The sequence below is a fragment of the Ranitomeya variabilis genome, chromosome 1 (genome assembly GCF_051348905.1).
Source record: "Ranitomeya variabilis isolate aRanVar5 chromosome 1, aRanVar5.hap1, whole genome shotgun sequence".
Lineage (NCBI taxonomy): Eukaryota > Metazoa > Chordata > Amphibia > Anura > Dendrobatidae > Ranitomeya > Ranitomeya variabilis.
This window is the reverse complement of record NC_135232.1, coordinates 219556638-219844995: the sequence shown is the minus strand read 5'-3', so window position 1 is coordinate 219844995 and position 288358 is coordinate 219556638. Positions and strand designations below refer to the sequence as shown.

The 288358-nt window shown below is 44.6% G+C and overlaps 1 protein-coding gene, 2 long non-coding RNA genes and 1 other non-coding gene across 4 annotated transcripts; 2 read left to right on the top strand and 2 right to left on the bottom strand.

Annotated features, from left to right (window-relative positions):
* Positions 1–87740: 87740 nt before the first annotated feature.
* PPP1CC (protein phosphatase 1 catalytic subunit gamma) lies at positions 87741–144649 on the bottom strand. Its single transcript, XM_077292774.1, has 7 exons — positions 144216–144649; positions 109595–109726; positions 108482–108712; positions 108135–108239; positions 101074–101297; positions 98928–99062; positions 87741–88728 (listed from the first exon to the last, which is right to left on the bottom strand). The coding sequence occupies exons 1-7, from the start codon at positions 144268–144270 to the stop codon at positions 88639–88641; spliced, it is 972 nt and encodes a 323-aa protein (XP_077148889.1). The 5' UTR covers positions 144271–144649; the 3' UTR covers positions 87741–88638.
* On the top strand, positions 99417–100563 carry LOC143809773 (uncharacterized). The gene is made up of 3 exons (XR_013222451.1): positions 99417–99985; positions 100020–100053; positions 100521–100563. It is a non-coding gene; the product is annotated as an uncharacterized LOC143809773 (long non-coding RNA).
* LOC143809764 (uncharacterized) lies at positions 144425–230467 on the top strand. The gene is made up of 3 exons (XR_013222442.1): positions 144425–144556; positions 179588–179655; positions 230254–230467. It is a non-coding gene; the product is annotated as an uncharacterized LOC143809764 (long non-coding RNA).
* Positions 230072–230143, bottom strand: TRNAQ-UUG (transfer RNA glutamine (anticodon UUG)). The gene has a single exon. It is a non-coding gene; the product is annotated as a tRNA-Gln (tRNA).
* Positions 230468–288358: the final 57891 nt, after the last annotated feature.

Here is a 288358-nt window from a genome sequence, read left to right as displayed (position 1 = left end):
TATATTTTTATTTTTCAATTTTTAAAATTACCAATAATATCACATACAAGAGACAAATACCACTGCACCATGTCCAGACCACATATTACCACCACATGGTGACAAATAATACCACATACAAGGAACAAATACCACCACACCATGGCCGGACAACATATTACCACCACATAGTGACTGAATACTACAATACTGATCATTAATAAAAAAAAACACAATACTATCACCATAAGTGCCATTATACACAGGAGATCTGTACTTAGTATGCACTGTCTGTGTACAGGTAATATAGTGATCACTGGTGACATTATACACAGGAGCTCTGTAGTGTCAGTGTACTGGTAACACAGTGATCACCGGTGACATTATACACAGGAGCTCTGTATATAGAATATAGTGTACATGTAATACAGTGATCACCGGTGTATAGTGTACATGTAATACAGTGATCACCGGTGACATTATACACAGGAACTCTGTATATAGTGTCAGTGTACAGGTAATACAGTGATCACCGGTGACATTATACACAGGAGCTCTGTATATAGTGTATAGTGTACAGGTAATACAGTGATCACCAGTGACATTATACACAGGTGCTCTGTATATAGTGTCAGTGTACAGGTAATATAGGGATCACCAGTAACATTAAACACAGGAGCTCTGTATACATTGTCAGTGTACAGTTAATGCAGTGATCACCAGTGACAATATACACAGGAGCCCTGTATATAGTTTCAGTGTAAAGGTAATACAGTGATCACTGGTGACATTGTACACAGGACCTCTGTATATAGTATAAAGTGTACAGTGTCAGTGTACAGGTAACACTGACTCCCCAGTGATGTCTCTAGATGTTCTAGAAGGCTTTCATCTTTGATTTCATCTTCATCCAGCACAGACCGCCATCACTTCTTCCTGCCAGGGCTCATCTCTGCAGGAAATAACACAGTTATCTAGAGCTCCATGTGCAGAACACATTACTTAATTTTTTCCCAACTTCTACACTACGCCAGATGAAGAAAAAAGGCAACAGTGTCGCTCTACACAGTAACAGGACCGCTCCCACCCCATTTAAAACAGTATCCTCAAAAAATAAAATAAATAAATCACTTCAGTAATAATATCCCTTAATTAGCCCCTATGGTAATAATATCCCTAATCTTAGCTCCATGTATCTCATTCCTGGCTGATCTTCCATCCTGCCCTCATGAGTATCCATTCTGCCCCCATATGATCTCCCCATCCTGCCCCATCTGTCCCATGATCCTGCCCCATCTGTCCCATGATACTGCCCTATATGTCCCATGATCCTGCCCCATCTGTCTCCATCGTATCCATCCTGCGCCATGTGTCTCCATCATGCACTATGATTCTGCCCCATCCGTCTCCATCCTGCCCCATGACCCTGCCCCATCTGTTTCCATCCTGCCCTATGACCCTGCCCCATCTGTCTTCATCCTGTCCCATGACCCTACTCCATCTGTCTCCATCCTGCCCCATGACCCTGCCCCATCTGTCTCCATACTGCCCCATATTCCTGCCCCATCTGTCTCCATCCTGCTCAATATTCCTGCCCCATTTGTTCCCATCCTGCCCCTTGTCTCCATCCTGCCCCTGTGTCTCTATCCTGACCCCATATCTCCATTCTGCCCCTGTGTCTCCATTCTACCCCCGTGTCTCCATTCTGCACCGTGTGTCTTCCATCCTGCCCCCATGTCTCCATCCTGCCTGCTTGTCTCTATTATGCCCCTTGTGTCCATTCTGCCCCTTGTATCCATTTTGCCCCATGTCTCCATTCTGCACCATGTGTTTACATCCTGCTCCTGTGTCTCCCATCCTGCCCCCTTGTCTCCCATCCTGACTGATGAGGTTCTTGCATGGGCCTCATCTTATGTGGAAAATAATTCTGACCTCCTTAATGACTTAGTTTCCTTCATCACAGCTATGGATCAAGTGTTTGATGACCCGAATCATTGTGCTACAGCTGAAACCAAATTGCTTAACCTACATAAAAGGAGGCACTCTGTAGCTGAGTATACCTCCGAATTCTGCCCTGGGTGGAAGACACCACATGGAATTTAGCTGCCCTGAGGAGTCGATTTTGAAGAGGATTATCAGAGCTATTAAAAGATGAACTTGCAAGGGTCGAGACCCCTGATATAATTTAAAGGACTTTATTCAATTGTGCATCTGAATTTATCAGAGACTCACTGAACGAAGACAGAAAAGACTGTGAGTATCTGGAAACAACCCTAACTACTCCTTTACTCAATCTGCATTAAAAAACCAACAGGAAATGGAAATTGTGCCTGAACCTACGCAAATTGATGTAATCCGTAAACCCCTCTCTGTGGTAGAGAAAGGGGAGGCAACATACAGAGAATTTAGGCCTCTATTGTGGGGGCTCAGGACATTTTGCCATTAATTGTCTGAATAAAAGGACCATAGCATTCACAAATGCCAAAACTGCAAGCAAGTTACACCTGTTATGGTTCTCAATGGCAAGAGAACATAGCCCAGCAAACATAAGTACTAGCTCTTGGAAGGATGGAAACTAAACTGACCATGAACTAAACCTGCCGCACAACTAACAGTAGCCGGGTAGCGTTGCCTACGTTTTTTATCCCTAGACGCCCAGCGCCGGCCGGAGGACTAACTAATCCTGGCAGAGGAAAATATAGTCCTGGCTCACCTCTAGAGAAATTTCCCTGATAGGCAGACAGAGGCCCCCACATATATTGGCGGTGATTTTAGATGAAATGACAAACGTAGTATGAAAATAGGTTTAGCAAAATTGAGGTCCGCTTACTAGATAGCAGGAAGACAGAAAGGGCACTTTCATGGTCAGCTGAAAACCCTATCAAAACGCCATCCTGAAATTACTTTAAGACTCTAGTATTAACTCATAACATCAGAGTGGCAATTTCAGATCACAAGAGCTTTCCAGACACAGAAACGAAACTACAGCTGTGAACTGGAACAAAATGCAAAAACAAACGAGGACTAAAGTCCAACTTAGCTGGGAGTTGTCTAGCAGCAGGAACATGCACAGAAAGGCTTCTGATTACAATGTTGACCGGCATGGAAGTGACAGAGGAGCAAGGTTAAATAGCGACTCCCACATCCTGATGGAAACAGGTGAACAGAGGGGATGATGCACACCAGTTCAATTCCACCAGTGGCCACCGGGGGAGCCCAAAATCCAATTTCACAACAGTACCCCCCCCTCAAGGAGGGGGCACCGAACCCTCACCAGAACCACCAGGGCGATCAGGATGAGCCCTATGAAAGGCACGGACCAGATCGGAGGCATGAACATCAGAGGCAGTCACCCAAGAATTATCCTCCTGACCGTATCCCTTCCATTTGACCAGATACTGGAGTTTCCGTCTGGAAACCCGGGAGTCCAAGATTTTTTCCACAACGTACTCCAACTCGCCCTCAACCAACACCGGAGCAGGAGGCTCAACGGAAGGCACAACCGGTACCTCATACCTGCGCAACAATGACCGATGAAAAACATTATGAATAGAAAAAGATGCAGGGAGGTCCAAACGGAAGGACACAGGGTTAAGAATCTCCAATATCTTGTACGGGCCGATGAACCGAGGCTTAAACTTAGGAGAAGAAACCCTCATAGGGACAAAACGAGAAGACAACCACACCAAGTCCCCAACACAAAGCCGAGGACCAACCCGACGCCGGCGGTTGGCAAAAAGCTGAGTCTTCTCCTGGGACAACTTCAAATTGTCCACTACCTGCCCCCAAATCTGATGCAACCTCTCCACCACAGCATCCACTCCAGGACAATCCGAAGATTCCACCTGACCAGAAGAAAATCGAGGATGAAACCCCGAATTACAGAAAAAAGGAGACACCAAGGTGGCAGAGCTGGCCCGATTATTGAGGGCAAACTCCGCTAAAGGCAAAAAAGCAACCCAATCATCCTGATCTGCAGACACAAAACACCTCAAATATGTCTCCAAGGTCTGATTCGTCCGCTCGGTCTGGCCATTAGTCTGAGGATGGAAAGCAGACGAGAAAGACAAATCTATGCCCATCCTAGCACAGAATGCTCGCCAAAATCTAGACACGAATTGGGTTCCTCTGTCAGAAACGATATTCTCCGGAATACCATGCAAACGGACCACATTTTGAAAAAACAGAGGAACCAACTCGGAAGAAGAAGGCAACTTAGGCAGGGGAACCAAATGGACCATCTTAGAGAAACGGTCACACGCCACCCAGATGACAGACATCTTCTGAGAAACAGGAAGATCCAAAATAAAATCCATCGAGATGTGCGTCCAGGGCCTCTTCGGGATAGGCAAGGGCAACAACAATCCACTAGCCCGAGAACAACAAGGCTTGGCCCGAGCACAAACGTCACAAGACTGCACAAAGCCTCGCACATCTCGAGACAGGGAAGGCCACCAGAAGGACCTTGCCACCAAATCCCTGGTACCAAAGATTCCAGGATGACCTGTCAACGCAGAAGAATGAACCTCAGAAATGACTTTACTGGTCCAATCATCAGGAACAAACAGTCTACCAGGTGGGCAACGATCAGGTCTATCCGCCTGAAACTCCTGCAAGGCCCGCCGCAGGTCTGGAGAAACGGCAGACAATATCACTCCATCCTTAAGGATACCTGTAGGTTCAGAGTTACCAGGGGAGTCAGGCTCAAAACTCCTAGAAAGGGCATCCGCCTTAACATTCTTAGAACCCGGCAGGTAGGACACCACAAAATTAAACCGAGAGTAAAACAACGACCAGCGCGCCTGTCTAGGATTCAGGCGTCTGGCGGACTCAAGATAAATTAGATTTTTGTGGTCAGTCAATACCACCACCTGATGTCTAGCCCCCTCAAGCCAATGACGCCACTCCTCAAAAGCCCACTTCATGGCCAAAAGCTCCCGATTCCCAACATCATAATTCCGCTCGGCGGGCGAAAATTTACGCGAGAAAAAGGCACAAGGTCTCATCACGGAACAATCGGAACTTCTCTGCGACAAAACCGCCCCAGCTCCGATTTCAGAAGCGTCGACCTCAACCTGAAAAGGAAGAGCAACATCAGGCTGACGCAACACAGGGGCGGAAGAAAAGCGGCGCTTAAGCTCCCGAAAGGCCTCCACAGCAGCAGGGGACCAATCAGCAACATCAGCACCCTTCTTAGTCAAATCAGTCAATGGTTTAACAACATCAGAAAAACCAGCAATAAATCGACGATAAAAGTTAGCAAAGCCCAAAAATTTCTGAAGACTCTTAAGAGAAGAAGGTTGCGTCCAATCACAAATAGCCTGAACCTTGACAGGATCCATCTCGATGGAAGAGGGGGAAAAAATATATCCCAAAAAGGAAATCTTTTGAACCCCAAAAACGCACTTAGAACCCTTCACACACAAGGAATTAGACCGCAAAACCTGAAAAACCCTCCTGACCTGCTGGACATGAGAGTCCCAGTCATCCGAAAAAATCAAAATATCATCCAGATACACAATCATAAATTTATCCAAATAATCACGGAAAATGTCATGCATAAAGGACTGAAAGACTGAAGGGGCATTTGAAAGACCAAAAGGCATCACCAAATACTCAAAGTGGCCCTCGGGCGTATTAAATGCGGTCTTCCACTCATCCCCCTGCTTAATTCGCACCAAATTATACGCCCCACGGAGATCTATCTTAGAGAACCACTTGGCCCCCTTTATGCGAGCAAACAAATCAGTCAGCAGTGGCAACGGATATTGATATTTAACCGTGATTTTATTCAAAAGCCGATAATCAATACACGGCCTCAAAGAGCCATCTTTCTTAGCCACAAAGAAAAAACCGGCTCCTAAGGGAGATGACGAAGGACGAATATGTCCCTTTTCCAAGGACTCCTTTATATATTCTCGCATAGCAGCATGTTCAGGCACAGACAGATTAAATAAACGACCCTTAGGGTATTTACTACCCGGAATCAAATCTATGGCACAATCGCACTCCCGGTGCGGAGGTAATGAACCAAGCTTAGGTTCTTCAAAAACGTCACGATATTCAGTCAAGAATTCAGGAATCTCAGAGGGAATAGATGATGAAATGGAAACCACAGGTACGTCCCCATGCGTCCCCTTACATCCCCAGCTTAACACAGACATAGCTTTCCAGTCAAGGACTGGGTTATGAGATTGCAGCCATGGCAATCCAAGCACCAACACATCATGTAGGTTATACAGCACAAGAAAGCGAATAATCTCCTGATGATCCGGATTAATCCGCATAGTTACTTGTGTCCAGTATTGTGGTTTATTACTAGCCAATGGGGTGGAGTCAATCCCCTTCAGGGGTATAGGAGTTTCAAGAGGCTCCAAATCATACCCACAGCGTTTGGCAAAGGACCAATCCATAAGACTCAAAGCGGCGCCAGAGTCGACATAGGCATCCGCGGTAATAGATGATAAAGAACAAATCAGGGTCACAGATAGAATAAACTTAGACTGTAAAGTGCCAATTGAAACAGACTTATCAAGCTTCTTAGTACGCTTAGAGCATGCTGATATAACATGAGTTGAATCACCGCAATAGAAGCACAACCCATTTTTTCGTCTTAAATTCTGCCGTTCACTTCTGGACAGAATTCTATCACATTGCATATTCTCTGGCGTCTTCTCAGTAGACACCGCCAAATGGTGCACAGGTTTGCGCTCCCGCAGACGCCTATCGATCTGGATAGCCATTGTCATGGACTCATTCAGACCCGCAGGCACAGGGAACCCCACCATAACATCCTTAATGGCATCAGAGAGACCCTCTCTGAAATTCGCCGCCAGGGCGCACTCATTCCACTGAGTAAGCACAGCCCATTTACGGAATTTCTGGCAGTATATTTCAGCTTCGTCTTGCCCCTGAGATAGGGACATCAAGGCCTTTTCCGCCTGAAGCTCTAACTGAGGTTCCTCATAAAGCAACCCCAAGGCCAGAAAAAACGCATCCACATTGAGCAACGCAGGATCCCCTGGAGCCAATGCAAAAGCCCAATCCTGAGGGTCGCCCCGGAGCAAGGAAATCACAATCCTGACCTGCTGAGCAGGATCTCCAGCAGAGCGAGATTTCAGGGACAAAAACAACTTGCAATTATTTTTGAAATTTTGAAAGCAAGATCTATTCCCCGAGAAAAATTCAGGCAAAGGAATTCTAGGTTCAGATATAGGAACATGAACAACAAAATCTTGTAAATTTTGAACTTTCGTGGTGAGATTATTCAAACCTGCAGCTAAACTCTGAATATCCATTTTAAACAGGTGAACATAGAGCCATTCCAGGATTAGAGAGAGAGAGAGAAAGGCTGCAATATAGGCAGACTTGCAAGAGATTCAATTACAAGCACACTCAGAACTGAAGGGAAGGGAAAAAAAAAAAAAAAATCTTCAGCAGACTTCTCTTTTCTCTCCTTTCTCTGTCAATTAATTTAACCCTTTAGGGCCGGTCAAACTGTTATGGTTCTCAATGGCAAGAGAACATAGCCCAGCAAACATAAGTACTAGCTCTTGGAAGGATGGAAACTAAACTGACCATGAACTAAACCTGCCGCACAACTAACAGTAGCCGGGTAGCGTTGCCTACGTTTTTTATCCCTAGACGCCCAGCGCCGGCCGGAGGACTAACTAATCCTGGCAGAGGAAAATATAGTCCTGGCTCACCTCTAGAGAAATTTCCCCGATAGGCAGACAGAGGCCCCCACATATATTGGCGGTGATTTTAGATGAAATGACAAACGTAGTATGAAAATAGGTTTAGCAAAATTGAGGTCCACTTACTAGATAGCAGGAAGACAGAAAGGGCACTTTCATGGTCAGCTGAAAACCCTATCAAAACGCCATCCTGAAATTACTTTAAGACTCTAGTATTAACTCATAACATCAGAGTGGCAATTTCAGATCACAAGAGCTTTCCAGACACAGAAACGAAACTACAGCTGTGAACTGGAACAAAATGCAAAAACAAACGAGGACTAAAGTCCAACTTAGCTGGGAGTTGTCTAGCAGCAGGAACATGCACAGAAAGGCTTCTGATTACAATGTTGACCGGCATGGAAGTGACAGAGGAGCAAGGTTAAATAGCGACTCCCACATCCTGATGGAAACAGGTGAACAGAGGGGATGATGCACACCAGTTCAATTCCACCAGTGGCCACCGGGGGAGCCCAAAATCCAATTTCACAACATACACCTTTTCCAATGTCCATCTCATCTGTAATGAAGGATAAAGGCATGGAGAAATCACCGTCTCCTTTTGTTGTTCCCATACAGGTCATAATTGGGAGCCAAAAAATACAATGCTCTGCTATGTTAGATTCTGGAGCAGGAGGAAATTTTGTGGACTTACCGTATTTTTCTGACCATAAGACGCACTTTTTTTCCTCCAAATTTGGGAGGAAAATGTGGGTGCATCTTATGGTAGGGATGTAGCATGTGGGGAGGGGGGCAGCAGCGAGTGGGATCGCACTGTTATCCCACTTCAGGAGGCAGAAAAATGTCCCCACTACCGGGAGCTGGGGAAACCATGTGGTCCAGATGATTAAGTGCAGTGAATATTCATTAGCTACTCCCCGCCCACCTATCAGCTGAGCAGTGAGCCGGGAGAAGCAAATGAATACTGCACTTAAGCAGTGACACACATGGTTTCCCCAGCGCTGATTCCTGTAGCAGCTGGGGAGATCCGTGTGTCCGGGGGAAGAGGAGGCAGCAGCAGCAGGGTCCGGGGAGAGGAGATCGCTGCAAACCTTCCTGGGCTGGAGCTGAGTGCTGTGCAGTGTGTACAAGGAGGACCTGTGATGATGTCAGAAGTGGGCAGGCTGGAGCATCACATGGCAGCACAGAGCCCTCCCTCTTCTTGACATCATCACAGGTCCTTCAGACTCCAACACTAGAATCTGCTGGCTTCCATTACCTGTGCTGTGGAAAGGCAACAAGAGGGAGGGCTCTGTGTGTGCAGTCATGGGATGCTTTTACCTCACCACAGTGTGGCTGGCTGCCACAATTAAGAGGTTAGTCTTTCCAAAACACAATAAAGCACTCTGCCACTCCTTTAGTGAACTATAACTTCCAGCATGTCATAAGATCTGCAGGACATGCTGGGAGTTATAGTTCTCCCATGGGATTTTAAAGCAGCACTCCAGTGTTATTTTGCAGTGCTAGAGTGGTGCTTTCTTAAGCCCTGTGCCCCCATTCTTATACTCACCCTCCAGCATCTTAATATAGTACTTCACAGACACCACACTGGTCCCGCAGCTTCCAACATAATAGCATACTATTATATATAATAACACCACATATAATAGTATGTTATTAAATATTTTACCACATTTTTTTGCTTCAAATATTTTTTTCCCTATTTTCCACCTCTAAAACCTGGGTGCGCCTTATAGTCCGGTGCGTCTTATAGTCCGAAAAATACGGTACAATCTAAACTTGATAATAACATTACAAGTAGGAATAAATCCATGGCAATCGATATGGAAACTGTGGATGGAGCACCTTTATCTTGGACCTGTTACTCATGAAACAATTGAACTTGAAATCTGTATTGAACTGAATCATCATGAAGATGTTAGTTTCCATCTTATTTCCTCTCCAAAATTTCCAGTTATTCTAGGAATTCCCTGATTTTCAATCCATAACCCGTAGATAAACTGGGCATCAAGGACCATTACCTTTCCCTCTAAGTGTTGTAAGAACCACCTGCCACCTTTCAGCACTTCATTAATGATGTTTTTCGAGATTTCTTGAATCGATTTGTTGTTTATCTCGATGACATACTTATATTTTCAGATACTTTGGAGGAGCATCACAGGCATGTACAGTTAGTCCTGAAACATCTACAGGAGAATCAGCTCTATATCAAACTTGAAAAATATTAGTTTGGATAAACTAGGGACTCAATTTCTGGGATATATCATCTCCCAAGAAGGTCTCAGCATGGATCCCAGTAAAATCAGAGCGGTAGTTGATTTGCTTACCCCAATAAATCTAAAAGACGTCCAACACTTTATAAGATTTGCAAATTTCTACAGAAGATTTATGAAAACCTTTTCAAAAATCATTTTACCAATTACTTCACTCACAAAGAAAAGCAAAGTGTTTTCCGGGTCTCCAGAGGCACAAGTGGCTTTTGACAAACTAAAGACACTTTTTACTTCTGCACCATTACTAGTCCATCCAAATCATAACTGCCATTTGTTGTTGAAGTAGATGCCTCAGACTCTCTGGTGGGAGCCGTTTTATCACAGCATGTTGCAGGCAAGATGCAGCTTCATCTATGTGCATTCCTTTCTCATACCATGTCATCAGCAGAACAGAATTATAACATTGGAAATAAAGGACTTCTAGTCCGGTGACTGTCCTTCATGACCACACCACAAAATACCAGTATAGGGTTGAAAAGGCCATGCATACCAGGAAAGGGATGAGGAGGCCATGCATACCAGGATAGGGACGAGAAGGCCATGCATACCAGGATAGGAATGAGGAGGCCATGCATACCAGGATAAGGGATGAGGGGGCCATGCATACCAGGCTAGGGATGAGGGGGCCATGCATACCAGGATAGGGATGAGGGGACTATGTATACCAGGATAGGGGATATTAGTACAGAATTGACTCATTTTCTCCTTTATTTATTTTTTTTAATTTCCTAATCTAAAACCTAGGTGTGTCTTATGGTCCGGTGCGTTTTATAGTCTGAAAAATACAATATGTCCCCCGAATCTTCTTGACTTGAAGTCCTCAAACTTGTCCATGATTCTAAACTTTTAGGACACCCTGGAGTCATGAACATGCAAGAACTACTGCTTTGTTCTTTTTGGTGGCCTAATTGTAGGAAGGATGTGAGAAAATATGCTTCCTCCTGTTTAACATGTGCATGGAACAAGATGCCATGATCCTCACCTCTTCCAGTTCTATCCAGGCCTTGGGGATCAATCTTAATGGATTTTATTGTGGACCTACCTCCCTTTAAAGAAATGACTGTTATCCTTGTTGTGGTGGATTGGCTCACAAAAATGGCCCATTTTATTCCAACTAAAGGGCTTCCTACCGCTGAACAATCTGCAGAATTAGTGGTCAAAGGGATATTTAGGCTGCATGGAATTCCTGACAATATAATTTCTGACAGAGGTGTTCAGTTTACATCAAACTTTTGGAAAAGCTTCTGTACGGCTTTAGGAGTTACTGTAAATTTGTCTACTGCCTTCTACCCACAATCCAATGGCCAGACTGAAATAACTAACCAAACTCTTGAACAATATCTGCGCTGTTTTATTTCTTACCTACAGGATGATTGGGTGGACGATTTAGCAACAGCAGAATTTGTCTATAATAACTCCAAGCACAGTTCTACATCCCAAAGCCCATTTTTTGCTACCTATGGCTTGCATCCGGTATTTATTCCGAATCTTCCATTGAATACTTTGGTTTCTGTTGTTACTTACAGAATTACAAAGTTGTGGAAAGCTCAGGAAGAACTAATTGAGATGTTACAAAAGGCCAAATAAGATTACAAAGAAACAGCGGATAAACATCGCAAAGCCCCTCCTACCCTTCAGGTTGGTGACAAAGTTTGGCTTTCAACAAAAAAATTGCAAACTAATGTACCATTTTCTATATTGGGTCAAAAATTGATAGGACCTTTTCAAATTTCTGCACAAATTGCCAGTTCTTTCAAACACTTGATTGCAGTTGCTGTTGCTAAAGGTGGTCTAACCAGTTATTAGGTTTAGAGGGCAATCATTTTTTCACACAGATCCCTGTAGGTTTGGATTTCTTTTTCCCTTAATAAAGACTTTCATTTAAAAACTGCATTTTATGTTTACTCGTGTTATCTTAGTTCAATATTTCAATTTGTTTGGTGATCTGAAACATTTAAGTGTGACAAACATGCAAAAAGAATCAGAAATCAGGAAGGGGGCTAACACTTTTTCACACAACTGTAAGCCAATATGATAAATATTATAATCCATGTGTGGCATATCTAGAATATCATCTAGATTAGATATTATGGTTCATATTATTTGGTAACAAAGGATATAGAAAGGAAGGGGGTAAGGAAAAGGGGAACCTGGACAAAGGAGGTCTTTAAAAAACAAAACAAAAAACAGTTAACATGATGTGGGGAGAAAAGAGAAAAGGGAAAGACACATTAGGATTGATTGATAATACATTCTTAGTGTCCCATATGGATAGAATAGTTTTGGAGTTAGATCCACTATAAAGATGTAATTTATTACATCAAGAGTCAAAAACAGGATTCCTAAAAAGGCCAGAAGAATTGTAGCTGAAAGGTTTGGTCAACAGTAGAATCAAATAAAGCTACAAAAATTCATTTGTGAATCCGATACGGTGTCAAGGATTTGAATCTCAACATCCATTCACATTCTTTTTGCAATAGTAATCTGTTCCAGGCATCTCTTTGTGCATTTTGCCTCACAACCTCTATGACGCAGAAATAAATAGTGTTAGGATTATTATGATTGTGTTCCCTAAGGCCATGTTCACACTTGCGTACTGGGGCTTTGCGGATGCCTGTGTACTTCCTCCCTGAAGCTCCACCTACTTCCACATGTCCTGCGCACTCAATGTTAAAGATAGGTACACAGGACGCATGCAGAAGTAGGTGGATCTAAACTGAAAAAAGTGCAGAAGCGGGCGGAGCTTCAGGGAGGAAGTACGCAGCCGTCCGCAAAGCCCCGGTACGCAAGTGTGAACATAGCCTAACATGTCTCGCTAACGGGGTGTCCCTCTTATGTTTAATGTCCCCCAGATGTTCTCCCACTCATTTCCTCAGTTACCTTTGCTCAGTCATGAGAAAGTAGCCATGTATGTAACTCCCACCATTTTAGAATTTGCATAATCTCTCATATAATGGATCTTTGATGTTGATGTACCAGTGAAGTTTTTACTTGGCCAAATCCTGCCGCATCTAAAGTTTCTACATAATTTTTGATCCAGCCACGTACCTGTTTTATATGGTCTCTGGTAAAAAACTGTGTACTAGGCGATCACGGATGGAATTACCTTTACAATACGTGATGCTTGGATTTGAAGAAATGTAATGCCTTAGGTCCTGGTCCGCTCGAAGAATGCCCCAGTGTTTTTTAACTGTTCCATATACATGGTTAGCCTTGTGCGTAAATTGAAACTTTGTGCAAAACGTTTCGCATTTTGTTCAAAATCCATACATGATGGTTAAAAAGAGAAGTGTTTTTTTTTTTCTTTAAATTAGGGCATAAGAAAACATAAGCATCAGTCATTGGATTTTAAAAAATGTTCATAAACCCAAATTTTGCATACTTGTGTACTTGGACACAGAGGTAAAAAAATGACATGAAATATAAAAAATAATCCAATTGAATTACCAAGGAGCATCGTGTAGGCATACCATATCATAAATGATAGACTATGCTGGATCCATAAGAGATTCAAACACCTGACTATTAGACAGAAACGAAGAGGCTAAAGTAGTAAATAATTACACCAACAATTAGAAAATAGGAAGCAATAAGCCCTACAGCTTGTGTACACCTTACAACATATTAGTGCCAGTAAAGTGAATCAAGATGGAAACAGGAAGGGAGGACAAGCACCTCGACACATATTTCACAAACATTTGGCTGACGAAGAAAGAGAGAGGGTCTCAGAAGATGGAAAATGGAAGTACAAACTTATTGTGAGAGCTAGCCCACTATATATATATATATATATATATATATATATATATATATATATATATATATATATATATATATATATATATATATACAGTACTGTACATATAGCTGCTATTGCTTACAGAAGATATGAAAATATTGCCTCTCTGGGGGGTTTAGTTTCCTGTTTTCAAGATTTTAGACTTTCTTGCCTCATAGTAACAGTGTGTTTATAGTTATAGAGGATGTGGAACAATGACAACTCTGCTAGAAGCAATGGAGATTGCAGTTTTAATACAAACTACGATAGAAAAACAGCTTGAAGTTTCAATGAGTTGGCCTTGACTGTAACAGTGATGTGCACCTCTGGTTGGGAGTCAGTTTGCATACTGTATTATTAAAGGGTGTATCTGGGACTTTACAAAAAAAATGTATCTAAGCACTAACAGGCAGGTAATTGGAACCTGCTGTGCACAACGCCATTCTTCCACTGGCACACAGCAGTCACAGATTCCTTCTGCTGGGGATTCAGAAGCATCTGCTGACACGACGGGCTGGGACTTCCGAAGTCATTCTGACTGACAGCCGGCGGCCCAGGTTAAGCAGCGGGGATCCGCAGTCAGAATGACCTCGGAAGTCCAGCCCCATCTACAGAGTGGACCGGAAAAGAAGCCTACGCACTGTAGACATGAATTCCTGGAGGAGTGTCTGTGTCACGCACAGCGTGGGAAGACTAAGTGCAACACGAAGGGATGAGGGGAAGGAATCCAAATGCTGGGGAAAGGAGGAGTGGAGACCCCTAGGCAGATCTAATAGCACCCCTGCCTACCCTACCATCCCTATATTGGTTCCACACCAATTGCCCAGCAGGAAACCTAAGCCCTGTATATCCCTAGAGCTAGGCCCTGAATTGGAAAGGGGGGGGATGAGCACTCGTCAGTCCTCATTGTACACTAAAGACATATCAGTGTAGGTTTGAGACACATTTACGGATGTTTTCAGTTTGATTGCTCCCATCAGCTAAACTGAGCCATCTCTGTGACCAGCATTTAGGAAGTTTCTTTTGTTAATCCTGCTTATTTTCTGTAATTGTATATGCTTGTATTGTTTTGTCTCCTTTGTAAAATCTTTTGTATATTTTTTATAAAAACTGCCTATCGTTCTGGATTAAATATAAAATGTAATAGTTCTGTTCTTTTTGTTCTGTAAACCACACACCAGAAAGCCATAAAAGCCATACGCTACCTGAAACCAGGCGTCCAATTGGCCTATAAACGATTGGTGGTGGCAGCCAATCTTTGTTGGGTTATAGTGGAGTTAGCAGTGACAGTACAGGGGTATATACATATTCAATGCGTTGGAATCGGAGGTGTATATATCATATGCTGTTAGTCCTCCAATAACTGGCCCATTAGTGGCAACAGTTTGCACGCTCCTCTGTTAATCGTCTGTCAATTGCGTAATTGTCCTGATGATAAGGGGCAGCACAGAGCTGTTCGTGAGAAAAAGGTAACAGCATGGTTGGTTCAGCGTGACCACCCCCAGGTAGTGATCTTTGACATGCATTATAAGGCATACTTTATACTTTTTATATTATGTAAATCTGACCCTGTGAAAATTGGATCAATGTAATGACTGAATAGAATGTTATGCCATTGGCCTGCCAGTGCAGTGCAAGAATACATCATCTCATCAGCACATTGAGTGGTCAGACCGCAGAATATAGGCTGGAAAAAAAGTGTCTGTATTTTGCTAAAATTCCTCACACTACCTGCAAGCTACAATATAATGTATAGTTTGTACAGATAAAATGTTAAACTGTTTTTGCCAATGGCTACAGAACACCTGGACTCATAGCAGCCAACTACAAAAATACCGTTAGGTCTTATTCAGGTATACATTTTTGTGGGAAAAATATGGCATATTTTCCATCAGTGTGTTTGTTCTTGTCATCAGGGTTTTATCAGTTTTTCTTATATGCAAAATAAAAAATTCCAAGCTTGTTCATTAAACAGAAAAACATGGACAACACACAAATAAAACATAGATGGCAACTTAATGCTTTTTTTCTTTTTTTTTTTATCCAATCCAGTTGACTTACATTACAACATTTGATGCATGACTTGGATCAAATATGGACATATCTCCGTTTTATTACAGACACTTGGTTCTCTAAAAAGCTCCGTAGACTATTATGGATACATGTTCTATCTGTGAAAAACATGTAGAGAATACATATATGAAAAACAGTCATCTCATCTGCATTAGACCTTATTTCTTTATATGCTTGGTATGCGTTTAATAAAGGCTCTTCTGTTGTGGAAGATTTTCTTCCCTTTGCTAATATTCTCTCCCATGCCTGCCAACAGTCCCAATTATTATGTAACTAATCTGGAAATCAGACTTAGGATGCAGTCAGACTGCAGTATTACTCGCGCAAGGACCCCATCGCAATCTTCGGACTGGCCATTGGCTCTCCTGACCTGAGCGTGACAGCATATATCTATGCAGCTGTCACACTCAGGTTAGAAGAGACGACAGCCAGTCTGAGGATTGCGATGTGATCCTCGCATGAGTAATACAGCCATCAGACTGAGACCTTAGGTGTGGGGTTAGATGACCATATGTAAAATCATCTGTGTTCATCCAGAAAACTTGGCCGATTTTCATCCATATCGGCATTCATGTGACATCCAGTGGCTATTTTTTGCGCCTGTGTGCCATCTGATTTTATATAAAACCTACATAATGAAATAGAAATTTCCTAGGTTAATAATGTTAATGTGCTATAAAAATCGGATGCTATGCAAATAATCCGTGTAGGATCCAATTTTTTTTTTTATGAACCCATGAATGGGCAACTGTCATCCAAAAAGAGTATAGTGCATGCTGAAATTTTTTTTACTTTCTGACACTTGGTCAGCTGGAAAAAATTATCTGAAAAGTCCTAATAAATTACATTGGTCAGTGTGCTTTCTGATCTGTATTTGGACAGCACACGTCTGAATTATACACTCATATGAATGAGCCCTAAGGAGCACAATAGCTGTCGGCTGAATGATGGTTTGGCTGATTCTTTCTCCAACAACTATCTCTCCTAACTCCTCCATTCACAGGAGCTCTTCATCGGTCGAGGTTCTATTTTTTCTTCGAGAGAGACGCTGTCAGGCTCCTTTGGCGGTGGTTTATTTTGCCTTTTAAGGGTGTGTTCGGAGGCTCTCACACACAGTAGACTGTCAGCCGAACCCGCTTACATTGGTGGGTTCAGGCAAGCTTAATCTAAGGGGACCTTAAAGGGAACCTGTCACGCCCAAAATCAATGGGTGAGGTAAGCTCACCGTCATCAGGGGCTTATCTACAGCATTCTCTAATGCTGTAGATAAGCCCCCAATGTTACCTGAAAGAGGAGAAAAAGAGGTTAGATTATACTTACCCAGGAGCGGTCCCGCTGCGGTCCGGTCAAATGGGTGTCTCAGGTCCGCTCCGGCGCCTCCTATCTTCATTCCATGACGTCCTCTTCTGGTCTTCACGCCGCGGCTCCGGCGCAGGTGTACTTTGTCTGCCTTGAGGGCAGAGCAAAGTACTGCAGTGCGCAGGCGCCGGGCCTCTGTGACCTTTCCGGCACCTGCGCACTGCAGTACTTTGCTCTGCCCTCAACAGGGCATATAAAGTACGTCTGCGCCGGAGCCGCGGCGTGAAGACCAGAAGAGGACGTCATGGAATGAAGATGGGAGGCGCTGTACCGGACCTGAGACACCCATCCGAGCGGGGCCGCCCCTGGGTGAGAATAATCTAACGTCTTTTTCTCCTCTTTCAGGTAACATCGGCGGCTTATCTACAGCATTACAGAATGCTGTAGATAAGCCCCTGATGACGGTGAGCTTACCTCACCATCGATTTTGGGGGTGACAGGTTCCCTTTAATAGGGGCTCCTGTTTATGTTAATTTGTATTAAGAATGCAGTTTTAGGGACATTTGAAGGGTAACAGCATGTCTTATGATTTTAGATGGTGGTTTAGCAAAAATATGGAAAGAAAGACAAACTACATACAGTTGTTGTTACAAGTATAATGTACAGAGCATCCGACAATGTAGTGCAGCAGTATCTTACAGTTTTGTAATGTACACTGCTCAAAAAAATAAAGGGAACACTTAAACAACAGAATATAACTCCAAGTAAATCAAGCTCTCTCTGTTGGTTAAGAAAACTACGCAGGAGATCACACAAATTTTTTAAATAATTTTTTTGAAAATTAAACAGATATTGCGTTTCATGCAGATTTCATGTGTCTATATATATATATATATATATATATATATATATATATATATATATATATATATATATATATATATATACTGTATATATATATTAAATGTGAGGCAGCGATGTCCTTGCTGTGCAGTGAATAGGCAGTGACCCATATAAAGTTCAAATAAAGTCTTGTTTATTTCACAGCATACTCACAAACCGGAAAAAGTAAGCAAACAAGTCCTTCGGTATGCAGCCGGGAAAAATAACAACAGTCCACAATCCGTTGCCGTGAACGTATTACACCACCGTGTAAGCTGGGGTGTCAGGCTTTTCAGGCTTTGCCTGGCCCGTGTTGCACCACACGGACAGAGCTCCTCATAAAGCTCCTGCTAGGTCTGACTCCCAGACCAACACTGACACACCCAAACTCTCTTGCAGGGTTTTTTTTTCTTTCCTCCAGATTCTATGGCCATGGGCCACTATAAGATCTGGGCTGGAGGAAACGGACCGGCCCCACTACCTTCCTGCAGTCCGTTTCAAAAATAAAAGCCCATACCGGGTTTTCCTGAATAATTTCTGGGTCAAATAACTTGATCCAGTTCACACTCACTTTTATTCTTCCCTGTGTCTCACAGGCAAACCTGCTGTGAGCACAGGGCACTCCAGCGGACCTAATATGCTTCTATGCACATCCTGGGGGATACATAGCGACCCTCGCATATGACACCGGTCACTGCCTTACATACCCCCCCTCTGTTCAGACTTGTGGGGTTGAACATTTGTCAGCATACATGGTGCCCGTGACAGGGCATCCGCATTTCCCTGTGATTTCCCAGCCCGATGTTCCACAGAGAAGCTGAAGTTTTGTAGGGACAAGAACCATCTGGTGACTCGGGCATTCTTCTCTTTTGCATTTCTCATCCAGACAAGGGGTGAATGGTCCGTTACCAACCGAAACTGACGCCCGAGCAAATAGTAGCGTAGGGACTCCAAGGCCCATTTAATCGCCAAGCACTCCTTCTCCACTACGCTATAATTTTTGTCTGCCGGGGTCAGTTTCCTGCTTAAATAGGTGACTGGATGCTCATCCCCGTTCACCTCTTGCGACAGCACCGCTCCTAAGCCTACCTCTGAGGCATCGGTTTGCACAATAAAGGTTTTCTTGAAGTCGGGGCTGATGAGGACCGGCTGTCCACACAACGCCGACTTCAGAGACTGGAAAGCTTCCTCTGCTTGAGGATTCCACTTGACCATCACCAATTTCTTCCCTTTTAACAGGTCCGTTAGGGAAACCGATTTACCAGCAAAATTGGGTATACATCGACGGTAATACCCAATGATGCCAAGGAATGCCCTCACTTGTTTGGTACTTAAGGGCTTGGGCCAGTTTTGAATGGCCTCAATTTTGTTCACTTGAGGTTTGATCACCCCTCGGCCGATCACGTATCCTAAGTACCGGGCTTCCGTGAGACCTATTGCGCATTTCTTTGGGTTTGCTGTTAACCCTGCGGCTCGAAGAGACTCCAGCACTGCTTGTACCTGGGACAGATGGGTATCCCAGTCGGTACTAAAGATGACTATGTCATCCAAATAGGCCTACGCGTAATCTCTATGTGGCGCTAACACAATGTCCATCAGCCTCTGGAACGTGGCCGGAGCCCCATGTAACCCAAAAGGTAAGACAACGTATTGAAAGAGACCCTCTGGGGTTATAAAAGCAGTGTTTTCTTTCGCTGACTCTGTTAAGGGAACCTGCCTGTAACCTTTCGTGAGATCCAGCTTGGTGAAGTACTGTGCCTTCCCCAGTCTCTCAATTAGCTCGTCCACCCATGGCATGGGATACAGGTCAAATTTTTACACTTCATTTAACTTCCTAAAGTCATTACAGAAGCGTAATGACCCATCAGGTTTTGGTATTAGTACAATGGGGCTAGCCCACTCACTTTGGGACTCCTCAATGACTCCCAACTGAAGCATTTGCTTTACCTCGGCCACGATGGCTTGCCTTCGGGCTTCTGGCACTCGGTAGGGTTTCATCTGCACCTTTGCAGAGAATCGTGAACTTTATTGGAGAAATACAGTGAAATCCATCCGTTAGGACATCAGAGACATTAGCGCACAGGAGGGTGCGGTATTGGAGTGTGGACCCTCCTGTGCGCTAATGTCTCTGATGTCCTAACGGATGGATTTCACTGTATTTCTCCAATAAAGTTCACGATTCTCTGCAATATTGGGGTGAGTGCCGCATATTCTTTCTTCATTATTTGGATTCTTGTGCATATATCTATGCTGAGCACCACAAAACCCCTTAGAATTGAGACGCCCGCTTACCAGCTGTCCATGCTGAGTCCCGCTGATAGGATTTTACACAGCTCTAGTGCCGTTCTACTTTTTTGACTTCACTAGACTTCATCTGCACCTTTACCCGGGGCTCAGTGACAATGTCATGCTGAACCACTGAGGTTCGCCCCGGCAGCTCTGAGAATACATCCATATTCTGCTGTACCAAAGCTCGAGCCTCCCGCCGCTGCTGTTTTGTGAGGTCATCATTGACTTTTACCTCACACCCGGCCGTGTCCTTGGCGAGTGCCAAAGGGACCTCCGATTGTATGACCGTCGTTGCTTCTGTGACCAAACATTCTCGGTCCTTCCAGGCCTTTAGCAGGTTTACATGGTACAGCTGCTCGGGTTTTCTTTTCCCGGGTTGGTACACTTTGTAATTCACTTCCCCCACCTTCCCCCGTATCTCATAAGGCCCTTGCCACTTGGCCATGAGTTTACTCTCTGGGGTGTGTACTAGTACCAACACCCGGTCTCCTTCTTTAAAGGTCCTGACCGTGGCCCTTTTATTATATGTACGGCTCTGAGCGGCCTGGGCATCCAACAGATGCTCCTTTACTATGGGTTGCACGACCGCAATCCGATCCTGCATACTTGCCACATACTCGATAACACTCTTATGTGGAGTGGGCTCCTGTTCCCACGTCTCTTTGGCTACATCCAGCAGTCCCCTCGGGTGCCTGCCATACAATAGCTCAAACGGGGAGAACCCCGTGGACGCCTGCGGTACCTCGCGTATGGCGAACATTAAATATGGCAATAACATATCCCAATCCTTCCCATCCTTGGCGACCACCTTTTTGAGCATGGCCTTGAGGGTCTTATTAAACCTCTCGACCAACCCATCGGTTTATGGATGGTACACTGACGTACGTAACTGTTTAATTTGGAGCAATTTACATAGCTCCCTAGTCACTTTAGACATAAAAGGGGTTCCCTGATCTGTAAGGATCTCCTTGGGAAGCCCAAGGCGACAAAACATGGCAAACAGTTCATGGGCTATTAGTTTAGCCGAAGTGTGCCGGAGCGGTATTGCCTCTGGATACCGGGTGGCATAGTCTACAACTACTAATATGTGCTGGTGGCCCCGGGCGGATTTTACTATTGGTCCTACCAGATCCATCGCTATCCGCTCAAAAGGTACTTCTATGATGGGTAGAGGCACTAATGGACTCCGGTAGTTCGTGGTGGGTGAGGTTAGTTGACACTCAGGACATGTGTCACAGTACTTTGTAACCTCAGCGTAGACACCAGGCCAAAAAAAACCTCTGTAATATGCGCTCTAACGTCTTTTTGGCCCCCAAGTGCCCCCCCAACATGTGAGTGTGAGCCATGTCGAGCACCGCCCGACGATAGGGTTGGGGCACTACCAGTTGTTCCACCACCTCATCCCGGATTTTATTAACCCTGTACAGTAACTCCTGGTTGATCATCATCCGGGGAAACTCCTTTTCTGCACCAGGTTGTTGTGCCACCCCATTCACTTCGATTACTCTTTCCCTTGCCCGGGTCAGAGTGGGATCCTGGAGCTGGGCAGTCCCAAACTTACCAGGTGACACCTCCAGCTCAGGAATTGGTGGATTCTCTTCCACTTCTCCTGCCAACACCTCTAGGGGAAACCTATCGGGATTACACACTGTCCCTATCGTGGCGACCCCTACGGCAGGTATCCCTGACTCGGGATCTTCAGGTTCTGCACCTGGAATGCTTTTTACCCTGAGAGGGTTAACTCTGTTCTCCCAGAGGGACCAGAACAGGGGCAAGTCTCTACCGATCACAGTCCCATACGGAAGAGTCTTTACCACGCCCACCACATGTTTTATCTCTCCACATGGGGTGGACAAAGTGACCTCCGCAGTCGGGTACTCTCGGAGGTCCCCATGTATGCACACTACCCCCACCTTTCGTCCATTAGGACTGTCCCCAGCAACCAGGGACCTGTGTACCAAGGTCACCAAGCTCCCTGAGTCCAAGAGAGCATCTGTCTGGTACCCGTTAACGAGTACTCTACACAGCTGAGGTTCGGTACCGGCAGGGTCTGTAGTGGCAATGCAGACTGGCTGGGCATACATAGACACCCGAAGGGTATACCCGCAGTCATGGGTTCTGTTGTTAGAGGACAATTAGCAACCACATGTCCAGGTTCTTGGCATCGCCAACACGTAATGACTGTGGCCCGAGGTAACCTTGGGGCCAGTTTAGGGGACACAGGTCTGTGGTCACTCTCTTTCCGAGACAACCCCTCAGCACGGACTCGGTCCGGTTTTGTCCCAGTGGAGGGTCGTGGACTTTTCTCAGACTCCTGAGCTGGCGGAGCCTTACGTGACAGCCGAAGCGGAGCAGTGTCCCGTATAAAGTCCTGGGTGGCCTTATATCGCTCTATCAGACCTACAACTTGGTCTAGGGTACCCGGGTCCCCTTGACCCACCCAACCCTGTATGGCTGCTGTGCAGAGCCCTCACCAGTCGGTCGACCACCACCCTCGCCACTATCTGACTTGTGGTTAAAGTCTCAGGTTGGAGCCACCGTTTCACAAGTTGCAGTAAGTCAAAAATCTGAGACCGCGCAGGCTGGGCTTCCACAAAAGTCCAAGAAAACACCCGTTGTGCTCTCACATAAGTATTAACCCCCAGTCGGGCAAGGATCTCACCTTTTAGCTTGGAATAGTCCTGGGCATCCTCCCGACTGAGGTCAAAGTAGGCCTTTAGCGCATCACCCCTCAGGAACGGAGCCACCACTTCAGCCCACTGTGTTGCTGGCAGATTCTCCCGCTCTGCCGTGCGCTCATAGACGGTGAGGAAAGCTTCCACGTCATCTTCCCGACTCAATTTCATCAAAGCGGAGCGGACCTTGTCTCGGGCATCGCGAAGTTCCGGGGTCGGTGCTGGAGGTGCCTCACGCAGGGCTGTAATTTGGTGCAGCAACAGGTTATTAGTTTGTTGCTGTTGTTGCTGTGTGAGAACCAGCTGCCTCAGGATCTCCTCCATTTTGTCTGTAGGCCTTAATTGTAATGTAGCAGGCTTAATAACAGACATGCAAATGGTGTTGGGGTATGAATTAATTCACACTGCTCCGCATTCTCCAACCAAATGTGATGCAGCGATGTCCTTGCTGTGCAGTGAATAGGCAGTGACCCATATAAAGTTCAATTAAAGTCTTGTTTATTTCACAGCATACTCACAAACCAGAAAAAGTAAGCAAACAAATCTTTCGGTATGCAGCCGGGAAAAATAACAACAGTCCACAATCCGTTGCCGTGAACGTATTACACCACCGTGTAAGCTGGGGTGTCAGGCTTTTCAGGCTTTGCCTGGCCCGTGTTGCACCACACGGACAGAGCTCCTCATAATGCTCCTGCTAGGTCTGACTCCCAGACCAACACTGACACACCCAAACTCTCTTGCAGGGTTTTTTTTTCTTTCCTCCAGATTCTATGGCCATGGGCCACTATAAGATCTGGGCTGGAGGAAACGGACCGGCCCCACTACCTTCCTGCAGTCCGTTTCAAAAATAAAAGCCCATACCGGGTTTTCCTGAATAATTTCTGGGTCAAATAACTTGATCCAGTTCACACTCACTTTTATTCTTCCCTGTGTCTCACAGGCAAACCTGCTGTGAGCACAGGGCACTCCAGCGGACCTAATATGCTTCTAAGCACATCCTAGGGGATACATAGCGACCCTCGCATATGACACCGGTCACTGCCTTACATAATATATACACTGCTCAAAAAATAAAGGGAACACTTAAACAACAGAATATAGCTCCAAGTAAATCAAGCTTCTGTGAAATCAAACTATCCACTTAGCAAGCAACACTGTTTGACAATCAATTTCACATGCTTTTGTGCAAATGGAATAGACAGCAGATGGAAATTATTGGCAATTATCAAGACACACTCAATAAAGGAGTGGTTCTGCAGGTGGGGACCACAGACCACATCTCAGTACCAATGCTTTCTGGCTGATGTTTTGGTCACTTTTGAATGTTGGTTGTGCTTTCACACTTGTGGTAGCATGAGACAGACCCTACAACCCACACAAGTGGCTCAGGTAGTGCAGCTCATCCAGGATGGCACATCAATGCGAGCTGTAGCAAGAAGGTTTGTTGTGTCTGTCAGCATAGTGTCCAGAGGCTGGAGGCGCTACCAGGAGACAGGCCAATACACCAGGAGATGAGGAGGGGCCATAGGAGGGCAACAACCCAGCAGCAGGACCGCTACCTCAGCCTTTGTGCAAGGAGGAACAGGAGGAGCACTGCCAGAGCCCTGCAAAATGACCTCCAGCAGGCCACAAATGTGCATGTGTCTGCACAAATGGTTAGAAACCGACTCCATGAGGATGGTCTGAGTGCCCGACTTCCACAGATGGGGGTTGTGCTCACAGCCCAACACCATGCAGGATGCTTGGCATATGCCACAGAACACCAGGATTGGCAAATTCGCCACTGGTGCCCTGTGCTCTTCACAGATGAAAGCAGATTCACACTGAGCACATGTGACAGACGTGACAGAGTCTGGAGACACCATGGAGAGCGATCTGCTGCCTGCAACATCCTTCAGCATGACCGGTTTGACAGTGGGTCAGTAATAGTGTGGGGTGGCATTTCTTTGGAGGGCCGCACAGCCCTCCATATGCTTGCCAGAGGTAGCTTGACTGCCATTGGGTACTGAAATGAGATCCCCAGATCCCTTGTGAGACCATATGCTGGTGCTGTTGGCCCTGGGTTTCTCCTTATGCAGGACAATGCCAGACCTCATGTGGCTGGAGTGTGTCAGCAGTTCCTGCATGATGAAGGCATTCAATACACAAAACCACAAAAGAATTTACTATGGCTCAAGGAATGCAAAATATAACAATTTTATTCACAAAAAATACATATAAAATAATGACACCTAAGTACCTCAAAGCACAACTATGGACAACCAGGACTGAGGCACACTAAACAATCAATGCTACACCGCACACATAATGACCCAGGTTTATAATTGATAATTACCAATCAAGTGAACCTTAGATACAACATCAAATGCAACCACTGGCATCAAAAGCCTAAGTGTGAGGCAAGCTGCAAGGACACTGCTATAAGCTGTATACGTGACCTAAATCATATAGGAGCGGTGATTAGAAGTGCCTATGTGGGTATATTACCTGTGGCGTGCCCAAGCCTAGTTGAACGTCCCACCCCAGTCATAGGCACTTCTAATCACCGCTCCTATATGATTTAGGTCACGTATACAGCTTATAGCAGTGTCCTTGCAGCTTGCCTCACACTTAGGCTTTTGATGCCAGTGGTTACATTTGATGTTGTATCTAAGGTTCACTTGATTGGTAATTATCAATTATAAACCTGGGTCATTATGTGTGCGGTGTAGCATTGATTGTTTAGTGTGCCTCAGTCCTGGTTGTCCATAGTTGTGCTTTGAGGTACTTAGTTGTCATTATTTTATATGTATTTTTTGTGAATAAAATTGTTATATTTTGCATTCCTTGAGCCATAGTAAATTCTTTTGTGGTTTTGTGTATTGATGTAGTTTTACGGAATGGGACCAAGCTATTTTTAGCTTAAGGTTCAATTGGATTAATATGCATGCATATGATGAAGGCATTGAAGCTATGGACTGGCCCGCCCGTTCCCCAGACCTGAATCCGATTGAACACATCTGGGACATCATGTCTCGCGCCATCCACCAACGTCACGTTGCACCATAGACTGTCCAGGAGTTGGCGGATGCTTTAGTCCAGATCTGGGAGAAGATCCCTCAGGAGAACATCTGCCGCCTCATCAGGAGCATGCCCAGGCGTTGTAGGGAGGTCATACAGTCACGTGGAGGCCACACACTCTACCGAGCATCATTTCCTTGTCTTGAGGCATTTACACTGAAGTTGGATCAGCCTGTAACTTCGTTTTCCACTTTGATTTTGAGCATCATTCCAACTCCAGACCTCCGTGGGATATTATTTGCGATTTACATTGATAATTTTTAGGTTTTATTGTTCGCAACACATTCCACTATGTAATGAATAAAGATCTACAACTGGGATATTTCATTCAGTGATATCTAGGATGTGTGATTTTTGTGTTCCTTTTATTTTTTTGAGCAGTATATAAGCAGGAATGGATTTTTTTTTATTATTGCCTATTGATATTAAAGTTCAAGCATGAATCAGCAGAGAAGCATCTAATCCATTTCAATACACAGTAAACCCAAGTCCTCAACTTGTTTGCCTTGTGATGGCATATCTCTAGACCGACTTTAGTTTATTTACATATAAGCACTGTTATCAAACCCATAATACTCTTTTACAGGATTGTGGAATTTGAATGGCAGACTCAATGTTTAATCATTGCCTGTCCGTGAACTTCGTCTAGGAAATAATCTTTCTCATGAAGCTTGAGGTGTTGTCCAGCCTTATGCCTCTCACTTTTTTCAAGATTTGTCAAGATTTCTTCTTGCTGTTATTTCATATGATCACATCTTATCCCGACTAAATCCTACAAAGCATATAGTTTTTTACATTATGGACAAGACCAGACGTGAAGGCTCTGACATGGTGGCGAAGTGCGCAAAAACGTTGCAACTATTTAATGCAGTTTTAACAAAATAGGCAGTATCATGGTGAAATGGGGCATAACATGTGAAAATAATTTAAAGTGGCAGTGTTTCTTATGCCAGTAACATTCCTGCCAAGGTGCACAAAGGCACTTACCACTGAGAAGATGAGCCAAAGTCATTAGGTAGCTTGCTTCACAATGAGATAGGCACATCCAAATCCAAAAGGCAACTTCATTAATACTATACAATGCCAATCTTAATGAATCAGGCCAATAGTGCCACTCTGTCTAGCCTCACTCTTATTCCCAATGAGCTAAAGGCAACAGTTGACTTAAAGATGTTGTCCACTACTTGGACAACCCCCTTCTCATACACCACACTTGGCTACGATAAAATAAAAAAGCTTATACTCGCCTCTCATGCCTGCTCTGTTCCAGCAGTGCCGGCATTCACAGTCCCATAGCCCTCATGCGACTGTTATGACACGTGAGCCTGGCGCCCAATCAGCGCTGGCGTCACTGGCTCCGCTTTCGGACAAATCGAACATACAGAGGAAGCCAGGGCTGCGGTTGCTGCTCTCACTTCCTTTTGACGTTCGATTTATCTAAAAGGCAGAGACAGTGACGCCAACGCTGATTGGGCGATAGGCTCATGTGTCATAACAACGGCACGAGAGCTCCGGGGTATGAGTACAGACACCGTTGGAATAGCAATGGCACAGGAGGTGAGTATAGGCTTTTTTATTTTATCCGCGCCAAACAATTAGATCAAGAAGGGGTCATCCTAAAGAAAATGATGCTGAAATTTGCAAATTAATTCAAATTTTCAAGATACAAGGGTGGTCTTGCAGCTTCATTATTGCATCATCAGTACTGCATCATCTCTCTCAGAGTGACCTATGGGCCCCGGTGGTGCAACTTTAATTAATCCTAATTAAAATTATTTCATTTGGCTTCATAAATGCACCCTCTGTCAGTCACACATCATTGTTCGTTAGCCTTTTCTTTCAGAAGAAATTTAGAGAGGCTTCGGACTTGCATTATCAAAGCATATAATTTCTAATATATATGGTGTTTTCACAAAAGCAAAACTTGACTACCGTGATAAGAAAAGTTTTCAACCTGTATTTCGGTTGCAGAAAAGGATCTCAGGACAATAGCTGGGCATTGCAAATATGCTGTAATAAATGAGCACTACATCCAGACTCGGACTGGCCCATAGCGATAATAAGGGAATTTCCTGGTGGGCTTCTGTGCCGATCTGGGCTCCCAACCTTACTGTATGAGCAGCACTTCTCATAATTAACTTGATTTACTCTCTACAGAAAAAAAGCTGCATTTCATTCATTAGCCAAACTACCCAGTTTATTATGATATAGAGGTATAAGTAAATTTGTGAACCAGGGTCATGTAATATTTATATGCAGGTGAAAAGTGGCCCCCCCAAAGTCAATGTAACTGGTGGGCCCTTGGCACCCCAGTCCGATACTGACTACATCTTATACAATGGTTGAATTGAAAAGGGCAGTTTATGCCTTTTGCAGTCCCAATGGTCGAGAGAAAGTGTGCCGATCACACTGACGATTGCTATTTCTGCATGATGCATTCAATTTGAATTCTCAATAGTGTTTAACTGTTATAATAAATTGAATTACAGCTAAGTTTCCTCTATGTGCATCTTTATGTTGGCAGAAATATTATTGCTTAAAAGTAATGTATAAATTTCCATGCATTACTTACATAACTTATGTAGTAGTAAAACAAAATCTCTTAGCTATAGAAGCAAGAGTTAATTGGTAGTCTTCATTGTGATATTTGAATTCAGCCTCAGCACATTAAAATCATTGAGAAATGGCACTTTTTATTTCTGAACCAGACAACTTTTAAGCGTTTTTAGATTTGTGTAATCAGTAATAAGCATTCCTTGGAACATTTTGACCAATAATCAAATGACTAATGAGCAAAATGCTCATTTGTCACGTGAAATTATTTTAAAATTCTCTTAAAGGAAACCAGTCATGTTCAAAAATATTTACCTGTAGATATAGAGTTAGTCTGAAGTTAAATAGCATTAAAATGCTTCCTGGCTTCCTTACTGGAAGCACTCCCGGCTACCGGGAGATAATTAACTTAGATCCTCCAGGTAGCCTCTTCACATTGTCATTAACAAAGCGTTTTCAGCCATCGCTCACTATACTGTGAGCAGCGGCTGTAATCATTTCCCCGCAGTTTGACTGACAGCTCCCTCTGCAATTTGACTTCAAGCAGGCAGCTCCTTGGGTAATACAAGTTCATTTTCTCAGGATTACGTTACCCTACTACTCCCCTCTTCCTTGGGTGGGGGAAGGCTACAGACTGGGGTGGATTCAGGAGCTAAGGCAAGGTATGTGGACTTGGCGTCTTCACCATCTGAAGTAATCCAGGGAACAGGGCGAGCTAGGGCGCTCCTAGGGTTAGGGTCAGGGAAGGAGCCCCTGGTCCCAGGAGAGCCGTGACATTAGCTCTGACTGAAACCGTTTTTTGATCCATTATGAAGCCTATCACTGCACTGACAGGGCAACTGCAGCAGTTCAGCCTGGAGGTGGCAGATCTATACACTGTTGTTTTACAGCACCCTAACACATCAGGTTTGGGGACCTTGACTCCCAGGCAACCCTTAGTGGACGGTGCTCTGGGGAGCGTGATAAGCTTGTTGTTTTCAGGGAGGCCTCTAAACAATACTTAAAAGTTATGTCCTTGTTCCTCACCAACCGAGTAGCAACAGGTGGGGATTATAATCTCTCTCCTTCAGGGTGACCCCCAAGTATGAGCATTCTCTCTCCCGTCTGACTCCTAGTCACTTTAGACAGTAGAGGAATTTTTTCTGACACTGGGTCATATATACGATGACCTGACCCAGTCTCCCTGGCTGAATCCACACATCAGCCGTGGCAGGGAGACCGGCGGGTGGATCACCGTCTTCGCCAGAGACATAAAGAGACACCCCAATGTGCGGGAGGATCGGGCCAAGGGAAACCGGGTCTGAGTCATCTAAGGAACCTATGCAGTTCGGTGGGGCAGCTCATTCTGAAAAGCAGTCTGTTGTTCGGCGCCAAGGGGGAATATATTTTTACTGTGAAAGAAAGGGTCATTTTGTGGGTGCATCTGCTTGACTAGCTCACTCTAAACAGCCGCCGGAAAACTAAGGAGCCTGAGATGTGGGGAGGTTAGCTACCCTCCGTGGGTATGACACAATTATTTCTATATGCTGAAATCCACCTGGGCAAAAATAAGGTGGTTATTCCTGTCTTTCTGGACAGTGGGTTTGGTGTAACTTGATCAACGCTAGGTTTGTCCAGGTCCAGGGCCTCAAACCACATATACTGTCCAGACCTGTACCCATTATCTCCATCGACTCTGCACCCTTGAGACAGGAGTATTTTACTCTGAGGGTAGAGGCCATGCACTCAAAAGGTACTGACTGTTATGTACTAGAGGGTCTGCCCCTTCCTGTGGTTCGTGGACTTCCTTGGCTTACTCTACGGCTTACGGTAGATTGGCAGACTCGGGAGGTGGTAAAGTGGAGTGAGTATTGTCAAGGACACTTGTTGGGTACCTGGCTTGCAAGGGTGGATACCCAGTCTGTGTCTAAATACCTGTCTGACTTTGGGATGTGTTTTCAGAGCAGGGGTGTCAAGAACTTCTTCCCCATCGTCCTTATTACTGCGCCGTTAATTTAGTCCCTGAGGCCAAGCTGCTGAAGAGCAGACTATATAATATCCCTGAGATTCGAAGTGAAGGACAGCATCCAATCCAGGTGAAGACAGAAAACACTTTATTGTGCCATAAGTGCGACGTTTCAACCTCAGAGGGTCTTTATCAAGCATACATGACAATCAACATGACGGCCTTAAATAGGAAGTGGATAACCACCACCTATTGGGTCCGCCCATGTAATTTACATACATGATATCTGGTGATCATAATAACAATAAATAATATATAAACAGTGAAACATATACATTTAAAACTTCATCATAATGTCCCTAGAAACCCCGGTTGTAGACAATGCTGCACATGATCATAGTAGCAAGCACATGTAAAGAGTTGAAACGTAAACAAACAACGCTATCTGTCACATCTCGGCCTATCAGAACATTCTGGGGGGTCATTATACCCGCGAGCTACCTATACCTGGGCTTGTATCACATCTCAAAAAAGCCACCAATCAGTACCTGTAGTAGTGATCCAATCAGGGACATCGATGCATGGCCAACAACTTGCAATGAAGCCAATCCATGCTCCATACCTGCTTCTAACGAACCGCCTCCCAGGCTAATCATCCATTGCATCAGAGGCAAGGTCCCAAGCCTATTGCGAATGTCCGATTGCTAGTTGTTGGCCATCGTATTAAAGATGATGGGATGAGTGGAAAACGGGTTACAGTAAGTTTGAGAGACACTATGTGAACCTTGTCATGCCATTTGGGTTGACAAATATTCCCGCCGTCTTTCAGCACTCTGTAAATTACATCTTTAGTCAACTGATAGGTAGATTTGTTGTAATCTATCTTGAGGATATATTAATTTATTCACTTGACCTTGAGTCACATCAGGTACAAATCAGGTAGGTCTTACAGATACTCAGAGACAATAAATTATTTGTCAAACCAGAGAAATTAATGTTCTCGATTGAGGAGATCCCTTTTCTAGGCTGTTTTATCTTCTACCGGTTTTCGCATCGATCCGGTGAAAGTCCGGGAGGTACTGGATTGGGATCGTCCTGAGGATTTGAAGGCGTTACAAAGGTTTTTGGGATTCGCCAACTACTACCGTAAGTTCATCAAAAGCTTTTTGGTAGTGGCCAAATCTTTGACGGATATGACCAAGAAAGGTACAGACTTTTCCAAGTGGTCCAATCTGGCCAGGGAGGCATTCGATACCTTGAAGGAGTATTTTGCAGCTGCGCCAATTCTCATAAAACCTAACGTCACTCAGCCTTTTATTGTAAAAGTTGATGTGTCTCAAGTGGGGGCTGTATTGTCGCACATTGATCTTCTCACTGCATGCAAGTTTAATTCAACAGTACAAACACTATAAAAGACACACTGGCGCTGAACTTTAACCCAAGGGCTAGCTGCAGGCACCTTGGCAGGTTGTGTGCAAACCCCTGCCTAACACTGATAAATCAATGAACAATCAACCAAAATAAAATACAGATGTCGCGCTGAAAAGAAGAAAAGTGACTGTGAAGTAGATCAACCTTCGTCACCTACCTCACTGTTGTACCTGTCGTGTCCACTGGGTAAGGCAATTAGCTGCTGTGAAAATGTCGTCCGAGATGTGAACGGGGGCGGCAGCACTTGCAATGCACCGAGGCAAAAGGGAGCGTCCTCCCGTAATTGCAAAGTCCCCTGTACGCTCACTGCTGTGGGTATCGGCAGGCAGCCTCGGCCGATAGCGCCACCGAACAGTTGCGTAGTGAGTAGGGGGCGTGGCTAAATGGTGACGTCACCTGTCCATGCGACGGACACTAGCAGGGGCCAATCCCGACGCGTTTCGAGGGTACCGTCCCTCTTTCTCAAGGTATGGCTCTCCTGCCGTTGCTAATTCTTTTATAGCCACGCATCCTGATGTCATGCACAGCATGGAACCGCCCTCCACCAGAGAACGCTTGCGGAGTTAGATGGCAGGAGTCCACCCACCACCGCACCCCTCAGACGACCCACTGAAGTATAACTGACCCTATACTGATACTAGTGAAAAAATACTAATAATGCTACTTTTACACATGGATGATACCACTTAATTCCCGGCTTATAACCGGGTAACACTCCAGCCCAAATTATGATAAAAACTATACCTTTAATCATACACCTCTAAAAACATGATAAAAACCCAAATTATATTAAAAACTATAAACCTTTAATCATGTACCTCTAAAAACATGATGAATCATTATTACTTAAAATCATTTCCCTAATATTACAACAATATTGGTTATAAAATTATTGCCACTGTGCACTCACCTATCAAAGAATATAATAACCTTTGACATGCAACTACTGGCAATGCGTGCTTAAAAAACGCCCATGAACAAGTGTGAATAAGAACAGAAAATGAACCAACTCCACAATATACTTTATATTTAATAAAAATAGCGCACAATAAACCCCAACCCATAAAATGAAATCAATGTTGATATACCTGCTCCTAGTTAAACTACTCATACTAATTATGCTAAAAACCCTCGTATTAAAAGAAACCATGCTTCTTATAGGGCAAATAATTCGATTTAAAAATTCAGACCCTTGGGAGCCAGGCTGTCAAGTGTGAAAATTCATTTGGATTCCACTCTTGACATACTTTTCAAGTAGTCTCCGCTGTCATGATCTCAATGGCAAGAGAACATAGCATAAGCATATATAGGAACTAGCTCTTGGAAGATGGGAACTGAGCTGACCATGAACTAAGCCTAACGCACAACTAGCAGTGGCCGAGTAGCATGCCTACGTTGATTCTAGATGCCCAGCCCAGCCGGAGGACTAAATAAAGCTAGCAGAGGAAAATATTAGTCCTAGCTCACCTCTAGAGAAATACCCCGAAAGGAGACAGAGGCCCCCCACATGTATTGGCGGTGAGTTGAGATGAAATAACAAACGTAGTATGAAAATAGGTTTAGCAAATTTGAGGTCCACTTACTACATAGCAGAAGACAGAAAGGACACTTTCATGGTCAGCTGAAAACCCTATCAAAAAACACCATCCAGAAATTACTTTAAAACTCTGGCATTAACTCATAACACCAGAGTGGCAATTCCCGTTCACAAGAGCTTTCCAGACACAGTAACGAAACTACAGCTGTGAACTGGAACAAAATGCAAAAACAAACATGGACAAGAGTCCAACTTATCTAGTAGTTGTCTAGGAGCAGGAACAAGCACAGAGAGGCTTCTGATAACATTGTTGACCGGCAAGCAACTAACAGAGCAGCAAGGTTATATAGCGACTCCCACATCTTGATGGGAACAGGTGAACAGAGAAGATGAAGACACCAGTTCAATTCCACCAGTAGCCACCGGGGGAGCCCAGAATCCAAATTCACAACAGTACCCCCCCCTCAAGGAGGGGGCACCGAACCCTCACCAGAACCACCAGGGCGATCAGGATGGGCCCTATGAAAGGCACGAACCAGATCGGAGGCATGAACATCAGATGCATTCACCCAAGAATTATCCTCCTGGCCGTATCCCTTCCACTTGACCAGATACTGGAGTCTCCGTCTGGAAACACGAGAGTCCAAGATTTTCTCCACAACGTACTCCAACTCACCCTCAACCAACACCGGAGCAGGAGGCTCAACGGAAGGCACAACCGGTACCTCATACCTGCGCAATAATGACCGATGAAAAACGTTATGAATAGAAAAGGATGCAGGGAGGTCCAAACGGAAGGAAACAGGGTTAAGAATCTCCAATATCTTATACGGGCCGATAAACCGAGGCTTAAACTTAGGAGAAGAGACCCTCATAGGGACAAAACGAGAAGACAACCACACCAAATCCCTAACAGAAAGCCGAGGACCAACACGACGGTGGCGGTTGGCAAAAAGCTGAGTCTTCTCCTGGGACAACCTCAAATTGTCCACCACCTGCCCCCAGATCTGATGCAATCTCTCCACCACAGCATCCACTCCAGGACAATCCGAAGATTCCACCTGACCAGAGGAAAATCGAGGATGAAACCCCGAATTACAGAAAAACGGGGACACCAAAGTGGCAGAGCTGGCCCGATTATTGAGAGCGAACTCCGCCAATGGCAAAAAAGCAACCCAATCATCCTGGTCAGCAGACACAAAACACCTCAGATATGTCTCCAGGGTCTGATTAATCCGCTCGGTCTGGCCATTCGTCTGAGGATGGAAAGCGGACGAAAAAGATAAATCTATGCCCATCCTAGCACAGAATGCCCGCCAAAATCTAGACACGAATTGGGTCCCTCTGTCAGAAACGATATTCTCAGGAATACCATGCAAACGAACAACATTTTGAAAAAACAGAGGAACCAACTCGGAAGAAGAAGGTAACTTGGGCAGAGGAACCAAATGGACCATCTTAGAAAAACGGTCACACACCACCCAGATGACAGACATCTTCTGAGAAACAGGCAGATCTGAAATAAAATCCATCGAGATGTGCGTCCAAGGCCTCTTAGGAATAGGCAAGGGCAACAATAATCCACTAGCCCGAGAACAACAAGGCTTGGCCCGAGCACAAACGTCACAAGACTGCACAAAGCCTCGCACATCTCGTGACAGGGAAGGCCACCAGAAGGACCTTGCCACCAAATCCCTGGTACCAAAAATGCCAGGATGACCTGCCAACGCAGAAGAATGAACCTCAGAGATGACTCTACTGGTCCAATCATCAGGAACAAACAGTTTATCAGGTGGGCAACGATCAGGTCTCTCCGCCTGAAACTCCTGCAAGGCCCGCCGCAGGTCTGGAGAAACGGCTGACAATACCACTCCATCCTTAAGGATACCTGTGGGCTCAGAGTTACCAGGCGAGTCAGGCTCAAAACTCCTAGAAAGGGCATCCGCCTTAACATTCTTAGAACCCGGTAGGTATGACACCACAAAATTAAACCGAGAGAAAAATAATGACCAGCGCGCCTGTCTAGGATTCAGGCGCCTGGCGGTCTCAAGATAAATCAAATTTTTGTGGTCAGTCAATACCACCACCTGATGTCTGGCCCCCTCAAGCCAATGGCGCCACTCCTCAAAAGCCCACTTCATGGCCAAAAGCTCCCGATTCCCAACATCATAATTCCGCTCAGCGGGCGAAAATTTACGGGAAAAGAAGGCACAAGGCCTCATCACGGAGCAGTCAGAACTTTTCTGCGACAACACTGCCCCAGCTCCGATCTCAGAAGCGTCGACCTCAACCTGAAAAGGTAGAGCAACATCAGGCTGACGCAACACAGGGGCAGAGGAAAAACGGCGCTTAAGCTCCCGAAAGGCCTCCACAGCATCAGGGGACCAATCAGCAACATCAGCACCCTTCTTAGTCAAATCGGTCAATGGCTTAGCAATATCCGAAAAACCAGCAATAAATCGACGATAAAAGTTAGCAAAGCCCAAAAATTTCTGAAGACTCTTAAGAGAAGAGGGCTGCGTCCAATCACAAATAGCTTGAACCTTGACAGGATCCATTTCAATGGAAGAGGGGGAAAAAATATATCCCAAAAAGGAAATCCTCTGTACCCCAAAAACACACTTAGAACCCTTCACACACAAAGAATTAGACCGCAAAACCTGAAAAACCCTCCTGACTTGCTGGACATGAGAGTCCCAGTCATCCGAAAAAATCAGAATATCATCCAGATACACAATCATAAATTTATCCAAATAATCGCGAAAAATATCATGCATAAAGGACTGGAAAACTGACGGAGCATTAGAAAGACCAAAAGGCATCACTAAATACTCAAAGTGGCCCTCGGGCGTATTAAATGCGGTTTTCCACTCATCCCCCTGCCTGATTCGCACCAAATTATACGCCCCACGAAGGTCAATCTTAGAGAACCACTTGGCCCCCTTTATGCGAGCAAACAAATCAGTCAGCAACGGCAATGGGTATTGATATTTAACAGTGATTTTATTCAAAAGCCGATAATCAATACATGGTCTCAAAGAGCCGTCTTTTTTTGACACAAAGAAAAAACCGGCTCCTAAGGGAGATGACGATGGACGAATATGTCCCTTTTCCAAGGACTCCTTTATATATTCTCGCATAGCAGCATGTTCAGGCACAGACAGATTAAATAAACGACCCTTTGGGTATTTACTACCCGGGATTAAATCTATGGCACAATCGCACTCTCGGTGCGGAGGTAACGAACCAAGCTTGGATTCTTCAAAGACGTCACGATAGTCAGACAGGAACTCAGGAATTTCAGAGGGAATGGATGATGAAATGGAAACCACAGGTACATCCCCATGAGCCCCCTTACATCCCCAGCTCAACACAGACATAGCTCTCCAGTCGAGGACTGGGTTGTGAGATTGCAGCCAAGGCAATCCTAGCACCAAATCATCATGTAGATTATACAGCACCAGAAAGCGAATAATCTCCTGGTGATCCGGATTAATACGCATAGTTACTTGTGTCCAGTATTGTGGTTTATTATTAGCCAATGGGGTGGAGTCAATCCCCTTCAGAGGAATAGGAGTCTCCAAAGGCTCTAAATCATACCCACAGCGTTTGGCAAAGGACCAATCCATAAGACTCAAAGCGGCGCCAGAGTCGACATAGGCGTCCGTGGTAATAGATGACAAAGAGCAAATCAGGGTCACAGATAGAATAAATTTAGACGGTAAGGTGCAAATGGAAACAGATTTACCAAGCTTTTTAGTGCGCTTAGAGCATGCTGATATAACATGAGTAGAATCACCACAATAGAAACACAACCCATTTTTCCGTCTAAAATTCTGCCGCTCGCTTCGGGACAGAATTCTATCACACTGCATACTCTCTAGCGACTTCTCAGTGGACACCGCCAGATGGTGCACTGGTTTGCGCTCCCGCAAACGCCTATCGATCTGAATAGCCATTGTCATGGACTCATTCAGACCCGCAGGCACAGGGAACCCCACCATAACATCCTTAATGGCATCAGAGAGACCCTCTCTGAAAGTCGCCGCCAGGGCGCACTCATTCCACTGAGTAAGCACAGACCATTTACGGAATCTTTGGCAGTAAATTTCCGCTTCATCTTGCCCCTGAGATAGGGACATCAAAGTTTTTTCTGCCTGAAGCTCCAAATGAGGTTCGTCATAAAGCAACCCCAAGGCCAGAAAAAACGCATCCACATTGAGCAAGGCAGGATCCCCTGGTGTCAATGAAAAGGCCCAGTCTTGAGGGTCGCCCCGGAGCAAGGAAATCACAATCCTGACCTGCTGTGCAGGGTCTCCGGCAGAGCGAGATTTCAGAGACAAAAATAATTTGCAATTATTTCGAAAATTCTGAAACCCGGATCTATTCCCCGAGAAAAATTCCGGCAAAGGAATTCTCGGCTCAGATACAGGTGCATGACAAACAAAATCTTGCAAATTTTGTACCTTCGTGGCGAGATTATTCAAACCTGCAGTTACACTCTGAAGATCCATTACAAACAGGTGGACACAGAGCCATTCAAGGGTTAAGAGGAGGTAAGAAGCAGCTAGACAGCAATTAAGGGCTAGGCAGCAAAACTCTGAGGGGAAAAAAAAAAAAAAATTTCCCTTCAACACTTCTTTTTCTCCTGCTTCAGCCCAAACAATTAACACTTTGCGGGCCGGTCAAACTGTCATGATCTCAATGGCAAGAGAACATAGCATAAGCATATATAGGAACTAGCTCTTGGAAGATGGGAACTGAGCTGACCATGAACTAAGCCTAACGCACAACTAGCAGTGGCCGAGTAGCATGCCTACGTTGATTCTAGATGCCCAGCCCAGCCGGAGGACTAAATAAAGCTAGCAGAGGAAAATATTAGTCCTAGCTCACCTCTAGAGAAATACCCCGAAAGGAGACAGAGGCCCCCCACATGTATTGGCGGTGAGTTGAGATGAAATAACAAACGTAGTATGAAAATAGGTTTAGCAAATTTGAGGTCCACTTACTACATAGCAGAAGACAGAAAGGACACTTTCATGGTCAGCTGAAAACCCTATCAAAAAACACCATCCAGAAATTACTTTAAAACTCTGGCATTAACTCATAACACCAGAGTGGCAATTCCCGTTCACAAGAGCTTTCCAGACACAGTAACGAAACTACAGCTGTGAACTGGAACAAAATGCAAAAACAAACATGGACAAGAGTCCAACTTATCTAGTAGTTGTCTAGGAGCAGGAACAAGCACAGAGAGGCTTCTGATAACATTGTTGACCGGCAAGCAACTAACAGAGCAGCAATGTTATATAGCGACTCCCACATCTTGATGGGAACAGGTGAACAGAGAAGATGAAGACACCAGTTCAATTCCACCAGTAGCCACCGGGGGAGCCCAGAATCCAAATTCACAACACTCCGCCCCTTGGATTTTCCTTGACCATTTGGATCCCGCAAAACGTAATGCGGCTGCATGACCGGTTGTGTTTATCAGCAAAGTGGCGAGATAGAGGGTGCCACATAAAACCCTTATCAATATTGTCGAGATGTTCTTTTATTCTTTCTTTCAGCCGCCTCTTCGTGCGCCCAACATAAAGTTTGCCACACGGACATCTGACTGTGTAAATGACCCCTTTGGAATGGCACGAGATGTTGTCTCTGATAGAAAATGATTTCGTTCTATCCGCATTCCAAAACAACGTCTGAACCGATCGTTTACTTCCTGTATGTCCACGGGGTGTCGGTGCCCAGGTAGTTTGTGCCCTGAGGTACTCATACCCATTTTAATTGTAGGGGCCAAAATGCTCCCAATGTTCTGGGCCCTTTTATAGATGAACCTCGGGTTGATCGGTAATAGTTCACCCACACTCTGATCCTCTTTAAGGATGGACCAGTGTTTCTGAATGACACTAGTAAATTTCTTTCGATTTGCATGAAATTGAGTGATAAACGGTAAGTTCCCAATTTCCTGTGCTATGCTGCAAGCCTTGTTCCCTGACTTTACACCATGGATTAGATCAGTTCTTGTCAAGGTTTTTGCTTTCTCTCTTGCTTCCTCAAGGAATGGCAGCTTGTAACCCTTTTCGATGAACTGATCCATCAAATACTTTGATTCTACATCATAATCATGGTCTCTAGTGCAATTTCTTCTAACGCGTGTGAATTGACTCTTTGGGATGTTTAATAACCATGCCGGTAGATGACAACTGTCTGTATGTATATAGCTATTGCAATCAACCTCCTTCCGGTAGCACTTAGTAGAGAGCCTATTGTGATCCACAAAAATATTCAAATCCAAAAAATTGATATTGGTGTTACTTATTGTGGGAGTGAACTCAAGGTCGAAAGTGTTGTCATTAAGTCCGGCTAAGAACTCTTGTAGGTCAGTTCGTGGCCCATCCCATATAAAAAGCACGTCATCGATAAAACGTCGCCACAATACCAGACGTTTGCGCAGATGGCTACTTCCGTAGATATATGACTCCTCCCACAGTCCAACATAAACGTTAGCATAACTCGGGGCAAATTTTGTCCCCATTGCTGTGCCCCAAGTTTGCAAATAAAATTGTTTACCATAAACAAAATAATTGTGGGTTAAAATGAATTTGATACTCTCCACAATGAATGAAATCTGAGTAGACTCATAAGTTGACAACCGTTTGAGGAAATGTTCTGCTGCTCTACAACCCTTGTCATGATCAATAATTGTGTACAAGGACTTGACATCTAGAGTACCAAGTGTAAAGTTCTCGGACCACCGTATAGTTTCAAGTGCCCTAATGGTAGCCCCTGTATCCTTCAAGTACGCTGGGAGAAGTGTTTTACATTTCTGTAAGTGAACATCAACAAACTTTGATAAATTTGCCGTTAGGCAATTGATCCCTGACACAATAGGTCTCCCCGGTGGATGCACGGGATCTTTGTGCATTTTCGGGATGTGGTAGAATATTGCCACACTTGGTGTTTTATTGTACACAAACTGAAACTCTTTTCTATTGAGAACACCTAGGGATTTACCCTTGCAGGCCAACACATACAACTGCTTAATAAATCTGCTGGTAGGGTCCCCCAGTAGTTTCTTGTACGTGTTTTCATCACTCAGAAGTCTTATTGATTCATCCTGATACATAGGCTGGTCCATAATGACTATGCCCCCTCCTTTGTCTGCTGTACGGACAATAATGTCCTGGTTCTCTTGCATCTTGACCAGGGCAGTTTTTTCCCCTCTAGTGAGGTTGCATGGTGCATATTTAGAGTTCCTCCTTTTAATTTTTCTAATGTCTCTAGTAACCGATGTCTCAAATGTGGTGAAAGCATTGGAATATTCATTAATAGAGTTAAATGCAGATGGATTCGCCAATGTCGTGTGTATGTACTCTCCATTAGCCCTACTCTGTGTGCCAACACCCCCTGGTCCCTTTTTCAAAAAATATTTTTTGACGGCTAGATTACGAAGGAACTTTTTCAAGCACACATATAAATTAAATGGATTGGTTTCCATGGTGGGAGCAAACTTCAATCCTTTGCGCAGGAGGGAGGAAACTCTCCAAAACAAAAACAAAAGTAAGGAACGAGTTACCACCAGCACATCATAACATTTTCAATCTCAGTTCTTATGTGTTGACGGAAAATTAGGAATCCCTCCTGCGCAAAGGATTGATACAGCCTAGAAAAGGGATCTCCTCAATCGAGAACATTGATTTCTCTGGTTTGACAAATAATTTATTGTCTCTGAGTATCTGTAAGACCTACCTGATTTGTACCTGATGTGACTCAAGGTCAAGCGAATAAATTAATATATCCTCAAGATAGATTACAACAAATCTAGGTTAGGTTTTATGAGAATTGGCGTAGCTGCAAAATACTCCTTCAAGGTATCGAATGCCTCCCTGGCTAGATTGGACCACTTGGAAAAGTCTGTACCTTTCTTGGTCATATCCGTCAAAGATTTGGCCACTACCAAAAAGCTTTTGATGAACTTACGGTTGTAGTTGGCGAATCCCAAAAACCTTTGTAACGCCTTCAAATCCTCAGGACGATCCCAATCCAGTACCTCCCGGACTTTCACCGGATCGATGCGAAAACCGGTAGAAGATAAAACAGCCTAGAAAAGGGATCTCCTCAATCGAAAACGTTAATTTCTCTGGTTTGACAAAGAATTTATTGTCTCTGAGTATCTGTAAGACCTACCTGATTTGTACCTGATGTGACTCAAGGTCAAGTGAATAAATTAATATATCCTCAAGATAGATTACAACAAATCTACCTATCAGTTGACTAAAGATGTAATTTACAGAGTGCTGAAAGACGGCGGGAATATTCGTCAACCCAAATGGCATGACAAGGTTCACATAGTGTCCCTCAAACTTACTGTAACCCGTTTTCCATTCATCCCACTCTTTAATACGAATGAGATTATAACCTTTGCATTTATGTGGGATGCAAACACAATACTCTGCCTCTGTAGATGACAAGGCTATAGTCACCTGTTTTTTGTTAGAACAAGAAATGTAACTTTCTCCAAGCTTAGACAAATAGCCGCTTGTCGATTTACAATCACTTAAGTCACCATCCCAGTCTGCATCCACATAAACCTGTGAGTTTTAGATCTCCAGTAGCAGGTATCAGTATCAAAAAATGTACAAGATAGCGGCGCTAGTGCGGATGCAAATCAGCAGCTGTAGGTAATATTCCGTACCACACACCGGAATGAATAATCCTAAACCGATATATATAATGTGTTTTACCTGCGCTATAAGCTATAAGCACATTAATCAAACAATCACAGCGCGTGTTTACCTGTTAGGTGAGGGACGTATTCAAATTGCTCAATGAGGAGTGTGTGTGATTCACAAACCAGATCGGGTGGGGATAGAAACTATGGTTAAAGGAAAGAGAAAAAAAAAAATGGTCTCAAGGTATGCTTTCTTTTTTTTATAAAATATAGCTAGGATACTGCTGCGACACTTCCTTATACTCTAGGGAGTGCCGTGGCGCTACTGGTTAATAAATGATCTAAAAAAATATATATATAAAAAAAATAATGTAGTGATAAAACCCTATGATAAGTCTCAACTAATAAGACACCAGTGGATTACCCGAACCGAGCCCCAGTAGTATACCAAACAGGTGAGTATGTTTAGATGCAGAAATGCTGATTAAATACGCAGTCTCAGTTGAATACCTGTGATATACAAAAGTGCTTTAAAGATTGTCCATAGTTCCTAGGAAGTAATGTTGCAGGTTACTTAGCTTTAGGAGAGTGTTGCCGATGTCTTCCAGGCGGCTTGTGCTAGCACTGTCCCGTCCAGGACCTGCGATGACGATCACGTGACCCGAACGTCATCGCAGGTCCTGCACAGCATAGCATCAGTAACTTCAAGCACAGGCCGCGCGAGCGTCTGTCACCGGCCGGGACAGCGCTCGCACAAGCCGCCTGGAAGACATTGGCAACACTCTCCTAAAGCTAAGTAACCTGCAACATTACTTCCTAGGAACTATGGACAATCTTTAAAGCACTTTTGTACATCACAGGTATTCAACTGAGACTGCGTATTTAATCAGCATTTCTGCATCTAAACATACTCACCTGTTTGGTATACTACTGGGGCTCGGTTCGGGTAATCCACTGGTGTCTTATTAGTTGAGACTTATCATAGGGTTTTATCACTACGCCACGGCACTCCCTAGAGTATAAGGAAGTGTCGCAGCAGTATCCTAGCTATATTTTATAAAAAAAAGAAAGCATACCTTGAGACCATTTTTTTTTTTTTCTCTCTTTCCTTTAACCATAGTTTCTATCTCCACCCGATCTGGTTTGTGAATCACACACACTCCTCATTGAGCAATTTGAATACGTCCCTCACCTAACAGGTAAACACGCGCTCTGATTGTTTGATTAATGTGCTTACAGCTTATAGCGCAGGTAAAACACATTATATATATCGGTTTAGGTATCAGTATCAGACTGAAGAACATTGGGCCCACCGGAGGATTTGATTCTGAGGGCCCACCTTTCTTCCCCACTGAAGAGCCCCATAGCAACTGCAAGGTTGGCACTATGAACTCTCCTGAAGGAGAAGCCAGGGCCCACCGGAGGATTCTCTGGTTCTCTGGTGGGCCAGTCCAACCCTGGCAGGTATCCTTAAATATATGTCTGGAATCTATTTCAAATATCGAAGAACTCTCTTAACCCCGAAGGTGGTTTGCACGTTAATGACCAGGCCAATTTTTACAATTCTGACCACTGTCAATTTATGAGCTAATAACTCTGGAATGCTTCAACGGATCCCGGTGATTCTGAGACTGTTTTTTTCATGACATATTGTACTTCATGAAAGTGGTAAAATTTCTTCGATATGACTTGCATTTATTTGTGAAAAAAAAAACGGAAATTTGACGAAAATTTTGCAATTTTCAAACTTTGAATTTTCATGCCCTTAAATCACATAGATATGTCACAGAAAATAGTTAACAAATAACATTTCCCACATGTCTACTTTACATCACCACAATTTTGGAGCCAAATTTTTTTTGTTAGGAAGTTATACGGGTTAAAAGTTGACCAGCGATTTTTCATTTAACCAACAAAATAAAAAAAAACAACTTTTTTTATGGACCACATAACATTTGAAGTCACTTTCAGGGGGTCTATATGACAGAAAATACCCAAAATAGACACCATTCTAAAAACTGCACCCCTCAAGGTGCTCAAAACCACATTCAAGAAGTTTATTAACCCTTCAAGAGCTTCACAGGAATTTTTGGAATGTGGAAAAAAATGAACATTTAACTTTTTTTTTCTACAAAAAAACTACTTCAGATCCAAATTTTTTTATTTTGACAAGGGTAACAGGAAAAATTGGACCCCAAAATTTGTTGTGTAATTTCTCCTTTGCATGCTGATACCCCATATGAGGGAGAAAACCACTGTTTTGGTGCACGGCAGAGCTCGGAAATGAAGGAGCGCCATTTAAATTTCTGAATGAAAAATTTGCTGGACTAATTAGCAGATGCCATGTCGTGTTTGGAGAGTCCCTGATATGCCTAAACAGTGGAAATGCCCAGAAGTGACACCATTTTGGAAACTAGACCCCTGGGGGGAACATATTCAGAGATGTGGTGAGCATCTTGAACCCCAGGTGCTTCACAGAAGTTTATAACATTAAACCATGAAAGCAAAAAACATCACAAATTTTTTTTTAGAACTACATGTTGCATTTTCACAAGGGTAACAGAAGATATTGCACCATACAATTTTTTGTACAATTTCTCCTGAGTGCAACAATACCCAATATGTGGAGGAAAACTACTCTTTGGGAGCACATCAATGCTTGAAAGGGAAGGAGCGCCATTTGACTTTTTGAAAGCAAAATTTGCTGGAATAATTAGCGGATACCATGTTGCGTTTGGAGAGCCCCTGATGTTTCTAAACACCAAAAGTGAAAGCATTTTGGAAACTAGACTCCTCAATGAACTTATCTAGATGTGTTCTGAGCACCTTGAACCCCCTGGTGCTTCACAGACGTTTATAACGTAGAGCCGTGAAAATAAAAAATAATAATTTTTCCCACAAAACTGTTCTTTTAGCTCAAATGTTTTTTAGTTTCAATAATTTTATTTTCAATAACATAGCAATTGAACAACAGACTCCCTTACAAGGGAGTTCAGTAAGCTTTAAACTAAACAAAGAGGTAAAACCGTACATACATTAACTCAGTTTCAAAGATACAAATAAAACGAGACAAAGACATGGGGGGACAAAATGGTGGGAAAATGGGGAGGGAAATGAGATTCTGCTCTTTACTTCGCGGTAAGCTGCAGTATATTTACAAGACAAGATTATACTTTGTTCCGTTTTGTGAGTTCCGCCTCCCACTTCCCCGCATCCCACCCAACACAGGCTCAACCCCAGTGACATCAGAATCTCCCACTGGACAGCGGAGACTCAAATAGATATAGTCAATGTTTGTTCAAGATTCAAGTTCGTGTTAAGATCCATCCACGGTTTCCAAATTTGGTAGAAGGCCTCCCATCCATCTTCCCTAGTCGCATGTATACGTTCATATAAGAGGATTGAATTCATTTTATCTCTAACTGTTTGGACAGAGAGAAATGGCGTCCTCCAGTTGGTAGCTATATGCAGCTTAGCGGCCATAAGCAACTGGCTTATCAACCTGTGAAATTTATTAGAAAATCCTGGAAATTTGGCTCCCAAGAGGAACGTGGTCGGGTCAGGTTGTATTGCCCCGCCATACATTTTTTCAATTATCAATCCTACTTCCCGCCACATAGTCGAGGCTATCGGACACTCCCACCAAATATGCTTCATATCTCCCACTGCGCCACATCCTCTAAAGCATTGATCTGAAATGTTGGGGTATATAGTGTGGAGTTTACTTGGTACTTGGTATGTTCTGTGCAGGACCTTAATGGATGTCTCTGCTAGGGAGGCTTGATGACTACCCCTAGAAACTGTGTCACAGCATCGCCTCCAATCTTCCAAAGTTAATTGGATACCAAGGTCTTCCTCCCACTGTTTCATGAAATGTAGTTTGTCAACTCCGTGTGTCGCATTGAGAGATCTGTGTAGCAGAGAGATAGTTCCCCTTCCCAGTGGGTCATCCATACACTTTTGTTCAAAGCTAGTCGCGCGAAAAGGGATTTTATGTTGTAGAAGCTGTTCCGCAAAATGGAAAACCTGATAGATACGAAAGGTTTCATTAGTGGATGGATTGTATTTATGTAGGAATTCTTGTCTAGATAAAATTATATTAAAGGGTGAGCAGAGGTGTTTTAGAGTGGTGATTCCATTAAGCTTCCACCAAGTAAAAGAACGCGGGTCAAGTCCTGGTGGGAACATGGGGTTGCAGAAGAGGGGGGTCAGCGGGGCGGACCCAGATTGGAGTTCAAATTTAAACCTTTCCTTCCTCCAAAGGATCAGGGAATGAGCTGTAAAAGGTGCTGTAATGTGTAGGCCTTTTGGCAGTTTTTGTGTGGACCACATAAGGCCAGGCAAGGAAAATGGTTGTAAGAGGGACGATTCTAGGTCAACCCATCTTGGAGCATGAGTGGCAGCACAGGCATTAGTCAATTGGGCCAACTGAGCCGACTTGTAATACAGAGTGAAGTTAGGCATGGAGAGTCCCCCCAGCTTTCTGTGTATAAACATAGTTTTTTGACGGATTCTGGGTTTTTTTCCCTGCCAAATAAATTTTGAAATCATAGAGTGAACCTCGCGCAAGGTCTCATGTGACAACGGGATGGGGAGAGAGCGGAATAGGTACAGGAATCTAGGCAGAGAGACCATTTTAATTGCATGCAATCTGCCCAACCAGGTCAGCTTCATGGTAGACCATCTGGTTAAGTCAGCTCGGAGGTTTTTTATTAGTGGGAGATAGTTCCACTTGAATAAGGTCGACTTATGAGAGGTGAGATTGACTCCAAGATAAGTTATATAATGTTCATTTTTTGCAAATTTAAATTGGGAAATAATATTTGTTTGCATATCCTTAGTGGTGTTAAGAAATAGAGCTTCGGATTTGTCAACATTAATTTTGAGTCCTGAGATCGACTCAAATCTACGTAGGACTGAAAATAAATTTGGGAGAGTGGTAAGTGGACTGGACAGAGTCAGCAATAAATCGTCCGCAAATAAACTTGCCTTATATTGTGCGCCATGTCCCACAGGCCCAAGTATGTTCGGATTAAGCCTTATTGCCTCAGCTAGTGGTTCCATGGCCATGGCAAACAGGGCTGGAGAAAGTGGGCAGTCTTGCCTCGTCCCCCTTTGTATGTTGATAGGAGTAGGTCTAGTTGATGGGAGTTTCAGGTAAGCTGTAGGGCTGTCGTACAGTAGTTGGAGACACGAAATAAGGGTGCGAGGGATGCCGAATCTGGATAGGACTTCAAATAGATAGGAACATGAGACTGAGTCAAAGGCTTTCTCTATATCTAAAGCTAATAATAGCAGGGGTTGTTTGTGATAGTTTGCTGAATGTACAATATTTAAATTTCTCATAATGTTATCAGGGCCTTGTCTATTAGGTATGAACCCCACTTGGTCACGGTGAATAAGGGTAGGTAAAAATTTGTTGAGTCTAGTGGTAATGATGGATGTAAAGAGTTTGAGGTCAACATTTAATAACGATATGGGTCTAAAATTCTTGGGAAGGAGGTGGTCTTTCTTTGGTTTTGGGATTACCGTCACATGAGCGATATAGAATTCAGGGGGCATCTGGGTGCCATTTAGCAGAGCATTACAGTAATTTTTAATGTGTGGTGTGAGGATGCTAGTAAATTTTTTGTAATATAGTGCCGTGAGGCCGTCAGGTCCGGGGCTTTGTTTTTCTTTAGGTTTTTAATTACTGCAGAGATTTCGTCCTCCGAAATTGGTGTATGAAGTTGGTCTACAGCAGAGTTGGGGATTTTAGGAATTTTCAATTCATCAAGGAAGGAGGATAAGGACTGTGGTGAGTGTTGTGAATTTGCTTTTTGCTCCCTCTAGTGGTTACTAGTTTTTTGACTCTGGTTTTTCTGTCATTCCTTTTATCCGCACCTGGGTCGTTAGTTAGGGGTGTTGCTATATAAGCTCCCTAGACCTTCAGTTCAATGCCTGGCAACGTAGTTATCAGAGCTAGTCTGCTGTGCTCTTGTCTACTGATCCTGGTTCCAGTTATATCAGCTAAGTCTGCCTTTTGCTTTTTGCTATTTGTTTTGGTTTTGTATTTTTGTCCAGCTTGTTCCAAATCTATATCCTGACCTTTGCTGGAAGCTCTAGGGGGCTGGTGTTCTCCCCCCGGACCGTTAGACGGTTCGGGGGTTCTTGAATTTCCAGTGTGGATTTTGATAGGGTTTTTGTTGACCATATAAGTTACCTTTCTTTATTCTGCTATCAGTAAGCGGGCCTCTCTGTGCTACACCTGGTTCATTTCTGTGTTTGTCATTTCCTCTTACCTCACCGTTATTATTTGTGGGGGGCTTCTATCCAGCTTTGGGGTCCCCTTCTCTGGAGGCAAGAAAGGTCTTTTGTTTTCCTCTACTAGGGGTAGCTAGATTCTCCGGCTGGAGCGTGTCATCTAGAATCAACGTAGGAATGATCCCCGGCTACATCTAGTGTTGGCGTTAGGAGTAGATATATGGTCAACCCAGTTACCACTGCCCTATGAGCTGGATTTTTGTATTCTGCAGACTTCCACGTACCTCTGAGACCCTCGCCATTGGGGTCATAACAGTTTGCCAGGCCCGTATTAAATGTTTAATGCGTTGCAGAAGAGGGATTATAAGAAAGAAGATTCTGAGTTTTTTTTTTTTTCTTTCTTCTTCCCCTTTACCTCAGAGTGGCTATGCTTGCTGCAGACATGAATGTCCAGACCTTGATTACAAGTGTGGACCAGCTGGCTACTCGTGTGCAGGGCATACAAGACTATGTTATCAGAAATCCTAGGTCAGAACCTAAAATACCGATTCCTGAACTGTTTTCCGGAGACAGGTTTAAGTTTAGGAATTTTGTGAATAATTGTAAATTGTTTTTGTCCCTGAGACCCTGTTCATCTGGAGACTCTGCTCAGCAAGTAAAAATAGTTATTTCGTTCTTACGGGGCGACCCTCAGGATTGGGCTTTTTCGCTGGCGCCAGGAGATCCGGCATTGGCTGATATTGATGCGTTTTTTCTGGCGCTCGGTTTACTTTATGAGGAACCCAATCTTGAGATTCAGGCAGAAAAGGCCTTGCTGGCTATGTCTCAGGGGCAGGACGAGGCTGAAGTGTATTGCCAAAAATTTCGGAAATGGTCCGTGCTGACACATTGGAACGAGTGTGCACTGGCCGCTAATTTTAGAAATGGCCTATCTGAAGCCATTAAGAATGTTATGGTGGGTTTTCCCATTCCCACAGGTCTCAATGATACTATGGCACTGGCTATTCAAATTGACCGGCGGTTGCGGGAGCGCAAAACCGCAAATTCCCTCATGGTGTTGTCTGAACAGACACCTAATTCGGTGCAATGTGATAGAAAAACCGCAAATTCCCTCATGGTGTTGTCTGAACAGACACCTGATTTAATGCAATGTGATAGAATCCTGACTAGAAATGAGCGGAAAATTCATAGACGCCGGAATGGCTTGTGCTACTACTGTGGTGATTCTACACATGTTATCTCAGCATGCTCTAAACGTATAGCTAAGGTTGTTAGTCCTGTCACCGTTGGTAATTTGCAACCTAAATTTATTCTGTCTGTAACTTTGATTTGCTCACTGTCGTCTTATCCTGTCATGGCGTTTGTAGATTCAGGTGCTGCCCTGAGTCTTATGGATCTGTCATTTGCTAAGCACTGTGGTTTTACTCTTGAACCATTAGAAAATCCTATTCCTCTTAGGGGTATTGATGCTACGCCATTGGCAGCAAATAAACCGCAGTATTGGACACAGGTTATCATGTGCATGACTCCTGAACACCGCGAGGTGATACGTTTCCTGGTTTTACATAAAATGCATGATTTGGTTGTTTTAGGGCTGCCATGGTTACAGACCCATAATCCAGTCCTGGACTGGAAGGCTATGTCAGTCTCAAGTTGGGGCTGTCGTGGTATTCATGGGGATTCCCTGCCTGTGTCTATTGCTTCTTCTACGCCTTCGGAAGTTCCGGAGTATTTGTCTGATTATCAGGATGTCTTCAGTGAGTCTGAGTCCAGTGCACTGCCTCCTCATAGGGACTGTGACTGTGCTATAGATTTGATCCCAGGCAGTAAGTTTCCTAAGGGAAGACTGTTTAATCTGTCGGTACCTGAACATACCGCTATGCGTTCATATATCAAGGAGTCTCTGGAGAAAGGACATATTCGTCCGTCTTCTTCCCCCCTTGGTGCGGGATTCTTTTTTGTGGCAAAAAAGGACGGATCTTTGAGACCTTGTATTGATTATCGGCTTTTAAATAAGATCACTGTCAAATTTCAGTATCCTTTACCGCTGTTGTCTGACTTGTTTGCCCGGATTAAAGGTGCCAAGTGGTTCACCAAGATAGACCTTCGTGGTGCGTACAACCTTGTGCGCATTAAGCAAGGTGATGAATGGAAAACCGCATTCAATACGCCCGAAGGTCATTTTGAGTACTTGGTGATGCCTTTTGGGCTCTCCAATGCGCCTTCAGTTTTTCAGTCCTTTATGCATGACATTTTCCGGAAGTATCTGGATAAATTTTTGATTGTTTATCTGGATGATATTTTGTTTTTTTCTGATGATTGGGATTCGCATGTGGAGCAGGTCAGGTTGGTCTTTAAAATTTTGCGTGAAAATTCTTTGTTTGTCAAGGGCTCAAAGTGTCTCTTTGGTGTACAGAAGGTTCCCTTTTTGGGGTTCATTTTTTCCCCTTCTGCTGTGGAGATGGACCCAGTCAAGGTCCGAGCTATTCTTGATTGGACTCAGCCCTCGTCGGTTAAGAGTCTTCAGAAGTTCTTGGGTTTCGCTAACTTCTACCGTCGTTTTATCGCTAATTTTTCTAGCATTGTGAAACCGTTGACGGATATGACCAAGAAGGGCTCCGATGTAGCTAACTGGGCTCCTGCTGCCGTGGAGGCTTTCCAGGAGTTGAAGCGCCGGTTTACTTCGGCGCCTGTTTTGTGCCAGCCCGATGTCTCACTTCCCTTTCAGGTTGAGGTGGATGCTTCAGAGATTGGAGCAGGGGCCGTTTTGTCGCAGAGAGGCCCTGGTTGCTCTGTTATGAAACCTTGTGCCTTTTTCTCCAGGAAGTTTTCGCCTGCCGAGCGAAATTATGATGTGGGCAATCGGGAGTTGTTGGCCATGAAATGGGCATTTGAGGAGTGGCGTCATTGGCTCGAGGGTGCTAAGCATCGTGTGGTGGTCTTGACTGATCACAAAAATCTGATGTATCTCGAGTCTGCTAAACGCCTTAATCCGAGACAGGCCCGCTGGTCATTGTTTTTCTCCCGCTTTGATTTTGTTGTCTCGTATTTACCAGGTTCAAAGAATGTGAAGGCCGATGCTCTTTCTAGGAGCTTTGTGCCTGTTGCTCCTGGAGTCGCTGATCCTGTTGGTATTCTTAAAGATGGAGTTATCTTGTCAGCTATTTCTCCGGATCTGCGACGTGTGTTGCAGAGATTTCAGGCTGATAGGCCTGAGTCTTGTCCACCTGACAGACTGTTTGTCCCGGATAAATGGACCAGCAGAGTCATTTCCGAGGTTCATTCCTCGGTGTTGGCAGGTCACCCGGGAATTTTTGGCACCAGAGATCTGGTGGCCAGGTCCTTTTGGTGGCCTTCCTTGTCAAGGGATGTGCGGTCATTTGTGCAGTCCTGTGGGACTTGTGCTCGAGCTAAGCCTTGCTGTTCTCGTGCCAGCGGTTTGCTCTTGCCCTTGCCTGTCCCGAAGAGACCTTGGACACATATCTCCATGGATTTCATTTCTGATCTTCCGCTATCTCAGGGCATGTCCGTTATCTGGGTGATATGTGATCGCTTCTCCAAGATGGTCCATTTGGTTCCTTTGCCTAAGCTGCCTTCCTCTTCCGATCTGGTTCCTGTGTTTTTCCAGAACGTGGTTCGTTTGCACGGCATCCCTGAGAATATTGTGTCAGACAGAGGATCCCAGTTCGTTTCTAGGTTCTGGCGATCCTTTTGTAGTAGGATGGGCATTGATTTGTCGTTTTCGTCTGCTTTCCATCCTCAGACTAATGGACAGACGGAGCGAACCAATCAGACTTTGGAGGCTTATTTGAGGTGTTTTGTCTCTGCTGATCAGGACGATTGGGTGACATTCTTGCCGTTGGCTGAGTTTGCCCTTAATAATCGGGCTAGTTCCGCCACCTTGGTTTCGCCTTTTTTCTGCAACTCTGGTTTCCATCCTCGCTTTTCTTCGGGTCATGTGGAGCCTTCTGACTGTCCTGGGGTGGATTCTGTGGTAGATAGGTTGCAGCGGATCTGGAATCATGTGGTGGACAACTTGAAGTTGTCACAGGAGAGGGCTCAGCGCTTTGCCAACCGCCGCCGCGGTGTGGGTCCCCGACTACGCGTTGGGGATTTGGTATGGCTTTCTTCCCGCTTTGTTCCTATGAAGGTCTCCTCTCCCAAATTTAAACCTCGTTTTATTGGGCCTTACAAGATATTGGAAATCCTTAATCCTGTATCTTTTCGTCTGGATCTTCCTGTGTCGTTTGCTATTCACAATGTATTTCATAGGTCCTTGTTGCGGCGGTACATTGTGCCTGTAGTTCCTTCTGCTGAGCCTCCTGCTCCGGTGTTGGTTGAGGGCGAGTTGGAGTACGTGGTGGAGAAGATCTTGGATTCTCGCCTCTCCAGGCGGAGGCTTCAGTACCTGGTCAAGTGGAAGGGCTATGGTCAGGAGGATAATTCCTGGGTGGTCGCCTCTGATGTTCATGCGGCCGATTTAGTTCGTGCCTTTCATGCCGCTCATCCTGATCGCCCTGGTGGTCGTGGTGAGGGTTCGGTGACCCCTCACTAAGGGGGGGGGGTACTGTTGTGAATTTGCTTTTTGCTCCCTCTAGTGGTTACTAGTTTTTTGACTCTGGTTTTTCTGTCATTCCTTTTATCCGCACCTGGGTCGTTAGTTAGGGGTGTTGCTATATAAGCTCCCTAGACCTTCAGTTCAATGCCTGGCAACGTAGTTATCAGAGCTAGTCTGCTGTGCTCTTGTCTACTGATCCTGGTTCCAGTTATATCAGCTAAGTCTGCCTTTTGCTTTTTGCTATTTGTTTTGGTTTTGTATTTTTGTCCAGCTTGTTCCAAATCTATATCCTGACCTTTGCTGGAAGCTCTAGGGGGCTGGTGTTCTCCCCCCGGACCGTTAGACGGTTCGGGGGTTCTTGAATTTCCAGTGTGGATTTTGATAGGGTTTTTGTTGACCATATAAGTTACCTTTCTTTATTCTGCTATCAGTAAGCGGGCCTCTCTGTGCTACACCTGGTTCATTTCTGTGTTTGTCATTTCCTCTTACCTCACCGTTATTATTTGTGGGGGGCTTCTATCCAGCTTTGGGGTCCCCTTCTCTGGAGGCAAGAAAGGTCTTTTGTTTTCCTCTACTAGGGGTAGCTAGATTCTCCGGCTGGAGCGTGTCATCTAGAATCAACGTAGGAATGATCCCCGGCTACTTCTAGTGTTGGCGTTAGGAGTAGATATATGGTCAACCCAGTTACCACTGCCCTATGAGCTGGATTTTTGTATTCTGCAGACTTCCACGTACCTCTGAGACCCTCGCCATTGGGGTCATAACAGGTGAGTATATCTGTGGGGAGGAATATAGTTTCTGATAGTAGTCTCGGAATGTTTTGTATACTATATCCGGGTGTGCGGAAATTCTGCCTTTGGAATCTTTGATGGAGGTGACATTATTTAAAAATTCCTTGCATCTGAGTCTACGTGCCAACATGTTAGAAGGTTTATTTGCGTATTTATAAAAAGTTGACTTGGTCCATGTTAACGCTCTCTCTGTTTTGTTTGTAAGAATGGCGTCTAATTGTAGCTTAGTGTCTCTGATTTGTTTAATCAAAAAGAGTGAAGTGGTGGCTTGGTTAGCTAGTTCAAGTTTCATAAGTTTAGTCTCTAAGCGTGTTTGTAGTTCAGATCTTTGTTTCTTTTTATTGGATGCAATTTTAATTAGTGAGCCGGTAATAAATTTTTTATGTGCCATCCACACTAGTCCAGGGGAAGTGTCATCAGTGGAATTGGTCTGGAAGTACAGACCTAACTCCTCTTTAATTTTAGAGAGAGTAGCAGGGTCAGTAAGTAAGGATTCATTCAGTCTCCATTTGAATAATTTAGAGGTGGTGACATTGAATTTAAATGTTGATAGGACAACATCATGGTCAGACCACGATGATGGAATATGGCGAGAGAATAAGACCGATGGGATCATTCTTGCTGTAGTTAGGTGTAGGTCTATTCTCGAATAGGACCGGTGTGCAGGTGAGAAGTATGTGTAACCCTTTACAGGACCATTTAATTCCCTCCATACATCGACCAGGCAGTTTTCTTTCATTAGATGTTGGATTTTCTTTTTGTCAGCCTTTGTTATGTCTGATCGCTTCTGAGCGCTGCTATCTAATTTAGGATTAATGATAAAGTTAAAGTCACCGCACCAGATAAGGTGGTCATACTTAAGAGTGGCTAGTTTTGTTGTAATTAGTTGAAAGACCGACTTCTGGGAGGCTGCGGGCAAATAGCTATTAACAATGCAAATTGTCTGGTTTCGTGATGTTCCAAGAGTTAAGAGGAATCTGCCCTCCGGGTCCGATTGTGCGCTGATTAGTTGAAATGGGAAGTTATTTCTAATGAAAGTGGCGACACCTCTCGTTTTTTTATCCCAGCTTGACATATAGTGTTGTGAATAGTTGGCATCAAAGTACTTAGGATAGGAAGTGGTGGAGAAATGAGTCTCCTGGAGACAGATAATGTCTGGTGCGTGCTTTGAGTAATCAAGGAAAGCTTTCTTGCGTTTAATGGGCGAGTTGAATCCTCGGACATTATGAGAAATAACATTACACATTTTTCAATAAATATTTACCGCTAAAGGATAAGGAGGTTCGAGCAGGGTCCAGAATTGTGTTCTCGATTAGGAGTTGTTGAATTGATTGATGAATGCGGTGATGATCTCTGTGGGAAAACAATAGGAAGGAAACAGACTGGGGGGAGACAAGGACAAACATAACAATTGATATTAACAAACGGATGTCAAATCCGGAAAATATGGCGATCTGGTTTACCATATTAGGTGGAGTACCAGGAGTCGCCAAGTTTAGACAGCATGTTGTAAACCCGACATTTAGGCCAATGATAAAAAGCTAGGTACGAAGGGGAGGAAAGAGGGTAAGGGAGAAGAGAAAGAGGAGAATAAGAGAGAAGAAAAGAAAAAAAAAAAAAAGGGATGGGGAAGAGTGAAGGAAGGGGGGGGGGAGAAAGGAAGGGGAGGAAGGAAAAGGAGTAAGGAGGGGGGAGTAGGGGGGGAAGGGGGAAAGATTGGAAGAAGGAGGGAAGGGAAGGGAGGAACTGCGAAATGGGAATTGCGGGGGGGAAAGGGAGAAGTAGGGGGGATCAGAGAAGGGTAAGGTAGGGAAGAAATAAGGTCGATTATAGAAGCAAGAATTAGATAGACCTCCTGTGTTTAAAATCAGATTAGAATATCTATATAAACAATCAGAATACCATTACTAAAACTGAAAGGCTGAAAAGAGAGACGTTAAGGAACTATCATCTCCTTCTTCCCAACTCTAGGGGCAATTAGGATGAACATCATCAACTCACTCCGCCCCTCCAGAAAACAAGACAGACAAATTTGCAAGTTAGTCATATCAGATGATCCGCGTGTTTTGACTCCTCGTTCTGGGGGTGTTTTGCCATTCTCTGGGCGGTCTAGGTTTTCTCTGCGGCATGGCTGAAGTCTCTACAGAAATCGGGATCCCAGCCTTAAGCATGGCCTGTTTCCCTTCGTCTAGTGTACGGCAGGTGTATAGTTGAGAGTTGTATGAAAAGATGAGGGCGAAGGGGAAGTTCCATCTGTATTTAATCTGTGCCGTCTGCAAAGCTGATGTTACTGGTTTGAGGGATCTCCTCCTGGCGAGGGTGGTTGACGCGATATCCGCATAGATATGTACTGAAGATGGCAGTCCCGGTAGGTCTGGATTGTCACGTGCAGTATTCAGGATTAGATCTCGTGCCTCCTCATAATGTAGTTTTAGGATCACATCCCTGGGCATATCGCTATTACGCGGCCTGCCCAGGGCTCTATGGATTCTGGTGATATGTAGTATAGACTGATCTATGTCAGGGAGTAGCGCGGTGAAAAGAGCGGTAGCAGTGTCTTTGAGAGCTACAATGCTTTCGGGGAGTCCCCTAATCCGTAGATTACCCCGACGTGATCTGTTCTCATAGTCTTCGCATCGGAGTTCGAGTTCTGCGACACGTTCTGCATGTAGTTTGAGGGTTTCACGGTCTTCTTCTAAGGCATCTGCAGTGGCGTCCATCTTTTCCTCCAGAGCCACCGTGCGCTGCATAATGTCCTGTATCTGGGAGGAGATCTTCTGCGTAGCTGAGGTAAGCTCTGACCGGAAAGTCTCTTGTAAGGATTTGGTAAGGGCTGCTGTGGAGATTGTTGTCTCGATGTGGGGACCTGTCTCGTCCTGGTCTATGATATCTCCCGCGCTCCCTGCAGAAGCCAAGGGGAAAGAGGTCATAGTGGTCATCTTGGAGGTGCCACCGCTCTGAAGAAGATCCACGATGTTACGGCTCGGTGGTTGTGTCGCACCTCCTTTCTTAGGCATCGCCAGGAAGAGGGTCACTTAGGAGATCAGTTGGTCCAATTATGATGCGTTTGGCGTAGGTCAGGTGCTAATTAGGGCCTAAATAGATAAGTCAGGTAGCGGAGATCAGCAAGACATGACTGTCACCGCCGAAGACCGCACATGCGCCTCTGAAAGGGGGGTTATTTTAAGTAGCTTTCATATTGTGCACAGAATTAGAGCTCAGCATGGACACTAGGTGTCGCTCTTGTATCAGTAAAGAGGGCTGTTGACCAGTAGATTCTTTTTTGTGTATTATAGAATGTATTACTAGTTCTTGGATTGAGCACTAGGTGTCACCAAACGTCTGTCCTCTAGGGCACCTTCTTTGTCCCAATATATATGAATCTGAGGTAGAGAAATGCTCAAAAGACAGATAGAGGGACAGACAGATTCCCCAAGCGGCCAAGGGGGCTATTATGCTGTCAACATATAGGTCCCAGGGGGTTATTAGTGACACAGGGGGGCTGCAGTCTGGATACCATATAGATGTTTGCTGCACATTAAGATGTTAAGAATGCAGTTTAATCTTCTGTAGGCTCAGGTCAGAGGTTGTTGGAGGAAGGGCAGCTGTAAAGGTACCGTCACATTAAGCGACGCTGCAGCGATAGCGACAACGATGCCGATCGCTGCAGCGTCGCTGTTTGATCGCTGGAGAGCTGTCATACAGACCACTCTCCAGCGACCAACGATGCCGAGGTCCCCGGGTAACCAGGGTAAACATCGGGTTGCTAAGCGCAGAGCCGCGCTTAGTAACCCGATGTTTACCCTGGTTACCAGCGTAAAAGTAAAAAAAAAAAACAGTACATACTTACATTCGCGTCCCCCAGCGTCTGCTTCCTGACACTGACTGAGCTCCGGCCCTAACAGCACAGCGGTGACGTCACCGCTGTGCTTTCACTTTAGGGCCGGCGCTCAGTGTCAGGAAGCAGACGCTGGGGGAGGTATGACGCTGGGTGAGTATGTACTGTTTGTTTTTTTTACTTTTACGCTGGTAACCAGGGTAAACATCGGGTTACTAAGCGCGGCCCTGCGCTTGGTAACCCGATGTTTACCCTGGTTACCAGTGTAAAACATCGCTGGTATCGTTGCTTTTGGTGTCAAACACAACGATACACGGCGATCGGACGACCAAATAAAGTTCTGGACTTTATTCAGCGACCAGCGACATCACAGCAGGATCCTGATCGCTGCTGCGTGTCAAACTAAACGATATCGCTAGCCAGGACGCTTCAACGTCACGGATCGCTAGCGATGTCGTTTAGTGTGACGGTACCTTAAGTCAGATGCAGCGCCGAGTTGTGGAGGAGAGGTGGCTATAGTCTGGGCAAGGCGCACACATATGACCTCCGTATTCCCCTGTAGGAGTGATAAGATGGCGTCAGGGATGGCGGGAATCTCCCAGGTCCCACTCTGTTTGCAGAGACCCACCGCCCCAGTCACAAGGTCGCCAAATCAGGTGGAGGGACACAGTGTCGCCGCTAGCAGCAAGATCGTCGGGCTCTTTTAAAGCAGGTGCGTTCTCCCCACTGACCGACTCCGTTCAAAGGGGGCAGCGTGTGGGGCTTCGCGCCATACAGACCTGCACCGGACGGGAGGCTGCAGTGCCCGCCGGTGTGCAGGAGCACCGGTATCGGTGAGCTGTAGGTCTCTCAGGTGTGGGCGGAGGGTCAGGGCGTCAGAGCGGCAGTTCAGGAAGGGGGTGCTGCATACCTTCTCGGCGTCGCAACAGACCTCCACTCCCACGGTCCACGGAGCCCTCAAGATGGTGACGCCTGTTTCACTCTCTTGTTTCCACACGGGGTATTGCTGGTCCTACGCTGGGGAAACGAGCCCCTGTTGTTCTCCGGGTGTCTGCAGAGCTTCTGTCAGGTAGTAGATGTTTTTAGGTGTCTTTTGGGTTAATTGGATTACTTGGGGATCATTCACGGAGTCGGAGCTCTGGTGAGATGCGTCCGTTCTCCTTCACCATAGCTCAAATGTTTTTTATTTTCACAAGGGTAACAGGAAAAATTCCACTATACAAATTGTTGTGCAATTTCTCCTGAGTATGCTGATACCCCATATGTGGGGGAAAACTACTGTTTGGGTGCACAGCAGGGCTCAGAATGGCAGGAGTGACATTTTAGAAAGCAGACTTTGATGGAATTGTGTGTGGGTGTCATGTCGTGTTTGGAGAACACCTGGTGTGCGTAAACAATGGAAAACCCCCACAAGTGACCCCATTTTGAAAACTAGACCCCACAAGGAACTTATCTAGAACGGTGTTGAGCACCTTATACCCCCAGGTGCTGCACAGAAATGTATAACATTGATCAATGTTTTTCACAAGGATAGCAGGAGAAAATGGACTCCAAAATTTTGAGGCACAGTGGAAAGCTCAGAAGGGAAGAAGAGCCATTTTGGAGTTCAGATTTTGCTCTAATGATTTGAGGGTGCCATGTCACATTGACAGAGCCTCTAAAGTGCCAGCACAGCAGAAAGCCCCCATGTATGGCCTCATTTTACAAGCCAATGAATTCATTAAGGGGTGCAGTGATTTTATTGACACCACATATGCCTCACAGATTTTTATACCATTGTGTGGTGAAGAATGAATAATTACATTTTTACCACTAAAATGTTGTTTTAGCTCTAAGTATTAATTTTTCAAAGGGCTAATAGGAAAGGATGGACCTCAGTTTGTAGTAAAACTTTCTCCAGAGTGCGCCAATACCCTACATGTAAATGGGAAAAACATTTCAGGCACAGTGCAAAGCTCAGAATGGAAGGAGTGCCATATTATACTGTAGTGTAAATTTAACTGCTATGGTTTTTGGGTGCTATGACGCACTAGGAGAGACCCTGAGGTGCCAGAGCAGCAGAAATCCTTGTTGAATTAATCTAGGATTACAGTGATCATATTGACACCACAGACGTGTCACAGAATTTTATACCATTGGGCAGTGAAGAAAAAATAACCTCATTAAAAAAAATGTTTTAGCCCCAGATTTTACATTTTCACAAGGAGAAATGGGTAAAAATGACACCAAAGGCATTAGCCATATGGTTACTGCTATTGTCTACCATGGTATATTTGACTTACTGTTAAAAGTGGCATTCTCATTTTGAATATTAGATATTTTCTATGATTCTATATATTATCATTTTTCATATAATAGATTTTTTGTTTATAAAATATTTAATAAAAAAGATATTGTGTGGTATTTCCACATTCAGCAGAAAACGTGTCCCACAGTTTCAGCTGAATGTGGAAATATCACATCTATGGCTGTACAGTACTGCCTAGCCATACAGCGAGACTCGGGAGTGACACAGCGCTGTTTGCCTCTTGAAGCGCAGATTTTCCTAGAATAGTTTACGGACTCAATATACAGAGCCCCTAAGTGCTAGAGCAAGTGACCCCATTTTGGAAGCTATACCCCTTTAGTAATTTATCTACAGGTGTAGTGACTAATTTGACTCCATGGGTGTTTTCCAGAAGCAAGAAGCAGTGGATGTTACTGAGTAAATTGCAAACTGCCATTGTAGTGACCAGTACGTTGTAGTGACCAGTATGTTGTACTGCCCAGTACATGCTTCTGGAGACATGCACCCGGAAATTAGGCAGGCTCTCATCACTATAGAAATGCTGAACATGTAAAAGCTAAATGTGGTTCAGGCACACTGGGGCTCAGAAGGGAGGGGGGGGCATTTGGATTTGGGAGTGCAGAATTTGCTGGATTTCTTTTTGAGTGTGAGGAGCCATGGAACTTTTCCAACGACTTTGTGCTACCAGTAACGTGGAAGCCCCCTATATTTCCATTGACAGATGATGGACCTAAGAGGGGACTTGCTTTTTTTGTGGATTGAGTTAGGGCTTTTATTGGGAGCAGTTTATATAATGTTTGGGATCACATTTTTCCGGAGCTGTTCCTTGAGCACTTAGGCTATGTGCACACGATGCGTTTTTGATGCGTTTTCACAGTGTTTTTTTTTGGGTGGAAATGGTCCACAAACTCAATGGAATCCTTGTGCAAGGTAATTCAATGACAATCCTGAAGTGTTGTGCACATGATCAGTAAATTTCCGTGTGTATTTGCAGTGTTTTTTTCTGCAGCATGTCAATTTTCTTTGCATTTCTGCAGTGTTTCTGCACCCATTGACTGCAATTGAGTCCGTCAAATCCACCGCAAAAACGCAGGATTAAAAATGTTTGCAGATTTGCTGAGTTTTTGTTTTGCATTTTACCATCTTTGTATGGTATTTCCCATGCTGTCATCTGTGTGACAGCATGGGAAACACCAACACGGTGGTTCTTATCAGTGGTAACGCTACCGCCAGTGAGATCTTCGGTCAGAGCGCAGCTGGAACATGCTGGCAGATGTCAGCGTGACACCGCAGCTGTGACTGTCACCCGCGGTAACGTTACTGCAGACCGACGGTCAGAGCACTGCAGGATCATGCGGTCAGATGTCAACATGACCCCGCAGCTGTGACTGCGACCCGCGGTAACGCTACCGCCGGTACTGTCGGTGAGAGCGCTGCAAGATCATGCTGCCAGATGTTAGCGTGATTCCGCAGCTGACTGTGACCCGACTTAAAAACTGGCGTGGACCGATTAGACTGCTGCTCTCATCGGGCTATGTCTGCTGTCACTGATAACAGTGACAGCAGGTGCCGCTGATGGGAGTAGTATTGCTCACAGTTAAAAAAAAAAAAGTAAAATTACATATACCGTATTTTTCAGCATATAAGACGCACCGGACCATAAGACGCACCCCAAATTTGGGGTGAAAATTGCAGAAAAAAAGATTTTTTATAAGATGGGGGTCCGTCTTATTGTCCGAATTTAGTATCTTACCTGTGGGCTGGTGGTGGCAGAGCAGGGTCACAGGAGGCATGGTGTCGGCAGAGGTGGGGTGAGGCGGTACGGCGTGCACCTGAGCAGGGTCCCTTCCTGCTTAGGTGGGCGACGCCACGGCCTGGTGTCCATGGGAGGGTGGCAGCAGTGGTTACCGGCAGAGGTGTTGGGATGAGGAGGCACAGTGAGAGGTATGGCGTGAGAGGGGTCCCTTTCCCCGGTGAGGTGATGCAGCAGCCCGGTAATGCAGCAGAGCCGGGTGAATCCTGTTGTTACCACGGTGGCAGAGGTGTGGAGACGAGGAGGCGCAGTGAGCGGGGTCCCTTTCCCTGGTGAGGTGATGCAGCAGCCCCGGTAATGCAGCAGAGCCGGGTGAATCCTGTTGTTACCGCGGTGGCAGAGGTGTGGAGATGAGGAGGCGCAGTGAGCGGGGTCCCTTTCCCCGGTGAGGTGATGCAGCAGCCCCGGTAATGCAGCAGAGCCGGGTGAATCCTGTTGTTATCGGTGCGCGTGGCCATCTTCCTGAGGCTGCGCGTTCGCAGATGGAGCTCTGCTGCCCGGGGCTTCAGGAAAATGGCCGCCGCGATCCCCATCTGCGCACGCGCGGCATCCCGCGGCCATTTTCCTGAAGCCCCGGGCAGCAGAGACCTCCATCTGCGCACGCGCGGCCTCAGGAAGATGGCCGCGCGCACCGATAACAACGGGATTCACCCGGCTATGCTGCATTACCGGGGCTGCTGCATCGCCTCACCGGGGAAAGGGACCCCGCTCACTGCACCTCCTCATCTCCACACCTCTGCCACCGCACCTCTGCCGCCACGGTCCACGGTAAGCCTGCATTGCGAATATAAGACGCACCCCCCATTTTCCCCCCTTTTTTTGGGGGGAAAAAGTGCGTCTTATATGCCAAAAAATACGGTATATACCCTCGTCTCCTAGAAATAATGTAAAATAATAAACCAACATATACTCCCGTCTGCCATAGTCCACGTAATCCAGATTGTCCCACGACGATCTCACATTGGGAGATGTGTTGTGAAATTGGATTTTGGGCTCCCCCGGTGGCCACTGGTGGAATTGAACTGGTGTGCATCATCCCCTCTGTTCACCTGTTTCCATCAGGATGTGGGAGTCGCTATTTAACCTTGCTCCTCTGTCACTTCCATGCCGGTCAACATTGTAATCAGAAGCCTTTCTGTGCATGTTCCTGCTTCTAGACAACTCCCAGCTAAGTTGGACTTTAGTCCTCGTTTGTTTTTGCATTTTGTTCCAGTTCACAGCTGTAGTTTCGTTTCTGTGTCTGGAAAGCTCTTGTGATCTGAAATTGCCACTCTGATGTTATGAGTTAATACTAGAGTCCTAAAGTAATTTCAGGATGGTATTTTGATAGGGTTTTCAGCTGACCATGAAAGTGCCCTTTCTGTCTTCCTGCTATCTAGTAAGCGGACCTCAATTTTGCTAAACCTATTTTCATACTACGTTTGTCATTTCATCTAAAATCACCGCCAATATATGTGGGGGCCTCTGTCTGCCTATCGGGGAAATTTCTCTAGAGGTGAGCCAGGACTATATTTTCCTCTGCCAGGATTAGTTAGTCCTCCGGCCGGCGCTGGGCGTCTAGGGATAAAAACGTAGGCAACGCTACCCGGCTACTGTTAGTTGTGCGGCAGGTTTAGTTCATGGTCAGTTTAGTTTCCATCCTTCCAAGAGCTAGTACTCATGTTTGCTGGGCTATGTTCTCTTGCCATTGAGAACCATAACAGAGATGTGACCGCTCTACCGCGCCACCGGCGATACACCTGATGCAGTGTATCACTGAGATGCCATGAGAATTCACCGGAGTTCATCAGCTCCGGTACTCTCATTGATGGCACCGTTGCGTGAGAACTTTCTCACACAGCAGTGGTGCTGGAAGGGAGATCACCGGAGCTGATTAGCTGATGAAGTCCGGTGACCTTTATCACGGAAGCTCAGTGATACACTGCAGGAATCATTACCTCCTGTCAGTGTATCGCTGGCTTTCTTTGAGAGCAGTCACATCACTGATGTGACTGTTCTCAATGTGATCAGGTGTCACGCTTCTTGGAGTTGAATCTCTGGGTTGTGATACCAACCCTCCCCTGAGTGAGCTGACCTAGTGAAACCACCCCCTGTACAGGGAGCATCAGGGGCAGGCCCAGGGGGGGTTAAATACCACGATGGCTGATACCAAGAGGACGGCTCGTAGGAGACAGAGGATACCGAAGAACCAAGGATAAGGGCTGGAGGCAAACAGGAAAGCAGGATCCAGAGACGGGAGGCAGGGGTGAAGGAATGGGACCCGAGGACCAGAAACCGAGGAGACAGGACTGGATCCAGGGGCCCCCGGGCACCCGAGCGTAGGCAGGCACTGTAAGAGAATGTAATTGGAGCTGGATAAGGACAAGTCAGGAGCACACTGGGTAGCACACTAGGACCTGGACTACGCAGAAGGCGCACAAGGAACCACACTGGGACCTGGACTAGGCAGAGAGCACACAGGGTAGCACACGGGGACCTGGATTACTGAAAGCACGTAAGCAAGTACCCGGAAAGGCACCAAGGCTGGCACTAACGTCATAATCAGGCACTTCCTCTAGCAGGAAGCAGCCTGATATACCAGGTACATACCACCAAGCCGGGAGGATGCTTCCGGGTCAGGACATCCTGGCTGCATAAAGTGCTGGGGAAGCTGTTGTGAATTTACTTTTTGGCTCCCTCTAGTGGCTACTAGGGATTTGACTCTGGGTATGTCTGTCATTCCTTTTATGCTCACCTGGGTCGTTAGGTCAGGGGTGTTGCTATATAAGCTCCCTGGACCTTCAGTTCAATGCCTGGCAACGTTGATATCAGAGCTAATCTGTAGTGCTCTTGTCCACTGATCCTGGTTCCTGCTTCATTAAGCTAAGTTTGCTTTTTTGCTTTTTGCAATTTGTTTTTGTTTGCTATTTTTGTCCAGCTTGTATATAATCTGTATCCTGACCTTGCTGGAAGCTCTAGGGCGGCTGGTGTTCTCCCCCCGGGCCGTTAGACGGTTCGGGGGTTCTTGAATCTCCAGCGTGGATTTTTTGATAGGGTTTTTGTTGACCATATAAGTTATCTTACTATATTCTGCTATTAGTAAGTGGGCCTCTCTTTGCTAAACCTAGTTCATCTCTGTGTTTTGTCATTTCCTCTTACCTCACCGTTATTATTTGTGGGGGGCTTGTATCCTACTTTTGGGGTCTTTTCCCTGGAGGCAAGAGAGGTCTTTGTTTTCCTCTTCTAGGGGTAGTTAGCTCTCCGGCTGGCGCGAGACATCTAGCGACCAACGTAGGCATGTTCCCCGGCTACTTCTAGGGTTGGCGTTAGGAGTAGATATATGGTCAACCCAGTTACCACTGCCCTATGAGCTGGATTTTTGTACTTCGCAGACTTGCTGATATCTCTGAGACCCTCGCCATTGGGGTCATAACAGTTTGCCAGGCCAGTGTTAAATGTTAAATGCATTGCAGAAGTGGGATTATAAGAAAGAAAGCTCTGAGGTTTTTTTTCTCTCTCATTTTTTTTTTCTTTTCCCCTTTACCTCTGAGTGGCTTGTGATTGCTGCAGACATGAATGTCCAGACCTTGATTACAAGTGTGGACCAGCTTGCTGCTCGTGTGCAGGGCATACAAGATTATGTTACCAGAAATCCTATGTTAGAACCTAAGATACCGATTCCTGAACTGTTTTCCGGAGATCGATTTAAGTTTAGAAATTTCAGGAATAATTGTAAATTGTTTTTGTCCCTGAGACCCTGTTCTTCTGGAGACTCCGCTCAGCAAGTGAAAATTGTTATTTCTTTTTTACGGGGCGACCCTCAGGATTGGGCTTTCTCGCTGGCGCCAGGAGATCCGGCATTGGCTGATATTGATGCGTTTTTTCTGGCGCTCGGTTTGCTTTATGAGGAGCCCAATCTTGAGATTCAGGCAGAAAAAGCCTTGCTGGCTATGTCTCAGGGCCAGGACGAGGCTGAGGTGTATTGCCAAAAATTTCGGAAATGGTCCGTGCTGACCCAGTGGAACGAGTGTGCATTGGCTGCAAATTTTAGAAATGGCCTTTCTGAAGCCATTAAGAATGTGATGGTGGGTTTTCCCATTCCCACAGGTCTGAATGATTCCATGGCCCTGGCAATTCAAATTGACCGGCGGTTGCGGGAGCGCAAAACCGCAAATTCCCTCATGGTGTTATCTGAACAGGCACCTGATTTAATGCAATGTGATAGAATCCTGACTAGAAATGAGCGGAAAATTCATAGACGCCAGAATGGCTTGTGTTACTACTGTGGTGATTCTGCACATGTTATCTCAGCATGCTCTAAGCGTCTTACTAAGGTTGTTAGTCCTGTCGCTATTGGTAATTTGCAACCTAAGTTCATTCTATCTGTAACTTTGATTTGCTCACTGTCATCGTATCCTGTCATGGCGTTTGTAGATTCAGGTGCTGCCCTGAGTCTTATGGATCTGTCATTTGCCAAGCGCTGCGGTTTTGTTCTTGAGCCATTAGAAAATCCTATCCCTCTTAGGGGTATTGACGCTACGCCATTGGCAGAAAATAAACCGCAGTTTTGGACACAGGTTACCATGTGCATGACTCCTGAACATCGGGAGGTGATACGTTTTCTTGTTCTGCATAAAATGCATGATTTGGTTGTTTTGGGGTTGCCATGGTTACAGACCCATAATCCAGTCTTGGACTGGAAGGCAATGTCAGTGTCAAGTTGGGGCTGTCATGGAATTCATGGAGATTCCCTGCCCGTGTCTATTGCTACTTCTACGCCTTCGGAAGTTCCGGCGTATTTGTCTGATTATCAGGATGTCTTCAGCGAGTCTAGGTCAAGTGCATTGCCTCCTCATAGGGAATGTGACTGTGCAATAGATTTGATTCCAGGCAGTAAGTTTCCTAAGGGAAGACTGTTTAATCTGTCGGTACCTGAACATACCGCGATGCGTTCATATATCAAGGAGTCTCTGGAGAAGGGGCATATCCGTCCTTCTTCTTCCCCTCTTGGTGCGGGATTCTTTTTTGTGGCTAAAAAAGACGGATCTTTGAGGCCTTGTATTGACTATCGGCTTTTAAATAAGATCACTGTCAAATTTCAGTATCCTTTGCCGTTGTTGTCAGACTTGTTTGCCCGGATTAAAGGTGCCAAGTGGTTCACCAAGATAGACTTTCGCGGTGCGTACAACCTTGTGCGCATTAAGCAAGGAGATGAATGGAAAACCGCATTCAATACGCCCGAAGGTCATTTTGAGTACTTGGTGATGCCATTTGGGCTCTCTAATGCACCTTCAGTTTTTCAGTCCTTTATGCATGACATTTTCCGGAAGTATCTGGATAAAGTTTTGATCGTTTATCTGGATGATATTCTGTTTTTTTCTGATGATTGGGACTCACATGTGGAGCAGGTCAGGATGGTTTTCAAGATTTTGCGTGAAAATTCTTTGTTTGTTAAAGGCTCAAAGTGTCTCTTTGGTGTACAGAAGGTTCCCTTTTTAGGGTTCATTTTTTCCCCTTCTGCTGTGGAGATGGACCCAGTCAAGGTTCGAGCTATTCATGATTGGACTCAACCCTCGTCAGTTAAGAGTCTTCAGAAGTTCTTGGGTTTTGCTAACTTCTACCGTCGTTTTATCGCTAATTTTTCTAGCGTTGTTAAACCGTTGACGGATATGACCAAGAAAGGCTCTGATGTGGCTAACTGGGCTCCTGCTGCCGTGGAGGCTTTCCAGGAGTTGAAGCGCCGGTTTACTTCAGCGCCTGTTTTGTGCCAGCCTGATGTCTCACTTCCCTTTCAGGTTGAAGTGGATGCTTCGGAGATTGGGGCAGGGGCCGTTTTGTCGCAGAGAAGCCCTGGTTGTGCTACTATGAGACCTTGTGCCTTTTTCTCTAGGAAGTTTTCGCCGGCTGAGCGAAATTATGATGTGGGCAATCGGGAGTTGTTGGCCATGAAGTGGGCATTTGAGGAGTGGCGTCATTGGCTCGAGGGTGCTAAGCATCGTGTGGTGGTCTTGACTGATCACAAAAATCTGATGTACCTCGAGTCTGCTAAACGCCTGAATCCTAGACAGGCCCGCTGGTCATTGTTTTTCTCCCGTTTTGACTTTGTGGTTTCATATTTACCAGGTTCTAAGAATGTTAAGGCCGATGCTCTGTCTAGGAGCTTTGTGCCTGATGCTCCTGGAGTCGCTGAACCTGTGGGTATTCTTAAGGAAGGAGTTATCCTGTCAGCTATTTCTCCAGATCTGCGACGTGTGTTGCAGAGATTTCAGGCTGGTAGGCCTGACTCTTGTCCACCTGACAGATTGTTTGTGCCTGCTAAATGGACCAGCAGAGTCATTTCCGAGGTTCATTCCTCTGTGTTGGCAGGGCACCCGGGAATTTTTGGCACTAGAGATCTGGTGGCCAGGTCCTTTTGGTGGCCTTCCTTGTCAAGAGATGTGCGGTCATTTGTGCAGTCCTGTGGTACTTGTGCTCGAGCTAAGCCTTGCTGTTCTCGTGCCAGCGGGTTGCTCTTGCCCTTGCCTGTCCCGAAGAGACCTTGGACACACATCTCTATGGATTTCATTTCGGATCTTCCGGTGTCTCAGGGCATGTCTGTCATCTGGGTGATATGTGATCGTTTCTCCAAGATGGTCCATCTGGTTCCTTTGCCCAAACTGCCTTCCTCTTCTGATCTGGTTCCTGTGTTCTTCCAGAACGTGGTTCGTTTGCACGGCATTCCTGAGAATATTGTGTCGGACAGAGGATCCCAGTTTGTTTCCAGGTTCTGGCGATCCTTTTGTGGTAGGATGGGCATAGATTTGTCGTTTTCGTCCGCTTTTCATCCACAGACTAACGGTCAAACGGAACGAACTAATCAGACTCTGGAGGCGTATTTGAGGTGTTTTGTCTCTTCTGATCAGGATGATTGGGTGACCTTCTTGCCGTTGGCTGAATTTGCCCTTAATAATCGGGCTAGTTCTGCCACCTTGGTTTCGCCATTTTTCTGCAACTCTGGTTTCCACCCTCGTTTTTCCTCGGGACATGTGGAGCCTTCTGACTGTCCTGGGGTGGATTCTGTGGTGGATAGGTTGCAGCGGATCTGGAATCATGTGGTTGACAACTTGAAGTTGTCACAGGAGAAGGCTCAGCGTTTTGCCAACCGCCGCCGCGGTGTGGGTCCCCGACTTCGCGTTGGGGATTTGGTATGGCTGTCTTCTCGATTTGTTCCTATGAAGGTCTCCTCTCCCAAATTTAAGCCTCGATTTATTGGTCCTTACAAGATATTGGAGATCCTTAATCCTGTATCTTTTCGCCTGGATCTTCCGGTGTCGTTTGCCATTCACAACGTATTTCATAGGTCCTTGTTGCGGCGGTACGTTGTGCCTGTGGTTCCTTCTGCTGAGCCTCCTGCTCCGGTGTTGGTTGAGGGCGAGTTGGAGTACGTGGTGGAGAAGATCTTGGACTCTCGTCTCTCCAGGCGGAGGCTTCAGTACCTGGTCAAGTGGAAGGGCTATGGTCAGGAGGATAATTCCTGGGTGGTCGCCTCTGATGTGCATGCGGCCGATTTAGTTCGGGCCTTTCACGCCGCTCGTCCTGATCGCCCTGGTGGTCTTGGTGAGGGTTCGGTGACCCCTCACTAAGGGGGGGGTACTGTTGTGAATTTACTTTTTGGCTCCCTCTAGTGGCTACTAGGGATTTGACTCTGGGTATGTCTGTCATTCCTTTTATGCTCACCTGGGTCGTTAGGTCAGGGGTGTTGCTATATAAGCTCCCTGGACCTTCAGTTCAATGCCTGGCAACGTTGATATCAGAGCTAATCTGTAGTGCTCTTGTCCACTGATCCTGGTTCCTGCTTCATTAAGCTAAGTTTGCTTTTTTGCTTTTTGCAATTTGTTTTTGTTTGCTATTTTTGTCCAGCTTGTATATAATCTGTATCCTGACCTTGCTGGAAGCTCTAGGGCGGCTGGTGTTCTCCCCCCGGGCCGTTAGACGGTTCGGGGGTTCTTGAATCTCCAGCGTGGATTTTTTGATAGGGTTTTTGTTGACCATATAAGTTATCTTACTATATTCTGCTATTAGTAAGTGGGCCTCTCTTTGCTAAACCTAGTTCATCTCTGTGTTTTGTCATTTCCTCTTACCTCACCGTTATTATTTGTGGGGGGCTTGTATCCTACTTTTGGGGTCTTTTCCCTGGAGGCAAGAGAGGTCTTTGTTTTCCTCTTCTAGGGGTAGTTAGCTCTCCGGCTGGCGCGAGACATCTAGCGACCAATGTAGGCATGTTCCCCGGCTACTTCTAGGGTTGGCGTTAGGAGTAGATATATGGTCAATCCAGTTACCACTGCCCTATGAGCTGGATTTTTGTACTTCGCAGACTTGCTGATATCTCTGAGACCCTCGCCATTGGGGTCATAACAGGAAGCATGCGGACGCGACCTAAGCTGCCCATGGCACGTGTGGGCAGTGGGATTCCCGGAGCGGCCAAAAACCTGACAGTGCCGGAGCGACGCGAGAAGACCCCCGCTTAGCCGCACGCTGGGAGGCACGAGAAGAGAGGTAAGTATCGCGGGACCGGGCAGCCGCAGTGGTAACATCAGGATTGTCGTGGGACATTATGGATTACCTTCTCTGCGGACAGGTGAGGAATATTGTGGTTTATTATTTTATTTTTGTTGCAGGAGACGATGGCATATGTGGATTAGGCATTCGGTAGGTATGATTTAATTAAGATTATTAAAGGAGTCTGTGTCAGTATTTCAAATAAAGGACTTTATTCTGGGTGTCTGTGTTTTTATACAATATAACTATGGGGTTACTAATGGATAGATGTCTCCATTACTAACCTGTGGGCTTGATGTCACCTGACAATACAAAGGTGACATCAACCCCACAAATATGAACCCCACATGCCACCGCTACAGGACAAGTGGGAAGAGCGAGGCTAAGCGCCATGTTACAGATGTGCTTTTTCTGGGGCAGCTGAGAGTTGATGTTTTTAGTCTGGAAGGGGCCAATATCCATGGACCCTTCCTAGGCTATTAACCCCTTTCTGCCATTGGACGTACTATTCCGTCCATGTGGGGTGAGCCCTACTTCCCAAGGACGGAATAGTACGTCCAGCACGATCGGCAGCGCTCACGGGGGGAGCACGGCCGATCGCGGCCGGGTGTCAGCTGCCGATCTCAATTCCAGCCAATTCTGCGTTGAAAAAGTAAAACAGTGCTCCTTCCCTTCCGAGCTCTCCTGTGCGCCCAAACAGGGGTTTACCCCAACATATGGGGTATCAGCGTACTCGGAACACATTGGAGAACAACTTTTGGGGTCCAATTTCTCCCGTTACCCTTGGGAAAATACAAAACTAGGGGCTAAAAAATAATTTTTGTGGAAAAAAAAATATTTTTTATTTGCATGGCTCTGCGTTATAAACTGTAGTGAAACATTTGGGGGATCAAAGCTCTCACAACACATCTAGGTAAGTTCCTTCGGAGGTCTAGTTTCCAATATGGGGTCACTTGTGGGGGGTTTCTACTGTTTGGGTACATCAGGGGCTCTGCAAATGCAAAGTGACGCCTGCAGACCAATCCATCTAAGTCTGCATTACAAATGGCGCTCTTTCCCTTCCGAGCTCTGCCATGTGCCCAAACAGTGGTTCCCCCCCACATATGGGGTATCAGCGTACTCAGGACAAATTGGACAACAACTTTTGGGGTCCAATTTATCCTGTTACCCTTGTGAAAATACAAAACTGGGGGCTAAAAATCATTGTGAAAAAAATAAAAATTATTTTCACGGCTCTGCGTTATAAACTGTAGTGAAACACTTGGGGGTTCAAAGCTCTCAAAACACATCTAGATAAGTTCCTTAGGGGGTCTACTTTCCAAAATGGTGTCACTTGTGCGCCCAAGCAGTGGTTTACCCCCACATATGGGGTATCGGCGTACTCAGGACAAATTGCACAACATCTTTTGAGGTCCATATTCTCCTGTTACCCTTGGTAAAATAAAACAAATTGGAGCTGAAGTAAATTTTGTGTGAAAAAAAGTTAAATGTTCATTTTTATTTAAACATTCCAAAAATTCCTGTGAAACACCTGAAGGGTTAATAAACTTCTTGAATGTGGTTTTGAGCACCTTGAGGGGTGCAGTTTTTAGAATGGTGTCACACTTGGGTATTTTCTATCATATAGGCCCCTCAAAATGACTTCAAATGTGATGTAGTCCCTAAAAATAAATGGTGTTGTAAAAATGAGAAATTGCTGGTCAACTTTTAACCCTTATAACTCCCTAACAAAAAAAAATGTTGGTTCGAAAATTGTGCTGATGTAAAGTAGACATGTGGGAAATGTTACTTATTAAGTATTTTGTGCGACATATCACTGTGAATTAATTGCATAAAAATTCAAAGTTGGAAAATTGCGAAATTTTCAAAATTTTCGCCAAATTTCCGTTTTTTTCACAAATAAACGCAGGTAATATCAAAGAAATTTTACCACTATCATGAAGTACAATATGTCACGAGAAAAGAATGTCAGAATCACCAGGATCCGTTGAAGCGTTCCAGAGTTATAAACTCATAAAGGGACAGTGGTCAGAATTGTAAAAATTTGCCTGGTCATTAACGTGCAAACCACCCTTGGGGGTGAAGGGGTTAATATCAGCCCGCAGCTGTCTGCACAGCCTTTGCTGGTTATTAATTATAGGGGTACCCACGTCATTTTTTTGGGGGGGTTCCCCATTTTAATAGCCAGTAAATGCTAAGTATACAGCTGTGAGCTGATATTAATAGCCTGGGAAGCTCCATGGGTATTACACCCTTTCCCTCTGCTGGTTATTAAAATTATGCGGGAGCCCATGCAATTTTTTTCCTTTAAAATTAACAGTTGCTGTCTGGTTACAGCCTATGTAAGTTCGTTCTGTTAACGCTTCTACATAGGCTGGTGACAATGTGTGTGTAGGTTTGTTTGTGTGTGTGTGTTTACTTATTAGTAATGAGGGTATCGGGCTGACACCTTTCCATTACTAAGGGTACCGTTACACTAAACGATTTACCAACGATCACGACCAGCGATACGACCTGGCCGTGATCGTTGGTAAGTCGTTGTGTGGTCGCTGGAGAGCTGTCACACAGACAGCTCTCCAGCGACCAACGATGCCGAAGTCCCCGGGTAACCAGGGTAAACATCGGGTTACTAAGTGCAGGGCCGCGCTTAGTAACCCGATGTTTACCCTGGTTACAATTGTAAATGTAAAAAAACCCAAACAGTACATACTTACATTCCGGTGCCTGTCACGTCCCTCGCCGTCAGCTTCCCGCACTGACTGTGTCAGTGCCGGCCGTAAAGCACAGCACAGCGGTGACGTCACCGCTGTGCTCTGCTTTTACTTTACGGCCGGCGCTCACAGTCAGTGCGGAAAGCTGACGGCGAGGGACGTGACAGGCACCGGAATGTAAGTATGTACTGTTTTTTTTTTTTACATTTACAATGGTAACCAGGGTAAACATCGGGTTACTAAGCGCGGCCCTGCGCTTAGTAACCCGATGTTTACCCTGGTTACAAGTGAACACATCGCTGGATCGGTGTCACACACACCGATCCAGCGATGACAGCGGGTGATCCAGCGACGAAATAAAGTTCTGGACTTCTAGCTCCGACCAGCGATGTCACAGCAGGATCCTGATCGCTGCTGCGTGTCACACAACGAGATCGCTATCCAGGACGCTGCAACACCACGGATCGCTGTCGTTCTCGTTGGAAAGTTGCTCAGTGTGACGGTACCTTAAGCCTAGAGCTACATGTCAATCACAGCTGCTGCCCTAATCCCATTACCCTGATGCCACACTGCATCAGCATTTAAAAGGTGGCTTTGAGCCAATAATTACAAAAACTTTTTTTTTTAAATATCTTTAGCTCAAAAAAGCCTTCATTGCTGTACAAAAACACATGCAAAAAGGCATACAAAAATGCGACAAAAAGCAGTTAAGTTAGTTAGAACATGTGCAGTGCTCTAACTAACTTGTGTCCTGCATTGATAACCTTTATAACTGCGATCAGAGCTGTCAAAGTCCCATAGTTGGACAAAGTAAAAAAAAAAAAAATTGTAAAATTATTTGTAAAAATAAACAAATAAAAAAAAAAATCACAAAATATTTCAAAATATATTTATGTATATTGTACCCATAAATAAATATGGGGGGGGGGGGGAGGACACATATTTGATATTGCTGCGTCCATTACAACCTGACCTATAAGACTGATCTACTAGTTACCAATGCAAAAAACAATGCTATTTCACCATACCGCCCCAAAAAAGTGGAACAAAAAAGTGGAACAAAGCACGATCAAAAGACGAATGTCAATACAAAATAGTAATGCTGAAAACGTCAAAAAACAAGCCACCATACAACTCCATCAGCGGAAAAATAAAATAAAAAAGTTATTTTTTTCTATAGAAGAGTTTATATTGTGTAAAAATGCAGAAACATTAAAATATATATAAATGTGGTATCGCTGTAATCATACTGATCCAAAGAATAAAGGTGACTTACCAATTTTATCACACGCGGAACAGCATAAAAAAAATCCTGAATTGCTGTTTTTTGTTCATTCTGCATCCCGAAAATCGGAATAGAAAGCGATCAAAAAAGGTAATGTGTGTGAAAATGGTGTCAATAAAAACTTGAACGCATCCCGCAAAAAACAAGACATAACATGGCTCTGCAGAAATATGGAAAAATATGGGATGCAAAAATTTCTGGGGTTAAAACAAAATTTTTGCAATAGAAATTTAATTATTTTTCCTTCACTGCCCAATGGTATAAAATTCTGTGACAAACCCGCAGCGTGAATATGATCACTGCAACCTTAGATTAATTCATTGAGAGGTGTAGTTTCGAAAATGGGGTCACTTAGGCTACTTTCACACTAGCGTCGGGCTCGGCCCGTCGCAGTGCGTCGGGCCGAGGTCACCGACGCTAGCGTTGTATACACCGCACAACGGGAGCAGCGGATGCATTTTTCCAGCGCATCCGCTGCCCCATTGTGAGGTGCGGGGAAGTGCGGGGAGGTGGGGGCGGAGTTCCAGCCGCGCATGCGCGGTCGGAAAAAGCGGACCGTCGGCAGCAAAAAATGTTACATGTAACGTTTTTGCAGCCGACGGTCCGCCACAACACGGCGCAACCGTCGCACGACGGTTGCGACGTGTGTCAATTCGACGCAATGCGTCGTTAATGTTAGTCTATGGACAAAAAACACATCCTGCAAGCACTTTTGCAGGATGCGTTTTTTGACCAAAAGGACGCATTGCGACGGAGGACAAAAAACGCCAGTGTGAAAGTAGCCTTATGGGGAGTTCTGGCACCTCATGGGCTCTCCCAGTGGGTCATGACACCTGCAATCCATAACAGTAAAATCTGCTCTAAATGTGTAACAGCCACAGGGACTCGAACACATTATTCGAGCACGCCCCAGATACTTGGATAACACCCGAGCATTCTCAGATAACACGTTGTCTGAGCACATTCGCTTATCACTAGTTGTAATGTAACAATATAGGTGAAAAGCCAAGGGGAGTGAATACTCTCGCAAGCCAATATATGTAAATAATTTTTTACACATTTTAAGTGCTTTTTTTTTCCAGCTTCTTAGAGTTCCAGCAAGGTGGATGAGATTTATAGAACTCTCATGCCCACAGAGATAATCCTTTATGCTGTGGTTTGTTTTTCAAATACATAACGTCAAGTTCTCTTGCTGGTACGCGGAGTTTTATCTGCGGATTTTCTCTATAGAATTGTATGACGCAGGAAATCCGCAGGTTAAAAACACATCTGTGAGGCTAGTGGCACCTTATCAATAAGGTTTTGTCAAAGTTAAATACCAATAAGTTTAAAAAATACACAGCTTTATTTAAAGCATAACATACCAACAAGAGACATAAAAACATAACAAACCTAATTTATCTGCAGAAATTATGCAACATATTAAAAACTCATTAAATACTCATTGTGTGGCTATATTCTTGTTCCATATGCACACAGTGAATATTTGGCAAGATTTTTTTACTTCAATATTTGTGAGCCAAAATCAGGAGTGGGTAAGAAATACAGAAGTGGTGCATGTGTTTCTATTATACTTTATCTCTGATTGTTCCACTTCTGGTTTTGGCTTACGGATACTGAACGTGTAAACGTGGCCTAAGACTCACATTTAGCATTTTTGCTGTTGTTTCCTTAGCACGTTTTTTATCTTTACATTCTTGAACATTGGTGTCCCACGCTCCCCCACAGTGTTTTTCCATCATTTTTGGGGCATCTTTTTTATTGGCATTTTTTGGATGTTTTATTTTAGGTTCGTTCAACATTGAAGACACCTCTTGCGGGTTTTGAAGCAAAGTTGTTGGCAAACCGCTCAAAAAGATTCCCGGGCTGTGGAAACCTTCTGTATCCCCCTCCTTGGTGTCTCTTACCCTTTGTACTTGTTTTGTCTTTATTTGTGTAAGTCTAGCTCGCCCTTTGACTTTCATATTATATGTTTTGTTTCTCAATAATTTATCTCCCTTGTATGGGAGACTTTCTCCGATTTGTTAAAACATGTCAAATAAAATTTATTGAAACTAAATGATTCCCGGGCGTCTTTTGAGCTTTCTCATTGTCTTATAGAATTGTATAACTTATACAATACAAGTATAGTGTCAGAGTGGGAATCACCTGGAAAATGGTCAAATCAATTCGTTTAACTACTCTGTATTTTTAGAAACCTAAAGCTGTTAAATGGTGATCAGAAGCATGAACATATGAACAGCAAGAGTGAGGACGGACCTGGCTGAAAAAGTAATTGTGTGGATATACCCTTAAAATGCATCAAACTTTGATAAATCTGGTACATCTTTAGATCAGACTAAGGCTATGTGCACGCGTTCAGGATTTTTTGCGTTTTTTTGGTGGTTTTCCGCTGCAAAAACGCTTAAAAAAAGCTTACATTAACCCCTTCACCCCCAAGGGTGGTTTGCACGTTAATGACCAGGCCAATTTTTACAATTCTGACCACTGTCCCTTTATGAGGTTATAACTCTGGAACGCTTCAACGGATCCCGGTGATTCTGACACTGTTTTCTCATGACATATTGTACTTCATGATAGTGGTAAAATTTCTTTGATATTACCTGCATTTATTTGTGATAAAAAACGGAAATTTGGCAAAAATTTAGAAAATTTCGCAATTTTCCAACTTTGAATTTTTATGCAATTAAATCACAGTGATATGTCACACAAAATACTTAATAAGTAACATTTCCCACATGTCTACTTTACATCAGCACTATTTTCGAACCAAAATTTCTTTTGTTAGGGAGTTATAAGGGTTAAAAGTTGACCAGCAATTTCTCATTTTTACAACACCATTTTTTTTTAGGGACCACATCTCATTTGAAGTCATTTTGAGGGGTCTATATGATAGAAAATACCCAAGTGTGACACCATTCTAAAAACTGCACACCTCAAGGTGCTCAAAACCACATTCAAGTTTATTAACCCTTCAGGTGTTTCACAGGAACTTTTGGAATGTTTAAATAAAAATGAACATTTAACTTTTTTTCACACAACATTTACTTCAGCTCCAATTTGTTTTATTTTACCAAGGGTAACAGGAAAAAATGGACCCCAAAAGATGTTGTACAATTTGTTCTGAGTACGCCGATACTCCATATGTGGGGGTAAACCACTGTTTGGGCGCATGACAGAGCTCGGAAGCGAAGGAGCGCCATTTGACTTTCCAATGCAAAATTGACTGGAATTGAGATGGGACGCCATGTTGCGTTTGGAGAGCCCCTGATGTGCCTAAACATTGAAACCCCCCACAAGTGACACCATTTTGGAAAGTAGACCCCCTAAGGAGCTTATCTAGAGGTGTGGTGAGCACTTTGACCCACCAAGTGCTTCACAGAAGTTTATAATGCAGAACCGTAAAAATAAAAAATCATATTTTTTCACAAAAATTATCTTTTCGCCCCAATTTTTTATTTTCCCATGGGTAAGAGAAGAAATTGGACCCCAAAAGTTGTTGTACAATTTGTCCTGAGTACGCTGATACCCCATATGTGGGTGTAAACCACTGTTTGGGCGCATGGGAGAGCTCGGAAGGGAAGGAGCGCCGTTTGACTTTTCAATGCAAAATTGACAGGAATTGAGATGGGACGCCATGTTGCGTTTGGAGAGCCACTAATGTGCCTAAACATTGAAACCCCCCACAAGTGACACCATTTTGGAAAGTAGACCCCCTAAGGAACTTATCTAGAGGTGTGGTGAGCACTTTGACCCACCAAGTGCTTCACAGAAGTTTATAATGCAGAGCCGTAAAAATAAAACAAAAATTTTTTCCCACAAAAATTATTTTTTAGCCTCCAGTTTTGTATTTTCCCGAGGGTAACAGGAGAAATTGGACCCCAAAAGTTGTTGTCCAATTTGTCCTGAGTACGCTGATACCCCATATGTGGGGGGGAACCACTGTTTGGGCGCATGGGAGGGCTCGGAAGGGATGGAGCGCCATTTGGAATGCAGACTTAGATGGAATGGTCTGCAGGCGTCACATTGCGTTTGCAGAGCCCCTAATGTACCTAAACTGTAAAAAAAAAACACAAGTGACACCATTTTGGAAAGTAGACCCCCTAAGGAACTCATCTAGATGTGTTGTGAGAGCTTTGAACCCCAAATGTTTCACTACAGTTTATAACGCAGAGCCGTGCAAAGAAAAAAAATTTTTCCACAAAAATTTTTTAGCCCCCAGTTTTGTATTTTCCCAAGGGTAACAGGAGAAATTGGACCCCAAAAGTTGTTCTCCAATGTGTTCCGAGTACGCTGATACCCCATATGTTGGGGTAAACCCGTTTGGGCGCACGGGAGAGCTCGGAAGGGAAGGGGCACTGTTTTACTTTTTCAACGCAGAATTGGCTGAAATTGAGATCGGACGCCATGTCGCGTTTGGAGAGCCCCTGATGTGCCTAAACAGTGGAAACCCCCAATTATAACTGAAACCCTAATCCAAACACACTCCTAACCCTAATCCTAACGGTAACCCTAACCACACCTCTAACCCAGACACACCCCTAACCCTAATCCCAACCCTATTCCCAACTGTAAATGTAATTCAAACCCGAACCCTAACTTTAGCCCCAACCCTAACCCTAACTTTAGCCCCAACCCTAACTGTAGCCTTAACCCTAGCCCCAACCCTAACCCTAGCCCTAACCCTAATGGGAAAATGGAAAGAAATACATTTTTTTATTTTTTTTTTATTTTTCCCTAACTAAGCGGGTGATGAAGGGGGGTTTGATTTACTTTTATAGCGGATTTTTATGATTGGCAGCAGTCACACACTGAAAGACGCTTTTTATTGCAATATGTTTTGCGTTACCACATTTTGAGAGCTATAATTTTTCCATATTTGAGTCCACAGAGTCATGTGAGGTCTTGTTTTTTGCGGGACGAGTTGACATTTTTATAGGTAACATGTTCGGGCACGGGAGATTTTTTGATCGCTTTTTATTCCGATTTTTGTGAGGCAGAATGACCAAAAACCAGCTATTCATGAATTTCTTTTGGGGGAGGCGTTTATACCGTTCCGCGTTTGGTAAAATTGACAAAGCAGTTTTATTCGTCGGGTCAGTACGATTACAGCGATACCTCATTTACATCATTTTTTTATGTTTTGGCGCTTTTATACGATAAAAACTATTTTATAGAAAAAATAATTATTTTGGCATCGCTTTATTCTGAGGACTATAACTTTTTTATTTTTTCGCTGATGATGCTGTATGGCGGCTCGTTTTTTGCGGGACAAGATGATGTTTGCAGCGGTACCATGGTTATTTATATCCGTCTTTTTGATCGCGTGTTATTCCACTTTTTGTTTGGCGGTATGAGAATAAAGCGTTGTTTTTTCCCTTTTTTTTTTTTTTTACGGTGTTCACTGAAGGGGTTAACTAGTGATATAGTTTTATAGGTGGGGTCGTTACGGACGCGGGGATACTAAATATGTGTACTTTTATTGTTTGATTTTTTTTTAGTTATAGAAATGTATTTATGGGAATAATATTTTTTTTTTCTTTATTTAGGAATTTTTTTTTCTTTTTTTTTTTTTTTTTACACGTGGGAATTTTTTTTGAAACTTTTTTACTTTGTCCCAGGGGGGGACATCACAGATCGCTGATGACAGTTTGCACAGCACTCTGTCAGATCACCGATCTGAGTTCCAGTGCTGCAGGCTTACCAGAGCCTGGTCTGCACCCGGAAGTAATCCCTGCAGGACCCGGATGCAGCCCCGTGGCCATTTTGGATCCGGGGCCTGCAGGGATAGGAGGTAAGAGACCCTCGCAGGAACGCGATCATATCACATTGCTCCGGGGGTCTCAGGGAAGCCCGCAGGGATCCCCCTCCCTGCGCGATGCTTACCTGTACCGCCGCCACACCGCGATCATGTTTGATCGCGGTGTGCCGGGGGTTAATGTGCCGGGGGCGGTCCGTGACCGCTCCTGGCACACAGTGCCGTATGTCAGCTGCGATAGGCAGCTGACACCCGGCCACGATCCCCCCGTGAGCCGGTCAATCGTGCTGGACGTACTATTCCGTCCTTGGGAATTAGGGCCCACCCCACATGGACGGAATAGTACGTCCAATGGCAGAAAGGGGTTAAGCATCCCATCAATTTTTAATGAATTCCGCAATTTTTGTGCCCATGCTCCATTTTTTTCAGCGAAAAAAACGCATCGCGGAAAAAAACGCAGCATGTTCATTAATTTTGGGGATTTTTTGTGATTTTGACGCTATACTATTGCATTGGGAAGCTCCAGAAAAAAACTCGAAAAATCTGCAAAAGAAAAAGCACAAAAAAAACAGCGGATTTCCTGCTCAGGGAGTCCGGTTTTGCTCAGGAAAATTCTGCAGACATTCCTGAACGTGTGCACATAGCTTAAGTGCTCATACTCATTTGCGAGAAAAACGGAAGCACTCGGACCAATGTTATTCAATGGGTTACATCTCATCTGCGATTTTTTTTCTCAGCTAATATCGGAGTGAGAAAAAAAAAAATCGCAGCATTTTTTTTCCCACATTGATTTACATTGTACTGTAAATCACTTGTGGATCTGCAGCGTTTCTGCGCAGAAAAAAAACGCTGCGGATCCGCAACGTGTGCACATACCCTTAGACAATCTTTAGCCAGCTGGTCACATCTGGCCCTTTGGCTGATCCTATCCGGCCACTGACTGTGACCACAAAGCGGCTGGAAACTGGACATCACGCTGCCAATCATTTCTGCTTTTAGTGTGTTTCATGCATAGACAAAGAGTCTAATTTTCGTCAGTATTTTTTGCCTAGTATTTTATTTCTATCAATTTCCTTTAAGACAACAATTCCCTTTAAGGGAGTCTGTTGCTCTCATACTTACCTTACACTGTCACCTAGTGGTTATATTGTTTAACAGTTTTGTCAGTATGGAGTCCTGCCGTCTTATTTATCTGTATAGACCCCTAGTGGCCACATTGTACTATAGAGTCATATTTATGGAGTATGATTCCTACAATATGTAGACTGTTATTAATATATCTTGCTGTAAGCTCCATTTGACACATTGTGTGACAGCCCTTCATGCCACATTCTCATGGTGTTACTTATTGCTTAATCATGGGCTATAACTCCCTTTACATCCTCCTCTAAAGTAGCCGCTGAAGAATTGTTTTGTTTCGCTAACACTAATGATATGATGGATGGGAAATTTCCCAGCAAGTTTATACTTGACTTTTTTTTTTTTTTTTTTTTTTAAACTCCTCCTTTTCTTCACTATGCATGATCTTTACCACTCAAGGACAGGGGCCATTCTGAGCACGTTGTGGATACCAGGAATGTTCAGTGTGGAGCCTTTTTTTATAAAATGACATTACGGTTATATTTTTTATGGATAGTCACTAGTGGGTTTGATTATTATATCCTTTTCATATATGACGTGAATTGTTTTGCACAATATTTATTGAAGGGATATGACACAAAAAGATTGATCGCTGTGTTTGACACTCCTTCCTTTTTTCTGTTAAATGACATGATGATTGAGTTGCTGATTGTTATACATGTGCTAACTACTGGTCACTGATACACTTAAGGGCACAGTCAGACGGCTGTATAAATCGGACAGAGATTGGAACACAGGGCATACTGTCCCGCGACTCTACCCGATCCGAGCGTGACGGCTGCGTAAAAATATATGGAGCTGTCACATTTTTGTCGGGAGACCACCGACCAAGTCCATGCACTGCGATCCAATTTATGCGGCCATCTGACTGTTCCCTCTGTATGCAGTTTCCAGTTCTGAGCTTTGATCTAGTGAGTAGACACTACCCACTATGGCTACTTTCACACATCAGGCTCAATCCGGCTAATTTTCAAAAAAACGGATGTTGCCGCCGGATCCGTTTTTTTCCCCCATAGACTTGTATTAGTGCCGGATTGCGCCTGATGACGTTGCGTTTCGACTGGTTTTCACTTGATCCGGCAAATCTGCCGTTTCCGGTTTCTTGAAAAAACGTACATAGCAACGTTTATTGTCTCCGGCGAAAAAGCCAGAAGCGCCGGTTCCGACGCTTCCGGCTGTTTGCTAGAATGGAAGCCTATAGGAGCCGGAAGGTGCCGGATCCGGAAAATGACAGATTCCGGCAAATGACAGATTCCGGCTTTTTAAACTGAGCATGCTCCAAATTTTTTTCTTTCCAATAATCTAGATATGCTAGCAGGATCCGTCGAAAAAACGGATCCGTCGCATCAGTTTTTCGCAATCTGCGCCGGATCCAGTTTTTCCAACATTCGCCGGATTGTGCCTGATGCAAAAAACCTCATGTGTGAAAATAGTCCATGTCTGCCCTACACAGTACAGTACATAAAGAAATGTATGTCTGCAGTTCTTACTCTGGATGAAGCACAGACAAAAGCAGCATGGTGGACATTTATTCAGCGGTACTGATCAATGTAGCTGTGAATCCAACACTGGGGTGACATGTTTTGCTAGAGAAGATGCAGCACAGATCTGTTTCTCCTGCTGTGTCACCTCTCCATAGTGTTGAATAGGCTTTGTAATCTGAAAACAGCTCAAAATGTATCTTGTCTACCAGCACAAGAAGCTTTCAGTGTGGATGATGGGTGGAAAAAGAAGCAGATTTCTCTGCCAACATATTAGTTTCTTAAAACCAATTGTATAAATAAGTTCATGTGCGCTAGGCTAGGTTCCCATGACGAGCTTTTGGTGGTTTTTTACACTGCGTATTTAAAAAAAAATGCTACAGAAAATATGCAACGTTGAAAACTCACCAAAAGCGGATTGTGGAAACGTAGCCTAAAAAAAGGATAAGGGGTGAAAAAAAAAATAACACACCAAAACATGCACAAGTCTAGTCCATCAGCTTAGGCAGCATCTGAACACAGCCGCTATGCAGATAAGCACACACAGCTGCCAATTTTGGGAAGTTCGCCACTCGTCTATCGCAAACTTTCTTGAAACAACAGTGACCATTTACCACTATGCCATTTGAAATTCCACAGAAAAAGATACGACTGATATTTCCATCAATACGTTCCATGCATTTGGATAAGCGGAAATTTCTTCTTGTGTTATCATCTATGGCTCTAACTGTACATGTTAAATCAGCGAGTGAAGATAACGAGGTTTCTTAAAGGGAACCTCTGTCAGGTCCCCAAACAGAGCATCATTCACTTATGTATCAGTAAGTTCCATGCCTAACCATCCCTGTATAACATTTATAGGTATAATTTAGGTTAAAAAAAAAAAAAAAAAAAAAAAGCATTTACCGTATATTGTCCCCATAATCTATGCTAATTAGGGCTTTTACTTGTCAGTGGGGCTTCTAAAGCGCACTGTGCATGCCTGGAAGCTATCTTCTGAACTTCCAGTGTTTGCTGGGCGATCCAGAAGTCAAAACTCCGTGCAAGTCCATGAAAGCCAGAATGAGGCTTTCATAGACGTACAATGAGAGCTTACAACAACTATTACCTCTGACATCTGGTCAGTCAGAAGTTGTTGTCACAAGATGGCGTCGCAGGACCAGAATGGCACTGGGAAAAGCTGGAGACGGCGGATGACAAGTATAATACTAGGGGCAGGGAACAGAGTAGCACTACTCCAGCAATAAAAAAAAAAACAAAAAACCAAACAAACCATGCTTTAAAGCCAAGACTACACGGCGATGTGTCACGCAACACTAAAATTGCCACTTGGGATGTAATAATTTCCTATGGTGTAGCATTGCAACCTGCAACTGAGTCACAATGGTTTCCTAGGGTATTGGATGTTTTTGTTGCTGGCTGTAAGTTGCACACAACAGTTGGCTGACTTCAGTGCAAGATTTACCTGCTACTTGGCTGTTTTATCTACAGCAAAATTACAGCTCTAAAGTATTATTATTTATATAGCACCACTGATTCCATGGTGCTGTACATGAGAAGGGGTTCCATACAAATTACAGAAAACAGACTTACAATAACAGACTGATACAGAGGGGAGAGGACCTTGCCCTTGTGGGCTTAAATTCTACAGGATTGTGGAGGAGACAATAGGTTGGAAGATAATGGCAGCTTTGGTGTTGGTGAGGCGGTAGCTTCGGTAGTGATGAGGAGGCAGCAGGGTCAGTACAGGCTGTAGGCTTTCCTGAAGAGGTGGGTTTTCAGGTTCCATCTGAAGGATCCGAATGTGGTTGATAGTCGGACGTGTTGGGGCACAGAATTCCAGAGGATGGAGGATATTCAGTAGAAGTCTTGGAGGCGGTTGGGTGAGGAGCGATTAAGTGTGGGGGAGAGAAGGAGGTCTTGGGAGGACCGGAGATTACATGAGGGAAGATATCGGCAGATTAGGTAAGAGATATATGGAGGAGACAGGTTATGGATGGCTTTGTAGGTCAGTATTAGGCTATGTGCACACGTTGCGGATTTTGCTGCGTATCCGCAGCGGATTTGACGCTGCGGATCTGCAACTGTTTGCCATGCGTTGTAAACCTATGGAAAACAAAATCCACAGTGCACAAGCTGCAGAAAGAAACGGGCGGAAACGCAACGGTGTTTTTTTCCGCAGCATGTCACTTCTTTGTGCGGATTCCACAGCGGTTTACACCTGCTCCTCAATAAGAATCCGCAGATGTAAAACCGCAGGTGGAATCTGCAGAAAAACAGCGGTAAATCCGTGGGTAATCCACAGTGCGGTTTACCTGCAGATTTTTCAAAAACAGTGCGGAAAAATCCGCACACCAATCCACAACGTGGGCACATAGCCCAAGTAATTTGAACTGGATACTCTGAGGGAATGGGAGCCAGTGAAAAGATTTGCATAGGAGAGAAGCGGAGGAGTAGCAAGGAGAGAGATGTATTAGTTGGGCAGCAGAGTTAAGGATGGATTCGAGAGGTGCAAGAGTGTTAAGCAGGGAGGCCACAGAAAAGGATGTTGCAGTAGTCGAGGTGGGAGATGATGAGGGCATGCACAAGCATTTTAGTAGATTGAGGGTTGAGGAAAGGACGGATTCTGGAGATATTTTTGAGCTGGAGGCGACAGGAGGTGGAAAGGAGCTTGGATGTGCGGTTTGAAGGACAGGGCAGAGTCAAGGGCAACTCCAAGGCAGCGAACTTCTGGTACGGGGGAAAGCGTGATGTCATTTATTGTGATAGATAGGTCAGGTAAGGAAGATCTATAAGATGGAGGAAATATGATGAGTTCAGATTTGTCCACATTGAGTTTGAGGAAGTGAGGAGGATATGGCTGATAGACACTCCAGGATTCTGGACAGCAGAGAGGTGACGTCTGGGCCAGAGAGGTAGATCTGAGTATACTCAGCATAAAGGTGGTGCTGGAACCATGGGACTTTATGAGTTGTCCCAGGCCAAGAGTATAGATTGAGAAGAGATGGGGTCATTGAACAGATCACTCACTTGTCCAGCTCATGCAAATATCTACTGAGAATTGGACTTAAAATACGTCTGATTCGGTGAGCTGATGAAATCCTAGAATTTGCAAGTACTAGAACAGAGCCTTGGGGGACTCCAACAGAGAGAGAGTGGGAGATAGTGTGGGAAACGCTGAATGTGCAGTTGGAAAGGTAGGAGAAGATCCAGGATAGGGCAAGGTGTTTGATGCCAAAGAAAGAGAGGATCTGTAGTAGGAGTCAGTAGTCAACTGTGTCAAAAGCAGAGGACAGGTCTAGAAGGAGGAGTATAGAGAATTGCCTGTTAGCTTTGGCTGTAAGTAGGTCGTTAGTTAGATGAGAGGTGGGAGGAAAGTTCAACGTGGATGTGCTGCTCCAGTTGTCAGAAAGTCACAAACAAGCTGCACAAATGTTTTTGCCACACAACTTTTCAGAAACTTGCTTTTCTGCGATACATGTTGCCGTGTAACCTAGTTTAATGGCACTGCTGAAGAGATGTCAATATTGCAGAGCAGATGCAAGATTCATTGAGCAGCACCAGCAAGAGATTTCCTTCTCTTCTCTCCATAGTAAAACACTACTGATGCATCTATGGCCCTTTAAGACTGACTAGGGTTCCCGCACCTGGACACTGGGCAGATACAACCACCTTCCTTCCCTGTGTGTGGGGCACCTACAATTATACGTAACTCAGGGTCTTGTTAATCCCAGTAGTGTGGAGCCTCCTCATGCAAAGAATATAACACATGACACCATCCTGTTTATTTCCTTCTCCAGACACGGTCTCCTTGCACTGATTTTTCTCAAAACTCTGTCTAGTGTCTATAAAAGCCTACAGAGGTGAAAGGAGAAAAGTTGGAAAGTCACAAAAGCACCAGGAGAATCTACTGATGCTTCTAGTGTGGAGAACTGTTAAAAATATAGGATACAAATTAGTTAATGGCCAGAAAGTGTTATTCCACATACACACACAAGGAAACAAATATTTTGAAAAGTCACTTGAATGTACAGCTACACTTTAAAAGGAGTTATTCAGTGCCTCTTGCTTCTGAATTGGAAGATGAGAGGTGCTAATGGCATGGGATCAGTTGGCTGCTTGCTATGGCTCAAGCACAGCAGACAGGCGACAGGCATTCGCTCCATCTAAACTGCATTGTTCAGGCAGAGAAAGACGACAACTGTTCTGGGTTCTCCTGCGAGTGTGAATCCAGCCTCTGCATAGACCATTATGCACGTTCTGGTCACGGGTTTCCTCCTGACCTGAACTTGACAGCCTCATTTATGGCTCTGAAGTGCTTATGTTTGGGTCAGGAGACCATGACACAAAAATGTGTTAATGCAACCTTACTGCTTGACAATTTCTCTTCAGAAACCACACTCAATTTTCTTAGCATTTTTAATCAAGAACAATGTCCACATCACCATGAACTGCAGAGACCAACTCAAGAAGTGACAACTAGTATATCTCCACAATTGTTACCATAAGTTCCTAATAGGTCAGTTTCACATCTCTTGAGCCTCTACTTATCAGAACAGGGGCCCAGTGCCCAAGTCTACAAAGATGGTGTAGGCTTCAATAAGGCTACGTTCACATTTGCGTTGTGCGCCGCAGCGTCAGCGACGCAACGCACAACGCAAATGTGAACGCATGCACAACGCAGCGTTTTTTGACACATGCGTCCATTTTTGCATGGTTTTGGGCGCAGAAAAAACTGCAACTTGCTGCGTTCTCTGCGCCCTGACGCATGCACCACAGCGACACATGCATCACAAAACGCAAATGCAACGCATGTCCATGCGCCCCCATGTTAAATATAGGGGTGCATGACGCATGCGGCGACGCTGCGGCGTAGAACGCAAATGTGAACGTAGCCTTAGAAAGACAAAGGCATGCTAACCACACATGAATGGAGGAAGCTGTGTACAAGTCTATGAAACAGACAAAGCACAGGAGAGACATGTGGCTATTAGGTGGAATCTTAGCCAGCGAGTAGACGGCAGTGCTTTTAAATGTGTAACCTACTCATTCTTACCCTAGAGGTTACTACGTAAAGGTTGGTTTTATTTTGGCATTTTTATTTGTAACTGCTGAATGAGAAAAACTAACTAAAGCATGAAAACCTACCAAATAAATATACTATACATCTGGCTCAAGCAAAGTTTTTTTTATTAAGAAATAAAAAAGGCTGGTAAACATTAAAGTGACAACTTTGGCATATACGGTACTAATTCCAATATCTCAGCGAGTGGTAACTTTACTTTTTAGGGCCATATCAAAACCAGTCCTCATTTTGTAATGCCATTAGGAAGTGCATTGTATGTCTTCGTAACCATTCTTTCTTTATTTTTCAGTAACCATGCAAACACTACAGACGCAAGTCAAACGTCACTGCCGTGGAAGACATGAGCGATACAGATGCTAATTTTAGGAAATGGAACACAACAGTTAAAATAATGGCTTTAATTTCAGTTAAAGAATACAGTACGGGAAAATGTGCTTTAATTAAATATACATCAAACCAGTGATGCTGGCAAAGTCAAGGGAGATTTTTTTTTTCAATATTGAAAATGGCTATACAATTGTGGACATAACTTTTAAAAGAATATCCCTTTAAAACAAGTAAAAAAAAAAAAATCTTCACAGTGGTTTGTATAAACAATGAAACTTATAGCAGTGACATTCCTCGTCTCACCAGCCATTGAGTGCCCTCTTTAAGTACTAAAGTAGTAAACGAGCATTTACAGTTAATATGAATTGTACAAAGCTACATGAATTAAAGATAAAGACCTGGAGTGTACAGTAACACTGGCATAAAGGAAACCATATTAGGAGCAAAACAGTATGTGCTTTTAGACAGAAAAAGGAAAGAAAAATAGTGAACGTAGTAGCAAATACAATTCATTAAAAAGGAAGCAGAACAAAAAAAAAAGGTAGAGAAAAGGAGCCACCAACATCTAGATGGATGGAGCGGACCAGTACACATTACACAATTTAAAATAAAAAAAGTGATTATATACTATAATACAAGTCCAAGGAGAGAAGGACACTCATTTCTTTGCCTGCTTCGTTATCACGCCTCGAGGTGGTGTAACTGGTCTGCTTGCATTGTTCTTCTTTTTCTCTGCAGGTTTAAGAATCTGGCAAAAAAAAAAAAGGAATAAATATGCACCAAGAATCTAAACCAATTTCACATGCCACATCTTGAGCGCCATGGAATAAATGGCTCTATATTAATAAATAATAATAATATTTAAAGGGGTGAATCTGCAGTACCTGACCATTATACAAGTGATGGAGCTGCTGTGTCCTGGCAGCATCCAAAAACTCCCCCCACCCCAAAAAAAACCTTTAACCCCTTAGTGACCGGGCCAAATGTTTTAAATCTGACCACTGTCACTTTATGTGGTAATAACTCTGGAAATCTTCAACGGATCAGTGATTTTGAGATTGTTTTTTCCTGGCACATTATAATTTATGTTAACCCCTTCCTGACATCCGACGTACTATCCCGTCGAGGTGGGGTGGGCCCCCATGACCGCCGACGGGATAGTACGTCATAGCCGATCGGCCGCGCTCACGGGGGGAGCGCGGCCGATCGCGGCCGGGTGTCGGCTGCATATCGCAGCTGACATCCGGCACTATGTGCCAGGAGCGGTCACGGACCGCTCCCGGCACATTAACCCCCGGCACACCGCGATCAAACATGATCGCGATGTGCCGGCGGTGCAGGGAAGCATCGCGCAGGGAGGGGGCTCCCTGCGGGCTTCCCTGAGCCCCCCGCAGCAACGCGATGTGATCGCGTTGCTGCGAGGGTCTTACCTCCCTCCCTGCAGCTCCCAGACCCGGATCCAAGATGGCCGCGGATCCGGGTCCTGCAGGGAGGGAGGTGGCTTCACAGAAGCCTGCTCAGAGCAGGCACTGTGAAGCAGCCTGCACTTCTCGCAGATCGGTGATCTGTCAGAGTGCTATGCAAACTGACAGATCACCGATCTGTATTGTCCCCCCCTGGGGCAAAGTAAAAAAGTAAAAAAAAAAATTTCCAAATGTGTAAAAAAAAATAAAAAAAAATATTCCAAAATAATGAAAAAAAAAAAAAATATTATTCCCATAAATACATTTCTTTATCTAAATAAAAAAAAAAAACAATAAAAGTACACATGTTTAGTATCGCCGCGTCCGTAACGACCCCACCTATAAAACTGCCCCACTAGTTAACCCCTTCAGTAAACACCGTAAGAAAAAAAAAAAAAAAACGAGGCAAAAAACAACGCTTTATTACCATACCGCCGAACAAAAAGTGGAATAACACGCGATCAAAAAGACATATATAAATAACCATGGTACCACTGAAAACGTCATCTTGTCCTGCAAAAAACAAGCCGCCACACAGCATCATCAGCAAAAAAATAAAAAAGTTATAGTCCTGAGAATAAAGCGATACCAAAATAATTATTTTTTCTATAAAATAGTTTTTATCGTATAAAAGCGCCAAAACATAAAAAAATGATATAAATGAGATATCGCTGTAATCGTACTGACCCGAAGAATAAAACTGCTTTATCAATTTTACCAAACGCGGAACGGTATAAACGCCTCTCCCAAAAGAAATTCAGGAATTGCTGGTTTTTGGTCATTCTGCCTCACAAAAATCGGAATAAAAAGCGATCAAAAACGGTCACGTGTCTGAAAATGTTACCAATAAAAACGTCAACTCGTCCCGCAAAAAACAAGACCTCACATGACTCTGTGGAGCAAAATGTGGAAAAATTATAGCTCTCAAAATGTGGAGACGCAAAAACTTTTTTGCTATAAAAAGCGTCGCTGGTTTCACACTTGCGTTTTTGTCTGCAGCGTTTTTTGCACAAAAAAACGCATGCGTTTTTTCCCTATATTTAACATTGAAAACGCATGCGTTTTTTTTGTACACGTTTGGTCGCGTTTTCAAACGCATGCGGATTTTTCTGCATGCGTTAATTTTCAGAAATACAACCTGCAGTATTTTCTTGCGTTTTTAAGCACATGCGTTTGTTTGCGTTAAAAACGCATGCATTTTTATCGAAAAAAAAACAGAAAACACACTGAAAAGCCACCCACCACCATCATTGTGATAAAGGGATCCAAACCCTAACCCTAACTCTACCCCTAACCTCACCCCTAACCGTTTAATGAACATTTTCTGACAGTCATAGTGCCACGTATTTCAGTGCCACGTATTTCAGTGCCACGTATTTCAGTGCCACGTATTTCAGTGCCACGTATTTCAGTGCCACGTATTTCAGTGCCATGTATTTCAGGGCAACGTATCACATATTTCAGTGCCACGTGTTTCAGTGCCACGTATTTCAGTGCCACGTATCACGTATTTCAGTGCCACATATTTTAGTACCACGTATTTCAGTTGCACGTGTTTCAGTGCCACGTATTTCAGTGCCACGTATTTCAGTGCCACGTATTTCAGTGCCATGTATCACGTATTTCAGTGCCACGTGTTTCAGTGCCACGTATTTAAGTGCCACGTATCACATATTTCAGTGCCACGTATTTCAGTGCCACGTATTTCAGTGCCACGTATTTCAGTGCCACGTATTTCAGTGCCACGTATTTCAGTGCCACGTATCACGTATTTCAGTGCCACGTGTTTCAGTGCCACGTGTTTCAGTGCCACGTATTTAAGTGCCACGTATCACATATTTCAGTGCCACGTATTTAAGTGCCACGTATTTCAGTGCCACGTATTTCAGTGCCACGTATTTCAGTGCCACGAATTTAAGTGCCACGTATTTAAGTGCCACGTATTTCAGTGCCACGTATTTCAGTGCCACGTATTTCAGTGCCACGTATTTCAGTGCCACGTATTTCAGTGCCACGTATTTCAGTCACGTTTAGGGGTAGGGGTAGGGTTAGGGTTAGGGCTAGGGTTGGAGGTAAAGTTAGGGTTGGGGCTAAAGTTAGGGTTGGGGCTAAAGTTAAGGTTGGGGCTAAAGTTAGGGTTAGGGTTTGGATTACATTTACGTTTGGATTAGGGTTGGGATTAGAATTATGGGTGTGTCAGGGCTAGGGGTGTGGTTAGGGTTACCGTTGGGATTAGGGTTAGGGGTGTGTTTGGGTTAGGGTTTCAGGTAGAATTGGGGAGTTTCCACTGTCCAGGCACATCAGGGGCTCTCCAAGCGCGACATGGCGTCCAATCTCAATTCCAGCCAATTCTGCGTTGAAAAAGTAAAACAGTGCTCCTTCCCTTCCGAGCTCTCCCGTGCGCCCAAAAAGGGGTTTACCCCAACATATGTGTTATCAGCGTACTCGGGACAAATTGAACAACAACTTCTGGGGTCCAAGCTCTCTTGTTATCCTTAGGAAAATAAAAATTTGGGGGGCTAAAAATCATTTTTGTGGGAAAAAAAAGATGTTTTATTTTCACGGCTCTGCGTTATAAACTGTAGTGAAACACTTGGGGGTTCAAAGTTCTCACAACACATCTAGATAAGTTCCTTTGGAGGTCTAGTTTCCAATATGGGGTCACTTGTGGGGGGTTTGTACTGTTTGGGTACATCAGGGGCTCTGCAAATGCAACGTGACGCCTGCAGACCAATCCATTTAAGGCTGCATTCCAAATGGTGCTCCTTCCCTTCCGAGCTCTGTCATGCACCCAAACAGTGGTTCCCCCCCACATATGGGGTATCAGCGTACTCAGGACAAATTGGACAACAACTTTTGGGGTCCAATTTATCCTGTTACCCTTGTGAAAATACAAAACTGGGGGCTAAAAAATCATTTTTGTGAAAAAAAAAAAGAATTTTTATTTTCACGGATTTGCGCTATAAACTTTAGTGAAACACTTGGGGGTTCAAAGTTCTCAAAACACATCTAGATAAGTTCCTTGGGAGGTCTAGTTTCCAATATGGGGTCACTTGTGGGGGGTTTGTACTGTTTGGGTACATCAGGGGCTCTGCAAATGCAACGTGACGGCTGCTGACCAATCCATTTAAGTCTGCATTCCAAATGGCGCTCCTTCCCTTCCGAGCTCTGTCATGCGCCCAAACAGTGGTTCCCCCCCACATATGGGGTATCAGCGTACTCAGGACAAATTGGAAAACAAATTTTGGGGTCCAATTTATTCTGTTACCCTTGTAAAAATACAAAGCTGGGGGCTAAAAAATCATTTTTGAGAAAAAAAAAAAAAAATTATTTTCACGGCTCTGCGTTATAATCTGTAGTGAAACACTTGGGGGTTCAAAGCTCTCAAAACACATCTAGATAAGTTCCTTAGGGGGTCTACTTTCCAAAATGGTGTCACTTGTAGGGAGTTTCAATGTTTAGGCACATCAGGGGCTCTCCAAACGCAACATGGCGTCCCATCTCAATTCCAGTCAATTTTGCATTGAAAAGTCAAATGGCGCTCCTTCCCTTCCAAGCTCTGCCATGCGCCCAAACAATGGTTTACACCCACATATGGGGTATCAGCGTACTCAGGACAAATTGCACAACATTTTTTGCGGTCCAATTTCTTCTCTTACCCTTGGGAAAATAAAAAATTGGGGGCGAAAAGATCATTTTTGTGAAAAAATATGATTTTTTATTTTTACGGCTCTGCATTATAAACTTCTGTGAAGCACTTGGTGGGTCAAAGTGCTCACCACACATCTAGATAAGTTCCTTAGGGGGTCTACTTTCCAAAATGGTGTCACTTGTAGGGAGTTTCAATGTTTAGGCACATCAGGGGCTCTCCAAACGCAACATGGCGTCCCATCTCAATTCCAGTCAATTTTGCATTGAAAAGTCAAATGGCGCTCCTTCCCTTCCAAGCTCTGCCATGCGCCCAAACAATGGTTTACACCCACATATGGGGTATCAGCGTACTCAGGACAAATTGCACAACATTTTTTGGGGTCCAATTTCTTCTCTTACCCTTGGGAAAATAAAAAATTGGGGGCGAAAAGATCATTTTTGTGAAAAAATATGATTTTTTATTTTTACGGCTCTGCATTATAAACTTCTGTGAAGCACTTGGTGGGTCAAAGTGCTCACCACACATCTAGATAAGTTCCTTAGGGGGTCTACTTTCCAAAATGGTGTCACTTGTAGGGAGTTTCAATGTTTAGGCACATCAGGGGCTCTCCAAACGCAACATGGCGTCCCATCTCAATTCCAGTCAATTTTGCATTGAAAAGTCAAATGGCGCTCCTTCCCTTCCAAGCTCTGCCATGCGCCCAAACAATGGTTTACCCCCACATATGGGGTATCAGCGTACTCAGGACAAATTATACAACAACTTTGGGGGTCCATTTTCTCCTGTTACCCTTGGTAAAATAAAACAAATTGGAGCTGAAATAAATTTTGTGTGAAAAAAAGTTTAATGTTCATTTTTATTTAAACATTCCAAAAATTCCTGTGAAACACCTGAAGGGTTAATAAACTTCTTGAATGTGGTTTTGAGCACCTTGAGGGGTGCAGTTTTTAGAATGGTGTCACACTTGAGTATTTTCTATCATATAGACCCCTCAAAATGACTTCAAATGAGATGTGGTCCCTAAAAAAAAATGGTGTTGTAAAAATGAGAAATTGCTGGTCAACTTTTAACCCTTATAACTCCGTCACAAAAAAAAATTTTGGTTCCAAAATTGTACTGATGTAAAGTAGACATGTGGGAAATGTTACTTATTAAGTATTTTGCGTGACATATGTCTGTGATTTAAGGGCATAAAAATTCAAAGTTGGAAAATTGCAAAATTTTCATAATTTTCGCCAAATTTCCATTTTTTTCACAAATAAACGCAAGTTATATCGAATAAATTTTACCACTAACATGAAGTACAATATGTCACAAGAAAACAATGTCAGAATCGCCAAGATCCGTCAAAGCGTTCCAGAGTTATAGCCTCATAAAGGGACAGTGGTCAGAATTGTAAAAATTGGCCCGGTCATTAACGTGCAAACCACCCTTGGGGGTGAAGGGGTTAATGGAACATTTAGGTCGATTTTTTTTTTATTTTTTTTTATAAACAAAATATATCAAATATGACAAAATGAAAAAAATTTGCAATTTTCAATCTTTGAATGATTATCCCTTTAATTCAGATAGTTATACCATAGAAAAACTAACAACATTTCCCACGTCTGCTTTACATCAGCACAATTTGTAAAATGTTCTTTTGTTCTGTTAGCATTTTAGAAGGTTTAAAAATGGAGCAGTAATTTTTTCATGGAAATATACTAAATTTTTTTGAGCGACAATCCAAGTTTGAAGTGACTTTGGGGGTCCTATATACACTGGTCAAAAAAATAAAGGGAACACTAAAATCCCACATCCTAGATATCACTGAATGAAATATTCCAGTTGTAAATCTTTATTCATTACATAGTGGAAAGTGTTGAGAATAATAAAACATAAAAATTATCACCGTAAATCACAACTAATATCCCACGGAGGTCTGGAGTTGGAATGATGCTAAAAATCAAAGTGGAAAATGAAGTTACATGCTGATCTAACTTCAGTGGAAATGCCTCAAGACAAGGAAATGATGCTCAGTAGTGTGTGTGGCCTCCAAGTGCCTGTATGATCTCCCTACAACGCCTGAGCATGCTCCTGATGAGGCGACATCTCCTCCCAGACCTGAACTAAAGCATCAGCCAACTCCTGGACAGTCTGTGGTGCAACATGACGTTGGTGGATGGTGCGAGACTCAGACCCACCTCATCATGGAGTCTATTTCTAACGGTTGGTGCAGACACATGCTACCATGAGTGTGAAAGCACAACCAACATTCAAAAGTGACCAAAACATCAGCCAGAAAGCATTGGTACTGAGATGTGATCTGTGGTCCCCATCTGCAGAACCACTCCTTTATTGAGTGTGTCTTGATAATTGCCAATAATTTCCATCTGTTGTCTATTCCATTTGCACAACAGCATGTGAAATTGATTGTCAGTGATGCTTCCCAAGTGGACAGTTTGATTTCACAGAAGTTTGATTTACTTGGGAGTTATATTCTGTTGTTTAAGTGTTCCATTTATTTTTTTGAGCAGTATATATGAAAACCCCAAAAGTGATACCATTCTAAAAACAGCACCCCTCTTCCCCCCATGATATAGAAAACTGCTGTCATGTAGTTTATTGACCCTTCATTTGCTTTTCAGGAATTAATGCAAAGTGACATGACAGGAATGAAAAAGTTTATTTTTGACACCTACAGTGGGTACGGAAAGTATTCCGACCCTCTTAAATTTTTCACTCTTTGGTTTATTGCAGCCATTTGAAAAATTCAACAAAGGTAATTTTTTTCTCATTAATGTACACTCTGCAACCCATCTTGACTGAAAAAAAACAAATGTAGAAATTTTTGCAAATGTATTAAAAAAGAAAAACTGAACTATCACATGGTCATAAGTATTCAGACCCTTTGCTCAGTATTGAGAAGACCCTTTTGAGCTAGTACAGCCATGAGTCTTCTTGAGAATGATGCAACAAGTTTTTCACACCTGGATTTGGGAATCCTCTGCCATTCTTCCTTGCAGATCCTCTCCAGTTCCATCAGGTTGGATGGTGAACGTTGGTGGACAGCCATTTTCAGGTCTCTCCAGAGATGCTCAATTGGGTTTAGGTCAGGGCTCTGGCTGGGCCAGTCAAGAATGGTCACAGAGTTGTTCTGAAGCCACTCCTTAGCTGTGTGCTTACGATCATTGTCTTGTTGGAAGGTGAACCTTTGGCCAAGTCGGAGGTCCAGAGCACTCTGGAAGAGGTTTTCATCCAGGATCTCTCTGTACTTGGCCGCATTCATGTTTCCTTAAATGACAACCAGTCGTCCTGTCCCTGCAGCTGAAAAACACCCCCATAGCATGATGCTCCCACCTCCATGTTTCACTGTTGGGATTGTATTGGGCAGGTGATGAGCAGTGCCTGGTTTTCTCCACACATATTGCTTAGAATCACCAAAAGGGTCCACCTTCGTCACATCAGGCCAGAGAATCATAGTCTGGGAATCCATGTGTTTTTTAGCAACTTATGCAGGCTTTCATATGTCTTGCACTGAGGAGAGGATTTCATCGGGCCACTCCGCCATAAAGGCCCGACTGGTGGAGGGCGGCAGTGATAGTTGACTTTGTGGAACTTTTTCCCATCTCTCTACTGCACAGTAGAGCTCAGCCACAGTGATATTGGAGTTCTTCTTTACCTCTGTCACCAAGGCTCTTCTCCCACGATTGCTCAGTTTGGCTGGATGGCCAGGTCTAGGAAGACTTCTGGTGGTCCCAAACTTCTTCCACTTAAGGATTATGGAGGCCACTGTGCTCTTAGGAACCTTGAGTACTGCAGAAATTCTGTTGTAACCTTGGCCAGATCTGTGCCTTGCCACAATTCTCTGAGCTCCTTGGCCAGTTCCTTTGACCTCAAGATTCTCATTTGGTCTGACATGCACTGTGAGGTCTTATATAGACAGGTGTGTGCCTTTCCACATCAAGTCCTATCAGTTTTATTAAACACAGCTGGACTTTAAACCCTTAATCCCATATGACGTACTATCCTGTCAAGGTGACCTGGGACTTAATTCCCAGTGACGGGATAGTACGTCATATGCGATCGGCCGCGCTCAAGGGGGGAGCGCGGCCGATCGCAGCCGGGTGTCAGCTGACTATCGCAGCTGACATCCGTCACGGACCGCCCCCGGCACACTGCGATCAAACATGATCGCAGTGTTCCAGCGGTATAGGGAAGCATCACGCAGGGAGGGGGCTCCCTGCGGGCTTCCCTGAGACCCCCAGAGCAACGCGATGTAATCGCGTTGCTCCGAGGGTCTCTTACCTCCTCCTCCCTGCAGCAGGCCCGGATCCAAGATGGTCGCGGCATCCGGGTCCTGCAGGGAGGTGGCTTCACTGCGCCTGCTCAGAGCAGGCGCCGGGAATCCTCCAGGAGCTGTGCACGTCAGATCGCCGATCTGACACAGTGCATAGCAAAGTGTCAGATCGGCGATCTTACACTATAACATCATGCGCCCCCCCCCCCCCAAAAAAAAGTGCAATTCCACAATTTTTTTTACCATGTTTACGAAATGCTAAAACTGACCTACCATTATGATTCTTCAGGTCATTACAAGTTCACAGATACCAAACATGTATAGGTTCTTTATTATTTAAGTGGCGACAAAAAAATCTAAAGTTTGAAAAAAAAAAAAATAAAAAAAAGGTATTATTTGCCGAGACCTGTAGCGTCTACATTTTTCAGGTACTGTTGCTGGGTGAGCGCTGTGCTGACATTTTTATTGATACCATTTTGGAGTAGATAGTGTTTTGATAGCCCGTTATTGCATTATTGCAACGACCCAAAAAAACAAACAAACCGAAATTCTGGCATTAATTTCTCTCTCGTTATGCCGTTTACCGAAAGTATTCTTTTTTATATTTTGATAGATCAGCGTTTCTGAGTGCGACGTTACCAAATATGGTGTAATTTTTTTATTGTATTATTTTGAATGGGGGAGGGGTGATTTGAATTTTCATATTTTTAGACAAATTTTTTTTTAGTTTTCATCTGCTTCAATGGTCTCCATGGGAGACTAGAAGTTGCGATCATACGGTCTCCTGTGCTACACATAGCAAGGCTTTAACTTTTTCAACCTTATGATAAACATCTGCATGTTTTCTTAAATTTTACGGCTCTGATATGCAGAACGGCTAGTCTAGTGACACCTAAAGTTCTAGTCCTCTTCCTCTCTGAAGAGGAAATTTGCCTATTTAATTTCCCAAAAAGGAAGATGCATGGCTTATACAAGTCTTCTCACTCAGACCTGTCTTGTCACTCTCCACAAGGAGAAACTCTGCCCCTTAGATCACTTGTTCTTCATTTGAGGTCTTGCTTAAAAAGTGGGCTTTTTTGGAAGAACAGCGGTAACTGCTCATTGCTGCCAACAGGATGGGACAGGAGAAGCACGACCATAACATTTTCTTCACTCACTGCTGCTTGCAAAATGTACTCTTGATAACAATGAAAAAGCATATGACATGCCTTTGCATTTCTGAGATAAGTCCTCTCCAAAACACCAATTGTGATTGTGGTGTTAAAGTTATACAGTTTAAGAGTCTTCTCCGATAGTTTGGCCAGACAGAAGCTCTGAGGCTGCACATTTCCTAGCACATACGTACATTGCAGGGGCTATTGTTCAGTTGTTAGTGGCTTTAAAAAAACAAAACAGTCCTATTAAACGCAATCACAAGAAGGTGCATGCAGACTGTTCAGCGTGAAATCTACGATTCGGCATAACATCAGTAACAAGTCTTATCCATGTAATGGATTGTAAGGGTACAGAATCTAGCCCAGATTAGGGAAACTCAAATGTATCGGTTCACATACCTGGAAGGAGCACATTAACGTTTCATCTACACTCATCATTGCTCCAGCATTGTCGAACTCCCCACAATAGTTTGGGGCAGAGAAAAGTGTTACCAATTGTCTTTTCGCAAAAAACTCATATCCATCTTCAACAACCTGCAGATAAAAATACATACATTTAAAAGTGAAAATACAGCAAGTTTCAAGAAAATAATTTTAGGGAACACTTAAATAAACATAAATAAACCTGTATTTCTGCTTTAAGAACATGCAGAAAAAGATCTTCGCCATTTTCTTTTAACAGATTGCACAGTACTGATTAGGTGGTAACTAACATGAACTTTGGCTTTCTGTGCACTAAGGCCTTCGCACAACTCTTCCAATTTTGGCATTTAAACAGATCAATTCACTGAGAATCAGTCTAACATGAAGATTTCACAAGCTTCCAAAATCAAGTTAATTTTTTAAATCAACAGCAAAGTCCTACACTCATAAGTAGTATGTAGGCGGCTCAGAGCACACTGCAAGTGCCTGCCCTGGATATTCATTAACACCGGGCCGGGGCGCACGTACGCAGCGTTCATCAACTAAACGCTGCGACGCACGTGTGGCTGCAGCTGGGAACGCAGAGAGCTGTGGGCAGAGAGCAAACTCTGCTCTCCCGCCCATGACCATAGTAGTGCTGCAGCCGCGGCCCGACTGGAGCAGCAGGTAATGAAGCAGATTGAGATATATATGCATTATATATCTATCAGTACTTTTGTGGGGCCATCATGCTATATATGGAGGATTGTATGTGTGGGGCCATCATGCTATATGGGGGATTGTATGTGTGGGGCCATCATGCTATATTATTATTATTTATTGTTATAGCGCCATTTATTCCATGGCGCTTTACAAGTGAGGAGGGGTATACATAATAAAAACAAGTACAATAATCTTAAACAATACAAGTCATAACTGGTACAGGAGGAGTGAGGACCCTGCCCGCGAAGGCTCACAATCTACAAGGGATGGGTGAGAATACAGTAGGTGAGGATTGTATGTGTGGGGCCATCATGCTATATGGGGGATTATAGGTGTGGGGCCATCAAGCTATATGGGGGATTATAGGTGTGGGGCCATCATGCTATATGGGGGATTATAGGTGTGGGGCCATCATATGCTATATATGGGGGATTGTATGTGTGGGCCCATCATGCTATATATGGGGGATTGTATGTGTGGGGCCATCTTGCTATATATGGGGGATTATAAGTGTGGGCCATCATGCTATATATGGGGGATTGTATGTGTGGGGCCATCATGCTATGTGGCAGGATTGTATGTGTGGGCCCATCATGCTATATATGGGGGATTGTATGTGTGGGGCCATCATGCTATATATGGGGGCTTATAGGTGTGGGGCCATCATGCTATATATGTGGGATTATAAGTGTGGGGCCATCATGCTATATATGGGGGATTGTATGTGTGGGGCCATCATGCTATATATGGGGGATTGTATGTGTGGGGCCATCATGCTATATATGGGGGATTGTATGTGTGGGGCCATCATGCTATATGGCGGGATTGTATGTGTGGGGCCATCTTGCTATATATGGGGGATTATAGGTGTGGGGCCATCATGCTATATATGGGGGATTGTATGTGTGGGGCCATCATGCTATATGGCGGGATTGTATGTGTGGGGCCATCATGCTATATATGGGGGATTATAAGTGTGGGCCCATCATGCTATATATGGGGGATTATAAGTGTGAGGCCATCATGCTATATATGGGGATTATATCTGTGGGGCTATCATGATATATATGGAGGATTATATGTGTGGGGTCATTATACTATATAAATGTCATAATTAAATTATAACTATGCACTAAACTCCAACTCCCTCCATAACCCCGCCCCCATATGACTAAAGTCCTGGCCCTACCCCACCCTGCCATGGAAGAATGGTCTTGTTTGAACCCAGTCTCTCGGGCAAAAAAGGCTGGGGACCGCTTTTCTAGACAACAGCCCAACATCATCATCACAAACACAACATGCTAATAAAATATATATATATATATATATATATATATATATATATACACACACACACATACACACACATACACAAAAAGGTTTCAGTAAAATTTGTTAGGATTATATAATCATCACATACTTGATGGGCTCGACAAATGAGATCCAAATCATGTTTGTGAAGAAATTTTGCCACAACTTCTGCTCCAAACGTAAAGGATACCCCTCTGTCATTTTCACCCCAACCTAAAACATCTTTATCAGGATCAGACCAAAGCAAGTCGCACAATAGACCCTGATCAGGAACATCGGTGGGACGCATAATTCTCCTAATTTGCTCCATTGATTGAAGGTCCGGAGATAAACCTGTTGAAAGAGGAATTTGTTAGGGACACTTCACACTAGCATAATTTCATTCTGTCGGCACAGGAGACTAAATATGGACAGCACACAGATGGAAGTATGCACTAGTCCCATACAGACAAGAGTGCTTTTTCTTCAACTGTACCAAATGTCAAAACCGCACGCGTGCCTTTCTGCACACGAATGCAGTCATGTGTGTCATATTTGCACTTTATGGATATAACTGTCAAGAATTCTCACTTGTGTGAACCCAGCCAAAGATCTCATTCAGACACTCCAAAGACATACTGGTAGGGAACTTAAGATTCTGAGCCCCAATGGGGACATCAATAACAATAACTGTAAAATGCTGTGGAGTCAGTAAGCCAAACTTCTGACTCCACATCACTGCCCCCTACTGAGCATGCAGATAAAGTACAACACAGATTCATCTCAACTAAAAGCAGAGATCCTTAGATCAGGAACAGAACAGACATTTTTAGGACCTATCATAGCTTTCCCAAATTCTTATGAAAACATTTCCGCAGCACATCATGCATTGTACTACTGTACCCAATTTATTGTAAATTGTCAGGAGTTGGCCCATTTTATACCAACTCCACAGCCCTGGCTATACAAGCATAAAGGTCAGTGCGCTCTGAGATTTTCATGGACTTGTATGGGAAATTTTGATCCATGACTCAAAACAAATAAAAAAAACCTTTGCAGACATTATTTGCACACAAAAAAAACACAGACATATGAACAGCTCCATAGATTATAATGGGTTCTTTGAAATTACAGATGGTACAAAAACATGAAAATCAGGCATCTGAATGAGACCTAAAGCAGAGTATACATAAGAAGCAGTGTTTCAAAGTCACACACATTTTTCAGCAAATTGAAGATGCTTTGGGGTTATGTTAGGTCAACACACATGTATTTTTTTGCCTTAGAGCAACGAGCCGTTCGCACAGTCCTATTCACGTGAACCCAGCCTTAGGGTGCTTTCATACTTCGTTCAGGCACCCTTTCAGTGGCTGTCAGGGATCTACTACTATGTCTGACTGTCAGTCTCCAGTAGGCGTACACACCCGAAAAGGATGCACGTCAGACCACACATTACCTCTGCCGGCACCATTATAATAGCTTATGGCCCCGTTGGCGCACACGCTCAAAAAACATTTTGCATGGGGGGCACTGATCGGGTGCCCGAACGCAGTGTGAAATCACTCTTAGAGTCACACTTGTTTGTGAGGGTACATATTTTACACCTGAATATGAAAAAGGAACATTCGGGATGCTTTGAATCATACGATTAGGCCTTGTATAATGGTGTAGCAGTTTACACTTAATTCCATACAAAGTGGTGGATAGGTACATTATACATTTGTGAAACAAGGTTAACGAGGTATTCCTATGTTGGTTATTTAATAGTCTCAGATAGCAATCAAATTTTCCATATACATTTCTGTGAAAACGGTTCAGGCAGATGTGGATGATGGGATGGCTTTCATGCTATTTTTGATCAAAAACAGTATTACCAAGATCTGTTATTTAAATGCACTTTTGCTTTTTACTTATTTAGTTACGACAGGGTTTCTGCTCATTTTGTCTCTTATAGGTATTCTATGCTTTATGGCCAATGTGAACAATGCGTTTATATGCTGTATGTATACCAACTTAAACCAAGCTCAATTTTTGTGTTTTTTTCAGATGTGGAAAAATACTGCAGAGTAGGGAAGTGTTAATAGTTCATTTTTATCAATTACCAAAATGCAAAGTGAATGAACAAAAGAAATCCAAATTGAAATCAGTACTTGGTGTGAACATCATTTGGGTTCAAAACAGTATCAGTTTTTCCAGTTACATATGCACACAGTTTCTCAGATTTCAGCAGGGAAGTTGTTCCAAACATCTTGGAAAACTAACCACGTATCTGTGGATGTAGGCTTGGCAAATTCAGAATAAATTTTGAACCAAAACACCTACCAGATAGCATTGCATGATAGCTAATTATCTGCCTGTAATTCTCAGCACCGAAGACACCATTAATCTTGGCCATATTCCCAACTCTATTTGCTGAAATGCAGACCAAACCTATGCTGATCTGCCCACCTCCATACCCCTTTGAAGAAATTCCAATATAGCTTTAATTCGAACCTTGCCTTGCCCACCGACTGTCCTGAACAAGCTAAGAATTTAGCCCACATCCTGCCATATATTCTAGTTGTTACCACCTTCCTACTCTGCAGCAAGGTAGTGACTAAAGCCAGGGAGAAGCCCCTTTGTATTAATAGTGCCCTCTCAAAATCCAAGCCATAAAATGCAGACCTGACCTCTGAGGATGCAACACTGGGCCCTGCATGAGGAGACCTGGAATATCTGGGAGAATCCAGGGGTCTGATAAGAACATTTTCCTCATCCATGAGAACCATGGCCTCTTGGGCCAAAAAGGAGCAATGAGGATGACCCTTACTCCCCACTCCCCGAATCTTCCTCAGGACTCCCGGAATCAACATTAAGGGGGAAATGCGTAAGCCAGCCTGAAATCCCAAGGGATCTGTAGTGCATCCACCGCATACGGTCCTTCTCTTGGGTTCAAAGAGCAGCACATCTTTGTTTTCCTATTTACAAATAGGTCTATTTCTGGCTGTCCCCATTGATCCACAATCTGCTGAAAAACTAGCGGTTCCAGTTCCCATTCCCCCCGTTTCAGGGTATTCCGGCTGAGAAAATCTGCTTCTTCGTTGTCCTTCCATTTTATATGCAGTGCAGTTAGTTTCAATTGATGTGCTTCCATGATCTGGAGAATTGACTGTGAAAGCAGCATCAGGGCCTGGGATCTTGTGCCCCCCCCCCAATGGTTGATATAGACAACTGTCATCCGATTGTCTGACATTACCCAAATGTGGTGCCCTTCTAGATGGGGAAAGAATTCTACTACTGCTCTTTTTACTGCCAGTAGCTCTTTCATGTTTCAGGAATGGCCAACTTCTGCTTCTGACCAGACCCCCTGGACTATACAATCCCTGAGATGAGCTCCCCATCCTTCTGTACTTGCATCCGTCACGATCACGTCTGATACCTGCTAGGACCACAGAATTCCCTGCGTCAGATTCCCCGAGTCCAGCCACAAGGCCATGAAGTCGATTGCTCTTTGGGAAAGTATAAATTTCCCCTCTATATGACCTCCGAGCCCTTCTTTCTCCATCTAGTACATCCGGTTGTAAAGTCCTGGAGTGAATCTGGGCCCACTGGACTGCTGGAATACAGGAAGTCATTGTTCCTAGTAGAGACATAGCCTTCCTCAGAGACATGACTGGGTTGGTAACTGTTGCTGATACAAGGCCTACAAATACTGCTCTTTTCCTCCGGTAGAAGAGAGGTTTGTTCCTCTGAATCCAAAATAAGTCCTAAGAAAGTCTGAACCTTTAGGGGCTGCAGTCTCGAGTTCTCCATATTTATCATCCATCCAAGCAGAGTCAGAGTGGCCTGGATGTGCCTCAGCTGTCTGCAGTCGTCCTTTGATCTGCCGATTAGCTACCCTCAGGTACTTCTGGTCTCTCTGATGGATGGGGACATGATAGTATGCGTCCTTCAAATCCAAGACACTCATAGCAGCCTGGGAACAAGATCTTTACTGTCAATTTTATTGGCTCCATCTTGAACTGTCTGTAGACCAGAAACTTGTTGAGACTTCGCAGGTTGATAACAGTCCTGAAGGACTGGTCGGGTCTCATCAGGAACAGGGGAGAATAAAACCCCTTCCCCTGCTGCTGAACCGGCACCTCTACCAGAACACGTTTCTGCAGTAAGACCAACATGTCTGCCTCTAGGGCCTGTTGCTCCTTCAGAGTACTGAGGGACAAGATTTTGAAGCTGGGCCTGTGAGTGGACCTGAATGCCAGTTTTAGTCCTGATTTTATTATATTCGGGATCCAGGTATTAGCTGAGATTTCCTCCCAGGTAGGAGGAAGGTTGTCCCGCCTGGGGAAGCCCGTCACTTACAGGGTTTTCGGCTCTCTGCCGAGGGCCCCCCAAACATGAAACCTCTGTTTCTTGATTTTTTCTGCTACCAATTGCCTTGCTCCCTAAGGGGTTTGTTCCTGTTATACTTCCTCCTACAAAAGGAACTCTTGAATTGAGGAAGAGACACATTGGGAAAGCCCTTGTTCTAATCAGCTGCTTTATCTAGGATATCATCCAGAGCCTGGCCGAAAAGATATTTCCTTCACATGGGACTGAACTTAGTCTAGCCTTGGACTGGGCATCCCCTGGACAGCTTTTGAGCCACAGAGCTCTGCGGGCATTTGATAGATTTGCTGACCAGCTGCCAACCTGACGGAATCTGCAGAGGAGTCAGACAGGATTGCAGCTGCTTCCTGCATCAGTGGAAGGTCTGCCAAGACCTTCTCCCTAGCGGTGTTTTTGAGTTGGTCCTCAAGCTGCTGCAGCCACACCATCATAGACCTGGGCGTGCAGGTTGCCGCTAATGGCGGTTTTAACAACCTCGGTGATGACTCCCATGTCTGTTTCAGAAAAACCTCTGCCTTCTTATCCAGGGGGTCCTTAAGAGCCCCTAGGTCTTCAAAAGGGCAATGTAGATTTTTTACTGACTTTGCTACTGCCACATCAATGTTAGGAGTTTTCTCCCATATGCCTGCCTCTTCTTTGTCAAACGGATATCTCCTCTTTGACAAAGATGGTAGTGGACCCTTCCTCCCTAGCCTCTTCCATTCTCTAATAATGAGCATCTTGATCTTTCATTTAGAAGACCGCCTTTTCCTCTACTCCAAGCCGCCGAACATAATGTCCTGGACTGTTCTAGTGGTCTTGGGATCAGCTATGCCTATTGTCGACCTGACTGCCCTAACCAGCCTGTCCCGTGTCTTCTGCTGGAAAACAAGGTCTACCCCCAGTGTCATTATCAAAGAAGGACGAACCAGAGAAATTCAAAACCTCCCTATCCTTTAATGTTACTGATCTCTCCGACTCATGACTGTAGTCCTGACTGTTCCTCCTCTCTATGTTCCAGCAGGTGTTTTAATGACTTCTGTCCTAATTATGGCCTTCAGGTCCATAGCAAACTCAGAGATTTCCTCCGAGACAGTCTGCTGTATGCATTCAGGACAGAGTCTTTTACTATATGTGCCGGGTAAACTTCCCCGGCACAGAGCACACTCATTCTGCTTCAAGCTACGTTTCAAGGGCCTTTCCTATTAAAAAATACACAGAGAAAGGGGGACCCGTTTAATATGGTGAACTTTCATGTAAATCACTCACCCTTTAGCTGATCAATTAGGGTACCAGAGATGGAGACTGGATTGGTTCAGAAGAACGTTCTCCCCTGGAAGTGGGCTCCTGACCTGCCTTGCTCTTCAGGCTGGTCCAGCTGCTTGACCAACTGCCACTATTGTGCCCCTGACGATGGCGCTGCTGGCGATGCTCTAATGGATCCGGTGTCGGCTGCTGCTGTGGTGACTGCTGCTGCTGCCCATCCATGTTAGGACTGACCTAGAAATGCCACCATAACCCTGGGCACATCCCCTTTTATATCGGGACGGCCCTGGTCACCTCCATATGGCCCCATACTTCCAACCTTTAAATCCGGCGCAATATGGGCAGGGAGCCTCAGCCAGCCCTTCGCATGCGCATTACCGAATTGGCTGCAGTAGTAGTAGTTTAAGGCACACTACGTCACCAGGAAGTACCAGATATCCGTCCTGCAGACCCAGGCAGCCTAGCTTTCCTGTGCACTCGTCACCAGGGCACGCCGGCACCACACCCCGCATGTGCGTGGACCCAGAAGCGAATCCCGGCACACCTTGCCGGGGCACTCCTGCAACCCCAGCGAGCGCAGTCCCGGGACATCGTGTCGGCCAGAGACGTTGTCCCAAGAGGTCTCTGCCTGCACGGCATCGCACCGACCTCCTGGACACCCTCCTGGGCAAGTCAAGTACCACTCTTTTTCAGGTTCCCACAAGGGCAGGGAACCAAAACTGATGCGGAGGAGAGGTACCGCCTTTTTATTCAGTAGGTTTCCTGTCCTTGATGGGCGGATACCCTCTCTCAGGTGGTGCGGTCATGGGGGAAGGGGAAAATTATGCTTTTCCTAAGGCAAAAGTTGGTGATACCAAATATCGTCATAATTTAGATTTCACTTGGGTCGTTCACTTTGCATTTTGTTAACTGATCAAAATTAAAAAAAGTGTGTAATAGTTTTTATTTTTAAAGGCACTTAGCAGCAGTTTTTCAGATATGCCTAATATAATATTTCCAGGTCATTTTACAGTACAGCTAATGCTGTAATAAGATCAGTGAAGGAATAGTTTTGCTTTTTCTCCAATTTACTGCATTTACCCCCCCCCCCCTCCCCATTTTCCTGTATAATAAAAAAGGACTGCCTTTCAAAACTATACCTCATTCTGCAAAAAGCGAGCCACTATACATGTATGTTGACAGAAAAAGAAAGTTAGTGAGTGGTCTTTGAAAATTGGAGAAAAATTAGCTGCGCCCTTAAAGGGGTAAACATTCATTCCAATAACCGCATTATTTTTGAATAATGTAAATTATTGTGAAAGTCCAGGTGTACAGTGCTCAGCTATATTGGCAAGTCCCACAAACTATGAATGAAGCTTTAATGAACATATTGTAGACAAGGGACCCTTATTCTTAAGATCGATGGACGTATTACTCATTGTGATCATAGTTTTTTTGTCTACTCTGCAAGTGATGCACTACACTGAAACCATAAGGCAAGTATAATGAGCACATAAAGACCATGTGCTGCTACACAGGCTTAGAAACAGGTACACTGCAAATCAATGTGTACACTAAGGTGATTTTTGTTTTACTTGCCTCCATGACAGCAAAAAATCTTCTCATCAACTATTGCTGCTATTGGCAAGCAATTGAAGCAGTCTGTAAAGGTTTTCCATAACTTAATATTATACCTTCGTTTACCTAAAAAGAAGATGGACAATTTATATATAATCGCATTTGTATAAACATGATTCACTATCACACAATGTTATACTGGTGCAGCTCAAGCCAAATGCACTAATTCAGCCATCTGTTCTTCAGGCATGGAAGAGAACCAGACTTCAACCAAGCTAATGGCATCAAGTCTCACTTACATTATTACAATCCAATCAAGTCTACTGCATAGCAGCTTTAAGTGCCACAAACATCAAAAATATGCTTACATTCATCATAAAATCCATAGATTCTGTTAATGCTGGCACACTCATGATTGCCTCGAAGGAGGAAGAAGTTTTCTGGATATTTTATTTTATATGCCAAAAGGAGACAAATAGTTTCCAAGGACTGTTTTCCTCGATCCACGTAGTCACCAAGAAATAGATAATTGCTTTCAGGAGGAAATCCACCATATTCAAATAGTCGAAGCAAATCATAGTATTGCCCGTGTATATCACCTGTAAAGACAAATTTGTATAAATAAACACAAGCCTGTAACTCTGTGTGGGGGGGGAGGTGAAGCAGAAACCGGATAGCCAGGATGTGTAAGCATTTACTTTTTTTTTTTTTTTTGCACTTTGTATAGTTTTCTATCACTCTAGACATATGTTAGTCAATTGTAGTGTAAATAGTGCACATCTACTTTAAAACCCTTCCGAAAAAAGGACGTAGCTGTACATCTAGAAGCAGTTCAGTGCATTCAGGCACACAGTTACGTCACAAGGTGTTTGTGCCATCCGCAGTGGGAGGCGGCAGTAATAAACGGCTAAGCTCCTGCTGCATACGCGGGGACTGCAGGTAGATTCTAATGTATTACCAATGGGATCAAAGGATCAAATATTCCCGTTCCCTCATGATAAAAAAAAAAAAAATAGAATTGCTGTTTTTGCTCACTTTTCCTAAAAATAAATAAATGGTAAATATCAGAAGGTGTAAAAAAAAAAAAAAAAAAAAAAAAAAAAGAAAAAAGTTTGTGACTGTATCTCCCAAAGAGCATATTAGTGAGATCTGAAAGTCGAATGTACCATATTGCAGACCAATGAAAACTACAGCTTGTAATGCAAAAAAAAAAAAAAAAAAAACAACACCCTCACACAGCTGTGCTCCCTGAAGAATGTCAACATATGGGGCTGAGAAGATGGAGACACAAAAGCTAAATTATTCTCTAACAGTATTTATTGTATAGAAATGCATTTATTACCACCAACACAGTCACAGGGGCGGACTCGACTCAGCACGGGCTGTCAGTCAGGGCGGGAGTGCAGTTACAGCGGATGAGCAGGTTCTCTAACTAACAGAGATCTACAGGAAACATTCTGTAAAATGAAACATGTACTTACCACAGATTTTAAGAGGTGCTTCAAGTTCAAGCAAAATTGGTTGACTGAGGAAGATTTCACGAGACTTCAAGCACAACCCTCTAATTTCATTTTCTTGGAGCTGGACATTTTTTCCAGGCTTTGATCCTCTTACTAAAAATAAATACAAATTAATTGAAACAGCACTTGGTATGCTAAAGAAGGTAACTCAAATCTATCGGTGATTATGCATGCAATACCTTTCAGGATTTCTTGTAGTTTTCAATGCTATTTTTGGCATACATACAGTTTCTTGGGAAGTTTTCTATATAATCTTCTAAGGGTCACTTTTGTCTGTCACGGAAATCCCGCGTCGCTGATTGGTCGCGGCCATCAGGGACGGGCACAGTCCGGCAGCGAATTTGCCCCTTCCTACTCTCAGTCAGTGCCCCCTCCAGTCAGCGCTCACACAGGGTTAATGGCTGCATTACACCGCGTTATGCCGCGGTGTAACGCAGTCCGTTAACGCTGCTATTAACCCTGTGTGACCAACTTTTTACTATTGATGCTGCCTATGCAGCATCAATAGTAAAAAGATCTAATGTTAAAAAAATAAAAAATCATTATATTCTCACCTTCTGTCGCCTTTCCTGCTGCTCCTCGCGACACGCCGGTCCATGTATTGCGGTCTCGCGAGACCGCTACGTCATCATCTTGTGAGACCACAATGCATTCTTGGGACCGGAGCGCCGCGAGGAGCATCAGTAAACGCCTGGGCTGGAACCCGGGGCCGACGGAAGGTGAGTATATAACTATTTTTTATTTTAATTCTTTTTTTTTTTTTTTTTAAACAGGGATATGGTGCCCACATTGTTACAGGTCCTTCTCAAAAAATTAGCATATAGTGTTAAATTTCATTATTTACCATAATGTAATGATTACAATTAAACTTTCATATATTATAGATTCATTATCCACCAACTGAAATTTGTCAGGTCTTTTATTGTTTTAATACTGATGATTTTGGCATACAACTCCTGATAACCCAAAAAACCTGTCTCAATAAATTAGCATATTTCACCCGTCCAATCAAATAAAAGTGTTTTTTAATACCAAACAAAAAAAACATCAAATAATAATGTTCAGTTATGCACTCAATACTTGGTCGGGAATCCTTTGGCAGAAATGACTGCTTCAATGCGGCGTGGCATGGAGGCAATCAGCCTGTGACACTGCTGAGATGTTATGGAGGCCCAGGATGCTTCAATAGCGGCCTTAAGCTCATCCAGAGTGTTGGGTCTTGCGTCTCTCAACTTTCTCTTCACAATATCCCACAGATTCTCTATGGGGTTCAGGTCAGGAGAGTTGGCAGGCCAATTGAGCACAGTAATACCATGGTCAGTAAACCATTTACCAGTGGTTTTGGCACTGTGAGCAGGTGCCAGGAAGCATGAAGTGCTCCAAAATCTCCTGATAGCTAGCTGCATTGACCCTGCCCTTGATGAAACACAGTGGACCAACACCAGCAGCTGACATGGCACCCCACACCACTGACTGTGGGTACTTGACACTGGACTTCAGGCATTTTGGCATTTCCTTCTCCCCAGTCTTCCTCCAGACTCTGGCACCTTGATTTCCGAATGACATGCAAAATTTGCTTTCATCAGAAAAAAGTACTTGGGACCACTTAGCAACAGTCCAGTGCTGCTTCTCTGTAGCCCAGGTCAGGCGCTTCTGCCGCTGTTTATGGTTCAAAAGTGGCTTTACCTGGGGAATGCGGCACCTGTAGCCCATTTCCTGCACACGCCTGTGCACGGTGGCTCTGGATGTTTCCACACCAGACTCAGTCCACTGCTTCCTCAGGTTCCCCAAGGTCTGGAATCGGTCCTTCTCCACAATCTTCCTCAGGGTCCGGTCACCTCTTCTCGTTGTACAGCGTTTTCTGCCACATTGTTTCCTTCCAACAGACTTACCATTGAGGTGCCTTGATACAGCACTCTGGGAACAGCCTATTTGTTGAGAAATTTCTTTCTGGGTCTTACCCTCTTGCTTGAGGGTGTCAATGATGGCCTTCTTGACATCTGTCAGGTCGCTAGTCTTACCCATGATGGGGGTTTTGAGTAATGAACCAGGCAGGGAGTTTTTAAAAGCCTCAGGTATCTTTTGCATGTGTTTAGAGTTAATTAGTTGATTCAGAAGATTAGGGTAATAGGTCATTTAGAGAACCTTTTCTTGATATGCTAATTTATTGAGACAGGTTTTTTGGGTTATCAGGAGTTGTAGGCCAAAATCATCAGTATTAAAACAATAAAAGACCTGACAAATTTCAGTTGGTGGATAATGAATCTATAATATATGAAAGTTTAATTGTAATCATTACATTATGGTAAATAATGAAATTTAACACTATATGCTAATTTTTTGAGAAGGACCTGTATATACTACGTGGGCTGTGTTAGATACTCCATGGGCTGGGCTATATACTACGTGGCTGGGCTATATACTACATGGGCTGTATGCTACTTGGCTGTGCTATATTTCTCTGCTGTATCTGTGCATCATGAATCGTGGTATGTGTTAAAGAGGGGGGCCCACTGAGACTCTTTCACCCGGGGCCCTCAAAAACCTGGAGTTAACCCCTTAATGACCGTCAATACATCTTTTTTACTGACCTGAGATATAAGAGCATAGCATCACCATACAGGTGAAAATCCAGCAGCTGTCAGCTGTACACTAAAGCTGACAGAAGATAACTCTGCCTCCAGAGATTATTTTACATTAAGGGGGGTTACCAGTGTGATGGTCACTCTCTGCAGAGCTATGTGCGATTATACCTGACACATCTGCAGATTCCTCTCAGCTTCAGCTCACAGGCAGACCGGGCTTCAATATTGTTGCAATATAGCAGAGGTCAGAGAGAAGCAAAAAATGTGTTTTCAAGATGAATTTCATCTCTCTGTTCTGCGTTAGTTACTTGTCTCACACTGGTAACTCGCCCTCTGTGTAAAATACCGTATTTTGCGGCTTACAAGACGCAATCCAAATTTCAGGGAGGAAAATATGAAAAAAAATTTTTGTTTTATATAAAATCGTGCGGTAGCTTACTTGGGGGGGGCAGCAGTGGTGGAGAGGGGTCCTAGGTGGCAGGGTCGCTGCTGGCGGAGGCAGAAGATGCTGCAGGCTCCAGACTGGTAGGACGGTGTGTTCGGCAGTAGCAGGAGTCGGGCCATGGCTGCAGGCCGCAGACTGACACGACGAGATGTTCCATCGTTTCAAATTCGGTGGAGAGATCTCAATTTGCGCATGCGCCGCCTCACGACGGCCATTTACCCAAAATACACAGAGTATAGAAAGTACAGGGCTCGGCACTGCCGAACACCTCGCCGTACTAGCCTGGGGCCCGCAGCCATCGCCCAACTCCTGCCAGAAGCTTAAAGGGAAGGTGCCATCAAAAAATTTTTTTTTACAGAAATTGTAAAAATGTAAAGAATTAATGTTTACATTTTCTTAAAAATTATTATCATTTGTTTATAATTTAGTAAAATATGAAAAATAATTTGAAAAGTTTTGGAATTTCCACTTTTAAACACTAGGGGGAGCAGCTGCTGAAATTTCAGAAAAACCTCGTGTACAACAAGCTCACATTACAGCACTGCAGTAATTATGGGCGGAGTCTGCTGACGTGTGTGATGTCTCCTCTCCTTCCCTTCTGGGTGTCTGCTAAGGGATAAGAGGATGATATTCAGGAACCCAGTGAGCAGCCATTTTGTTGGTGACTGCAGAGTAAGGCTGCCGTCACACTATCAGTATTTGGTCAGTATTTTACCTCAGTATTTGTAGCCAAAACCAGGAGTGGAACAATTAGAGGAGAAGTATAACAGACACATCTGCACCACTTCTGCATTTATCAGCCACTCCTGGTCTTGGCTTACAAATACTGAGGTAAAATACTGACCAAATACTGAACGTGTGACGGCAGCCTTAGGCTACTTGCACACTAGCGTTGTTGGCTGTACGTCGCAATGCGTCGTTCAGGAGATAAAACACATCCTGCAAAACACATCCTGCAAAGTTGTCTGCAGGATGTGTTTTTTCCCCATAGACTAACATTACCGACGCATTGCGACGTATTGCCACACGTCGCAACCACCGTGCGACGGTTGAGTCGTGTTTTGGCGGACCACCGCCACAAAAAAAATTACATGTAACGGTTTTTTTGTGCGTCGAGTCCGCCATTTTCAACCGTGCATGCGCAGCCGAAACTCCGCCCCCTCCTCCCCGGACCTTACAATGGGGCAGCGGAAGCGTCGTAAGACTACATCCAATACCACGTCGGGCATTTCTTTCACAGCATGCGTCGGTACGTCGGCCCGACGCACTGCGACGAGCCCGTACTGACGCTAGTGTGAAAGCAGCCTTACACTGACAAGTAGACAGTCACCGAGGATGGCAGCCAGCAAGGATTCTGGGAGATATGTGGTGGAGGGAGCAGGGTGACCGCAGCGCAGAGTATTTCAGGAGAGCAGTGTGCTGGTCTATGGGGGCCCCCTGTTTGGTGCGCGGAGCAGCCAGGGATTGTACATAGAGCACTGTCTTTTATACACATGGATGGACCGTCTGCTCCACAGAAATCCAGGAAACATTTCTGTGGATTGATGGCCTGTTCTGATCCAGACTTTGCATGCAGACCCCATTCCCCTCCTCAGATCCTGTCTTCTCCATCCTGTCCTGGTGATGTGTGAAAGTGAGACGACAGGCGAAGTACGGGGTGACGCTGGGAAGGAAATTTAGCCATATAGTAACAATAAAAATGAGACCCCTCTCTTCAGCAGCCTGACCAGCCCTGACTGCACCTAACTGGAGGTCATGCTGCCCCCTCTATTACCCCAGACCCGCGAGCAGGTGCTCAGCCAGAACCACCATAGAATGGGTCCGCTTTCTGAAGATAATACTGCCATAGTGTTCTCACATAATACTGCCATATAGCTCACACATAATACCGCCATATAGATCACACACAATACCATCAAATAGATCACACACAATACTGTCATACAGTTCTCACATACCACCATATAGAGCACACATAATACAGCCATATGGATCACACACAATACCATCATACAGTTCTTACATACCACCATATAGATCACACATAATACTGCCAGTGTTCTCACATAATACCACCATATAGATCACACATAATACCGCCAGTGTTCTCACATACCGCCATATAGATCACACATAATACTGCCAGTGTTCTCACATACCACCATATAGATCACACATAATACCGCCAGTGTTCTCACATACCGCCATATAGATCACACATAATACTGCCAGTGTTCTCACATAATACCACCATATAGATCACACACAATACCACCGTATAATTCTCACAATACTGATCAAGCATAATCACCACCATACAGATCACATAATACCGTCATATAGATCTCACATAATGCCATAATACAGCATGACCCCTGCAGCTCCTGTTATCGCATGCATTGAGTTGTGTGTGTAATGGGAAAAGATATGCAGGGGGGAGAGGAGTGCCTGAGAGGATTAGATACACGGTTCACCAGACAGTATCACACAGGATAGGATTAGATACATGGCTCAGCAGTCAGTATCACACAGGAGAGGATTAGATACACGGCTCAGCAGTCAGTATCACACAGGAGAGGATTAGATACACGGCTCAGCAGTCAGTATCACACAGGAGAGGATTAGATACACGGCTCAGCAGTCAGTATCACACAGGAGAGGATTAGATACACGGCTCAGTAGTCAGTATCACACAGGATAAGATTAGATACACAGCTCAGAAGACAGTATCACACAGGAGAGGATTAGATACACGGCTCAGCAGTCAGTATCACACAGGAGAGGATTAGATACACGGCTCAGCAGTCAGTATCACACAGGATAGAATTAGATGCTGAGTCCTATGCACAGGGCTGCCGTAAATGCAGAGTGTAAATGTCGTGCTGGGACTCTTACACTCCTGCAAAGCAAAATGGCGGCGCCCAGTGGCTGCAAAAATTATTAATAATAAAAAAGATATTAAGGTTAAAAAAAATAATTTTGTATTAAAGATAATTGTTTATATAAACAATCATTTTTAATACAAAAACAATATTGCGGCACCTTTCCTTTAAGGCAGCAGCGACCCTGGGACTCCGCTCCATCACAACTACAACTCTAATTATAAGACGGACCCCCATTTTTCTCCCAAATTTGAGGGGAAAAAAGTGTGTCTTTTAATCCAAAAAATACAGTAATCTCTGGAGGCAAACTTATCTTCCAGGCAGTGTCTGCCCCAAAGCCTGGAAGAGGTAACTTAAATAAAATGCTCAAAGATGATTTCTCAACAGTAAGGCATCTGATATAAGGCATACAGGTATCACTCTCCTCAGCTGACTAACATGCCCATATTAATAAATAGTTCAGATAGGACAAATTCCCTTTAAGGTCCCAAACACACAAAGAGGAGAAAAATAGACAAGGATAATTATAACTAAGTATCATAGAAATTCTTAATAAGTTCCTTATAATGTGGGATCAGAAGGTCAGCAAAATAGGGAGGGGCCTTGTGACTATGCAATAATCAGCATCCAGCAATCAGAATGTGCAAGTAACAAATGTCACATGGGGCTTCAAGGAGACAAGAGCAATTTGTATGTATGTAGAGACACAGATACATACGAGTAAGTCTTCTGTATTATTATTAGGCTTTATTCACACATCAGTAATTTTGATCAGTATTTGTATGCTAAAACAAGGAGTGTTGACAAAACACAGAAGAGTCATTTAGGGTATGTGCAGAAGTTCATTAATTGGCAGTGATTTGGATGCAGCACAGGTCCGCTGCGTCCAAAGTGCTGCCGTCTATTGAACGCTGGTGAATCCACATGTGTTCACTGAACTGTACGGGTGAAATTTATCTTGCGGAGAAGGGAACTTCAGCAAGATAAATAGACATGAAGCGGTCTGGAAAGAAGCACAGCGTGTCAGTCTCCGCAGGTTAAGCCGTGGGTGTCTCTGGACGCATAGTGGACATGGGATTTCTTGAAATCCCATCCACTCTGCTGTAACATCTGGACACTATGAGCTGGACGCTGCTCAAGTACACAGCATCCAACCCGCAGTGTTTACTGACCGTGTGCATCTACCCTAAGGGTATGTTCCCACGGTCAGTAAACGGCAGCGCTTTGGACACAGCACATGTCCGCTCCGTCCAAAGCGCTGCCGGCTTATGAACGCAGGTGATTTCACATGTGTTCATTGAACCGTTCGTAATCACCACGCCGAATACATCCGAATGGTGATCTTTATCTTGCAGAGCCTGAGTGTCTCCGCAAGATAAATAGACATGCTGCGGTCTGGAAAGATGCGCCGCATGTCCGTCTCCACAAGGAAGCCAGAGGCATCCGTGTACGCATAGTGGAGATGGGATTTCTTGAAATCCCTAACACTAAGATGTAACATCTGGCCGCTGCGGGTTGGACGCTGCGGATGTACGCAGCATCCAACCGGCAGTGTTTACTGACCGTGGGAACATAAGAGTTTTTCTCTGTAAGTTTTAGTTCTGACATACAAACACAAAATGCTGACCTAATACTGAAGTATGGGATAAGCCTTTACATACCGTAGGCCTTGCCACTATGTCAAAGCTGTACAAGTTCTCAAAAATGCAATGTAACTTAAAGGGAACCTGTCACCCCGTTTTTCAATATGAGGTAAAAATAGTGTTCAATAGGGCCTGAGCTGTGCTGTACAACAGTGCTTTTATTATTCCCTGATTCCCCACCTTTGCTGCCAAAATACCTTAGTAAAGTCGTCGTTTTCAGCTGTCAATCACGCAGGTCTGGTCAAATGGGCGTGGTGAAATCGCTGTTTCTCCCCGGCGTTGGCGTAGTGGTTCGCGCATGCGCAACAGCCGAATGCACTGCGCAGCGGCAGAAAAAGAGCGCGATCTGCAGTATTCAACGGTTTATCCGTGGCCATCTTCCTGAGGCAGCACGTGCACAGATGGAGTGCTCTGCTTCCCGGGGCTTCAGGAAAATGGCCGCGGGATGCAGTGCGTGCGCAGATGGAGATCGCGGCGGCCATTTTCCTGAAGCCGAGATGCGAACTCGGCTTCAGGAAAACGGCCGCTGCAATCACCATCTGCGCACGCATGGCCATTTTCCTGAAGCCCCGGGAAGCAGAGCACTCCATCTGCGCATGCGCGGCCTCAGGAAGATGGCCGCCGCCGATAAACCGTTGAATAGCGCAGATCGCGCTCTTTTTCTGCCGCAGCGCAGTGCATTCGGCTGTTGCACATGCACGAACCACTACGCCAACGCCGGGAAGAAAAGCAAGAGGTGGGGGAGAAACAGCGATTTCACCATGCCCATTTGACCAGACCTGTGTGATTGACAGCTGAAAACGGCGACTTTACTAAGGTATTTTGGCAGCAAAGGTGGGGAATCAGGGGATAATAAAGGCACTATTGTACAGCACAGCTCAGGCCCTACTAGAACACTATTTTTACCTCATATTGAAAAAACAGGGTGACAGGTTCCCTTTAATCTAGGTCCCTGCCTTGCTGCAATAGTTGGCACCATAAGATTTATTTACTATGCTTACTTATACAGCACCATCATATTCAACAGCGCTTTGCAGACATCATCATTGTCCCCATTGGGGCTCAATCTAAATTCCATATCGGTATGTATTTGGAGTGTGGGAAGAAACCGAACAAGCTGGAGGAAACTCATGCAAACACGGGGAGAACATACAAACTCCTTGCAGATGTAAGAAACTTAAAATGGTGGCCAGCTCACCATCGGTGAGCCCCAGTATATCCCTTCATAGATTAATTCCACACGTATATTGCTGACCTCTTACTTACCACAGATCTAACATATGACTAGTCTGATGACAGAAGCCACTGTCCACACTGAATCAGGGTATCCCTAATCACAGTATACACATTCAGATTTGTACACTTATCTAGACTAACCTGAATTACAGGAGCCAGTTCTTATAATGAGTCAGGGCATCCCTAGTCACAGTTTGCACACATTATAGAACAATGCTGGGACTGGGGCATACTCAGTACAAGTCAGCAGAAAGCGTCATGGAAGAAGTGCTCATTATCGGTTCTCGATGACAGTACAGACAGACAGCGCTATCTTTCCTTATATAAAGATACCGATTTGATTTTTGAGGATTTTGAGAGTTTCTCGGTCTCAACACATATAACCCATTGATTACATTTAAAAAAAATCTGCAATCGCCTGACTGGGCAGGGGTAGCCTGCTATTGGACAAGACATATCGTTATCAGGATGTCATTGAAAAATGAATTGTATTTGAAAAGGTAATTGTTTTTCTAAGATATTTTAAATAGAAAGTGTTTACAATGATGGCAAATCCCCTTTAACTCCCCAATTGCAGCGAACAGGAAAAGGATCTGCAACAAATCAGAAAAAAATTGACATGCTGTTAAAAGAAAAAAAAAACAAAAAACATTTATATATTATATATACACACACACACTTTTTTGTGTATGCACCTTAAAGTGCCCATGTATTTTAGATAACACTTGTTCAAATGACATAACTGCCAACCATATATTCTGTCAGCAGCAGTTCCCAGAACAGCCAGGGTACAGGAATAATAGGGGTTTTTAGACCACTAGCTATCATTTATTGATGGCAATCATTAACTAAAATGGGAATATCCTAAAATTCATTGTGTCCTATCCTTTGTAGGTTGGAAGAATCAGCAAGTCCCCATACAAATTAGATGCATGGTTAATCTTTGTTAAATGAGGGAGAATAACAAACACTATAAGCCATCCCATCAGAACAGGTACTGTAATCCAGTCATCAAATAATTAAAAAAAAAGTAATTACCATATTTTTCTGACTATAAAGACGCAGTTTTTAGCTCCAGAGATTTCAGTGTGTCTGTAGTCTACCATTTCTGCTTTGTACATCTACAGGCGAGTACTGGATAAGTTGTATGTAATGCAGGTGATTTGCAGCATCTGAGAGAGTTGTTATCTGTCTATCAGGTCAGGAGACAGCGGAAGGAGTGACAGAAACAATCCCTGCCATGCCTTGGCCTGAGAGGAGTGCCTGCAATGAGAGTTCTATTTATCTTATGGGGCTGTCAGGAGTGAGACTGTGGATGGAGGGTCCGGAGGGATACTCTAGGATGCAGCATTTGCTTGTGTCCTGCTCTCAGAAACTGAAATCTGTTCACATGATCAGACTGCTGTTACAGAAACTTAATGTAGAGTCACTGGACAGAGGCTCTGCTTTGTCAATAAAACATCTTTCACTGTTCTGCCCCACCACTTTCTCTAATAGGTCAGGCTGCTTTTCTAAATGCCAATGGGAAAAAAATCATTATTACACATGCAAACTTCATACTAGAAGTAAAAAGGTGGCTTATATTTAAGCACACATACTCAACCCCCTCCTTAATATGAATATACATGCTTAGCTTGTCAGCCACAGACATGCACACATCAGGGTCGTCTATAGAACCCCCATTACAGAACAGCATCCAGATAACAGTGCATCATCCATACATTCTTCTCAAAGCATCACAGCCACATATACAGTTTTTGTCGTTTCAGAGAAAGACGCACTTTTAAGCCCTTTCTGCCATCAGACGTAATATTCAATCCATGTGACCTGGGACTTACTTCCCATGGACGGAATAGTACGTCATAGCGATCGGCTGCACACTGGTATTGTGCGGCCGAGTGTCAGTTGATTCTCACAGCTGACACCCGGCAGCAAGTGCCAGGAGCGGTCACAGACTGCTCCCGGGACTTTAAAGGTAACCTGTCACCCCCAAAATGGAAGATGAGCTAAGCCCACCGGCATCGGGGGCTTATCTACAGCATTCTGTAATGCTGTAGATAAGCCCCCGATGTATCCTGAAAGATGAGAAAAAGAGGTTGGATTATACTCACCTGGGCGGGCGGTCCGATGGGCGTCGCAGTCCGGTCCGGGGCCTCCCATCTTCTTAGGATGACGACTTCTTGTCTTCACGCTGCAGCTCCGGCGCACTTTGTCTGCCCTGTTGAGGGCAGAGCAAAGTACTGCAGTGCGCAGGCGCTGGGCCTCTGACCTTTCCCGACGCCTGGGCACTGCACTACTTTGCTCTGCCCTCAACAGGGCAGACAAAGTACGCATGTGCCAGAGCCGCAGTGTGAAGACAAGAGGATGTCATCGTAAGAAGATGGGAGGCCCCGGAACGGACTGCGACGCCCATCGGACGGGACCGCCCCAGGGTGAGTATAATGTAACCTCTTTTTCTCATCTTTCAGGATACATCGGGGGCTTATCTACAGCATTACAGAATGCTGTAGATAAGCCCGATGCCGGTGGGCTTAGCTCACCTTCGATTTTGGGGGTGACTGGTTCCCTTTAATGTATGTGCCGACAGGGCCATAAGACTTTAATAGTACCGAAAAAGTGAACGTGTCGTGGTACCGCTCATTAAAGTAATGAATATGGACGCATATTCATTAATTAGCGGTATGTGACCGCTAAACATAGGAAGAAGCTGCCTGCTCCCGGAGACCATCTGACAGTGAGACGCTGCCAGGAACCGCGTCGGGAGCAGGTGAGTATAACGGGGAGGGTGAGCATTCCAATATTCACCTGTCCCCGTTCCACTGCCGGGCGCCGCTCCGTCTTCCGTGTCCTCTGCCTGCGACTGTTCAGGTCAGAGGGCGCGAAGACGTGTTCAGTGAGCGCCCTCTGCCTGAACAGTCAGAGAGCCGGAAGACAGAGTGGAACGCAGCAGTGGAACGGGGAAGGTGAATATCGCAAGTGCCGGGGGCCTGAGCGGCGAGTATGTGATTTTTTTATTTTAATCGCAGCATGTGGGGAATAACCTATGGAGCATTTTATGGGGCATCTTATGGGGCCATCAACCTTTATACAGCATTGTATGGGGAATAATCTATGGAGCACCTTATGGGGCCATCAGCCTTTATGCCGAATTGTATGGGGCATAATCTATGGAGCACCTTATGGGGCCATCAACCTTTATACAGCATTGTATGGGGAATAATCTATGGAGCACCTTATGGGGCCATCAGCCTTTATGCCGAATTGTATGGGGCATAATCTATGGAGCACCTTATGGGGCCATCAACCTTTATACAGCATTGTATGGGGCAAATGTTTCTATGGAGCATCTTATGGGCCCATTATTAACCTTTGTGCAGCATTATATGGGGCAATTTTAATATGGAGCATCTTATGGGGCCGATTATGAACTTTATGGAGCATTATATGGGGCTCCCGATTCAATATGGATATTCAAAAACACAACCTACTGATGTCTCAATTTTACTTTTATTAGTATCTATTTTTATTTTTGAAATTTACCAGTAGCTGCTGCATTTCCCACCCTAGGCTTATACTCGAGTCTAAGTTTTCCTAGTTTTTTTTGTGGCAAAATTAGGGGTCTCTGCTTATTCTCGGGTCGGCTTATATTCGAGTATATACGGTAAGCCTATTAGTGGTTTACATCCAGACAACAAACAAATTTGGGGGGGGATTTGGACTTAAGCCACGACAGGACTAATGAACGGGTGGCAAAATGCAGTATGAAAGCACCCTCAGACACCTCTTAAAACAACGATGCACCATCACAAATATCAGGGACTGGAGTACATCTCTGACAATTTACCCCATTAAAGTGGTGTATATTTTGGTGCATTTGTCAGGTTTGATTTGGCACACCAAATGCCATCTCTATCCACTTCGGCAAAGCTGGCTCTGGCTAGGACTGGAGGAAAAACACTTAATAGCAAATTATTTGTGTAACCTCAAATTGCGTAAACATTGTGCATCATTTCAAGGTGTTTTATGCCAGAATTCTGCAGTAAACACCTTTACGAACGAGCCCCATATGGTTTTTGTATTAGGGTGCTTTCATATTGCATTCTGTGTCCCCATCGGGGCATACGTCCGAAATCTCCTGCAAAACGGGTCTGGACGCATGCGCTTTTGGGACCAATAGACTGTAATGGTGACAGTACAGCGAACGTATACTGCCGGGAAAAAAGTGCACGACAGAGCGCACGTTCACTCTTCCATCACCATTACAGTCTATGAGCCCTATTGGCGCATGAGTCAGAACACATTTGTGGGGGGATTTTGACCGTATGCCCCGATGGAGACACAAAACGCAATGTGAAAGCACCCTTAGAAATCCACACTACAAAGCAGAACGATACTCTGCACTTTTAGATTATGTGCACATGCGGAGGATTTGTTTATGACAAAATATGCCTTTGTCTCAAGTGCTTTTTGAAATGAATTTTCCTGCAGTACTGCTGCAAACACCCTATGCATGGCTGCAAAGTCCACAATGAATTCTACAACAAGAACAGATATCTCTCGCGCTTGAAAATCTCCATTGCAGATTAATTTCTGTGTGGAAAATGCCCGCAACGCGTAGACAACATGTGTGAGACCCTAACCACATTGATTTTACTGTACTGTAGATTTGCTGCTGGAAATTCTAGAAACCAAATAAGCAGCTATTGGGCATGTAAGCCTTTCAGCATTTTTTTTGGGGGGGGAGGAGGGGGTGCTTTAAAAAAAAAAAAAAAAAAGAAAAGAATGTAAAGGAGTTGTCAAGGCTGAAATGAAGAGTTTGCAGTCAGTGCGACTGCAACATGCAATAGCACGCTGCCAAATTGTGACATTGATTCCTCATGTCGGTGGACGAGATCGCAAATTTACATACTTGTGGTCTAGCGCCGATTTAAAGGGAATCTGTCAGCACATTTGACCTATTTAAACTATTAACATGGGCATACAGATTATATAACACAGAACAAGAGAAATTAAATTGGTTTTCTTGTAAACACATTTTTTGCTTCTCTCTGAGGTCTGCTGTATTGCAACAACATTGCAGCCCTGTCTGCTGGAAGCTGAAAGGAACCTGCAGATTTGCCAGGTATAATCTCACACAGCTCTGTAGGGAGATCAGGAGAGCAGAGAGCGGCCATTACACATCTCACTGGTAACTCCCCCTTCTATGTAAAATAAGCTCTGGAGGCAGAGTAATCTTTTAGGCAGCATCCACCCCATAGCCTGGAAGAGGTCATTTATATAAAGTGATAGTTCACCTTTTATCAACAGTAATGCATCCAATAGGAGGCATACAGGTATAACTCTCCTCAGCAGTCTATACTTGTATACCCATATTAATCGTTTAGACAGGTCAAATGTGGCGAGATTCCCTTTAACTCACATGGCTTCTTTCAACATAAGATAATTGGGACAAGCCACATCGGTCTAGTTGGCAAGTGACCACAAGTATGCAAATAGCATACATGAGATCATATGATCGACCAATGATACAGGAAATATACAAATTCTTGAAAATGTATGAATAGCTGCAGACTTCAATGAAGACTGAAAAACCCCTTTAAAGGGGCTGCCAAATATGAAAAAAAATATTTTATTCAGGCATGGATGCTCGGTAAATAAAACGCCTAAATTCAAGCCAAAATGTATTTTTTTGCTCTATATTGGAGAACCCTTATAAGTATTGTTGGATAAAAGCATCAATCAAGAATTCTGACCACGCCTGGGAAAAGAAGGTCACCACCTGGCAAGCTGGTTTTCAATTTTTAACTCTAGTAATAAAAGAAAAAATTTTTGAAGCGCACTTTACATAGTTTGACATTAGGCCACAGCGGTTTTGGTGGAATAAGCAGGTAGAAAATGGCACACACTTGAGGAGATTAAAGGGACTCTGTCACCTCAATTTGGCGGGATATTAAAATGAGTTGTTACCGGTCAGATGGGCGGCGTATCCTCGTAATTTCTCCACCCTGTCTGTCCCTTTTTTCTGCAATAGTTTAGTGCTTGAGAGCATGTGTGCGCCATAGTTGGCGCGTGCGCCTGCAGTCTTCGGTGGCGCATGCGCAGTATGCTTTGCCCTACTGCGGGCAAAGCCAAAAACATTACTGCGCATGCGCCCACGGACTATGTCCCGGAATACAGCTAAATACTTCCGGAACATAGTGCGTTGGCGCATGCGCAGTAATGCTTTTCGGCTTTGCCCGCAGTAGGGCAAAGCATACTGCGCATGTGCCACCGAAGACTGCAGGCGCACGCGACAACTATGGCGCACGCATACTCTTATGCACTAAACTATTGCAGAAAAAAAGGACGGACGGGGTGGAGAAATTACGAGGATACGCCGCCCATCTGACCGGTAACAACTCATTTTAATATCCTGCCAAATTGAGGTGACAGAGTCCCTTTAAGGTGAATTTACCAATAAACAATCCACCATGACTTTATTAAGTCTTTTAGACACCTTAAGGGTATGTGCACACGTAGATGGGACCTCTGCGGATTTTTTCGCACCTGTTTTGAGAAATCAGCAGGTAAAAAGCACTGTGTTTTAGGCCAGTCTCACACGTCCAGATAATTCCAGTACCGGAAAAATCGGTACCGGAATTATCCGTGTCCGTGTGCCCGTGCGTTTCTGTGGCACATCAGTGTGGCACACCTGCGGCACACGTGTGCCGCCCGTGTGCCGACTGGGTACCACACGCACCGTGCAGGAGACAGCGCTAGAGATAAGCGCTGCCCCCCCCCCACGTAGTGCTGAAGCCGCCATTCATATCTTCTCTGCAGCAGCGTTTGCTGTAGAGAAGATAATAATCCTTTTTTTTTTTGTTTCTCGTGTTTAACATAAAGATCTATGTCCCCACCCCCTGTGCGCCCGCCCGCTGTTATTAAAATACTCACCCGGCTCCCTCGCTGGCGCTGCTTCCTGTCCTGGCCGCACCTTCTACTGTATGAGCGGTCACGTGGGGCCGCCGATTACAGTCATGAATATGCGGCTCCACCTCCCATAGGGGTGGAGCCGCATATTCATTTCTGTAATGGGCGGCCCCACGTGACCGCATACAGGAGAAGCTGCGGCCAGGACAGGACACTGCGAGGGAGGCAGGTGAGTATTTTAATAACAGCGGGCGGGCGCACAGGGGGTGGGAGGTTTATGGGGACAGGGATCTTTATGTTAAACACGAGAAACAAAAAAAAAAAAAAAAAAGGATTATTCATATCTTCTCTACAGCAAACGCTGCTGCAGAGAAGATATGAATGGCGGCTTCAGCACCATGTGGGGGGACGACAGCGCTTACTGTAGCGCTGTCTCCCGCACGGCACACGGACTGCACACGGACAACATCCGTGTGCGGTACGTCTTTTACACGGACCCATTGACTTTAATGGGTCCGTGTAATCCGTGCGCTCCCACGAACACTGACATGTCTCCATGTTTGACACACGGAGACACGGTCCGCAAAAAATCAATGACATCTGCACAGATGCATTGATTTCAATGTGTCTACGTGTGTCAGTGGCTCCGGTGCGTGATGAAACTGTCACCTCACGTACCGGAGCCACTGACGTGTGAAACCGGCCTTACCTGCAGATTTACTGCAGATTTTATGCGGATTCCACCTGCGGATTCCTATTATGGAGCAGGTGTAAAACCCTGCGGAATCCGCACAAAGAATGAACATACTGCGGAATAAACAACGCAGCTCTTCCGCGCGTTTTTTTCCGCAGCATGTGTACTGCGGATTTAGTTTTCCATAGGTTTACATGGTACTGTAAACTCAGGGAAAACAGCTGCGAATCTGTAGTGTCAAAACCGCTGCGGATCGGCAGAAAAATCTGCAACGTGTGCACATACCCCAAAACATGGTGAAAAAATGTATACAGAATAAGGTGCAAATTTTAAAGAAAGACACAAAAAAAAAGGAACAAATTACTTCTGAAAAGTCTAAAAATAGGATTGATGAATGGGGACTCATGTGCATCTCCAACCCCTAAAAGCACTAAAATTTTGGAGCAAATTCCTGTCACAATTTAAGCTAATAGGTGGTATAAAGTTAGAGTAAACAGTAAATATGATGCAAATTTATCATACTGCTTTCATCCTTGATAAATGTAGCAAATTTTCTGAATATCTATTTTAAGTTTGAACTGTCTAAAAGTTAATTATTAATAGTAAATATACCATACTGTGTGTAAGTCTTCAAACATTGTTTTTGCATGCAACTTAAAAGCTGTGTGTTTTGTTTTTTTACAGTAGAAGTTAAAGCTATGGCTATGTGCACACGTAGGAAGGGTTCTCCCGCAGCGGATTTGAAAAATCTGCAGGGCAAAACCGCTGCGGTTATCCCTGCAGATTTATCATGGTTTGTCTTGCGGTTTCCGCTGCGGGTTTACTCCTGCACTTGTTTTACTATTGATGCTGCATATGCAGCATCAATAGTAATGTTAAAAATAATTAAAAAATGGTTATACTTACCCTCCGACGTCCCGATCTCCTCGGAGCTGCACGCGGCGGTCCGGTTCCAAAGATGCTATGCGAGAAGGACCTTCATGACGTCACGGTCATGTGACCGCGACGTCATCGCAGGTCTTGCTCGCATAGCAACCCTGCGACCGGACGGCCGCGTTCAGCGCTGAGAGGCGGGAGGACTTCAGGGGCAATCAGAAGGTGAGTATATCATTTTTTATTTTAATTCTTTTTTTTTTTTTTTACACAAATATGGTTCCCAGGGCCTGGAGGAGAGTCTCCTCTCCTCCACCCCGGGTACCATCCGCACATGATCCGCTTACTTCCCGCATGGTGGGCATAGCCCCATGCAGGAAGTAAGCGGATCAATGCATTCCTATGTGTGCAGAATCACCGTGATTCCGCACAATGAAGTGACATGCTGCGGATTGTAAACAGCTGCGTTCCCGTGCAGTTTTTTCCGCAGCACGTGCACAGCGTTTTCGGTTTCCCATAGGTTTACATGGAACTGTAAACTCATGGGAAACTGCTGCGGACCCGCAGCTGCAGAAACGCTGCGGATCCGCAGCAAAATCCGCAACATGTGCACATACCCTATGAGATTTCAGAAATCTCATGCACAGGCTTTTTTTTTTCTTCTGCCTGACAATTGGAAGACTGCAGCATGTCCATTCTTTGTGTTTTTTTTCACTCATCGGTTTTTGCAGAGTTTTTAGTGGGGGAAAAAAAGCAGGTACAGGAGGATGTGAAACTGATTTATTTTTTTTATTTTTCCCATGTTGAAACCAAAAGGCAGCTTTTTCGCTTGCATAAAAGCAGGAAAAAAAGAAAAATAACGCAGAAAAAGTACAACATTGGAACTGCTGGTACATGCACATTGAATATTTGCAGCACATTTTTTCTGCAGCAGAAACCAGTGTTGGCTAGAAAAAGTGTGTAAAATACGCACATTTCCCCCTCTCAAATTCATTTAAGACTATGTAAAACACAGTAAAAACCATGAGAGTTAACTTGCTGCAGATTTGAAAACACCACTTTGATGGCTAAAATCCAGCAAGAAAAATAATCAACATGTGAATGAGATTTCATAAATTTCAGTCACTTTGCTAGTACTGTAAAAGGTTTTTTTTTTTCCCACGACAAGTCAGTACTACGTTTTTAATTCTAGGAAGGCAAACATGCTGAGTTTTTCAAGCAGAAGATACTTCAGGTAAATAAAAAAAAACGCTGTTTCCTGAAGCATCTTCCTCTTGAAAAGCTCACAAGGTTTGCTTATCTAGAAAACATGTTGTGTCTGAGCTCATTTTTAGTTGTTTCCTAAGTGCTTTTTCAAAGTTTTTGGTTACCAACATATTTTCTTTAGCATTTTCTGGTGTTTTTCTAACACTATTCAACAATGAAGAAACTACAAGCAGCTTTTGTAAGCAAAAAGAAGAAAAAGAAAAAAAAAAAAAAAAAGGGTCAAAACACTCAAAGCAAAGATACCCGATGTCTTTAACCCCTTCCCGACCTCCGCCGTACTATTACTGCGGAGGGCGGGTCCCCTGCTTTGATGTGGGCTCCGGTGCTGAGCCCACCTCAAAGCTGGGACTTCAGCTGTTTTGAACAGCTGACATGTGACCGCAAAAGCGGCGGGTGAAATCGCGATTCACCTGCCGCTATTAACCAGTTAAATGCTGCTGTCAAACGCTGGCCGGAAATGATCGCATCGCTGACCCCGTCACATGATTGGGGGTCAGCGATGCGTCAGGATGGTAACCATAGAGGTCCTTGAGACCTCTATGGTTACTGATGCCGGCCTGCTGTGAGCGTCCCCCTGTGGTCGGCGCTCATAGCAAGCCTGCATTTCAACTGCATAGCAGCGATCTGATGACCACTCCTATGTAGCAGAGCCGATCAAGTGGTGCCAGCTTCTAGCCTCCCATGGTGGCTATTGAAGCATGGCAAAAGTTAAAAAAAAAATGTTTTAAAAAAATATGAAAAAAATGAAAAACAATATAAAAGTTTAAATCACCCCCCTTTCGCCCATCCAAAATAAAACAATAGAAAAAAATCTAACCTACACATATTTGGTATCGTCGGGTTCAGAATCGCCCAATCAATAAAAAAAAAGCATTAGGCTAGGTTCACATTGCGTTAATGGGTTAACGCTAACGGACTGCGTTGCACGGCGAAATTGTCGCAATTAACGCCGTGCAACGGGTCCGTTAGCGCACCCATTGACAGCAATGTGATTTTTCCCTGTAGCGCATCGCTAGCGCATGCTATTTTTGGCACGCGCTAGCGATGTGCCGTTCTTTTGTGATGGACCTCGGACGCTGCCTGCAGCGTCCGAGGTGCGCCCGAGGTCCGTTCCTCGCTAGCGCAGATCGGGGATCTGCGCTAGCGGGGACGGCGAACGCGGACCCTAGAGAAACATAGTGTTAGCGCAATCTGCTAGCGCTATGCGCTTAACGGATTGCCCTAACGCAATGTGAACCTAGCCTTAACCTGATCGCTAAACGGTGTAGCGAGAAAAAAAATTTGAAACGCCAGAATTAAGTTTTTTTGGTTGCCGCGACATTGCATTAACCCCTTCACCCCCAAGGGTGGTTTGCACGTTAATGACCGGGCCAATTTTTACAATTCTGACCACTGTCCAATTATGAGGTTATAACTCTGGAACGCTTCAACGGATCCTGGCGATTCTGACACTGTTTTCTCGTGACATATTGTACTACATGACAGTGGTAAAATTTCTTCGATATAACTTGCGTTTATTTGTGGAAAAAAACAGAAATTTGGCAAAAATTTTTAAAATTTCGCAATTTTCCAACTTTGAATTTTTATGCCCTTAAATCACAGAGATATGTCACGCAAAATTCTTAATTAACATTTCCCACATGTCTACTTTACATCAGCACAATTTAAAAAAATTTTTTGTTAAGGAGTTATAAGGGTTAAAAGTTGACCAGCAATTTCTTATTTTTACACCATTTTTTTTTTTAGGGACCACATCTCATTTGAAGTCATTTTGAGGGGTCTATATGACAGAAAATACCCAAGTGTGACACCATTCTAAAAACTGCACCCCTCAAGGTGCTCAAAACCACATTCAAGAAGTTTATTAACCCTTCAGGTGTTTCACAGGAATTTTTGGAATGTTTAAATAAAAATGAACATTTAACTTTTTTTTTTTTTTTTTTTTACACAATTTATTTCAGCTCCAATTTGTTTTATTTTAACAAGGGTAACAGGAGAAAATGGACCCCAAAAGATGTTGTACAATTTGTCCTGAGTACGCCGATACACCATATGTGGGGGTAAACCACTGTTTGGGCGCACCGCAGAGCTCGGAAGGGAAGGAGCGCCATTTGACTTTTCAATGCAAAATTGACTGGAATTGAGATGGAACGCCATGTTGCGTTTGGAGAGCCCCTGATGTGCCTAAACATTGAAACCCCCCACAAGTGACACCATTTTGGAAAGTAGACCCCCTAAGGAACTCATCTAGATGTGTGGTGAGCACTTTGACCCACCAAGTGCTTCACAGAAGTTTATAATGCAGAGCCGTAAAAATAAAAAATCTTTTTTTTTCACAAAAATTATCTTTTCGCCCCTAATTTTTTATTTTCCCAAGGGTAAGAAGAAATTGGACCCCAAAAGTTGTTGTGCAATTTGTCCTGAGTACGCCGATACCCCATATGTGGGGGTAAACCACTGTTTGGGTGCATAGCAGAGCTCGGAAGGGAAGGAGCGCCATTTGACTTTTCAATGCAAAATTGACTGGAATTAAGATGGGACGCCATGTCGCGTTTGGAGAGCCCCTGATGTGCCTAAACATTAAACCCCCCACAAGTGACACCATTTTGGAAAGTAGACCCCCTAAGGAACTTATCTAGATGTGTTTTGAGAGCTTTGAACCCCCAAGTGTTTCACTACAGTTTATAACGCAGAGCCGTGAAAACACCGGATTACGTACCGGTAATGCTCTTTTATAGAGCCACGACAGCACCCACTTGAGAGAGGGGATCCGCCCCTAGGAACAGGAAACCCTATGGAGAGATAAAAGGGGCGGTCCCCCTCGCTCCCACAGTTGGGTTACAGAGATTGCGAGGAACCGCCCACCAGTATTAGTAGGCAATTATTATCATTTTATCTTAAACTACTAATATTTACAAGAACCAATCACCCTTATCCGTGCTCATATGCAAACTAATATATAAGGGAGGGAAGTGAAGGGGTGCTGTCGTGGCTCTATAAAAGAGCATTACCGGTACGTAATCCGGTGTTTTCTCTTCGCCACGACAGCACCCACTTGAGAGACTTTCAGAGATAGTCATTTGGGAGGGATCACAGTGTTAAGAACTGATCTACCAAAAGACAGGTCAGATGAAGAAGATAAATCCAATCTATAGTGATTATAGAATGTAGTGGGAGAAGCCCAAGTTGCGGCCTTACATATCAGTTCTATTGGAACTTCTGCTCGCTCGGCCCAGGATGATGCTATCGCCCGAGTGGAGTGTGCTTTTACAGTCTCAGGCGGGTTCTCCCCTTTGGATGAATAGGCCAGACATATTGCATCCCGAATCCACCGAGATAAAGTGCCCTTCGTGATTCCATCTCCTTTTCTATGGCCCTGGAAGGAAATAAAGAGAGCCCTGCTCTTCCTCCAGGCGCTAGTTCTATCTAAATAGGCTAATATGGCCCTCCTCACATCTAATGTGTGGTATTTTTGTTCTTCCTGATTCGTAGGGTTATCATAGAAGGAGGGAAGAAAAATTTCTTGTGATCTATGAAATTTAGTGCATACTTTGGGTAAGTAGGAAGGGTCTGTTTTTAGGACAATTCTGTCTGGAAATATAGACATAAACGGTGGATCTATTGACAGTGCCTGTATGTCGCTTACTCTTCTAGCTGATACCAAAGCAACAAGAAGAGCTGTCTTGATGGAAACATGTTTTATGTGAGCTGAATGTAGTGGCTCAAAGGGGTGGTCTGTTAGAGCTTCAAGGACTAAATTAACATCCCAAGGTGGTACATGGGGAATTTGGACTGTCTCTGACCTTTGGCAAGCTGCGATAAACCTGGCTACCCACCTGTCACCTGCAATATCGTGACCATATAAAGCACCAAGCGCAGAAATGTGTACTTTTAAGGTACTGACTGCCAGACCTAAATCGCGCCCTTTTTGAAGAAATTCTAGGACCATAGGGATCTGAATCTCGTTTGATAGTGCTGTTGGGTAGAGGTTTAAGAATTTTTTCCACACTCTCACATAAATGGATGTGGTAGATTTTTTCCTACTTAGTAGGAGAGTGTCAATTACTTTGTTAGAAAATCCTCTCATTTTTAGCAGCCGCCTCTCAAATGCCAGGCAGTCAACCGCAGACCCTTCACCTGAGGGTGGTTGAAGGGGCCTTGGGAGAGCAGATCCTGATCCTCCGGAAGGATCCACGGGTCTGAAATTGACATAATTCTCAGCCAGGAGAACCATGGCCTCTTGGGCCAAAATGGAGCTATTAAGATCACATTTGCTCTGTCCTCCCTTATCTTCCTGATCACCGTTGGAAGTAGTATTAGTGGGGGAAAGGCATATGCTTTCTGGAATGTCCATGGGACTTGCAGAGCATCAAAGATATCTGGATTGTCGGATCGGAACAATGAAGCGAACCTTTTGACTTGTCTGTTGTGTCTCGTCGCAAAAAGGTCTATCTCGGGAGTACCCCATTTTTTGATTATCATTAAAAAGATACGACGGCTGAGAACCCACTCTCCTTGGCGGAGAGTGTGGCGGCTGAGGAAATCCGCTTTTGGATTGTCGACTCCTCTTACATGCAGTGCTGATAAGGATAGGAGGTGCTCCTCTGCTATGGATAGAATGTCGGCGGCTATAGACATGAGAGCTTCTGATCTTGTTCCCCCTTGGTGGTTTATGTATGCCACCGCTGTCATGTTGTCTGAAAAGATTCTTGTATGCGTTCCGTGTAACTGCGGAAGAAATTTACATATGGCATGAAAGATAGCCTTCAGTTCTTTTTGATTAGAAGAATCATTCGATTCTCTAGGAGACCACAGACCTTGAACTATTTGATCTCCTAAGTGTGCTCCCCAACCACTAGGACTGGCATCGGTAAAGAGTGTTTTTGAAGGTTTAACCACCCAGGGAACCCCACTGGTAAAATGACTCTGGTCTAACCACCAGGTAAGAGAATCTACCACGTCAGATGGTAAAGATAACCGACTATCCAATTGGCCTTGTAACCTCTCTTCTTCCTGTAGAATTTTATATTGTAATTTTCTACTATGGAATTGGGCCCATGGGACAGCCGGGATACATGATGTAAAGGAACCAAGAAGGGACATCCCTTCTCTTAGGGAAATTAGGGGTTTATTAATCACCGATTGTACCTTGTTTATAATTGCTAATTGTTTAGAGTCGGGAAGAAAGCACCTTTGATTTGTAGAATCTAGAATAAGCCCTAGGAATGTTTGTCGAGTTGTGGGGGACAGCCTGGATTTCTCCCAGTTTACTAACCACCCCAATTCCTGTAGGGACGAAATTGTATCAAGTACTCGTTGATGGCATTGGGAAAGAGAGTTGCCCACTATAAGAAGGTCATCTAAATATGGTATTACAAGAGTGTCTTTTAATCTCAAATATGACATTACTTCTGACATTAATTTTGTGAAGACTCTCGGAGCTATCGACAGTCCAAAGGGCATTGCTGTATATTGATAATGCCTTATCTGACCTTCCATTATAACTGCCACCCGTAGATATTGCTGATGTTCAATGAAGATTGGTAGATGGTAATACGCATCTTTAAGGTCAAGTACTGCCATAAAGCAATGGGGAAACAGGAGCTTTATAGTTGATCGTATAGACTCCATTTTAAAGGTTTGGTTTTCTAAGAAGACGTTTAGTCTTTTCAGGTTAATTATTGTTCTAAATGATCCGTCTGGTTTTGGAATCAAAAATAGAGGGGAATAAAAACCCCTTCCTTTTTGATGAGAAGGGACTTCCACTAGTACCCCTTTGGACAGGAGATTTATTATTTCCTGTTCCAAGGCCTCTTGTTGTGAATGAGATTTTAAGGAAGTCAATAAGAATGAGTCCGCAGGGACTCGGGCAAATCTTAATTTAAGACCCGTAGATATAAGGCTAGTTGCCCATGGATTGGAAGTCATTGTCAGCCATTGTGAAGTGAAGAAAGACAACCTACCACCAACGGGTAGATCTGTCCTAACGGGTTTTATCCTCAGGTTTGAATGGACGTTTTCCGAAAAACGCTCCTTTCTGCTTAAAGTCTTTATTAGCCCAGCGGTCTTGGTTTTTATAGTCCTTTCTTCTATTAAACGTGGGCTTACGGAACGCTCTCCTGTAGGATGGGAGATAAGTGTTATTGGGGAACCCCTTCTTCCTCTCACCCGCTTTAGTTAGTATTTCGTCTAACTTAGTACCAAATAGGTACTCACCCTGGCATGGAAGACCACACAATTTAGACTTCGTTTGGGGATCTCCTTTCCACCCCTTTAGCCATAAGGCTCGACGAGCCGCGTTAGTCAGACCTGCCGATTTGGCAGCTAGCCGTATGGAATCAGCTGAGGAGTCCGCCAAAAAGGCTGTAGCTCCTCTAATTAACGGTATGGAAGAGATCAGTCTATCTCGGGAAAGGCCGCTCTTTAATCCCTCTTCTAAATCATTTAACCAGACCAACATGGACCTGGCAGTGCATGTGGCTGATATAGCCGGCCTGAAGGCTCCAGTACAGGATTCCCATGCTCTTTTTAAGAGGGTGTCCGCTTTCCGGTCCAGCGGGTCTTGCAAGGAGCCGGAATCTTCTACGGGTAGCAAAGATTTTTTAGAAGTGGAAGCCACTGCTGCATCTACCTTCGGGGCTTTTAACCATATAGAGAAATCTTCGTCATTAAAGGGATAGCGTCTTTTTGACGAAGACGGCAATCCTCTTTGTCCCTGGCTTTCCCACTCCTTTTTTACTACATTTTTAATTGCTGGAATTACAGGGAAAGAAGGTTTTTTCCTCTCTGACAGGCCTGCAAACATCACGTCCTGTGGTGTTTTAGGGATTTTTGTGTCTTCAATACCCATGGTGTTACAAACTGATCTTACTAAATTATCGATACTGTCAGTGGGAAAGCATGTATCCCGCTCATCATCTGAGGAAATGATCCTTTGGGAACCATCCGAATCTTTATCTTCAGTCCCAGAGGACTGCTCAGACCTGGGGGAATTATATTTTTTTCTACCCTCGGGAATTTTTTCCGAGTTTCGGAAGGCCTGTAATTCTTCCCTAATCATACTCCTTATATCTTCCGACCTTACTGAAGACTCCTCACGTAAGGTGGATTCGATGCAAGACTGGCACAACTTCTTTAAATAATTGTCGGGGAGCGGCTGAGAGCATAAAGCACATTGTATGTGTTTGGTTTTCCCCGTTCTTTTTGCCTAAGGAATATAGACAAAGAGGGGGAGTGTAATCAGCCTAAGAGGGTACACACACACACACTCACCCAGTGAGGTTGTTGTTACAATACCGGCTGATGAGGAGGAGACGGAGGCACAGATGGAACCGACCGGCCTGATTTCTTGTCTCTGGCGCTTTTGGAAGATGATCTGCGACTGCTGCTTGTTCGGCTACTAGGCGCAATAGCGGTGACTTCGGATGAAGCCATCGCCGGGTCCTGTGGAGATGCCATGATGAACGCCGGAGGATCAGTGCCGGCGTCCTTTTCTAATGGGGGCCGCCATCTTCTTCCTGCCGCACCCGGAAGTGACCACTACATCCGGGTCGCGGCTATTCAGTATGCGCCTGCGCTCCCACCAGCATCAGCGCAGGCGCCGTCCTCCTCCTGTTTCACCCCGGAAGTTGCGATCTGCTTCCGGGGGATAGTATACCGGACCCACGCTGCCTGCGCACCATGAGGGATGGCGCCGCAGGATCTCCTTACCCCAGCGATTTGGTCCTTGCAGGTCTGCTGGGTGGATCTCCATGAGCCAGGTGACTCCCCGGACCTGGCCTCACAGTACCTGCCAGCAGAGGGGGGAAGCTGCCATAGGACCCCCGACGCTGCTTCCAGCTTCTGGAGCCCTTGCCGTCCCATAAAGGTAAACTGCGCAAGCGGCATCCAGGCTGGACATCCTCTTCTCCAAGGGTCTCCCGTAGGAACAGGAAACCAACTGTGGGAGCGAGGGGGACCGCCCCTTTTATCTCTCCATAGGGTTTCCTGTTCCTAGGGGCGGATCCCCTCTCTCAAGTGGGTGCTGTCGTGGCGAAGAGAAAATAAAAATTCTTTTTTTTTTTTTCGCAAAAATGATTTTTTAGCCCCCAGTTTTGTATTTTCACAAGGGTAACAGGATAAATTGGACCCCAAAAGTTGTTGTCCAATTTGTCCTGAGTATGCTGATACCCCATATGTGGGAGGGAACCACTGTTTGGGCGCATGGCAGAGCTCGGAAGGGAAGGAGCGCCATTTGGAATGCAGACTTAGATGGATTGGTCTGCAGGCATCACGTTTGCATTTGCAGAGCCCCTGATGTACCCAAACAGTAGAAACCCCCAAAAGTGACCCCATATTGGAAACTAGACCTCCCAAGGAACTTATCTAGATGTGTTGTGAGAACTTTGAACCCCCAAGTGTTTCACTACAGTTTACAACGCAGAGCCGTGAAAATAAAAAAATCTTTTTTTTTCCCCACAAAAATGATTTTTAGCCCCCCAAATTTATATTTTCCCAAGGGTAACAAGAGAACTTGGACCCCAAAAGTTGTTGTGCAATTTGTCCCGAGTACGCTGATGCCCCATATGTTGGGGTAAACCCGTTTGGGCGCACAGGAAAGCTCGGAAGCTTTTTCAATGCAGAATTGGCTGGAATTGAGATCGGACGCCACGTCGCGTTTGGAGCGCCCCTGATGTGCCTAAACAGTGGAAACTCCCCAATTCTAACCGAAACCCTAATCCAAACACACCCCTAGCCCTAATCCCAACGGTAACCTTAACCACACCCCTAACCCTGACACACCCCTAACTCTAATCCCAACCCTAATCCCAACTGTAAATGTAATCCAAACCCTAACCCCAACTTTAGCCCCAACCCTAACCCTATCTTTAGCCCCAACCCTAACCCTAACTTTAGCTCCAACCCTAGCCCCAACCCTAACCCTAGCCCTAACCCTAACGGGAAAATGGAAATAAATACATTTTTTAAATTTTATTATTTTTCCCTAACTAAGGGGGTGATGAAGGGGGGGTTTGATTTACTTTTATAGCGTTTTTTATATTGGATTTTTATGATCGGCAGCCGTCACACACTAAAAGACGCTTTTTATAGCAAAAAAGTTTTTGCGTCTCCACATTTTGAGACCTATAATTTTTCCACATTTTGGTCCACAGTCATGTGAGGTCTTGTTTTTCGCAGGACGAGTTGACGTTTTTAATGGTAACATTTTCGGACACGTGACAGTTTTTGATCGCTTTTTATTCCGATTTTTGTGAGGCAGAATGACAAAAAAACAGCTATTCATGAATTTCTTTTGGGGGAGGCGTTTATACCGTTCCACGTTTGGTAAAATTGATAAAGCAGTTTTATTTTTTGGGTCAGTACGATTACAGCGATACCTCATTTATATCATTTTTTTATGTTTTGGCGCTTTTATACGATAAAAACTATTTTATAGAATAAATAATTATTTTGGCATCGCTTTATTCTGAGGACTATAACTTTTTTAGTTTTTCTTTGATGACGCTGTATGGCGGCTCGTTTTTTGCGGGACAAGATGATGTTTTCAGCGGTACCATGGTTATTTATATCCGTCTTTTTGATCGCGTGTTATTCCACTTTTTGTTCGGCGTTATGATAATAAAGCGTTGTTTTTTGCCTCTTTTTTCCCCCCTACGGTGTTCACTGAAGGGGTTAACTAGTGATATAGTTTTATAGGTGGTGTCATTACGGACGTGGCGATACTAAATATGTGTACTTTTATTGTTTTTTTTTTTATTATTTAGATAAAGAAATGTATTTATGGGAATAATATATATATTTTTTTTCTTTATTTAGGAATATATATATTTTTTTTTTTTACACATGCGGAAATTTTTTTTTTTTTTTTTTACTTTGTCCCGGGGGGGGGGGGGGGGGGGGTACATCACAGATCGGTGATCTGACAGTTTGCATAGCACTCTGTCAGATCACCGATCTGACTTGAAGCACTGCAGGCTTACCAGCGCCTGCTCTGAGCAGGCACTCGATAAGCCACCTCCCTCCCTGCAGGACCCGGATGCCGCGGCCATCTTGGATCCGGGACCTGCAGCGAGGAAGGAGGTAGGAGACCCTCGGAGCAACGCGATCACATCGCGTTGCTCCGGGGGTCTCAGGGAAGCCCGCAGGGAGCCCCCTCCCTGCGCGATGCTTCCCTGTACTGCCGGTACACCGCGATCATGTTTGATCGCGGTGTGCCGGGGGTTAATGTGCCGGGGTGGTCCGTGACCGCTCCTGGAACATAGTGTCGGATGTCAGCTGCGATAGTCAGCTGACACCAGGCCGCGATCAGCCGCGCTCCCCCCCCCCCGTGAGCGCCGCCGATCGCGCTGGACGTACTATCCCGTCGGTGGTCATACGGGCCCACCCCACCTCGACGGGATAGTACGTCCAATGTCAGAAAGGGGTTAAAATGTAATAACGGGTGATCAAAAGAACGTATCTGCACCAAAATGGTATCATTAAAAACGCCAGCTCGGCACGCAAAAAAATAGGCCCTCACCCAGCCCAAGATCCCGAAAAATGGAGACGCTACGGGTAACGAAAAATTGCGCAATTTTTTTTTTTTTTAGCAAAGTTTGGAATTTTTTGTTACCACTTAGATAAAATGTAACCTAGTCATGTTTGGTGTCTATGAACTCGTAATGACCTGGAGAATCATACTATCAGGTCAGTTTTAGCATTTAGTGAACCTAGCAAAAAAGCGAAACAAAAAACAAATGTGGGATTGCACTTTTTTGCAATTTCACCGCACTTGGAATTTTTTTCCCGTTTTCTAGTACACGACATGCGAAAACCAATGACGTTGTTGAAAAGTGCAACTTGTCCCACAAAAAACAAGCCCTTACATGGCCATATTGACGGAAAAATAAAAAAGTTATGGCTCTGGAAAAAAGGGGAGCGAAAAACGAGAACGCAAAAACGGAAAAGGGCAAGGTCGTGAAGGGGTTAAAGCCTTCCTCTTAACTTGCGCTGTAAGTATGAGAACAGCCCCTATTTGCTTCTTTAAGCGCTTAGCGTCTTTTGAAACCTGAAGCAGTTAAAAGCTGCTCAAAAGACTTACGGTAAAGCTGTGTGCCCACAGAGTTTTTGACACTGCTCATTTTTGCAAAAACATTGTCTAACAAATTTATTTTTTACTCAGTGTAAAATGACCTGCAGTTCGTGTTTCAAATCTTTAACAAGTCAATTTCTCTTGTTGGTATGCTGACTTATGTGCAGATTCTCCCCATAGACTTGCATTAGATGTGGAAAATCTGAAGGTAAAAAGCTTATGTGGTTTTTCATGCGATTCCGCAGTGGAAACATGAAAAAATATGTAATCTGCCCCTGACTATACCAATAAAGTTTTGTTAAAGCCAAATACCAGGAAGCATCAAAGCATAGTAGCTTTATTTAAAACATGACATATAAAGAGACAAAACAGCGGCAAAAATGTATGGGAAAAAAAAAAAATAGATTACACTCAAGACAATGGGCTGTAGAATCAGTAAGCCAAATCTCCCACCCCCCCAGCAATGGTCACTACTGAGCATGTACATAAAAGTGAAGCACAGATTCATCTCAACTAAAGGCCGAGATCCTTAAATCAGGAACAGAACAGACATTTATAGGACATTTCTTAACTTTCCCAAATTCTTACATATATATATATATATATATATATATATATATATATATATATATATATATATATATATATATATATATATATATATATATATATATATATATATATATATATATATATATATATATTACAGCACATACCACATTGTACTACTGTAACAAATTATATTGTTGGAGTCTGTGCGTTTTAAAACGACTCCACAGCTCTGCTCAACACAATGAAAAAAAAATAAACTCAAGTAACCTAATTTACTTAATAGGTGCAGAAAATCTGTATCATCGAAAACTTGCCAAAAGCTTATCATGGGAACGTAGCCTTAAAGCAAACCTGTCATCCCCAAATTCGAAGACAAGCCCCTGATGCTGGTGGCCACAGCTTATCTACAGCATTCTGTAATGCTGTAGATAAGCCCCCGATGTATCCTGAAAGATTAGAAAAAGAGGTTTTATTATACTCACCTGGGCGGGCGGTCCGATGGGCATCGGCGGTCCGGTCCGGGGCCTCCTATCTTCATAGGATGGCATCCTCTTCTTGTCTTCACGCTGCGGCTCCGGCGTACTTTGTCTGCCCTGTCGAGGGCAGAGCAAAGTACTGCAGTGCGCAGGCACCAGGAAAGGTCAGAGAGGCCCAACGCCTGCGCACTGCAGTACTTTGCTCTGCCCTCAACAGGGCAGACAAAGTACGCCAGAGGCAGAATACAAGAAGAGGGCGTGCTAGTAAGAAGATGGGAGGCCCCGGACCAGACCGCGACGCCCATCGTACCAGGACCGCCCCTGGGTGAGTATAATCTAACCTCTTTTTCTCATCTTTCAGGATACATCGGGGGCTTATCTACAGCATTACAGAATGCTGTAGATAAGCCCCTGATGCCGGTGGGCTTAACTCACCTTCGATTTTGGGGGAGACAGGTTCCCTTTAAAGGGAACCTGTCTCCATGGAAATGTAGGCCAATCTGCAGGCACCATGTTACAGAGCAAGGGAACTCGAGCAGATTGATATATAGTTTTGAGAGGACAAAAATAAGTATAGCTTGTGTCTAAGCCTCTGCTTTCTGTAACTTTTGGTCCAGTTGGTGATCTACAAATTTATGCAAAGCAGGCTGTCAGTCACTGATGGGACCACCCGCTGGGCCAAAAAGCCCAGAAAGAACAGAAGATTAAAGAAGCAATCCCTTCCAAGTTTGTAATTTATTAAACGTGTGTATATGCATGTCACGTAGTATGAGTGTATTAATATACTCACCTACTGCCACTTTCTCTGGTGTCCAGGGCCGTTCGCCTACACTTCTCGGTGACACCACCAATATGCAGAGGAACCCGGTCACTCTGCATGACCCGGAAGTGACCTTTACGATGTAAGTTTATAGAGGGGTCAGAATAAGGCTCCATAAGCTTTCATTGTAAAAGACTTTCCACTCAGGCATAGAGCAAAGTGACCAGGACAGACTCCAGAGCGGTGACATCAATGAGAAGTATGGCGCTGGACACTGTAGAAAGCAGTGGTAGATGAGTGCTTCTTTACATGAAACAAGTTATACTGGAAGGCTTTTCTCACAAGAATATATATACACATACATATAAAAAGGCCAGAGCCCCCTGCGGCAGTTCGTCCATGCTTTCCTGTGCGATGGACTCTGGGAAAATGGCCGCCAGAATCTCAGGAGATGAGATTTCAGCTGAGATCTCATCTCTCGAGATCTTGGTCCCAAGATCTCCATCTGCGCATGCGCTGCCTCCCGGCAGCCATTTTCCCGAAGTCCACCGCACAGGAAAGCATGGACGAACTGCCGGGGGTCTCTGGCCTTTCACAAAATGTCGGCAGAGCACCCCGCAGCACCGGAGACACCCCCCGCAGCACAGGACACCTGCACACCCCCTCATCCCAGCCTGCAGCAACACTCCACTCCTGCCTCCTCCAGCAGCGACCCTGGGACCCCGCTTCACCGCAGCCACCACCCCCGGGAAGCAATAAGACGCATGGATCATAAGTACCACCAATTTATTAAAAAAAGGGTTTTTCCTATATTTCTTCTCAAAATTTGGGGTGCATCTTATAATCCGGAGCGTCTTACATAGAAAAAAAATACGGTAAACAAACAATTTACATTTTACTCAAAAATATACCTATAAAAGAGAAAAATCAGACAAACTGAACATTTTGCAGTGGTCTCTTCATTTTTACCAGAGCTGTATATTTACCCACACTGCCTGTAAGGCTTCTTTCACACTAGCGTCGGGCTCGGCCTGTCGCAGTGCGTCGGTCCGAGGTTACTGACGCTAGCGTTGTATACGCCGCACAACAGGGGCAGCAGATGCATTTTTCCAGCGCATCCGCCGCCCCATTGTGAGGTGCGGGGAGGTGGGGGCGGAGTTCTGGCCGCGCATGCGCGGTCGGAAAAAGCGGACCGTCGGCAGCAAAAAAAGTTACATGTAGCGTTTTTTTGTGCCGACGGTCCGCCAAAGCACAACGCATCCGTCGCACGACGGATGCGACGTGTGGCAATCCGTCACAATGCGTCGCTAATGCAAGTCAATGGAGAAAAAAACGCTTCCTGCAAGCACTATTGCAGGATGCTTTTTTTGTCCAAAACGACGCATTGCGACGGAGGACAAAAAACGCCAGTGTGAAAGTAGCCTAACTTGAACTGTCACTGTTGGACAAAGGTTGAATGTATTTATTTTTTCAACCTATATAACTACATTTTCATGGTGACTTTTTTTCTTTTTGTTTACCTAGAGACGCAATGTTCACTCTTTTCAGCATATTAATTAGCGCTAAAAACGTGCACACGATGTCTTTAAGATACTGGCAGATGCACAAAGGGTTTTTTTTGTTTGTTTTTTTTTAAAGGCAAAGATGCTACAAAAAAAAAAAAAAAAAAGAAGGCAGTCTTTTTCCGCGTCTTTTCCATACACTTTCAACTATAAAAAGAGGACGGTTCTACGGAAAAATGAACATGTTTTAACCTTTCAACGGTTTCCAAGCCTTGAAGCGGTTACATGTAGCAACAAAAGACAGCGTGCACAGCAATATCACTTTTGTATTGCTGTTCATTATGCCAGTTTTTTTGGGTGCTTTGTCAGGGGGATTCCACCTGAAAAAAAATCATCTTTGGCACATACCCTGAGGGTGATCTTCACTGAGGTTTTATGCTGAGTTTTCTGAGCGGAAACTCTCCAGTTACACCGGCTTTGTCCTGATTGGAATGTTTTTTTATTACACACATCAGGTCGCATGCGAGTGTTAATTTTAGGTCTGGTACCAATTTTCTACAGGACATTGGGACAATAAAACCCTTCCCTTCTATGACTGTGGTGGTAACGGGTATAATTACAGGACAGCGCTTTAATTATGACAAGCTTAAATCCCGATCAGTGGTCTCATCTAAAATAAAGCCTGTAAGCCCCCCACCTTCTACACTGTCAGCCCAGTACTGTGCCCTCACAGCCCCGCGGGCCAGCAGCAGGGGCCCCTCACAGCCCCGCGGGCCAGCAGCAGGGGCCCCTCACAGCCCCGCGGGCCAGCAGCAGGGGCCCCTCACAGCCCCGCGGGCCAGCAGCAGGGGCCCCTCACAGCCCCGCGGGCCAGCAGCAGGGGCCCCTCACGGGCCAGCAGCAGGGGCCCCTCACAGGCCAGCAGCAGGGGCCCCTCACAGCCCCGCGGGCCAGCAGCAGGGGCCCCTCACAGCCCCGCGGGCCAGCAGCAGGGGCCCCTCACAGCCCCGCGGGCCAGCAGCAGGGGCCCCTCACAGCCCCGCGGGCCAGCAGCAGGGGCCCCTCACGGCCCCGCGGGCCAGCAGCAGGGGCCCCTCACGGCCCCGCGGGCCAGCAGCAGGGGCCCCTCACGGCCCCGCGGGCCAGCAGCAGGGGCCCCTCACGGCCCCGCGGGCCAGCAGCAGGGGCCCCTCACGGCCCCGCGGGCCAGCAGCAGGGGCCCCTCACAGCCCCGCGGGCCAGCAGCAGGGGCCCCTCACAGCCCCGCGGGCCAGCAGCAGGGGCCCCTCACGGCCCCGCGGGCCAGCAGCAGGGGCCCCTCACAGCCCCGCGGGCCAGCAGCAGGGGCCCCTCACAGCCCCGCGGGCCAGCAGCAGGGGCCCCTCACAGCCCCGCGGGCCAGCAGCAGGGGCAGAGGTAATGACCGCCCTTGGAGAAACTTTGACAGGACAGGATGAGCCGAGCAGGGGACGTTCCCACCTCACATCGGAAAACCAACAGCTGCAGATTACAGCTGTGAGGGGACTATAGGTCCCAGCGTGTCCCCGATCACAGATAGGAGCTGGGACTCCTCGTTCACCCTCACAATAAAGGAGCGGATTACATGGCGACTCCTGAGAAGAGCCCGACCCTCTGTAACAGGGCGGCGGACCCGTGGCACAGACGCAGGCCTTCCCGGGACGCCTTACCTTCTAACAGCCGCTGGATAATGCTGTCGATATTCAGTTTGTCAACATCTGCCATGACCTCGGAAAAAGAACCAGAAACCAAAGAGGAGTACGCGGTTCCGCCGGGAACACCAGCAAAAGATATGGCAGACTAGATACACAGGAAGAGGCTGAAGACTCAGTGCCTCGTACGGAGCTTCTTCCCCGCTTCCGTTACAAGCTCCGAGAACAGCACAAAATGGCGACGCCTCCTCCTCCTCTGCCGGCCGCGGAAGGATCCCTCTAATGGGAGAGAAACTGGTTAATGCTGAGGCGAGAGCACGTAAAAGTCAAATCACAGCTCACGCCGCGTGTTACTCCACGTAAGGTTTAGCAACTTCAGCCGAATTGTGAGAACTACTTTGCGTGTTGTATTATGCCATTGTATGAGAGGTTTGTGCAGTCTGCGTGTGTGTAGCTATGTGTGTCTGTGTATAATATATGTATATAAGTGTATGGGTGTATGTCTGTGTATAATTTATGTACCTGTGTATGTCTGTGTATAATATATGCTACACGTGTGTGTGTCTGTATAATATATGTACATGAGTGTACAGTATGTGTGTATAATATATGTACACTAGATGGTGGCCCGATTCTAACGCATCGGGTATTCTAGAATATGTATGTAGTTTATTTATGAAGATTTTAGAATAATACATTGAATACACAGGATTTGGCCGTCCACGACCAATTAGCGAAGCATGGTTCAAATCCCGCGCCAATTCGCGGCCGGACTGCGCCTGTTGCTGATTGTTCGCGGCCGGCCACATAGTATATAGCACAGCCCACGTAGTAAATAGGACAGCCACGTAGTATATTGCACAGCCACGTAGTATATAGCACAGCCACGTAGTATACAGCACAGCCACGTATTTAACAGCCCACGTAGTAAATAGCACAGCCACGTAGTATATTGCACAGCCACGTAGTATATAGCACAGCCACGTAGTATATTGCCCAGCCACGTAGTATATAACAGCCACGTAGTATATAGCACAGCCACGTAGTATATAGCACAGCCACGTAGTATATAACAGCCCACGTAGTAAATAGCACAGCCACGTAGTATATTGCACAGCCACGTAGTATATAACAGCCCACGTAGTATATAGCACAGCCACGTAGTATATAGCACAGCCACGTAGTATATTGCACAGCCACGTAGTATATAGCACAGCCACGTAGTATACAGCACAGCCACGTATTTAACAGCCCACGTAGTAAATAGCACAGCCACGTAGTATATTGCACAGCCACGTAGTATATAGCACAGCCACGTAGTATATTGCACAGCCACGTAGTATATAACAGCCACGTAGTATATAGCACAGCCACGTAGTATATAACAGCCCACGTAGTAAATAGCACAGCCACGTAGTATATTGCACAGCCACGTAGTATATAACAGCCCACGGAGTATATAGCACAGCCACGTAGTATATAGCACAGCCACGTAGTATATAGCACAGCCCACGGAGTGTATAACAGCCCACGTAGTGTATAACACAGCCCAAGTAGTGTATAACAAAGCCCACATAGTGTACAACACAGGCCACGTTGTGTATAAAAAACCAAAACGACAAAAAAGCCAGCTCACCGATGAATAGAAGAAGCCCGGAACTCCGTCCTGGTGAGACGTACTGAGACTCCGCACAAAAGAAAAAAAAAAAAAAAAAAGGTTCAGAATTTTAAGGTCAAAAACCCCTTCTTTTATCCAATACAGTCGCGAGTAGATTGCATGAATAAGTTTCAGGAGGTGGTAGAACGTGAACTCAAATCTTTGAAAAATAATAGTGTATTTGAAAATGTCAGTAAGAATATATCTAAAAAACAAAGAAAAGCCATTCAGGATATTAAAGATATGAAGGATATAGTTATAAAAACAAGTGATAAAGGGGGTGTAATTGTTATCATGAATTCCCTAGACTACAAAAATGAAATCATGAAATTAATATCCGATGAAAATGTCTATAGAAAACTATCCTCCGATCCCACTGTGTTGTTCAAACAGAAAATTGATAAGGACATAGAGGAAGGTGTGTCTTTAGGAGTATTATCTAAGAAACAGGCGGAATTTTTGGAAGTTCCCCATCCTGTCATGCCTATTTTGTATGGATTACCTAAAATCTACAAACAAGCTCAATTTCCCCCAATGAGACCTATAGTCTCCAGTAGGGTTGAGCGAAACGGGTCGTTCATTTTCATAAGTCGCCGACTTTTGGCAAAGTCGGCGTCTCATGAAACCCGACCCGATCCCTGTGCGGGGTCGGCCATGCGGTACGTGATCTTGGCGCCAAAGTCGCGTTTCGTATGACGCGTTTAGCGCCATTTTTACAGCCAATGAATGAGCGTGGGCAGAGTGATGACATAGGTCTTAGGGGAGTGAACGGCTATCGTTATGTTATCGCTTGTGCGCAGTAGGGGTTTGGAATGTGCAAAACGAAATTTTCTGTGCTGGGACGGAGGGGAGAGAGAGAGAGAGAGAGAGAGGAAAAAAAAAAAAAAATCCTTCATTGGGTTTCGTGTTTCGGCCGAAACCCGACTTTTCACGGTGGTCGGCCGATTTCACTCGAGTCGACTTTTAAGACAGTCGGGTTTCACAAAACCCGATTCGACCCTAAAAAGCTAAAGGTCGCTCAACCCTAGTCTCCAGTATAGGTTCCATTAATGAACATATGGGCCAATGGTTAGACCCCTTGCTACAGCCACTAGTTCTAAGGACACCAGGTCATATTAAAGATACAAAACACGTTTTGGACGTTTTAACACACAAAAAGTGGCAGTTGGATTATACTTGGCTGAGTTGTGACATAGTCGCTCTGTATACGTGTATTCCACACAATATTGCGATGTTAGCATTACAATTTCATTTGAACAGATACAGTTCCTATTCTCATGATCTCATTAGTTTCATTCTACATGTCACTTTTTTCTTATTAACTCACAATTTTTTTTCTTTTGATTCTGAATATTATTTACAGTGCACAGGTGTGGCGATGGTGGCTAAATTTTCACCGTCATTGGCAAATTTGGTTATGGCTTATTGGGAGTATCAATTTTTGTTCTCAACATCTAATAGATTTTCTTCCTTCATCTCCTGGTATGGCAGATACATCGACGATACGTTGATTATATGGAGGGGCGATGTGTCTGCCATACGGGAGTTTGTGGAGTACATTAATGATAATGATTATAATTTAACCCCTTCCCGACATGTGACGGTATAGTACGTCACATGTCGGGACCCCCGCTCTGATGTGCGCTCCGGCGGTGAGCGCACATCAAAGTCGCGACATGTCAGCTGTTTTTTACAGCTGACATGTGCGCGCAATAGCGGCGGGTGAAATCGCGATCACCCGCCGCTATTAACTAGTTAAATGCCGCTGTCAAACGCAGACAGCGGCATTTAACTACCGCATCCGGCCGTGCGGCCGGATATGAGCGCATCGCCGACCCCCGTCACATGATCGGGGGTCGGCGATGCTTGTACATTGTAACCATAGAGGTCCTGGAGACCTCTATGGTTACTGATCGCCGGTGGCTGTGAGCGCCACCCTGTGGTCGGCGCTCACAGCACACCTGCATTTTAGCTACATAACAGCGATCTGATGATCGCTGTTATGTAGCAGAGCCGATCGGGCTGTGCCTGCTTCTAGCCTCCCATGGAGGCTATAGAAGCATGGTAAAAGTAAAAAAAAAAGTAAAAAAAAAATGTGAAAAAAATAAAAAAAATATAAAAGTTTAAATCACCCCCCTTTCGCCCCAATCAAAATAAATCAATAAAAAAAAAACCCAACCTACACATATTTGGTATCGCCGCGTTCAGAATCGCCCGATCTATCAATAAAAAAAAAAGCATTAACCTGATCGCTAAACGGCGTAATGAGAAAAAAAATCGAAACGCCAGATTTACATTTTTTTGGTCGCCACGACATTGCATTAAAATGCAATAACGGGCGATCAAAAGAACGTATCTGCACCAAAATGCTATCATTAAAAATGCCAGCTCGGCACGCAAAAAATAAGCCCTCACCTGACCCCAGATCACGAAAAATGGAGACGCTACGAGTATCGGAAAATGGCGCAATTTTGTTTTGTTTTGTTTTTTGCAAAGTTTGGAATTTTTTTCCACCACTTAGGTGAAAAATAACCTAGTCATGTTAGGTGTCTATGAACTCGTACTGACCTGGAGAATCATAATGGCAGGTCAGTTTTAGCATTTAGTGAACCTAGCAAAATAGGCAAGCAAAAAACAAGTGTGGGATTGCACTTTTTTTGCAATTTCACTTTACTTGGAATTTTTTTCCCGTTTTCTAGTACACGACATGGTAAAACCAATGATGTCGTTCAAAAGTACAACTCGTCCCGCAAAAAATAAGCCCTCACATGGCCAAATTGACGGAAAAATAAAAAAGTTATGGCTCTGGGAAGGAGGGGAGCGAAAAACGAAAACGGAAAAACGGAAAAAGCTCCGGGGGTGAAGGGGTTAAGATTCACATATGTTCATGCAGAATCCTAGATTTCTTTTCTTGATTTAGAATTAACAGGTGTTTCTGACCAATTGATCTCCACACAGACATATGTCAAACCAACAGCAGGCAACACCATTCTCCATGCAAATAGTAGTCACCCAAAGCACACTGTCAGATCAATTCCCGTAGGTGAGTTCACTAGGCTAAAACGCAATTGTAATAACAACAGTGCATTAAAAGACAACCTAATGAAATCATGCAGGAAATTTCACAAACGTGGTTATCCTAATTGGATGCTCAACAGAGCATTAAACATAGCAGAGAAAAAGGATCAAGACAGTCTTATTTCTTCACGAGCATATACCAGCAGGGATTGTACAAGTTATCAATCGAAGCAGCCAGATAATCTAACTGATGAAAAGAATATTGAGGGTAGACCTTATGTGTGTCTACAATTTAGTCCACAATTCAACATGATTAAAACCATTATTAATAAAGCAATCCCAATTCTTTATAAAGATTCTACTCTTGCCAAAATCTTACATGATGGCTGTAATATCATAGCTAGAAGAGCGCCTACGTTAGGCAATATACTGTCTCCAAATACTTTCTCTTCCCATCAATGCAGGGACACTTGGCTCAAGTGTACAGGTAGTTACCGTATATACTCGAGTATAAGCCGAGATTTTCAGCCCAAATTTTTGGGCTGAAAGTGCCCCTCTCGGCTTATACTCGAGTCACGGTCTGTGGCAGGGTCGGCGGGTGAGGGGGAGAGGGCGCTGAGGCATACTTACCTAGTCCCGGCGATCCTGACGCTCCCCCTGCCCGTCACACTGTCTTCGGGTGCCGCAGCTCTTCCCCTGTACAGCGGTCACGTGGGACCGCTCATTAGAGAAATGAATATTCATTTCTCTAATCAGCGGTGCCGGTGACCGCTGACGGAGGAAGAGGCTGCGGCACCCGGAGACCAGCTGTCCGGGGGAAGGAGCGGGACGCCGGGAGCAGGTAAGTATCGCATATTCACCTGTCCGCGTTCCACACGCCGGGCGCCGCTCTGTCTTCCCGGCGTCTCTCCGCTCTGACTGTTCAGGTCAGAGGGCGCGATGACGCATATAGTGTGCGCGCCGCCCTCTGCCTGATCAGTCAGTGCGGAGAGACGCCGGGACGGGACGCTGGGGAGCTGCAAGCAAGAGAGGTGAGTATGTGTTTTGTTTTTTTTATTGCAGCAGCAGCAGCAGCGTTATATATGGCACAGATTTATGTGGAGCATCTATGGGGCCAAACTGAACGCTGCAGAGCATATTGGGCACAGCTATATAAGGAGCATCTATGGGGCCAAACTGAACGCTGCAGAGCATATTGGGCACAGCTTTATAATGAGCATCTATGGGGCCATAATGAACGGTGCAGAGCATTATATATGGCACAGCTTTATAATGAGCATCTATGGGGCCATAATGAACGGTGCAGAGCATATATGGCACGGCTTTATAAGGAGCATCTATGGGGCCATACTGAACGGTGCAGAGCATTATATATGGCACAGCTTTATAATGAGCATCTATGGGGCCATAATGAACGGTGCAGAGCATTATATATGGCACAGCTTTATATGGAGCATCTATGGGGCCAAACTGAATGGTGCAGAGCATTGTATATGGGGCACAGCTTTATATGGAGCATCTATGGGGCCATAATGAACGGTGCAGAGCATTCTATATGGCACAGCTATATATGGATAATATATGGGGCAATAATCAATGGTATGGAGCATTATATATGGCACAGCTTTATATGGAGCATCTATGGGGCAATAATGAATGGTATGGAGCATCTATTTTTATTTTTGAAATTCACCGGTAGCTGCTGCATTTTCCACCCTAGGCTTATACTCGAGTCAGTAAGTTTTCCCAGTTTTTTGTGGCAAAATTAGGGGGGTCGGCTTATACTCGGGTCGGCTTATACTCGAGTATATACGGTATAAGTGCAATGTGACTAACTGCACTACATGCAAGCATCTGATTATCACTAAGTCCTTTGGCAATGGCTGTAACAGTAATTTATATAAGATACAGGACTTTATTAATTGTAATACACGGTTTGTGGTGTACAAAATTGATTGCATTTTCTGCAAGAAAGCGTATATCGGGTGTACCATTAGGAAATTGAAAAACCGCATATCGGAACATTTGTATGATATTTCTTGCACTACAAATAACAGCCATAATGTTTCCTTCGCAGCTAAACATTTCATTGAGTATCACTCTCGCAATACAGATTCTCTGAGGGTCACTGGTATTGAGAAGATAAAGAAATCCTCACGTGGGGGTGATACTCACAAAGTCTTGGGAGGCTTTTTGGATATTCAATCTTGGCACTAGGTTTCCAGATGGTCTGAACAAAAGGAACGAGTTGATGTTCCATTACTAATCTATTTTGATGCAGTTTTTTTTTTTTTTTGTTTGTTTTTTTCTGAGTTCTGTATAAGTCTATATATGTATTATGTTGCATTATTGTACCAGTATATATTATGTCTGATGTTATATGTATAAGCTTATTTTATCGTTCAGGACCTTTTGGTCACGTGACATTTTCTCACCATTTCATTGGTACTTGGCTCCTTTTTATACTGGGTGTGTAACTAAGTAGATCAGCTGTGGCAAAGACCGCTGTGTCGGTCGAAGCGTGTCGCTTGCCTCCATAGTGTCATGGTGTTGTCCCAGGAGTTTTGGAGTTTTTCTGATTTTATCATGTTGGATTAAAGTTTCACATTTTATTAGAAGCTGGAACCTTTTTTTTTTTTTTTCTTTTGTACGTAGTGCATAACACAGGCCACGTAGTATATTGCACAGCCCACCTAGTATATAGCACAGCCTACACAGTATATTGCACAGTGCACGTAGTACATTGCACAGCCCATGTAGTACATTGCACAGCCCACGTAGTACATTGCACAGCCCACGTAGTATATTGCACAGCCCACGTAGTATACTGCACAGCCCACGCAGTATATTGCACAGCCCACGTAGTACATTGCACAGCCCACATAGTATATAGCACAGCCCACGCAGTATATAGCACAGCCCACGCAGTATATAGCACAGCCCACGCAGTATATAGCACAGCCCAAGCAGTATATTGCACAGCCCAAGCAGTATATTGCACAGCCCACGTAGTATATTGCACAGCCCACGTAGTATATTGCACAGCCCACACAGTATATTGCACAGCCCACGCAGTACATTGCACAGCCCACGCAGTACATTGCACAGCCCACGCAGTACATTGCACAGCCCACGCAGTACATTGCACAGCCCACGCAGTACATTGCACAGCCCACGTAGTACATTGCACAGCCCACGCAGTATATAGCAATGTGGGCATCATATCCCTGTTAAAAAAAAAAATTAAAATAATAAATAGTTATATACTCACCTTCCGTTGGCCCCGGATCCAGGCGAAGCGTTTACCGATGCTCCTCGTGCGCTCCGGTCCCAAGAGTGCATTGCAGTCTCGCGAGATGATGACGTAGCGGTCTCGCGAGACCGCTACGTCATCATCTCGCGAGACCACAATGCATGGAGCGGTCACCGGAGTGTCGCGAGGAGCGGGAAAGGCCTGTTCCTGATCAGGGGCCCAACGGACGGTGAGTATATAACTATTTTTTATTTTTTTTATTATTTTTAACATTAGATCTCTTTACTATTGATGCCGCATAGGCAGCATCAATAGTAAAAAGTTGGTCACACAGGGTTAATAGCAGCGTTAACGGAGTGCGTTACACCGCGGCATAACGTGGTCCGTTACCGCTGCCATTAACCCTGTGTGAGCGCTGACTGAGGGGAGTATGGAGCGGGCACTGACTGCGGGGAGTAAGGAGCAGCCATTTTGCCGCCGGACTGTGCCCGTCGCTGATTGGTCGTGGCCATTTTGCCACGACCAATCAGCGACTTGGATTTCCATGACAGACAGAGGCCGCGACCAATGAATATCCGTGACAGACAGACAAACAGAAGGACAGACAGAAAGACGGAAGTGACCTTTAGACAATTATATAGTAGATGTGTGCATGTCTGTATAATATATGTACGTGTGTGTATGTCTGTGTATAACATATGTATGTGTGTGTGTCTGTGTATAATATATGTATATGAGTGTACAGTATGTGTGTATAATATATGTACCTGTGTATGTCTGTGTATAATATATGTACATGTGTGATTGTCTGTATAATATATGTACGTGTGTGTATGTTTGTGTATAACATATGTATGTGTGTGTGTCTGTGTATAATACAGTATATGTATATGAGTGTACAGTATGTGTGTATAATATATGTACCTGTGTATGTCTGTGTATAATATATGTACGTGTGTATGTCTGTGTATAACGTGTGCATGTCTGTGTATAATATATGTACATGTTTGCATGTCTGTATAATATATGTATATGTGTATGTATCTGTATAATATATGTAAGTGTGTATGTCAATAATATATGTATATCAGTGTGTATGTCTGTGCATAATATATGTACATGTTTGTATGTCTGTGTATAATATGTGTATATGTAGGTGTGTGTCATGATCTCTGCAGGCAGAGATCATAGCAAGCCTATAGAGGGACAAGCTCTCGGAAGATGGAACTATACTGACCATGAACTAAGCCTGCCGCGCAACTAGAAATAGCCAGGTAGCATTTCCTATTTATCGCTAGATGCCCAGCTCTGGCCTAAGACCTAAATAGCTAGCAGAGGGAAATATAAGACCTGGCTCACCTCTAGAGAAATATTCCAAAGAAGACAGTAGCCCCCCACATATAATGACGGTGAGTTCAGATGAAACAACAAACGCAGCAGGAAAATAGTCTTAGCAAATTTGAGGTCCGCTTACTAGATAGCAGAAGACAGATAGTATACTTTCATGGTCAGCAGAAAAACACTAACAAAACACCATCCAGAGATTACCTTAAACTCTGGCATTAACTCATAACGCCAGAGTAGCAATCCCTGATCAACGAGAGCTTTCCAGACACAGTAACAAAACTTCAGCTGTGAACTGGAACAAATAGGCAAAACAAAACATGGACAAAAGTCCAACTTATCTAGTAGTTGTCTAGAAGCAGGAACAAGCACTGAGAGGCATCAGATAACATTGTTGACCGGCAAGAAACCACCAGAGAAATGAGCTTAAATAGCGACACCCACTACTGATGGAATCAGGTGAAACAGGAAAGAGGATGACAAGTCCAATTCCACAAGCGGCCACCGGGGGAGCCCAGAATCCAAATTCACAACAGTACCCCCCCCTCAAGGAGGGGGCACCGAACCCTCACCAGATCCACCAGGGCGACCAGGATGAGCCCTATGGAAGGCACGAACAAGATCAGAAGCATGAACATCAGATGCATTGACCCAAGAATTATCCTCCTGGCCGTAACCCTTCCAGTTGACCAGATACTGGAGTTTCCGTCTGGAAACACGAGAGTCCAAAATTTTCTCCACAACGTACTCCAACTCACCCTCAACCAACACCGGAGCAGGAGGCTCAACTGAAGGTACAACAGGTACCTCATACCTGCGCAATAACGACCGATGAAAAACGTTATGAATGGAAAAGGACGCAGGGAGGTCCAAACGGAAAGAAACAGGATTAAGAATCTCCAATATTCTATAAGGGCCGATGAACCGAGGTTTAAACTTAGGAGAAGAGACCCTCATAGGGACAAAACGAGAAGACAACCACACTAAATCTCCAACACAAAGCCGAGAACCAACACGACGATGACGGTTGGCAAAACGCTGAGTCTTCTCCTGGGACAACTTCAAATTGTCCATAACCTGCCCCCAGATGTGATGCAATCTCTCCACCACCGCATCCACTCCAGGACAATCCGAGGATTCCACCTGACCGGAGGAAAATCGAGGGTGAAACCCCGAATTACAGAAAAACGGGGACACCAAGGTGGAAGAACTGGCCCGATTATTGAGGGCGAACTCTGCCAATGGCAAAAAAGCAACCCAATCATCCTGGTCAGCAGAGACAAAACACCTCAGATATGTCTCAAGGGTCTGATTAGTCCGCTCGGTCTGGCCATTAGTCTGAGGGTGAAAAGCAGATGAAAAAGACAAATCTATGCCCATCCTAGCACAGAATGCCCGCCAAAATCTAGACACAAATTGGGTACCTCTGTCAGAAACAATATTCTCAGGAATACCGTGCAATCGGACAACATTCTGAAAAAACAGAGGAACCAACTCAGAAGAAGAAGGCAACTTGGGCAGAGGAACCAAATGGACCATTTTAGAGAAACGGTCACAGACCACCCAGATGACAGACATCTTCTGGGAAACAGGCAGATCTGAAATAAAATCCATCGAGATGTGTGTCCAAGGCCTCTTAGGAATAGGCAAGGGCAACAGCAGTCCGCTAGCCCGAGAACTACAAGACTTGGCCCGAGCACAAACGTCACATGACTGCACAAAGACTCGCACATCTCGTGACAGAGAAGGCCACCAGAAGGATCTTGCCACCAAATCCCTGGTACCAAAAATTCCGGGATGACCTGCCAATGCAGAAGAATGTACCTCAGAGATGACTCTGCTGGTCCAATCATCCGGAACAAACAGTCTATCAGGCGGACAACGATCCGGTCTATCCGCCTGAAACTCTTGCAAGGACCGCCGCAGATCAGGAGAAACGGCCGACAAAATTACTCCCTCCCTAAGGATACCTGTGGGTTCAGAATTACCAGGAGAGTCCGGGTCAAAACTCCTAGAAAGGGCATCTGCCTTAACATTCTTAGAACCCGGTAGGTATGACACCACAAAATTAAAGCGAGAAAAAAATAAAGACCAGCGCGCCTGTCTAGGATTCAGGCGTCTGGCAGTCTCAAGATAAATCAAATTTTTGTGGTCAGTCAACACCACCACCTGATGCCTAGCCCCCTCGAGCCAATGGCGCCACTCCTCAAACGCCCACTTCATGGCCAAAAGCTCCCGATTCCCAACATCATAATTCCGCTCTGCGGGCGAAAATTTGCGAGAAAAGAAGGCACAAGGCCTAATGACGGAGCAGTCGGAACCTTTCTGCGACAACACTGCCCCAGCTCCGATCTCCGAAGCGTCAACCTCAACCTGAAAAGGCAGATTCACATCAGGCTGACGCAACACAGGGGCAGAGGCAAAACGGCGCTTAAGCTCCTGAAAGGCCTCTACAGCATGAGGGGACCAATTAGCAACATCAGCGCCTTGTCTGGTCAAATCAGTCAGTGGTTTAACGACATCCGAAAAACCAGCAATAAATCGGCGGTAAAAGTTGGCAAAGCCCAAAAATCTCTGAAGACCCTTAAGAGAGGAGGGCTGAGTCCAGTCACAAATAGCTTGCACCTTGACGGGATCCATCTCAATGGAAGAGGGAGAAAAAATATACCCCAAAAAGGAAATTTTCTGGACCCCAAAAACGCACTTAGACCCCTTCACACATAAAGAATTAGACCGCAGAACCTGAAAAACTCTCCTGACCTGCTGGACATGAGAGTCCCAGTCATCAGAAAAAATCAGAATATCATCCAGATATATTATCATAAATTTATCCAGAAAATCGCGGAAAATATCATGCATAAAAGACTGGAAAACTGAAGGGGCATTAGAAAGACCAAAAGGCATGACCAAATACTCAAAGTGGCCCTCGGGCGTATTAAATGCGGTCTTCCACTCATCCCCCTGCCTGATCCGCACCAAATTATACGCCCCACGAAGATCAATCTTAGAGAACCACTTAGCACCCTCTATACGAGCAAACAAATCAGTAAGCAATGGCAATGGGTATTGATACTTAACAGTGATCTTATTCAGAAGCCGATAATCAATACATGGTCTCAAAGAGCCGTCTTTTTTTGAGACAAAGAAAAACCCAGCTCCCAAGGGAGAAGAAGATGGACGAATATGTCCCTTTTCCAAAGACTCCTTTATATATTCCCGCATAGCAGCATGTTCCGGCACAGACAAATTAAACAAACGACCCTTTGGATATTTACAACCCGGTATCAAATCTATGGCACAATCGCACTCACGGTGCGGAGGTAACGACCCAAGCTTGGGTTCGTCAAAGACGTCTTGATAATCAGAGAGGAACTCAGGGACTTCAGAGGGAATGGACGACGAAATAGAAACCAAAGGTACGTCCCCATGAATACCCTTACATCCCCAGCTCAACACAGACATTGCTCTCCAGTCCAAGACTGGGTTGTGAGACTGCAACCATGGCAATCCCAGTACCAAATCGTCATGTAAATTATACAGCACCAGGAAACGAATAATCTCCTGGTGATCCGGATTGATACGCATGGTTACTTGTGTCCAGTATTGTGGTTTATTATTAGCCAATGGGGTGGAGTCAATCCCCTTCAGAGGAATAAGAGTCTCCAAAGGCTCTAAATCAAAACCACAACGATTGGCAAAGGACCAATCCATAAGACTCAGAGCGGCGCCAGAGTCAACATAGGCGTCCGTGGCAATGGATGACAAAGAGCAAATCAGGGTTACAGACAAAATAAACTTAGACTGAATGGTGCCATCAAAGTTTTTTCTGCCTGAAGTTCCAAATGAGGTTCCTCATAAAGCAAGCCCAAGGCCAGAAAAAACGCATCCACATCGCGTAACGCAGGATCCCCTGCTGGCAATGAGAAGGCCCAATCTTGAGGGTCACCCCTGAGCAAGGAAATCACAATCCTAACCTGCTGAGCAGGGTCTCCAGCTGAACGAGACTTCAGGGACAAATAAAGCTTACAATTATTTCGGAAATTCTGGAAGCTAGCTCTATTCCCTGTGAAGAACTCCGGCAAAGGAATTCTCGGCTCAGATACCGGAGCATGTACCACAAAATCTTGTAAATTTTGTACTTTCGTGATGAGATTATTCAAAAGAAGACAGTAGCCCCCCACATATAATGACGGTGAGTTCAGATGAAACAACAAACGCAGCAGGAAAATAGTCTTAGCAAATTTGAGGTCCGCTTACTAGATAGCAGAAGACAGATAGTATACTTTCATGGTCAGCAGAAAAACACTAACAAAACACCATCCAGAGATTACCTTAAACTCTGGCATTAACTCATAACGCCAGAGTAGCAATCCCTGATCAACGAGAGCTTTCCAGACACAGTAACAAAACTTCAGCTGTGAACTGGAACAAATAGGCAAAACAAAACATGGACAAAAGTCCAACTTATCTAGTAGTTGTCTAGAAGCAGGAACAAGCACTGAGAGGCATCAGATAACATTGTTGACCGGCAAGAAACCACCAGAGAAATGAGCTTAAATAGCGACACCCACTACTGATGGAATCAGGTGAAACAGGAAAGAGGATGACAAGTCCAATTCCACAAGCGGCCACCGGGGGAGCCCAGAATCCAAATTCACAACAGGTGTGTATGTCTGTGAATAATATGTGTCTGTACAGTATAATATACTGTAGTGCGCAGGCGCCGGGCCTCTCTGACATTTCCGGCGCCTGCGCACTGCAGTACTTTGCTCTGCCCTCAACAGGGCAGACAAAGTACGCCTGCGCCGGAGCCGCGGCGTGAAGACCAGAAGAGGACCTCATGGAATGAAGATGGGAGGCTCCGGACCGGACCTGAGACACCCATCGGACCGGACCGCAGCGGGACCGCCCTGGGTGAGTATAATCTAACCTCTTTTTCTCTGTCGTCCATGACGGCACCACGGAGAGAGGGGATCCGCCCACCAAGGACAGGAAACCTACAGATAAAAAGGGCGGTACCTCTCTCCCGCATCAGTTGGTTTCCTGTCCTTGATGGGAGACCTACAGACTTACCAGAAGGAAGATCGTCGTGGGATTCCGGGGCCAATCAGTCTGACTCAGGCAGCTGGGGTCCCTCTGCCTCGGCTGGTGTGGTCACCCGAAGCGCCACCGCTGGGGCTAGTGGGCCTCTAGGGTGTGCGGGGGAGGTGACATGGAGTTCGCGATCACCTCCCTAGGTAAGATGCAGCAGCGGCAACATCCAGGGGGGTCCCTCTGTGGTTGCAGGAGGAGCGGCGCGGCTCTCCCTTTGGAAGCGTCAGCCTGCACACTGCATAGCCGACCGGCGTGCAGGGACCGCGCGTTAGGGCAGGCTGCAGGCTGCAAAAAGACCGGGAGCTTCAGTGGGCAGCGGGTCATGTGCGGCACCATCTTGGACTGCACGTTGGAAAGAGCGATAATGGCACTCCGCAGGCGCCGGAAGAGGCGCTTCTGCGCAGGCGCATAATTGAATCAAGCGGTGGGAAACGCCGCTGCATAAAAAGAGGCTGCTTCAGTAATCCGTCGGTAAAGGAACCGCAGCACGAGCCGCGGCACAGGCCGCAGCGCAAACCGCAGCACTAGCCACAAAAAAAAAAAAAAATGCCACAGCAGCGATAAACATACAGGGGGGTCCCTCTGTGGTTACGGGGAGAGTGGCGCTCTCCCCCCTGAAGCATAAGCCTGCAATCTGCAAAAGCCGGGGCCCCCGGTGTGCAAGGGGAAAAAAAAAAGCCGCATGCTGCCTCTCCCAGAATCTTCTCCAGGGAAACACCTGAGCTCAGCCTACTTCAGTTGCCAGGCCTGGACCTCATGGGGGAGAGAAAATCATTGACAGCAATGCAGCACTCCTGATGGGACGCCGCTTCCCCTTATGATGGACTCTCGACGTCACCAGCTCCCCCTGTTTTTTAGCAGGTATGGAGCCAGCACAGGTTAGGCTACGTTCACACTAGCGTTGTGCGCCGTTGCGTCGGCGACGCAACGCACAACGCACGCAAAAACGCGTCAAAACGCACGCAAAAACGCTGCGTTTTGCGACGCATGCGTCGGTTTTTGCCGAAAATCGGACGCAAGAAAAATGCAACTTGTTGCGTTTTCTTGGTCTGACGCTTGCGGCAAAAAAGACGCATGTGTCGCACAACGCAACAAAAAAAACCGCATGCGTCCCCCATGTTAAGTATAGGGGCGCATGACGCATGCGTCGCCGACGCAAACCCGACGCACATTAGCTTAACGCTAATGTGAACGTAGCCTAAGTGCATGGTGGAATGTTCTGTTGATAGCTCATGCCTTTGTGCAAAGCTGTGCTAGAGCTTCATATGTGAGGTATGTTTTCACATATACACAGCCAGACCTTGGACCTCTAGGCTATAATAAGGCCATATGTCCAGGCTACATCTCATGATTTGCCTTAAGTTTGTTGCATGTCTTGTCTGCGCAGAGCCTTATGATTAGACTTCAAAGTGACCTTTGGAAGCATGGTTTTCACTTTTTTTTTTTGTGAGGAGGGTCTGATAAACAGGTGTCTCACTTTTCTTTGCAACTTAACTACTCTATGCCTTGGGAGGACATATAGTGTTAATGGAGCACTTTGCCTCCATGAAGACTGCCCTTCAGCTGCGACTCATTAGTTAGCTCCTTCGGGTGGGGTCAGTCTGACAAATGAGATATACTATTCAGAGTGGAGGCTTATCCGTATCTCTGAGAGATTGCTCTTTTGCTTGTAACTATGTGCCAATTTTCAAGCATGACTGTAGCTCTATGCTTTATATTCTGTGTGGCTGAACATCATAAAATAATAATAATAATAATCTTTATTTTTGTATAGCGCTAACATATTACGCAGCACTTTGCGGACCTTGTCATCGCTGTCCCCGGTGGGGCTCACAGTCTGAATTCCCTGTCGGTGTGGGAGGGGGCCGGAGTGCCCGGAGGAGACCCACGCAGGCGCGGAGAGAGCATGCGGGCTCTTTGCGGATGTTGTCCTGGGTGGGATTTGAGCCCGGGACTCCAGCGCTGCAGGGCTGGCCACTAAGCCACCGTGCTGCCCCATATCATACGGCATCATGATACTTTTATGCATTATATTGAGTGCAACACATTGCATCATGTTTCCTCTATGCATCGTATTGAGTGCCTCTGTGTGTCATATTGCATCTTAGAGCCTCTATGCATCTTACCGAGTGCCCCTGCATGTCATGGTGCCTCTTTGCATTATATTGCGTGTCTGTGTATCATATTGCTTCTATGCATTATGTTGTGTGTCCCTGTATCATGTCGCATCATAGTGCTTCTATTGCATTATTGTGCCTCTACGTATCATATTGAGAGCCTCTGTGCATCATGTTGCATCATAGTGCCTTTATGCATCATATTGAGTGCATCTGTGCTTCATATTGCATCAGTGCCTCTATGCATCATATTGAGTGCCGCTGTGCAGCATGTTGCATTATAGTGCCTTTATGCATCATATTGAGTACCTCTGCTTCATATTGCATCATTGTGCTTTTATGCATCATATTGAGTGCCGCTGTGCAGCATGTTGCATTGTAGTGCCTTTATGCATCATATTGAGTACCTCTGCTTCATATTGCATCATTGTTCTTTTATGCATCATATTGAGTGCCTCTGCATCATGTTGCATCTTAGTGCCTCTATGCATCATATCGAGTGCCTCTGTGTATCATATTGCATCATAGTGCCTCTGTGCTTCATGTTGTATTATAGTGTTTCATATTGCCTCTGTGCATCATGGTTCACAGTGCCTCTGTGCATCATGTCGCATCTTAGTGCTTCATATTGCCTTTATGCATTGTATTGCATTATATTGCATCGTGATGCTTCATTGTGCTTTTTTGCTTCACATTGCACATTGATGCATAGCCCCTCCATGCATCAAAATGTGTGCTTACGGGCATCTTATTGCTTCAGTGCCCCTGTGCCTTAGGGGGTATCATTAGTATCATAGTTCCTCTGTGCTTCCTAGTACTTCGGGCTTGGTATTTTCTTTTTTGGCTCTGGGTTAGACCTTCTGATTTAGGTTATGCAGCCACGCACAAGGTATATCGTGGATCTACCATTTCACATTTTTGTCTTGGGCCCCAACTCTGGCTTATAGAGTCCTAGTGGTTTTGTACCCAGTTCCAACTTCTGTTGATTCATTCTTTACAACAGGGCTTAGCTGAGCTTTGCTTGAATTGGCTTAGTAAATTAGCAGTTCTTCCGTATGGAACAGTTTTTCTCAACCTATAAAGGGACATACTACTGTCCTGGGAGCAGAAAATACCAAGAGGTGGAAGGAAAAAATCCTTAACAATTCCACATGTGACAATCAGGCTGGTTTCCTTGATTAACATCCAGAAGACAGATTCTCGTCCCATAAGTCTATTGTATTATGGTTACCAGGGACGGCATGTCTGCCTTTGGCACCTTGTGGCGAATCAGCACCTCTCTGGTGGGAAGAATCCTGTTTTTCTCTAGCCATAGAGTATGGCTACTCCCTCCATGGCTGATAACACTGACAAGCGGTAAGAACTTGCCTTTTAGGATATGTATATGTGTGTGTAATGTCTGTAAAATAGGAGTGATGATCCACGTTTCCCTTTCAGCGTTTCTAATGAGAGGCCAACTCTGGTAATGTTAGGAAATATTACCTGCCGGATTGTGTATTCCTTAGTTGCAATAATATCCAACCCTTGTTTGGGGTTTAGACACCTAAGGATTCGGAATAGACTTGATCTCCTGGATGAGTAATGTGTGTACATCCTAATGCTCTGCCATTATCCATGTACTAACTGTTATTGGTTTGATCTTCCCGCAGTCCAGGACCGGAGGCTAGTGGCACGCGGGGGGTGAGAGCGCGCCCTTATGACGCAAGCAGACGCCGCGGTGCATGACTGGGTAATCCAGTCTGAACAGGCACATGTTGCTTCGCCAAGTCCCCTCCTCGTGGAAATATAGAGCAGGTGGTCGGGGGCCGGTACTCTGAGGCCTAATATGTGGAAATGGTCAAAAGGCTGGTCACCCAGACTTCTCTGGGCATCTCCTCAGAATATTAGCCATAATATTCATTGTGAATGTTTCCAGGAGTGGAGTAGACCATATAGGAACCACCTTTCAGGTTCCAAGTTAGAAGAGGGAGTTTCCAATAACAGCTGTCTAAGAGTTTCTGCAAGGAATTGGAACAGAGGCTAGCCACAAATACTTTAAAAGTTCAAGTCTTGGCTTTAAGGGCCCTGTACAATTCCGACCTGGCTGGGTATCGGGGATATCCAGGTTCATCAAAGCGTTGGCCAGGTCTAGACCCATCCCCTCTCGGTTTACTCCTCCTTGGAATTTAAACTTGGATCTTATATCCCTATCCAAACCTCCTTTTGAACCCCGGTCAGAGGCTTCTCTGGGAATCTGTCCCTTAAAACATCCCTTTATGAATCGGTGGGTTCCCAGGTTTATCAGGGCAGCAGGTAGTTCGAGGCCACTTCCAGTAAAAGTTCCCTTCAATGGGATTTATTTTTGGTCCTTAAAACCCTGTCTAAACCGCCCTTCAAACCCTTAGAGGATATCCCATTAAAACTCCTATCCCTCAAAACATCCCTGCTCGTCGCCCTCTCATCTGCTCGTAGAATAAGCGACATACAGGTACTATCTTCTAACCCTCCTCATACACGGTTTTTAGAGAATAGGGTTACTCTCAAAATAGATCCTGCATACCTCCCGAAGGTGGCATCCCTGTTCCACAGAACTCAAGAGATATCTCTTCCCTCCTTTTGTCTTAACCCTAAAAATAGGGAGGAGGAATCATTGCATACACTAGATGTCAGGAGATGCTTCACGTAGTACTTAGAAGCCACCAGAGAGAATAGGGAGGATGCCTCTCTTTTTGTGTGCTTTCAGGATCCCTGGAAGGGGAAAAAAGCCTCCAAAGCTACTCTGGCGAGATGGATCACAGATGCTATCAGCCTATCATACTCATCAAGTGGAATGTCTATTTCCGGGGAGGTCAAGGCTCACTCAACGAGAGCAGTGGCACCTTCTTGGGCGAGAAGGCCGGAGCTTCGATTGACCAGATATGTAGAGCTGCTACTTGGTCATCACCTTCCACATTCTATAGGCACTATAGATTGGACCTTATCTCCTCTTCGGACCTTACTTTCGGTAAAGGGTTCTGGAAGCGGTGGTCCCTCCCTGAATGTACAAATCTATGAAATCTCTCCTTGGTGCCGTCATGGGCGACAGAGAAAAATATAGTTCTTACCGATAACGGTATTTCTCTGAGCCCATGACGGCACCCGTACATTCCCTCCCTTCACTCATGGGTGTGCACGTTAATATAGTGCCATAGTTTATTTTATGATAGGTCACGCGGTATCTCAATTAAGTTAAGTAATATTGAAACTAATAAGCTGTTCCATAGTCTCCCATCGTTCTCTAGTAAACAACTGATGCGGGAGAGAGGTACCGCCCTTTTTATCTGTAGGTTTCCTGTCCTTGGTGGGCGGATCCCCTCTCTCCGTGGTGCCGTCATGGGCTCAGAGAAATACCGTTATCGGTAAGAACTATATTTTTCTCCTCTTTTAGGTAACATCGGGGGCTTATCTACAGCATTACAGAATGCTGTACATAGTTACATAGTTATTAAGGTTGAAGGAAGACTTTAAGTCCATCTAGTTCAACCCATAGCCTAACCCAACATGCCCTAACATGTTGATCCAGAGGAAGGCAAAAAAAAAAACATGTGGCAAAGAGTAAGCTCCACATTGGGGAAAAAAATTCCTTCCCGACTCCACATACGGCAGTCAGACTAGTTCCCTGGATCAACGCCCTATCAATGAATCTAGTGTATATACCCTGTAACATTATACTTTTCAAGAAAGGCATCCTGTCCCCTCTTAAATTTAAGTAATGAATCACTCATTACAACATCATACGGCAGAGAGTTCCATAGTCTCACTGCTCTTACAGTAAAGAATCCGCGTCTGTTATTATGCTTAAACCTTCTTTCCTCCAGACGTAGAGGATGCCCCCTTGTCCCTGTCTCAGGTCTATGATTAAAAAGATCATCAGAAAGGTCTTTGTACTGTCCCCTCATATATTTATACATTAAAATAAGATCACCCCTTAGCCTTCGTTTTTCCAAACTAAACAGCCCCAAGTGTAATAACCTATCTTGGTATTGCAGACCCCCCAGTCCTCTAATAACCTTGGTTGCTCTTCTTTGCACCCGCTCTAGTTCAGCTATGTCTTTCTTATACACCGGAGACCAGAAATGTGTACAGTATTCTAAGTGTGTTCGAACTAGTGACTTGTATAGAGGTAAAATTATGTTCTCCTCATGAGCATCTATGCCTCTTTTAATACATCCCATTATTTTTTTTGCCTTTGTAGCAGCTGCCTGACACTGGCCACTGAATATGAGTTTGTCATCCACCCATACACCCAGGTCTTTTTCATTGATGGTTTTGCCCAGAGTTTTAGAATTAAGCACATAGTTATTCATCTTATTACTTCTACCCAAGTGCATGACCTTACATTTATCCCCATTAAAGCTCATTTGCCATTTATCAGCCCAAGCTTCTAGTTTACATCATCCTGTAATATAAAATTGTCCTCCCCTGTATTGATTACCCTGCAGAGTTTAGTGTCATCTGCAAATATTGAAATTCTACTCTGAATGCCCCCTACAAGGTCATTAATAAATATGTTAAAAAGAAGAGGGCCCAATACTGACCCCTGTGGTACCCCACTGCTAACCGCGACCCAGTCCGAGTGTGCTCCATTAATAACCACCCTTTGTTTCCTATCCCTGAGCCAGCTATCAACCCACTTACACATATTTTCCCCTATCCCCATTATTCTCATTTTATGTATCAACCTTTTGTGTGGCACTGTATCAAAAGCTTTTGAAAAGTCCATATACACTACATCTACTGGGTTCACTTGGTCCAGTCCGGAACTTACCTCTTCATAGAAGCTGATCAAATTAGTCTGACATGAACGGTCCCTAGTAAACCCGTGCTGATACTGGGTCATGAGGTTATTCCTCTTCAGATACAGGATTTTACCCACAGTAGAGGTTAAGCTTACTTGCCTATAATTTCTGAGTTCAGTTTTTGTCCCCTTTTTGAATATTGGCACCACATTTACTATACGCCAGTCCTGTGGTACAGACCCTGTTATTATGGACTCTTTACAGATTAAAAATAATGGTCTATCAATGACTGTACTTAATTCCTGCAGTACTCGGGGGTGTATCCCATCCGGGCCCGGAGATTTGTCAATTTTAGTGATTTTTAGACGCCGCCGTACTTCCTGCTGGGTTAAGCAGGTGACACTTAATGGGGAATTTTTGTTATCACTGATCATATTGTCTGCCATGGGATTTTCTTGTGTAAATACTGATGAAAAAAAGTCATTTCGCATATTGGCTTTTTCCTCATCCTCATCCACCATTTCCCCCAGACTATTTTTAAGGGGGCCAACACTTTCATTTTTTAGTTTCTTACTATTTACGTAGTTAAAGAATATTTTCGGATTATTTTTACTCTCTCTGGCAATGAGTCTCTCTGTCTCAATTTTTGCTGCCTTGATTTGCTTTTTATAGAATTTATTTAATTTTCTGTATTTATTTAATGCCTCATCACTACCTACTTCCTTTAATTCTCTAAATGCTTTCTTTTTGTCACTTATTGCGCCCCTTACAGCTCTATTTAGCCATATTGGTTTCCTCCTATTTCTAGTATGTTTATTCCCATACGGTATATACTGTGCACAGGTCCTATTCAGGATGCTAATAAACGTCTCCCATTTTCTTTGTGTATTTTTATGTCCCAGGATATCGTCCCAGTTAATTGCACCAAGATCATCTCTCATCCGTTGGAAATTTGCCCTCCTGAAGTTTAGTGTCCTTGTCACCCCTCTACTACACATCTTATTAAAGGATACACGAAAACTTATTATTTTGTGATCACTATTCCCCAAGTGACCCCCAACCCTTATACTTGATATGCGGTCTGGCCTGTTGGTTAATATTAGGTCTAGCAGTGCCCCCCTTCTTGTTGGGTCCTGAACCAGTTGTGAAAGGTAATTGTCTCTCATAGTTGTCAAAAACCGATTACCTTTGCTGGAACTGCAGGTTTCTGTTCCCCAATCTATTTCAGGGTAGTTGAAGTCCCCCATAATAATGACTTCTCCTTGAGTCGCAGCTTCATCTATTTGCTTTACGAGGATATTCTCCATTGCTTCCATTATTTTTGGAGATTTATAACAAACCCCTATCAGTAATTTATTATTTTTTCCCCCTCCCCTTATCTCTACCCACAGGGACTCTACATTTTCATTAAATTCACCTATATTATCACGCCGGATGGGTTTTAAGGACGATTTTACATACAGACACACCCCTCCCCCTCGCTTATCTGTACGGTCATTTCTGAAAAGGCTATAGCCCTGCAAGTTAACAGCCCAGTCAAGGCTCTCATCCAGCCATGTTTCAGATATCCCCACCATGTCATAATTATGCTCCAACAACATTAATTCTAATTCGTCCATTTTGTTGGCGAGGCTTCTGGCATTAGTATACATGCACTTGATGTTCCCCTATGTACCTCTATTCTTTCTTAAATTATTAATTGTTCTAACCCCACCCCCCATGCCACCGCCACCCCCAACTTCCTTATTCGTGCCCAGGTCTCTATCTGCCCTATCTTCCCCCTCCTATAAATTGAATACCCTCCCCCCCAATCCCTAGTTTAAACACTCCTCCAACCTTCTAGCCATTTTCTCCCCCAGCACAGCTGCCCCTTCCCCATTGAGGTGCAGCCCGTCCCTAGCGTAGAGCCTGTAGCCCACTGAGAAGTCGGCCCAGTTCTACAGGAACCCAAACCCCTCCTTCCTACACCAATTCTTGAGCCACTTATTAACCTCCCTAATCTCCCGTTGCCTCTCTGGCGTGGCACGTGGTATAGGCAGTATTTCGGAAAATACCACGTTGGAGGTCCTTGCTTTCAGCTTGCAGCCTAATTCCCTGAAATCATCTTTAAGGACCTTCCACCTACCTCTAACTTTGTCATTTGTGCCAATGTGCACCATGACCGCTGGGTCCTCACCAGCCCCTCCCAGTAATCTGTCCGCCCGATCAGCGATGTGTCGGACTCGAGCGCCAGGTAGGCAGCACACCGTCCGATGATCCCTGTCTTTGTGACAGATTGCCCTATCTGTTCCCCCAATAATTGAGTCCCCCACTACCAGCACCTGTCTGGCCTGTACTTCTCTCCTATTTCCCTCCTTACTGTAGCAGTCACTCCTCCGGCGTTCAGAGGACATGCCTGGCTGCAGCAGTGCTACCCCTGTACTGGCACCCCCCTCATCTGCCAACTTAGCAAACTTATTGGGGTGTGCCAGATCAGGACTAGCCTCCCTGGCACTCTTCCCTCTACCCCGCTTTCTGAATGTCACCCAGCTAGCTATTTCACTGTCCAGTTGCTCCATCCTACCATCCCCCCCCTCATCTATCCCATTGAGCGTCTGCTCAGTGAGCAGAAGACTCCTCTCCATATTGTCTATGGATCTCAGTGTTGCCAGCTGCACATTTAGATCCAGAATCTGGGCTTCCAAATGCTCAACGTGCTCACATCTCGCACAGCAGTATGCACCCTCGACTGGCTGATCAAGGACTGCATACATGTGGCAAGATGTGCACTGGATGGCATTAACAATAGTGGAGCACATTTCCTAATGGGTATTGCACCAGACAGAAACGTTAAATAAAAATAAATACAAAGTATTAATAAAATACAGACAGCAATTCCTCCCTTTGAAACTCCCTGAATCCAAAGTCACTGAATCACAAGTCACACTTACCGCCGTTCACACTTACACTCAGGTCACACTCAGCTCGCTCACACTCGCTAAGCTGAAGATTTAAAGATTTTTTTTTTTCCCCTCAGCAACAATCCACCTTGCTGTTCAATGCTCTACCAAAAAAGACTTGAGTCCCAAACAGCTGCCCCTTATAACCCCTTAGGCTACTTTCACACTAGCGTCGGGCTCGACGCTAGCGTTGTCTCCGCCGCACAACGGGGGCAGCGGATGCATTTTTCCAGCGCATCCGCTGCCCCATTGTGAAGTCCGGGGAAGTGCGGGGAGGTGGGGGCGGAGTTCCGGCCACGCATGCGCGGTCGGAAAAAGCGGACCGTCGTGAGCAAAAAACGTTACATGTAGCGTTTTTTGGTCCCGACGGTCCACCACAACACGGCGCAACCGTCGCACGACGGTTGCGACGTGTGTCAATCCGTCGCAATACGTCGCTTAATGTAAGTCTATGGGGAAAAAAACGCATCCTGCAAGCACTTTTGCAGGATGCATTTTTTCGGCAAAACGACGCATTGTGGCGGATTGCAGTTAACGCTAGTGTGAAAGTAGCCTTAATTATGAGCCCCCACCGTAAGTTAACCCCTTGTGAATATAGCTACTCCCAATTCAGTATCTCACACCAATTCACACAGGTATTTGTTAAAGGCTTTCCAAATACCTCTTCACTGAATCACAAGTCACACTTACCGCCGTTCACACTTACGCTCAGGTCACACTCAGCTCGCTCACACTCGCTAAAGATAAGCCCCTGATGACAGTGAGCTTACCTCACCATCGATTTTGGAGGTGACAGGTTCCTTTTAACAAAAAAGTGTGAAACAACTGAAAATATGTCTTATATTCTAGGTTCTTCAAAGTAGCCACCTTTTGCTTTGATGACTGCTTTGCACACTCTTGGCATTCTCTTGATAAGCTTCAAGAGGTAGTCACTGGGAATGGTTTTCACTTCACAGGTGTGCCCTGTCAGATTTATTAAGTGGGATTTCTTGCCTTATAAATGGTGTTGGGACCATCAGTTGTGTTGAGCAGAAGTCTGCTGGATACACAGCTGATGGTCCTACTGAATAGACTGTTAGCTGTTTTTTTCTTGCCATAATACAAATTCTAAGTAAAGAAAAATGAGTGTCCATCATTACTGAAGGTCAGTCAGTCCGAAAAATTGGGAAAATTTTGAAAGTGTCCCCAAGTGCAGTTGCAAAAACCATCAAGCGCTACAAAGAAACTGGCTCACATGAGGACCGCCCCAGGAAAGGAAGACCAAGAGTCCGTTACACTAAACGACTTACCAATGATCACGACCAGCGATACGACCTGGCCGTGATCGTTGGTAAGTCGTTGTGTGGTCGCTGGGGAGCTGTCACACAGACAGCTCTCTCCAGCGACCAACGATCAGGGGAACGACTTCGGCATCGTTGAAACTGTCTTCAATGATGCCGAAGTCCCCGGGTAACCAGGGTAAACATCGGGTTACTAAGTGCAGGGCCGCGCTTAGTAACCCGATATTTACCCTGGTTACCATTGTAAAAGTTTTTTTTTTTAAAAACCACTACATACTCACATTCCGATATCTGTCACGTCCCCCGCCGTCAGCTTCCCGCACTGACTGTGTCAGCGCCGGCCGTAAAGCAGAGCACAGCGGTGACGTCACTTTTAGAATGGTAACCAGGGTAAATATCGGGTTACTAAGCGCGGCCCTGCACTTAGTAACCCGATGTTTACCCTGGTTACAAGTGAACACATCGCTGGATCGGCGTCACACACACCGATCCAGCGATGACAGCGGGTGATCAGCGACCAAAAAAAGGTCCTGATCACTCCCTACGACCAACGATCTCCCAGCAGGGCCTGATCGTTGGTCGCTGTCCCACATAACGAGATCGTTAGCGGGATCGTTGCTACGTCACCAAAAAGCGTGATGTTGCAACGATATCGTTAACGAAATCGTTATGTGTGAACGTACCTTAAGAAGTAAGTACTGTACACCTCTGGCGTGCTACTAGTACTCACAGATCAGAACTGCCTTTCTAACTGAATGGCCGAGCGCCTGTGCTATTTGTATACGCTATCCTGGTACAGAGATGGTCACATTGGTCAGTGGAGTGGAGAAAAAAGTAGAAACAGAAAGAACAAGAAAGTAAAACAGACCATCTCGTCATGTGGTTAGTGCTCTCTTAATCTGGGGAATGTTGGGAGACAGTTGTAGTTCTAGTTATCACATGTAGAAGAATTGAAAGCTAATAGGCTGTCTTCTCATCCCCAAGTTGAAAGACTACAGTCCAGTTCAATTTGCACGGCTATCTGCAAAGCTTCCAAGCAGCTTGCAATTAAAATAGGATTCTTGATGATTCATATGTATTGTGATGCAAAGAAGCTCACTAAGAGTGCAAACACATTTCCCGCACGCATCGTTACAAACAATATTGCTCATGCTATTTCTTTCAATGATGCATTTAAGCCTTATGAGTGCAGTGACGTAAATTATCAGCATGTGAGCCCAAACGGTCACAGATAACTGTTGCAATGCATTGTTGAAAGCTTTAGGGGAACACTCTTGAAAAAAATTTGCAATAACATTACGGTGAGATGGTTTCATTAATAAATGTCAGATTGATAAAATGTATGCGAAAAAATAGTTGATAAAACCGGTAAAGAGGAAGAAATAATCTTAGGGACCAAGGAGCCTTCCATGTGGGAAGCGAAGGGTGTGTTGTCCGCATTGAGCGACAGAATGAAAAGTGTTGTAGGAGAGAAGGTCCATCTCCAAGGTCCTATCCCAATATATGGTAGGTGTAATAATATGAACAAATTCCTCCAATTAGAAATGTAGTATGGTTTTTCTGATTCACTATGTCTTTTTCCTCGTGTGCAAGCATTGCAGGACCTTAGCTATGGGGTAGCACGGTGGCTCAGTGGATAGCACAGCAGCCTTGCAGCGCTGGAGTCCTGGGTTCAAACCCCACCAAGGACAACATCTGCAAAGAGTTTGTATGTTCTCTCTGTGTTTGCGTGGGTTTCCTCCGGGTGCTCCGGTTTCCTCCCACATTCCAAAGACATACTGATAGGGAATTTAGATTGTGAGCCCCATTGGGGACAGCGATGATAATGTGTGAAAACTGTAAAGCGCTGCGGAATATGTTAGTGCTATATAAAAATAAAGATTATTATCCACAGTTATGACCATCAGCAACTAGCTAACTACCTGTCACTATATCAGTGGTTGTAATCATGGATACCTAAGGGCCTGCATCTGAGGAAAGAATCAGAAAAACGATATTACATTACTAATTGGTGGTATTTATTATTATTATTATTTTTTCTACTACACATTGGGATAGGATCTTGAGATGGGGATACCTGTTTAAATACAGGTGAAAAGGCAGGACTGTGGTCCCTCCTGGAAGAATTAGCAAGGTCAGGCAGTCTGACAAATGGCTAATGTAGTATGCCTCCACCCCTTCTGAAGATATGGTGCTGGGTATACCGGTCAAAACTAACATGGAGAAGTGTCTGCAATACATTTCCAGAACTGAATATCATGCTTCAGAATCTGTCTTCAATTTGCAGTTTTTTCATTGTGTCTGGAACCAGAACCAGGGAACTGCGCATGATAGCTAAGATGAATAATCTTGATTTAGTCAGTCTTCCTGAAATGTTCGAGGTTTGCTTGTCTGAATTTACGTATGTACTGGTGGAGGCTGTGCTACGGTCTTGACAGGCTTTAGTTTTGTACTTCACAAACAAATGCATACCTCCCAACCATCCCGGATCCCGCGGGACTGTCCTGATTTTGACAGTCAGCCCCGTGATCCTGGGCGGGACATTAGTTGTCCCGCACTACGCAAGGTTTGTTGCTGTTTTTTTTTTTTTTTTTTTTTTATAAAAGTTGGGTCACCTCCCGCCCCCGCCCCCCCACCCACCCTCCTTGAAGACAATACTCACCCTGCTCCAGCGATGGTCTCGGCTTCTGCAGCGCTCCTGAATGAGCTGTCACGTTGTACCGCTCATTTAAGGTCATGAATATGCGCATATTCATGACCTAATGAGCGGTATCACATGACCGCTCACCCAGGAAGAAGGTGCTGAGCCGGGAGTCGGGACACAGAGCGAGAGGGATGACCGCGCGGTGAGGAACAGGTAAGTATGAGGGATGGAGGACAGGGGAGGGGGGATGATGGAGGACGGTAAGCCGCGCCATCGCCATCCAAGATGGGTGCGGGGGGGGAGTGGGGGGGCAGGAGGGGGGTGGAGAGATGAGCCATGCATAATGAGGAGGGGGAAATATGAGCCATGCATACAGGAGGATGGGGGGGGAATATGAGCCATGCATACAGGGGGGGGAATATGAGCCATACATACGGGGGGGGGAATATGAGCCATGCATACAGGAGGGGGAAATATGAGCCATGCATACAGGAGGGGGAAATATGAGCCATGCATACTGGAGGGGGGAATATGAGCCATGCATACAGGAGGGGGAAATATGAGCCATGCATACAGGAGGGGGAAATATGAGCCATGCATACAGGAGGGGGAAATATGAGCCATGCATACCGGAGGGGGAAGGGGAATATGAGCCATGCATACAGTTGGGGAATATGAGCCATGCATACAGGAGGGGGAAATATGAGCCATACATACAGGAGGGGGGGGGGAATATGAGCCATACATAGAGGAGGGGGGTCAGTATACAGTATTAAGCATCATGTGGGATCATTTTACAGTATGGAGAACTGTGTGGCCATTATACAGTATGGAGCATCATGTGCAGTCATTATACAGTATGGAGCATCATGTGCGGTCATTATACAGTATTGAGCATCATGTGTGGTCATTATACAGTATGGAGCATCATGTGCGGCCATTATACAGTATGGAGCATCATGTGCGGTCATTATACAGTATGGAGCATCATGTGCGGTCATTATACAGTATGGAGCATCATGTGCGGTCATTATACAGTATGGAGCATCATGTGGGGTCATTATACAGTATGGAGCATCATGTGCAGTCATTATACAGTATGGAGCATCATGTGGGGTCATTATACAGCATGGAGCATCATGTGCGGTCATTATACAGCATAGAGCATCATGTGCAGTCATTATACAGTATGGAGCATCATGTGCGGCCATTATACAGTATGGAGCATCATGTGCGGTCATTATACAGTATTGAGCATCATGTGCGGTCATTATACAGTATGGAGCATCATGTACGGCCATTATACAGTATGGAGCATCATGTGTGGCCATTATACAGTATGGAGCATCATGTGTGGTCATTATACAGTATGGAGCATCATGTGCGGTCATTATACAGTATGGAGCATCATGTGCAGTCATTATACAGTATGGAGCATCATGTGCGGTCATTATACAGTATGGCGCATCATGTGCGGTCATTATACAGTATTGAGCATCATGTGTGGTCATTATACAGTATGGAGCATCATGCGTGTTTATTATACAGTATGGAGCACTGTGTGGCCATTATACAGTATGGAGCATCATGTGCGGTCATTATACAGTATGGAGCATCATGTGCAGTCATTATACAGTATGGAGCATCATGTGTGTTCATTATACAGTATGGAGCATCGTGTGTTTTCATTATACAGTATGGAGCATCATGTGTGGCCATTATACAGTATTGAGCATCATGTGGGGTCATTATACAGCATGGAGCATCATGTGCAGTCATTATACAGTATGGAGCATCATGTGCAGCCGCAAACTTTGTCCCTCTTTCCCATCTTCAGAAGTTGGGAGGTATGCAAATGTGCAGATAGATTTGCTTGAAGATCCCATCTTGGAAGGTTGGACATCTTAATTTGCAGAAAGCATTACTCTACTTCCATGTAGTTTGAGATAACTGAAGGGCGTTGATCTGACTTCCGGATCTAGTTGTGGCTCTGGTCCTTCATGACCAAAAAAGAAGTAGGGGACACAATCTCTATATTACTCTATATTACTGATAAAATGGACTTAAAGGGAATCTGTCACCCCAAAATCGAGGGTAAGGTAAGCCCACCGGCATCAGGGGCTTATCTACAGCATTCTGGAATGCTGTAGGTAAGCCCCCGATGTATCCTAAAAGATGAGAAAAAGAGATTAGATTATACTCACCCAGGGGCGGTCCCGCTGCTGGTCCGGTCCGGCGCCTCCTATCTTCATCAGATGACGTCCTCTTCTTGTCTTCACGCTGCAGCTCCGGCGCAGGCGTACTTTGTCTGCCCTGTTGAGGGCAGAGCAAAGTACTGCAGTGTGCAGGCGCCGGGAAAGGTCAGAGAGGCCCTTTTTAAAAAAAAAAAAAAAAAAAAAAACTCTATGGTTGAAATGTTGCATTTGGCACAATAAAGGATTTTTTATGCTTCACCTAGATTGGATATTGTCCTTCACTTTGCTATTGTATGAAAATTGTACATTCACACTGAAGGCATCAAAACTATGAATTAACACATGTGGAATTATATACTTAACAGAAAAGTGTGAAACAACTGAAATTATGTCTTATATTCTAGGTTCTTCAAAGTAGCCACCTTTTGCTTTGATGACTGCTTTGCACACTCTTGGCATTCTCTTGATGAGCTTCAAGAGGTAGTCACCGGGAATGGTTTTCACTTCACAGGTTTGCCCTGTCAGGTTTAATAAGTGGGATTTCTTGCCTTATACATGGGGTTAGATCCATCAGTTGTGTTGTGCAGAAGTCTGGTGGATGCACAGCTGATAGTCCTACTCAATAGACTGTTAGAATTTGTATTATGGCAAGAAAAAAGCAGCTAAGTAAAGAAAAATGAGTGACCATCATTACTTTAAGAAATTAAGTTATGTCAGCCCGAAAAATTGGGAAAACTTTGAAAGTGTCCCCAAGTGCAGTTGCAAACATCATCAAGCGCTACAAAGAAACTGGTTCACATGAGGACCGCCCCAGGAAAGGAAGACCAAGCGTCACCTCTGCTTCTGAGGATAAGTTTATCCGAGTCACCAGCCTCAGAAATCGCTGGTTAACAGCAGCTCAGATTAGAGACCAGGTCAATGCCACACAGAGTTCTAGCAGCAGACACTTCTCTACAACAACTGTTAAAAGGAGACTTTGTACATCAGGCCTTCATGGTAAAATAGCTGCTAGGAAACCACTGCTAAGGACAGGCAACAAGCAGTATAGACTTGTTTGTGATTAAGAACACAAGGAATGGACATTAGACCAGGGGAAATCTGTGCTTTGATCTAATGAATCCAAATTTGAGATCTTTGTTTCCAACCACCGTGTCTTTGTGCGACGTAGAAAAGGTGAACGGATGGACTCTACATGCCTGGTTCCCACCATGAAGTATGGAGGTGTGATGGTGTGGTGGTGCTTTGCTGGTGATGCTGTTGGGGATTTATTCAAAATTGAAGGCATACTGAACCAGAATGGCTATCACAGCATCTTGCAGCAGCATGCTATTCCATCCGGTTTGCATTTAGTTGGACCATCCTTTATTTTTCAACAGGACAATGACCCCAAACACACCAGGCTGTGTAAGGGCTATTTCACTAAGAACGAGAGTGATGGGGTGCTACGCCAGATGACCTGGCCTCCATAGTCACCAGACCTGAACCCAATCGAGATGGTTTGGGGTGAGCTGGATCGCAGAGTGAAGACAAAAGGGCCAACAAGTGCTAAGCATCTCTGGGAACTCCTTCAAGATTGTTGGAAGACCATTCCTGGTGACTACCTCTTGAAGCTCATCAAGAGAATGCCAAGAGTGTGCAAAGCAGTCATCAAAGCAAAAGGTAGCTACTTTGAAGAACCTAGAATATAAGACATATTTTCAGTTGTTTCACACTGTTAAGTATATAATTCCACATGTGTTAATTCATAGTTTTGATGCCTTCAGTGTGAATGTACAATTTTCATAGTCATGAAAATACAGAAAAATCTATAAATGAGAAGGTGTGTCCAAACTTTTGGTCTGTACTGTATGTACAAGGTTAGAATACTGCTCACACTATAATGTCTGGTGATCGCGTATACGTCCTAAAGAGCTGAATGGCAGACCATTCGAGATAATAGTGAAAACCGAGAGGAGAACACTGAAGATAGATCAAAAAAGTAGATATGGGACAAAATATTATAAAACAGCTTTATTGTAAAAATTAGTGGCAATAGTTGGCACTGTGTACAACAGATTGCCCGCACAAATAAAAACAATAATATAATATGAAAAATGGTAAAAGCAAAAATATATTAAGAAATAGAAAATAATTTAAAAGGAACCACAAGGTTGATGTAGGGTAACAGATATAATAACTGCTGCAAAAACCATAATCTCACTAAACAGTAAAAAATGGTAAATGTTAGAAAGTGGAATGGGAACCAGTCACCAGGGCCGTATTTGCCACCAGGCACTTGAGGGCACGTGCCTAGGGCGGGACGATGCAGGGGGCATCACCTGAGCAGGTTTTTGTTTTGTTTTTTTTATAAAGTCCGGGCCAGGGTCACCTTAAACCACCCACCCGCCTGCCTCCTTGCCCCCCTTGAAGTCATCATACAGTATGATTCATACTCACCTACTCCAGCGATGCCTGGTCTGGTCTCAACAACGGCATCTCGTCCTGTGTGAGCGGTCACGTGGTACCACTCATTAAGGTGATGAATATGGACGCATATTCATGACCTTAATGAGCGGTACCACGTGAATGCTCACACAGGACGAGGGTGCTGCGCCGAGACAGAGGTGGAGGATTCCGTTCTGCGCGGTGTGGAAATGGTGAGCATGATGACAACCAGGGAGGACGGGGGGAGGATGAAGGAGGACCGTGGATGGGGAGCCGAGCCATACAAGATGGGAGTGGCGGGGAGCTGATGAGCCATGCATTGAGGGGGCCAGGGGGGGAGAGATGACAAGCCATGCAAGATGGGAGCCGATGAGCCATGCATACGGGGGGATGGGAGATGAGCCAGAGCCACCCATGCATACAGGGATGGGGAGATGAGCCACACATATAGGGGGGGATGGGAGATGAGCCAGAGCCACCCATGCATACAGGGAGGGGGAGATGAGCCACGCACACAGGGGGGGTGGGAGATGAGCAAGAGCCACCCATGCATACAGGGAGGGGGAGATGAGTTACGCATACGGGGGGGATGGGAGATGAGCCAGAGCCACCCATGCATACAGGGAGGGGGAGATGAGCCACGCATACAGGGAGGGGGGGAAGATGAGCCACCCATGCATACAGGGAGGGGAAGATGAGCCACGCATACAGGGAGGGGGGAAGATGAGCCACCCATGCATACAGGGAGGGGGAGATGAGCCACGCATACAGGGAGGGGGGAAGATGAGCCACCCATGCATAAAGGGAGGGGGATATGAGCCACGCATACAGGGAGGGGGAAAGATGAGCCACCCATGCATACAGGGAGGGGGAGATGAGCCACGCATACAGGGGGGAGAGATGAGCCACCCATGCATACAGGAGGGGGGAGATGAGCCATGCGTACAGGGAGGGGGGAGAGATGAGCCATGCATGATGGGAGCAGGGAGCCGATGAGCCATGCATACAGGGGGAGATGAGCTATGCATACAGGATAGGAGGGGGGTGGGCCATTATACAGTATGCATGGAGCATCATATGTGGCCATTATACAGTATTGAGCATCATGTGTGGCCATTATATAGTATGGAGCATCATGTGTGGCCATTATACAGTATTGAGCAGCATGTGGGGCCATTATACAGTTTTGAGCATCATGTGTGGCCATTATACAGTATGGAGCATCATGTGTGGCCATTATACAGTATTGAGCATCATGTGTGGCATTATACACTATGGAGCATCATCTGGGGCCATTATACAGTATTGAGCATCATGTGTGGCCATTATACAATATGGAGCACTGTGTGGCCATTATACAGTATTGAGCATCATGTGTTGCCACTATACAGTATTGAGCATCATGTGTGGCATTATACAGTATGGAGCATCATGTGGGGCTATTATACAGTATGGAGCATCATGTGGGGCCATTATACAGTGTGGAGCATCATGTGTGGCCATTATACAGTATTGAGCATCTTGTGTGGCATTATACAGTATGAAGCATCATGTGTGGCATTATACGGTATTGAGCATCATGTGTGGCATTATACAGTATTGAGCATCATGTGTGGCATTATACAGTATGGAGCATCATGTGGGGCTATTATACAGTATTGAGCATCATGTGTGGCCATTATACAGTATGGAGCATCATGTGTGGCCATTATACAGTATTGAGCATCATGTGTGGCATTATACAGTATGGAGCATCATGTGTGGCATTATACAGTATGGAGCATCATGTGTGGCATTACACAGTATGGAGCATCATGTGGGGCTATTATACAGTATGGAGCATTATGTGGGGCCATTCTACAGTATGGAGCATCATGTGGGGCTATTATACAATATGGAGCATCATGTGTGGCCATTATACAGTATGGAGCACTGTGTGGCCATTTTTTTTGTTTATAATTATTGTTTATGAAACAGTGTGATCAGCAGTGCTAAATGGGTTTGGTTGGGACGTGGATATAGGTGTGACTAGTTGTGAAACGGGTGTGGTCATAGGCGTGGGCTAAAATGTGCAGCGGCGCGCTTCGCGCGCTGCAAATTTTTGCCCTCTTTCGCCTCCTTCAAAAGTTGGGAGGTATGGTACCACATTTGCCAGATCACAGCAAGTGCTGCAAATCCCATAGGGAATGAATGAGGCCAAACGCAGTGTTGCCGTAAGTGATCCATTACGCAGCAGATGCCGAAAAACTGCCGGATCTGCTGGAAAAGACTACTTTCACATCAGTGATTTTTGCCAAAAGTCACTGCCGATAGTGTCATACTCACCAATGGGGAGGCAGCACTAAAAGTGCCTAGGGCAGCAGAAACTCTAAATACGGCCCTGCCAGTCACACTTATTATTATACTGGTATTGTGCATAGACACAGTAATCCTGTTAATACTACCATATATGTTATATAAGGGAAAACAGTGTTTCAATATATGTCAGATAATTGTACATCAAATAAAGACTTTCCAGATGGAAAGGTGTGATATACAATGTTATGAAGAAAAAATAATACAAATAAATAAAAAGTATATATTCACAAAAAAAAAGTGCTCAAATATAATTATACCCATCTCCCTGGATGGCATAATACCACTAAATTACATAACATCTCACTAACAGGAAGAAGCATTGCGAAACACACGTCGAGGCAGAGGGACGCAGAGGTATTTCACGTGGCAGCACATCAGGTACATTACCTTTAATTATTTACCTACTGTTTGCACTTTATCACTACTGGCCATAACGTACTAAGGTACACAGGGACATACTTAGGTTTACCTAGGAATGAGCAAAGAGTGACCCCTTTGGTTACACACATATCTTGTGTTTAAGGTATTGGTACTCTGTTTTTGGTTTAAGACTAAGATATTTGCTATTCACTCAGGCGTATTACCAGGGGCAATATTCTATTGTGCAGCCATTGTTATGAAATATCCTATGGGAGTGTAGTCCCTCTTTTTGGACCAAGTACCCTTCTTATAATGCATACTAGATGGTGGCCCGATTCTAACGCATCGGGTATTCTAGAATATGCATGTCCACGTAGTATATTGCCCAGCCACGTAGTATATTGCCCAGTCACGTAGTATATTGCCCAGTCACGAATCGTACCGTCGTAGCGATGAAAATGCCACTGTGTGACGGTACCCTCAGTGAAATAAATAAAAAGTAAAGACAATGACAAAATATGTGTGGAAAGAAATAGTTAGCCCCAGGATAATATGTAAAAGGTGGGTGTGTAAAATTAGAAACAAAGTAATAGTAGATAGTATATACGCATATGTGCATGTATACTGAAGTGTAAAGGTTATAGTGAGAGGTGTATAGGTGATATATCAGTGAATTGGCAATTAGATGAAAGAATACCATGTAAAAGATGTATATTCCCTTAACGTTCACCAATACGTCTTTTGACTGACCTGAGATATAAGAGACTAGCATCTCCACACAGGAGACAATCCGGTAGCTGTCGGCTGTACACTATAGCTGACAACTTGCTGCATCAGCCACTATCGGTGTTAGCACCATCCATATCTGTTTAACCCCTTAGATACTGCTGTCAATAGTGACTACATCATTATAAATGGTTAACAGAGTGTGGCTTCTCCCTCTTTAACCCCATTGATGCCCTGAGATCATGATTGATGTGGTCCTGATGTTTACCATGGCAATTCATGACCAAATAGTGGCCTTAGAGTCTGCCGGCTGTAGTGACCTGTTCAGAAGTTAGAGGCATTTAGGTGGTAAACATGCACTTTTTCATTCCTGCAAATTTCTTCAAGGGTAAATAAACTACCTGACAGCAGTTTTCAATGTGTCGGGGGTGCTGTTTTTAAAATGGTATAACTTTTGGGGGTTTCCCAATATATAGGACCCTCAAAGTCACTTCAAACATGGTTAGGTCCCTCAAAAAATAACTTTTGTAAATATATATACTGTATAAGTTTCCTAAAAAAAAATGAAAAATTGCTGCTACATTTTTAAACCTCCTAAAATTCTAAAAAAATAAAAGAACATTTTACAAATCGTGCAGATTTAAAGCAAACATGAGGGAAATGTTATTAAGGTTTTTCTATGGTATGACTATCTGGATTAAAGGGATAATCATTCCAAGTTTGAAAGTTGCTAATTTTTTAACATTTTTCTCAAACTTCTGATATTGTTGTAAATAAACACAAAACATATAAACCTAATTTTTACCATTATCATAGATTAATGTGCCACGAATAAGCAACCTCAAAATCACTGGGATTTGTTGAAGCGTTTCAGAGTTATTTCCAAATAAAGTGACGCTGGTCAGATTTAAAAAATTGGGGTTAAATATGTGAAAAGAGGTTAAAACAAGGTTATTTAAAGAGATGCCACACATTGTTACAATAAAGGTGTTTTACAATATTTTGTCCCATATACTTTGTCTAGGATCTACTCCATTCTGAGTTCCCCACTGGATCAACCCCCGCCTCCATTTATTCTAAAATAGGAGAATGATCTTGACAGTAACTACGCTTGCGGACTGTTTAGCGCGAGTGTGAAATATGGTCCCACTGTGCTGTGGACCGAGGAGAGCCTGGAGGGGCGTGACTAAGTGCCTCCCCAAGACTGACCTTGGAGTAGAGCCCGGGGAGGCATGACCAGGTGCTACACAAGGACTGACCTCGGTCACACGGTAGCTGAGCCATCAATGACATACGAAGGTGTTGGCAGACACAACTGCTATATAGACAGGCAGGTGTACGACCCAGTTCAGACAGGACAAACAGGAGCGGCTTTAAGGAGAGCTGGGTTTCTGGCAAGGGGGTACTGGAACACAAGTGCAGACAGACAGGGAACCAGAGATGCAGGCAGAAAGGGAATCGCAGATGCGGACAGACAGGGAACCGCAGATTCCCACAGGACAGACAACAGCAGATTCACATAGAACAGACTGGGTCAGGTAAGGACAAGTACACAAAGGATAGGCATAGCCAGACTCACACAGGGTGCTCATAATCAAGTAGCAAGTGTACACATTAATTACTAATATTGCACAGTGACAACAGAATAGAGATAGGCACTGGTACAGACACTGCAGGTTTAGGGAAATTTAGGAAAAGATCCAGACTAGAAACAGTTTCAGGCATAGGTCCTAATTCAGACAAGGTCTGACACAAGTACAATTTCAGGGTTCAGGCCTGGGTAGTCAGCCTCCAGGGTGGCAGAAACAGGAAAGATCAGATACAGGTACAGGGTACAGAATGCTGTAGATAAGCCCCTGATGCCAGTAGGCTTAGCTCATCTTCAATTTTGGGGGTGACAGGTTCCCATTAATGAGATTTTATACATGGAAGATTTGACTTCCTCCATTCATGACTCCTATATGAAATTCTACAATACCTGTTTTCAATGGTTGATTTTCCAACAAACTTCTGAGTACTTCGAACTAGTGTGATTTTTGATGTCATGATTGTTTGTTCCCTGCTCACTTGTATTGAGCTGATCTTGTATGGTCAAAAATGGGTTGCCTATATGTCAACTGTTTACTCCTGGTGGGTGGTGGGTCTCCTCTTCTCTTCCATCCCCCCCTTCCTCAGTATATTGTTGACTACTGGTTTCTTTCTGTTATTCTTCCCCATCCTTTCTCATTCTTTTCTTCTCGACCTCATTATATTTGAAAACTTTACAAGGAGTTTGGAGTGACAGATGTGGGAAAAATTAAATTGTTAATTTTTTTTTCTACATTGCTTTAATTCCTGTGCAGCACCTAAAGTGTTAATAAACTTATTGAATGTGGTTTTAAGCAGTTTAAGGGGTGCAGTTTTTAGAATGGTGTCACTTTTGGGTATTTTCTGTCGTATAGGACCCTCAAAGTCACTTCAAACGTGATATAGTCACTAAAAATATGGTTTTGTAAATTTTGTTTGAAAAATGAGATATTGCTGGTGAACTTTTAACCCTTCTAACTTCCTAACAAAAAAAAATTATGGGTCTGCACACACCTGGCAGATCTCCTGGCAGCATGCACTCACTGTCTCTTAAAGAGATAGTGCACACTCTCCTAAAGTGTCTTCAGCCTATAGCTGGGAGACACTTACTACTTAAGGCACCTCCACTTGTTTGGAAGTGCCTGAACAGTGTTTATTAGTACTTGCCTGTCTGCTGTTAGGTCCCCTGTCCACTTGTCTTATCCCGAACCTTTGTAGTCTAACCTGTATCCTGTTTCCATTCCTGACCTGTCTGCTATTCAGAAGTTGCACAGTCTGAAACCATACCAGTGGCCATTCTGTCTACTATCCTGTATCCGTGCAGTCTGTACCAGACTAGTGGCCATCCTGTCTGCTATCCAGAGCCACACAGTCAGTACCAGTACCAGTGGCCATCCTGCCTTCTACCCTAAAGCTGCAGTCTGAATCCGGACCAGTGGACGACTTGTCTGCTCTCCAGGAGAAGCACAGTTTGCACCAGTGGCTGTCCTTCCTGGGTCCCACTATCTGAACCAGCATCTCTGACCCTTGGGGTCAGCTGCTAATGCACCGGACACTACCCTGGAGTGGTACCTGGCAGCTACCTGCTGCTCAAGTCTGACCTCACCATCAGAGGCTCCAGTGAATACCAGGTAACTGCTTAGTTACACCCAGGGGCATAACTATAGCAGTCGCAGTGGTCGCAGCTGCAACGGGGCCCGGACTGCTTAGGGGCCTGTCCGTCCACCTGTCTAGCAATAGTGAAGGAGAAGGACCCAACCTTTGTGACCAGCAGCAGAGAGGCGTCACTGTAGGTCCTCCAGTTACATGGGGGAAGATGGATTGAATGCGGTCACGTGATCCAACCTTGTGACCGGAGAGAGGCGTGTCCACAGGTCCTTCAGCAGCACCGAAGGTGTGAGTGTGAGTGGCCGAGTGCTGCAGCTTTTGGTTATTAAGCCTAAAAAGCTGCAAGCCCTTGCTGCATCTTCCTCCTCCTGCTGCCAAAGGGTCCCTCAGGCCTCAAATCTGCACCTGTCCTGTTATTAGCAGCCGATCGGTGCCGGGAGCTGTACGCAGACATTGTAGGTGAGTAGTGGTGGGAAGCTTCCTCATCGCTTTCAGTCATTCCCTGCTCCTGACTAAGTGGTCTGCGGGACTGGCTGCTCAGAGATAATAGACTCTCGTCAACTCATGAGTGAATGTGGTGCAGTGTATACAAGTGGCAGCAGGGCGAACACAGTTAATGTACAGTACAGACCAAAAGTTTGGACACACCTCATTTAAAGATTTTTCTGTATTTTCATGACTATGAAAATTGTACATTCACACTGAAGGCATCAAAACTATGAATTAACACATGTGGAATTATTTACTTAACAAAAAAGTGTGAAACAACTGAAAAAATGTCTTATATTCTAGGTTCTTCAAAGTAGCCACCTTTTGCTTTGATGACTGCTTTGCACACTCTTGGCATTCTCTTGATGAGCTTCAAGAGGTAGTCACCGGGAATGGTTTTCACTTCACAGGTGTGCCCTGTCAGGTTTAATAAGTGGGATTTTTTGTCTTATAAATGGGGTTGGGACCATCAGTTATGTTGTGCAGAAGTCTGATGGATACACAGCTGATAGTCCTACTGAATAGACTTTTAGAATTTGTATTATGGCAAGAAAAAGCAGCTAAGTAAAGAAAAACGAGTGGCCATCATTACTTTAAGAAATGAAGGTCAGTCAGTCTGAAAAATTGGGAAAACTTTTATAGTGTCCCCAAGTACCGTGGCAAAACCCATCAAGCGCTACAAAGAAACTGGCTCACATGAGGACCGCCCCAGGAAAGGAAGACCAAGGGTCACCTCTGCCTCTGAGGATAAGTTTATCCGAGTCACCAGCCTCAGAAATCTCAGGTTAACAGCAGCTCACATTAGAGACCAGGTCAATGCCACACAGAGTTCTAGCAGCAGGCACATCTCTACAACAACTGTTAAGAGGAGACTTTGTGCAGCAGGCCTTCATGGTAAAATAGCTGCTAGGACACCACTGCTAAGGACAGGCAACAAGCAGAAGAGACTTGTTTGGGCTAAAGAACACAAGGAATGGACATTAGACCAGTGGAAATCTGTGCTTTGGTCTGATAAGTCCAAATTTGAGATCTTTGGTTCCAACCACCTTGTCTTTGTGCGATGCAGAAAAGGTGAACGGATGGACTCTACATGCTTGGTTCCCACTGTGAGGCATGGAGGAGGAGGTGTGATGGTGTGGGGGTGCTGTCATGATTCTCAATGGCGAGAGAACATAGCCCAGCATATATGAGAACTAGCTCTTGGAAGATGGAAACTATACTGACCATGAACTAAACCTGCCGCACAACTAGAAGTGGCCGGGTAGCATGCCTACGTTTTTTTATCCCTAGATGCCCAGCGCCAGCCGGAGAACTACCTAATCCTAGCAGAGGAAAAGACAGTCCTGGCTCACCTCTAGAGAAATTTTCCCAAAAGGCAGACAGAGGCCCCCACATATATTGGCGGTGATTTTAGATGAAATGACAAACGTAGTATGAAAATAGGTTTAGCAAAATCGAGGTCCGCTTACTAGATAGCATGAAGACAGAAAGGGCACTTTCATGGTCAGCAGAAAACCCTATCAAAACACCATCCAGAAATTACTTTAAGACTCTAGCATTAACTCATAACACCAGAGTGGCAATTTCCGCTCACAAGAGCTTTCCAGACACAGTAACGAAACAGCAGCTGTGAACAGGAACAAAATGCAAAAACACACAAGGACAAAAGTCCAACTTAGCTGGGAGTTGTCTAGTAGCAGGAACATGCACAGAAAGGCTACTGATTACAATGTTGACCGGCATGAAACTGACAGAGGAGCAAGGTTATATAGCGACTCCCACATCCTGATAGGAGCAGGTGAACAGAGGGGATGATGCACACAAGTTAAATTCCACAAGTGGCCACCGGGGGAGCCCAGAATCCAATTTCACAATAGTACCCCCCCCTCAAGGAGGGGGCACCGAACCCTCACCAGAACCACCAGGGCGATCAGGATGAGCCCTATGAAAGGCACGGACAAGATCGGAGGCATGAACATCAGAGGCAGTGACCCAAGAATTATCCTCCTGACCGTATCCCTTCCATTTGACCAGATACTGGAGTTTCCGTCTGGAAACACGAGAGTCCAAGATCTTTTCCACAACGTACTCCAACTCACCCTCAACCAACACCGGAGCAGGAGGCTCAACGGAAGGCACAGCTGGTACCTCATACCTGCGCAACAATGACCGATGAAAAACATTATGAATCGAAAAGGATGCAGGGAGGTCCAAACGGAAGGACACAGGGTTAAGAATCTCCAATATCTTGTACGGGCCGATGAACCGAGGCTTAAACTTAGGAGAAGAAACCCTCATAGGGACAAAACGAGAAGACAACCACACCAAGTCCCCAACACAAAGCCGAGGACCAACACGACGACGGCGGTTGGCAAAAAGCTGAGTCTTCTCCTGGGACAACTTCAAATTGTCCACCACCTGCCCCCAAATCTGATGCAACCTCTCCACCACAGCATCCACTCCAGGACAATCCGAAGATTCCACTTGACCGGAGGAAAATCGAGGATGAAACCCCGAATTACAGAAAAACGGGGACACCAAGGTGGCAGAGCTGGCCCGATTATTGAGGGCGAACTCCGCCAAAGGCAAAAAAGCAACCCAATCATCCTGATCCGCAGACACAAAACACCTCAAATATGTCTCCAAGGTCTGATTAGTCCGCTCGGTCTGGCCATTAGTCTGAGGATGGAAAGCAGACGAAAAAGACAAATCTATGCCCATCCTAGCACAGAATGCCCGCCAAAATCTAGACACGAATTGGGTCCCTCTGTCAGAAACGATATTCTCCGGAATACCATGCAAACGAACAACATTTTGAAAAAACAGAGGAACCAACTCGGAAGAAGAAGGCAACTTAGGCAAGGGAACCAGATGGACCATCTTAGAGAAACGGTCACACACCACCCAGATGACAGACATCTTCTGAGAAACAAGATAAAGAAATGTGTCCGGAGCACAACAATTGTATGACTATAAACACTAGGGTGCTACACAAAGCATGAAAAATGCAATGTTAAACAAGAAGAGAGAAGAGACATGACATAAATGTGTGCACACCTATATATATATATAATAAATCACAACTTTATTGTAAGACAAAAACGTACAAAATATAAAAACATTAAAACCATGTCCCATAAGGATCAAACGACAAACACACCATTCTACTAAATACGTGACCAACAACAGCCTGAGATGATGAGGCAAATATTAATACAGTCCCATGCATGAACATATGGATATAGACAATATAAATATATTGAGGTTGGGCACTTATAGCTGGTATAATTTTAGCACCACAGATACCAATAACCAGTGGGCGTCCCCACTCGTTATCACACCATAAACAAGGTCCCCTGTATGCAAAATGCACACTGTATGAATACAACCCTGTGACTAAAATGTACCCTATCTACCTGGAAGAAATAAGGGAACACAAGGTGTGCAAATATAATCAGCAGTGGGGTACCTAAGGGCAACGAAATGGTAATATGGACAAGAATCACCGTTGCAAATACAAAGTGCTGCAGATGTAGCTGAGCAATAGTACAACCAAAAGGACAGACAGCAGCAATAAGCCGGCTCACCACCAAGAAGAAGGAGCTAAAATAAGTCTATGTCCAACGGCTGTCATGAAAAAGGACCCCAGTGCTGGCGGATCAATGGGCAATAAGAAGAAGGTGTGGGAGAATCCCACGCGTATCGCTGCACTAAGCAGCTTCGTCAGGGAAAAGTAAATCTCCTGCTGAAAGAAGCCGCTAAATATAGCGGCAATAACGATCCTATACAATACCGGTGTGTGACGATCCAGGTGGAAGACCGGAAGTGAGGAAAGGGGAGATGAGTGCGCAAGCGTCCTAGATCAGGGAGACCGGGACCTAATGCGCATGATCAGATCTAGAGATAGCAAAATAAGAACGCAGGCGCGGTAGCCCGGTGAGATCAGGATACACTGCGCATGATCAGAGGTATGAAAGAGCAAGTAGCTGAATGAAAGATAGCCACCTAATACTGGTGTGCCAGTAGGCACATACCTACAAGTATGGATATATGCGCAGAAATGAGATGAAAAGCGCAAAAGATACACTGTGCGGCCGCACAAAGAAATGAAGAGCATGTAAATGAGAAAATGGCAAGAACTAGACACCTAATAGGAAAAAGAGCACAATTAACATGTCACACAATTCTACATAAACCTCATATAAATAAACTATCTGTTGTGTACATGAAAACATATAGGAAATAGCATCTCTAAGCCATGAATCCAAGCCAAATAAATGGAATAATCCCAATGATAACAGAATATGAAGAAACAACAACTATCTTCTGAGAAACAGGCAGATCCGAAATAAAATCCATCGAGATGTGCATCCAAGGCCTCTTCGGGATAGGCAAGGGTAACAACAATCCACTAGCCCGAGAACAACAAGGCTTGGCCCGAGCACAAACGTCACAAGACTGCACAAAGCCTCGCACATCTCGTGACAGGGAAGGCCACCAGAAGGACCTTGCCACCAAATCCCTGGTACCAAAGATTCCAGGATGACCTGCCAACGCAGAAGAATGAACCTCAGAGATGACTCTACTGGTCCAATCATCAGGAACAAACAGTCTACCAGGTGGGCAACGATCAGGTCTATCCGCCTGAAACTCCTGCAAGGCCCGCCGCAGGTCTGGAGAAACGGCAGACAATATCACTCCATCTTTAAGGATACCTGTGGGCTCAGAATTACCAGGGGAGTCAGGCTCAAAACTCCTAGAAAGGGCATCCGCCTTAACATTCTTAGAACCCGGTAGGTAAGACACCACAAAATTAAACCGAGAGAAAAACAACGACCAGCGCGCTTGTCTAGGATTCAGGCGCCTGGCCGACTCAAGGTAAATTAAATTTTTGTGGTCAGTCAATACCACCACCTGATGTCTGGCCCCCTCAAGCCAGTGACGCCACTCCTCAAAAGCCCACTTCATGGCCAAAAGCTCCCGATTCCCAATATCATAATTCCGCTCGGCGGGCGAAAATTTACGGGAAAAAAAAGCACAAGGTCTCATCACGGAGCAGTCGGAACTTCTCTGCGACAACACCGCCCCAGCTCCGATTTCAGAAGCGTCGACCTCAACCTGAAAAGGAAGAGCAACATCAGGCTGACGCAACACTGGGGCGGAAGAAAAGCGGCGCTTGAGCTCCCGAAAGGCCTCCACAGCATCAGGGGACCAATCAGCAACATCAGCACCCTTCTTAGTCAAATCAGTCAATGGTTTTACAACATCAGAAAAACCAGCAATAAATCGACGATAAAAGTTAGCAAAGCCCATAAATTTCTGAAGACTCTTAAGAGAAGAGGGTTGCGTCCAATCACCAATAGCCTGAACCTTGACAGGATCCATCTCGATGGAAGAGGGGGAAAAAATGTATCCCAAGAAGGAAATCTTCTGAACCCCAAAAACACACTTAGAACCCTTCACACACAAGGAATTAGACCGCAAAACCTGAAAAACCCTCCTGACCTGCTGGACATGAGAGTCCCAGTCATCCGAAAAAATCAGAATATCATCCAGATACACAATCATAAATTTATCCAAATAATCGCGGAAAATGTCATGCATAAAGGACTGGAAGACTGAAGGGGCATTTGAAAGACCAAAAGGCATCACCAAATACTCAAAATGGCCCTCGGGCGTATTAAATGCGGTTTTCCACTCATCCCCCTGCTTGATTCGCACCAAATTATACGCCCCACGGAGATCAATCTTAGAGAACCACTTGGCCCCCTTTATACGAGCAAACAAATCAGTAAGCAGTGGTAACGGATATTGATATTTAACCGTGATTTTATTCAAAAGTCGATAATCAATACACGGCCTCAAAGAGCCGTCTTTCTTAGACACAAAGAAAAAACCGGCTCCTAAGGGAGATGACGAAGGACGAATATGTCCCTTTTCCAAGGACTCCTTTATATATTCTCGCATAGCAGCGTGTTCAGGCACAGACAGATTAAATAAACGACCCTTAGGGTATTTACTACCCGGGATCAAGTCTATGGCACAATCGCACTCCCGGTGCGGAGGTAGTGAACCAACCTTGGGTTCTTCAAAAACGTCACGAAAGTCAGACAAGAATTCAGGAATCTCAGAGGGAATAGATGATGAAATGGAAACCAAAGGTACGTCCCCATGAGTTCCTTTACATCCCCAGCTTAACACAGACATAGCTCTCCAGTCGAGGACTGGGTTATGAGATTGCAGCCATGGCAATCCCAGCACCAAAACATCATGTAGATTATACAGCACCAGAAAGCGAATAACCTCCTGGTGATCCGGATTAACACGCATAGTCACTTGTGTCCAGTATTGTGGTTTATTACTAGCCAATGGGGTGGAGTCAATCCCTTTCAGAGGTATCGGAGCCTCCAATGGCTCCAAATCATACCCACAGCGTTTGGCAAAGGACCAATCCATAAGACTCAAAGCAGCGCCAGAGTCGACATAGGCGTCCGCGGTAATAGATGACAAAGAACAAATCAGGGTCACAGATAGAATAAACTTAGACTGTAAAGTGCTAATTGAAACAGACTTGTCAGGCTTCTTAGTACGCTTAAAGCATGCTGATATAACATGAGTTGAATCACCACAATAGAAGCACAACCCATTTTTTCGTCTAAAATTCTGCCGCTCGCTTCTGGACAGAATTCTATCACATTGCATATTTTCTGGCGTTTTCTCAGTAGACACCGCCAGATGGTGCACAGGTTTGCGCTCCCGCAGACGCCTATCGATCTGAATAGCCATCGTCATGGACTCATTCAGACTCGCAGGCACAGGGAACCCCACCATAACATCCTTAATGGCATCAGAGAGACCTTCTCTGAAAATCGCCGCCAGGGCGCACTCATTCCACTGAGCAAGCACAGACCATTTGCGGAATTTTTGGCAGTATATTTCAGCTTCATCTTGCCCCTGAGACAAGGACATCAAGGCCTTTTCCGCCTGAAGCTCTAAATGAGGTTCCTCATAAAGCAACCCCAAGGCCAGAAAAAACGCATCCACATTGAGCAACGCAGGATCCCCTGGTGCCAATGCAAAAGCCCAGTCTTGAGGGTCGCCCCGGAGCAAGGAAATTACAATCCTGACCTGCTGTGCAGGGTCTCCGGCAGAGCGAGACTTCAGGGACAAAAACAATTTGCAATTATTTTTAAAATTTTGAAAGTGAGATCTATTCCCCGAGAAGAATTCAGGCAAAGGAATTCTAGGCTCAGACATAGGTGCATGAACAACAAAATCTTGCAAATTTTGTACCTTTGTGGCGAGATTATTCAAACCTGTAGCTACACTCTGAAGATCCATTTGAAACAGGTGAACACAGAGCCATTCAAGGATTAGAAGGAGAGGAAGAGAGGAAGGCTGCAGTATAGGCAGACTAGCAAGTGATTCAATTAAGAGCACACTCAGAACTAGAGGGAAAAAAAAAAAAAAAAAAAAATTGTAGCAGACTTCTTTTTTCTCTCCTTTCTCAGCCAGTAATTTAACCCTTTTTTTGGCCGGTCAAACTGTCATGATTCTCAATGGCGAGAGAACATAGCCCAGCATATATGAGAACTAGCTCTTGGAAGATGGAAACTATACTGACCATGAACTAAACCTGCCGCACAACTAGAAGTGGCCGGGTAGCATGCCTACGTTTTTTTATCCCTAGATGCCCAGCGCCAGCCGGAGAACTACCTAATCCTAGCAGAGGAAAAGACAGTCCTGGCTCACCTCTAGAGAAATTTTCCCAAAAGGCAGACAGAGGCCCCCACATATATTGGCGGTGATTTTAGATGAAATGACAAACGTAGTATGAAAATAGGTTTAGCAAAATCGAGGTCCGCTTACTAGATAGCATGAAGACAGAAAGGGCACTTTCATGGTCAGCAGAAAACCCTATCAAAACACCATCCAGAAATTACTTTAAGACTCTAGCATTAACTCATAACACCAGAGTGGCAATTTCCGCTCACAAGAGCTTTCCAGACACAGTAACGAAACAGCAGCTGTGAACAGGAACAAAATGCAAAAACACACAAGGACAAAAGTCCAACTTAGCTGGGAGTTGTCTAGTAGCAGGAACATGCACAGAAAGGCTACTGATTACATTGTTGACCGGCATGAAACTGACAGAGGAGCAAGGTTATATAGCGACTCCCACATCCTGATAGGAGCAGGTGAACAGAGGGGATGATGCACACAAGTTAAATTCCACAAGTGGCCACCGGGGGAGCCCAGAATCCAATTTCACAACAGGGTGCTTTGCTGGTGACACTGTTGGGGATTTATTCAAAATTGAAGGCATACTGAACCAGCATGGCTACCACAGCATCTTGCAGCGGCATGCTATTTCATCCGGTTTGCGTTTAGTTGGATCATCATTTATTTTTCAACAGGACAATGACCCCAAACACACCTCCAGGCTGTGTAAGGGCTATTTGACCAAGAAGGAGAGTGACGGGGTGCTAAACCAGATTACCGGGCCTCCACAGTCACCAGACCTGAACCCAATTGAGATGGTTTGGGGTGAACTGGACCGCAGAGTGAAGGCAAAAGGGCCAACAAGTGCTAAGCATCTCTGGGAACTCCTTCAAGATTGTTGGAAGACCATTCCCGGTGACTACCTCTTGAAGCTCATCAAGAGAATGCCAAGAGTGTGCAAAGCAGTCATCAAAGCAAAAGGTGGCTACTTTGAAGAACCTAGAATATAAGACATAATTTCAGTTGTTTCACACTTTTTTGTTAAGTATATAATTCCACATGTGTTAATTCATAGTTTTGGTGCCTTCAGTGTGAATGTACAATTTTCATAGTCATGAAAATACAGAAAAATCTTTAAATGAGAAGGTGTGTCCAAACTTTTGGTCTGTACTGTACATATCTACAATTGCAAGTCCTAGCAGAAACGTAGACAAGAACCACCGATTTCTACATAGGGCAGCGTGGGTCAAAATACTACAGGGCTCTTGATTGGACTATGCAGCCAATCATAGTACTACTTTTAAAATCAGTTTTTCTTTAGTTCTATGAGAGCTGTGAGCTGATTGGTTGCTTAAGTCACTGCCACTGTAACGTGAGGTATTAGGTATTATAGTAGTTATAGTCTTTTACATAGGGACAGTATAGTAGTTGCACTTAAGCATTTTATATTTGTGAATTAAAATAGTTTTTTGACTTATGAATAATTTTATGAGTGGAATTACCAAGGCATTATTGCCATCTGTAAACTAATATATGTCACTTGTATTTTGGGGACCATTTTTTATCTGTTTTTGACAGGAAGCATCATCATTAATTATTTTTTTTGTGAAATACTGTTGGATTTTTATGATATCAATAAAGTATATATTTTAACAATACATTCTTTTGCCTGTCCATTATGGTGGGAGGTTTGGTATATAGATTGTAATTGAATGTGTTTCTTTGCTATCATAAATTTAATGGACTTAAATGTATACATGGATGACTATGAACTGTGCAGTATATTATATAGAGGACTATAGGGGTGCATTATATTATAAGGAGGACTATGGGGGTGCATTATACTTCTTATATGGATCCCCATGACTTCTATGTAAGCCCCTGATGAGTATAATGGTGTATTTTCTTTCATACATTACAGAACAACGGCAGAACGGGGGACAAATAAATACCAGAATGGGGCACCGGATAGTTACGCCACTGAGGTCAGACTATACAACATTGCAACAAAGCTATAGTGTGTGAAATGAATAGGGAAAATATGAATTTGGGTGGAAAATATTTTGGCATGGTGGGGGGGGGGGCTCCATTTGAAAGTTCGCACCGGGGCCCATTACTTTGTAGTTACGCCACTGGTTACACCCCTCCAGGGATAGCCTGGCCGCAGCGCAGTGCATCCACGATTCACAGGCATTATAATAAGAAATTAGACAATCACAGATTAAAGTCCCGTAAGGGGAATAAAAATAGGGAAAATAATGAAGAAAAATAAGGAATTGTTAAAACACACACACACACACACATATATATCTGAATGTGTGTGTGTATGTATGTGTGTGTGTGTATGTCCGGGATTGGCATCTGCACCGTCGCAGCTACAGCCACAAAATTTTGCACAGTCACACGTCTGGACCCCGAGAGCGTCATAGGCTATGTTGTGAGGCAAAATTTTAACCCCGCGTGTTCCAATTCACCAAACCATTTTGCCCCTATCTACATAATGGGGAAAAAGTGAAAAGAAAAGTGTTGGAGGCAAATTGACAGCCAGGAGGAGATGGCATACAGGTATATACTATATACAGGGGAGATGATATACAGCTATATATTATATACAGGAGGAGATGACATACAGGTATATACTATATACAGGGGAGATGACATACAGGTATATACTATATACAGGGGAGATGACTTACAGGTATATCTAATATATAAAGCTGAATGTGTGTGTGTGTGTCCGGGATTGGCACCTGCACCGTCGCAGCTACAGCCACAAAATTTTGCACAGTCACACGTCTGGACCCGAGAGCATCATAGGCTATGTTGTGAGGCAAAATTTTAACCCCGCGCATTCCAATTCATGAAACAATTTTGCCCCTATACAGGTCCTTCTCAAAAAATTAGCATATAGTGTTAAATTTCATTATTTACCATAATGTAATGATTACAATTAAACTTTCATATACTATAGATTCATTATCCACCAACTGAAATTTGTCAGGTCTTTTATTGTTTTAATACTGATGATTTTGGCATACAACTCCTGATAACCCAAAAAACCTGTCTCAATAAATTAGCATATCAAGAAAAGGTTCTCTAAATGACCTATTACCCTAATCTTCTGAATCAACTAATTAACTCTAAACACATGCAAAAGATACCTGAGGCTTTTAAAAACTCCCTGCCTGGTTCATTACTCAAAACCCCCATCATGGGTAAGACTAGCGACCTGACAGATGTCAAGAAGGCCATCATTGACACCCTCAAGCAAGAGGGTAAGACCCAGAAAGAAATTTCTCAACAAATAGGCTGTTCCCAGAGTGCTGTATCAAGGCACCTCAATGGTAAGTCTGTTGGAAGGAAACAATGTGGCAGAAAACGCTGTACAACGAGAAGAGGTGACCGGACCCTGAGGAAGATTGTGGAGAAGGACCGATTCCAGACCTTGGGGAACCTGAGGAAGCAGTGGACTGAGTCTGGTGTGGAAACATCCAGAGCCACCGTGCACAGGCGTGTGCAGGAAATGGGCTACAGGTGCCGCATTCCCCAGGTAAAGCCACTTTTGAACCATAAACAGCGGCAGAAGCGCCTGACCTGGGCTACAGAGAAGCAGCACTGGACTGTTGCTAAGTGGTCCCAAGTACTTTTTTCTGATGAAAGCAAATTTTGCATGTCATTCGGAAATCAAGGTGCCAGAGTCTGGAGGAAGACTGGGGAGAAGGAAATGCCAAAATGCCTGAAGTCCAGTGTCAAGTACCCACAGTCAGTGATGGTGTGAGGTGCCATGTCAGCTGCTGGTGTTGGTCCACTGTGTTTCATCAAGGGCAGGGTCAATGCAGCTAGCTATCAGGAGATTTTGGAGCACTTCATGCTTCCATCGGCTGAAATGCTTTATGGAGATGAAGATTTCATTTTTCAGCACGACCTGGCACCTGCTCACAGTGCCAAAACCACTGGTAAATGGTTTACTGACCATGGTATTACTGTGCTCAATTGGCCTGCCAACTCTCCTGACCTGAACCCCATAGAGAATCTGTGGGATATTGTGAAGAGAAAGTTGAGAGATGCAAGACCCAACACTCTGGATGAGCTTAAGGCCGCTATTGAAGCATCCTGGGCCTCCATAACATCTCAGCAGTGTCACAGGCTGATTGCCTCCATGCCACGCCGCATTGAAGCAGTCATTTCTGCCAAAGGATTCCCGACCAAGTATTGAGTGCATAACTGAACATTATTATTTGATGGTTTTTTTGTTTGGTATTAAAAAACACTTTTATTTGATTGGTCGGGTGAAATATGCTAATTTATTGAGACAGGTTTTTTGGGTTATCAGGAGTTGTATGCCAAAATCATCAGTATTAAAACAATAAAAGACCTGACAAATTTCAGTTGGTGGATAATGAATCTATAGTATATGAAAGTTTAATTGTAATCATTACATTATGGTAAATAATGAAATTTAACACTATATGCTAATTTTTTGAGAAGGACCTGTATACATAATGGGGAAAATGTGAAAGGAAAAGTGTTGGAGGAAAATTGACAGCTGCCAGATGTGAACAAGGGGGACTTAAAGAACAAGAGCGATGGCGCCAAAGAGTATATACCGTACAGTTGCTAAGGTAGGGCCCCGACATGGGATACTCACCACACATGGGGATATGAACACACACACAAAATGCGCCACACACTACCACGTGCTTGAACACATATACCACCCTCAGCACACATTTCACCACACATGCACCAACCTCGCCACATAAAAGTTGAAACACAAAAGTCGCCGCTCAAAACTCGCCACGCGCAAAATTCGCCACATGCAAAACTCATCACATGCAAAACTAGGCTCATTCAAAACTCGCCACACGTGCAAAACTCACCTCATGGAAAACTCGCCACACGCAAAACTTGCACACGCGGAAAAATTGCCACATGCACAAAAGTTGCAAAAGTTGCCTCACACAAAACTTGCACATACTCAAAACGCACCACACATAAAACTCGACGCGCAAAACACACTAACCTGTCACATGCAACTCGACACACAAAAAGTTGCTACCTGCATGTCGCCACACAAAACTAATCTCACAAAAGTCGCTACTTGCATGTCACCACACGCAACTCAACACAAATTGACACATGAAACTCGCCCTAAAACACGCACAAGTCTGGTATTATCCTTCAAAAATACAAATCTGATTAATAAGCGGACAAACTACAAGAGCAACAAATGTACGATATAGGAAATACGACAGCTGTCAGTCACATGACCTGTGTATTATGTGTATGTGTGAGCTAATATATACTGCCAGGGGGGAGGGCTTCCTGTTGGCTGGGATTTATCAGTCTGCCAATAGCAACCAATCACAGCTCAGCTTCTACTTTGCTACAGTTAATTAATCTGAGCTCTGATTGGTTAATATAGGCAGGATATTCTCAGTATAACAAAGCTTGTGTGAGGTAATAGCATGTTGTTAGGGTGTGTTAGTGGAAAGTCTGATGTCAGTCACATTACCTCTATGTGAGAGGATATAGAAACTGCCAGTTACAGACTATTTTTACCACAATAATGCCTCATAAGAAAAGGAATTCCATGGCACGAATGTCAGCTGATGCGAAAAGAAAAGCTGCATGACGGGCCAATGAAAAATGTGAAGACCGAGAAACAAGGCCGACACACATGAGAACAGCAGCTGCTTTCTCAAGAGCCAATGAACTTTCTGAGCAGAGGGAAACGAGGCTTGCAGACAAGAGAATAAGAGCTGCTTCCTCAAGAGCCAATTAATTTTCTGAGGAGAGGGAAGCGAGGCTTGCAGACATGAAAACAAGAGCTGCTTCCTCAAGAGCCAATGAACTTTCTGAGGAGTGGGAAGCGAGGCTTGCAGATAAGAGAAGAAGAGCTGCTTCCTCAAGGGCCAGTGTGTCATCTCAGCAGAGAGAAGGCCGACTTGCCGCTAAGAGAATTTCTATTTCTTCCACCAGGGCACAGGAAATGGTTGGAGATTTGAAACATGCTGCCTTTTGTTACCAGTCAGACATAAACTATCAGGATAATCCTAAAGTTCAGATAGGAAAAATGGATGTGGTCTGCATGTACTGCAGTGCCCTAAAATGGAAAGATGAACCGCCAGGTTTATGCTGTGCAAATGGCAAGATGAAACTTCCACCTCTCCTGTCACCACCAGATCCCCTAAAGTCTCTGATGACAGGTACCAGTACAATATCAAAGCATTTCTTGGACAACATCAGAAAGTACAACTCCTGCTTCCAAATGACATAATTTGGTGCAACAAAAGAAATGTTTACAACAGGATTTATGCCGACATTTAAAGTTCAAGGACAGGTTTACCACTCAATTGGCTCACTGCTTCCATTACAAGGAGAAGAACCTCAATTTCTTCAACTCTTCTTCATGGGAAATGCAGAAGCAGAGGCTCAGCGGAGATGCTCTTTAATTCCTAACACTCGCCTTGATATTGTCACTATTTTGCAGCAGTTCCTTCACTCCAACAATCCATATGTTCAACTTTTCAAGACTGCACTTGAATGCATGCCAAATTATGATTACAAGGTTGTCATTCGAGCTGACAAAACAACACAAGGTGAACATCAGCGACGTTTCAATGCTCCCACATTTGATGAGGTAGCCATCTTGATTGTAGGTAATGATTTTCAAAGCCGTGACATTGTGCTTCAGAAAAGGAACAATAGTTTGCAACGAGCAGCAGAAACTCACAGGTCCTATGATACACTGCAATATCCAATCATCTTTTGGCAGGGACAGGATGGCTATCACTTTGGAATACCTCAGACAGATCCTACAACAGGCAACCCTTCAGGAAAAAAAGTGTCTGCCATGGACTTCTGTGCATATAGGATCATGACAACACCTCTTCCACCAATTTAATGTTGACATGTATGCAAAGATTGAGAGTGAATGTCTTTTATATATCCGACTAAATCAAAAGAGGCTCAGGGCAGAGGAATATATTCACCTTAGAGATGCTGTTGCAAATGATGCTGATCCAAAAGAGTTGGGGAAAATGGTTATTCTTCCATCAACTGTCACTGGAAGCCCACGACACATGCATGAATACACACAGGATGCAATGACTTATGTGAGAAAGTATGGCCGTCCAGATCTTTTCATCACCTTTACTTGCAATCCTGCCTGGGAGGAAATTGGAGGGCACCTGTTGCCGGGCCAAAAAACAGTGAATCGCCATGACCTTATTGCTCGGGTTTTCAAACAGAAACTTTCAAAAATGACTAATCTCATCACAAAATCACATATTTATGGTGAGACGCAGTGCTGGATGTATTCAGTTGAATGGCAAAAAAGAGGCCTTCCTCACGTCCACATCTTGATCTGGCTGAAGCAAAAAATACAGCCTACCGAAATTTACAATATCATCAGTGCCGTGCCGAATTGCCAGACCTTCAGATTGACCCATTGCTGTTTGACACCATCATAAAAAACATGATCCATGGTCCGTGTGGGAGTCTCAACAAAAATTCTCCCAGTATGATTGATGGCAGGTGTTCAAAGCATTACCCACGATCCCTGGTCCAAGAAACCCAAACAGGACAAGATGGATATCCAGTCTACCGAAGAAGAAAGCCAGGGGATGGTGGTTTCACAGCAAAGCTCAAAATGCGTGTTGGATCATCACTCCAAGAGATAGAAATTGACAACAGGTGGGTAGTGCCTTACAACCCTTTGCTCTCAAAAATCTTCCAGGCCCACATAAATGTCGAATCTTGCCACTCTGTGAAATCAATCAAGTATATCTGCAAATATGTCCACAAAGGAAGTGATCAAACAGTTTTTGAACTCTAGAAAAATGGACCTATTATTGATGAAGTGGAGGCATTCCAGATGGGCAGCAATGAAGCTGTTTGGAGAATACTAGGATTCTCCACTCATGAGCGCTACCCACCAGTTGTGCATCTGAGTGTGCACTTGGAAAATGGACAGAGAATTTATTTTAACCCAGCAAACTTGCAGCAGCAGCTCCTAACTGTCATGTCGGACGCTGTTCAGACCAGGTCGTCCGACAGACAGCGGTAATTCCGCTTTTGTCCACTATGTGCTCAGTGGCGTCGGCTAGATTTTATCTAGCTGGTCCGGGGTTAATTTAGCTGATGCTCGGATTGGATGCTGGGCCTCGCCCACTGCCTTTAAATAGTTCTTCTGAACATTGGGCGTCGCCGATTATAGCTTCTGTCTTGTTCGTCGTTATCTCGGTCTGGAGTGGTGAGCTGGTTTTTGGAATATCGTTGCTGGTGGTGTATTTCCCTTTGTCTTATTTCCTCCTTCCCATATTTGTATTTGTTTTGCCCTTAGCACCTATAGTGTATTCCTGAGTGACTGCGACGTGGGGTATATTTTCCGTTATCCTTGTCTGTGCTTTCTGTGGGTGCTGGTTAGAGGGCCTTTCACTGGGTGGTTGGGTGGTGGTTTCAGCCTAGGGTTGAAACAGGAGATAGGGCGAGGGTGGAGCTCCAGACATGCACACCATCAGTGTAAACTCTGGGTTGAGGGTCAGTCAGGGTTTCCCTAGTTTTCAGGGAAATCGCAGGGGCCTGGGTTATTTGCTCTTTCAAACCTAGGTCTCCCGTGACATTATAATCGGCCTTACAAAAAAAAAAAAAAGGTTTCCTTTTTTTTGTTTTTGTCATGGATCCCATGACTTCCATAAACCGCCAGTTGAGGGCGCTGTTCCTCAGGTCACTGAGTTGAGGGGGGCAGTGCAGCAACAGGGACTTGCAGTATCTAATGTGCAAGCTGGAGCGACAGGTAGAGTTGCTGAGCCTAAGTTTCCTTTGCCTGAAAAATTTGCTGGGGAACGCATTAAATTTGTTTATTTTCATGAAGCTTGCAAACTATATTTCCGTATGCGCCCGATCTCTTCGGGTAATGAGGCTCAGCGTGTGGGCCTGGTGTTGTCATTGTTAAGCGGGGATCCCCAAGCATGGGCGTTTTCTTTGCCATCTGATTCTGCTGCATTTGACTTTTTTTCTTGGTATTAGTGGTTTCCACTTTTCTGGCTTTTTAAAAGACACCCTGGTGGAATAATAACATCATACGTATATGATATATATAGATTTGCTAAATATAGGGTTGTTCTTTTATAAGTGTGTTTTTTGCATTTGACTCTGTGGAGAGTTTTTTTTTCCTGTCTTCGGAATATTTACGATGAGCCTGACAGAATGGCTCTAGCAGAATCTAAGATACGCACTATTCACCAGGGGGAGCGAGTTGCAGAGGATTACTGTTCTGAATTTCGTCGCTGGGCGATCGATACACAATGGAATGATCCTGCGCTGCGGAGTCAGTTTATTCATGGGGTTTCTGGAAGGGTTAAAAAAGCCCTTCTGATGTATGAGACTCCTACTTCTCTAGATTCCGCTATGAGTCTGGTTGTCAGCATTGATCGCTGTTTGCGTCAGGGGGAGCATGAGACACCGTCTATGGGAGAGGGTTTGGGTTCACGTGTGGTTGCTGCAGGTGAGCCCACGGAGCCTATGCAAATCGCAGGGGTGTCTCATGTGAAGCGTCGAGCCCCTGAGCTCAGGAAGCAGGGAGCCTGTTTTTACTGCGGTAAGACTGGTCATTTTATTAACATCTGTCCTCTGCTGTCTAAGAATAACGCAACGGCGGAAAAACTTCTAAGCTCAGAGGGTGTGGAGGAGACCAATCTGAGCTTATGTATATCCTCCATGGTGGTTTCTCAATGCATGCTCCCTGCTAAGGTTATTATCGCTGGCAGTGAGCTGCCAATTACTGTTTTTGTGGATAGTGGTTCAGCCACAAATCTCATTGATGAGGAGTTTGCGCGCACTTCTGGTTTTAAGATCGATAAACTGCCTCATCCTATTCGCGTGGTCACCATCAATGCTGCTCCTCTCTCACAGGGGGAGATTACTGAATTTGTGGCTGAGGTAAAACTCCACATTGGGGTTCTACATTCCGAGCAGGTTACATGTAAGGTGCTCAAGAATCTTCCTGCTCAGGTGGTTTTGGGTTTTCCATGGTTGTCTATGCACAACCCGGTAATTGACTGGAAAACTTAGGACATAATTCAGTGGAGCGAGTTCTGCCAGGAGAATTGCCTGGCCACATGTGTGTCTGCTGTGATTTCATGTGTTCCGGAGTCACTTCTGGATTTTGTGGATGTGTTCTCTGAGAAGGGTTGTTCAGAGTTGCCTCCACATCGCCCCTATGACTGTTCTATCAGGTTTAATCCCGGGGCCAAAATGCCTGAAGCAAGGATGTTCAACATCTCCGGTCCGGAGAGATAAGAGTTAAAGGATTACATTGCTGAAAGTTTAAGCAAAGGGCACATCAGGCCTTCATCCTCGCCTGTGGCAGCAGGGTTCGTCTTCGTGAAGAAGAAAGATGGCGGATTACGCCGGTGTTTGGATTTCAGGGAGTTGAACCAGATTACGGTTCGTGATCCATACCCTATGCCACTAATACCAGATTTGTTCAACCAGGTGGCAGGTGCTAAGTGGTTCACCAAGCTTGACCTCAGGGGGGCGCACAACCTCATAAGAGTCCGTCAAGGTGATGAGTGGAAGACGGCTTTTAATACCCCTGAGGGTCATTTTGAAAATTTGGTGATGCCATTTGGGTTGACTAACGCACCTGCAGTGTTCCAACATTTCATCAGTGATGTGTTTTCGCATGTTTTGGGGAAATTCGTTATCGTGTACCTAGATGACATTCTCATATATTCTTGCGACCGTGATACTCATTTAGATCATGTCAGGCAGGTGTTACAGCTTCTCAGAGAGAATAAGCTGTATGCTAAACTTGAGAAATGTGTATTTTCTGTTCAAGAGTTGCCTTTTTTGGGTTATATCGTGTCTGCTTCTGGTTTTAAAATGGACGCCGCTAAGGTGCAAGCGGTGTTGCATTGGGAACAGCCTGATAACCTGAAAGCACTTCAGCGGTTCCTTGGGTTTTCTACCTACTATAGGAAATTTATCAAGGATTTTTCCATCATTGCTAAACCGCTAACTGACATGACTAAAAAGGGTACCAATTTCTCCGTTTGGCCTGAGGCTGCTGTGCGCGCATTTGAGTTTCTTAAGAACAGTTTTGTTTCAGCCCCCATTCTTGTGCAGCCAGACGTATCAAAACCTTTTGTTGTGGAAGTCGATGCGTCTGAGGTTGGTGTGGGGGCGGTACTGTCACAAGGCTCATCTTTGAGTGATTTGCGTCCATGCGCCTATTTTTCCAAGAAACTGTCGTCCGCCGAACGTAACTACGATATCGGCAACAGGGAGTTGTTGGCTATCAAGTTGGCCTTTGAGGAATGGCGACACTTCTTGGAGGGGTCTGTTCATCAGGTAACTGTTATTACCGATCATAAGAATCTGCTGTATTTGGAGTCTGCCAAGCATCTGTCCCCCAGGCAGGCTCGCTGGGCATTGTTTTTCACGCGGTTCAATTTTGTTGTCACTTACAGACCGGGGTCTAAAAACACTAAGGCGGATGCTCTGTCCAGGTGTTTTCCGTGGGGAGAACCTCGGGAGGATCCAGTACCCATCCTCCAAAAGGGTGTTGTGGTTTCGGCTCTCACTACCGAGGTTGAGGCTGAGATTGCCGAGGCTCAGGAGGAGGTACCATCTGAGCTTCCCATCAACATCTTTTGTACCGCTTCATCTCCGCTTAAAGGTTTTGGCGGAGCATCATGATGCTGTCCTGGCTGGCCACCCAGGGGTTAGAGGTACCTTGGAGTTGGTGTCATGTCGGTTTTGGTGGCCCAAGATCCAACAGGACGTGGTCTCATACGTGTCAGCTTGTACCACGTGCGCTAGGGCTAAGACGCCCCGCTCCCGTCCTGTTGGCACACTACTTCCTCTCGAGGTACCTAGTAAGCCATGGACGGAAATCTCCATGGATTTCATCACTGATTTGCCCTCCTCAGCTGGGAACACGGTCATCTTGGTGATTGTTGATCGGTTTTCAAAAATGTCGCACTTTGTGTCTTTGCCTTCGTTGCCTAACGCTAAGACTCTGGCTCAGGTATTTGTGCAGGAGGTGGTCAGACTTCATGGGGTTCCGTCTGACATTGTGTCTGATAGGGGTACTCAGTTTGTGGCAAAATTTTGGAAAGCATTTTGCTCACGGCTGGGGATCAAGTTGTCTCATTCCTCGGCGTTTCGTCCTCAGTCAAATGGTCAGACTGAGCGTATGAACCAATATTTGGAACAGTATTTACTCTGCTTTGTCTCTGATAACCAGGAGGAGTGGTCTATGTTCCTTCCTTTGGCTGAGTTTGCCATAAATAATCACCGCCAGGAGTCGTCTGGGGAGTCTCCGTTTTTTTGTGTTTACGGGCTACATCCTCAATTTTGTACTTTGAGTCAGAGGGGCTCTTCCGGCGTCCCGGAGGAAGACCAGTTAGGAGCACAATTATCATCAGTCTGGAGGAGAGTTAAACAGCGCCTGTTAAGTGTGGGTGCTAGGTACAAACGTGTGGCTGACAGTAGGCGTGTGCCAGGTCCGGACCTGAGTGTGGATGACTGGGTGTAGTTATCCACAAAAAAACATAAGACTCAAGATACCATCCCTTAAATTGGGTCCAAGGTTTATTGGTCTATTTAGGGTCGCCGCCGTCATTAACCCTGTAGCGTACCGATTGGAGCTTCCTACGGTGTACAAGATACACAACGTGTTCCACAGATCATTGCTAAAAAAGACGGTGGGTCTTGTGGACGCGACACCTATGCCTTCTCCAGTCTTGGTGGATGGTAATTTGGAATTCGAAGTCTCCAAGGTGGTTGACTCTCGTGTAGTGTGCCGCACTTTACAGTACTTGGTTCACTGGCGTGGTTATGGGCCTGAAGAAAGGTCCTGGGTACCAGCCTCGGACATTCATGCGGACCGGCTGGTCAATATATTTCACCGCGGTCATCCGGACAAGCCGGGTCCTATAAGCCGTGAGGGCCCTGGGGTCCCTCGTAGAAGGCGGGGTACTGTCATGTCGGACGCTGTTCAGACCAGGTCGTCCGACAGACAGCGGTAATTCCGCTTTTGTCCACTATGTGCTCAGTGGCGTCGGCTAGATTTTATCTAGCTGGTCCGGAGTTAATTTAGCTGATGCTCGGATTGGATGCTGGGCCTCGCCCACTGCCTTTAAATAGTTCTTCTGCCGTCGCCGATTATAGCTTCTGTCTTGTTCGTCGTTATCTCGGTCTGGAGTGGTGAGCTGGTTGTTGGAATATCGTTGCTGGTGGTGTATTTCCCTTTGTCTTATTTCCTCCTTCCCATATTTGTATTTGTTTTGCCCTTAGCACCTATAGTGTATTCCTGAGTGACTGCGGCGTGGGGTATATTTTCCATTATCCTTGTCTGTGCTTACTGTGGGTGCTGGTTAGAGGGCCTTTCACTGGGTGGTTGGGTGGTGGTTTCAGCCTATGGTTGAAACAGGAGATAGGGCGAGGGTGGAGCCCCAGACATGCACACCATCAGTGTAAACTCTGGGTTGAGGGTCAGTCAGGGTTTCCCTAGTTTTCAGGGAAATCGCAGGGGCCCGGGTTATTTGCTCTTTCACACCTAGGTCTCCCGTGACACTAACACCACCTAAGACCACCCTCTTGGCATTTTTTGAGCTGTGTCAACAAGACCCTTTTGCAAAAATAATTCTCTACTGTGATTTACCAAAGTACTACACTTGGAATGCCTCCAGAAAAACTCTGGAACGGAGGAAACGGGGGCTTGATATTGAAGGCTATCCAGGGGTGAAAGCAACTGATACGCTTGGTCGTGTCTACACTGTTCATCCGTCAAATGCAGAGTGCTTCTACCTGCGCATGTTACTTCATGTTGTCAAAGGCCCTACATCATTTTCTGACCTGAAGACCGTCGGAGGCCATGTGTGTGAAACATTAATTGAAGCTTGCCAAAGAAAAGGACTTCTGGAAAATGATGGACACTGGGACATGACCCTCAGTGAAGCAGCAGCCACACAAACCCCAAAGTGACTAAGACACCTCTTTAGGTGTAGCTTTTCAAATCCTCTTGAGATTTGGACAAAGTACAAAACTGATCTCAGTGAGGACATCCTCATGCAGATTAGAAGGGAAAATCCTCAGCAACTCATCAACTTCACTGAGGAAATGTTCAATGAAACTTTAATGCTCTTTGAAGATCAGTGCATAACAATGTCAGGAAAAGCCTTAGGCTATGTGCACACTTTGCGGTGTGCTCTGCGGGTTCTCCCGCAGCGGATTTGATAAATCTGCAGGGCAAAACCGCTGCGGTTATCCCTGCAGATTTATCGCGGTTTGTCTTCCAGTTTCCGCTGCGGGTTTTACTCCTATACTATTGATGCTGCATATGCAGCAATATGCAGCATCAATAGTAATGTTAAAAATAAAAAAACATGGTTATATACTCACCCTCTGACGTCCGATCTCCTCGGCGCTGCACGCGGCGATCCGGTTCCAAAGATCCTGTGCGAGAAGGACCTTCGTGACGTCACGGTCATGTGACCGCGGCGTCATCACGGTCATGTGACCGCGATATCACCGCAGGTCCTGCTCGCACAGCAACCCTGATACCGGACGGCCGCGTGCAGCGCTGAGAGGTGAGTATATCATTATTTTTTATTTTAGTTATTTTTATTTTTTTTACACTAATATGGTTCCCAGGGCCTGGAGGAGAGTCTCATCTCCTCCACCCCGGGTACTGTTGTGAAATTGGATTCTGGGCTCCCCCGGTGGCCACTTGTGGAATTTAACTTGTGTGCATCATCCCCTCTGTTCACCTGCTCCTATCAGGATGTGGGAGTCGCTATATAACCTTGCTCCTCTGTCAGTTTCATGCCGGTCAACAATGTAATCAGTAGCCTTTCTGTGCATGTTCCTGCTACTAGACAACTCCCAGCTAAGTTGGACTTTTGTCCTTGTGTGTTTTTGCATTTTGTTCCTGTTCACAGCTGCTGTTTCGTTACTGTGTCTGGAAAGCTCTTGTGAGCGGAAATTGCCACTCTGGTGTTATGAGTTAATGCTAGAGTCTTAAAGTAATTTCTGGATGGTGTTTTGATAGGGTTTTCTGCTGACCATGAAAGTGCCCTTTCTGTCTTCATGCTATCTAGTAAGCGGACCTCGATTTTGCTAAACCTATTTTCATACTACGTTTGTCATTTCATCTAAAATCACCGCCAATATATGTGGGGGCCTCTGTCTGCCTTTTGGGAAAATTTCTCTAGAGGTGAGCCAGGACTGTCTTTTCCTCTGCTAGGATTAGGTAGTTCTCCGGCTGGCGCTGGGCATCTAGGGATAAAAAGACGTAGGCATGCTACCCGGCCACTTCTAGTTGTGCGGCAGGTTTAGTTCATGGTCAGTATAGTTTCCATCTTCCAAGAGCTAGTTCTCATATATGCTGGGCTTTGTTCTCTCGCCATTGAGAATCATGACAGTTTGACCGGCCCAAAAAAAAGGGTTAAATTACTGGCTGAGAAAGGAGAGAAAAAAGAAGTCTGCTACAATTTTTTTTTTTTTTTTTCCCCTCTAGTTCTGAGTGTGCTCTTAATTGAATCACTTGCTAGTCTGCCTATACTGCAGCCTTCCTCTCTTCCTCTCCTTCTAATCCTTGAATGGCTCTGTGTTCACCTGTTTCAAATGGATCTTCAGAGTGTAGCTACAGGTTTGAATAATCTCGCCACAAAGGTACAAAATTTGCAAGATTTTGTTGTTCATGCACCTATGTCTGAGCCTAGAATTCCTTTGCCTGAATTCTTCTCGGGGAATAGATCTCACTTTCAAAATTTTAAAAATAATTGCAAATTGTTTTTGTCCCTGAAGTCTCGCTCTGCCGGAGACCCTGCACAGCAGGTCAGGATTGTAATTTCCTTGCTCCGGGGCGACCCTCAAGACTGGGCTTTTGCATTGGCACCAGGGGATCCTGCGTTGCTCAATGTGGATGCGTTTTTTCTGGCCTTGGGGTTGCTTTATGAGGAACCTCATTTAGAGCTTCAGGCGGAAAAGGCCTTGATGTCCTTGTCCCAGGGGCAAGATGAAGCTGAAATATACTGCCAAAAATTCCGCAAATGGTCTGTGCTTACTCAGTGGAATGAGTGCGCCCTGGCGGCGATTTTCAGAGAAGGTCTCTCTGATGCCATTAAGGATGTTATGGTGGGGTTCCCTGTGCCTGCGAGTCTGAATGAGTCCATGACGATGGCTATTCAGATCGATAGGCGTCTGCGGGAGCGCAAACCTGTGCACCATTTGGCGGTGTCTACTGAGAAAACGCCAGAAAATATGCAATGTGATAGAATTCTGTCCAGAAGCGAGCGGCAGAATTTTAGACGAAAAAATGGGTTGTGCTTCTATTGTGGTGATTCAACTCATGTTATATCAGCATGCTTTAAGCGTACTAAGAAGCCTGACAAGTCTGTTTCAATTAGCACTTTACAGTCTAAGTTTATTCTATCTGTGACCCTGATTTGTTCTTTGTCATCTATTACCGCGGACGCCTATGTCGACTCTGGCGCTGCTTTGAGTCTTATGGATTGGTCCTTTGCCAAACGCTGTGGGTATGATTTGGAGCCATTGGAGGCTCCGATACCTCTGAAAGGGATTGACTCCACCCCATTGGCTAGTAATAAACCACAATACTGGACACAAGTGACTATGCGTGTTAATCCGGATCACCAGGAGGTTATTCGCTTTCTGGTGCTGTATAATCTACATGATGTTTTGGTGCTGGGATTGCCATGGCTGCAATCTCATAACCCAGTCCTCGACTGGAGAGCTATGTCTGTGTTAAGCTGGGGATGTAAAGGAACTCATGGGGACGTACCTTTGGTTTCCATTTCATCATCTATTCCCTCTGAGATTCCTGAATTCTTGTCTGACTTTCGTGACGTTTTTGAAGAACCCAAGGTTGGTTCACTACCTCCGCACCGGGAGTGCGATTGTGCCATAGACTTGATCCCGGGTAGTAAATACCCTAAGGGTCGTTTATTTAATCTGTCTGTGCCTGAACACGCTGCTATGCGAGAATATATAAAGGAGTCCTTGGAAAAGGGACATATTCGTCCTTCGTCATCTCCCTTAGGAGCCGGTTTTTTCTTTGTGTCTAAGAAAGACGGCTCTTTGAGGCCGTGTATTGATTATCGACTTTTGAATAAAATCACGGTTAAATATCAATATCCGTTACCACTGCTTACTGATTTGTTTGCTCGTATAAAGGGGGCCAAGTGGTTCTCTAAGATTGATCTCCGTGGGGCGTATAATTTGGTGCGAATCAAGCAGGGGGATGAGTGGAAAACCGCATTTAATACGCCCGAGGGCCATTTTGAGTATTTGGTGATGCCTTTTGGTCTTTCAAATGCCCCTTCAGTCTTCCAGTCCTTTATGCATGACATTTTCCGCGATTATTTGGATAAATTTATGATTGTGTATCTGGATGATATTCTGATTTTTTCGGATGACTGGGACTCTCATGTCCAGCAGGTCAGGAGGGTTTTTCAGGTTTTGCGGTCTAATTCCTTGTGTGTGAAGGGTTCTAAGTGTGTTTTTGGGGTTCAGAAGATTTCCTTCTTGGGATACATTTTTTCCCCCTCTTCCATCGAGATGGATCCTGTCAAGGTTCAGGCTATTGGTGATTGGACGCAACCCTCTTCTCTTAAGAGTCTTCAGAAATTTTTGGGCTTTGCTAACTTTTATCGTCGATTTATTGCTGGTTTTTCTGATGTTGTAAAACCATTGACTGATTTGACTAAGAAGGGTGCTGATGTTGCTGATTGGTCCCCTGATGCTGTGGAGGCCTTTCGGGAGCTCAAGCGCCGCTTTTCTTCCGCCCCAGTGTTGCGTCAGCCTGATGTTGCTCTTCCTTTTCAGGTTGAGGTCGACGCTTCTGAAATCGGAGCTGGGGCGGTGTTGTCGCAGAGAAGTTCCGACTGCTCCGTGATGAGACCTTGTGCTTTTTTTTCCCGTAAATTTTCGCCCGCCGAGCGGAATTATGATATTGGGAATCGGGAGCTTTTGGCCATGAAGTGGGCTTTTGAGGAGTGGCGTCACTGGCTTGAGGGGCCAAGACATCAGGTGGTGGTATTGACTGACCACAAAAATTTAATTTACCTTGAGTCTGCCAGGCGCCTGAATCCTAGACAAGCGCGCTGGTCGTTGTTTTTCTCTCGGTTTAATTTTGTGGTGTCTTACCTACCGGGTTCTAAGAATGTTAAGGCGGATGCCCTTTCTAGGAGTTTTGAGCCTGACTCCCCTGGTAATTCTGAGCCCACAGGTATCCTTAAAGATGGAGTGATATTGTCTGCCGTTTCTCCAGACCTGCGGCGGGCCTTGCAGGAGTTTCAGGCGGATAGACCTGATCGTTGCCCACCTGGTAGACTGTTTGTTCCTGATGATTGGACCAGTAGAGTCATCTCTGAGGTTCATTCTTCTGCGTTGGCAGGTCATCCTGGAATCTTTGGTACCAGGGATTTGGTGGCAAGGTCCTTCTGGTGGCCTTCCCTGTCACGAGATGTGCGAGGCTTTGTGCAGTCTTGTGACGTTTGTGCTCGGGCCAAGCCTTGTTGTTCTCGGGCTAGTGGATTGTTGTTACCCTTGCCTATCCCGAAGAGGCCTTGGACGCACATCTCGATGGATTTTATTTCGGATCTGCCTGTTTCTCAGAAGATGTCTGTCATCTGGGTGGTGTGTGACCGTTTCTCTAAGATGGTCCATCTGGTTCCCTTGCCTAAGTTGCCTTCTTCTTCCGAGTTGGTTCCTCTGTTTTTTCAAAATGTTGTTCGTTTGCATGGTATTCCGGAGAATATCGTTTCTGACAGAGGGACCCAATTCGTGTCTAGATTTTGGCGGGCGTTCTGTGCTAGGATGGGCATAGATTTGTCTTTTTCGTCTGCTTTCCATCCTCAGACTAATGGCCAGACCGAGCGGACTAATCAGACCTTGGAGACATATTTGAGGTGTTTTGTGTCTGCGGATCAGGATGATTGGGTTGCTTTTTTGCCTTTGGCGGAGTTCGCCCTCAATAATCGGGCCAGCTCTGCCACCTTGGTGTCCCCGTTTTTCTGTAATTCGGGGTTTCATCCTCGATTTTCCTCCGGTCAAGTGGAATCTTCGGATTGTCCTGGAGTGGATGCTGTGGTGGAGAGGTTGCATCAGATTTGGGGGCAGGTGGTGGACAATTTGAAGTTGTCCCAGGAGAAGACTCAGCTTTTTGCCAACCGCCGTCGTCGTGTTGGTCCTCGGCTTTGTGTTGGGGACTTGGTGTGGTTGTCTTCTCGTTTTGTCCCTATGAGGGTTTCTTCTCCTAAGTTTAAGCCTCGGTTCATCGGCCCGTACAAGATATTGGAGATTCTTAACCCTGTGTCCTTCCGTTTGGACCTCCCTGCATCCTTTTCGATTCATAATGTTTTTCATCGGTCATTGTTGCGCAGGTATGAGGTACCAGCTGTGCCTTCCGTTGAGCCTCCTGCTCCGGTGTTGGTTGAGGGTGAGTTGGAGTACGTTGTGGAAAAGATCTTGGACTCTCGTGTTTCCAGACGGAAACTCCAGTATCTGGTCAAATGGAAGGGATACGGTCAGGAGGATAATTCTTGGGTCACTGCCTCTGATGTTCATGCCTCCGATCTTGTCCGTGCCTTTCATAGGGCTCATCCTGATCGCCCTGGTGGTTCTGGTGAGGGTTCGGTGCCCCCTCCTTAAGGGGGGGGTACTGTTGTGAAATTGGATTCTGGGCTCCCCCGGTGGCCACTTGTGGAATTTAACTTGTGTGCATCATCCCCTCTGTTCACCTGCTCCTATCAGGATGTGGGAGTCGCTATATAACCTTGCTCCTCTGTCAGTTTCATGCCGGTCAACAATGTAATCAGTAGCCTTTCTCTGCATGTTCCTGCTACTAGACAACTCCCAGCTAAGTTGGACTTTTGTCCTTGTGTGTTTTTGCATTTTGTTCCTGTTCACAGCTGCTGTTTCGTTACTGTGTCTGGAAAGCTCTTGTGAGCGGAAATTGCCACTCTGGTGTTATGAGTTAATGCTAGAGTCTTAAAGTAATTTCTGGATGGTACAATACAACAATACCACTGGCGCTCAGCACTAAAATGCACCACCTACTAAGACTATCTGAAGAGATCACCCAGCTGCTGGTATTCTCAGAAATGTGCCCCTTTCTGTGAAAAAACCAAATTTACTACCAAATAATACCGCGCTAGGGTGATACTGAACGTACACTGGAGTGTAATGGTTAAGGGAACATACCACACACTGTGCACAGAAATGCAATAGATTGTACGCTGCTAGGCCAGCTGTACGACTCCCTAGTACTAGTTCGGACTATATAGGTACTAGGGAGTCGTACAGCTGGCCTAGCAGCGTACAATCTATTGCATTTCTGTGCACAGTGTGTGGTATGTTCCCTTAACCATTACACTCCAGTGTACGTTCAGTATCACCCTAGCGCGGTATTATTTGGTAGTAAATTTCTGGATGGTGTTTTGATAGGGTTTTCTGCTGACCATGAAAGTGCCCTTTCTGTCTTCATGCTATCTAGTAAGCGGACCTCGATTTTGCTAAACCTATTTTCATACTACGTTTGTCATTTCATCTAAAATCACCGCCAATATATGTGGGGGCCTCTGTCTGCCTTTTGGGAAAATTTCTCTAGAGGTGAGCCAGGACTGTCTTTTCCTCTGCTAGGATTAGGTAGTTCTCCGGCTGGCGCTGGGCATCTAGGGATAAAAAGACGTAGGCATGCTACCCGGCCACTTCTAGTTGTGCGGCAGGTTTAGTTCATGGTCAGTATAGTTTCCATCTTCCAAGAGCTAGTTCTCATATATGCTGGGCTATGTTCTCTCGCCATTGAGAATCATGACAGGGTACCATCTGTACATTATCCGCTTACTTCCCGCATCGTGGGCACAGCCCCATGCGAGAAGTTAGCGGATCAATGAATTCCTATGGGTGCAGAATCGCAGTGATTCTGCACAAAGAAGTGACATGCTGCGGGTTGTAAACCGCTGCATTTCTGCGCGGTTTTTCCTGCAGCATGTGCACAGCGGATTGCTGTTTGCATAGGGTTTACATGTAAATGTAAACGCTATGGAAACTGCTGCGGACCCGCAGCTGTAGAAACGCTGCGGGTCCGCGGTAAAACCCGCAAAGTGTGAACATGGCCTTACAGTTGCTTGGTTTGCCTGCTCCAATAAGAAATCCTGAAGGCATCCAAATGTGTAGGGAGATTTTCATAGAAACAAACTACAATATTGATGAACTGACAGCATTTGTGTCTCAGAACGAGTCAATATTGGTTCCAGATCAAAGGGACGCCTATAACTACATTTTAAGTTTCAGTGAAACCAACAAAGGTGGGATTGTCTTCCTTGATGCTCCAGGTGGAACAGGAAAGACATTTGTAATCAACTTGCTCCTGGCAAAATTTCGACAGCAAAAAAGATTGCACTTGCAGTGGCATCTTCTGGAATTGCAGCTACGCTTTTAAAAGGTGGCAGGACAGCACATTCGACATTCAAACTACCACTTAACCTGTCTCATAGTGACAGCTCTGTGTGTAATATTGCCAAGGGATCAGGACTGGCCAAATTGCTTAAAAAATGCAGTGCCATCATTTGGGATGAATGCACCATGTCACACAAAAGGGCTCTGGAAGCAGTGGACAGACTGCTGCAAGACCTGCGTAGCAACAAATTTATAATGGGAGGAGTAGTTGTTGTTTTGGCAGGTGACTTCCGCCAAACACTACCTGTTATTCCAAGATCAACCCCTGCAGACGAACTCAATGCCGTCTCAAAGCATCGTACCTTTGGAGAAAAGTAAAGAAAATGTCACTGAACACAAACATGAGGGTCTACATGACAGGCGATGTTTTCTGCTGGACTTTTTTCGAGCCAGCTGTTGACTATTGGAGATGGCAAGGCACCAGTAAACTCAACCACTGGACAGATCACCTTCCCAAGCAACTTTTGTTGCATTGTGACTTCCATTGAGGAGTTGAAAGCAAAGGTTTTTCCAAACATTCAACTCCACTTCTTCTGGCTGGCTGAGTGAAAGGGCTATTCTAGCTCCCAAAAATGACAGCATCAACAAGATCAATCTTCAAATTCTAAATCTCCTTCCAGGTGTGTGCACAACCTACAAGTCAGTAGATACAGTAATAGACCCTGCTCAAGCATTATTTTATCCAACTGAGTTCCTCAATTCCTTGGAGCAACAAGGACTTCCTCCTCACAACCTCTTTCTAAAACCTGGAGCACCTATTCTGCTATTGAGAAATTTGGATCCACCAAAGCTGTGTAATGGAACAAGACTCTTGATTAAGAACCTGTTTCCACATGTAATTGAGGCAACCATTTTGACAGGATGTGCCACAGGAGAAGATGTTTTCATTCCAACAATTCCTCTCATTCCATCTGATTTGCCTTTTGATTTTAAATGCCTCCAGTTTCCTGTTCAACTGGCATTTGCTATTTCCATCAACAAGGCTCAGGGACAGTCCTTGAAAGTAGTTGGAATCGATTTACAATCTCCATGCTTTTCTCATGGTCAGCTTTATGTGGCCTGTTCAAGAGTTGGAACAGCCAAAAATCTGTTTGTCTTTGCACCTGAAGGAAAAACTAAGAATGTAATTTATCAAAAGGCTCTCGAATAAGTAGTAGAAGATTACTTCACATTACTTGGCCAATTTAGTTAAATCTGTGTGGAATATCTCTGGTGTTGAAATATATGTTGTAAAATGCTTCTATTAGCTTAGTTTTTGCCTTTTAATAATTACATTTCTATCTATTTGTTTTGTGGTTTTTGTGTGCAGAATAAATTTTTGTTAACACATTCTATTTTGCTAACAGCAGTTATTAACCCAGGCGAAGCCGGGTAGTACAGCTAGTATATTTATATATATAATAAAAAAATATAAACATTCAAATCACCCCCCTTTTCCTCCATAAAATTTTTTATAAAAATAAACATATTTAGCATCACCAAATAAAAAAAGTCCATTCTATCAAAATAGAACATTTTTTAAACCATGCTTTTGTAGTGCTTTAACTTTTTGGTGGTTTCCAATTTGGTCCACATCGGATTTGATAGACTACATTAGACCGGCATGGTATCCACGCACTTAATAAAATGGTCACACAGGGACGGTGTGATAATTGTTTACTTAAAATAAAGTGTTTTTATGTTCTTAACACTTTATTACAGCACTAATAATATTAGTAATTTATATGACACAGAACTTTCTACGACAATCGCTGGGACTTTGTATCAGACAGTGTGATGTTTGTTGCCCAAGGACTTTTCCGATACACACAATTATTTAACTACCCAAAACGGGTACGGAGAAGAGCCGGGTTGCCCTCAGAATTGGCTATTCAATGTGACAAGCCACATCTGGGGTGACTGCTGGCTAGTATTTTTGGGTGTGAAGGGACCAATATCCATGGAACCTCACATCCTGATGGTATCAGTTTGCTGCTGTCATTTTTACCTCGGTTGGTTTTGTAACATTAGAGTATCCCATGTTTTTTTGTTTTCTAACTTCAGGCAGAATAGAGCAGTCTGTATTGACTTTACTGGGCCATTTATTTCTATGTCTTTAGAACAGATGCAGGTAATGGTTGCTTCTTTGAGCCACTGGTTGCAATTTCAAGCTAACCCAGGAAATAATATTTACAGGTGAAACAACCTTATTTACTTTTTTTTCATAACCAGTCAATACAAAAGTAACAGGAGAAAACTGATCCTCTTGGGATCGGAAGGTTCTTAGGTGCTGGTTACTTCCTAATCTAAAAAGAATGGCTTGCAGCCGTCCCAGACACAAACTATCACATTGAATGGTCTGTTTCTGGGGGGTAGCCAACTGTTTCCCAATTCTCCTGGTACATTAGGCAGTGAATTAATAGCGAGCAGGTGTAAATGTGGAGACAACAAAACAACGCTGGCTGACAGAGTGATGATAATTTAAAGGTGTCTGTCAGTTACATCCATTACAAATATTATAATAAAGTGTTACAAAAAAGCAAAAATACTTAGTTTATGAAAAAACTCAAAACAACACTACCCTACACTGTCCCTCTTTGACCATTTTATTAACCAACTAGACCCCATGTTGGGCTGACATAGTCCATCAAATCCAACATAATCCATATAGTGATAAGAAAATTAAATAATCTCTGATATTTTGTGTCACATGCTTAATCATAATGTGCAGAGGGCCATCCTTTCTTTTTGTTGCAGACTTTGTGCTTTCTTATTTCTGTATAACAGGTTGCTGGGCCCTAAGAATGATTTTCTTTGCTGTGCGCTGTGCTGTCCAGTCCGACACTGCTTAAGTGGCACAGACAGGAGAACAATATACCAAAGACATCAATATTTGTGCAAGTAAGATTGGTGCAAATATTTGCGACTTTTTAATGTCAGAAATCTGACGATCGGCAATTAATATATCCGCCACCTAGCTTCTTTCCAATAATTACCTCCTCATTGCAACTAACAGTAATAGCGTTTGTCTTCTACGCCTGTGGGTCGCTCCCATAGGGGATGGTTGCGTCTTTCCACATCGTATCTGTGGAACTCCAGGCTTTTTGTCCAGCTCGACCACTGCCTTTCTTATATGTCAATAAAGACAATGTCTGTTAAGTGCATCAACCTGGAGAATTCTTGATAAATAGCAACACTACTAGGCCTTATGCCTACTTATGAATTACTGACTTTTCACATGATGGTGCCTATCACCCCCTTTTAAGGTTTCTCAATCACCTTCCCAAACATAGCACAGAGATTAACACTTGTAGTCACACACTGCATTTTTCACTTAGGGTTACCCAGTACCTTATTAAAGTAAGAGGCATCCAGTCAAACCATTGTGAACAAGGCAAACGCCACTATGAACGTAACAATAAACACGCAAAACATGGAAGGCCTATAGAAAGCACATGTACGTAAGCACAATAACTGGTCATAATTCTTAGCTTTGCATGCCCAGTACCCTAACAATCTGTGCGAATATATACTGTACACTTTGCAGAATCTGCGCATTATAAAGGCCCCAAACACATTACATGAAAGTTGAAGAAATCCATTGATTTCCATTACGCTGGAAAAACATTAGTGATAGACTAAGCCCAGCAGTCAGATAAGCCTGGAAATGCAGATACTTTGTAAAGTTTGAAGGAGAAAGTAAAAAAATATAGAAATTATGCTGCAAATTATTGCTAAAAAAATTAGCAGTACATTTTACTTACTTTGCTGTCTCTTGACAAAATTGGAAATATTCCCTTGACCCTAGCTAATTGCTTTTTATACAGTTCCCAATTCCAAACATAGCCAAGCTATGTAACTATACCAGCCAAACTAGTGGCTAATATGCGCTATTTTGCATATTTTTTTACAATGGTCATTGCTTGGAAAATAAGTATTTATACTTAATGGAGTATTCTCACGTTTTGAAGTTAACCCCTAACCCTAGGATAACTTGCCAATTGCTGGTTGTCCAACCACTGGGACCCCCACAAGCATGAGAACCGGAGCTCTGAAAAGTCGGTGGCTGATTGTGCTCACTATTGCTCCATTCTTTCTTATTGTAGTGTCGAAAACCACTCGAGTGCAGTTCTCGAATATCTCCCAGCAGTCCCATAAGAAAGAATGGAGCAGCATATTGCATGATTGACCACCCGCTCATTCACACAGGGCTCTTCATAGCCCCAATTCTCTGAATCAGTGGGGTTCTCAGTGATTGCCCTCCCATCGATAAAGAAGGGGATAACTTCTAAACTTGAGACTATCCCTTTAAGCTTGATATACACATTAGATAGCTGTCAGCTGAACACTTTTTAGGATGACTGCTATCTCTGCTAAGTCCATTTGCAGAGCATTCTTGTCTTTCTTGAAAGCGAGACACTTCCAAAGTTGTCTGGCAGTGAATTATCTTTTGGAAAGCAAAAATGAAGGGTTGTTTAAGTTCCAATGGCTGGAGCCTTCTCCCCAACAACATTTGTGAGTTGGTAGGCAGTCGTTCAATACAGATACACATATGGTCAGTCAACTTCTATTTAATGTGTATAGGGGCCTTCAGTTGAATCTCTGCAATAAAAAGACTTTATCCAAACTGGACAAGCATAGCTATAAAACAGTTCCATACAGGAGACTCAATCCCATCATCCATATTTAAGCACAATGGAACCAGATACAAAGTCAACTTATAGGTTAAGCTGCTTCTTTATACTATTACTGTCCATCCATTTTCAAGGTTTACCTTTATTGCCGATTCACATGCCTGACTGAGAAGGAAGCCATGTAGGATTATTGTCATTTGCTTAGTAATATCCAGGTCTATCTCTGTGCACTTATTCTTCTACTCTATCTAATGAGGGTGTGCTGTATACCTATTAGAGGACTAAAATAGCCTAATTGGTGTAGAGTTGAAGCAAACAGGAGGTTTTTCATTATATGACTAACATACTACACTCTAAAATTGTTGTTAAATAATTGCACTGTTGTATTTGTCTTCCTCCTTTTTAGCTATTTTATTGCCTTTTTTATTTCATACTATGGGATATATTCACATGCAGCAGATTTAGTTTTAGAAAATTCTGCAACTGAAAGTCATCCTCAATGCATTCTACATTTATCCAGAGGAAGGAAATCTCTACAGTTAAAATCAAAATATTCAACCCCCCATAGCAAACTATGTTTATTAACAAAAATTTACAAACTTTCTGCTCTTTGCATTAAAACAATCAAACAAGAACAATGTAAATAGCTCAACACATCTAAACAAACAAGTGGTGTATCCAAATTCTACACTAAATGCCACCATCTACTGCAGTCTCAGAATTATTCCATCTGTTCATGACAAGTGCCTTTGCTAATTAGTAGAGCCCCTTGAGCTGTTTTTTTTTACCTGCTGCAAACTTGATGCATAGCCAGACACCAGCCTCTGGCAGCGTTCTTTTGGAATCTTTGCTCATTTCTCATAGGCAATAGCCTCCAGATCACTAATTTTCTTGGGTTTGAGTGCTGTAATCTCTTTTTCCAAATCCAACCAAAGATGTTCTTTGGGGTTCCAGTCAAGCAACTGTGTTGGCCACTCCAGAATCTTCCAGTGCGTCTAACACCAATCCTTGCTGGACTTTGAGGTATGATTGTAATCATTGTCGTGTTGAAAGATTCAGTGATGCCCAAGCTTCAGCTTCCTCACTTTTTCTCCTAGGATTTCCTGATCCTTGATTGACTACATCTTGTCATCCAGGCATTGCAGGTTGCCACGTCCAGAAGACGCAAAGGAGCCCCAGACAATCTTCCTCCTCCAGACATACCACAGTTCATCGCTTCACAGAACAGAATCACAAAGTCTCTGTGGCTTATTTCTATGGTTTTGAGCATATTGGAGCAGACTTTCCTTTGTGCTTTTGGGCCAGTAGAAGTCTATTTCTTGGAGTTTGGTCATGAAGAGCATTAGAGTTTTTTATGCGCCTTAGGCTTCACTCAGTCGTTTCTTTTTCACATGCAGGTTTTATCTGTGTTTTTCACAGATAGAACATATACATATTATAGTCTATGGGCTATGCACATGTTCATTTTTTTGTGGACCTTGTGTTTGCAAAAAAAATCACAGGGACATGTTTATGATCAAAATCACCTATACAATTCCAAGGGGCTGGAAAATTGCCATCCCTATCCAATGCTTAGCTGTCAATTTTTAACATTGTAGTTTATAGAAGGTTTGCAATTTTTTCATTTTAGTAAATTGGAAAACCATTGATGAAACCCTGATGGTAAAAATGGACATACTTACCAAACACAGATGAAAATCTGATCCAAAACACTAATGGAAATCAGTCTGAGAAAAAAGAACATCTGAATGAGGCCTTACTATACAAACTGAAACCTCTGTGCGTTCTGTCATCAAATCTTGCTGCAGGCATGCTGCAGTCACTTGAGGGTTTTTGACCACCTGCCTCCACAGAAATCTGGTGTCAGCCGGTGACAGCTTCCTCTTTCTACCATGAACTGGTGGTGTAGCCAGTGTCCCCTTTTAACTATGAACTTGTGAACTATTCTTCCAACTATATTTCTAGGAACCCTCAATGCATTTACTATCTTTGCTTCGTTTTACTTGTTTGTGCAGGATCACTTATATTTTTGCCACTCTTTTGAACACCCAAGAATAACAGTGGACTGAAGGCCATTGCCCATGACGAATGTGCTAAGATGGCATTCGATTGCTGTCCAATCTTTTCACGGACCCATAGACTTACGTTGACGATTTTGATCTAACCATTGGATCAAAATCTTACATGTCTTCGCGATTTTCTGCGAACCTGAGTGTGGCCCCATAGGCTATCACAGGTATTTATACCCAAAAAAAACAGAGTACAGAAACACCACCAAAAAATGTAAAACACAATGATTTTATTAATAAAGTATCACATAAAAATATCACATATATCATAAGTTATGACACAAAGAGGAAAAAAAGTTTGGGCACATGCTGGAACAGCAAGGAGAGGATGGACAACCAAATCACCAAGGGTTAATGGGATTGTATATCAAAGAATGGATGCAATCAAATGGCAATAGTGCATGAAAGTAAAAGAGACTGGTGACTAATCAGAAAATATGCATATTCAGATATCACCAAAAACATAAATCATAATTGATTAGCCCAGCTTACCCATCATAGATGGTGGTGTCCACACGTCCCCCTGCTGACCCCTTATCACAGGTATTGTAAGGCCATGTGCACACGTTCAGAATTTTTCGCGTTTTTTTCGCGTTTTTTCGCTATAAAAACGTGATAAAAACGCGAAAAAAACGCTTACATATGCCTCCCATTATTTTCAGTGTATTCCGCATTTTTTGTGCAAATGTAGCCTTTTTTTCCGCGAAAAAATCGCATCGCGGAAAAAAAAGCAACATGTTCATTAAAATGCGGAATTGCAGGGGATTCCGCACACCTAGGAGTCCATTGATCTGCTTACTTCCCGCACGGGGCTGTGCCCACCATGCGGGAAGTAAGCAGATTATGTGCGGTTGGTACCCAGGGTGGAGGAGAGGAGACTCTCCTCCACGGACTGGGCACCATATAATTGGTCAAAAAAAAAAGAATTAAAATAAAAAATAGTCCTATACTCACCTTCGATGTCTTCCCGCCTCTCCACTGCACGCTGTCGCTTCGGTTCCTGTAGCTGGTGTGCGGTGAAGGACCTGCCGATGACGTCGCCGTCTTGTGATTGGTCGAGACCGGTCATGTGACCGCTCACGTGACCGCGACGTCATGAAAGGTCCTGCGCGCACACACCATCTATACGGAACGGACGCCGGTGAGGAGATCAGCTGTCTGCGGGTGAGTATAAGCATTTTTTTTATTTTTTTTTATTATTTTTAAACATTCTATCTTTTACTATAGATGCTGCAAAAGCAGCATCTATAGTAAAAAGTTGGTCACACTTGTCAAACGCTATGTTTGACAAGTGTGACCAACCTGTCAGTCAGTTTTCCAAGCGATGCTACAGATCGCTTGGAAAACTTTAGCATTCTGCAAGCTAATTACGCTTGCAGAATGCTAAAAAAAACGCAAAAAAACCGCAAAAAAAAAAAATGCGGATTTCTTGCAGAAAATTTCCGGTTTTCTTCTGGAAATTTCTGCAAGAAATCCGGACGTGTGCACATACCCTTAGAGTGCTAGCCGTGAAAAATAGGCTATCACAGGTAAAGGTACCTTCACACGAAACGACTTTGTAATGATATCGCTAGCGATCCGTGACGTTGCAGCGTCCTGGCTAGCGATATCGTTTAGTTTGACACGCAGCAGCGATCAGGATCCTGCTGTGATGTCGCTGGTCGCTGAATAAAGTTCAGAACTTTATTTGGTCGTCCGATCGCCGTGTATCGTTGTGTTTGACAGCAAAAGCAACGATACCAGCGATATTTTACACTGGTAACCAGGGTAAACATCGGGTTACTAAGCGCAGGGCCGCGCTTAGTAACCCGATGTTTACCCTGGTTACCAGCGTAAAATGTAAAAAAAACAAACAGTACATACTTACATGCGTCCCCCGGCGTCCGCTTCCCACACTGACTGAGCGCCGCAAAGTGAAAGTGAAAGCACAGCACAGCGGTGACGTCACCGCTGTGCCCTGCTACTGCCGGCGCTCACACAGTGCAGGAAGCAGACGCCGGGGGACGCATGTAAGTATGTACTGTTTGTTTTTTTTACATTTTACGCTGGTAACCAGGGTAAACATCGGGTTACTAAGCGCGGCCCTGCGCTTAGCAACCCGATGTTTACCCTGGTTACCCGGGGACCTCGGCATCGTTGGTCGCTGGAGAGCGGTCTGTGTGACAGCTCTCCAGCGACCAAACAGCGACGCTGCAGCGATCGGCATCGTTGTCTGTATCGCTGCAGCGTCTCTTCGTGTGAAGGTACCTTAAGAGTGCTAGCAGTGAAAAACACAGATAGCACTCCTATGTGATAATCAGACTTCTGAATGAGCACTAATTGATTTAAGTAATTAACTATCAGCTCTGTTCTAATAAGTGCAAAGCACAAAGCTTTTTACATATTTGGGGCCCGATTCATCAAGCAGTTTGTGTCAGAATTCAGCTGTGGAAAAAATTTGCGACCTGGTGTTATCTCAGTCCCAGCAGCTCCACCAAAAGGTGCAGACACTCGGTAATAAAAACACATGACAAGGCTTAGTTTACATACTTTTTCTTTTATTGATCATATTATATACAGTGCCTTGAAAAAGTACCGCATTTTCCGGAGTATAAGACGACCTTTTAACCCCTGAAAATGTTCTTAAAAGTCGGGGGTCGTCTTATATGCCGGGTCTCATCTTATAGGACGAGTGCATATGGTGGGTGTGGGGGAGTGGTCCCGATGACGAAGAGAGGGGGCTTCTCACTGGGAAGGTGTAAGTGGAGTATCCCCCATTACCTCATTGTAGCAAAGCAGCGATGCTCTCTATGCTGGGGGGCAGCGTCGGTGTAGCTCTGTGCAGCATCGAGGCTCCGCCGGTGCCCCCAGCACAGAGCCCCCACACTGCACAAAAAGGAGCCGCCATCGCCCCCAGCACAGAGACCACACGTTGCACATAGAGGAGCTGCTGCCGACGACACCCCCCAGCACAAAGAGCATCACTGCTACAATGAAGTAATAGGGGATACTCCACTTACATCTTCCCTGTGAGACGCCCCCTCTCTTCGTCATCGGGACCACTCCACCCCACCATATGCACATTGGTCACCCGCCCTATAAGACGACACACGGCGTATAAGAAGACACCTGACTTTTAAGAAGATTTTATATTTTAACTAGAAAAGTTGGGGGGTCATCTTATACGCCCAGTCGTCTTATACACCGGAAAATACGGTATTCATATCCCATGAACTTTTCCACATTTTTTTCACATTACACTCACAAACCTAAATGTATTCTGTTGAGATTTTCTGTAATATACCAACACAAAGTAGCAAGTCTTTAAGTGTAAAGGAAATTAATTATACATGGTTTTCCAATTATTTTAAAAATATAAATTTGAAAATTGTGACGTGCATTTGTATTCAGCCTCCTGTAGTCTGATAACCCAAAAATAAAATCCTGGGTAACCAATTGCCTCCAGAAGTCACATAATGAGTAATTTGAGTCCACCTGTGTGCAATTTATTGTCAGTATAACTACAGCTATTCTGTGAAGGCCTCAGAGGTTTTTTGAGAACATTAGGGATCAAACAGCATAATGAAAATCAAGGAACACACAAGACAGGTCAGGGATAAAGTTGAAGAGAAGGATAAAGAAGGGATAGGTTGTAAAAAAATAGCCCAAGCTCTGAACACCTCACATAGCATTGTTCAATCCATCATCCAAAAGTGGAAGGCATATGACAGAACTGCAAACCCATGGTCATCTACCTAAAGTGACATCTCAAGCAAGGAAAGCACTAATTACACTGTGTTCCAAATTATTATGCAAATTGGATTTAAGTGTCATAAAGATTTAATTGTTTTGTTTTCCAAATAAACTCGTGGATGGTATTGTGTCTCAGGGCTCAATGGATCACTGAAATCAATCTTAAACACTTGTGATAATTGGTTTTCCAAGTGATTCTAATTAAAGGAAAACTACTTAAATATGATGTTCCACATTATTAAGCAGGTCACAGTTTTCAAGTAACATGGGAAAGAAAAAGGATCTCTCTGCTGCTGAAAAGCATCAAATAGTGCAATGCCTTGGTCAAGGGATGAAAACATTAGATATTTTCCAAAAACGTAAGCGTGGTCATCGTATTGTTAAGAGATTTGTGGCTGTATCTGAGCACAGATGTGTTTGTGCTGACAAAGGCATAATGAGGAAGATTTCTGCCAGGCAAGTTTATCGAATTAAGAGAGCGGCTGCTAAAAAGCCATTACAAAGCAGCAAACAGATATTTGAAGCTGCTGGTTCCTCTGGAGTCCCTCGAACCTCAAGGTGTAGGCTCCTTCAAAGGCTTGCTGTGGTGCATAAACCTACTATTCGGCCACCCTTAAACAGTGTTCACAAGCAGAAATGGTTGCATTGGGCCCACACATACATGAAGACTAATTTCCAAACAGTCTTGTGTACTGATAAGTGTTGAGCAACCCTGGATGGTCCAAATGGATGGAGTAGTGGATGGTTGGTGGATGGCCACCATGTCCCAACAAGGCTGCAACGACAGCAAGGAGGTGGAGGAGTCATGTTTTGGGCCGGAATCACGGAGAAACAGCTGGTAGGGCCCTTTAAGGTTCCTGAAGGTGTGAAAATGACCTCTGCAAAGTATATAGAGTTTCTGACTGACAACTTTCCTGAATGGTATAAAAAGCAGAAACGTGCCTTCAGGAGCCAAATCATCTTCATGCATGACAATGCACCATCTCATGCTGCAAAGAATGCCTCTGAGTCATTGGCTGCTATGGGCATAAAAGGAAATAAACTCATGGTGTGGCCACCATCTTCCCCTGACCTCAACCCTATAGAGAACCTTTGGAGTATCATCAAGCAAAAGATCTATGAGGGTGGGAGGCCGTTTACATCAAAACCGCAGCTCTGGGAGGCTATTCTGACTTCATGCAAAGAAATACAAGCAGAAACTCTCCAAAAACTCACAAGTTCAATGGATGCAGGAATTATGAAGGTGATATCAAAGAAGGGTCCTATGTTAACATGTAACTTGGCCTGTTAGGATGTTTTGGAGTTAAATAGCTTTTTTGTTCAGTGAATTTCACCTCCTAATGCTGCTAATTCCACAAATGAGCATTTTCAGTTCTTTAAAACATATCAAATGTTTAGAAATTCTACTGGGCCTAATAATTTGGAACAGTGCATTTAGAGTTTTTATTCATTTTGGAGATTATACTGTTATCATTGGGAGGTTTATTCAATAAAATTCGATGTATACTCTAACAGGTGATTACTTTTATTAGACTGACTGTCATTTGCACCAACCATTTAGGAAAATCAGAGAAAAATGTCATTTGCATAATAATTTGGAACATGGTATAGAGAAGCAGCCAAGAGGCCCATAGTCACTCTGGAGTAGCTACAGAGATCCACAGCCCAGGTGGGAGAATATGTCCACAGGACAACTATCAGGCTGGGAAGAGACTAGCGTATGGCATCTGATGCCAGTGCATCAGATGTAATATGCTAATGACCCTTGGCTTCAGCTCTGAGAACATAAGCCGATGGTGTGCCGAATGTCATGCTACTGTGATCTGATCTTCTAACATGAGAGAATTGCAGCACAGGTGCAAAGGAGACAGAGAAAGTAATTTATCCATCTCTTCCTTTGTCTGTCTCGGCATATATCGGACTGCACTGGGATGACATCAGAGTGCAGTCCAACGTTTCACTTGTACCCATAGACTTGTAAGGGTGCGAGTGAGTCCAGTCTCACTGCCAATCGCAGCATGCTGCATTGCTCTCTCATGCTGTATCGGCATGAGACAATAATCGCAGATCTGAGCAGCCCCATAGATTAACTCTGCTATGTGATGTTTTATCGCATAGCACTTGGTCATGTTATACGGTATTGTGATTCCGGCTTAAGTCATATACTACACAAATCTGGGCTTTATGGAAAAGTGGCAAGAAGAAAGCCATTTTTTAAAGGAAGCCATAAGAAGTCCTGTTTGCAGTATGCAAAAAAAGCCTTGTAGGGGACACAGCTTGCATGAGGAAAAAGATTCTCTATGTGTGACTGAAAACACCATCCCCACAGTCAAATATGCTGTGGGATGCTTTTTTTTTTAAAGAGGGCCAGGGAAGCTGGTCTGAGTTGATGAGAAGATGGAGATAAGTGCAGGGCAATCCTGGAGAAAACCTGCCAGAGCTATAATGTAATTTCCTTTACACTTCACCAATACTTCCTACTTTGTGTTGGTATATCACATAAAGTACCAATAAAATAAAAAACATTTAAGTTTGAGGGTGTAGCATGAAAAAATGTGGAAAGGTTCATGGGGTATGAATACTTTTTTGAGGCACTGCAAATACTTTAGGAAGGATAAGCAGAGAGGGTTTGGTCACCCAGATTCATGAAACAGAAACAATCATGCGTTATGTAAGTGTACTTCCTCTAAGGTACAATTATCATAATTGAGGGAAAACTATTTCAGGGAGATTGCATCACAGCCTAATTTATGCTTTGGCACTCCTAGTGCAGTTCTTTATAAGCTTCTTTGAAAAGAAAGACATTTGAATCTATGGAACAGACACATTTATTAGCTTTCTTGAGCTGATAATGTAAGCTCAAGGGAAGAATTTAGAGCAATAGTCAAAACTAGTTGAAAGGAGAATGGCATGGCAAGTGTTGCATATTAAAATTTTAACACTGCTTTCAATAAATAACTGGCACTAAAAGGGGTTGTTCAGTGAAAACACGTTATCATCTATCCAAGTGATAGCTCTTAGCTTGTTGATCAGCCTGCACCAATCAGCTGAAGATGTACTTTTAAATATGAAGCGGCAGGTCGGACGCCCAACTGCTGCTGGATTAATTATTTATGGGGCACATGTACTGTAAATACGTTTAGCAGCGCATGTGCACTTCTGTTTTTCGGCTTTGCCCGCAGTTGGGCAAAGCATATTGCGCAGGCGCAAAACGCAATATTTCTGAGCAGGCGCGATATGTCCATGGCGATGTGGATCGTTATCCATGTCAGGAGGATGGCAAGCAGAAGCCGGGGGAAGGATGCAAAGGCCGAAGCCACGCCCATTGGACCGGACTGAGAAGATTACCAGAAATTAAAAAAGGTTTTCAGGAGTATAGAATGGGAGTCAGAGGGTTATATACGGATTTAAGGAATGCAGCGCAGACGCAGAATAAGGTGATATTTTTAGCTGCTATTTCACAAAACTGGTGACAGGTTCCCTTTAATAAATACATTTTCCCATATGTCTATTTTATGTCAGGTTCATTTTTCAAATGTCCTTTTATTTTGTTATGATGAGAGAAAGGAGAAAATTTGGCACCAATTTTTCACTTGTTTCAAGGAAATTCACAAATACATTTTTTAGAGACCTATTCAGTTTTGAGGGGCCTATATATATCGGAAGTCCCCCAGAAGTGACACCATTTTAAAAACTTCGTCCCTCAAATTATTGTAAACCTCTGTTAGAAAATGTGTTAACCCTTCAGGTGCTACACAGAAATTCAGAAAAAGTTGAATGAAAAAGTGAAAAAACATTTTTTTATCCTAAAATATTGCTTTAGCAGCAAAGTTTTCATTTTTCACAAGGGGAAAATTAATCCTAAAATGTATTACGAAATTTCTCCCGAATGTGGCAATATCCAATATGAGGTTAAAAATTGCTTTTTGGGCACACGGCAGGGTTTGGAAGGGAAGAAGCGCTATTGGTATCTGAAGCGTAAACTTAGCATTTTGGGTTTTTTTTCAAATTCAAAGTTTTATTGGTTTTATGAACAAACCGAAAAAAGTATATAGAAAACAAACAGAGCATTGGCAACTGTGGAGATAAATAGTCAAAGGAGGACACTATCTCCAATAATGCTATGATGATAAGAGTAATGATTAAATAGCCTATGATAAAATAAATAGCCACTAATTAAACAAGGCTAGTCCTGGAATTGCCTCACCAAAAATTATGTTTTTGTGGCAACACAGCTTTTCATAATTTTTGTGCGCTTTTTGGTTGTTGTTTTTTTTTACTTTTTTGCATACTTTATTACTTTTTTTTACTTGGTCTCACAGTGTCACATGAATATATTTTAGGCTACTTTCACACTAGCGTCGTGCACTGCACGTCGCTATGCGTCATTTTGCAGAAAAAACGCATCCTGCAAAAGTGCTTGCAGGATGCGTTTTTCTCCATAGACTTGCATTAGCGACGCAGTGCGACGCTTTGCCACACGTCGCAACCGTCGTGCGACGGTTGTGTCATGTTGCGTCGGACCGTCGCCACAAAAAAGTTACATGTAAAGTTTTTTTGTGCGTCATGACCGTCTTTTCCGACCGCGCATGCGCGGCCGGAACTCCGCCCCCGCCTCCCCGCACATCACAATGGGGCAGCGGATGCGTTGTAAAACTGCATCCGCTGCCACCATTGTGCGGCGCTTTCACAGTTTGAGTCGGTGCCCTGCTACGTCGCATTGCGACGTGCAGTGCACGACGCTAGTGTGAAAGAGGCCTAACTTTGATTGTTGGTCTCATGCATTACAGTACTCGTGTACTGCAGTGCGTAACACCTGTAGGTTTTGTGCTGACTCAGCCTGTTAGACCATGCTTAGAACTTGGTCTAACAGGTCACCATACCCAAAGGTCCTCAGATGACCTCGGTGTAATGGCAACTTTATTGCAAATATTATGGTAACTATTATGGTTTATCTATTGCATATATTTATTTATTAACACCACCCGCATTAAACAAATTTTTTCTTCGGTAGATTACATTATGTTTGCACTACTTATGCCCACATAAATATGGAGATAATTTTTTTGCGATACACTTAAAGAAGTTCTCCACTACTAGGAAAATCCCTTCTCGATCTGAATGTTTTCCCTGGTGAAAATAAAAACATCTATACTCACCTCCCATGCCGGCGCCATTCAAGCGGTGTCGGCACTCGCGTTCCCGGGGCTGGTATCGCTGTCCCCACCTTCCTGGTAGTGGACAACCCTTTTAATACATTTTTTTGCATATTACAGTTCAATGTGGGGATTTATCCATCCAAGTTACTTATTAAACACCACACACATTTATCAACCTTTCTCATAGGCAAATTCCACTAGTAATCAATGTGGAATTCTTTTTCAGATTTATGTTGTTTATGTCCACATAAATATGGAAATAAGTTTTTGGTGATATATTTTTTTTGTGGTATATTGTCAAATAATATGGGGATTTATATACTTGGGTAATATACAAATAAATTATGCTGTGTACGTTGATGCAAGAGTTATTCATCTATATTTGTTTTTATTTATTTATAACAGAATTTGTATCAGTCTATTCATTTTAATTTTTCTCACTTTTGTGCCTTCACTTATTGCGCTTGCACTTTGCACTTTTGTCATGTAATAATTTTTATTTATGGAGTATATATACTGTTGCTCCATTCTAACTAGGACAAAAGTGCCATATTTTACTGATTGGTGCAGTTCCAAGTGGTTGGACGCCCACCGATCTATAAATTATCACCTATCCAGTGGATAAGTGATGACTAGAGACGAGTGACTGTGGAAACATTTTAATTTGCCAGATTGGCTTTTTTTTGCCAGGAAATTCAATTAGCAGCACAATTATTCTCCGCAAATTGAATGTCCCTTATGATGCTTGCGATCTCTGTGCCATGACCTTGAACATGCTTATGCGGAAACATCCTGGCGTAGCTTGAACAGGCCCAGGGTTTCTGCACTTCACTGTGATGATGAGAAGATGCACCAGGAATGTATAGGGGGTGGTGAAGAGCTTAGGGGTCAGAGAGGTGAATGGTGTTTTTTTTTATTTTTTAACCTATTGATGGCCCTTTATGGTTTAGCAAAATCTGTGCGAAAATGAATGCAAAAAATCTGCATTTTGATGAATACAGATTTTTTAAAATATTCGGATAGAATTAAATTCCACTTGAACATATTCGCTCATCTCTAGTGACAACTTTTTTTCACGGGACAAATTCTTTAATGTCAGCTTCAACAAGCTTGATATTACCAAATATAGAAATGATTAGACTTTGTATAATACATAATGTAAGTCTATGCGATAAAGATATATCTGCATGTTGCGTGTGCATTGTCACTGTCATCAAAGAATCACCTCCGATTTATTAATATAAGAAAACAAAGGTTCCACCGAGATTTGAACTCAGATTGCTGGATTCAAAGTCCAGAGTGCTAACCATTACACCATGGAACCCTGCTGATATGTTGTGACAGCTATTATATCATAATGACAAAAATAATTAGGGGCGTTCACCTACAAGTAAGTGTAATAATGAACAGGTTGTGCTCTATTCTGCTTTGTAGAAAATACTGGATGTTCCCTGTATGTGGAAAGTGCAGAAAATACCGGATGTTCCCTGTTTGTGGAAATTGCAGAAAATACTGGATGTTCCCTGTTTTTGGAAATTGCAGAAAATACTGGATGTTCCCTGTTTGTGGAAAGTGATCATATGCCCTTCAGTCAAACAAACATCCAAAAATTCAGATCAGAATTCTCTTCTTAATCACTGATTGCCGTAATCCGGACTTTTTCTGAGTGTAAAGTGTGACATTCGCTTTCATTTATTATATTCGATGTATATATGTTTTGGAATGCAACAATATTACACTATAATGTAATGTTCTTGTGAATTAAGGGACATTCTGCTGAAAATGTCTAAGAAGTAAAAAATCAATCCCTGATATAATTGCTAGCAACATCTGACGGTTTATGAAGTTTCATCAATACTGTACTAAGATTGGGAATGACTTTCAGTATTAATCATAAACCCGAGAGAACACTTTATCTGTCCTGATAAGATTTGCTGACAAGGTGGTTTTCATTGATATGGTTAAAGTTCACAGAGAACAGAAAATTGATTTGTTGTGACTATGCAGGAAAATAGACAGCAAACCTACATGTATGGACAGGCAACACAATTGTAGATCATATGTTAAAGAAGTTGTCCACTATTTTTACACTGATGACCTATCCTTATGATTCGTTATCAATGTCTGATTGGTCGGGGTCCGACAGCCGTCACCCTCACCCAAAGGGTACATTTCCACTGGCGAGAGACAAATCGGTCCGTAATCTGGACCGAAAAAACGGATGTAACGTATGCGATTGTCATGCGAGTGTCATGCGAGTGCAATGCGATTTTTAATCGCATCATCCGTATGACATCCGTATTGCTGTCCGATTTTTACGCACCAGTGTCCTTTGAAAAGCCGGCAATTCAGCGCCGTGTACAGTAAAATCACACTGACAGGTTAGAATAGAGTAGATATATGCACATAGAATGTGTATATATACATATATATATGTCAGTGAGACACCTATATATGTATATTTATATTTAATGCAGCGCTAGATAGCATTAAAGCCGCTAATTCAATTGCCGGCTTTTTCCTTCTCCTTCACAAACCCGACAGGATATGAGACATGGTTTACATACAGTAAACCATCTCATATCCCCATTTTTTTTTGCATATTCCACACTACTAATGTTAGTAGTGTGTATGTGCAAAATTTCGACGCTGTAGCTGCTAAAATAAAGGGTTAAATGGCGGAAAAAATTGGCGTGGGCTCCCGTGCAATTTTCTCCGCCAGAGTGGTAAAGCCAGTGACTGAGGGCAGATATTAATAGCCTAGAGAGGGTCCATGGTTATTGGCCCCCCCGTGGCTAAAAACATCTGCCCCCAGCCACCCCAGAAAAGGCACATCTGGAAGATGCGCCTATTCTGGCACTTGGCCACTCTCTTCCCACTCCCTGTAGCGGTGGGATATGGGGTAATGAAGGGTTAATGCCACCTTGCTATTGTAAGGTGACATTAAGCCAGATTAATAATGGAGAGGCGTTAATTATGACACCTATCCATTATTAATCCAATTGTCTGAAAGGGTTAAAAAACACACACACACACACACACACATGATTAAAAAGTATTTTAATGAAAGAAACAAACAGGTTGTTTTAATAATTTATTGCTCTCTCAATCCATCAGCAACACCCTCGCTTGGCAAAATAATAAACACACAATATACATACCTTCTGATGTCCGATCACGTCCCACGCGGTAATCCATCTGAAGGGGTTAACTAATATTACAGGCACGAGCTGCGATAAACCACTCGCTCGTGCCTGTAATCCCCGGGTGCTGAAAGGAAAGCAGAGTGATCTATACTTACATTGAGTCGCGGTGATGCGCCCCTGCTGGATGTTCTCATGAACTGCAGCCTGGGAACTTTTTCCCACGCTCCAGGTCATATGAGGACATCCACCAGGGGGCGCATCACCGCGACTGAAGGAAATGTAGGTCAATGACCTACATTTCCTTCATTCTCCAGGGAATTACAAGCACGAGCACAGCTGCCTTTGCAGGGCTCCTGCTTGTAAATTATTTTAACCCCTTCAGATGGATTACTTCGTGGGACGTGACGGTTCAACAGAGGGTATGTATCTTGTGCATTTATTGTTTTGCCAAGCGAGGGTCTGCAAATGGATTGAGAGAGCAATAAAATATTAAAACAACCGCTGTGTTTATTTCATTAAAATAGTTTTAAATCATGTGTGTGTGTGTGTGTTTTTTAACCCTTTCAAACAATTGGATTAATAATGGATAGGTGTCATCATTGACGCCTCTCCATTATTAATCTGGCTTAATGTCACCTTCCAACAGCAAGGTGGCATTAACCCTTCATTACCCCATATCCCACCGCTACAAGGGAGTGGGAAGAGAGTGGCCAAGTGGGGTGGCTGGGGGCAGATGTTTTTAGCCACGGGGGGCCAATAACCATGGACCCTCTCCTGGCTATTAATATCTGCCCTCAGTCACTGGCTTTACCACTCTGGCGGAGAAAATTGCGCGGGAGCCCACGCCAATTTTTTTCGCCATTTAACCCTTTATTTGAGCAGCTACAGCGGCCAAATTTTGCACATACACACTACTAACATTAGTAGTGTGGAATATGCAAAAAAAAGGGGATGAGAGATGGTTTACTGTATGAAAACCATGTCTCATATCCTGTCGGGTTTGTGAAGGAGAAATGCAAAGCCGGCAATTGAATTAGAGGCTTTTAAGCTATCTAGCGCTGCATTAAATATAAATATACATATATAGGTGTCTCACTGACATATATATATGTATATATACACATTCTATGTGTATATATCTACTCTATTCTAACCTGTCAGTGTGATTTAACTGTACACCGCACTGAATTGCCGGCTTTTCAAAGGACACCGGTGCGTAAAAATCGGACAGAACTCGCATGGTGCGAGTGCTATGCGATTTTTTTCTCGCACCCATTGACTTGCATTGGCGAGTCTCGTCCGAGACTCGCAGCAAATCGCAGCAGGCTGCGATTTTTTTCTCAGTCCGATTTCGGCTGAGAAAAAAAGCGCAAATGAAAAGACACCTATTGAATAACATTGGTCCGAGTGCAATCTGATTTTTTATCGGATTGCACTCGTCCGTTTTCCTCGCCAGTGGAAATGTACCCAAAAGCTGTTAATGGTGCCTGCGGTTTCTGAGTTACTTCCCAAGCTGCTCTGTCTACTGGTAGGGGCCGAGGCTTGGTACAGCACATCTGCCTTCTATTCAAATCAATAGTGAGTACTTCTGGCTGGCGGCCGCAGACACCAATAACAGCTGAACAGCTGATCGGTGGATATGCTGGGTGTTGGACCCGGCCGATCAGACATTAATAAACTACCCTAAGGAAAAGTCATCAGTGTAAAAGTAGTGGACAACATCTTTAATCTTGAGAAATGTTAGGTACAATGTTATGTTGGAAATCATTGGTGCACTTGGAAAGGAAAATTAATAGGAACCTGTCATGTCCCCAAAAGATATTTGCAGCGCCCCAGGGTCCTGGTCGTTGCAGTAATGTCATTTTCCTCTAGGGGAGAGTGATGTTATGTTTGGAGGCAAAGAAGGACAACTGCATCCAGGTATCACAAACATGCAACACATTTCACACTTCAGGCCACCAGGGGGAGTTCTTGCTCCTATTTATTAGGTCACTCCCCACATTGGTAAAACTGGTTGCCTGTAGGGAAAGTTAGGGTACCGTCTCACAGTGGCACTTTTGTCGCTACGACGGTATGATCCGTGACGTTCCAGCGATAGCCATACGATATCGCTGTGTCTGACACGCAGCAGCGATCAGGGACCCTGCTGAGAATCGTACGTCGTAGCAGATCGTTTTGAACTTTATTTCGTCGCTGGATCTCCCGCTGTCATCGTTGGATCGGTGTGTGTGACACCGATCCAGCGATGCTTTCGCTTGTAACCAGGGTAAACATCGGGTTAATAAGCGCAGGGCCGCGCTTAGTAACCCGATGTTTACCCTGGTTACCATCATAAATGTAAAAAAAAGAAAAAACGTACATACTCAACGTGACGTCACCGCTGTGCTCTGCTTTTACTTTCCGGCCGGCAGTCAGTCAGTGCGGGAAGCAGACGGCTAGGGACGTGACGAACACCGGAATGTGAGTATGTACGTTTTGGTTTTTTTTACATTTACGATGGTAACCAGGGTAAACATCAGGTTACTAAGGGCGGCCCTGCGCTAAGTAACCCAATGTTTACCCTGGTTACCCGGGGACTTCGGCATCGTTGGTCGCTGGAGAGCTGTCTGTGTGACAGCTCCCCAGCGACCACACAACGACTTACCAACGATCACGGCCAGGTCGTATCGCTGGTCGTGATCGTTGGTAAATCGTTTTGTGTAACGGTACTCTTAGTGAGTTGTTGGCTGAGCTTCGCTCAGGCTTCGCTCAGGTGGGATTCTGTTAGAGATCGAGGGAGAAGGACACGGAGCTGTGCATGCCCTCAGAGCTGCAGCATACAGAGACCCCATCACCAGACCATCCAGCTCCAAGACATAAGCCATGCCTCCTCATGTAGTAACAGCACCACCTTGTGCCAAAACAGCTGCCACTACCACTACTTCCACAGTCACTCCTGCCTGCACCCTTATCAAGACCACAGTGTGCACTATTGCTACAACAGAAACTGCAGTAGCTACAGGGCCATCTGTTACCTGCACCAAAGCTGCTATTGTGGAACAGAACTCAGTGGGCACTCAGACCCCCATCTGGAGTGAGGGAGCCCCATTTGTAGCACCTGGTAGCCGCCAGTACCCTAAAGGGCTACCTCCACCAGTGCTACCCCCAGAACTGCAATAGGGAACTAAAACTTGAACCACGATTGTACATAGTTTATTTCCATCATTTTTTGCTGCTAAAGTTTATTGTACCCGGTCAGGGTTATTCCTTAAAGGGGTCCTCAGTTCCAGGAGGATCCTATGTTTGCACAAGTTTTGCACCTGTTTGCACAAGTTGCTTAAAAGGAATTGTGAATCATGAACTGTGCATGATCGGAACTTGCTTGTATATAGTTTGCACCTTCTTAAAGGTGCTTCCTACTGGTTTTACAAAAGGAAGCTTTTACAGAGACTGCTTCTAAAAGAGACTGTTTCTAATCTTGTTGTGAGAACTGCTTTGTTTTACAGAGACCTGTAGAAAAACCCGTTGGTGTGGCAGAATTCCGGGTCAGGATTCATGCCTTGTAGCCCGCCCAAGACCAAAGTTGGGGGTTAATAACGGCTCCCTCGCATCGTTCCTGTTGTTACAGCATTACTGACTTGAGTATTGATACTTTGCACTACCTCATTAAGAAAGACTTGAATGTTGTTTATATCCTTAAAGGGAATGTTTGTTAGTTGCACTTTGACAGAGTATCTTGAAGAGTTAATATTGTAGATAGTATTGAAAGCTGAAACTTGAATCTAGTTAGAATGGTGTTTCAATGTAGCCGATAATGAGTATTGATGTCCTGATGCACTGTTGATAAAAGAAAGAGAATGAAGTAACCCGCGGGGGTTGGACAGAAACTTTGCACTTGAAGAAGATTAAAAGTAATCAGATGTTGATTTGCACTTGAATAAAGATAGAACGTTTACCTTTGCACTTAATAGATAGTATACCCGTTCGGGTAAGGGTACTGTCACACATTGAAATTTCGATCGCTACGACGGTACGATTCGTGACGTTCTAGCGATATCGTTACGATATCGCTGTGTCTGACACGCTACTGCGATCAGACACCCTGCTGAGAATCGTACGTCGTAGCAGATCGTTTGGAACTTTCTTTCGTCGCTTGATCACCCGCTGTCATCGCTGGATCGTTGTGTGTGACAGCGATCCAGCGATGTGTTCGCTGGTAACCAGGGTAAACATCGGGTAACTAAGCGCAGGGCCGCGCTTAGTAACCCGATGTTTACTGTGGTTACCAGCGTAAACGTAAAAAAAACAAACAGTACATACTCACATGCCGGTGTCTGTCCCCCGGCGCTGTGCTTCTCTGCACTGTGTAAGCACCAGAGCCGGAAAGCGAGCACAGCGGTGACGTCACCGCTGTGCTTTCCGGCCGCTGTGCTTACACAGTGCAGAGAAGCACAGCGCCGAGGGACAGACACCGGCATGTGAGTATGTACTGTTTGTTTTTTTTACGTTTACGCTGGTAACCAGGGTAAACATCGGGTTACTAAGCGCGGCCCTGCGCTTAGCAACCCGATGTTTACCCTGGTTACCCGGGGACTTCGGCATCGCTCCAGCGCCGTGATTGCAACGTGTGACAGCAGTCTACGACACTGGAGCGATAATAGTACGACGCTGCGACGTCACGAATCGTGCCGTCGTAGCGATCGAAATTTCAATGTGTGACAGTACCCTAATTGTATTTCACAGTTAGTAACTGTTTACAATGTAATTATGTCATGTTATGCAACATTCAAGAGTCCTCACCTCCCATAAAGGGAAGCATCAGTTATATTAACTTGTTTTATTGCATTCAAAAAAATGGGGGGGGGGGGGGGAATAATTGCAGCGCCCCAGGGTCCTGGTCATTGCAGTAATGTCATTTTCCTCTAGGGGAGAGTGATGTTACGTTTGGAGGCAAAGAAGGACAACTGCATCCAGGTATCACAAACATGAAACACATTTCACACTGCAGGCCACCAGAGGGGAGCTCTTGCTCCTATTTATTAGGTCACTCCCCACATTGGTAAAACTGGTTGCCTGTAGGGAAAGTTAGTGAGTTGCTGGCTGAGCTTCGCTCAGGTAGTTGGTCCCTGACAGGGGTGGGATCCTGTCAGAGATCGAGGGAGAAGGACACGGAGCTGTGCATGCCCTCAGAGCTGCAGCTCCTGGAAAGAGACATCGAAGGCAGAATTGTATTGCAGCGAGTGTGCAAAAGAAGTTGTAGCAAAGGAGTTGATATCAGAAGGGGACCAGCCATACACAGGCTGCCTCCTTCTGAGGAGCAGAAGCCCGGTAGCCGGAGCACCGAGGGAGTAATGTTCTTTATGCCTTGCTCCAGAGACCGGCAGGACAGCTAATTTCACGTTACCTGTCCGCCCTACACCCAGGAGGCACGGTGGCACCCCTTAAAGGCTAGGGCATGATAGAGTCCCTATAAACCGCCTTAAGCCACCAGTCATACGGGTTTGTCCTATCCTAACCTGGGGACAGAGAGAGAGACATAACATCTACAACAGTTGTGAGGACCTTATGAGAAGCTTAGCAGTAAGGGACTACAACACTGCAGCGCTAGAGGAAGGCTACTGATTTCCACCTGGACAAGGGGACTCTGGACTTGCCTCCAAACCGGCCGGACTCTGCCTGCCCTGTGATCTGGTGCCCTGGACTGTGGATGCTGAAGTCTTCAGTAAAGGTAAAGAGACTGCAACCTTGTGTCCTCGTTCTTCACTGCGCCTCTCACCATCCACCATTTACACACCAGGAAGCCCTGGGGACATACTTCACCTGTGGGAAGGTATACCATCTAGCTGCCATAACATCACCCCAGCGGACCCCTTAAAGCAGCGTCGGTCACCCTGACTGAATACCACAGGTGGCGTCACGAACACAAACTTTATCCCTTTAAAGACCTTTCCCTTTTACACGGATGGCCGTCCCAGGGCCACGGACCGGGTCAGCCACTGTGACATCCCACATCTGCTGTGCGAGATGTGAGCACGTTGTGCATTTGGAAACCCAGATTCTGAATCTAAATGTGCAGCTGGCAACACTGAGATCCATTGACAATATGGAGAGGAGTCTTCTTCTCACTGAGCAGATGCTCAATGGGATAGATGAGGGGGGGATGGTAGGATGGAGCTGCAGGGCAGTGAAGTAGCAAGCTGGGTGACAGTTAGAAGGCCGGGTAGAGGGAAGAGTGCCAGGGAGGCTAGTCCTGATCTGGCACACCCCAATAAGTTTGCTAAGTTGGCAGATGAGGGGGGTGCCAGTAGAGGGGTAGCACTGCTGCAGCCAGGCCTGTCCTCTGAAAGCTGGAGGAGTGACTGCTCCAGTAAGGAGGGAAATAGAGCAGGGCAGGCCAGACAGGTGCTGGTAGTGGGGGACTCAATTTTTAGGGGAACAGATAGGGCAAACTGTCACAAAGACAGGGATCGTCGAACGGTGTGCTGCCTACCTGGCGCTCGAGTCCGACACATCGCTGATCGGGTGGACAGATTACTGGGAGGGGCTGGTGAGGACCCAGCGGTCATGGTGGCAAAAATGACAAAGTTAGTGGTAGGTGAAAGGTCCTTAAAGATGATTTCAGGGAATTAGGCTGCAAGCTGAAAGCAAGGACCTCCAACGTGGTATTTTCCGAAATACTGCCTGTACCATGTTCCACGCCAGAGAGGCAACGGGAGATTAGGGAGGTTAATAAGTGGCTCAAGAATTGGTGTAGGAAGGAGGGGTTTGGGTTCCTGCAGAACTGGGCCGACTTCTCAGTTGGCTACAGGCTCTACGCTAGGGACGGGCTGCACCTCAATGGGGAAGGGGCAGCTGTGCTGGGGGAGAAAATGGCTAGAAGGTTGGAGGAGTGTTTAAACTAGGGATTGGGGGGAGAGTATTCAATTTATAGGAGGGGAAGATAGTGCAGATAGAGACCTGGGCACAAATAAGGAAGTTGGGGGTGGCGGTGGCATGGGGGGTGGGGTTAGAACAGTTAATAATTTAAGAAAGAATAGAGGTACAGAGAGGAACATCAAGTGCATGTATACGAATGCCAGAAGCCTCGCCAACAAAATGGACGAATTAGAACTAATGTTGTTGGAGCATAATTATGACATGGTGGGGATATCTGAAACATGGCTGGATGAGAGCCATGACTGGGCTGTTAACTTGCAGGGCTATAGTCTGTTCAGAAATGACCGTACAGATAAGCTAGGGGGAGGGGTGTGTCTGTATGTAAAATCATCCTTAAAACCCATCCGGCGTGATAATATACGTGAATTTAATGAAAATGTAGAGTCCCTGTGGGTGGAGATAAGGGGAGGGGGAAAAAATAATAAATTACTGATAGGGGTTTGTTATAAATCTCCAAAAATAATGGAAGCAATGGAGAATATCCTTGTAAAGCAAATAGATGAAGCTGCGACTCAAGGAGAAGTCATTATTATGAGGGACTTCAACTACCCTGAAATAGATTGGGGAACAGAAACCTGCAGTTCCAGCAAAGGTAATCGGTTTTTGACAACTATGAGAGACAATTACCTTTCACAATTGGTTCAGGACCCAACAAGAAGGGGGGCACTGCTAGACCTAATATTAACCAACAGGCCAGACCGCATATCAAATATAAGGGTTGGGGGTCACTTGGGGAATAGTGATCACAAAATAATAAGTTTTCATGTATCCTTTAATAAGATGGGTAGTAGGGGGGTTACAAGAACACTAAACTTCAGGAGGGCAAATTTCCAACAGATGAGAGAGGATCTTGGTGCAATTAACTGGGACGATATCCTGAGACATAAAAATACACAAAGAAAATGGGAGATGTTTATTAGCATCCTGGATAGGACCTGTGCACAGTATATACCGTATGGGAATAAACATACTAGAAATAGGAGGAAACTAATATGGCTAAATAGAGCTGTAAGGGGCTCTATAAGTGACAAAAAGAAAGCATTTAGAGAATTAAAGGAAGCAGGTAGTGATGAGGCATTAAATAAATACAAAAAATTAAATAAATTCTGTAAAAAGCAAATCAAGGCAGAAAAAATTGAGACAGAGAGAGACTCATTGCCAGAGAGAGTAAAAACAAACCCAAAATATTCTTTAACCCCTTCATGTCCCAGCCTATTTTGACCTTAAAGGGAACCTGTCACCTGAATTTGGCGGGACCAGTTTTGGGTCATATGGGCGGGGTTTTCGGGTGTTTGATTCACCCTTTCCTTACCCGCTGGCTGCATGCTGGCTGCAATATTGGACTGAAGTTCATTCTCTGTCCTCCGGAGTACACGCCTGCGCAAGGCAATATTGCCTTGCGCAGGCGTGTACTCCGGAGGACAGAGAATGAACTTCAGTCCAATATTGCAGCCAGCATGCAGCCAGCGGGTAAGGAAAGGGTGAATCAAACACCCAAAAACCCCGCCCATATGACCCAAAACTGGTCCCGCCAAATTCAGGTGACAGGTTCCCTTTAATGACCTGGCCGTTTTTTGCAATTCTGACCAGTGTCCCTTTATGAGGTAATAACTCAGGAAAGCTTCAACGGATCCTAGCGGTTCTGAGATTGTTTTTTCGGGACATATTGGGCTTCATGTTAGTGGCATATTTAGGTCGATAATTTTTGCGTTTATTTGTGAAAAAAATGCAAATTTGGCAAAAAATTTTAAAATTTAGCAATTTTCAAATTTTGAATTTTTATTCTGCTAAACAAGAGAGTTATGTGACACAAAATAGTTAATAAATAACATTACCCACATGTCTACTTTACATCAGCACAATTTTGGAAACAACATTTTTTTTAGCTAGGAAGTTATAAGGGTTAAAATTTGACCAGCAATTTCTCATTTTTACAACGAAATTTACAAAACCATTTTTTTTAGGGACCACCTCACATTTGAAGTCAGTTTGAGGGGTCTATATGGCTGAAAATACCCAAAAGTGACACCATTCTAAAAACTGCACCCCTCAAGATACTCAAAACCACATTCAAGAAGTTTATTAACCCTTCAAGTGCTTCACAGCAGCAGAAGCAACATGGAAGGAAAAAATGAACATTTAACTTTTTAGTCACAAAAATGATCTTTTAGCAACAATTTTTTTATTTTCCCAAGGTAAAAAGAGAAACTGGACCCCAAAAGTTATTGTGCAATTTGTCCTGAGTATGCCGATACCCCATATGTGGGGGGGAACCACTGTTTGGGCGCACGACAGGGCTCGGAAGTGAAGGAGCGCCATTTGACTTTTTCAAACAAAAATTGGCTCCAATCTTTAGCGGACACCATGTCGCGTTTGGAGAGCCCCTGTGTGCCTAAACATTGGAGCTCCCCCACAACTGACCCCATTTTGGAAACTAGACCCCCAAGGAGCTCATCTAGATGCATAGTGAGCACTTTGAACCCCCAGGTGCTTCACAAATTGATCCGTAAAAATGAAAAAGTACTTTTTTTCACCAAAAAATTTCTTTTATCCTCAATTTTTTCATTTTCACATGGGCAACAGGATAAAATGGATCCTAAAATGTGTTGGGCAATTGCTCCTGAGTACACCGATACCTCATATGTGGTCACAAACCACTGTTTGTGCACACGGCAAGGCTCGGAAGGGAAGGAGCGCCATTTTACTTTTGAATGAAAAATTAGCTCCAATCGCTAGCGGACATCATGTCGGGTTTGGAGAGCCCCTGTGTACCTAAACATTGGAGCTCCTCCACATGTGACCACATTTTGGAAACTAGACCCCCCAAGGAACTTATCTAGATGCATAGTGAGCACTTTGAACCCCCAGGTGCTTCACAAATTGATCCGTAAAAATGAAAAAGTACTTTTTTTTTCACAAAAAAATTCTTTTAGCCTCAATTTGTTCATTTCCACATGGGCAACAGGATAAAATGGATCCTAAAATTTATTGGGCAATTTCTCCTGAGTACAATGATGCCTCATATGTGGGGGTAAACCACTGTTTGGGCACACGGCAGGGCTCGGAAGGGAAGGAGCGCCATTTGACTTTTTGAATGAAAAATTATCTCCAATCGTTAGCGGACACCATGTCGCGTTTGGAGAGCCCCTGTGTGCCTAAACATTGGAGCTCCCCCACATGTGACCCCATTTTGGAAACTAGACCTCCCATATAACTAATCTAGATGTGCGGTGACCACTTTAAACCCCCAAGTGCTTCACAGAAGTTTATAACGCAGAGCTGTGAAAATAAAAAAAATCATTTTTCTTTCCTCAAAAATTATATTTTAGCCTGCAATTTATTATTTTCACAAGAGTAACAGGAGAAATTGGACCCCAAAAGTTGTTGTCCAGTTTGTCCTGAGTATACTAATACCCCATATGTGGGGATAAACCACTGCTTGGGCACACGTCGAGGCTCGGAAGGGAAGTAGTGACTTTTGAAATGCAGACTTTGATGGAATGGTCTGCGGGCGTCACGTTGCGTTTGCACAGCCCTTGATGTGCCTAAACAGTAGAAACCCCCCACAATTGACCCTCTTTTAGAAACTAGACCCCCCAAGGAACTTATCTAGATGTGCGGTGAGCACTTTGAACCCCCAAGTGCTTCACAGAAGTTTACAACGCAGAGCCGTGAAAATAAAAAATCATTTTTCTTTCCTCAAAAATGATGTTTAGCAAGCAATTTTTTATTTTCACAAGGGTAACAGGAGAAATTGGACCCCAAAAGTTGTTGCACAGTTTGTCCTGAGTACACTGATACCCCATATGTGGGGGTAAACCACTGTTTGGGCACACGTTGGGGCTCGGAAGGGAAGTAGTGACTTTTGAAATGCAGACTTTGATGGAATGGTCTGCGGGCGTCACGTTGCATTTGCAGAGCCCCTGATGTGCCTAAACAGTAGAAACACCCCACAAGTGACCCCATTTTGGAAACTAGACCCCCCAAGAAACTTATCTAGATGTGCGGTGAGCACTTTGAACCCCCAAGTGCTTCACAGAAGTTTATGACGCAGAGCCGTGAAAATAAAAAATAATTTTTCATTCCTCTAAAATTATGTTTTAGCAAGCAATTTTTTATTTTTGCAAGGGTAACAGGAGAAATTGGACCCCAATAATTGTTGCCCAGTTTGTCCTGAGTATGCTGTTACCCCATATGTGGGGGTAAACCACTGACTGGGCGCACGTCGGGGTTCGGAAGGGAGGGAGCACCATTTGACTTTGTGAACGCAAGATTGGCTGGAATCAATGGTGGCGCCATGTTGCGTTTGGAGACCCCTGATGTGCCTAAAAATTGGAAACCCCTCAATTCTAACTCCAACACTCACCCCAACACACCCCTAACCCTAATCCCAACTCTAGCCATGACCCTAATCACAACCCTAACCCCAACACACCCCTAACCACAACCCTAACCCCGACACACCCATAACCCTAATCCCAACCCTAACCCTAATCTTAACCCTAATCCCAACCCTAACCCTAATCCCAACCCTAACCCCAACACACCCCTAACCCTAACCACAGGCCTAATCTTAACCCTATTTCCAATCCTAGCCCTAATTCCAACACTGACTCTAATTCCAACCCTAACCCTAAGGCTATGTGCCCACGTTGCGGATTCATGTGAGATTTTTCTGCACCATTTTTGAAAAATCCGCAGGTAAAAGGCACTGCGTTTTACCTGCGGATTTAACGCGGATTTCCAGTGTTTTTTTGTGCGGATTTCAGCTGCGGATTCCTATTGAAGAACAGGTGTAAAACACTGCGGAATCCGCACAAAGAATTGACATGCTATGGAAAATACAACACAGCGTTTCCGCGCGGTATTTTCCGCACCATGGGCACAGCGGATTTGGTTATCCATAGGTTTACATGGTACTGTAAACCTGATGGAAAACTGCTACGAATCCGCAGCGGCCAATCCGCTGTGGATCCGCAGCCAACTCCGCACCGTGTGCACATAGCCTAATTCTAACACTAACCCTAGTTCTAACCCTAGCCCTAACCCTAGCCCTAACCCTAGCCCTAACCCTAACCCTAATTCTAACCCTAGCCCTAACCCTAACCCTAGTGCAGGAAAAAAAATATATTTTCTTTATTTTATTATTGTCCCTACCTATGGGGGTGATAAAGGGGGGGGGGGTTCATTTACTATTTTTTTTATTTTGATCACTGTGATAAGTTTTATCACAGTGATCAAAATGTACCTGGAACGAATCTGCCGGCCGGCAGATTCGGCGGGCGCACTGCGCATGCTCCCACCATTTTGGAAGATGGCGGTGCCCATGGAGAAGACGGACGGACTCCGGGAGGCTCGGTAAGTATGAGGGGGGATCGGAGCACGGGGGGGGGGGATCGGAGCATGGGGGAGCGGGCAGGAGGATGGGGGAGCGGACAGGCGGACGTAGGGGACTACGGGACAGAACGGAGGACTGGGGAGGCAATCGGTGGCTGTGGGGGGGGGGGGCACATCAGGGTTTCCAGCCATGGCCGATGATATTGCAGCATCGGCCATGGCTGGATTGAAATATTTCACCACTTTTTATAGGTGAAATATTACGAATTGCTCTGATTGGCTATTGCACTTTCAACAGCCAATCAGAGCGATCGTAGCTACGAGGGGGTGAAGCCACCCCCCCCTGGGCTGAAGCACCTCTCCCCCTGTCCCTGCGGAACGGGTGAAATTGGAGTTAACCCTTTCACCCGATCTGCAGGGACGCGATCCCTCCATGACGCCACATGGGCGTCACAGGTCGATTGGCACCGACTTTCATGACACCTACGTGGCGTCACAGGTCGGGAAGGGGTTAACACTAGAACTACTGGACTCGCGACCCCTACTAGAACTACTGAATGTAGTCATTTTGACTACTGACTTGTTTTCGTTTATTTTTAGAGTTTCATTTGTGGTTATTTATTGTTTGTAAATTGTAATGTATTATTATTGTGAGTTCCAACAGTAATGCTTTGGAATGTTTTTTTCTGATTTTTCTACACAAATTCCACTTGAGAGTTCACTGGTTCACTGAAGAAAAATAGAAATGAAATGAAAACTAAAAGAAATAATAACTGTTCTGCCACCTTCAAACGTAGGTGGGCTGAATCAGTTAACAGACAGCTAAACTCTTTCCTAGGATCATTGTAAAACTACAACAGAAAATAGCAGTACTGGACATATATACAGTATATATTCATATAACACAGCATACAATGAGAATCACCAGTAACATATCCCTGCTGGTCTGTTCTATACCACTATACAAATATAATGTTCGTTCATTTTTGACTGGACCTATAAAAGTCTTGATGTTTTAGCTAATTTATACATTTTTTCACAGGAGTCAGGGTCAGGCCTGGTGGCCCAGACAAGCACACCATTAGTGTAAATTCTGGGAGAGGGACAGACAGGGTTTTCCCTAGCCTGAGGGCAGTGGCATAGGAAGGGGGGTGCGGGGGGGGCGGGCCACCCCGAGCGGCACAATGCCGGGGGCGGGTCCAACCCAGAGAGGAGGAGGAGGGAAAAAAAAAAAAGATTGACGTGGGCCCTTTAAATCTTCGGGCGGCGCCGACCGCCGCCACGACCAGGGCCCCCCCGATGCCAGTGCTGGCATTGGGCCCCCCATTCTAATACTCACCTCTCCTGGTTCCTGCGGCAGCTGCAGCGTCTTCAGCACCCTCTGACTCCGCGATGCCTCAGGACAGAGGGTGCAATGATGTCATCACTGCGCGCTCAGCCTCTCTGTCCTGAGCGTTGCAGAGCCGGAGAGACGCTGAGTGCACCGGACCTGCGCTGGGAACGGGAGAGGTGAGGATTTTACTTTTTTTTTTTCCTTTATGTCTGACTCAGACACACTGGGGGTAATATGCTGGAGACACTGGGGCAGATTGCTGGACACACTGGGGCAGATAGATTGCTGGACACACTGTCTGGGGGCAATGCTGGACACACTGGGGCAATGCTGGAGACCCTGGGGCAGATTGCTGGACATACTGGGGGCAATGCTGGACACTGGGGCAGATTGCTGGACACACTGGGGCAATGCTGGACACTGGGGCAGATTGCTGGACACTGGGGCAGATTGCTAGACACACTGGGGGCAATGCTGGACACTGGGGCAGATTGCTGGACACACTGGGGGCAATGCTGGACACTGGGGCAGATTGCTGGACACACTGGGGGCAATGCTGGACACTGGGGCAGATTGCTGGACACACTGGGGCAATGCTGAACACTGGGGCAGATTTCTGGACACACTGGGGGCAATTCTGGACACTGGGGCAGATGGCTGGACACACTGGGGGCAATGCTGAACACTGGGGCAGATTGCTGGACTGTTGTGAAATTGGATTTTGGGCTCCCCCGGTGGCCACTGGTGGAATTGAACTTGTGTGCATCATCCCCTCTGTTCACCTGTTCCCATCAGGATGTGGGAGTCGCTATTTAACCTTGCTCCTCTGTCACTTCCATGCCGGTCAACATTGTAATCAGAAGCCTTTCTGTGCATGTTCCTGCTACCAGACAACTTCCAGCTAAGTCGGACTTTTGTCCTTGTTTGTTTTTTGCATTTTGTTCCAGTTCACAGCTGCAGTTTCGTTTCTGTGTCTGGAAAGCTCTTGTGATCTGAAATTGCCACTCTGATGTTATGAGTTAATACTAGAGTCTTAAAGTAATTTCAGGATGGTGTATTGATAGGGTTTTCAGCTGACCATGAAAGTACCCTTTCTGTCTTCCTGCTATCTAGTAAGCGGACCTCGATTTTGCTAAACCTATTTTCATACTACGTTTGTCATTTTCATCTTAAATCACCGCCAATATATGTGGGGGCCTCTGTTTGCCTTTCAGGGAAATTTCTCTAGAGGTGAGCCAGGACTATATTTTCCTCTGCCAGGATTAGTTAGTCCTCCGGCCGGCGCTGGGCGTCTAGGGATAAAACGCAGGCTACGCTACCCGGCTACTGTTAGTTGTGCGGCAGGTTTAGTTCATGGTCAGTTTAAGTTTCCATCCTTCCAAGAGCTAGTTCCTATGTATGCTGGGCTATGTTCTCTTGCCATTGAGAACCATAACAGTTTGACCGGCCCACAAAGGGTTAAATTAATTGGCAGAGAAAGGAGAGAAAAAAGAAGCCTGCTGAAAAATTTTTTTTTTTTCCTTCAGTTCTGAGTGTGCTTTCAATTGAATCACTTGCAAGTCTGCCTATATTGCAGCCTTCCTCTCTCTCTCTCCTTCTAATCCTGGAATGGCTCTGTGTTCACCTGTTTAAAATGGATATTCAGAGTTTAGCTGCAGGTTTGAATAATCTCACCACGAAAGTTCAAAATTTACAAGATTTTGTTGTTCATGTTCCTATATCTGAACCTAGAATTCCTTTGCCTGAATTTTTCTCGGGGAATAGATCTTGCTTTCAAAATTTCAAAAATAATTGCAAGTTGTTTTTGTCCCTGAAATCTCGCTCTGCTGGAGATCCTGCTCAGCAGGTCAGGATTGTGATTTCCTTGCTCCGGGGCGACCCTCAAGATTGGGCTTTTGCATTGGCTCCAGGGGATCCTGCGTTGCTCAATGTGGATGCGTTTTTTCTGGCCTTGGGGTTGCTTTATGAGGAACCTCATTTAGAGCTTCAGGCGGAAAAAGCCTTGATGTCCCTATCTCAGGGGCAAGATGAAGTTGAAATATACTGCCAAAAATTCCGTAAATGGTCTGTGCTTACTCAGTGGAATGAGTGCGCCCTGGCGGCGAATTTCAGAGAGGGTCTCTCTGATGCTGTTAAGGATGTTATGGTGGGGTTCCCTGTGCCTGCGGGTCTGAATGAGTCCATGACAATGGCTATCCAGATCGATAGACGTCTGCGGGAGCGCAAACCTGTGCACCATTTGGCGGTGTCTACTGAGAAGACGCCAGAGAATATGCAATGTGATAGAATTCTGTCCAGAAGCGAACGGCAGAATTTTAGACGAAAAAATGGGTTGTGCTTTTATTGTGGTGATTCAACTCATGTTATATCAGCATGCTCTAAGCGTACTAAGAAGCTTGATAAGTCAGTTTCAATTGGCACTTTTCAGTCTAAGTTTATTCTATCTGTGACCCTGATTTGTTCTTTATCATCTATTACCGCGGATGCCTATGTCGACTCTGGCGCCGCTTTGAGTCTTATGGATTGGTCCTTTGCCAAACGCTGTGGGTATGATTTAGAGCCTCTTGAAACTCCTATACCTCTGAAGGGGATTGACTCCACCCCATTGGCTAGTAATAAACCACAATACTGGACACAAGTAACTATGCGAATTAATCCGGATCATCAGGAGATTATTCGCTTTCTTGTGCTGTATAGTCTACATGATGTGTTGGTGCTTGGATTGCCATGGCTGCAATCTCATAACCCAGTCCTCGACTGGAACGCTATGTCTGTGTTAAGCTGGGGATGTAAGGGGATGCATGGGGACGTACCTTTGGTTTCCATTTCGTCATCTATTCCCTCTGAGATTCCTGAATTCTTGTCTGACTATCGTGACGTTTTTGAAGAACCTAAGCAGGGCCGGACTGGGACTAAAATTCAGCCCTGGCATTTGAAGTCACACAGGCCCACTTGTCGCATGGTGACTGTATAATATCTTTGTACACTTGTAGGCTACAAGAAGTGAGGGGAGTGTAACACGACTATATAACATATAATTACAGCTGTATCCAGCATTACAGCTCAGTCCCCATAGAATGTAATACAGCACAGCCCCCATAGACTATAATACAGCACAGCCCCCATAGACTATAATACAGCACAGCCCCCATAGAATGTAATACAGCACAGCCCCCATAGAATGTAATACAGCACAGCCCCCATAGAATGTAATACAGCACAGCCCCCATAGAATGTAATACAGCACAGCCCCCATAGAATGTAATGCAGCCAGCCCCATAGAATGTAATACAGAACAGCCCCATAGAATTTAATGCAGCACAGTCCCCATAGAATGTAATACAGCACAGCCCCCATAGACTATAATACAGCACAGCCCCCATAAACTATAATACAGCACAGCCCCCATAGAATGTAATACAGCACAGCCCCCATAGAATGTAATACAGCACAGCCCCCATAGAATGTAATACAGCACAGCCCCCATAGAATGTAATACAGCACAGCCCCCATAGAATGTAATACAGCACAGCCCCCATAGAATGTAATACAGCACAGCCCCCATAGAATGTAATACAGCACAGCCCCCATAGAATGTAATACAGCACAGCCCCCATAGAATGTAATATAGCACAGCCCCCATAGAATGTAATGCAGCCAGCCCCATAGAATGTAATACAGAACAGCCCCATAGAATTTAATGCAGCACAGTCCCCATAGAATGTAATGCAGCACAGCCCCCATAGAATGTAATGCAGCCAGCCCCATAGAATGTAATGCAGCACAGCCCCCATAGAATGTAATGCAGCCAGCCCCATAGAATTAAATGCAGCACAGCCCCATAGAATGTAATACAGCACAGCCCCATAGAATATAATGCAGCACAGCCCCATAGAATATAATGCAGCACAGCCCCATACAATATAATGCAGCACAGCCACCATACAATGTAATGCAGCCAGCCCCATAGAATATAATGCAGCACAGGCCCATAGAATGAAATGCAGCCAGCCCCATAGAATATAATGCAGCACAGGCCCATGGAATGGAATGCAGCCAGCCCCATAGAATATAATGCAGCACAGGCCCATGGAATGGAATGCAGCCAGCCCCCATAGAATGTAATGCAGGCAGCCACCATACAATATAATGCAGCACAGCCCCCATAGAATGTAATGCAGGCAGCCCCCATAGAATGTAATACAGCACAGCCCCATAGAATATAATGCAGCACAGCCCCATAGAATATAATGCAGCACAGCCCCATACAATATAATGCAGCACAGCCACCATACAATGTAATGCAGCCAGCCCCATAGAATATAATGCAGCACAGGCCCATAGAATGAAATGCAGCCAGCCCCATAGAATATAATGCAGCACAGGCCCATGGAATGGAATGCAGCCAGCCCCATAGAATATAATGCAGCACAGGCCCATGGAATGGAATGCAGCCAGCCCCCATAGAATGTAATGCAGGCAGCCACCATACAATATAATGCAGCACAGCCCCCATAGAATGTAATGCAGCCAGCCCCCATAGAATGTAATGCAGGCAGCCACCATACAATATAATGCAGCACAGCCCCCATAGAATGTAATGCAGGCAGCCCCCATAGAATGTAATGCAGGCAGCCCCCATAGAATGTAATGCAGCACAGCCCCATAGAATGTAATGCAGCACAGCCCCATAGAATGTAATGCAGCACAGCCCCATATAATATAATGCAGCACAGGCCCATAGAATGGAATGCAGCCAGCCCCATAGAATATAATGCAGCACAGGCCCATGGAATGGAATGCAGCCAGCCCCATAGAATATAATGCAGCACAGGGCCATGTAATGGAATGCAGCCAGCCCCATAGAATATAATGCAGCACAGGCCCATGGAATGGAATGCAGCCAGCCCCCATAGAATGTAATGCAGGCAGACACCATACAATATAATGCAGCACAGCCCCCATAGAATGTAATGCAGGCAGGCAGCCCCCATAGAATGTAATGCAGGCAGGCAGCCCCCCATAGAATGTAATGCAGGCAGGCAGCCCCCATAGAATGTAATGCAGGCAGGCAGCCCCCATAGAATGTAATGCAGGCAGGCAGCCCCCATAGAATGTAATGCAGGAAGGCAGCCCCCATAGAAAGTAATGCAGGCAGGCAGCCCCCATAGAAAGTAATGCAGGCAGGCAGCCCCCATAGAAAGTAATGCAGGCAGGCAGCCCCCATAGAAAGTAATGCAGGCAGGCAGCCCCATAGAAAGTAATGCAGGCAGGCAGCCCCCATAGAAAGTAATGCAGGCAGGCAGCCCCCATAGAAAGTAATGCAGGCAGGCAGCCCCCATAGAAAGTAATGCAGGCAGGCAGCCCCATAGAAAGTAATGCAGGCAGGCAGCCCCCATAGAAAGTAATGCAGGCAGGCAGCCCCCATAGAAAGTAATGCAGGCAGGCAGCCCCCCCAATAGCTCCACAATCCAGTCATCACTCATTGATAAAAAAAAACAAACACTCTACTCACCTCTCTCCTCGTGCCCCGCGCTGCTCCTGGCTCCGGTCTCGGCAGCTGCAGTCTGCCCACCCGGTCACACAGCAGGTGCGCGATGATATGACGTCATCGCGCACCCGCAGTGTCAGCGGCAGGCAGAGCGGGGAATGATGGGAGAGGGGGCGTCAGCAGACGCTCTCTCCTCCATCATTGCATTCAACTGTACCGGCGTCTATGACGCCGGTACAGTTGAATGCGGGGCCGGGAGTGTGCCGCGACAGCGTGGGGAGTGTGCCGACAGCGGCACACTCGAGCGGCCCACTACTGCCACCGGCCCTTCTGGCATTTGCCAGAACTGCCCTATGGCCAGTCCGGCCCTGAACCTAAGCTTGGTTCATTACCTCCGCACCGGGAGTGCGATTGTGCCATAGATTTGATTCCGGGTAGTAAATACCCTAAGGGTCGTTTGTTTAATCTGTCTGTGCCTGAGCATGCTGCTATGCGAGAATATATAAAGGAGTCCTTGGAAAAGGGACATATTCGTCCTTCGTCATCTCCCTTAGGAGCCGGTTTTTTCTTTGTGTCTAAGAAAGATGGCTCTTTGAGGCCGTGTATTGATTATCGGCTTTTGAATAAAATCACGGTTAAATATCAATATCCGTTGCCACTGCTGACTGATTTGTTTGCTCGCATAAAGGGGGCCAAGTGGTTCTCTAAGATAGATCTCCGTGGGGCGTATAATTTGGTGCGAATTAAGCAGGGGGATGAGTGGAAAACCGCATTTAATACGCCCGAGGGCCACTTTGAGTATTTGGTGATGCCTTTTGGCCTTTCAAATGCCCCTTCAGTCTTTCAGTCCTTTATGCATGACATTTTCCGTGATTATTTGGATAAATTTATGATCGTGTATCTGGATGATATTCTGATTTTTTCGGATGACTGGGACTCTCATGTCCAGCAGGTCAGGAGGGTTTTTCAGGTTTTGCGGTCTAATTCCTTGTGTGTGAAGGGTTCTAAGTGCGTTTTTGGGGTTCAAAAGATTTCCTTCTTGGGATACATTTTTTCCCCCTCTTCCATCGAGATGGATCCTGTCAAGGTTCGGGCTATTTGTGATTGGACGCAACCCTCTTCTCTTAAGAGTCTTCAGAAATTTTTGGGCTTTGCTAACTTTTATCGTCGATTTATTGCTGGTTTTTCTGATGTTGTTAAACCTTTGACTGATTTGACTAAGAAGGGTGCTGATGTTGCTGATTGGTCCCCTGCTGCTGTGGAGGCCTTTCGGGAGCTTAAGCGCCGCTTTTCTTCCGCCCCTGTGTTGCGTCAGCCTGATGTTGCTCTTCCTTTTCAGGTTGAGGTCGACGCTTCTGAAATCGGAGCTGGGGCGGTTTTGTCGCAAAGAAGTTCCGACTGCTCCGTGATGAAACCTTGTGCTTTTTTTTCTCGTAAATTTTCGCCCGCCGAGCGGAATTATGATATTGGGAATCGGGAGCTTTTGGCCATGAAGTGGGCTTTTGAGGAGTGGCGTCATTGGCTTGAGGGGGCTAGACATCAGGTGGTGGTATTGACCGACCACAAAAATTTAATTTATCTTGAGTCCGCCAGACGCCTGAATCCTAGACAGGTGCGCTGGTCGTTGTTTTTCTCTCGGTTTAATTTTGTGGTGTCATACCTACCGGGTTCTAAGAATGTTAAGGCGGATGCCCTTTCTAGGAGTTTTGAGCCTGACTCCCCTGGTAATTCTGAACCTACAGGTATCCTTAAGGATGGAGTGATATTGTCTGCCGTTTCTCCAGACCTGCGGCGGGCCTTGCAGGATTTTCAGGCGGATAGACCTGATCGTTGCCCACCTGGTAGACTGTTTGTTCCTGATGATTGGACCAGTAAAGTCATTTCTGAGGTTCATTCTTCTGCGTTGGCAGGTCATCCTGGAATCTTTGGTACCAGGGATTTGGTGGCAAGGTCCTTCTGGTGGCCTTCCCTGTCACGAGATGTACGAGGCTTTGTGCAGTCTTGTGACGTTTGTGCTCGGGCCAAGCCTTGTTGTTCTCGGGCTAGTGGATTGTTGTTGCCCTTGCCTATCCCGAAGAGGCCTTGGACGCACATCTCGATGGATTTTATTTCGGATCTTCCTGTTTCTCAGAAGATGTCTGTCATCTGGGTGGTGTGTGACCGTTTCTCTAAGATGGTCCATTTGGTTCCCCTGCCTAAGTTGCCTTCTTCTTCCGAGTTGGTTCCTCTGTTTTTTCAAAATGTGGTTCGTTTGCATGGTATTCCGGAGAATATCGTTTCTGACAGAGGAACCCAATTCGTGTCTAGATTTTGGCGGGCATTCTGTGCTAGGATGGGCATAGATTTGTCTTTCTCGTCTGCTTTCCATCCTCAGACTAATGGCCAGACCGAGCGGACGAATCAGACTTTGGAGACATATTTGAGGTGTTTTGTGTCTGCAGATCAGGATGATTGGGTTGCTTTTTTGCCTTTAGCGGAGTTTGCCCTCAATAATCGGGCCAGCTCTGCCACCTTGGTGTCTCCTTTTTTCTGTAATTCGGGGTTTCATCCTCGATTTTCCTCCGGTCAAGTGGAATCTTCGGATTGTCCTGGAGTGGATGCTGTGGTGGAGAGGTTGCATCAGATTTGGGGGCAGGTGGTGGACAATTTGAAGTTGTCCCAGGAGAAGACTCAGCTTTTTGCCAACCGCCGGCGTCGGGTTGGTCCTCGGCTTTGTGTCGGGGACTTGGTGTGGTTGTCTTCTCGTTTTGTCCCTATGAGGGTTTCTTCTCCTAAGTTTAAGCCTCGGTTCATCGGCCCGTACAAGATATTGGAGATTCTTAACCCTGTGTCCTTCCGTTTGGACCTCCCTGCATCTTTTTCTATTCATAATGTTTTTCATCGGTCATTGTTGCGCAGGTATGAGGTACCGGTTGTGCCTTCCGTTGAGCCTCCTGCTCCGGTGTTGGTTGAGGGCGAGTTGGAGTACGTTGTGGAAAAAATCTTGGACTCCCGTGTTTCCAGACGGAAACTCCAGTATCTGGTCAAATGGAAGGGATACGGTCAGGAGGATAATTCTTGGGTGACTGCCTCTGATGTTCATGCCTCCGATCTGGTCCGTGCCTTTCATAGGGCTCATCCTGATCGCCCTGGTGGTTCTGGTGAGGGTTCGGTGCCCCCTCCTTGAGGGGGGGGTACTGTTGTGAAATTGGATTTTGGGCTCCCCCGGTGGCCACTGGTGGAATTGAACTTGTGTGCATCATCCCCTCTGTTCACCTGTTCCCATCAGGATGTGGGAGTCGCTATTTAACCTTGCTCCTCTGTCACTTCCATGCCGGTCAACATTGTAATCAGAAGCCTTTCTGTGCATGTTCCTGCTACCAGACAACTTCCAGCTAAGTCGGACTTTTGTCCTTGTTTGTTTTTTGCATTTTGTTCCAGTTCACAGCTGCAGTTTCGTTTCTGTGTCTGGAAAGCTCTTGTGATCTGAAATTGCCACTCTGATGTTATGAGTTAATACTAGAGTCTTAAAGTAATTTCAGGATGGTGTATTGATAGGGTTTTCAGCTGACCATGAAAGTACCCTTTCTGTCTTCCTGCTATCTAGTAAGCGGACCTCGATTTTGCTAAACCTATTTTCATACTACGTTTGTCATTTTCATCTTAAATCACCGCCAATATATGTGGGGGCCTCTGTTTGCCTTTCGGGGAAATTTCTCTAGAGGTGAGCCAGGACTATATTTTCCTCTGCCAGGATTAGTTAGTCCTCCGGCCGGCGCTGGGCGTCTAGGGATAAAACGCAGGCTACGCTACCCGGCTACTGTTAGTTGTGCGGCAGGTTTAGTTCATGGTCAGTTTAAGTTTCCATCCTTCCAAGAGCTAGTTCCTATGTATGCTGGGCTATGTTCTCTTGCCATTGAGAACTATAACACTGGACACACTGGGGGCAATGCTGGACACTGGGGCAGATTGCTGGACACACTGGGGCAGATTGCTGGACACACTGTGGGCAATGCTGGACACTGGGGCAGATTGCTGGACACACTGGGGGCAATGCTGGACACTGGGGCAGATTGCTGGACACACTGGGGCAATGCTGGACACTGGGGCAGATTGCTGGACACACTGGGGGCAATGCTGGACACTGGGGCAGATTGCTGGACACACTGGGGGCAATGCTGGACACTGGGGAAGATTGCTGGACACACTGGGGGCAATGCTGGACACTGGGGAAGATTGCTGGACACACTGGGGGCAATGCTGGACACTGGGGCAGACTGCTGGACACTGGGGCAGATTGCTGGACACTGGGGCAGATTGCTGAACACTGGGGCAGATTGCTGGACACACTGGGGGCAATGCTGTACACTGGGGCAGATTGCTGGACACACTGGGGGCAATGCTGGACACTGGGGCAGATTGCTGGACACACTGGGGGCAATGCTGGACACTGGGGCAGATTGCTGAACACTGGGGCAGATTGCTAGACACACTGGGGGCAATGCTGGACACTGGGACAGATTGCTGGACACACTAGGGGCAATGCTGCACACTGGGGCAGATTGCTGGACACACTGGGGCAATGCTGGACACTGCACCTGTGCGGCCGCCCTGCTTGTGAATCCCAGCCCCGCACTCTGCATAATGCATAACACACTGCGGGGCTGGGATTACCATGGTGGGTGGCCGCACAGGCGCAGTCTGCAAGCCTGGCTGTGATGTCAGACGGCCAGAGCTCTCTGTGCCTGCACCAAACAGCGATACACAGCGCAGGCACTGGATTTCATGGGTAAACAGCGCTGAGGGGGCGGTGCCCGGCGTTGAGTGACGGCAATGGGGGGGGGCGCCAAACTCGGGAACAGCCCCGGGCGGCAAAAGCTCTAGCTACGCCAGTGCCTGAGGGATATCGCAGGGGCCCGGGTAACCAGCCTTAGTCTACCCAGTACCCCCGTGACAACAGTATTACAAACAAGCTCTTTTCAGTTCAGCATTACACAGTAATAGAGCCAGGTAACACAAGGAAAATGTGAAAAGTTGACATCTGAATTGAACTACAAAAAGTGCAAGTAGTCAAAATGACTATACCAGTAGTTCTAGTGTTAACTACATAAATAGTAAGAAACTATAAAATGAGAGTGTTGGCCCCTTAAAAATAGTCTGGGTGAAATGGTGGATGAGGATGAGGAAAAAGCCAATATGCTAAATGACTTTTTTTTCATCAGTATTTACAAAAGAAAATCCCATGGCAGCCAATATGATCAGTGATAACAAAAATTCCCCATTAAATGTCACCTGCTTAATCCAGCAGGAAGTACGGCGGCGTCTAAAAATCACTAAAATTGACAAATCTCCGGGCCCGGATGGGATACACCCTCGAGTACTGCAGGAATTAAGTACAGTCATTGATAGACCATTATTTTTAATCTTTAAAGAGTCCATAATAACAGGGTCTGTACCACAGGACTGGCGTATAGCAAATGTGGTGCCAATATTCAAAAAGGGGACAAAAACTGAACTCGGAAATTATAGGCCAGTAAGCTTAACCTCTACTGTGGGTAAAATCCTGGAGGGCATTCTAAGGGCTCATTTCCACATGCGAGTCACACGTCCGTATCTCGCATGTGGAAACCAAGCTCTGGAGCCGGCACTTGGGAGCGGAGCTGTGCAGCTCCATGTGTTCCTATGCGGCCGCACGCTCCGCTCCTGAGTGCCGGCTCCACAGCTTGGTTTCCACATGCGAGATACGGACGTGTGACTCGCATGTGGAAATGAGCCCTAAGGGATGCTATACTGGAGTATCTGAAGAGGAATAACCTCATGACCCAGTATCAGCACGGGTTTACTAGGGACCGTTCATGTCAGACTAATTTGATCAGCTTCTATGAAGAGGTAAGTTCCGGACTGGACCAAGGGAACCCAGTAGATGTAGTGTATATGCACTTTTCAAAAACTTTTGATACGGTGCCACACAAAAGGTTGATGCATAAAATGAGAATAATGGGGATAGGGGAAAATATGTGTAAGTGGGTTGAGAGCTGGCTCAGGGATAGGAAACAAAGGGTGGTTATTAATGGAGCACACTTGGACTGGGTCGCGGTTAGCAGTGGGGTACCACAGGGGTCAGTATTGGGCCCTCTTCTTTTTAACATATTTATTAATGACCTTGTAGGGGGCATTCGGAGTAGAATTTCAATCTTTGCAGATGACACTAAACTCTGCAGGGTAATCAATACAGAGGAGGACAATTTTATATTACAGGATGATTTATGTAAACTAGAAGCTGGGGCTGATAAATGGCAAATGAGCTTTAATGGGGATACATGTAAGGTCATGCACTTGGGTAGAAGTAATAAGATGTATAACTATGTGCTTAATTCTAAAACTGTGGGCAAAACCGTCAATGAAAAAGACCTGGGTGTATGGGTGGATGACAAACTCATATTCAGTGGCCAGTGTCAGGCAGCTGCTACAAAGGCAAATAAAATAATGGGATGTATTAAAAGAGGCATAGATGCTCATGAGGAGAACATAATTTTACCTCTATACAAGTCACTAGTTCGACCACACTTAGAATACTGTGCACAGTTCTGGTCTCCGGTGTATAAGAAAGACATAGCTGTACTGGAGCGGGTGCAAAGAAGAGCAACCAAGGTTATTAGAGGACTGGGGGGTCTGCAATACCAAGATAGGTTATTACACTTGGGGCTATTTAGTTTGGAAAAACGAAGAATAAGGGGTGATCTTATTTTAATGTATAAATATATGAGGGGACAGTACAAAGACCTTTCTGATGATCTTTTTAATCATAGACCTGAGACAGGGACAAGGGGGCATCCTCTACGTCTGGAGGAAAGAAGGTTTAAGCATAATAACAGACGCGGATTCTTTACTGTAAGAGCAGTGAGACTATGGAACTCTCTGCCGTATGATGTTGTAATGAGTGATTCATTACTTAAATTTAAGAGGGGACTGGATACCTTTCTGGAAAAGTATAATGTTACAGGGTATATATATCAGATTCCTTGATAGGGCGTTGATCCAGGGAACTATTCTGATTGCCGTATGTGGAGTCAGGAAGGAATTTTTTTCCCCATGGTGGAGTTACTCTTTGCCACATGGGTTTTTTTTGCCTTCCTCTGGATCAACATGTTAGGGCATGTTAGGTTAGGCTATGGGTTGAACTAGATGGACTTAAAGTCTTCCTTCAACCTTAATAACTATGTAACTATGCAACTATCCCCCTGTGAACCGAAGGACCTGGTACTGAGTACCCCTCTGCCCTGACGGGGCGATCCATCTTCACCTGCACATTTAGGATCAATCTGCAGGTAAAGAGCCTTAAGGTACCTTCACACTAAGCGATTTTGCAACGATAACGATAGCGATCCGTGACGTTGCAGTATCCTGGATAGCGATATCGTTGTGTTTGACACGCAGCAGCGATCTGGATCCTGCTGTGATATCGCTGGTCGTTGCTGAAAGTTCAGAACTTTATTTGGTCGTCAGATCGGCGTGTATTGTCTTGTTTGACAGCAAAAGCAACGATGCCAGCGATGTTTTACAATGGTAACCAGGGTAAATATCGGGTTACTAAGCGCAGGGCCGCGCTTAGTAACCCGATATTTACCCTGGTTACCATTATAAAAGTAAAAAAAAAACTCTACATACTCACCCTCTGATGTCTGTTACGTCCCCCGGCGTCCGCGCTGCTGCTCAGAGCTTCCTGCACTGAGTGTGTCAGTGCCGGCCGGAAAGCAAAGCACAGCGGTGACGTCACCGCTCTGCTGCTAGGGCCGGCGCTCACACAGTGCAGCGAAGCGGACGCCGGGGGACGCGAAGGTGAGTATGTAGTGTTTGTTTTTTTACATTTAACACTGGTAACCAGGGTAAACATCGGGTTACTAAGCGCGGCCCTGCGCTTAGCAACCCGATGTTTACCCTGGTTACCCGGGGACTTCGGGATCGTTGGTCGCTGGAGAGCGGTCTGTGTGACAGCTCTCCAGCGACCAAACAGCGACGCTGCAGCGATCGGCATCGTTGTCAATATCGCTGCAGCGTCGCTTAGTGTGAAGGTACCTTTACTGTGCCATCCGGCCATCTTACTGAAAGTGTGGCTAATGGGAGAAAACTTTATTCATGTCTTTCAGTCAGAGAAGCGTCCCCAGAGCGGCTTTAGTCACCGATTGTCACGGACATGGTTTGTGGAATCACTGGGCTACAGACTGTGGAGAGCCTGCAGGGGCGTGACCAAGTGAACAACTTAGGGTATATTGCGGATTCCATTGCGGAAGTGCTAAATTCGCTGCGGATCCGCAGCCAAATCCGCAATGTGCGCACATACCCTGACTGTTCACTAGGGCCTCTAATGGTGAGGTTAGACTTGGCTCCTGATGAACGCCAGGTGCCACTCCAGGACAGACCAACGAACGCGCAGCAGCTGGACCCAGAGGACAGACTGGAGGGAGCAGCTGGCAGAGTTTGATTTAGAATGCAGCAGACAGAGTTCACATCAGAGTGCAGCAGACAGAGTTCACACCAGAGTGCAGCAGACAGTGTTTGTATCAGAGTGCAGCAGGCAAGATCTGCATTAGAGTGCAGCTGGCAAGCTCTGCATCAGAGTGCAGCAGGCAGGATTTGCACCAGAGAGCAGCAGGCAGGATCTGCATCAGAGCGCAGCAGGCAGGATCTGCATCAGAGCGCAGCAGATAGGATTTGCACCAGAGTGCAGCAGGCAGGATTTGCACCAGAGTGCAGCAAGCAGGATCTGCATCAGAGTGTACTGCATCAGAGTGAAGCAGGCAGGATTTTCACCAGAGTGCAGCAGGCGGGATTTGCACCAGAGTGCAGCAGGGACAGGTATGCAACCTTACACAACTTAAACTGCAAAACAGGAAGGTTGCTCAGGCACCTCCCCAGTGAGGAGGAAGCAATATATGCATAATATCCCATAGTTATTGGCTGGGGAGGAAATAGCAAGTGCATGCGCTAACCCTTTAAGAGGGCGGGAGTGCACGTGTGCGTGCCATAAGGACATGGCTAGAGGACAGGCTGGAAGCATGCAGAGCATGGGGAAGGGAAGAAATGACCGCAGCACGGGTGAGTGAAGTGACCCTGCCGGTCAGAGCAGGACTCCGGCGTGGTGCTAACACCGCTCAGTACACAGTGAGCTAAATCTGTAAGCCCGCCATGGCACTTTGACAGCTCTCTCTGCATTTCAAAACAAGATGTCAAAGTGCCAGGGCATGCCTATAGCCACCACTCATTTATAACTGAAAATCTACTGCTCCCAGGAGGAATAAAGTTCATTTTCTCTCGATAGTCGTGTTTTGACAGCATTGTAACGATATTAACATGCAGATTAACCCTATATAAGCAGGGTAATAGCATTTCGGGACACAGCAGGTTCCCATTAAATATCCTCCCCTACTCAGCAAATAAAAGATGTCTTCCACGCTTGTTAAAACCAGCAGGAGCTGTCCAGTAATGAGCCCAGAGATGTGAAAAAAAAATTTCTATTTTCACCGTTTGGAACAACAACGCTCTTCCGAAGGCAGAGTTGTGTCCCCTGTTGCTGCATTGTTCATATTTCATACTCCAATAAGTAAATATAACATTTCACCTCTCTAGGCTCATTAATAAGGTGTTGTTAAAAATGGACAACCTTACTTGAGCCTAATGTGGCCATAAATATATGATTCTAATCTCCAGAACAGCTTTGACCTGCTGAGACATGCCCTCCACAAGACCTTAATGGCATCCTTTGATCTCTGACATAAATCTTAAATTTATTCCCAGTCATGAGATTTGGGTATTGATAACCCTATCATCAGATAACTGAACAATGTCATAATTGGCTCCAAATTTTCCAATGGATAGAGTTTAAACTACTAACTCTGATCTATAAGGCCACTCGTAATAAGTCTTCTCCATATATCTCTGAATTGATTTTCCATTATCTTCCCATACATAATTTCCAATCCTCCCAAGACCTCCTTTTCTCATTCACTCTCATACTTTCCTCACCCAATTGCCTCAAAGACTTCTCCAGACCATCCCCCGGAATTCTGTGCCACAACTGGTCTGATTGTCTCCAACATTCAGAACCTTCAGCTAGAACTTTAAGTAAACTTAGGCCACGTTCACACGCTGCGGGTTCCTCTGCGGGTTAATCCCGCAGCGGAATTGAAAATCTGCAGGGCAAAACCGCTGCGGTTATCCCTGCAGATAATCGTGGTTTGTTCCGCGGTTTCCGCTGCGGGATTACTGCTATACTATTGATGCTGCATATGCAGCAATATGCAGCATCAATAGTAATGTAAAAAATAATAAAAATTGGCTATACTCACCCTCTGACGTCGCGATCTCCCCGGCGCTGCAAGCGGCTGTGCCGACAAGGACCTTCGTGACGTCACGGTCATGTGACCGCGGCGTCATCACGGTCATGTGACCGCGACGTCACCACAGGTCCTGTTCGGCACAGCAACTGAGACCGGACGCCGCGGGCAGCGCTGAAAGGTGAGTATAGCATTATTTTTTATTTTAATTCTTTTTTTTACACCCAAATATGGTTCCCAGGGCCTGGAGGAGAGTCTCCTCTCCTCCACCCCGGGTACCATCGGCACATTATCCGCTTAACTTCCCGCAACGTGGGCACAGCCCCATGCGGGAAGTTAGCGGTTCAATGCATTTCTATGGGTGCAGAATCGCTGCGATTCTGCACCAAGAAGTGACATGCTCCTTCTTTTTTTCTGCAGAAAATCCGCGCGGATTTTCCACAGAAAAAAAGGATCGTCGGCACAGCGGGTTTTGTTTTCCATTAGGTTACATTGTACTGTAACCTACATGGAAAAAGGATGCGGACCCGCAGCTGCAAAACAGCTGCGGGTCCGCAGCAAAACCCGCAGCGTGTGAACATAGCCTTACAGCTTGTAATGATTCCGCTATCACCTCACCACCACTGGAGATGCTGCAACTCCCAACCTGTAGTCTCCTCCTACATTACCATGTAGACTTGTAGTCTTCTAAGGTAGGTCTTCTCCCCTCTGTGCCAGTCTGTCAGGTTATTTTGTTCACTGTAATTTGTACATTTATTTTACATGTAAACCTTTTTCACATGTACAGCACCATGGAATCTATAGTGCTCTAAAAAAACTGGTTGCCCCTCCTTGAACTAGTTTTGGAGATTCTCTGACCCTGTCATCACAAATTAGCACTTTCCAGAGTCACTCAGAATCATCACACTTGACTATTTTAACTGTTAGGCCAGAGTCACACTAGAGAGGAATACAGACGAGTGCTATGCGAGAAAAATCTCATAGCACTCGGACCAATGTTAATCTATGGGGCAGCTCCCATCATCTGTTTTTTTCTCGTGCATGTTATACGTGTGAGAGAAATCACACTGTATTAGGATACGTTCACATTTGCGGTCAGCGCTGCAGCGTCGGGCGCCGCAGCGGCGCCGCATGCGTCATGCGCCCCTATATTTAACATGGGGGCGCATGGACATGCGTTGTGCTGCGTTTAGCGCCGCATGGCCGCAAGCGTTGGACGCAAGAAACGCATCAAGTTGCATTTTTTTTTGCGTCCAACTTTCGGCCAAAAACGACGCACGCGGCGCAAAACGCAGCGTTTTAGCGTGCGTTTTGCCGCGTTTTTGTTTGCGTTGTGCGCTGCGGCACCGACGCTGCGGCGCACAACGCAAATGTGAACGTAGCCTTATGGCTGAGACTCGCCAATGCAAGTCTATGGGTGCGAGAAAAAACCGGATTACACACGGACCATGCCTGTGAAAAGCCGGCAATTCAGGGTGCTGTAATGTAAAATCACACTGACAGGTTAAAATAGAACAGATAAAATAAATGTATATGCATATTATAGGTGTGTATATATATATATATATATATATATATATATATATATATATATTTGTGTATATATATATTTATATGTCATTGACACACACATATATAAATATATATATTTATATTTCATAGAGAGTTAGGTAGTAGAATAGCCGATAATTCAATTGTCGGCTTCTGTAAAATCATTGCAGAAGGCGACAGTATATGACACATGGTTTACTTACAGTAAATCATTGCATACCAGTTATATTTATATATGGCCCTGACTAATAATGTTAGTACTATGTGTGTGTTAAATTTTGGAGATGTGGGTGTTAAATTAATGAATTTATTCAGGAAAAAAAATTGCTTGGGCTCCCGCGCAATTTTCTTCGCCAGAGAGGGAAAGCCAGTGACTGAGGGCAGATATTTATAGCCTAGAAAGGGACCATTGTTATTGGCCCCCCTGGCTAAAAACATCTGCCCCCAGCCACCCCAGAAAAGGCACATCTGTAAGATGCGCCAATTCTGGTACTTAGCCTCTCTCTTTCCATTGCTCTGTAGTGGTGGCATATGGGGTAATAAGGGGTTAATGACACCTTGCTTTTGTAAGGTGACATTAAGCCCTGTTAATAATGGAGAGGTGTCAATAAGACACCTATCCATTAATCCAATAGTATGAAAGGGTTATAAAAATACACACACAAGGAATAAAGTATTTTAATGAAATAATTAAGCACACAGGTTTTCCATATTTATTGCACTCCCAATCCAAGTGAAGCTCTCGTTCTCCTGTAAAACAAAAATCAAAAAGCAACAATATCCCATACCTGTCCACCGTACAGTCAAGTTCCACGCTGCAATCCATCTCAAGGGGTTAAATAGTTTACAACCGTGAGCGGTGCTAATGCTACTGCCCCGGCTGTAAACCACTGTGTAATGAATGAAAAGCTGCCTGCGCAGCCTCCCCACCTGACCGGACATGAACTCTGTATCGTGGGAAAGTTTCTGAACTTTTTCCCATGTTGCCGAGTTCACCTCAGGTCAGACAGGGTCGCTGCGCAGCCTCAGTGACTACCGCTGACGTCACTGAGCATGCGCAGACTCACAGCCTGACCTGAGGTGAACTCAGCAGCATGGGAAAAAGTTCAGAAACTTAATATCCATGGCCCCTTCCTAGGGTATGAATATCTGCCTGCAGCTGTCTGCATAGCCTTTCTGGATATTAATCATAGGGGGACGCCACGTCATTTTTTGTAGGGTCTCCCTATTAGAATAGTAAAGGCTAAATATACAGCTGCTTGCTGATATTCATAGCCTGGGAGATCCATGAGTATTAACCCCTTCTCGGGCTATATCGGCCGGCCATCGGCTTTCCCTCTCTGGCAAAGAAAATTGCGCGGGAGACCACATAATTTTTTTTGCTTGTAGGATGGAACTTGTAGAGCCAATAAATACGCTTCCACGTTATTTATTCATGATTTTCTGGGCTGGGATCCATTTTGCAAGCCGGCGCGAAAATTTCGTCATACGGATGCCATATTGATGTCACATGGCCACATGGTACAATATGGCCATGTAAGGGCTTGTTTTTTGTGGGGTGAGTTGTACTTTTGAAATATACCATTGGTTTTGCCACATAGTGTACTGAAAAACGGGAAAAAAATTCAAAGTGCTGTGAAATTGTAAAAAAAGTGCAATTCCAGAATTTTTTTTTTTTTTACCATGTTCCTAAAACTGACCTGCCATTATGATTCTCCAGGTCATTACGAGTTTGTAGATACCAAAGATGTATAGGTTCTTTTTCAATTAAATGGTGAAAAAAATATCCAAAGTTTGTAAAAAAAAAAAAAGTTGTCATTTTCCAAGACGTGTAGCGTCTCCATTTTTTGTGATCTGGTGCTGGGTGAGGGCTTATTTTTTTGTGCGCCAAGGTGACTTTTTTATTTATACATTTTGCTGTAGATACAACCTATTGATCATTCATTATTACATTTTAATGCAATGTTGCTGCAACCAAAAAAGGAAGTTCTGGATTTTTGATTTTTTTCATGTTACGCCGTTTACTGATCAGATAAATTCCTTTTAAATATTGATAGATCGGGCGATTATGAAGGCGGCGATACCAAATATGTGTATTTTTATTTTATTGTTTTATTTTGAATGGGGTGAATGGGGGGGCTGATTTGAACTTTTATATTTTTAACTTTTTTTTCACTTTACACTTGCTTCAATAGTCTCCATGGGAGACTAGAATCTGCCATCATCTGATCGCTTGTGCTACAAAGAACAGGGCTTCATGTGACACGGGCGCCGATGGGCGTGATTTACGACATGTTTCTGGTGCGTGCATATTAAATGCCGCTGTCAGAGATTGACAGCGGCATTTAACACTTTAAGGCTATGTGCCCACATTGCAGAATCTAAGCAGAATTTTCCTCATCAAAACCGGACTCCCGGTAGTGAAATAAAAAAACTATCCTGGAGTAGTACTTTAACCTTACTAACCCTAACTTGGTAACATTTCCAAAACTGTATATTTGTAACCCTAATACTTTTCTTGATTATGTTGGGTCAGTCCTAAGGACAATAAATGATGGTGTGATAGGGTGATGAATTATTTTGACATTAATTCTGACAGCAGTACATATGATTTTCATGTTATCTTCTGTTTTCCAATGTAATTTCTAATACTTATTGTGTATTAAAGTACAAAGAGTATTTCATCACTTTTTTGCCGTGTATATTTAATTGTAAAGTAAATAAAAAGTTGAGCATACTTTATACATACATTATCATGTTTATAGTCCTTTCTCACGTAGAGCTTCATTTATAAGTCTGTAAGTTGTAAACTCAAAGTCAACGCATTTCCTTGTGGTTCAATGTGTATAAAGAGTTGGTTCTTTTTCTTTGCATTCCAAGAAGTATAGTTTTTACACTATTCACTCTACAACAATTTAATGAAGCAAATAATAACAGTATTTTCTCAAGCCAGCAACTCACTGAGCATTTATTATAGCAGCATAGCTGTGGTGTGTATGTATACAGTAATACGTATAAGCAACAACAGAACAACTTCGGGCTAAAAAAAATATGTGAACTCAGAATCTGTTCACAAATCAAATTTTATGCGGAATATATCTATATTTAAACTCTAATTTTAGTCATAACTTACATTTACTATGATGATTATATTCTTGAAAAGGGTTGTCCGGTCTTCTGATGAAAATCTAAAGTCAATCTATGTGACAGTTGACTTTGGAATCTTTACAGCTTGTTCACTGCACACTGTCAGAATTCTCCAGTATTCTCCAGTAATCACATACCTGCAGGTATTCATGTGACCCCAAGTATGTGATTTGCATACGTGCTGACTAGACGTGCAATACAAGTATATTGAGCAAGGCCAGCATGTCTACTTGGGACGTGGCCGAGAGTATGCAAATCGGCGAGCAAACTGTGAGGATTCAAAAGTCTCATAATGTGCCATTAATTTTAGCAAGAATAGAGTTTATGGTCCACACTTACTGCCTAAGGCTAATGCCATCCCAGTTTCATCCTAGCTGAATACATTTTTTTTCTTTTATTTTTTCTCACTGAAGTGTTGAAGCTAGTAGACTGTTTGAACATTTTTATCCGCTAACTCTTAACAATGAATCGGATAAAGATGGGTGAAACAAAGTACGACTCCCTAGTTTCATCAGTGTGTTACGGATTTCCATAGCCTTTAAAGGGAACCTGTCACCCCGTTTTTTCAGTATGAGATAAAAATACCGTTAAATAGGGCTTGAGCTGTGAGTTACAATAGTGTATTTTGTGTACCCTGATTCCCCACCTATGCTGCCGAAATACCTTACCAAAGTCGCCGTTTTTGCCTGTCAATCAAGGTGGTCTGGTCAAATGGGTGTGGTGACATCGCTGTTTCTCCCCCAGATCTTGCTTATCTTTCCATTGGTGGCGTAGTGGTTTGCGCATGCCCAACTGCCGAATCCACTGCGCAGGTGAATAAAAAGAGCACGATCTGCGCTATTCCCCTGGTTATCGGTGGGGGCGGCTGTTGTGAACTCTGTTTTTGGGCTCCCTCTTGTGGTCACAAGTGGTACTGTGTGAGTGCTGTCTTTGGGCTCCTTCTGGTAGCTCTTTGTGTCATTCTGCAGGTCTGAGGCTGGATCAGCTGTCTCGTTATCTGTTAGCTGGTTTCCTATTTAGCTCACCTGGACTTTCAGTGTTTGCCTGCTGTCGATGTATTCAGTGCTATTTTGATCTCTCCTGAATTCCTTCGCTATCAGTCTCTCCAGGAGAAGCTACGTTTTCTGTTTGGTTATTTTTTGCTCATCAGTGTTCAATATGTTTCTTGGTTATTTACTTGTCCTTGTCCAGCTTGCTAATATGTGATTTCCTTGCTTGCTGGTAGCTCTAGGGGGCTGAGTTTCTCCCCTCACACCGTTAGTTGGTGTGGGGGTTCTTGAATTTTCAGCGTGGATATTTTGTATAGGGTTGTTTACTGACCGCACAGTTCCCTGCCTGTCTTCTGCTATCTAGTATTAGTGGGCCTCATTTGCTGAATCTGTTTTCATTTCTACGTTTTGTATTTTCCCCTTACCTCACCGTTATTATTTGTTGGGGGCTTCCTATATCTTTGGGGTCATTTCTCTGAGGCAAGTGAGGTCTTACTTTCTCTATAGGGGTAGCAAGTTTCTCAGGCTTCGTCGAGACATCCAGGAATTTAGGCACGTTCACCGGCTACCTTCAGTGTGTTTGGTTAGGATCAGGTTTGCGGTCAGTCCAGTTACCACCTCCCTAGAGCTCGTTCTATGTTCAGTTACTTAGCTAGTTCATACTGTGATCCTCAGCCACTAAGGATCATAACAGGCGGCCATCTTCCTGAGGCCGCGCGTGCGCAGATGGAGTGCTCTGCTGCCCGGGGCTTCAGGAAAATTGCCGCGGGATGCCGCGCGTGAGCAGATGGAGATCGCGGCGGCCATTTTTCTGAAGCCGAGATGCGAACTTGGCTTCAGAAAAATGGCCGCCGTGATCTCCATCTGCGCACGCGCGGCATCCCGCGGCCATTTTCCTGAAGCCCCGGGCAGCAGAGCACTCCATCTGTTGTGTAGTGACTGACAGTCTTCTCTCCTGATTTACATGTCTCACACTGGTAATACCTTTTTTTTTCATTTAAAATCATCTTTGGATACAGATTCTTAAATGTAAAATACTGATGACACATGGTATTATTTTTTCACGTACATGTTCAAACACAGATGTGTGAATGAGGCCTAAGAAAAACATCGGATCACAGATGTCAAGCTATCATTATTATTTAGCTTTCCATGACCTTCATGCCCATGTAGACGTCTTAGTAAATTTGATCCTACTGACAGATACCCTTTAAAGTCTATGGTGCTTTTCAAATGTCCATGGTTTTTTTGGACCAAGTGTCTGCAAACAATGCAATATGCACAATCACATAAAATAAAAAGGAATAACAAAAGAGAATTATTAAACTTGTTGTTGCAGGAATGACTCTTATCTTTATGAATGGAAGCACTCCGATTACAGAATGACAAATTACAGACACTCAAACTCCAAATTTTACACACTCATACCTCCCCTCGGTGAGCTCTTATGGGGCTGGTTCTGGGATCTGCGAGGTTTATTAGAATTTTATGAGATCCCTAACTTTCGGGAAATCTTCGCCCCTGGAGTTCCCAGGTGGTAGATATTTTCATCATATTTCTTTTTGCAATTTTATGTATCTATAGGGATGAAACATGGCATGGATAGCACCATCCATTGGACCAATATTAAGTTGGAGGGGTTCGGCCTGCCTCACGGTGATGTGAGTGAATGTGTTATGAATGTCGCTTCTCTGCGACACCAAAAATATATCTCCTATAAATATCAGATCGATGCAGACCTCAGTATTCATCACTGAACATCAGAGGAAGCTCTTTTGTTAGAAAGCGCACTTCCCCATCTCTTCGTAAATGAATCTTAGACTTTGTATCTTTTTCCCAGCAAATCTCCCTGCTGTAATTACCCGGTTACTTACATCAATGGAAATTGCAGTGTTGGGTCTTTCTCTCTCACTTCCCGTTTTGCTTAGTTTATCTCTTCTCTAGTTATAATTAGTTCCATATGTTCCATATGATTTTAATTTTTCTATATGACAACAATCTTTGAACTGATATGCAAATTGGGTGATTGGTGCACCATGGGATGTCTATAACATCACTCAGTAAATTTAGCCTCATGGCTTGTGCTCCTTAATTGATCTAACCTAAATAAAGGCAGCAGTGCGTGACTAGATTAAGGATGGCACCCCACAATGTCCACAGGGCACTGAGCATGCAAGCATGTTGCTTCAAAGATCTTTTTCTTGAAAAGTAGCCAATGAATTTTAGCAATAAAAGTACATTTCATTTAAAGGGGGTGTCTACTACTGCACAACCTCTTCTTAACTAAGAAAGTGTCCCATACAAAATAAAAATAATATACCTCCAGGACAAGCATTGTTCCAGTGACACTGGCTCTGTCTCTTAGAGGCTATGTGACACTGTCATGTCACATGACTGCTGCAGCCAATCAGCTGATGATGATTGACTGCAGTCTTTCAGTATTCTGTCAGAGTAGCCACTGAGGGAAACAGTGCCAGCATCACTGGAATGACACTTGTCCTGTAAGTACCTGCTTTTTTACATTTTATTTTATATGTGGCACTTTACCAGTAAAGAAAGGGTTGTCCAGCAGTAGGCAACCTATTTAAATAGAGTTGAATTTTTTCCAGCAACTGTTTAACCCATAATTTGTAAGAAGAAAAGCCACACACAAGCTGGCATTATTAAAAATATAATAATTTGAATAATCTCCTTGAGGTTTATATAAAGCCTTTTAATACATTTGAAGACTTTGTGCCATTTTCATTCAAAAAAATCTATTGAAGATATGATTCCAGTGGCTATTCTGTCTGACCACATCCACTTTATTTTGGTGAGTGAATTGCAAAAGTGCCATTTTTGTACAATAGGCTAATTTTTCAATGAAGATCAATATTTTTGGGAAACCGACTTTTCATGCCAAAATCTTGTACAAACTGATTAAAGGGAATCTGTCACCAAGTTTTTGCAATACAATCTGAGTAGATGATATAGGGGCATAGACCTGGATTCCAGTCATGTGTCACTTGCTGGACTGCTTGGTGTAGTTTTGGTAGAATCCCTAGTTTCTCTGTTGTAGATTAAGCAGTACTCAGAATGCTGAGCTGTGTATAACGCTGAGCTGTGTATAACGCCGAGCACATCACTGATTAGCAGCTTCCTGTGTACAGTGTGCATTATTAGCAAGATGCCAGTCAGTGGTATGGGTGGTGTTACACAGATTAACCTGACTCCCATGCATGTAAGACCTAATAAGGCAGTGCTAATCTACTACTGATAAAACACTAAGGGTATGTGCACACGTCCGGATTTCTTGCAGAAATTTCCTGAAGAAAACCGGAAATTTTCTGCAAGAAATCCGCTTTTTTTTTTTGCGTTTTTTTCGCGGTTTTTTTTAGCATTTTGCAAGCATAATTAGCTTGCAGAATGCTAAAGTTTTCCAAGCGATCTGTAGCATCGCTTGGAAAACTGACTGACAGGTTGGTCACACTTGTCAAACATACTGTTTGACAAGTGTGACCAACTTTTTACTATAGATGCTGCTTATGCAGCATCTATAGTAAAAGATAGAATGTTTAAAAATAATAAAAAAATAAAAAAAATGGTTATACTCACCCTCTGCAGCCTCCGTTCCTATAGATGCCGGTGTGGTTCAGGGCCTTCGGTGACGTCACGGCTTGTGACGGGAACACTCCGGGGGACATCGAAGGTGAGTATATGACTATTTTTTATTTTAATTCTTTTTTTTCGACCAATTATATGGTGCCCAGTGCGTGGAGGAGAGTCTCCTCTCCTCCACCCTGGGTACCAACCGCACATAATCTGCTTACTTCCCGCATGGTGTGCACAGCCCCGTGCAGGAAGTAAGCAGATCAATGCACTCCTAGGTGTGCGGAATCCCCGCAATTCCGCATTTTTAATGAACATGTTGCTTTTTTTTCCGCGATGCGATTTTTTCATGGAAAAAATCGCAACATTTGCACAAAAAATGCGGAATACACTGTAAATAATAGGAGGCATAGGTTAGCGTTTTTTTCGCGTTTTTATAGCGAAAAAACGCGAAAAAAACGCGAAAAATCCTGAACGTGTGCACATGGCCTTATTGTATTGAAACTACAGCACACAGCCTAGTAAGTGACACACCCCTGGAATCAAGCTCACTTGCTCTATATTATGCTGCTCTCACTTAAATAGCAAAAGCCTGTCAACAGTTTCCCTTTAAATGAGTGCCTATGTGTTCCCCATGAGAAAAACCAGGAGTAGACTTTACACTAATGAAAAATTAAAGTACAAAGATTTGCATCTGTTCTGTCATGATCTCAATGGCAAGAGATCATAGCATCAGCATATATAGGAACTAGCTCTTGGAAGATGGAAACTGAGCTGACCATGAACTAAACCTAACGCACAACTAGCAGTGGCCGGGTAGCATGCCTACGTTGATTCTAGATGCCCAGCACCAGCCGGAGGACTAAATAAAGCTAGCAGAGGAAAATATTAGTCCTAGCTCACCTCTAGAGAAATACCCCGAAAGGAGACAGAGGCCCCCCACATGTATTGGCGGTGAATCAAGATGAAATAACAAACGTAGTATGAAAGTAGGTTTAGCAAATTTGAGGTCCACTTACTACATAGCAGAAGACAGAAAGGACACTTTCATGGTCAGCTAAAAACCCTATCAAAACACCATCCAGAAATTACTTTAAAACTCTGGCATTAACTCATAACACCAGAGTGGCAATTCCTGTTCACAAGAGCTTTCCAGACACAGTAACGAAACTACAGCTGTGAACTGGAACAAAAATGCAAAAACAAACATGGACAAGAGTCCAACTTATCTAGTAGTTGTCTAGGAGCAGGAACAAGCACAGAGAGGCTTCTGATAACATTGTTGACCGGCAAGCAACTAACAGAGCAGCAAGGTTATATAGCGACTCCCACATCTTGATGGGAACAGGTGAACAGAGAAGATGAAGACACCAGTTCAATTCCACCAGTAGCCACCGGGGGAGCCCAGAATCCAAATTCACAACAGTACCCCCCCCTCAAGGAGGGGGCACCGAACCCTCACCCGAACCACCAGGGCGATCAGGATGGGCCCTATGAAAGGCACGAACCAGATCAGAGGCATGAACATCAGATGCATTCACCCAAGAATTATCCTCCTGGCCGTATCCCTTCCACTTGACCAGATACTGGAGTCTCCGTCTGGAAACACGAGAGTCTAAGATTTTCTCCACAACGTACTCCAACTCACCCTCAACCAACACCGGAGCAGGAGGCTCAACGGAAGGCACAACCGGTACCTCATACCTGCGCAATAATGACCGATGAAAAACGTTATGAATAGAAAAGGATGCAGGGAGGTCCAAACGGAAGGAAACAGGGTTAAGAATCTCCAATATCTTATACGGGCCGATGAACCGAGGCTTAAACTTAGGAGAAGAGACCCTCATAGGGACAAAACGAGAAGACAACCACACCAAGTCCCCAACATGAAGACGAGGACCAACACGACGACGGCGGTTAGCAAAAAGCTGAGTCTTCTCCTGGGACAACCTCAAATTGTCCACCACCTGCCCCCAGATCCGATGCAATCTCTCCACCACAGCATCCACTCCAGGACAATCCGAAGATTCCACATGACCAGAGGAAAATCGAGGATGAAACCCCGAATTACAGAAAAACGGGGACACCAAAGTGGCAGAGCTGGCCCGATTATTGAGAGCGAACTCCGCCAATGGCAAAAAAGCAACCCAATCATCCTGGTCAGCAGACACAAAACACCTCAGATATGTCTCCAGGGTCTGATTAATCCGCTCAGTCTGGCCATTCGTCTGAGGATGGAAAGCGGACGAAAAAGATAAATCTATGCCCATCCTAGCACAGAATGCCCGCCAAAATCTAGACACGAATTGGGTCCCTCTGTCACAAACGATATTCTCAGGAATACCATGCAAACGAACAACATTTTGAAAAAACAGAGGAACCAACTCGGAAGAAGAAGGCAACTTGGGCAGAGGAACCAAATGGACCATCTTAGAGAAACGGTCACACACCACCCAGATGACAGACATCTTCTGAGAAACAGGCAGATCTGAAATAAAATCCATCGAGATGTGCGTCCAAGGCCTCTTAGGAATAGGCAAGGGCAACAACAATCCACTAGCCCGAGAACAACAAGGCTTGGCCCGAGCACAAACGTCACAAGACTGCACAAAGCCTCGCACATCTCGTGACAGGGAAGGCCACCAGAAGGACCTTGCCACCAAATCCCTGGTACCAAAAATGCCAGGATGACCTGCCAACGCAGAAGAATGAACCTCAGAGATGACTCTACTGGTCCAATCATCAGGAACAAACAGTTTATCAGGTGGGCAACGATCAGGTCTATCCGCCTGAAACTCCTGCAAGGCCCGCCGCAGGTCTGGAGAAACGGCTGACAATACCACTCCATCCTTAAGGATACCTGTGGGCTCAGAGTTACCAGGCGAGTCAGGCTCAAAACTCCTAGAAAGGGCATCCGCCTTAACATTCTTAGAACCCGGTAGGTATGACACCACAAAATTAAACCGAGAGAAAAATAATGACCAGCGCGCCTGTCTAGGATTCAGGCGCCTGGCAGTCTCAAGATAAACCAAATTTTTGTGGTCAGTCAATACCACCACCTGATGTCTGGCCCCCTCAAGCCAATGGCGCCACTCCTCAAAAGCCCACTTCATGGCCAAAAGCTCCCGATTCCCAACATCATAATTCCGCTCAGCGGGCGAAAATTTACGGGAAAAGAAGGCACAAGGCCTCATCACGGAGCAGTCAGAACTTTTCTGCGACAACACTGCCCCAGCTCCGATCTCAGAAGCGTCGACCTCAACCTGAAAAGGTAGAGCAACATCAGGCTGACGCAACACAGGGGCAGAGGAAAAACGGCGCTTAAGCTCCCGAAAGGCCTCCACAGCATCAGGGGACCAATCAGCAACATCAGCACCCTTCTTAGTCAAATCGGTCAATGGCTTAGCAATATCCGAAAAACCAGCAATAAATCGACGATAAAAGTTAGCAAAGCCCAAAAATTTCTGAAGACTCTTAAGAGAAGAGGGCTGCGTCCAATCACAAATAGCTTGAACCTTGACAGGATCCATTTCAATGGAAGAGGGGGAAAAAATATATCCCAAAAAGGAAATCCTCTGTACCCCAAAAACACACTTAGAACCCTTCACACACAAAGAATTAGACCGCAAAACCTGAAAAACCCTCCTGACTTGCTGGACATGAGAGTCCCAGTCATCCGAAAAAATCAGAATATCATCCAGATACACAATCATAAATTTATCCAAATAATCGCGAAAAATATCATGCATAAAGGACTGGAAAACTGACGGAGCATTTGAAAGACCAAAAGGCATCACTAAATACTCAAAGTGGCCCTCGGGCGTATTAAATGCGGTTTTCCACTCATCCCCCTGCCTGATTCGCACCAAATTATACGCCCCACGAAGGTCAATCTTAGAGAACCACTTGGCCCCCTTTATGCGAGCAAACAAATCAGTCAGCAACGGCAATGGGTATTGATATTTAACAGTGATTTTATTCAAAAGCCGATAATCAATACATGGTCTCAAAGAGCCGTCTTTTTTTGACACGAAGAAAAAACCGGCTCCTAAGGGAGATGACGATGGACGAATATGTCCCTTTTCCAAGGACTCCTTTATATATTCACGCATAGCAGCATGTTCAGGCACAGACAGATTAAATAAACGACCCTTTGGGTATTTACTACCCGGGATTAAATCTATGGCACAATCGCACTCTCGGTGCGGAGGTAACGAATCAAGCTTGGATTCTTCAAAGACGTCACGATAGTCAGACAGGAACTCAGGAATTTCAGAGGGAATAGATGATGAAATGGAAACCACAGGTACATCCCCATGAGCCCCCTTACATCCCCAGCTCAACACAGACATAGCTTTCCAGTCGAGGACTGGGTTGTGAGATTGCAGCCAAGGCAATCCTAGCACCAAATCATCATGTAGATTATACAGCACCAGAAAGCGAATAATCTCCTGGTGATCCGGATTAATACGCATAGTTACTTGTGTCCAGTATTGTGGTTTATTATTAGCCAATGGGGTGGAGTCAATCCCCTTCAGAGGAATAGGAGTCTCCAAAGGCTCTAAATCATACCCACAGCGTTTGGCAAAGGACCAATCCATAAGACTCAAAGCGGCGCCAGAGTCGACATAGGCGTCCGTGGTAATAGATGACAAAGAGCAAATCAGGGTCACAGATAGAATAAACTTAGACGGTAAGGTGCAAATGGAAACAGATTTACCAAGCTTTTTAGTACGCTTAGAGCATGCTGATATAACATGAGTAGAATCACCACAATAGAAACACAACCCATTTTTCCGTCTAAAATTCTGCCGCTCGCTTCGGGACAGAATTCTATCACACTGCATACTCTCTGGCGATTTCTCAGTGGACACCGCCAGATGGTGCACTGGTTTGCGCTCCCGCAAACGCCTATCGATCTGAATAGCCATTGTCATGGACTCATTCAGACCCGCAGGCACAGGGAACCCCACCATAACATCCTTAATGGCATCAGAGAGACCCTCTCTGAAAGTCGCCGCCAGGGCGCACTCATTCCACTGAGTAAGCACAGACCATTTACGGAATCTTTGGCAGTAAATTTCCGCTTCATCTTGCCCCTGAGATAGGGACATCAAAGTTTTTTCTGCCTGAAGCTCCAAATGAGGTTCGTCATAAAGCAACCCCAAGGCCAGAAAAAACGCATCCACATTGAGCAACACAGGATCCCCTGGTGTCAATGAAAAAGCCCAGTCTTGAGGGTCGCCCCGGAGCAAGGAAATCACAATCCTGACCTGCTGTGCAGGATCTCCGGCAGAGCGAGATTTCAGGGACAAAAATAATTTGCAATTATTTCGAAAATTCTGAAACCCAGATCTATTCCCCGAGAAAAATTCCGGCAAAGGAATTCTCGGCTCAGATACAGGTGCATGACAAACAAAATCTTGCAAATTTTGTACCTTCGTGGCGAGATTATTCAAACCTGCAGTTACACTCTGAAGATCCATTGCAAACAGGTGAACACAGAGCCATTCAAAGGAGAGAGAAAAAAAAAAAAAAAAATTTCAGCAGACTACTTATTTCTCTCCTTTCTCAGCCAAGGATTTTAACCCTTTAGTGGGCCGGTCAAACTGTCATGATCTCAATGGCAAGAGATCATAGCATCAGCATATATAGGAACTAGCTCTTGGAAGATGGAAACTGAGCTGACCATGAACTAAACCTAACGCACAACTAGCAGTGGCCGGGTAGCATGCCTACGTTGATTCTAGATGCCCAGCACCAGCCGGAGGACGAAATAAAGCTAGCAGAGGAAAATATTAGTCCTAGCTCACCTCTAGAGAAATACCCCGAAAGGAGACAGAGGCCCCCCACATGTATTGGCGGTGAATCAAGATGAAATAACAAACGTAGTATGAAAGTAGGTTTAGCAAATTTGAGGTCCACTTACTACATAGCAGAAGACAGAAAGGACACTTTCATGGTCAGCTAAAAACCCTATCAAAACACCATCCAGAAATTACTTTAAAACTCTGGCATTAACTCATAACACCAGAGTGGCAATTCCTGTTCACAAGAGCTTTCCAGACACAGTAACGAAACTACAGCTGTGAACTGGAACAAAAATGCAAAAACAAACATGGACAAGAGTCCAACTTATCTAGTAGTTGTCTAGGAGCAGGAACAAGCACAGAGAGGCTTCTGATAACATTGTTGACCGGCAAGCAACTAACAGAGCAGCAAGGTTATATAGCGACTCCCACATCTTGATGGGAACAGGTGAACAGAGAAGATGAAGACACCAGTTCAATTCCACCAGTAGCCACCGGGGGAGCCCAGAATCCAAATTCACAACACTGTTCCATCCTTTGCACCCATTCCTGATTTTGGCTTACAAATACTGATTTACACTGGTCTCCCAATCTCTCAAACATCATGTGTCCCTGCTTATTGCATAGTCTTATATTTGTTATTGAACCATAATAATCTTTACATTTTTCCCTATTACATGTGAATAATTATTGCAATACATATAATATGTGTACTTAGTATGCAATACCCTAATGTATAACCTAAATGGGTTGTCCAGGACCTTAAGTATAAGCCATCAATGTCTGATCAGTGGGTTGCGACACCCAGCACCCCCGCCGCTCAGCCGTTCCCGATGTCTGCGGCAGCCAGAACTGTTCAATTACAGGTTTGCACAGCTCTGTCGATGGAATAGTGGCTGCGATAGGGTACTGCACATCCACTTCCTATTGATTTTAATAGGGGGCGGACGTGCAGTATTCAACCGCGGCCACTATACAGTCAATGGAGCTGTGTTATGGAGCTCCATTTTGCAGTGGTCTCTTTATTTTTGCCAGAGCTGTATACATATATAAACCATATTTTTCGGACTATAAGACACATCGGACCATAAGACGCACCCCAAATTTTCAGAAGGAAAATACAGCTCTGGCAAAAACTAAAAGACCACTGCAAAATGTTCAGTTTGTCTGATTTTTCTCCTTATAGGTATATTTTTGCGTAAAATGTAAATTGTTCTTTTATTCTATAAACGTCTGACAACATGTCTCTGAATTTCCAAGGAATAAATTTTGTATTTTTTTCTGACAAAGAAAAATGGTCAAAATAAGAAAAAATCCCAGGGTTTTCAAATAATGCAAAGAAAACAAGTTCATAATCATTTACAAACAACAATACTAATGTTTTAACTCAGGAAGAGTTCAGAAATCAATATTTTGTGGAATAACCATGATTTTTAATCACAGCTTTCATGCGTCTTGGCATGCTTGCCACCAGTCTTTCACCCTGCTCCTGGCACAAAAATGTAAGCAGCTCTTCTTTGCTTGATGGCTTGTGACTATCCTTCATCCTCTTGATTACATTCCAGAGGAATTCAATGGGACTCAGGTCTGGAGATTGGGCTGCCCATGACAGGGTTTTGATGTGGTGATCTCTTAATTTTTGCCAGAGCTGTAGGTAAAAAAAATTAATGTGTCAAATGGGGGTCCGTCTTACAGTCCGAATTCAGCTTATCGGGGGGGGGGGGGAAATCGGCAGCGCTGGTGGAGCATGCTCACAGGGGTGTTCGGTGGTCCCAGGCTGGTGTGGTGGCCTCCGGGAAATCCCATCCCAGGCTGCTGCGGTTGGTGCGGCAGGTGAAGCGGTGATGCTCTGTGGTGAGGGGGGCACCGCCGACATTTTGTGAAAGCCCATAGGCCCCCATATATCTCAATCTGAGCATGCACCGCCCCCAGCCACCATTTTCCCTGAGGCCACTGCATCACAACAATGGATGTGCAGGGGCCTCCGGACTTTCACACAATGCCAGCGGAGCTCCCCCACACCACAGAGCAGTACTGCTGAACCTGCTGCACCAGCCTGGGAAGGGAGTGTGATTGTCGGACTGGGACTGCCGCAGAATCGCCCGACTCCTTCCGCCGCAGTATATGTAAGTATATTCTGACTATAAGACGCACCTTCATTTTCCTCAAAAATTTTTGAGGAAAAAAAATGCGTCTTATAGTCTGAAAAAATACTGTATATATATTTATTTATTATGTAATTTATATACGTTTTCAAGCTTGAGCAAGACTCACACTTTTGTGATCTTGGTTAATGTAGAAACATTAAAGGTACCGTCACACTAAGCGACTTTGCAGCGAGAACGACGATCCGTGACGTTGCAGTGTCCTGGATAGCGATCTCGTTGTGTTTGACACGCAGCAGCGATCTGGATCCCACTGTGATATCGCTGGTCGGAGCTAGAAGTCCAGAACTTTATTTCGTCGCTGATCACCCGCTGTCATCGCTGGATCGGTGTGTGTGACACCGATCCAGCGATGTGTTCACTTGTAACCAGGGTAAATATCGGGTTACTAAGCGCAGGGCCGTGCTTAGTAACCCAATATTTACCCTGGTTACCATTGTAAAAGTAAAAAAAAAACACTACATACTCACCTTCTTATGTCTGTCACGTCCCCCGCCGGCGGCTTCCCTGCACTGAATGTGTCAGCGCCGGCTGGCCGTAAAGCAGAGCACAGCGGTGACGTCACCGCTGCTGCCAGCGCTGACACATTCAGTCAGTGCAGGAAGCTCTCGGCAGCAGCGCGTAACCCTGTGGACGCCGGGGGACGTGACAGACATCAGAAGGTGAGTATGTAGTGTTTTTTTTTTACTTTTACAATGGTAACCAGGGTAAATATCGGGTTACTAAGCGTGGCCCTGTGCTTAGTAACCCGATGTTTACCCTTGTTACCCGGGTGCTGTAGGGGGACTTCGGCATCGTTGAAGACAGTTTCAACGTTGCCGAAGTCGTTTCCCTGATCATTGGTCGCTGGAGAGAGCTGTCTGTGTGACAGCTCCCCAGCAACCACACAACGACTTACCAACGATCGCATCGCTGGTCGTGATCGTTGGTAAGTCGTTTAGTGTAACGGTACCCTAAGTACATTTGCAGTCCCTGTATCTGCACAGGAGTCTCACTAAACTCTAAATGCTTGTCTTTTGTTTGTTTTTTTCATCAGGGTGGATAAGAGCATAGGCAATAACTGGGTCACAGAGTGATTAGTACAGAAGATTAGGGTGTGTTTCGTATCAAATGACCTTGTTCTGTGTGCATCAAATAGCTGCAAAGACAACTTCATATATATACACAAAAATGACAGAGGTGTTTATTGCATTATGTGTCTTAAAATGTAGGTGCTTGAAAGCACTGTATAACCTGATTGAAGCCTGATAGTAAACTAGCTATTGCACGCAAAGAAAAACCTTCAGATTTCTACAAATAAATACAACTCTTCAGAAGGTAATGAATGCATATTTAAAGGGAACCTGTGAGGTCTAAAAACGCTATTAACCTGCAGATATACAGCTCTGGCAAATATTAAGAGACCACCACATCAAAACCCTGTCATGGGCAGCCCAATCTCCAGACCTGAACCCCATTGAAAACCTTTGGAATATAATCAAGAGGATGATGGATAGTCACAAGCCATCAAACAAAGAAGAACTGCTTACATTTTTGCGCCAGAAGCAGTGTGAAAGACTGGTGGAAAGCATGCCAAGATGCATGAAAGCTGTGATTAAAAATCATGTTTATTCCACAAAATATTGATTTCTGAACTCTTCCCGAGTTACAACATTACTATTGTTGTTTCTAAATGATTGTGAACTTGTTTTCTTTGCATTATTTGAGGTCTGAAAGCAATGTTTTTTTTATTTTTATTTTGACCATTTTTCTTTGTCAGAAAAAAAAATACAAAATTTATTGCTTGGAATTTCGGAGACATCTTGTTAGAAGTTTATAGAATAAAAGAACAATTTACATTTTACTCAAAAATATACCTATGAAGAGAAAGATCAGACAAACTGAGCATTTTGCAGTGGTCTCTTAATGTTTGCCAGAGCTTGCAGGGTTAGTCTTCAAATTGATAATGTAATGAAGTTGTCGCAGTACTGAAAGTCTGGCACATGGAGAAAGTGAACATTTTTTCTCTCGAGAGCCACAGACTTTCAGTCATATAGAAGTGCCCGAAGAAATTACAGTCACACAACTGACAACACTGAGAATGGCAGCCCAACATTGACTGACTGCCAGCTCTGCAGTGCATCTGAATAGAGTTTTTGCACATGACAGGTTCCCTTTAGCTGAAAAACCATCATTGAGTTCATTGTGACAGGTGAGTTTATAAACTCCTGCCAACCCTAGGTGCTGGAGTTTGGGGGTCTCACTGGGCACTGACGAACAAAATGCCCCTAGTGTCCAAAATACATACAAATGTTTTCCTGGTACCTGCACTATCATATTGTATAGAAAGCGCAGTTCGCTCAAAGTTGCATTGGCTCAGAAGGTGGTGGAGACACGTGCGGTGGAAAAGGAGCCCGGAAGTTCAGAGCCAGCCTCGGAATGCCTCTGCTTGTTCTAAAGCTCACTCATGGAATCAGAGATCAATCCTGATTACCAGGTATATCATGGTATCAGGTATATTAGGTAATTCATGTTCTTGCTTATATTGTGCTGCTATGATTCTACAATTTCCCTCAGGATCAATAAAGTGCATCATATAGAATCGTATCGTATGAAACAATGAAGGAAAGCCTATTATGGATCCATTATTAGTAACAGAGAAAACACTCTATACCAGCAATATGCAAAACAAGCATTAGTTTGCATATTGTTGGCATAGAGAATTTTTCCCTTCCCCATGACAGCACCGGTACATGAGATGGTCCCGCCCCCAATAACAGGAAACCTGCATAGGAGATAAAAGATGGGGGCGGCACCTCTCTCCTCAGTTTGGTTTCCTGTTCTTGCGGGGAACCTGCGGTGCTGCAGAGGAGGGGATCCCCTTTGTTTAACCGGTCACTGACCGAGGTCTGCGGTGGGAGCAGCGGTGACAGCGTGCGCGCGTCGCCCACATACCTGGCTGCATGTGCGTCCATCCCCACTACGGACTCCTCGGCGTCCGCTCCTAGCCGGAGGCTGGGCCGGGGGGAGGAAGAGAGAGAGCGTACCCATCACGACGCTGGCGTCAAGTGAATGGGAGAACTTCCGGTTTGCATACCGGAAGTGACGCTAGACGCCGAAGGAGCGGTGTGCTGACACTCCCCGGGGGGGGAGGATGTTCAGGGGCGCACACACCGTCTCCTGCCCACACTTATTTAAACTGCATGGCGGCAAGGAGACGCTGGTAACAGCCTCCTACAAAGATGGCAGATCCTGTGGAATCAGCGATCCCTGCAGAGACACCACAGCCCGTCGTGGTACTGAGGGTCCGGTGGGTGAGTGCCTTTGTAAGGCAAAAAACATATCAGTAACACTGTGTTTCTGTGTGTATATGCAGGGAAGGAAAGTTACCTCTAAGAATAAAGTATGTGCAATCTGTGATAAAAGCCTTCCCAAGACATATGAGAAGCGTATGTGCCGCTCATGTATAAAGAAAACGATAACTGAAGAATCGTCATCATTTCTTCAGAATATAAAAGCTATTGTAAGAGACGAAGTGCAGAGCACAGTAAAGGAGCAATTAAAGCATCATGAGTTGCAGAGCTCCGTAAAGCCGCCTTCTGCGCCTGATATAGAATCTGAGGAGCGAAGGGATTCTCGGATCCGTTAGTTACTACTCTGCTGTCCAGTAGAAAGAAGATCACAGCTGATAAATATCAAAAAGTATAGGGAAAATTTTTAGAATTTTCGGGCCGTGTTATAACAGATACTGTCCAAAAAGTCCCTATATCAGAAATCCTGGAATTTCTCCAAAAGGGTCTGGAGAGAGGATTATCTACCAGCACCCTAAAAGTGCATATCTCGGCGCTTAGCGCCCTGTTTGACCAAAAGTTGGCTGATCACCCTTGAGTGCGTAGGTTCATTCGAGCCTCCTTTACAGCCAGACCATTCAAACCTCGTCCAAAGGTCGCTCCCTGGGATCTAAATTTAGTTTTAAAAGCTTTAACCACCTCTCCCTTTGAGCCTCTTTCCTCCATATCGGTAAAAGCGCTAACTTTAAAGACTGTTCTCCTGATTGCCCTTACCTCAGCCAGAGGCATCAGTGAGCTCCAGGCTATATCTATTGACCCTCCTTACACTAGATTTCTGGAGGACAGAGTAATTATAAAGTCTGATCCGGCCTTCTTACCGAAGGTCAACTCAAAATTCCACAGGGACCAGGAGATTATTTTGCCCTCATTTTGTGCTAACCCGAAATCCCAGGGAGAAGAAACCTTCCATTGCTTGGACGTCAGACGTTGCCTGCTTCAATATATAGAAGTGACAAATCCATGGCGACAGTCTTCAGCCCTTTTTGTCTCCTTTCAGGGGGCAAACAGGGGAAAAAAGGCCACAAAATCAACCATTGCACGATGGCTCCGTATGGCTATATCACTTTCCTATTCCTCTTCGGGGCAGGTCCCTCCACTTGGTGTTACGGCCCACTCTACTAGGGCTATTTCCACATCTTGGGCAGAGAGGGCAAATGCGTCTATAGAGCAAATCTGTAATGCAGCAGTATGGTCTTCACCCTCTACTTTCTTCCGCCATTATAGATTAAATCTGGGGCTATCAGATCTCGCCTTTGGGAGAAAAGGGCTATCTGCCGTTGTCCCACCCTAGAGGTTCCTTCTATTTCTTCCTCTCATGTACCGGTGCTGTCATGGGGAAGGGAAAAAATGATAATTACTTACGGGTAATTTGATTTTCCAGATCCATGACAGCGCCGCTCTAATTCCCGCCCTATCTTGGTGATGGTTGTGTGATTCACAAAAAAAAAAAAAATATAAATAAGTAAAAAAATAAATAATATACATAAGATGGGGAAATAACCACTTAATATATAGTCTTAATATAATGTATATATGACTAAGACTGACATAGCGGTTACCTTGCTTTCTCTGTAAACAAACTGAGGAGAGAGGTGCCGCCCCCATCTTTTATCTCCTATGCAGGTTTCCTGTTCTTGGGGGCGGGACCATCTCTCATGTACCGGTGCTGTCATGGATCTGGAAAATCAAATTACCCGTAAGTAATTATCATTTTTCCCTGATATTAATAATGGATCCATAATAGGCTTTCCTTCATTGTTTCATATATTATTGCCATATTTTTTCACTGAAATTCAGTCTAGAGGACCATAATGGGCTTCAAAGCCAGAGAGACCAGTTGGCGTACTAAAGCATCAGATTTATTTAAATAATACTTGTGTGTCTAATAGAGACATTTGTCTTAAATACAAAAATGTAGGTGAGAAAAAAAAGGAAATTATGACGGAGTAAAACCTCATTGGAAAATTATTTTGACCAAAGCATCATACCAATGGGTTTACTTTTCAAAATATATTCCACTTTTGATCTTGAGGATGAGGATCTTACTAAAAGATGGGAAGCTGCAGCTTGCAAATTTTTTACGCATCATTTATTCAAATTATTATAGAAATTTTTTTTTACTTCTGAATTCAATTGATGAGGAGATCAATGAGCTACAGAAAATCGTGGAACAAGGTAAATCAAATGGAATTGCAAATATTTTATGAGGATATAGAGAAAGACATGGAACTTTGGGAAAAAGAAATTAGTCAAATGACGATGATAAAAATTCAGCATGATGTCACAGATTATGAGACTCAAAAAGTACCGTATTTTCCGGCGTATAAGACGACTTTTTAACCCCCGAAAATCTTCTTAAAAGTCGGGGGTCGTCTTATACGCCGGGAATCGACTTGTACGCCGGTGTATATGGTGGGTGGGGAGGGGGAGTGATCCTGATGACGAGGGGGCGTCTCACAGGAAAGTGAGTAATCCCCATTACCTTATCCTAGCGGTGCAGCGTGGGGGTGTCAGTGCTGGGAGCGGCGGCAGCTGCTGTGTTCTGGTGCGGCGGCTCCTCTTCTGTGTGGGGCCTCTGTGCTGTGAGGTGGCGGCGGCAGCGGCATATCTTTATCCAGTTGGGGCTCCTCCGGCATCTCCTTAGCCCTGGAGGCCCCGCCGCAACTCCATCGGTGCAATGTGGTGGCCTCCGGGAAAATGGCCGCTGCTCAGATTCAGATCTCGTGTCCCGAGATTTCGGGACGAGATCTGAATCTGAGCAGCGGCCATTTTCCCGGAGGCCACCGCATCGCACCTATTGAGCTGCCTCCGGGAAAATGGCCGCTGCATTGCACTCATGGAGTTGCGGCGGGGCCTCCAGGGCTAAGGAGATGCCGGAGGAGCCCCAACTGGATAAAGATATGCCGCCGCCACCGCCACCGCACAGCACAGAGGCCCCACACAGAAGAGGAGCCGCCGCACCAGAGCACAGCAGCCGCCGCACCAGAGCACAGCAGCCGCCGCCGCCACTCCCAGCACTGAGACCCCCACGCTGCACCGCTACGATAAGGTAATGGGGGATACTCACTTTCCTGTGAGACGCCCCCTCGTCATCAGGATCACTCCCCCCCCCCCAAAAGGCACATATTCACCGGCCCTATAAGACGACATAGGGTGTATAAGAAGACCCCCGACTTTTAAGAAGATTTTATATTTTAACTGGTAAAGTTGGGGGGTCGTCTTATACGCCCAGTCGTCTTATACGCCGGAAAATACGGTATTTTGATGGCAAGATTATCAACAGAAGAAAATCTTCATCTGACAATTCCTCATTACCTTGCCTTTTATCGGTATGAGAAAATGCCAACATATCGTATCAGCACGGTTTTAAATATGACAGAACAGTTAGAACGAGATTGGGAGGAAAAAGAAAAAAAATGAAGAAATCAACTTAAGGCAAGACGAGATGACCGCACCCAAAAGTAATCAATTTAACTACACATAATCTTACGGATATACAGGTGAATATCTTGGAAAAAGTTGTAACTTTTTCTCCACCTGCACTCCTAGATGCATTTACGACCAAAAAAGATATTCACCTTTTTGCCCGCAAACTCATTCTCAAACATTGTAATCATAAATCCAATATTGAAGAAATTTTCAGCGCTAAAGAGGAGAAAGCTTTAGTCACTTTAGAGTTTCTGGAAGAGTAGGGCCTCTAAAGATAAGTAATTTTTCTTATCACCTTTTTAATAAGTAGAAGAAATTTCCATCCTTAAATTTGTGTCCAACTGTGGATACTTTTGTTAAATTCGTATCAGCTGACACTGAACAGCTGAAATTCAAGTTCATTCCTTCAACTAACATCAGATTAAAAACAAAAAAGAGAGCTTTAAAAGAATTACAATCTTGGAACAATGTGGTTTTTAAAGCATCTGATGAGGGTGGTAACTTGGTTATTTGGCCAAACTCAATGTATGAAGCAGAGGTTAATAGGCTTTTAAAAGATATTAATTGGAAAAAGCCCATAAAGAGGGCATTATCCCCCCAAAAATGATGGAGGCACTGATATTGACTAATCCATGGATGCCAACATTCTATTTGATCTGTAAATTGCATAAAAATCAAATTACCGTAATCCACCTGGACGACCTATAATGGTGGATAAAGAAGGAATGAATATGTGAGCTGGTAGGTGCCACCATCGATTTTTATGTCAAACTGTTTGTTGCCATCCTTCATTAAAGACACAACAGCAGCTCTTCAAAGGTTGGATAATTTTCATTTGTCGGATAATGCGATTATGGTAACAGCTGATGTTGAGGCATTATACACCTCAATAAAACATACTAATAGATTTCTAGTGGTTTCCTTGTTCTTGAAGGGTAGTAATATTGAAAGTGAATTGGCAGATCTGTTAATGATTCTTTTGAATTTTGTTTTAACTCATAATTACTTCACCTTCAAAGATAATGGGGGCTTCTTGTGCCCTATCATATGCCAACCTCTTTTTAAGACCATGGGAAAGTTACTTTTTTAATTGATCCAGATAGGAAAGTTGGCAAAGTCCAGAATTGGTTGAGATCAATGGATGATATTTTTTTCATCTGGGAAACTCAATCAATGATTTGGATAGTTTCATGTAAAGATTGGATGAAAATGATATAATCATTAACACCTTTACCCCCCAAGGTTGATTGCACCTTCATGACCAGACCAAACTCTGGAATGCTTCAATGGATCTCTCTGATTCTAAGATTGTTTTTGTGTGACATATAATACTTCATGATAGTGGCAACATTTCTTCGATATGTCTTGCGTTTATTTGTGAAAAAAATGGAGATTTGGCCAAAATTTAGAACATTTTGCAATTTTCAAACTTTGAATTCTTATACCTTTAAATTAGAGACATGTGATTCAGCAATAACATTTCCCACTTTACATCAGCAATATTTTTTAAACAAAAATTTTTTTGTTAGGAAGATGAAGTGTTATAATTTGTCCAGTGATTACTAATTTTTACAACAGAATTGACAAAACATTTTTTTTCTAGGGACCACATCACATTTGAAGTGACTTTGCGTGATCTATATGACATAAAATACCCAAAAGTGACACCATTCTAAATACTGCACCCCTCAAGGTGCTCAAAACCACATTCAAGAAGTTTATTAACACTTCAGGTGCTTCACAGTAACTGAAGCAATGTGGAAAGAAAAAATAAGCATTTAACTGTTTTTCAGCAAAATTTTATTTAGACCCATTTTTTTTTATTTTCACAAAGGTAACAGGAAAAATAGACCATAAAATTTGTAGTGCAATTTCTCCTGTACATGTCGATACTCAAAAAAACCTTCATAACAAATTTCTCAATGAAGTCTTACTGTTATTACAAACCAACAAACCTTAGACTTCAAAAATCAACCATTATTAATGTAAATTTAAAAGGTATATCACATAATAGTAGTTATCAAAAAAAGAGTGCATTGACAACGGCCAGAGGGAGGATTGAAGCCCGCAACTCTAAGTCCCCTGATGAACCCTTTTATCTCAAGGGGGAAACGCGTTGGGCAATAGAGAGAGCTGAACATTGGCTGATAAATACCACAATTTGGTGGAAACTTTTTCTTGAGATTATCTTTTTACCCATGTTTGTGTTATCAGGTGTGAGCTGGGAATATTGGTGTATTTGCTATATCCCTGAACTGCCAGTACCCTGCTGTCTTCCTTCTGCTCTGAAAGAATGAGAGATGTTTATCTTATGGGCATTATGCAATATGATTATTGAAGTATGGCATCTGCCAATATCTGATTAAGTACCCAGAGTAGGTCATATGACATAAATATATGGGCATTGTGCAATGGTGATATTGAATGCGGCATTTGCCACTATTACATAGGTCATTTGATAAAGAAGGTATACTGTGTCAGACTGGGGTGCTAAGGGCCCACCAGTAACATTGACTTTGGGGCCGGCCCACTTTTCACCTGCATACAAATATTACACGACCCTCGTTCACAAATTTACCTATATCTCTCTATATTAATAAACTATGTAGTTTGGTTAATGAATGATGAGATGCTGCTTTTTATGTACAGAGCGAATCAACTGAATTATGCCAAATAATGCCCATATAATGGGTTTGGGGGCTCAGATCTGCACAGGGACCCACCGGGGGATTCCCCTGTTACCATGTGGGTCATGGCATATGTCATCAAATAATTCAAAATCTAAGGGTACAGTGCAATAGAAATAGTGATTTCACAGTATTTAAAAGTGTAATATTGCTAGCAGCATCTTAGACTTTATTCCTATCATTAGGTACTGGGCCTTCCACTTAAAATATGTAAAAACTTTTTTGGAAACATTGTTATCTATATTACAGATCTTGGCCCTATCATTCGTTATAGGTCAGTTTGCTGCTATTTTTCTAATTATTTTTCCA

What these genes read in the sequence shown, in the direction of transcription:
- PPP1CC (XM_077292774.1), bottom strand. Translation starts at nt 144,270, where the DNA reads ATGGCAGATGTTGACAAACTGAATATCGACAGCATTATCCAGCGGCTG. An exon ending in AGCACCTCTTAAAATCTGTG is followed by an intron (nt 108,713 to 109,594) that starts GTAAGTACATGT and finishes TTGTCTTTACAG; the next exon opens with GTGATATACACGGGCAATAC. An exon ending in GATTTTTTGCTGTCATGGAG is followed by an intron (nt 101,298 to 108,134) that starts GCAAGTAAAACA and finishes CTCTTTCAACAG; the next exon opens with GTTTATCTCCGGACCTTCAA.